The sequence below is a fragment of the Pempheris klunzingeri genome, chromosome 14 (assembly GCF_042242105.1).
Source record: "Pempheris klunzingeri isolate RE-2024b chromosome 14, fPemKlu1.hap1, whole genome shotgun sequence".
Lineage (NCBI taxonomy): Eukaryota > Metazoa > Chordata > Actinopteri > Acropomatiformes > Pempheridae > Pempheris > Pempheris klunzingeri.
The window spans coordinates 18,877,783-19,104,809 of record NC_092025.1 but is presented as its reverse complement, the minus strand read 5'-3'; the positions used below and the strand labels follow the sequence as shown (position 1 = coordinate 19,104,809).

Here is a 227,027-nt window from a genome sequence, read left to right as displayed (position 1 = left end):
ACAGGAGACAATATGGCTGAGGAGATGAAATCAATTTCACATTAAGCTCTAAAATTTGAATTTACAATTAACAATTAATTAATTGATGCTGTCAACAATTCTTCAAAGCACCTCGTGTGTTGTTTTTGGATTAAGTTCCAAACAGCTGCTGGTTCATTTTAGTGTTCTAAAAAGTCACTTGAACATGAAAATGTATTTTTTTTTAAATACCAGCTTAGTGAAGTAGTGGAGTTTAATGGTCAATTGGTGTCACTGTTTGTCCTTTTCCAGTAACGAAAGGTTGTGTTATAGATATTTGAATATTGTTCCTGCTGCCTACCGTAGTGCCACCTGAGGCTTAGATAACTCAAAGTGCAAATGTCTTTAAGTTAGAGTAGTATTTTCACTTCTTTTAACTTTTTCACTTATTTTGAGGACTGCGTCTAAAGGCACATCTTTACATACAGGCCATTGTCCACTTCCTTTTGTATTTGTGACCAAGGGAAATGTGGTTGCTCAGGTGACTTGATGGGTCTGAGGGGGTTGAGGAACGTTGAGCATCTGAACATGGAGCTCCCTGGCCTGAATGAGGGGCTAGGGGGCAGGCCGAGTCGGGGCAGGACAGGGTTTCACCTCCCAGGACAAGTGGAGACTGACTTGGTGTGATGCAGTGGTATGTGAGGAGGCAAGCTGTCTCAGCGAGTTGGACTGTTGTGATAAAGAAAATAATGTTATCTAGGGAAAAGATGATTTTGAGAGCCATTACAATGTCGGAAATATAAATGAAATGTAATCAATAAGTATGAGCACAAGATAGGCCACAAACCATCAAACACAAAGCAGCTGTGCACACAGGTTGATATTCACACACAAGTGATGTTTATATATTAGAATTTAATATATGATCATGAAGTGATTTGCAAAGCACTTTTCCAGGTACGAGAGCAGTTAATAGTTGCTAATAAAGAGACAGAGACGAAAATGAATAAATGACGGTGGTTTTAGTCTCAGTGCTTAAGAGTAGTAATGTAATCAGGACACAAACACTCTGATTACATGTAGGACATATCGGCACACACACACAAACACATACACATATACCTTTTGGACCAATCAAAACACTAATGCTTTCCCTTTATGTGAACCCTCCTTTGACTAAATTGATTTCCTTACTCTTTACACTAACAACTATATCTTTAATCTTTAGCTGTGCCTTGAGCCCAATCCTAATACTATACTCTAAATCTAAAACCACATTGTAATCAAAATCTAATCTCTTGAAAAAGTGGGTTGAGGCGTCACTTTTCCAAAAATGTCACTGTCTCAAGCTTAGAGCTAAAAATTGTCACAGTATAAATCCACATACACACTCACACAGAAGATTTCCTGAAATGTTTACAGTCAGAAATAGCTGAAACCAAAGATGGTGGTGAAAGTTTTACTGTGACCACTGTGACCTAACAACATTTTTGCCAGCTTCCAGTTTATTGGATTCTGTTGCTTGAATTTTGATCCATCTATAAGCAACATGGGGAGCAACAGAGATACTTATTCATATGAGAACAGGCTCTTGGTTTAAAGGTCAGAGAAGATGACTATAACCCTTCATCCTGAAGCAGGTTTTGTCATGGGAACCAAATTTAATAGCAATACTTCCAATAGTTGTGGAGATCTTTTACTCAGATCCACAAATGTGAACTTCTGTGAACCTCTGAAAAGTCAGGGGATCACCAAAGTTAGGAGGAATAATCTCTGCGCACTATAGATATCTGGATCAAATTTCCTGGAAAACCATACAATAGTTATTGAAATAATTCAGTAAAAGCTGAAAGTCAAACTGTTGGTGGCGCTAGCGGACGTCAGGGAATATATTCTTAATCTATGAAGCAGTTGTTCAGTCTGGACCAAAGTGTTGAATGACCAACCGACTGATATTGTTGCTCCTAGAGCCATGCTGTAACCGTGGCTAAAAATCGTTCCTAGACATGTGAGTAAGAGGAAATTCACATCAGTATCTTTATTTATAGTCCTTGAATCCAACATAAAGAATTACCCCCTGGGAGCTGAAGTCCTCACATTCCTGAGGTACTGTTAAATTTATGGATTGAATGTTGCAAGTGCAGCTATATTCAGTTGAGGCCATTGTTATAAATCAGGTGAATGTACGAGTTGAAAAAATTGTCTTGAGATGAGCTACAAAATTCAATGAGAACTCATTTAAACATATGAGGCCCATGGGCCTTCTGCTTGCAGTCATTATGCTCACTTTATCAAGACTCTCGGTGCAGGAGCACTGATTTAAGAGTATCAAAGACGAGCAACTCAACACTCTCACTCTTGCAAGATGGAAGTCTTTACAGATTTTCATTATAAGTTTTACAGACAAATATTTTTCAGCTCATTGATAATATGTGCAAGACAACACGTTTACATCCTGCAGCATACATCAGTGTCCTCCGCTCTAATCAAGGCACTGCAGACGAGCATCACCTGATTTTGAAAGTATAGTGACAATTTTCTTGGTGTCAGAAACAGTCAAGTGACATTTTCTGAAGGATACGTGCTGACATGTTTCACCAATTTGAAGAGGATGAAAGTGGTCATGTCTATTTGCAGTACTTTAAATATCAGTGACTGAATAGCAAAGAACAAGTAGTTGTGGTAATGGAGGCACCAGTAGCAGTAATTGTTCCATCAGTGACAACAGCAGAAGCAGTGGTATAAAGATTGGAGATAGTTCCTGCTGCAAGACTATATAAGCTGGTGCCACCCCCTCTCTCTCCTCTGGTTTCTACCCTGTTTACTTTGCCCTCAGCTCCTTTCTCTTTTACTTATATAAAATGAACTTATTTTTAGTCACAACCCATGTGTAACCTCCCCTCTTTTGTCCAGCCTTGAGTGAGGCTATGAAAGAGAATGAGAGGGATCTCACTGCTTAAGACACAAACAGGAAAGAAAACAAAAGAATCAAGAAAACACACAGAGATTATATGATAACCATGTTTATTGTTTGGGACCGTATGAATATAAAAACTTAGATCAGATAAATTGGGTGAGGCACTGCGTCAGAAACAAAGCATGGAACGTCTCCTCTGAATTTTCCTTCCATGTTATTAAGAGAAGCGTCTGTCTGGCAAGCAAAATGATGGAAACACTACTAAGAATGAGAAAGTGGATTCAAGGGGGGGCACAGGCCATCTGGCTCTCTTAAAATGCAGCTATTTTAAAAACTAACTATCATGGTCACTCTACCAATTACCATTTATAACTGTCTAAGTTGTCCTGCAATGACACGTGCAACAAACTCAACAGGAGGATGAGGGAGATGTCAGTCAAACGCTGTCTGTACACACCCACACGGTCCTGTGAAGAGGCGACACGCAGCATGAGTTAAAACACCTGTGAGGGTAGATTTAGGGGCATAAAACCTGCGGAACAATTAGTAACTGCAGTAATCACATAAATGTAGTTGAGTGAAACGCTGAGTAATTGTCTCTGAACTGTAGTCTGAACTGCACTAAATAAACAATACAGTAACTTCAGTAATACAGAAATCGCAATTCAGTACCTCAGAATATATCTTTTTCACGTTTTACCCATTCAGCAGGAAAAGTACAGGTGGAATGACATTAATCCTTTCCATTTGAGTGTACCTGTAAGGCATACCCATGAGCCAGCATGTACATAAGTCCCTGGAACTATATGCGGTGGAAGTAAATATTCAGACCCTAAACTTAAGTAAAGTAATAATACAACAATGTCAATATACTCTGTTACAAGGAAAAGTCCACACTGAAACATTTACTTCAGAAAAGGAGGTGTAAGGAGGTGAAATTTAGGGTGTATTTCAAAGAAAAAGCAAAGCACGTCTCTCTTTTATTTTGGTTTCTTGATATGTCCTTGGATCCAAAGAGCACCTGTTATTTGATACCCGCATCAGTGAAGTAGCACTCCTCAGCCAACCTTCTTTCTCTCTCTATAAATACAGAAAACCTGTGGATTTTGCCAGAACATTACAATTTTGATATTGCAAATGTTTGCTTTATCTTAAACCATATATATTTATATTATTCATATTCTGTTCTTTTACCTCATTGAGATCTCTGAATTGTAGAGAGACAAAATAGGTTTAATTTATTTTGTATTTCTACTTTTTTTCCAATCTTCTTTTGTTCTGTATTCATACAGAATCTATGTAAAACACCTGATAAAGCCCCAACACGGTACTTTCGGGCCTCCTCTTCCTCAGTGTTCACTGACTTTACTAAAATAAGTGAAACAGCGCCCCCCTAAATTACAACCTGTGGTAACGTCATCCAGTGTGTGTGGTCAGACGTGGTATTGCAGCCTTGTAGTTGTCAGGAGAAACCAGGTGAATTTAACATCCTTTGATTGACACTAAGGTGAGTCAACCTGTCAGGTGGTCACTGTTACGCCACCGTTGAATAAACTATGAATGTTCAAATTATGATGAAAAACAGTTAAACTACGAACGAAATTAAGTGACACAGTTGTTGAACACTTCGCCTCCATGAGGGAAAGGAGAATTACCTTCTTTAACGTCAAATAACGTGAGTAAAACGTCTCTTTTTTCGTTGCTGTTTGCTTCCTTGTTGTTCTGACGGACTAACTGCGCTGTTTGTGTGCACATGCTGTTCTGGAGCTCATGTTTCTTGAATGCAGCCTCCTTTTCCTTGTTGTCAGTGGATATTGAGGTCGTCCTGCGTCCTGTCTGGACACTGTAGATTCATTATTTCAATTTCATTTGGTTACTACAGCGGTCAGGTCATCCAAAAGGCCATATTTATTCATTCTTGTGTTTTTAAGATGCTCTGCAATAACATTAATTAAAACTTACATCTTACTTAGCTGAAAGTACAAGTTAAAGATTTAGGAATCATGCAGGCCTTTATTACTGGACCAATTAGTGATGCATTAATGTGCACATTATTTTCATGGTGCAGCTAGTTGGGGCTAGTTTTACTAACTTCATATACTTCAAAGTAACCTAATTTATGATAATATATCATAATTGATTTATATTTTGTAATCAAGATCTGCAAAGTGACAAGTAACTAAAGCCTTCAGATAAGTGTAGTGGACTAAAATGTGCAATATTTGCCTCCCAAAACAAAGTAAAAGTGCCTAAAAATTGTACAAAAGTGTAGTTGAGTAAAAGTACTTTATTACATTCCACCAGTAAAAACAGTAGACCTTTGTGGACAAATTTCATGTGACAGGCATAAACGTAACAGTGTTTAAGACATTTGTTTGATACATGCATTGATATTTTCAGATGGGAATCTCAACCTGTGGATAAATACTGTAGGACTTTAACTAATAACTACTTTCCTTACTCATCAATCTGCAGATTATTTCTTCGATTACTCCTGTAATTGTTTAGTCTACAAAACATTAGCAATTAGGGGAAAATGCTCATCCTATTAGAGGGTTAGAGAAAAAAAGTGACGTCATTGAATGTCAAAATTACATTAAATGTTCTGTACAACTAAGAGTCCAAAAACTATTCAGTTTAGTATAATGTATGACTAAGAAAAGCAGTTAGTTCTCACATTTGAGAACCTGGAATTATCAAATGTTTGACTTTTTTTGCTTGAAAATCTAAATAGTTGCAAACTAGTTTTCTTTCAGACAGCTAATGGATTTATTGCAGCTGTTGCAGCTCTAATCCGACTGCAACGTTTAAGTGATTTGGTGTCCTTGATGATGTGGTGATATAGTGTTTTTTTAAAGTTATTGTTTTTCTGTGATCAGGTGATTTGCCCATTTATTTTGCGCCCAACCTCTGGGTGCCTCTGTGTTCCCTTGTATTCTTCCTCTCTCTCTTTTGCCTTCCCTTAATCAACAGTCTGGTAAATATCTCTGAAAGGGAGGGTAGCACACACATCGACACACACGAATACACACGCTCTGCAAAAACATTGGAGGCTATTTTTAGTAGCAGGCAGAGGGGAAAGGTACACAGGCCATGGAGATGTGTCCTTCACCACTGCTGTGAACAATGCTGCCTGCCAGACTCATAAACTCTACACACAAACACAGACACGAATGCCCACGCTCAACATGCACATGCAGGGACCTCAACTAGTGTCGTATAATTAAGACCGAATACGAAACAGCACACATGCAGTAAATGTGCACACATAGGCTGTATGTAAAACAGTCCATGAACTGTTTGAGTTCACTGTACAGTTATAATATCAATAAAAGTGGCCAAAATAAGAACTCTTAGTTAAGTAATCTTGATCATAAGCGACACTGGTTGGTAGTTTTGTGTAGCAAACTGGCCAAATGCACACAAAATAGGAGTGAAACTTTATTTTTGGAGGTGCCATACTTCCCTGTTTATCCAGAGGGGAGCACATATTTTTATGTGGATGTGAATTTTTAGGAAGGTTCCTGAAGTACCAGCTTAACTCTTCACTGGAAATGTCCCAGGAAATTATGGGATCTGTAAAAGAAAGCATCACCACAATAGAAATGTCACCATATCATTTTGTGAACTTTGTTTCAGGGTTGACCGTTCTTTCCAGTTAGGACATGAACATTCTTATATGGAGTTACATTTAGAATCCATTGTGTGTATTGTTGAGTTGTTACTTTAATTATTGCAAAAGTCAGTGAGCTGTTAAAGTCTCAATGGTATATTTAGATAAATGGTTTTGCATGCATTGCCTCTGGGAGTTAAAGTGTTTGCTGATGGCTCTGTGGTGAAAGAGCACTTTAAGTACTAAGTCACATCACGTTGTGCCACCAGAGGGCAGTAGAGGTAGGCTGCTGAGGCCACTGTGTCCATCTTTGAAGTCCCAATGAAACTCTTCCTTTTTGATGTGACTGATAAAACACACTTTGGGTGTTTAAAGCACTGATTTCTAAAGTCACAGAAACAATTGATTTACTTCGGTGAGAATATAGTATAATAGCTGTAACTCTGATTGCTCTGTTGTCTCTCTGACTACAGTGATGGCAGTTTCTCTTCTCTGTACTATTTAAATACAAAGTTTGAGACAAATCAGGACCATTGAACTCCTGTAGCACAAACCTAGTTAACAATAATCACTGCTAACTTTTAACCTTAACTTTTTGTCTATATTTTTCCCCTTGTGAAACCAAATTTTCTCTTGAGATTTAGACGCACTGGTCTGATTAATAATTGTGAAGTGAAGTGAAAGTAATTGAGGTCAGTCTGAAACAAAACTCTCCCAAACTTTGCAAATAAAATCTGCAACAAAAATATGATTACGAAACAATATTCAAAATTGAATATGAAACAATTTATGTATGGCAGTTAAGCATAATGTACGTTCCCTTCAGTTAAATTTTAAAAAACGTAATCATGCTATTTTTAAAACTTTGTTTTGATTAAAGTGTTATTACCTGCATTTTAGTAACTGTGGGTGTCAGTGTGTTCATGTCTCAGCCAGACTTTTGGAGTAACAACAGCAGAATGCAGTAACAAAATTTTAACAGGGAAAATGGGACTAGATCAGGAAACGGGGCGGCTTCATACTTCTCAAATATAGGGAATTTTAAATAAACCTGCTTTGAATAAAGGAAATACAGTATTTTGATAATCGATTTAAAGCTGGTGTAGGCAGCTAATTTTTGGTGTCAGTGGGCAAAAAAACCCATAATAACCTCTCAGCATATTGTAATTCAAGGGGTTCAGGAGAAAACTAGACCCCTGCACCTCCTCTTGGCTCTGTTTTCAGGCTTTAGAACATTTAGCCCGTGACGGGGGACTTTGGCGGATCACAGGTCTTCTCAGAGGGAGAGATCCTATTGGCTGTCCTATAAATGCAGATGTGCTTGCACGTCAACCACAGAAAGCCCGTTTCAGAGATGGAGAGAACTTTGTGATGATGCTTCTTCAGCTTCATTTTCCTGTAATATCTAAATATGTTAGAGTGGTTTGTTAGGTTGTGAACATGGATTTACCAAGGAAACAGGTGAAAGCATAGGTGGCTATGTTGATGCTAATCATTTAGCCTTCTGTGAACTGTAGCAAACTTTAGACTGGAAATAAAGATGGATGACACAACGACTCTTAAAAAGTAAAGCCAGAACATGTCAGTCACCCCCCGGTGGCTGGCTGCAGCATAGGTCATAAAGACTGTCCCCATCACGTTTAGCAGATGGGACTTGGACCTCCAGCTCCGATCACTACTGTGCAGACTGTGGCTCCAAATGATGCCATCAGCCAAAGATGTCAGCGGCCATATCTGTGATGTTTTGTGTGTGTGAAGCGCTGCAATATACCCATGTTTGTCTGGTGGGAGGGGCGTAGGACAGAGAGGGGGGAGTGGAGACCTGTATTTTTTCAAATTCGGGTGCTTTTTTTTTTTGCCTTATCCAGATTTCTGCCAAACCCAGCTTTAATTGTTCAGACACTGCAGGAAACCCTTAGTTGAGGTGGTAGACGTGGCGTGTCTCATGTCATAGGCATCAATTTAGTCAGTAGATGAGTTCCTCAACAACAGTTTCACTCATCTTGTGGATGGAAGTGTTTTCATCAATCATTTTGTCTATAAAATGTCAGAAAATAGTGAAAAATACCTAAATAATTTTCCACAGCCCAAGTTGACCTCTTCAGATATCTTGTTTTATCTGCCTAAAAGTTTTTAAAGCCAAAGATGTTCATCATACTTAGCAAAGAAAAGCATCAAATCCTTACATTTGAGAAGCTGGAACCAGCAAATGCTTGGCATTTTTGCTTTACAAGTCTAAAACAATTATTCCATCATTAAAATAGTTGCCTGATTAATTCAGTCAACTCATATTGTCAAATCTCTTATGCTACGATACACTGTCCCTATCAACACTTTAGATTTGTATTTACTTCTTCTGTACACTGCTCTGTGCTCTATGTTGATAGAATGAGGCAACAAAGCCCACAGTGCAGAGATAACATTATCAGTCATCAGTAATCAAATCATATTCAGCTTTGTCTGTGACAACCATGTGGCCTTCAGGCAAGCAGGCTGCCTACATGCATATCAGATTTAGCCATTTTAGTTTGTAACCACCCTGATCTCCTGCCATTAGCTCTGTTGCATTTCAAGGTTGGTGTGTTACACTTTGTGTATTGTTCATGCAACAGAGCCTTGAATAAACTCTGAAACTCAGAAAAATACAACCTCCTGACTAAGGTATGTTATTAAAAGTTATCATAATCAGTTGTAATTGTTTTGGCTGCAAAGGGCTGTGCAGGCAGAGTTTAATTTAAATTCTTTCCTCAATGTTTATGCCTGCAGGGAAACTGCTATTTTATACACATGTGCATCTTAAAAACTAGATGTCCCTTGAATTATTTACCAGAGGGAAACAAACAGTCATCTCTTGGATTGCAAATTAGGTTCAGGTGCATATTCTCCGGTCCCTCTCTTCCTCGAGTGTAAAAAAAAAAAAAGTGAAGGCAGCACTCGATGACTGACTTATTCTTAAAAAGTGATTACTTGTCTGAGAGGCAGGTACATGGTAAGGAAATAACTATTATGGCAAAAGGACCTTAGAGGGCATTTTGAATTGTGGTTATGTTCACAGTGGTAAGGCATTACCTGCTATGTAAAACTGAGTGGCCATAATCACAGCGGAAAATATTCTTCTTAAGGACATGATTGCTTTTTTCGGCAACTGGAAAGCTTTCTTCAGTGTTGGTGTGCAGTGGAGCCCCTGGAGTCCTTATCTGGGCCTAAAGTTTTCTCTTAAATCATCTGCAAATTATTGTTTGGGTATGGCTCTATATACCCCCAAAACAGATAAGTTCTTTTTTATCCACACTGATTTGTTATACACTGTAGAAGGAAACACCTGAACCAACCACAGAATGATGTTTGAGTAAGTGCAGAACATAAAATAATCATTAAATAAAATGACCAAGAGTTAGACAAGGGTAGAAACCGAAGTAGGAGCTGAGTGGCAGAGGTAGCGGCTAATTCGATATGAATCAATGGATCGCATAATAATGAATCAGAAATGGTGGAAGATGAAGGTACATAATGTCACACACTTTTAGACCTGAGAGTCGTCTGGCTCATTCACTGCTGTGTCTTCGCCTGGATCTCCCAGACACATCAGTCTTCTGCACCTTTTTGTATAATTCTTCAGGGATATTGGGGAGCTGGAGCTATCCCAGGATGCATTACATGAAAGGAAAAAAAATGCTTGTCTGCACAGCTAAAACCACATTTATCCCCATGTCTTGTATGTATGTATGTAAACCTTGTTGTAAACAACTTTCCCAACAGTGCATGTGTATCAGTAACTGCTGTGTAATCTCCTCAGAGGATATTGTTTCCTGAAATGGAAGGCATGTCTGTCTGCTGGTGATAATTGGCTGTCAGAGCCACAATTACTTTGAAAAATGTTCTGTTGGATATTTGTTCTTTGGTGAAGCAACTAATTAAGGGAAAAGATACAGTTATAGTCTTTGAAAAGTTAGTAGCGGAGGGCTGGTGTGGACTAATGTATTCAGTAAGTTCACAGAAACACAATTTGTAACCCGTGACTGTATAGTTATTTAATGAGGTGCATGCATGATTCCCTTTCTCCCCTCTGACTTTCTTTTTCTTCTTTACCATCACTTTTTAACAGATGACAGTGTCTCATTGTCATTCCCCTTTTAATATGAACGAGGGCTCCAGTTTTCCAGTCGCATGTAGACGTTTAAGCTGTAAACGTCAGATTTGATCAGACTGAAGTCACAAAATGAGGACTTTTTAGACTTGACTTTGTTTTGACTGCTGTATGACATGAGACTTGCTTGACTACTTGAGATTTGAATGGTTTTGTTATAGAGTTTTTACCTGGAAATGGTCCAGTATACAGTGTCCTGCAGCAGCCGTGAATAGATGGCGAATGGGCTGTGATAGCTGTAATGTAATCCATCTACTAAAAGTGCTTACTTTTGTGACTCAGATTGTTATTTTGATTGTTATTATTTATTTTCAAGTGTCAGCAACTCCTTGGTAAAGTTACTGCTTTTGTCAATGGAGTTTGGCAGCTTTAAACCAAGCAATAACAAAAATCTTATAATTAAACTGTCAAATATGAATATCGGTACAGGACTCATAAATCAGTCTTGGTTAGGCTCTAATTTATAGTTAAGGAACTAAAACTTGACAAAACACTGGTGTTTCCTCTCTCTCCATCTGGTATTATTTTTTTCATAACCCTCCCTCCTTCCCACCTCGCCTCCACCCTGCTTTGACTCTGATAAGTATTTACAAAGGGTCTCATACGGGAAGCGCTTCGTCACTTACTGCAGAGCGTACTGGACCTGGACCAAGAGCAACAAAAACAAACTATCTTTCATGTCCACACGGTCTGGTGTCTTTCTTTCTTCTTTTCAAGCCAAGCCCTCTGCTGACTCCATTGTTTGTTGCTTTAAGAGGAACTAGATGACTTCTAATTCATCAGGAACACACTAAACCCCAGTGGCCTCTTGACATTTGAGCCTGCTGTTGCACTGGATGGTTTCAACACCTTACATGTGAAAATACTGGTCTGGGCTGGATGTGTTAGTGTAGTTGATAAGGATCTCCTGGGAGCAGGGAATGAAAAATAATTCATGTTCTCATGTCAGGACTATGACGATCTGCTGGTGTTTATATGTTGTCACTGTGTGTGTGTTTGTAGGACAGTATATCAGATTGTAGCCGATAGAATTGTTCAAACCCCTCGAACGGAGCCGCCCACCTCCTTCCTCTGTCGGTTGCTGGACGTCCTGAAACTAATGTGGATTTTACGGTTTCACAGTGGTGGATGTCAGCTGCCAACAGTTTATCCTAACAGTTTTCTGCTCTCTATTGATTTTTCAACTATGTGTCAGATTAACTGGCTGCCAGCACAAAAGGCTGTTAAATGGATGCCTTGACATTTTGAATTCTCATCTGTCATTTTTCTTTGCCAGCCACTTGTCATGTCGAGGAGAAAACTACTTTCTGTCTCATTTTGGACTAGGACAAAGCTTATCAGCGTTCCTCATTGAACATGTGTGTTTGCTAGAAAGCTAATGAGCTAGCTGATGACCCACAATACTTTTCATTCCTCAATGACACATGGGAGTACAGTCTGCTGTAAGAATAATATAAATACAGGAGATGAGTTTTACTGAATTTCCGTTTTTGGGGTCAGGGAAGATAAATGATGCACCAGTGAGATCGCACATGATATGACAGATTTCTGGACAATAAAAATCAATCAAAGACCTGCAGTGGGTGAAATATCAGAGAGAATTGGCTTTGCGGGATGTAAATCATTCCTTTAAAATTGAATCCAAGCATCCATCATCTTCAAAGCTTTTTACTGACTCAAATAGTCTTTAGTCATCAGCCTATGATCCTGGTAGATGTCTCTCATGTGTTTCATTGCCATTTCATTTCAGTCAGTCAGTCATGTTTAAGGCTCTTCATCGAGGAGGCAAAGGATCAGTTGACACTGTGAGTACTTTTTCTCAGTTGACCTGGAAGATCTTCAGCCTCTGATTGAGTTACTCTACATATATAGTGCTAATTTTACTGGGATGACTATATACTGTATATATCCATTTATTTATTGAAGCCGATGATTATTTAATGAACTGCCACACAAATTAGGGTCTGAAAAGACATTTGTTTGAAGAGTTTGTACAAATGGCATTGATATTTCTTGCTCATCAGTGCTGCAAACTGTATAGTGGAGTGTTTTCCAAACTGCCATCTCACATTTCTGGCTGCTGTTGATTGATTGTAAGCAGGTCTTAGTGTCTCAGGAGTCCTGGACTACATCTAACTTCTCTCTGACTCTAGTTTAGTGCTAAAATGATTTGCGAATTACCAAACAACCAAAAACTTAAAGGTCTTAAAGTTAGGACTGCCCCTGTATTTTTGTGAATTTCTACTAACTTAGCCAGTTAGAAGCCTTAGGATGTTTTCTGCATATTATATTTCTTGAAAGAAAGTGTCCTGGTATTATAAGATTTAGTTTAAATGGTTTATTTAGTGGAATCATCTTCTTTTTTTTTTTACTTTAATCGGTTAGAAATCTGACCTTCATAACACACAGCACCAATAAAGTGCATACAGGATTTGCATGTTAACAACCCATTTCTTCAACTGTTTTACTACAAAATACCAAAGAAAGAGGCAGAAGGTTTATTGTGAGGCCAGTTTTTGTGGACTTGGAGCTTGATCACTGCTATTTAGGAAACTTCACTTTTAGAAACGCTCATACCAGACACCAGAGAATGTGTAGTATCACAATTAGTGGGGAAGGTGTGATGTTATTTTGTACTGCAGCCTTACCTTAAGATTTAGGCTGAGAGCACAGGTGCATTTTTGCATAAAAATCTTGCCTACTGCAGCTTAAATAACTGCTGCTTGTAAAAACACCAGGCACTGTGGCAGGTGCATGAAAAAGTTTGCCTGAGTCCCACATGGGACGCTCAGCTATGAAACTTAATCCTGATCTTTCCCAAAAACCATGAGAGGATGTGAACCTGGATGGCAGACAGGAAATAAAACCTGGAATGTATACAAGAGAAAACAGTATTCAAAGCTTCTTTTTGAGGTCCCTGATGTTGCGATGGGAATAGTGGGTTAGTAGTATAACTGTACAGCAGTTTGAGCTTGTTACGCCTTCACAATAGGCTGGAAAAATAACATTTAGATTGCAAAACAAAATGATTTTCAAAAGAGCCCCATGGGAAAAGAATGAAAATGAGAGCTTTGTGAGGAAAGCCAGGTGCATGAAATCTCTCCAGGTGTTTTTGCTTTGTGCTGCTAAATTGATTTCCATTATTATGAATATGCCTGTTTGTTTGGCTTGTTTCCAGAGTGTGTTTGTGTGAATCAGATAAATGAGAGAGTTGAGGTCTCTGAATCCATGTTGCAAAGTAGGCAGATGTGGGATAGAAAATAGCAGGAGCATATAGTCAGATTATGATGGAAAAAAGAACAGACACAGTAAATAATGAGACCTAAACCATAAAATGATGAGTACTTAATCAACCCTTATTTCTCACTCTGAGGCCCTAAAATAAAGCCATGTATTTATTGTGCCTTCATAAAGAAGTTAGTCCCTGTCTTCTCCTTCCCATTTTACAGCCTGAATTCAAAACGAATTTAAAATCTCTGTACCTACTTTAAAAAATCATCTTAGAAATGAAACATAAAAATGTGAAGCAGTTTTTGTGCAAGTTTTAGTGATTTTTGCTTTCAGATTAATTTGTGGTCTCAACTTGTGAAACACAAATCCATGCCTTTTAGTTGTTTGTTCACTTTGGATTGCATGAATTTAATATGGTTTTATTTTGATCTTGGACTGAAAAGTGGATATCATTCAGGTTTTGGTTGGCGAACACAATGCGGTGTTATCTTTGAGGTTCCTGAAATGGATCATACAGGATAACAAACTATGTTATTATGATGATCATAAAAACTGCACTGCTCAATGCCTTTTTGAAGCTTCTGTCTGACTGACTGCACCAAGGGCATTTGTTCATGCGTCCATGTTGCCTAGCAGCATTGCCTAACAATGTTGTTCAATGACGTAATCACTTGAACGACAAGCATATCGTGTACTGGAATACCCACATCATAACCACAAGCTTATGAGCTCCATTTGTAGGCAGCAAAACCAATTTGCACATCCAGCAGTAAACATTAGGATTTGGAATTCATTTGGAGTCATGTTTCTTGCAACCCTACAGATGTAAGTCCAGTATTCACTCTCTTTTTAGCTCTCTTTTTGGTCTCAACAAACTCAAAGGGAAATATCTGTTAAATGTTCCATTATGTTCACCAGATAGTTACTGTTTTGTAGCTGTTTGCTGCCAAATCGTTATTGTGTAATCATTTAAACACAGATTCAGCTGCCTGCTACAGCTGGAAACAACACCGAGAGCAGTAAGACTAAATCAAAACGGTTAAGTTGCTTTAATAAAAATGAAGATGCTAAAACACTCCTTAGTGTTTGGTTGGGTGATATTTCTCTGAGTTTGTCACTATGAGAGACCCCTTTCACATCACACACTGCAATTTGAATAAAGCTTTAAAGATCTTCAAGTGCAAGGTGATACTTTGTTACAGCAACTCTTTTTGGAAACATCTGCATCAGCTTGGCACATTTGGATTTTGTCAATATGGCTCCATCTTCAAGTCATTCCACAGATTCTCTCTGGGATTCAAATCTGGGCTTTGAGGCTGCTGAAGGACTTTCACATTCTTGTTGTGAAGCCACTCCAGCATTGATTTGGCAGCATGTTGGAGTCCTGTTGGAGGAGAAATTTGTTGGCCCTGCTCTCAGGCCTTTGGCACTCAGAAACAGGCTCTCCTCAAGATTTGCCTGTGTTTGGATCCTTGTATTGTTCCTCTGGACCTCTGGCAAAGTCTCCCTGTCCTCCCTGGCCAAGTCTGTAGCTGCACTATTGTGCCTCGAGGTATGGATGGTGTTAGAGGGTTGATAAGCTCTGCCCAGTTCCAGCAGACATAACACTTTGCATCAGCTGAAGCGTTTTGAATTTTGTTTCATCAGGCTACAGAATCTTTTGCGTCATGCTCTCAATCTTTCACACGTCTTTTGACAAACTCCAGGCTGCTTCCATGTGGTGTTTTTCAGGAGAGGTTGGCTTCTGAATTTATCTGGAGGCTTCTGCTGACAGTTCCTGTCCTGGCAAGTTAATCTGTTATGATTGAAGAATGAACACTGGAGTTTTGTCAGGGTGGTCTTAAGGTTCTTGGCAGCCTTCCCGATCAAAGTCTTTCTTGGCAGGTTCCTCCGTTTGGTCATAAACAGGTCTAGGAGGAGTCCTGGTAATTCAATTTTTGTTCCTCCATCTATTAATGGTGGGGTCTGCTGGTTACTCTAAAACCTTTTTGTCATAGTTTTATTCTCTTCTCTAGACTCAACTCGGCAATTTCAATGTAGAGGAAGAACATCACTCAATTGACAACCATTTTGATAAGTGCTAAAAACTTTCTGGTTCTGACTCTTAAAATGTGACTATTTACTGGTGCTATTAACAGATTTAAAATACATTAAAGGGTCAGTTCACCCAATTCCAAAACATTTTTTGTCACTTAACCTCTCGTGGTATCTGGCCTGTTTGAGATTTCTGCCTTTGATTGGAACCACTTATCACTGACAAAAAAGTTCCAATACAGCTGACAGTGAGGTCTATGGATTATCCTAAATAACACTGTTTCTAGACAGGGATTTGTTCTGCTTTTCAAATGTAAAGCTAGCTGTGTCACCTGGGGATGGCAGTGTCAGTCAGTGGCCATTACGTACTGCATGGACATTCATAGTCACCAGATGAGTTCTACTGACTTTGGAGATCTCCTGACTTTTCCTCTAGTGCCACCATGAGGTTGGCGTTTTTAGCAAAATGTCTCAACAACTATTGAATAGATTGTCCGGAAATGTAGTACTGATATCCACGGAATACTACTAACTCGTAACTCATTTTAATTCCTGAATAAGTCAGTTAAAAAAAGACCAATGAGCCCCTTTATGTGTTTGATGATGAACAGAAAGGCTGAGAGTTTTGTGTACACAGAAAGCACTGCTTTATTGACTGCACTGGACTGGACTGGACTGGATCGGTCTGGACTGGATCGGGTGGGACTGGGACTCCGTCAGATGAGGGTGGGCGTTGAGGGGGCGGGGTCAGAGATGGGGGAGGGGGGGGGGGGGGCAGACAGGTTGGGGATGGGGTGGGAGAGATCAAAGTGGGATGCAGCCATCATTAAGGCAACACAAACAGCATGCAGATACAGTCACAGGAAACATTGTCGTCATCATCATCATCATCATATTGCTTTTCAAAGTCTCGCTTAAAACATCGAAATTGTACAAAAAGGAAGAAAATAGGTTTTTCGCACTAATGAAAAATACATTTTTTGATTTTTTTTTCCCTCCTACAAAGAAGATTCTAATACAAGAAAATAAATATAGCAAAAAAAGCCAAAAATAATTTAAAATAGCTCTTCTTTTTCATATATGTTCAATAGTTCTCTTTGCTATTAACAAATGGCACAACATTCTTTGAAACAAAGAATACAGAAGGATAAACTCCTGCAACATTCATATTATTGTATTGAAGAACCGATGCAGAGTGGAGGAGAAACTGGACACGACAGCAGATATTTAAACGCCTTCATAAGGACAAATAAGACAGGGAGGAGGAGAAAAGGCCTGTGTCCAGCTCTGCTTTGATTGGACGATGCTGATTGGTATTGAAATAGTACGAAGTACGACCAATATGAGGCAAAACAATCTCATGTTGCAGAATGATAATGTTTAAAATGTCACGAGGGAGCAGAGAGAAGGGAGAGAAACTGTTCAAACAAGAAGCAGCATAATCGGTTAACCTTATGGCAACAAAGGAGGACATATTAAGTGCTTAAAATAATAGATTAACATAAACATTGAATATTCATAAATGCTTATATGAGAAAGTACTGAGGAGACGATTATAACGAATTTTTTCACTGATTTCTTGTATTATCATGTGTTTAAACCTGAGGGAGGAAACCTTGTGATTTGCAGGTCGAATAGGAGAGTGAGATTTTTTTTTTTTGGTTATCGAGAGTCAGAAAATGCCTGTTCTGCACTCAGGAGAGAGTGAATAAAAGTAGAGAGACATGAAGTGGAGCCGAGAGTGAGTCAGGAAATGGTAAAGTAACACAAAGTTAAAGGCAGCAAGTATGAGAAGGAGAGAGTGGCTATTAATAGGGAGGAGAGAAGGAAATACAGCCACCCAAATCTGTTTTGGCTCTTCGTCCACAGTAAGCTAGGGTTTATCTAAATTGAAAACAAAACTATGTGGTTGTAAAGTTATATATATATAATCACTTAATAAATATTTAGGCTGCATTTATGCTGATTTTGTCAGAAGACATCAGGATCATACAATTGCAAAACACGCGACACTGTTCAACTGATATTTATAACCTGGGATCGGTCACTATTTCTGCATTTCTAACATTTCTGCAATAAATCCTACTGTCATGGACGTTATGATGTTCAGGTTTTATCAAAACCTGAAGGCTGTACTTTTGTTGTCCAGTTGAACTGTATTGGGTTTTACTGAGAGGTGTTTCTAATATTTAGTTTACCCTCACTGATATGAATGGAGTACACACTTTACACACTCCAAGTTACCTAAAAGAAATCAGAATATGCAGGACAGACTCAACAGCTGTGGAAACCAACTCTAGACTTTCAGTTTTAATCTGACTTAGGTAGATTCATTTTGAACATGACGATGCAACACTTTGTGTAAAGATCTCTTCTGTCATCTACCTGCTTTGCTGCCACAGCAGTACTTTCACTGACAGAAGTCTTTCTCGTGCACATATTCATGTGTAAAAACACATGTACATGGTCTAGAAATTGCCGTTCTCCAGCAGAAATATAACCACAGTCCTCCAATCCTATAATGTGACTACAGAAAATAGGTTTCTCTATTACATGATGTTGCAAAAATCAGAAAGCCAAATGTAAGACGGTTACTTACATGCATATAAACAAACTGAATGTCATTTAAATTATGCAATATCACTGATCATTGTGACTCATTAGTCACAACTTGGTGACTAAAACGGAGTATTTTTAAAATTTCAAAGAATTAGCAACTGAGTGTATGTTATGAGAACAACTACGCTGAGATATTGGCTGCATTAAAAAACGCACAATAGGTGGTAAAAGAGCTCAGGAGGGGACATACCATGCATTTAACCATCAAAGACTCAGCAGAGTAACCAGACTCTGATACAGTTTCTATTTTGATAACTGAAATAGGACAAAGAAGATATTTGCAATTGCCCTTGTTTTTTTTCCTGTTCCAGCATTTTACTGTGGACGGAGATCTTTAGGAAAATGTCAGTGCAAACTTTCTTAAATGTTATTTTCTAGCCAGCTTAATGTGGACGTAGCCTAATAACAGAGAGAGACTGTTCCATTTCCCTATAGATGTGAAAGAAGAGGAGCAGAAGGAGGTGAGGAGAACAGAGGAGAACAGCTGACCCTCTGGACAGCTTAAAAGGACATTTAACCTCGAGTCTCTTTCTCACTGTGCACACACACAAACCATATTCCTATGCCTTCTGTAACACACACACACACACACACACACACACACACACACACACACAGCCTTTATTATCAGAACAACACATGCACGCAGAGGGACTGCACTTTCACAAATTTATGTGATCAAAACACATTTTCCTTCCCTGCATGTATCAAAGATTGGACAGTGGAGGCAAATAAGTACATACAAGTCCTAAGGGAAGAAGATAAACATTTGTTCTATGTGTTTGTGTGTGCGCACGCGAAAGAGAAAAATTCGTATTCCTCACTGCTTTTGTAATCTGACTAACATAAAACACAAAAATAACCGAAAGCGGGAGAAAGAAACGAAGCAGGGACAGACAGCGGTGAAAATATGAGTAGGAGAAAGAGCAGAGACTGAAATACAGTTCAGACGGCCTCTTTACAAATGGTCTTAACCTGCATCTTAAATTCACATTCTGTCTAGACTTGATTTATCCAGATTACATTTACACCTGGAAGTGTCTTGAAAGTATCTCCAGAGCCTCCTCTGAAATCACTCTTTTTCTTTACATAACAGATTTCCACCAACCTCCTTTTGTTATATTAATACTTTGTTTATGGTTCCCTGCTGAATTTAAAATTTAATGTCGCCAAATGTTGCTTTCACCATCAGAGGGAGACGGTAGCTTCAGCCAAATGGATCCTCAGTGTGTCTAGGTTGGTTTTACCCCTCAATTTGTCTGCAGTGATGTATGTCTGAGCAGAGTCTGAACCTCCCAGGAGCCTAATGCTATATCCAGATGTAATGGGAAGGTGACTAAATTGCTGAGATTGTAAGGGAGGAACCATAAAAGGGACTCTGGCCATGTTTCCATCCACATTTTGAGTTAATTTAAAAATTGATTCAATTTCAAGACTGGATTGAAGGGAGGATTGTTATTGGTCCAAACTGTTTATGGCTTTATGTCTCAATTCAAGCACACATAAGCAGTTGATGATGAACAATCCAATGAAAAGACTAAATCCAACAATGTGTTTTTTAGGACTTATTGTGCCAAATAGTTGAGCAAGAATAATAAAAGTCCTGCACCACTTGCAAAGATGTACTAAATTAACTTTAATAATCAGTTTCAGCACAGGAGCTTTTCAGCTGAAATGTCTTATCACCAACTCATCTGCTCCTGTCGTTTGTGTTTCTTAAAATCAGCTCTGATGTCTGCAGATAGGTGCTAGCTAGTGTTAGCTACCCAGCAGGTAGCGATGATATATCAACAAACAAAAACAGAGCTCATTTCAGTCTGTTCTTCTCGTAGATGTGTCTATTAAATTCATTACAAGTTAGCCAGAACCAGTTAGTCACCTGATGTCAGGTGTGAATATAGCGTAACTGTTCTTGTCATTCAGGACAGTTACTGTAGCCAGCTATCATCTACATTATATTTTGACTGAAAACAAACATTTTGTGAATGTTGTAAAAATTTTTGCACTGTAGACAATTATGCATCATGGAAAAACTATTTGAATAAATCAAATTAATTCGATATACCGTCCAACCGTATCCCCAAGTCCATTTGTTCCTATTTAAAAACAGCTCACAAATATAGTTTTATTTCTTTTAAAAAAAGACTTATTAACTTTTTAAAACTTACCAAACATTACTCAAAAAGGAGTAAATAATGCATTTGGTGGGGACTATTTTCAGTTGCGGATTAATACCCATTATATGCACTAGCATTTACAGCAGCATGGTGGTGCATGTGGGATTAAGTTAAACTACAGTGACTGTTGGTGGTAATGAAGGAACATGTCATGCCAGTACAAGAGTGTTGCTGTTTTTTCAATACTTTTTAGACAATGATAGAGGCCACAGAGGAATAAGATATTAATACAACATGGTTGTATTTACTTGTAGGATCAATTCATTATTGGTTTTGGCCTTTTCGTGGGATTGTTGTCATTAAGAGCAAATCCAGAATATCACCAGTCGTGATCTTTGTAATGTTTACTATCAGTGCTGGGTAATATCGGTCAAATTGATGCTTTTGTCTGAATACAAATAAAAGCATGAATTAACCACATATAACCACAGAGGGCGATTTTATAGAAAAGGTCAAGGTCTGACACAAAACTTGTCATGCCATTTAACGCAAATGTTAACCAGCTTCTGTTCTGCTTTCCTGACTCAATTGTTACAGTTAATAATGGAAATACTTGGATGGAGACCTGGCTGTGTGTGTGTAGAGAGAGAGAGAGAGAGAGAGAGAGAGAGAGCAGAGAATGTACAGGGAGAAAAAGAGAGATAGATGAGGAGGAGAGAGGGGAAGGGCCTGGTGTTGTTTATAGTAGCTGCTTGTTAACTTGACTGTGCGGACAGGCTGCAAACAGAACGCAGGGGAAAGAACAAGTTGTACTCTTTCTCTGTCTGCTTCTCTGGCTCCGGTTCAGTACATGTCTCCCTCCTCTCTCTTTCTTTCTTTCTGTCCAGCTCTCTTCTCTCCTCTTCCCTGGCTCTCTCTCTTTCCAGTCCAGAGCAAAGCAGAGTGTAACGTTTTCCCCTCCTCACACGTACTTCCACAACACGTGCCCGTCATTATTTGTCCTTAAAGCTACAGACATCCATTTTTCTTCTTTTACTTTTTTTTTTTGATCGTCCTATGCTTTTCAAAGCGATTTTGAAAAGAGCCACGTGCCGGCTAAGGAGGCTGATCACCGGAACAAGAGAGAGGAGGAGGAGGAGTTGGGGTCAAAAGGGACACGACAGGAGGGGTCTTTTAAGGGATTCAGGATGGAGGAGAAGAGGGAGCTTTACTGGTGGGAGGAGGAAGATGTTGGATGGCAGAGGCAGAGTAAGGTGCGCAGTTGGTGCAGATGGGAGTTATAGTTTTAAAAACATTTCTTGGAGATGCTCTGGAGGCAGATGTAATCTCACTATTTGTGTTGAACCTTGTTGGGTGGAGCCAAAGAGTGTTTCTGGCTAAGTGATGTTGGACTTAAGTGCACTGAAAAGGCGAAGAATAAAAAACAGGAGAGGGGCGCTATTAGGACGTGTGTTTCTTCAGGTTTTCTTTAACCTTTACATGTTAACACACAAACTGCTCTGCTTGGTGTTTCTCTGTCACAGCAGAGTGCTTTCGAAAGTTGAGAAAGGTCCGACTTACCAATTGATGAGCCGGTTGTTTCACATGACTCATTTCCTACCTGAGAAGTCTCATGTTAGTTGTTTACCAAAGACAAAAAATTCCCTAGTTTAAGTTTCTCAAATGTAAAGATTTGTTGCTTTTCAGTTTTATATGATACTAAAGTTTAATAGCTTTGGGTGTTGGACAGTTAGCTCACTATTTTTAGCCATTTCATAGACCAAAGAATTAACCAAAAATAGATGAATGAATATAATCATAAACAATCACACTCACATGGTGAAATTAGATCTAACATAGGTGTGTAATCTGTAGAGCTGCAAATGATGATTATTTCTTTTGTCATTAAATCAAATTATTTTCTTGATTACTCAATTAATAGTTTGGTCAATAAAATATCAGGGAATAATGCCCATCACAGCTTCCTCCAGCACAAGACGATGGCATTAGATTGATTATTCTGTCCAATCAACCACTCAAAAGCTTAAATATTTTCAGTTTACTATCACATGAGACATAGAAAAGCAGCAAATCCTCAGAATTGAGAAGCTGGATTGGGGGAATGTTTGGCATTTGTGCCTGAATTGATCTTGGGACGCTAATTAACTACTCTGCAACACCATGAATGATCTGATTCAAGTCACTCTGGTTCTTTGACTCCACCAGTTTAGACTTAACTTGACAATTGAGCTTGTTTCTGCCTCCACAGCAGCTCAGTTTGTACGACTAAACCTCCAATCTGTGCAGTGTGTCTGGGTTGTGGATGTTGAGACCTTGAAGCCATAACTTTGCTGTAACAAAGAGGAGAGCAAAGCGCCAGTAAAAACAGAGGAAGCAGATAATGAGTTGGCTTTCTAGTTTCATACGAGCCACGGCGGCCAGCTAAAGCGTTACAAAAGAAAAAAAAAGGCTTTTTCATAACACAGAAAATGAAAATGTCTCTAGAAGTAGTAATTGAACAGTATTATACATTATTGTAGATGTGTATAAACTCCAGTGATACGTAGGTAGGTGGGTGGGTTTGTGTGGCTGGCGTAGACAGTAAAGCAAGGACTTGTTTGACAATGATATTAGAAACAGGAAGCACTAAGCAGTCATTAGGTCACTGTATCTTCATATGATTGAAAGGTGAAAATACCTTGTCTATTTGATCCATGTTATAATCAAACCATCAATAAATTTGACTTTGGTTGAGATTTCAATGTTCACTTTTTAACAATAAAAAATCCAGTGTCCATCATCTGCAACAAGCTGTGTGGTCGGTACTCCCAATCACCTTTGTAGCAGAGATAATGACTACTCTCAGTTTGGCCTCAGACTTGTTCAACTAAATACGTGGCAAAAACTTTTGGTCTGGGAGAGAAGCAGAGGCATCACATGAATTTCATCATCTCTAAAGCATTTGCCAGTCCTGGCTTTACTGACCTGAGGACAGCCTCAAACCACTTTCTTATTGGATGAAGGAGCAACCACAGAGGAAGGGAGACATCCAATAAACAACATCCCAATGCCCCTCTGGTTCCTCAAAACCACCTCAGGGCAACAATCAATTGCTGACTTAAAATTGTGGAAATTAAATGCCTGGATTTTAGGGGAGGGGGGGTTCTGTTCAAATCAAACTTTTTTTTTTTTTTCTGCAATTGGCTTGTACAACAAACTGTACCAGCATCTTGCTGCTGGATGTTCCTAACCTGCCTCCCCGCTAATAAAAAGCTTTAAACATGATCTTTGCTCAGCTGAGGAGGTTCTGAGGAGCCCAGCCCTGCTGGTGCAGTGATGTCTTTCCAACGAGTTTTACAACAGTGTCAGTACAAGACAGCAGCTGTGTGAATTACAGGAGAGGTTCCAATTGCCTGAAGCAATCAGTGTTGGCCTTTAACCAGCTTTTCAGCAGAAATCTAGGTGGGATGCATCACTGTGTGTAGGTGGGTTTCTGACCTGCCATTACGTACATGATGCCCACCAGCATTCATACCATCTCCACACATGCACCGGCTCACCACTTAGAGAACTGTATGGTTGTGTTTTTATTCATTATAACTAATGTCTTATCCATACATACTGAATGGTAAAGTTGCAACATATTCCCCAATATTTCACCAGATCTTCTGCTGAATCTGACACTGATGCCTCACTCTTGATTACACCCAGAGAAGAGAAAGAAAATCTAATCTGGAGCTCTTATCATGTGGATATCCGACCTGACAGGGTTGAAAAATTCAAAGATCATCAGAGCACATTTTGGGCTGTGAGCCAACACCCACACCAGCGTACCACACAGAGGACAGTGATGCTTTGAAGTTGTATTCTAGTGAATATTGATAAAAAGAACCAGCAAAAGACTCCTGTCTACAGTATCTACGAAGAGGAAGGAGAGGGCATTGAAGCCACACTGTAAATATAGAATAACCAGTTTGTGTATGCCAAGGCTGCACAGTACCTAGGAGAAAAAATCTGAACTGCAATTTACCTGACAAGATACTTCTGCTGTTCTTGGGTTAAAATCTGACTTACAAACCGGAGAGAATCTTTAGAAATGGCAATTCACCAAACTACCCGCACAACTTTCTGTTGAAGAAAGTCAGCCAAAAAAAGTGATTTTTCTTTTCCTGGTAGTTCTGTGCAGCCTTAGCATATAATACTACATGTTGAGGCCATAAATGTGAGGCCTTGTCTAAAACCACTGTCTACAAAGTCAGGCTACTCTGAACATTGAATATTGAAACCAAGGTTACATTTTTCTGTCTTAGCAACACATGAATGGTAACAACCACCCGGCGTAGGATTCTGTGGGCCGTAGCGATACTTCACCACATCCTCGCTTCAAAACACAAGCTTTGTTGCAGTTATTGTTGTATGTATTGTTGTGGTCAGTTTACATGGGGTTTGTAACAACGATAGCCAGCGTAGAAGTGCAAATTCTTCCACCTGTCCTGAATCTGTGCTGCTTTACAAAATCAGCAACGGTTTTAGATGATAATTTGCACATTTCCACACGAAACCCTTCCTTTCAAAGAGGGTCTTTCCAGAATTTGTCTCTACATGGTGAAAAAGTGTGGAGGACTAACCATGTGAATCTTCTGCGATGGCTACAGCTGAAGGACAAAGGAGACAGAGATGCTGCACTGTCACCAGTAATAATACTCTACTGCTGTAGGGGGGCGTTTCACTCTGAGTAAGCTCATACTTCCTGATGCAGTCAGGACCATATATACATAAAAAACTAGTCATCTTGTACATTATAACCCTGTTATACCAGCTCTGGCGTGTGTGTGTGTGTGTGTATGCGTGTTTGTGTTTGTGTGGAAGAGAGCTGTATATTGTGTGTTCAGTTCAGCAGCATTTGGCTTTTTCTGAAGGGGGTTAATATGTGTGAGTGTGCATTTAACAGCCATCGCCAACCCACTGCTGTGGCAACAGGCTTTTCCTTTGTGAGTCCTGTGAATGTAAATCTTGGAGAATCCAGGTTGGGTTTATTGGTGATGTATTAGTGGGATTAACAGTGTCCCCTGTACTCAAAGTGGTCACATAACACCACAGCGTTTCTGACTGAACCCTATGGTCGAACCAGGCTGGGAATCTGGAGGAAACTGAGCTGACCTGTGCAGCGCTGGCAGAGTTGTCTGACATCCTTATCTAACATTCCTCATCTCAAAACCAGAGACGGAGCATGTGTATGTGTGTGAGATAAGATGTAAATATGTTGCCTTAATACACAGATCTGTTCTTTGGCGTGGTCACTTCAGAAGACAGGTTAGAAGCTGTCCATGCAGAAAAATAACAGAGGAAGTAGATTGGACTCGCACCTCTATTTAAGCATCTGTTCATCAGGCCTGGGTCAAGCAGCCCTAATTACACCCTAATTTGGAACCAGGTGGGTGGGGTTTAGCTGCAAGAAAGCCGAGAATGCAAAGAAAGTCTTCTCTTGTAGTTAATCACTGAGCCAATATTATCTGACTTGTCCCACTCATCTGGTGACTATCACAATTAGCCTTATTAGTTATTGGCTGAGACTACTGAACCCAGGTGTGATGGTCATGTGGTCACACTGAGAGGAAAAAAAAAACATGCTCAGTAGTAGTTGTGTAGGAGTTCAAACAGTGAAGTTTGCCAAATAAGGAAGTTTCTAGACATACACACATCACTTTATATATATATATATATATATATATACTGTATACGATATAAAATATGTATGTATATATATATATGTATCTATGCCTTACGTTGCTTTTTCGATAAATTTTTTAACCTTTTATTCTTTTTTTAAAGTGTTTTTTAACCCCTGAGAATACCATGGACTGCTTTAAGTACAAAATACAACTCTCTGAGAGAACAACAAAAAGTCTTCTTTAAAAACAAATTTACAAACAACTCAAATCAAGAACTTAAGAGCGCAGGCCTCTGAAGCTGATTATTACATTGTCATCATTCATCTAACAGGAGAACAGGTGCAGCAGAGCCATCAGTTGCAAGAGCTTGTCCATGTCAATGTTAAGTGGCAGCCACGTTGGTGCCATAAACCTGCTCAATGCTTAGCTGATTAAAACGGCGCCGACTATCTTACTACATGCATATCATAACTGTCATAGATACACATGGGTGATATAAAATATGACTCATTTGTCTTGATACCTGTTGCCTGAAACTGCTCTGTAAACCCTGGTGGCCTCATAATAACCAGAAATAACTGACTTTTAGGGGCTTTACTACCTAGAAATCATCCAGTGAAGTAGATTAACTGCCCAGTGGACGCTCATGTTAACCAGCGCAGTGAGTTAGTGGCTTTTATGTGAACAAGACAAGATGGGGATGAAAGGTTTGAAGAACCTTTTCAACTATGTAACTGTAATTTGTAAGTTGTTCAAAACGTTTTTCCTTTCTTAGGTCATGTGATGAAACTTAAGCCAGCTAAGGCCCTGGAAAGCCCCAAAAGCTAGTAAGTGGACTTTTGAGTTGAGATTATTTAGTTCCTTTCTCTATTTTTGTCTCATCAGTTCCCTGAATGCCAAATGAGGACAGTGACACAGAGGCTCTTATTAACTTGAATAATACACAAAATATAAGAATTCTATAATAAAAGTGCTTGTTTTGCCACCAATCTAAAAAACTTGGTTTGAATGGGACCCAGATAGCAATGCTATATTTTCTGTGTTTCTTTTCTCCGTGTGCATCTATCGATGCAGTCAGCTCTGTCTCAGCAGCAGCATGGTGGCCACAGTGTAACGTGGCCAAACTCTGATTATCGATGGCTCTGGACTGCAGTGATCTAGTTAGGGGGGGCACAAAACAGTAGGCAGCTCTTTGCACTGATAGTACGGTTTGGCTCTGCTTTGCTAACTGGTGCAGATGCTTTGTTGATTAATGGCAAACGCTGCATTTACATCCTTGTTTCAGGCACTAGACAATTGTTAAGGTGACAAGGAACCCAATGCTGGCTACGCTCAGTAACCAATCCAACAGGATTGCCTTTTGGTTTTAATTGATTGTTACAAATCCGATTGAGAGACGACTGATTGACCTACTCATTGATTGATTGGTTGAGTGAGAAGGTTGGGAGGGGTCGGGGGGCACAGGGCGGTGGGGACACAGGGCAAGCGACAGAAGGCACAGTTTCTACGATGATTTTTCTCCAAGGATTCAGGCTTAAAAAAAAACATGAACTCAGAATTAGGAAGAATTTGAAAGCAGCTGACTCAAGTCAGATCAAATATTTCAACGGCTGTGATGTGAGCAAAGGGATTTGCTTATAGTAGTATGTATGTCAGTATGTCTGTGTCTGTGTGTTTGTGTCTCTGTGTGACAATCTGAATGAGCTCCAGGGTTGGGGTCATTCTATTTGCTATTCAAAAACTGGAAAAGCTGGAAAAATGATTTTTTTGTCTTTTTTTTTTTTTCTGAAGATAAATTTGAGAATGGCGGCTGGAGTGTACATTTTACAACTGAGTCAGTGTGATGAGAATTGACCCCAACCCTGAAAGAGCATCTATTATACACACGAGTGCTTACATTACAGCTCTTATGACTAGCTAGTTGTGCTTTTCAAGGCTGAATACAAGTTGTACCATGTCACCCTCTGTACATATTCACACCAGCTCTGGTGTGAAATTGTCTTTCCACTAAACGTATTCAAGAAAACAAGGACTCATTGGATGCATCTCAGGCCATAAAGACCAAGAGTGAAGCGGACCCTGAAACCAGCTTGAATAATAATAATAATGCCCCGAAGTGTTTGTTCCCAAGTCTGGCAGATACCACAGACGTGAGGCCAGAAATGGGTACTTCAACGCCCAGAAACAAAAGGAACTGGGAAAACAAAAAAAAAGGCTAAAGGGTAATGTTTGTTTCCTATTTGTTGAATGTATCGCATCTCTTGGTAAGCTAAAGACAAACTACGGTCCGGTGGAGAAGCTTTACTGTACGACAGGCAAACAGCTACATTCAAATTCACCCCAAAAACAAAGCAGGTAAGAGCTGAAGAGATATTCCTAGTAAATGTGACAGGAATTTGGTTGAACAAAGCCATCCAGCCATGTTTTGTAGACTGTATACTGGGCACAGATGGAGAAACAATTAGCCAGCAAGACTGCTTGGATAACTGTGTGTGTGTGTGTGTGTGTGTGTGTGTGTGTGTGTGTGTTAGGTTGAGTCTCAGTTCCTTAGGATGCCAGCACGCTCCTTCTCAGCAGGTCCTCACTCCCAGAATGCAACTGTGGCAAACGGAGCTTGCGTCCTCCAGAACGTGTGTCCGAATCACTCTGCTCGCCATCAGAAAAGTACCCGTCAGTCTCTGCAGCGTCCAACAGGGATGTGTCCTTTCTAGTGAGTGGCAGGCCCACAGACTCCAGACCTGCTATGCCGACATTGCTGCTGAAGCCCCTCCCTCTGGATTTACCCTGGCGGGAAAGACGGAGCCGTGGGGCCCCTCCACGAAGGATCGCCCCTGTGTCGGGCACCATGGCCCCAGGGCTGGAGGCTGGAGGTGGAGATGACCTTGCAGTGAAACCAGATCCAGCACCTGATGCAACTCCATTCCCTCGGTGGATGCTGTCCCACTGGCCGCAGTCCTCCGAGATGTGACAGGAATCCATTTTGGAGATGGGTGGTTGCGGCGGCGGATCCCTGTGCAGGTCAGAGCTCCTTGTCTGGTGGTGATGAAGGTGGTGGTGGTGGTGGTGCAGGACCTTGGAGGAGCTTCTGGACCTGTCCCCTTTCCGGCCCACATGGCTGGGCTTTTCCTCTGCCACACTCGCCCAGAGGCTCTTTGCAGTAGAGGGGCTGCTGGTGGCGGAGGTGGCTGCTGCAGACAGGTGCGGCTGGGGCTGGGTGGGGGTGGTGGATTGTGGGTGTCCACGAGCACGGGGCTTGTTGCTCCCTCGCGGTTTGCGGCCCAGCTGGGGTGTTTTCCAGGTAGACTGCATTGAGTTCTCCATCATTAGGTTCAACAGGCTCTCCTCGCCCTGCAGGAGCTGGATGAGAGGAGGACGACAAGAGAGGAGGCGAGAAAAGGAAAGATGGACATTGGTATTTAAAGAGGATGGGCAATGAGAGGATAATAATTAAGAGGTGAGCAGATGAGAGGAAATTAGACGACAAGAAAAGAGAGCTGAATCAGTTCATGTATCAAGGTTTTACACAAGATGATGATAATTAATTTGCATTTCTGGTTTTGAAAACACATTCTTGCCCGTAATATTTTGGAACAAAGTCTCCCCACCCACCTCCACCTACTCACATTTCCAACAGCTCAACAATGGAGGAGGTGAACAACTGATGTCACAAGACATTTTGTTGTCAAAAAATCGAATGACAAAACTGATTCTACATCATCATGTTTAACAATACTTGCTCTTTTGTATTGTAAATTAGCTTCATGCTGCTGTATTTTCGCAGACATTTCTTCCTGAGAATATAATGTTTCCATATTAACTTCTCATTCTGTTGGATTAAAAATGAATGTTTCTTTTGTTAATATGTTTTTGTTCCTGTAGACATCCTCAATGGAGTTCAATACACAAACAGAGGACATTCCCGAGGGGAACAGCAGGTCAGCCACAGTGCGGCTCTTTCATCGAACTGATCAACCCACAATGAGAAGTGAGCAAAACTCACACACATCAAAATATATAAAAATACTTTGTATTGCATCCTTGTACAGAATGGGCAGAACGAGCTGTTGTAATTCATTATGACAGTTACTTCTCACAAAAATGCGCCGTTACATGTTTGTCTGCTTTTGTGGACATCAATTAAGTCTGGATTTTAGCCGTTTTGCTCCCGAGTCCAGTCCCTCAGAACTTTATGTAACTGTCAATCATGTCTGCAGGCAGGACAGTTCCTTATTCAGTTCAATTGGTTCAGTTCAAGAAGGTGATGGACATCGACGCTGCTGCTGATTTCAGCTGTTTGAATTTTGCCATGTGTGCTGCTGTTTACTGCCAAGACATGGACTGTAGCTCTGTCTAATGTAATCCTCCTCCTCCTTTAACTAGTCTGATCTGTGTGCTGTCTGCATGTACTGGCACTGAAATTATGACCAGCTTGCAGATAATTTTTTATTTGGAAAAGTACTGAACAAGTTAAAATCTACAGTTGAATTCAGCCCACTGCTCATTATCAAAGGCATTGAGCTGCCCCTGAACAAAGATTTTCTCAGTTGGTTAGAGGTCTAGTTGTCACACATTTATGATATTTGACTATATACAAAATCATAATAATGAGCCTTTAAAATATAAATTCTACAAGCGCACACATTTAACGAGCTGTTAATTTATTTCCACACAGTGCAACATGAATTTTCCCTCTCGAAATGATCCCACCCTTTAGATCTACTGCTCACTATATAAACTATCTATAAATAACCATCTAATAACTGTAGGGACCAGCTGTGTCTGTGACTGACTGTAGATTTTGACCTAACTTTGACAAGTCGCAGCCCCCAAATGTTGAGTTTGTTTTTTTTCCTTTCTTTCCCTGCGATCAGCCGACCAATGAAAATTTGGTCTACTATTAAGATGCAGCCCTACAAAGTAACTATTAGTTATCGTAAGATTACAGTCAACTCAGAAATAGCAAGGCATCCCTTTGCAGGCCTCCTACTGCTGAAGCCCTACCTGGTCGGAGAGCAGGCTGCCGCTCTTGTCCCGATGCTGGGCACCCAGAGCCCACTGGCTCAGCATGTCATCAGCGGTGATCTGAACCGACTGGGCGAGCCAACTGTCGAATAAAGAATTGTCCAATGGGAAGGACTTTGACAGACCTGAAGGAAGGGGAAGGGACATAAGGAGGGAGAAAGGACGAGTCAGGGAGCAAGAAATAAATGAGATAAAGGGAGACAGTGAGCAGGGAATAGGGATGAGAAGGGGGGGGGAGAAACACAAGGCAGACTGGTGAGGTGTGCTGCACATTTCCTATAGATAAAAAAATACAGAAAAAGTTGTACTAAAAGCATCAGGGAAGTTAAAGGGAATTGTCTCTCAAATGAAGTTAAGAAGTAAAAGGCATAAACAGAGCAGGAGCACCAAAGCTTTTCAGAGCTGCAATGCAAACTTTTAATCCCACAGGTCTGTTAAATACAGGGTTAGCTTCAGTTCACTTTATTCAGGCTTCAATCAAAATAGACATGATGGGGCTGAGATTTTTTTCCCTTCAAAACCGGTAAAGAAACTCACAAGAACACATTCACAATATTGAATGATAAAGACAAGCCATGGATTTGGATGTTTCCAAAGTTTCATGTGAATCTAAAACAAAACAATGCAAAGTTTATTGGTAGATAAAACCTGCTCCTTGGCAAAGTCTGACTGCACAGCAAATAAGACTACCACTATACACTACAAACCTGTTCCTCAATCTGAGTTGGTGGAAGACAAGTGCAGGCTGTGAAATTCTTGTTTATGTTAATTATACCAACATTTCAAAATAAATAGAAAAATATAATGTAACATCTCCAAATTGAAGTTAATCTGTCATCTTTTTTTTATCTTGGCCTAATCACAAAGACATTGACATCTATCAGAAAAAGGGGATAAAAACAACTGGACAGTGTGTAGAGAGAAGGTCTGAATCCAAACAAGGCGTTTTTGTCTCAATAATTAACATTTCACATTTCCTTCCTCCTTCCCAACACTGTAGAGTGTGTGTGTGTGTGTGTGTGTGTGTCTGTGGGTTTACATATGATTGGGATTGGGATTTTCATGGCTCCTTTTCTATCACTGTTGACTGCAAAAATGCTGCCAAAGCTCTGAAACTCTGACACACACAATGCAGTGTAGACGGTGAGGGTTAAGGAGAATAAGGAGAACAGTGAATGGAGCGTGGGATTCATTAGCTCATGCACCTCTTCTCTCCTGTTCCCACAGAAGAGGGTGCCCATGTTTTGGCTTGCCAGTCTTTCACTTCTCACATCTTTACATCCTCCAGCTCTCAAAAGTAAAAGAGCCGGGATTAGGGGTGGTTTAATAGCATTGAAATCAGAATCATTATTTTCCTGAAACCCAGTCAAATTCAATTTTAAACGACAAAAGTTAAAAGTAACTTAATAATTAAAAACTAAAACTCAAATTTTGCCAGATAGATTACATGTTTGATGTTTAGCTAAATTACTGCCTGAATATTTTGCACATTTCTCAATGCTGATTGAAAAAAAAAAAACAATAGACCACATCTGAAAGAATAAAACATCATAAGCTCTTCAAACATTTTCAAACATTGGAAGGTGGATGCAAAAAATACTCTGAACCCTGATTTGATAAGAATCTGTGCTGGTAGTTTCTTGCAAAGAGGATGTTCACACAAAGAGAGATGATAACAGCAAGGCCTCCACACAGTATCACAATTTTGGACCCAGAACATCTGGCATGTAGACAAAGAGCAATTGTGATTTGTGTTTGTGTTAAAGAAAAACGACCTTTAATAATTTTAGACCAATCAGAAACAGAGCTGTGTGCAAAGGAAAATGTTTTTTCTTGGTGTAACAGCAGGTAAACTTTTATGTGCATGAAAATCAAAATGATCTTAGACTCCAGGGTTTGTATCATCTGCTGAATGGAAAAATAATTAAATTTAGTGTGCTTACTTAGCCAGGAACAACCATTAACCTCTGCACAAGAACACTGGGAATCATATCCACATTATGAAAAATACCGACAGGTTTGTGCAGATTTTTCTGGTCTGAGCTTTCTCTACTCTACTGTCTTTCCAGCCTCCCAGTAAATCTTCAGTGCCTATAATGATCTGCCAAGCAGGACGGCAGGAGGTGCTGTTAGGGTGGCTTTAACACCAGCTATCCTCCACACAAACACGCACACGCACACACCGAGTCGGCCGTTTCCATGACGCAGCATGTCTCTGCAGGAGTTGAGAGAGCTCTGAGGGAGGGAATAGGTGACATAGGTGAAAAAAGAGGTGGTGGAGAAGTGTGAGGAAGACAGGAAGGGATGATAGGAGAGGTTTTATGTTTTATGTTTCCCTCAGAGAGAGGAGGGAAACATAAAACATGTCACTCTGTAGTCTGCAGCTATGTTCAAATTCTATCACACTGTACATTATTTTTACTATACATCTGGAAAAGTATAGAAACAAGGCTAAGGGTCTGCATACACACTAGAAGCTCTGTAGGCTGTACTGAGACACAGCAGTGCTTTGAGTATTTAGGAGCTATCATTACCATGTTCACAATCTTAGTGTATTGTGTTAGCGTGCTAACGTTTGTTTCTTAGCATTGAACACAAACTACAGCTGAGGCCGATGGACATGGAATTGGTTTTGCAGGCATCTGGTCAAGAATCTAAATGTTAGACAAATTAAAAATTTCACCTGATTGTGGCGATTGTTTAAAAGTCACAGGATCACTAAACATGCATGAATATCTGTGGTAAATTTCATGGTAATCCATCCAACATTTGTCTAGACATTTTACTCAAAGACTTCAGATCCACCCTCTGGGCACCAACAATGGCTACAAAATTTCATGCCAATCCAGCTAGTGGGCTACATAACTTGTTTTGCAACATCCCATGGTTTTGTCATATCTTTGTAGGCTTTCTGTGGATTTACTCTGACCAGTAGTTCTAGGAAATACTTGTAAGAGATTTGTAATGCTTTTTTATTCATATGTAGGAAAATAATTTTAAGATCACAAACAGGATCCTACAGGGTGGGTTGGATATGTGTCAGCTATGTTCTGGGAGGAAAAGGGATTACTTCAGAGAAAAAATAAGAGGGGAGGCATTTTAGTCTTTGTGTATTTCCTCTTTGTGTGTCTAACACTGATACAAAATATATAGCAGAGAAAGTATTCTGATGAAGGAGTAGCTTTATTTCTAGCTTAAATATGCTAGAAAACATATTTATTTCCAGAGGAAGCTTACTAATACTGGAGCTGTATCTTTTAAACCAGATGACGACACTTGACTCCTCCTCCTCCTCCTCCTCCTCCTCCTCCTCCTCCTTCAGCTACAGCTAACATGTTGAACTAACGGGATACTGTAGGCTAATGCTAATGTATCAAAAGAACCTGGTGCTGTTAAAACCATCTCTTTCAAGGCTGTGTTTGGTGACAACAACAGTTTGGGGAAAGGCCGTTCTTGCTGCCAGTGCATACTGCTCTCACCACAACAAAAAGCACCAGAATGCCATTACAGAACAGCTGATGTTGCATCGGCGAGCAATGATTCGCTAGCTAGTGCTAATAAGGCAGTGCAGGGTAAGGAATGCACTAGCAGCAGCACAGGGCCAAGACCAGGCCTGTGCATGAGAGAGAGAGTGTGTGTGTGTTGCTGGGTCTAAAGCCCTCACTACAGTCTGATGATTGTTCTCGAGTGCCAACCGTCTGCCTGGAAACTCCACCAGAAAGACAGAGATAGACGCAGAGTAAAGGTGCCGGAGGAGCAACAGACCGATCAAAAGACCTATCAGAGCGATGAAGCAGATAAAAGAAGTGCAGCAGGCAGAAAAGGAGCTAACTAAATACCTGAATAAAGGAGTGAAATCACAGAATAGGACACGGCAATGGCAACTAGAATAAAAAGCTCAGCATGAATCGATGGAAATGAAGCTGTCAGTTACATCAAAAGGGACATTTTACTTGTCTCTTGCCATATGTCAAAATTATATCACACTATTCTAATCTGTAATTTGGGTTCATTATCTATTTGATCGACTCAGTTGATTCAGTTTTTTTCTTTTTAGCTCTATTCCAACTTAATGCTAAGGGCAAAGCCACCCTAATACACCCTAATGAGTAAACTGAACTAGATGTGTCTATTTAAGAATCACTTGAAGTACATTGGGTTGCTGCTGCCCTCAGTATGCTCAGGCTGTAGTGCAGTGCAACACACTTTGGCAGACAACTTGATCAGGTCCCAATATTTCCCCTCTGATCCCAGGACTGAGCTGCTTTGTTGAGTAGGTTACCTCGGAAAGCCCGGGGCTTTGAACTGTTCTGCGTGGACATTCACAGTTATGTTGTGGGTATAAAGTCATGGGATCTGTTTGACAGGACACACAATGGCTGTGCAGCTCACAGCAGTTAACTTATTAAAGAGAAACTAGAGAGTAAAAAGCTGCATTTACTGCCCTCTCTGGTTAGCCTGTTTCATCTCTGAGCTCTGTTGTAATAGTAATGTCACAGTGTCCTGCAGAACACCTGTACAAGTGGCTAGTTTTAAGGTTTGTCTTTATCTGATTGTGTTTTTATGTTGTTCTGGTTTGCCTTTTTGAAAAGTGCTATGTAGATTTATTTGTATTCCTCATAAGTGTGGCAGGTCTTAGATTAAAGGTGTCATCAGTGAACACCAGCTGAATTTACTGTGTAAATGATTTGTTTACTTCTCTTACACACATTATTTCAAACCAGTGTGATTGCTGATGCATAACTTGCTGGAATGTCCTTGAGTTTTGTTTGTCATTTTCAAAATGAAAAACAAAGGCTGAACAGAAAATCAAATTTCTGTTAAATGATCCACTGAAATTGCAGTACTGAAAAAAAAAAAAAGTTTGAGCAGGTATTGGGAAGCAGCACATTAAGATTTGTTACATTTAATTTATACAATGGCTAGTTTAACAAAAGTTTCAGAGACAGAGAGGCGGAAAGTCATCTCATCATATAAAAAAAACAACTAAGTGTCCAACAACACTCAAACATGCAGACTGAATCAAATTATATTGTTTTGACTGAAATTTGCTGTGGATCTCAGTTTTGGGGCTGACACCCCTCAGTGCCAATGAGGGTGACACGGGAAGATTTCAAAACAGTCTTCCTTTTCCAAATCACCACTGGCATATGGGCCCCACTAATAAACAGTGGGGATAGGGGACAGTACATCTGAGAAGGAGTTCTGGTACATATCTGTCTTCTTGATCCCGAAACACTAAGAGGAAGACAAAGCCCTGGGAGTCAGGACCAGACCCGACAGAGAACAGATGGCCTGACACACAAACACACACACTGAGACTGTGAGATATGAACGCATACGGCATGCAAAAACAAACACACAGAGGACACACTGAGACAGGAAAGATATATTTAATATATAACACTAGCAGAGGAAAGCATACATTCACACACACACGCACACCCCCACACACACACAAATGATACGGCTGCACACAACAAGAGCACACCACATAGGCGACACAGACGGGCTTGTTTGTCATGGAAACACAATGTGAGGGATGATTTCACAGCATCTATTCAACATCAAGTTGCAGTCCGTATTCCTCATCAGTCAGATGGAAAGGCCGAGACAGAGAACGAGAGGAGGAGAGACGGAAAGATAAACATTAAGAGGGGGTGTAATAACACAGAGCCAGAGAGAGAGAGAGAGAAAAAAAAAAGAGAGAGAGATGGATTCGCTGTGAAAAACAGAAAGAGATAAATAGAAAAGGAGATGGAGATAATATCAGAACAGGAAGCAAGTGAGGCAGAGCCAACTACTCTCCTGTCCTATGTTATCATCTCTCTGTTTATTGATCAAATTCACTTCAACAGGAAAACAGTGTTGGCTCTGCGGCCCTTAGCTCTGCTTAAATAAGGAAATGAGAGTCTGTCCTGCGTCATCGCTGATAGTTACTACGTGAGGGAGAAAAGCCCAGATTGTATCTTGATTGTCCTGTAAGATACAGATGCGAAGACCTTGATGGGTATTCTTTATAGTTAATGGGGTACTGTATATATGAACTAGAGTTAGACTAAGTCAGATGCTCAATAACTGACACATCTAATAAATCATTTTTAAAAATGCCCCTAAAATGGAGGATTCAGTATTTCTTTGAGAACTTTTCTGTTGAGGTGAAATACCCTTTAAACCTCATTCAGACCATCACAGTGCACAGAACCTCTTCATTACACCCATTATAGTCACATTTTTCAAAATGGGCTTGCCTCTATTCAACAGAAAATTCAAACTTTGGGATTTTTGTAGTTTTCACCATCATTCCCCTTGACAATGTGAACCGTTTACTACTTTACTGAGAACACACTGACCAGAACCAAGAGGGGAAGTAGCATGAGTGATCAGGCAGTTTGTAAGCAATGATTTGGTGATTAGCAAGTCAATTAGATTCAATAGTGGTAGTGAAAGGTTTTTAGATGTGTAGGTTATATACAACCATTGTTTCAACATAATTTCCATGACTAGATTTCAGTATAAAAGTAGGTCCTGACTATATGTTGAAATAATTGGTTTGAACCCAAATACCTAGACATCAATTTACTTTCAAATCACCAAATCACTGCTTACTGGGATGTCTAACTGTACTGTAAGTGAAAAGGAAGGTCAATGCACTGGAAACGTCCTACACTGTAGTAAAAAATGTGTGTGCAAAATCACAGCATGTAGAAGTTGGACCTGCAAACCGCAAATGTAACGGAGAGTTGGTGTGACCCTGAATAGTCGACTACGTGACGATTCGATCTAAGGAGCGTAATTCAACTGTCAATCACAGTTGAATTGTTGCAGTGGCATGAAAATGTGGTTGTGGAACATTTCATCCAGGTTATATGGTGGTGCTGAATGTCTTCAAAATAAGCAAAGAAGTGATCTGTGAAAGCATTTTAACTTGGTGTTTCAGCTCTGTGGTTTTTTTCTGATGTGGAAATAACAGAAGCCAATGTCACAAATGAGAATTTGGATCTTGACAAATCAGATTTGACTCAAGTTTCACATTGCATATCAGCAGATTAAATAACTAACTAATAAATGGAAAAAAATAGAATCAAACTGTGACATTCCCATATTTTCCACTCCTAATGGCAAACAGGAATGATGGTTAAAATAACAAAAATAAATCTTACAGTGCTGAAAAGTGGAATTGCTTTTAGTTTACGTGCCTTTAAATTTTTCTGAAGTTGTTGAATAAAATCTGCCAATATAAAGGTCCGGTACTGTACACAACAGTACTTCAAATCCATGCAGGAGATTCAAAGTGACATGCCTTCCACTTACAAGCCAATTTCTCAAAACTCTGCAGCTGACACACAAAGCCCAAACTCCAAACTCCTACAAGTGGAAACTGAATCTTTCCATATGTGTGGATGGGTTTTATGTCGCAGAAATGTAACAATGGAGCAAGTTAAGCTTAGCTGTGTATAATTCCTACCAAAATGCTATAATCCTACAAAGGCAGAAGCCCATTTCGTTATCAACGGAGCAGCTCTAGGTTTCATCCTTTGATGACAGCATGAAGTCTTTGTTGGGTGGTTTTTCTAGCTTTGAGCAACGTTCTGTCATGTTCGTTTTCTGAGATCACAGAAAGGAACCGAGCACCTCACATTTTACATGTTGTTTAAGTGCTGCTGTCAGTGTGCCAGTATGTCCTGTTTATGCTTTTCACATGCCTTATATGTTGTATGGTGTTGTCTGCTTGGCATCATTTATAGACAATGCTGTATTTTTTCCATTTACACTGGCCCCTCTCTCTAGGGGAGGGGGTGAAGGATCTTTAAAGTAGCAAATTACTATGAATTTTATTCATTGTGCAGATGAACTTCTTTTACTCATGCACATGAAAAGATGGATAAATGATATTAGAGAGCACGGTTAGTCATCAGACCTCATTTTCATGTAGGCTCTCAGATATTAATCATGTACAGTAATTGTGCTTGCAGCCCACAGCTTTTTACACAATGTCACCACAGGAATATTCATAACTTATTAGATCTGGGCACATATAAACAAGGATTATGCAAGGCTAAAATCCACCCACTTAATGTCCTACATATAGAAGCTATTCACAGTGGAGGAGCTTGTTTTTAGAGGAAGCCTGAAGATATGGAGGACTTTGTTTTCTGTTTTATTCGCCCACACAAACATAAGGTACAGTATATAACAAGTGTTTTGTGTTTCTTTCCCATGGAAAACCTTCATTGTTTGCACTTTAAGCCTCCTTAAAGTGTGTGTGTATATATATCTATCTATATATATATATATATATATATATGTGTGTGTGTGTGTGTGTGTATGTGTGTGTGTATATATATACACACACACATATATATACACACATACATATGTATATATATGTATATGTATATGTATATAGTTGCCTGTCTCCATAGAAGTTGCAATTGTTAACATTTAAAAATGTCCTTACAGCTACATATTATATAGCTATGTATTACAACTTGATATGAACATATGAATGCTGAATAGAATAAATAGAAAGTTTAATCAAATGATTATTTTCAATACAGATAGTGTCACTATTTGGACAAAAAGTGCTATTTAATGAGGGAAAACCCCACTGAAGCTCATAATTCAATATTTTAGTGCAAAGGATCCACTTTGAGTCATGCAGTTTCCTATTAGCACTAAAAGCACAACCCTTTTTAATCCTTTCACATGCATGGTCGTTCATTACCTTTTGCGAATGGCTTTGAATGCTTATGTAATCTTGGAGGGAAACATTTCCAAAATAAAAGCCTGAAAGCTATAACCTGAAAGAGTAGAGCGTGTTTGCGTGTTTGATCCTGACAGCGTGCTCTGGTTCTGCCACGACTTCCGGCACCAACTCTCATCAAACTGCCACAGCTCTACTGCCCCATGAAGCAGCTGCTTCTGAAAAAATAAACTGAAGATGCTTTCAGGATTTCAGGAAATATGACTTTACGGGTGCTGCCGACACATCCGAGAGTGCCAACTTTCAAAACAAGCCTGGCTGCCTCCATGAATGCAGATGCAGAGGTAAACAGATGGACATGAACAGAGGGATAGATATTCAATTTTAAATCTAAAACTCCCATGTTTCTGAATAGAGAGGCTTTGGTATCTGCACCCCTGATTTAACACATCAGTCAAAACATTTCTACCCTTGCTAACAGGAACCTGGATATTTCCTGAGAATCTCAAGCTTTCAGCCACAAAAAACAGTCACTTATAGATTTCTCCAGGCCAAACATGCCACTCATGCTCAGTGGAAAATACAAAATAAACCTCCCTCACAGATTATGGACAGTCAAAACTGCTTCAGTGTAGAGTATCTTTTTGACTTTTATGAGAATGTCTGTGCATTGAAATGTTAATTTGCACCCCAGTTGTAAGGCAGGTGGCTTGTTGACAACTTAAAAGCTACAGATTCAGTCACCACAGCCACCAGTGTGTGTCCATCTGCAGTCTATCTTGTCCTCGAGCAAAACATTGAGCCTTTATATCCTCATTCACTTCAAGCTGCTGTGGACACGAATGCCAGCTAAGTGCCTGTAAATTATCGATGTTGCAAACAAATATCTACATACATATAATCTGCATGCTTAATTTCCATTTAGTATCTGTCTTCTGAGCATCATATGTAGCTCTAATGATCGGTAGTAGGGAATGGATCACCTTCTATAGCAGGACAGACAACCATTATCATCCACTCTCATGTCACTATGATGAAGATTGGCAGTGACAGGCCTCTCCCTTATTCTAACGGTGCCTCTCTCTCCCAGTGGCTCATTAATGACAGATTAACGCTGACAGAGCTTCTCACTCTCTTTTCAGGTTCACCAACATTTCCATGCCCTTTTTTTCTAACTCTTATTATTTTCAACTTTCACTCAAACAAAAGTTCAGATCTGTAAAATTCAGTTCCTTCTTTTCCATTTAACGAAACACAGGACAAAACTGATCATGCATTTAGCAACTTTTTTAGGATTAGGCTTTGCTGTCTTCACTCTTAATGTCTCCAAGCAGAACCACTAAAGTACTACAGTACCCATGAGCCTTCTCTGCTGCTGCACCACACTGTTTTCAAAATCAGGGACGCACCAGATGATGCCAATTATTGTTAAGTCGATAAAATGCCAGGATGTCCTTAGAGACCAGGGTGAAATCTTAAAATTCCCAAATAAAACAGAAGAAAACCTGCTCTCTTTATATTGGACAAGTGGGAGCCACCTAACGTTTGGCATTTTTAACTTGATAAATGCCTTGAAACAAAAACAAAAATCAAATAAAAAAACATCTTGTCTGTAATTTGCTGTTAATCATTAATTTGCTCATTCACATGTCTTTGCTCCAGATAAAGTCAGTTTAAGACTATGTAGAGTACCAAGCTTCTACTCTTACTATTGAAGGATGGTGTAGTGGTTAGTGACATCATTTTTCAACCAGTTCTCATACTTCACATTATGATTGTAACTCATGCTGTAACTTTTAGGAGGACGGTCTTCAGTACTACAGCTCTACAGGCTAAAACAAGGAGATTTAGGGTGTGCATGATTTACAGGGATAGCATTAATAATAATAATATCCAGTCTTGCAGCATCTCTCCCTCTCTCTGTCTCTCTCTCCTTATGTTTGGCTCTCTGTCTCTCTCTGTGAGTGACGTTACACTGCCAACAGATTGATGCATCAGATCAGACCTGCTGGGCTGAGCTGCAGTCAACTTCTACTGAAGATTTTACATTACATCTACATTGTGCACACACAAGATGCATGACAGCACTGATGATGGAGGCATGAAGTCTGCAAAAAAGAAAAGGTAATACACCTGCATGGATAGGATGCTAACCACAGCAGAATAAAACAGGTTTTTATTAAAGGTTGCAGTAGTTTTGATGCGCCAATTGTTAAAGTTTCCACATAGAGTGTTCATCAGGTCAGAATAAAACAATATTAATATTATCCTCAGATGTCGTGATTCGTTTTGTTGTAGCTTTTTGCCTTTTTACATATCAAAATGCTGCCTCAAATAATTGGTGCATCAGGGCAACAAACGTGCTGCAACTTTCTGTCAGCAGGATATTTCCCATGGACAAACAAACACGCACATATGTAGCATATGTTCAGCCAATGAGGTGCATTTCATCAGTTTGGAAACGCTGCAAACACTGCAGGGCGTACACCCACCCACGCACACGCACACACACACACACGCACACACACACACACACACACACACACACAATGTACCTAGCTCTTTTAGCAGGGAGCCGTTCTCTGACTTCAATCTCTCCTTTTTCTTCTCAGGACTACTCTTCCTCCTCTCCTTCCCTTTCTCCTTCACTCCATTCTGCTTCCTCTTTTCTCCCTTCTGGCTTTTCTCTGCAGGGAGACACAGAAGGGATTTAGTGGATTTACTCAATTTAAGCTCAATTTAGCTGGAAGGTGTCACAGAGTCTGGGGAACTTCTTCATTACAGGTGCAATTTGAATGAGAAAGCAGCATACAGAAAAACATTGAAGTTGGAGAAACATTGTTCAAAAAGATCAATTGAAAGTTTTCCAGATTATTTGCTGATATTTTAGGAAATAGTTTAAATTGTTACAACTCAGCTGATGGAACCTTTGCGAAATAGTAAAAATGGGTTTGATATTTGGATGTACATGTAGCCAATAAAACAGATAGTTGCTAGAGGGAGAAATAAAGAAGGAAAAATAGGGTGGAGAAAAGTCTCTGATGAACCTGACTGTAAAGCCTAAAGAAGATGATGCTGGAGTGTGTTATAGACCGCCCCAGAACTTACTCTGCATGTTTTGAGACCCAAGTGCACAAAGAGCTTGTGAGTGACAACTTAGAGTATGATTAGGAAATGTTTTTACAGGATATCGTCCTAGGTGAGCACTCAGCTGAAGTAATTCTCAAAGGCTGTAAGCCAATTTGTGGTCGAGAAAAGGGAAGGTGTCATTGGCTAAATGTGACTCATCTCCTAATGAGGTTTGGTGATAGAGCCATGGTTCATCCTCAGTGGCACATTCACACTTCTGCTCTACCCAGATAACACCTCAATGCCCAGGATGCATGTTAATGCTTGTTTCAGTTAGAGGCTGTATTTCTGTTAAAGTTTGAGGGTAAGATTGTCAGATTCCTTAATTAACCTCAGCGTTAAAACATGAAAACAGGGACTAGTTCCCAGTTATCTGAGTGCTGCATGTTCTAGTATGTCTATATATGCTGTACATGTATACACAAACACACCAGTTGTGTGTTAGTCTTTTAGTTTATGAGCATGCTGACACACAAACACTGACTATATTCCATGTGATATGAGCCCCGCAGAGCGCCTTCCTGCTGCGAGCTGTCCTCTCACTCCAGGAGACCTCGCTGTCCCCCTCCAGCTGAGAGTGTGGCAGGTAACATAACAAACACTGATATGTACACATGATCAAAGACGGAGAAAAAAAACACACCTGACAGTATAATACACTCTAATATTCTAGTCCAGCAGTAAATACCAATTTAGCACAAGTTTTAATGTCGATCTATGTTGAAGCTGTGCAAAAGACAAACAGTGCAAAAAAAGGCAATTTGTTAAAAACAAATTGTCAACATTTATTCCATCAGTGGAGCTATTTAATAAGGACTTTGCAGTCTGTAAAGTTTCTTTGTCTCACTGTGTTAACAAAACACTACAAATAGGTACAATGATAAAAAAAATAGCTTATTTACTCTACATTTGTATTTATCTGGGGTTAGAAGGGGGCTAACTTCAGGTAGTTTCCACCTTCTTACCATTCTGCTAAAAGGACAGATGCTTCATTATTTACTAATAATTTGAATTTGGTTACATTACATTAGGAGAGTAAGGATTTTATTGAGTCAGGAATCAGGCGCATGACAAATGGTAAGTAGTTACTTAAAGTCAAAACCACTAACATGAATATAAAATATTAATTTTGATGTCAACATTAACTATCTACCAGCAGGCAAAAAACACTTCCCTTGTTCCCTTGCACTGTAATGTGCAGTCACTCAAGTTTTCAGATAATTCTTCTACAATAATTGGGGCTGTAACTAATAATTATTTTCATTATTTTATATGATTATAAGATTTTTTAAGTCTATAAATGATCAGAGCATTTTTGAAAAATGTTTGTCACAAGCTCCCAAAGCACAAATGGTATATGATATTATTGCTTGTTGTGTCTGACCAACAGTCCTCGTTGGAGATGTTTTTGCTTGGAAAAGACGACCTAAATGATTACTGATTACAAAAATAGTTGCAGATTCATTTTCTGTCAGTTGACCAACTGATTAATTGGTTAACCATTTCAGTCCTACAGTCAGTGCCACTATTATTTAAGACAAGACTCCACTGTAAGAAGAATCATTGATTATAGTTGAGTTCTGCATTTAACTGATTCACACCAACACACGCACACGTCTGCAGACACAAACACACACAGCATGTAAGGAAACGATGCAGACACACTCTGCTGACTCTCACGTATGCAGCACAGTGATGATCCCTCTCCCTTTCTCATTCTGTGACATGGGAAGCCCTTATTGTTGGGATGTCTTGTTGTTACAGGCTCCTGCTGTTTACACAAACACACAGTCCTGACTGCATGGCTCACTAACTCTCCTGCTGCTGCTGTGTATAATGTTTATATACTGTATGTGGCTGCGTGTGTGAGAGCAACAGGGTGTGTGTGTGTGTGTGTGTGTGTGTGTGTACGTGCATTGGTACAGCAAATGACACCTGCAGGTTCAATACAGATATACTGGGGTTTAGAAAGCTGATTTGTGTGTGTATCGCTCAGCAGTCACTGTGGGGTGCACGAGTTGACATGGATGATTTGACACTTACAGCAGGTTTCAGTAAAAAAAAACTGTAAAAACAATACATGTCGAGGTAGTTATTTTCATATTTATTAGAAACATATCTGTAATTAATACAGATATTCAAAATAAGGGGATATTAGATCCATAATGTGAAAATGACATTACAAAACTACTATTTATCGTTTTAAATTATCATGCCGTGCAGTATAATAAGTGTGCTGCCCTCATCATCAGATGACCCCGTTTACAGCAGGAAATGGAACAAGGTGTAGAAACTTTTATTCCCTGTGGTATAAAACCATGAATGTGGCTCTGCGAGGATGCAGAGCAGCAGTGCTTTGAGCTCAATGCAAACACACTTTAGTTTAGCGTGTTAGCATGCTAATATTTGATAATTAGCACTAAACTACAGCTGAGGCTGTTGTTATTAGTCTTACAGGTCATTTTACAGGTCACGAACCAAAGTATTGAACACATTAAAATTTTGACCCGATGATGACATTAGATGAAAAGTCAGACGATATCACAGTTATTACGATTCATCCTGTGAGAGGCTGTTATGTCTGTACCAAATGTCACATGTCAGAAGTGTCAGCCTCATGGGGGTGCATGATGAAAAGTCAGGAGGTCACTGCAGTCAGGATTGAATGCCTGTATAAAACGTCATCTTAATCTATCGAGTAGCTGTGGTGATATTTCAGCCTGGACCAAAGTGGTGGACCAACTGACTGGCGGATGTTGCCATCCATACAGCGGTGCCGCTAGGATGGCATTTAGCTTTAAGTAAAGGTTCGGTATTACATTGTAGCTGTTCTGTAGCAGACAGTATAGATTCTTTTAAAATTGTGTGCGCATTGGTTAGTACAGTACATGACTACACTGTCAGTGTGGCTGTCATAGCCAGCAGTAGGCTGTCCTCATGCTTGCTTTAGCATGGAGGAGCAGGACATGCATGAATGGAGCTGAGAGAGACCAGAGAGAGATTTCACACTGAGACGACCCTGTGTGTGTGTGTGTGTGTGTGTGTGTGTGTGTGTGAGTGTGTGTGTGTGTGTGTGTGTGTGTGAGTGTGTGAGTGTGTGCGTGTGTGAGTGTGCGTGTGTGTGAGTGTGTGTGAGTGAGAGAGAGAGAGAGTTTCAGGAGTGGGAAAGCAAAGGAGAAGACAGTGTGACAGTATAGTTCACTACTAGTATAATACTTACTATTTAGAAAGAAAGAAAAGTGAAAGAAAGAAGAAAAGAGACTTTCAGAAGTGTCTTCTAACAAAACTTGTTAGATGGGAGCTTGACAGTGGTAGCATTTCTGTTATTCAAGATGTTTCTAAAGCTAGATTAGATTAAAAGGACACAAGAATGTTTTCCTATAACACCTGAAGTTTGCAGCTTCTCTTGTGTACAGTAGCTTCTCCATGCATGCTTCCCTACTTGGGGCTGTGCACCAGAAACAATGCTAACATTCTTCCTGTCTGCTGAAAGCCAGAAAAGACGTTTGGAGTCTGCACAATGGTAATTAGGGCTACAGCCACAGTATTGAGGCCTCAACCCAATCGGTATATCTTTGATTTTTTTCTTTACTTTGGCCCATATCCCATCCACGAACATGGAGGGGACAGCTTTGTGACCTATACTGTAGCCACCTGGAGATGATCAAGATGCTTTGGCTTCACTGTCATGCTGTCCATCTTTATGTACTGTCTGTTTGTCTAGTGAGATGGTACTGTTGATAGGGTACATGTATATCAAATCTTTTTAACTATAGCAGTTAAGGTTACAGGGTGCTCATGTGGTTTGCACTTGTGATTGTCAGAACCAAATTAATGGACATAATACAGTATGTAGACTGGATTGCCAGTATAACAACTATAACCCCTTTTTGACAACAGGAACCTTCGAGGAACCCAGAAACCTTTTTAAAAACTGTGTAAACTGGAGGAAACATGGTCTAAATTTAGTTTGTGGGCTGTAGATGTGGCATCTTGAGTCTCCTTTGCTTTGCCAACACTTTTCCTTTTCAAAATTAGTTCCTAATTTTATTTTTTGGGCCCCTTTTGTTCCTGATACTTAGTGGCCAAGAAGAGTCGTTACAGGATAACTCTAAACCCGTCAGAGCTTAAGGTCAGTGATTTGCTAAACATGGTGATGAAACATGCTAAAATCCTGACTTCTCTATTGAACAGTCCATCAGTGTTTCTATTGGCCAAGTGTGCACACTAGTCTACTGGGGCCAGCTGGAGATCGCACCAAAATAGAAAAGGAAGACTAGAATTTGTCGGTTGCGGAAGCATCAATCAAGTGAATATTTGTAGGATGTGAGTGCGATTGTACTGTAAAGCTAAAACTACAATCTGACAGGTAGAATTTGTATGACGGTGGCACGAGGACTGTATGAAACTTTTTTTCATTAAGAGGATCTATGAAAGAGTGCACGTACATCTACCACACATTTCTCCCCCTTTTTCCAATTTATTTTATTGCTGTTGCTGAAATTGCAGAGGCCATTAACGCCAGGGGATCTTTGAGGGAGCTCCCAGAGGGAAAACTACTTCACACAGCTCCTAAATTGTAATTTCTTTCTTTTTTGTTTTGACAGGAGGACCATCTTATCTTCTGATCTCCCAGGGACAAATTTTCAACATTTTCACCATTTTTTTCCCTAATCTGATCTTGTTCTTTTATATGTTTCATTGGAAAACCAGTCTTTGGGTCTTCAAGGACGCCTGCAGGCGCTGCTTGAACGGGTGGAAGCTTTCCCCTGCAGTTTGTAATCTCAGCACAAATCCAACTATCAGCAGTGGAAACCTTTTTAAACACTTTTTTGTCAGATCTGTGCTTTTTTTCTCTCTTTTGTCTTTACATTCTGCGTTTCTCTCCATTCCTGCAATATTATTCTTCCCTCCAAACCTCCTTCCTTCTCTTGTTTAGAAGGTGCAACAGCACCAGGGGATTCGTCTTTTTGAAGTGTGTGATTAATTTCCCCTCTTTCTAGGTGCACTGAACTGCAGCGTGAGTCTTTGTGTGTAGCCACTGTGTCCCATTTCTTACCTGAGCTCATTAGTGCAATGTGAGAAAGTTTTTTTTTTCACTCCCCCACTGTCTTTTCCTCCCTCTCTCTACCCTTTCTTCTGTCCTTTACACTCCGCTCCTTTCTCTCTCATTGCCGCTACTCCTGTTTCTCTCTCTTCTTCCACTCTTTCTTTCATCCTATTACCTCCTTGTCCCTTCCCATCCTTCTCTTCCTCCATCCCTATTTTCTCTGCCTTCCTCACATACACACGCTTACACATACACCCGCTCGCTCTCACACACACACACACACACACATACACACACACGCACGCACACACACACACACGCACGCACAACTCTTGCTGAGAGCAGATCAGAGAGACCAATACTAACCACTGTCAGCTTGTCACAGTTCGGTTTGAGCCAGAATTTAAATGTAGTGCACTTGCTGCATAACAATAATATTGTGTGTGTATGTGTGTGTGTGTGTGTGTGTGTATCCATCTATAGTGCAGACTATAACCAAACCTGTATTTTTTTTTTTATGTGTATCACAATGTTTCCTCTAGAGACAGAAAAAACATTAACTGCAGAATCCTGCCTGTCCACCCTCCATTAAAAACAAACAAAATTGACCAAAAACAAACCAGGTTACATCAATAACGGAATAATATAAATAAAAGGGATATCCAGTGATCTTGCGTTCCTGGGGATAGGGTTTATATTGTATACAGTAATGGGTTCCTGTTGAGTCGAAGTGACTCAGTGTTTCTATCCCTCAATTTTTCATGTGGTGCTAATTTATCCAATACTCTGGTTCGGACCAAACACATGCAAAACTAATCACATCCCTATGAGTCTCTGCTGTACTTTGTGTTTGTGCTAATTAGCAGACATTAGCATGCTAACTGAACTGAAATGGCAAAGAGGTAAACATCGCACATGCTAAACATCAGCATGAATCCTATAATTAAACTAGATGATTAAGATGGTGCTGGTGGTGCTATGCTGTGTCCTTCTGATAGGCTTCCACGAGGCACTAACAGGAGACAAATTATGACATTTAGGTATGAGGAGCTGTTGCATTGTTACCTCTGCTTACGTATTTGGTGGAAAATGACTTTAGATAATTAAATTTGATGTTGAGGTCTTTAATAACCGTGCTGAGTTTTTACCTCTGTTACAGTATATGAAATAGCTGCTACAGAATTATACTACACGCTGTATCACCACTCAGAGTTCCTTGTACTTTCAGCGGCATGTGTCTTTGTCTGCATGTGGGACTACAGGGATACTACCCGGCTGCCACGCTGGTAACATGCTAGCTGCTATTCACAAAGCATGACGAGAGCAGCCCTCAACATGACAGACAGGCCGATAAACATGACAGACAGACAGGTGGACTGGCAGACAGAACGTGAAACATGACAGATTAAGTACTATGAGAGACAGACAGGCGGACAGAGGTTTGTGGTTCTGTTTTGGTTCGGTCTGAGAAGAGATGTGTGTGTTTTCCACATGGAAACAAGCCCAGAGGGAGACCAGGGGAGGAAGGAGAGCGGTGCTGGTGCAGGGTAAGCTCAGGGTATCTGCAAGTTTCTGAAAATCTGAAGATTGTAAAACCTTTCTGTGCTGCTGGATGGCAAACCAATTTCAACAGCCTAAAAAATTAAACACTGGCAAAATAAGCTTTTTAAATCACTCCAGTCAGTGACAGAGAAAGTGAAAAGTGACACACCTGGTGACTATCTAGATCAAATGGGTGAGCTCATGAGTATTAAATGCTTACGAAGTATTTACTATCTTTTGTTTTTCACACCCTGCGTTATAATATATCTGAACACTGTCTGAAAAACCTAACTTTTGGCAGTGTTTTCGGATACACATAGTGTTACAAAATCAGAAAGACAAACTGAGACAACTGATGGACTGACTGAGACTGACTGAGTGTCAGATGAGACAACCAAAATAAGACAGAAGTGGGAGAAAAACGGGGGAAAAAATATACCCCCAGAGGACACCGCAAATGAGAGAAACATAAAGACAGAAACAGATGGAGGAGAAAATAGATTAAAGAAGAGAATGAAGAGAAATGGAGAGTGGAAAATAAGAGACAGCGAAAAGAGGCAGAGAAAAGAGGTGGATACAAGGTGAGGGACACAACAAATCATTATAGCAGACAACCTCATCCTTCTCTCTGTGACACACACACACACACACACACACACACACACACACACAGACACACACACACACACACACACACACTATCCTCTCTAATCTAGAGTGTGAATAGATATGGCTGTTTAGTGCCAGCAGCACAGCTCCCAGTACCTGATGGCAGCAATCTGCTGACTCAGGAGCTCTACACGGCGCTCTGTGTGTGTGTGTGTGTGTGTGTGTGTGTGTGTGTGTGTGTGTGTGTGTGTGTGTGTGTGTGTGCGCCTTTAGTAGTGTGAGTGTGTTAGTGAGAGACACAGACAGAGTTAGAGAGTGAAAGTGTTTGTAAGATTTAGTGGAGTGCATAGATGTGTGTGCAGCCTTCAGCAGGAATGATGAGCACTGCAAATTGAGCACTCTAACCACACACATGCGCACGTATGCACGCGCACGCGCACGCACACACACACACACACACACACACACACACACACACACTTACTCCACAACATAGCCACGGGGGCAGGCTGACAAGAGTTCACTATCATTACCATGCCAGTGAGACGTCACTGGTATTACCATGACAACAAGCTCTCACTGTCATCGCCATAACAGCTGCAGGTCACGACTACTGGAACTAATTCGGATTTTTAATATTATGCAAGACAAACACAGGCCAATATAATTTTTTAACAGCCATACTTAATGATCATCGCCATAACAACAAGAGCCAACGTGAAACTGAAAATCTGGGTGTGTTATTTGATTTGTTTTAATGACCAGAGAGATGTTCATATCACTGCTGCACGACATATCTCCAAGATAAGCTTCTTTCTATCTACTGATGAAGTAAAAGGAATTTAGTTAATGTCTTTTTCATTTTCTAAAGTTCACATCACAATTTCTTTTTATCCACTATTTTCTAATGTGATTATTAGGTTTTCTTCCTTTCATTTTTAGTACTTTGTGTGACTAGGGGCTACATTGTATAATGTGGGTCCAATCTTGTTATTATCTAATGTCCAAAGTTTGTTAAGAATTGGAAGAGCTCAGTATCACATTTGCTTTTATAATCAAGGAGCTCATTGACCTTAATTTATGGACATACCAGGAAATATTGCTGGAGTCTAAATGAATGTTACCCACTGAGGGTCTGAGGACTGAAATGTCATCAATTAAGTGTTTCCAAATGCAGAATTAATTGCTTTCTTCCCCTTCTTCTTCTTCTTCTGCTGCGGTTACAAAATGCAGCTGCTGGGCTGTTAACATGTTTCCAAACTTATGACAATACCACACCAGCTTTTGATACCATTTTACATTTCTTGTTTTAACTATCACTGACTGCCTTCCTGCCTCTGTTAAGTCTCTGTTGTGTATAGTTGTTTCAATTAATCTATGTATCACTGTAAAACTTAGAGAGATACATGTATGACATGTATGGTTATATTCATGGTTGTTATTATTGTAATGACAACAGTTTACTATGACCACAATCAAAACTACATCCTTTATGAGAAGTGTTGTTGTTTCTAGATGAAATTATAAAAAATGCAAACAGTCCAGGGAGGTTTACGAGAAATGTAGCCGGCAATAAAAAAAGTTTTTAAAAGAATAAATGCCAAAAACGTATTACATTTAACCTGGTGGTCCCACTAAAATTATAAATCTCATTTTGAGCAGATATCTATCAAATACAGCAGCATAAGCTCAACCCGCCCGCTTCGTCCTTCCTGTTCTCCACTACAGAGCAGCTGCATGGTCAGTCATCTGTGTAGAGTGGATGGGAAATCGAGCTCAATTTATGTGGATGGTGCGTGTCACAATATCTGGCTGAACTATGATTCCAGTGTTCTTTGCTGTGCAGGTGTAGAGTGCGGCCTGCTGTGCAAAAATGATGACAGGCCATTTCCAAAACTGTCCACCCACTACACTCAGTCAACAAGGGTTTGGATCTAACTGTTATGCACTTGAGCTTTCCAAATTGCACCTTTTTCGGGTGGACAGAGTGTGTGTTGGCGGTCTTGGCTACAGTGCTGGAGTGGGTGAAAGGTAACAGCTTTTTAGATTGGTGTGTTTAGTTGACTGGAATTAGACAAAAATCACCACAGACACACACACTCATGGTTTCTCTTTTTCTTACCTCCAGCAATGTCCTCTTCCAATAGTTGTATCTGCAGGTGGAAGATCTTCTCCTGGAGGTCGCACAGGGTGTGTTTCATTTTCTCCCTCCGTGTCACCATGTAGCACAGGTTACGCACCTGAAACACACGGAATCATTGTTACACATAACAGGACAGAGGTGCGACAGTGAAGGTAAGAAACACAGACACATCATGAACAGCAGACATGCTAATACACCAAGACATACATTTTGTTTAGCTATGTCATAAAACACGACAGCACACAGCTGTTTAGCTAGTTGACAGTTGTATTCAGTACATTCTTTCTTCTTTATATTAAAAAATGTATTATGTGTGAGGGGCTATTTGTATTTGACCACTTTTAGGCTCTTTTAGTTCACCGTTTTGTTTTTATGGTACTTCTACTGGGGTTTTTTTCTGTCCCAGTACGCTCATCAAACACATTTCTTGGCCACCAAATGGCCACAAAACATTAGCAACAACCTAAAGAAGAAAGTTGAACATCTAGCAGCTGAGGAGCAAGATATTTTTTTAAGGAGTTTGTGACCAAACCAAAGCTAAACGGGACTCAGGGTTGTCAGGTGAAATCAATTAATGTTCCTCTGTGTCTACTGGATGTATACATTTACAACGTTATAAAAACATGGTGTGTTTTTCAGCTTGTACTAGAGTTCAGATTCTTTCAAGTAGCTAAAGAAACAACAACATGACTCTGCAAGTCAATGAATCTATATATCACACCAGAAATGACCAAAGCAAGATATGAATTTTGGAAAATCTTGCGGTAAAATAATATATAAGATCATAGATTTATGAGCATCCAGTAATGAGACAATAAGAGGTAAGAATCAAGAGATGACTTCCTGTTTCCTGGCAGTAAATTGGATCCCAGACTCTTCTTCCACTCAGACCCAAACTCCAGCTGAGCCCTCCTGCTCTCCATACTGCCAAATTACTATCATATGGCCCTATAAGCATTATACGAGTGTGTGTGTGAGTGGATGGAGAGGAGAGAGGAGGGAGATGAATGTGTGAGTGTGCATGTTTATGTTAAGCACATATGGGTGTTCGAAGAAAAGCTGTGGCTGTAAATGTGTGCGTGTATGCTTCTATTTTGAATTGGCAACACATAAAAGAAGGAGGCCGGGAGAAGAAAGCGAGTAAAGAGGCTGAGAAGAAGGCTAATAGGAAGGCAGAAATAGATAAATAGAGCAAGACAGGTAAGGAGAGAGACAGACAAGTGCAAAAGGCTGAGTAAACAAGATTTAAAGATATAATATAAATAGAGAGCTGAAGTGTGGTCCCCTGGCAGCTGTAACTGCTAATGCTAACAAAACTGTTTTATCTATAGATAGAACAGCAATTATAGGTGTTAGCTAAGAATATAGAGAGACAATCCCAAGTTTCTAGGGCTTCACTAGCTTTTGTCACTCTGAAGCTGGTACAGAATGGGGAAAAGAGCCTGCAGCAGCTGATACAGGAAGCCGTGACCAGAGAGCAAGAGTGTCCAAGAGCTTTCAGACTAAAGTTCGCTTCCCATTGATTTCAGTGAGGAAATGGGACAGGAGTGACAGGAGTAAGACTGACCTCTCGAATCAGGAAATCACGATTGTTTGTATACTTGTTTAAAGATATGAGGGATGCCCTTCCTCCTATCAGTTTACGCTAGATGCTGGGCTTACTTTGAAAAGAACCAGTTCACGCAGCCACGCTTGAAGGCGAGCTGAAAGGCCGACTCTCCAAGAGAAGAGTTTTAAATACAAGGATACCAGCACACACTTTCAGAAAGTCTCTCCTGGAAAGTATTTATAGTGCTGCAGATGGCTGCACACATAAAAACTGACAGAAAAAGTCAAAACAAGAGCACTTGAGAGAGAAGTTCAAACGCTGGATACTTTCACACCTTCACACATCTGCCCAACCGATCCGTAAAGTGGGTGTGATTAGCGGCTATTATTTTAAAAACTTGTCACTTGTACTCTGCTCATACTAGTTCATTTCCCACCTGCTTTCTGCTCCAGCACTATAGGAGCTCTTGGCCACTTCTGGCCTCATGCTGTCACCAGACAGAGTGACACAGCACAACTGGTAGCTACTGCTTTTATTCATCATATCTATTATTAATCTGAGCTGATATTACTTCAGAGGCACAGGCTAATGTGAGCTGAGAGTGAGAGGAGGACACAGAGACAGACAGTAATTACTGCACTGTACAACTTGTAGCCTCACTGTTCTGTAAATGTTTTTACAACACCATGTGCACCACAGTAAAGCTTTATAGCTGTTTAATGTCCTCACAGGCTGTTGTACGCTGGGTTCAAAGCAAACAACTATGACCTATTACACACGCTGGTGTTTATGTTCAAGACAAATAACTGATCAGTTTTGTATTAATGCACAGAACAAAGTGTTTGGATTTCCAGATTGTTTACTGATGTGCTTGTGATATCCAACACATAGAGATGACAACAAAGTAACTGAAGAGAGTAAGAGGTAGTGAGAGGAGCTAATTGGGTCCAAGCCAGAGGTCTTGAATCCCAAACTAACAAGCCAGAAACTGGATCTCTGCCAACTGGATTTTTCTTAAATCGGTAAATCAGTAATCATGTGTCTCAAACCGCATCTGTGTGTGTGTGGCAGCATTACATGTGTGTGATACTGAAGATCTGGCATGGTGCTAATGGGACAGGACAAACTGTGTGTGTGTGTGTGTGTGTGTGTGTGTGTGTGTGTGTGCAGTGTAGGAGGGCACTGATTAAAGTATTAAAGAGGCAGAAGAAACAAGGGAATACAGACATAAAAACACATTAAAAAAAAAAACTGGTGGGAACACAACAAGTGTGCAACAAAGAGATGGGAGAGAACAAGGGCTGTATGTATGAGTTTCCATTTGTGATTAAGAAAAATAATTAGTTGATTTGTTTACTTAAACAGTGTGTGTGTGTGTGTCTGTGTGTGTGTCTGTGTGTACTGTCAGTACCGTCAGTCCAGCAGGCTGACTATTTATCTGTTGGTCTTGATGGATTCGTCAGCCTGGCCTATCTGACCCATTCCATCCCTGTTAGAGCGGTGCAGATAAAAATAGCTGTTCAACTGGGACACAATGTGCAGTGCCTGGCTTTGATTAGGACACTGTGTGTGTGTGCGTGCATGTGTGTGTGTGTGTGTGTGTATGTGTATGTATACCGTTTTCAAAAACAACTACCTCTGCCTGGGCACATGACAGGGGAGTGGAGAGCAGGATGGGAGGTAAAGGAGAGGAAGAATGGGGAGAGGGGAGTTAAAGTAAGTAAATTAACAACACTGTTGAGTTTATCTGCTTTTGTTTACTTTCTCTTTTATTTTTTTCTTACCCTTCACCCCCACATTTCACCTCTCAGTCCTCCTCCTCCAAACTCTGGATACCAAGACCAACTGTCTTAAGTACTGTGCAGCAATTCAGCTGCTTTCCTTTTCTTCCTTTTCCTTTTCTATTTCAGCTACCAGGAAATGATCCAAACCAATGTAATTAAAAAAAAAATAAAAGGTCTCATTGGAGCATGCAGAAGAAAAATGAATATTTAATGTCATTAAGTGTGTTAGCTGGGAGAAAGCTCCTTTTATGTTCCACCAAATGTATGAGTTAATGAATAAATAAACTACACACCTCTGTCCAATAAGAATGCTGTGCTTGACTTTTTCATGGCTTTCCATCACTTGTGGGTGTTGTATTTTGGCGTTTTAAAATAATCCCAATAGATGTCACCCATTTCCAGGCTTTGCTGTAAATATTGTATGTAAGTGCAATTTTAAGGCAAAAACCTCAAATGAATTTAAGTATACTTGCTTTGCTGCAAAGACATTTTAGCCAAAACACAAGTCTCGAGGCACTGAGATGTCGAAGGCAATGTTCCAGCAAATGTCAAAATATACAGTTGCAGAAAAACTTGACTTTATGAGGGTATTTTCAACATGGACAAAAATGTAGATCTCATTTTTGAGTTGCACTAAGATATGTTGTACATTTCTGACATTAGATGACTATCAGGAAAATATCTTGCAGAAAGTTGTGTGAAAGTAGTGAATAATTTGCATGTTGCGCTGATTGCTTCCATACTAAAGTGGGATCTTGTAAAGTTAACACCTAACTTCAAACAAATCTTTGTTACAGGACAGTAGAGTTTTGAGATGAAGTGGCCTGAAGTGAGTTTCTTGCTCCTTTGGCACAGAGAGCCTCTGACCTTTTCTCACTCTGCCTCCTCCGTCAGAGAATGCTGCCCTTTACCAACTCTCTCCTCTGTCATTCTCTCCCCCACAATTCAATCCTCCACTCTCCTATCTGTACTGAAACATACAGTATTATCCCAACAATTCATCTGCACTTCTGTCAGGCTTTTTATTCCTTTTTCACTCAATCTGTCCCATCTCTGTCTGAGTCTATTCATTCATCCTGAGCAGCTATCCATCTCTGAATCCGCAAACACAGCACTTCTCCATTTTCTCTGTCCCACTTACATATATTAGCCCACAGACACAAATCTGAGGACATGTGCTGGGGTTAATACAAGACTCCACACCCATCTTCACTGGAGAGACACAGGAGAGAGTCGAGTTTGACATTAATATCATAAAAGCCACAGTTACACGCAATCCTCTGACACAGAGAGCCAGTGAAACCTAAACAAAGCAACAGTTTTGCGTCCAAAATGGAAGAACGAATGAGATTTCACTGTTTTCCTTCTGATACAGAGAGACGCTATCATAAAAATAGCAATATTTTTTACAAGTCTGGTAATTAGGAGAGACTATTAGTGTCTGAATATCTTCACCAGCCTGAAGTCTAATAAAAACATGCTCTTTTTAAGAGAGGGTTTCATCTGAAAGCAGACACGGGTTGCGAATATAATGTTTATGCACCAGACATGTCAGGAAATTACCTACGGGCAATTTCCCCAACGATATCTGAAAAATCAACCACGTTAGTGTCAGTGAAGAACGATCACAAGATTGCATCCATTTGAAAAATGTCGCCGTTGGTCCATTTTAATCCATTTTCTCTTGACCAGCCAGGTGAGATGTTTGCTTGTTCATGGCCATTTATTGTACCATCTGGTTAAGACCAAGTCAGTATGACATATTTGTCCAACATTTGACATTGGGCATTCATTAATTCTGCCAGTGTAAATTAAACTTGGCAGGTAATTTGCTTTTTGGCAAAAGGGCCAAAGACTTGGTTTAAAGCACTGGTTGGGACAGAAGTAATAAAATAAGATCTGCGAAATGAATTCATAAATGCAATGATTTAGAATATAATTAAACAATAAATTACTGATAAAAAGGAACCTAATTCGTTTTTTTTGGAAAATGCTTGAAGCCTGGAAACAGCTGAAAGATGCATTCCTCGGTTTCTCCCTCTAACCATCCATCCTCCCTCCGCCCTTAATCCGTCAACGGCCGCACGCACCTCCTCTCTATCTCATCTATCCATGACACAACAGGCTGGAGATGATCGGCATTACATGTGTATTAACTGTGATGAGCAAGGCCAACACACCACATACTATACTGTCCATATCTACCTCTCTCTCTATTTCTGTCAGTGTGTGTTATCACCTCTGTCTGCACTCAGCAAGTCTCCTCTGTCCTGACAATTAATATTATATGCACACATGCTCACTTGCTGGCTGTTTATCTTTCTCTCACACTCTTCTCTCTTACACACCCACACACACACACACACACACACACACACACACAGTCAGCAGAGCACTGGCTGTCATCAGCCACTAATTACATCAACAGGTGTCTGGCAGGAGGGCACCATGCCCTTTGTGTGCCCGTGTGTGTGTGACAGTGCTGGAGAGGGAGAAATTGGATACTTTTCCATCTAAATATTGCATATATTTTCAAGAGGTCAGCAACGAAAAGTCCAAGTGACACTGGATTTTTTTGGAACCCATATAAACAAAAGAATACACAAAAAATGTGACAGTCGTATTTTGATTAAAATGGGGCTAGAGAACAATAAACTTCACAACTAAAAATTACAGTAACAGTAACTGCGACAGTCAATTTTGAATAATAAACTTCACTGTAAATTCGAACAGGTCTTTTTCACAACAATACACACTCTTTAGCTCGTCACAGTAGCGAAAGCACAGGAGTTACTAACAACATTAATGTTGGCTCTTTTTTATTCAAGTGTCCCAGTAAGACAACAGTGTGACAGTGATCCAGCATGCACAATAGCAGGACCCTGCCTTTTTCCTCCTGTGACCTGTCAAAGTGTATTCAGTAAAACTGTAAAATATAAATAAAAAATAAATAAATAGAAAATATCTAACAAAAATGTAAGAAGTCTGTGTGTATGTATGTCTGTCCTTAGATTTTAGATTTTTTTTAACAGCCGTTCATCTGCTTCATTTGGTGTGCGTATTCCTGAGGACCAAAGCAACTGCAGTGCTCAGTTAAAGCTCTTTAGTTCTACACTACATATTTATTAGAAGTGTCTCACTAAAGGCAGAAGCACACGCTGTGCACTGTATTGAGGGGGGACCCTATTAACTGTTACACCGCTGAAAAGCATGCTGGGTACAGCTCTCTCTGCGTCGCTCACTGAAGTACATTAAAGAGCAGATTAAGAAAGAGAGACCAGACAGACTGGAGATGCTACATTGTGGCAAGATTAAACCTTTCATGTAACCTTCAGAATGAACACCTGTTCCCAGAAATAGCCTGGTCCCTAATAGCTAGCTGTTAGCAATGACTAGGTATTTAAGACAGGCTGGGTCTAAAATGTTAAAAAGGGTGAGCGGCTCTTGAGGTAGCTGAAAGAAGAATTTTGGTCCTGCCAATATCTTGGTGGGGTTCTATAAACCTGATTTTTAAAGACATTTTATTGCTGCTCCACACCAACCATCTGTGTTGCTTTTATTAATTTATTTACCGTCCACACATAACAATGGTGTTTTTTTTATTTGCCACATGGCAACAACATGGTACATCATGTGTTTACAACAATGAAAAGTTATTCAAGGCCTTTCTGTCAGCATTGCTTCAACTTTAGGGTTTTTCTTTCTATTTTTGACTTTTCAAAATACGTATAACAACAGGTTGGTGGAAACATACAGCTTTTAATGAGCATCTTTCTGTCTTTTTCCATTCTGAGGCAGCGCATAGGTGAAATTGTGTATGCGTTGCATGTCAGTCATCTGCAGTGTTTGTGTGTGGGTCTGAGAAACCATGTGTGTGTTGCCCCAGGCGGTAAGGCAGGAGCTGCGTCACAACTAATTCCCAAACTGATCTCTGAGATAGAGATAAACCCAGTGGGACCAGAGAGAGAATGTGTGTATGTGTGTGAGTGTGTGTATTTAAGTGACTAAAAATGGATTTCGTGGTATTGACTTAAGTGATATGTGACGCACATGTGGTGAATTGCTGTGAAGACATACTAACAGAGGGAGAGAGTCAGAAAGACAAGACAGTGAGGAAAAAATACTGAATCAAGGATGAAGACACAGTTTGTTTTTTAATTTGCTATCAGCAGCGCAGTGTCCGTTCCAAACTAGGAGAACGGATGGCTCCTGGTGTTGCTGCTTGCAGCGTTGTCAGGGAGCGTGGCCATTCGAAGCGCATGGCTGTCAGAACTCATGCCCATGTGGGGCTGAACGATTCTCAGGATGTACAGATGTGAGGTAGAGAGAAGCCATACTAGAGAGGCCACACACACACACACACACACAGAGGAAGACTCCTCCCTTTATAAGTACATATGTGGCTAGTTATATCACTCAGTCGAGGAAGAACACGGTAGAAATAAGCTACGCAACAAAAGGAGATAACAGTTCTTTTCTTTCTTCACTTCTCAACTAACTTCCAGCTCAGATCTATATTGACCTGACCCTTTCAGCTCGCAGCATATTGACTACAAACCTGTGCTGCTTACTAATGAGCACCATCGACTGTTTGTTGGCCCTGAAATACACAGACACTGCTGTGAGGAAGCAGCAAGCTAAAGATCAGGATTATTGATTTTTAATTGGCCCAATATCACCCCACACCCAATATAGAGAGCCTGGGTTAATTACTAACAAGACAATCCCAACTGGAATAATTAAACTGGAGTGTGCACTTAAATGCAGACAGCTTGTTATAGAAGGAGCTCTGCTGTGATAACAAGTCCAAACAGTTAATCAATTTGTCACACATTGCTCGAGTATGTTTCATCTGTTAGTTGCAATGCCAGGATTACTGGGCTTAGTTACACCAGAGTGTGTTGCTATTATCACCTGCATCAATAATCATAAAGACAACTATAAAAAAAAAACAAACACTGAAAATGCATCTTGTTGTTCTTCACAGTGTAACGATAAAGAAATCACAAAAAACACTTGGGCTGGAAATCGGCACTGGTTTCCCAGGTTGATTCAATTTTGTTTGACCAAGTCCAGGATCAATTGGTTTCTATTGGATTTTTGATGATTCAGCTACAGAGCCAGCTGTAGCATCCTGAGTCACGATAGTCTCATAAACAACATATATAACTATTCACATCATAGTTTACAGGACTATTATATATAATACAATATACCCTGCTATCATCATTGTTTGTTTTTAACCTAAAATAACCTTTTTGTGCATGTTGTAATAACTCAGTTTCAATTTTAAACATCATGGAGTCCTAACTGAACCACTTACAACAACAGGTAATCACTCCTAACACATAACATTTTGGGCATATGTACACTTTTAAAATGCTCAAATGCAATGTTCAATCTCTGGATTTTGAGAGTCGATATTGGATCATTCAGATATATAAATAAATCCAACCCTAATAAACAATGATTCTGTGAATCTTAAGACTGATAGATGAATATAAAATGTTTAAACCTGTCAAAATGTGGCTGAAAGTTTAAAGTTAAAGCATAAAGTTGCCATAATCAATATGCATCTCTTAACAATGTATGATAATGTACTTTAATGCATGATGTGTGTATCTGTCACAAACACACTAGGCAGCTAAAGAACACTGAGAGGAAGCGAACCAGGTTAAATGTTACTGTTGCTCTGTGTTTGCTTGATGTGTAAAGAAGCAACTGTTCACTAAGTTAACAATATCAGTCTAAAAGGTGACAAAATGTCTGTGTTAACACATTATATCCACGGCTCCCACTGACTGAAATAACAGACTTCAACATGAAGTTGGGCCCTGCTTCATTCAGAAGTACAGTAAATCAGACAAAGAAAACAATACAGCGACAAACATCTCAGCATCACTCTCATCAAAACAAGTCTTGGCATTATTGAATTTTGACTGCTGCTTGGCAAAGATTTGTCTCAAGACTTTGCCTCGATGCATCATATGCTGGTAATTAACTGAAGAGATCATTTTTACATAAAAAAAAAAAATATGTACGCTTGCATAGTGCATCTTTTAATCTCCTGTCTTGTAAAAGGTGCCTTTATAGGTTCTCCTACACAGTCCACACTCAAAAACATAACACCCCAGCGACCTGCAAAAGGCCTGTGCAACACTTCATAAATCTTTTTCATGATTGTACAGGGACAGTTAGATAACTCCCACACCCAGCATACTCATCTGTCACATTACAAATGTATGCGTGAAAACAAAAACCTGTGCTGCCCTCTCAGAGCGAGAGAGGAACGTCTAGTTTATGGTTGTCAAACATCTCGACCACGAAGCACGCTCAGGAGCACACTGCACAAATGATGTTTTAATCACGGTGGCCGCACAAACACCACAGACATGTAAAGCTACTGTTCATATATTAATATGACATATGACACAGACTCACTTACTAATCTGTAGAACTGTTGTAACTCTGATGCAAAACGAATGACAATTAGTGATTAAAGACGCCAACAAAGAACTGATTCATTAATGGTGTCAGAGAAAAAAGGTCAAAAGTCAGCCTACACCTGGAGCCTGGAGGAAAAATATAATATAACATTAGACCTAAGATTTAACATCCACAACAAGACCACCTTAAAGAAATAGTTAGACACAGTTAGACAAGAGTTATACCCCTCTTCTAACAATTCAGTAAATGTGAAGCTACAGCCAGCAGCCAGTTAGCTTAGCACAAGGGCTGGAAACACAGCCTGGCTTTATCCTGAGGTAACAAAATCCACCTTTTGGCACCTCTAAAGCTCACTGATCAACACTTCATGTCTTGTTTGCTTAAAAATATCACCTTGCAGATTTATGTGAGGTTAAGTGTCGGACTATTTCTCGGTCGGGAGCAGTGACTTCCTCCGGTCTCCACTGGTTGTCTGTTCAACCACAAATCTCAAGATGTTGACCGACTCCTTTAAAATAAAGTGAGCGCCAAAGGATTTATGTCTAAAAGATCCTGTACATGCTTTTATTTTAGTAGGCTGGATAAAGTGGATGTCAGACAACCTTCGGACAGCTGAAGCTCAGGAGCAGAACACATGACTCCAGTTGTCAAATGTCTGTGTCTCAGAGAATTGATTTTTTAAAATACTATTACTTGTTTATGAAGCACAAAATGTTTTAGGGCCAAAACGCATCTATGACATGATGCTGTGTTACAGATCCTTCAGACCTCTTGGGTCCTCTGGGACTAGATTGGTTACTGTTCTGCGGGTTACATCAAAACATAGTGGAGCAGACTTCAGCTTTGTGTAACACACATCTGGATCAAACTGAAGTGATGTCTCCTCTATCTTGAAACTGTACCTTTTTTTAATAATGTTGAGGTACTTTATCGCTCTAATGCTTTTCATTTTCATTTAATTCATTTTCATTCCTGCTCATACTCTTTTCAGTGTTGTGCTATGCCATATGTAAAGCTGTTTGAGATGTCTTTGTGTTTAAAAAGGTGCTATACAAATAAACTTGCCTTGACTTGCTTTGCCTTGCCAAATTCTCCACAAGTCCCTGCAACATAAACAGACTGTATAAAATACTGTGGGCTGAAATAATAGCTGCCATAAAAGCAGATCTTGGCAGCAGGAACACAAATATCCGCGTTGTGAATTGTAAAGACCTTCAGATAATATCAGCTACCTGGAGGATGAAGAAGCTTGGTGTGAATTTGTTACCTCCCTCTGTAGTGCCCTTCAGAGGACCCTAAAACAGTTGGTGACTCGATCTAACCCACTGAAGCTGTCAGAGCACAGAGCAGTAACACCGATCACAGTGGGAAATGTTGGCTAATGTGCATTATCTTGGTTCTTTAACTACTGGTCACAACAAAAAAATAGATCATAAGCATGTAAGGCGAGTGGGTGGGTGCCCACAAGATAAGAGCAGCAATATGTGGATTCAATAAGCCTGAATGCAAGAGTGATATTAAATTTCTATCCTGGAGATAAAAAGGAGGAATTCCTTTATTTTTCTGCTAAACTTCTGTGGCTTTTGTGTTTTTACTCCTCATTGTCTAGACAGAAATGCAGTTTATTTCAAATCCTACCTCTGCTGCTAGAAACATAAACCACGTTACCTCTTATGTGCTGCTAGCGCTGAACTCGAAAAACACAAAGTATTCGGTTTACTTAATTTAGTTACGATGTATTTGTTTTGAAATGCAGTTTACTATGACACGTTTTTCACAACTTGATAAGAGAATGTGCTACAACATGTCGTGATAAACACAAAAATTGATTGGTAACGGTCAGGAGTATCTTTTGAACTACATTTATATGCAACTGATAACCTGTTTTTCTGTGCCCTGGTTTTCTGATATGATATCTGCAGTGTTTCAGTTTCTGAGGAAAGCTATTCCCACTGCATATCTTGGGTCTTCCAAATTCAGAGAAAAGGAGTGTTTGCAATAGTGTTTTGTTTAGTAGCTGTGAAGAACAGGATTTTGAGAGCCTCATCTAATCCTTTGAATAAACAAAAACATGAAAGTTCAGAAGCAATTTTGAACAAATACGTGCTCTTATAGGCGTCGTGCACCTGTAAAATGTCACTGATTTAATCCACAATAACTTTGTTAGCATAGATACCTTCTTTTTTGATGCTTGAACATCAACTACTAGTAGGAACCCAAAATAGGTTGTGGGTCTGTTACTTAAGATGCTCCTGCAGCATCAGCACCACTTGGATGGGTTTTATTGGACCTGAACCTGAAGAAGAGAATGAATCTAGGGTTGATAAAAGTTTAAAAATGGAAGATGGATACCTCATGAATAGCATATAAGAATGTCTGTACGGGCAAAGACAGACGGGCTGCAAGGCAAGAACAGAGAAAGAGGAGAGAGACACTGTGCATAACTGGACTTATGCTGTAGTCCCACTGTAGATACCTACAGCGTGAGTTTTGATTTATAGTTCATCGTCGGATTTAATCACTCAATCAATGTAATGCAAGTGACAGTAACACAGTAACAGCTTCACTGCATTTTGTTATATGGAGTGATGCTACACACTTATATAAACTAAGATTTGGTCTCGTCTCATTTCTGATCAGGACATATTCTGTGTGATTGCCGTGTTTATGTTCATCGAGATGGTAAATTGTCTGAATATTACTCACCCACTCACACACCAAAGGCAGCAAGCTACCATGCAAAGTGCTGGACTAACCATCACTCACATTTATTGTAGCATCCACCTGGTATGTGCGTAGCTGGCACAGCCCTGCCAAGTAGTGCATTTTTGAGGAGGTGCACATCAGCTGTGTGTAGCCTATAATGTGGATTTGGCGGCTGTGTGTGAGAAGGTGACATGGCTATGCTGTAAACATCTGAGCATACAACTATAAAGGAAGCTTAAGAAGAGCGATAGAGGACACAGGTGGAGAAAATGAATGAAAACAAGAAAAAATTAATGACATGTTTGTTCATTGAGATTGCCAGCTTGTCAAAATTACAAGACATACAGGAATGAGGGAAGAAGGGACAACGGGCTAATGAAATAGATGGAAGGAATCCGGCACAGAAGGATGGATAGAGGAGAGAAGGAGGGACTGAGAAGCAAGAGGAGATGACAGAAGGAGCCAACAAACGAAGGAGAGAAGGAAGGGAAGAGGGGAAAGTGGGTCAGACAGGCAGACAGACAGTGGAGGCTGCTGCAGCTGGATACAGCAGACTGAAGCTTTGTGAAACCCTCCCTGATGTGCAACACACACACACTCACGCACACGCATGCACGCACACACACGCACGCACGCACACACACCGAAGTCTATCACTTCCAAACACTTCCAGACACACAAACTACATGATTTATTAGCTCCTGCTAGTCAGTCACTGACAGTGTAGCCACACCCATCTGGGATCCATGGCAACATCATTCTCCAATCAGAGCGCACATGTTCAGCTTTTGGCTGCATGTGTGTGTGTGTGTCTGTGTGCGTGAATTGTTTTTTACCACATATATCTACATAGAACAGAAAGTGCATTTAATATAACTTTCTTTATCTATGTATTCATTGTTATTGCACTTTTCAGTTTGCTCTTTAACATTACATGTATGAATCCAAGAGTACAGACATACTATACACACACTGACGTGCCTGCTAGAGGAGTATAGGGAGGGAGTCTGGAGTTTTGCCAAAGCAATAAACTCTAAATAAACCGTGTGACACCAACACTCTGCTCCTCTTTCTCCTTTCCCTCCTCTACAATCATGTACTCATCTTTTCTTTTTCCATGTGCACCTCTCTTCTCCTTTTCTGTGTTTCCTCAATCTACATCCATCCTCTCTTTGCTCTCCCGTCTCTTCCTCCTCCCTCCTTCATCCAGCTGCCTAACCCCCTATTTTTCTTCTGTTAGCTCCTCTGTCCTCCTTTTCCCTCCGACAGCTCCTCTACCTTTCTCCTGTCTTTTATCTCCCTCCCTCCTCCCTCTCTTCAGGTTCCTTGTGCACAGTCCATGTGGAGATAAATTAGAAAAGAGGGAAATGGAAGGAGGAAAATAGACATGGCAACAAACAGGCAGACAACACACACACACACACAACACACACACACACACAGTTTAATTAAAATGAGAGGGAAGCGTGTACACACCACACTATGTCTAATAGCAAATATGTAAAGATCAAATCCTGGTTATGAAAACCTTATTACTCCAAAGCCCTCGTCTCCATTGGATTGAGGTTTTATTGGACAAACTGTTTCATGTCAGCAAACAAAACAGGATTTGGGGAGGGATTAAATTGTCTCCAAAATCTCACTTGACAATGTATCCAGACAGCATGGATCGCCTGTCTTGCATGCAGCATGCATAAGCCCTGACAGGATTAAAAAAGAGACTGATCTGAGCTTTTGGAAATTTCTAGTCCTTCTTGCCACAGGAATCCCTAATACTGTACAACATAAATATAGTCTTCTACTGGTGGCCAGCAGCATTTTACTCACAACTACCACATGTAGATAAAAAAAAAAAAGGCCACCATCACTACATTTAGTGTTGGGTGACAACAGGAGCTCATGCTGCACTAGTAGGTGTAACCAAAAGGTCCAACCAGGTCCTCAAATACTATTAGAACTGTTCTCACCGTGTTTGTCTGGATTTTATTAAACCTTAATAAACACTGACCAGTGAATTGTATGTTCATAGTGTTCTCATTTCTTTTGGATATTAATGATCAAAATCAACTTAAGCAGAATTTGTAAACACAGAGAACCTTGAGGATAGTACATCTTGTGTTTACCTTTTTATTTGTGCTATACCAGAGTTGCACAATAAAGCACAAGTTGCAGTCCCACTTGCTTCATAATAAAATAGCCACTACATGTTCAAATAGTAGGAGGACAGATTAAGGACAGACTTCTACAGTGCCTTGCACTGTACAGAAATAAAGTATAGAGGACGGTCAGATTTCAGAAATCAGTAATACTGAATACGACACCTTTGGAGAAGTGTTACACTGTTTGACACATAGGACAGAGGGCTTCCTCTTCATCATCCACCTCTTCTTAGGAGGGGAAATCAGGGAGGAAGTAATTCAGACTCAAATCACACTCAGCAGCGGGAGAAGAGCTTCACACAGCAAGGAGCAAAGCCTAATTGGCCATGTTTTATTGCCCGGCCGGCCAGGGGTAAGTGGAGGTCTGAGGAATGTGTTTGCGTGATGCTACAGAGTGCACAACAGGGAAGCTTTATTCCATGATGGTTTGAGGAGGCTGGCTGGGACGAAATTATAACATATGAGAACGTCTGCAAAATTGTCTTCAGAGCTTTACAGTGAAACTGAGTTGGAGAAAGTGATGGATTTATGGCACTAAGAGGATGGGCACCGTTGACTGTAATATTTGAAACCTCCCAATTAGTTTCAATTTATTGTACTCTGCATTTACAGACTGAGCACAAGCTTCCCTGCTGAAAGAGGACAGGGTGGATACTGTATGCTGGCAGCCTCCTCTGGTCTGACAATAAAACCTAGTTAAGTAGGAGCACATTAAAAAAATTAACCAGTCTGCTCACATTGGTATTGATATTTACTGCCTCTCTGCTCTCCGGAGAGAGGACCAGACTGAATTCTTCTTACAAACGTCATGTTTGGGAATTTATACCTTGTTGTTGTGAAATTCTGTCTGTGATGAAGGTGGTTTGAACATCGAACAGCCAAGGAACAAAAATCTGACAATGGTGAGTGGGTGATGCCTGTTGTTTTACTTGTATCGCTGATAATTGGAAAAAGTTTTGATTTGTATTTAACTAAAAGAAAGTTGTGTTAGGATGTGGTGCTGAAAGTGGAAACACACTTACTGATTTGTAAACAGCTGTTAATACATCTTGTATAACTTGTATAATTCTAACAACCCTAAATATATTAATTACTGAAGTGATTAAATTAAGTGGTACTGAAACATGCCTTCTAACAAGTCTTTTGGTGATGTTTCCAACACTCAAATGTGCCATTTTCTTTTAGCTCCAATGTAACAAAATATTCCCACCTCACAGTTAATGTTCTGAAACAAAACTGTGAACAAATAAGCATGCCACACACTTCTGTTGTCACATTTATGCTATGATTGGTAACATCGTGTCCTTAGGGGTGGCTAGAGAGGGTGAAGGTACAGCAAACAAGTCACAAATTACAAGAACTCCAAGTTTTAGTTGTTATAAGTGTGATGCTCATGAGACAAACACACCAAATGTCAAAAAGAGCTGGTAGTTTGCAACAAGTTTGGTAAGAGCACACCAAGGCAACAACCGTTGTGACCAAAGAGGTGACATTCATGACACACATACTGCACCATGGGGCAGCGTCAACCAGACTTCAGTTTGGCATCAGGATGCTACATGACCGTCTGGAAAGTGGAACCTTGTAGATAACAGAACCTTTCATCTACATTGAAAGAATAAATGAGGACACAATTGCACTGGAGAAAACGCAAACATGCAAAACTAGGCCACTGGAAACCACCCTTGTCTTACTTTAAGATTCTATTCTGATTAAACACAGACAAGTGAAACTAAAAATCTTGGCTGTTGCACACTATATGATTCTAATCTGTCATCCTCGTCTCACAGCAATGATACCCTGAGAAATATGCAATATAAACACCTTATCTGTCTTATAAAGATTTGCTTTTGCAGCATTAAACAACTTCATGTTCCAGCAAATAAACATCTGTCTCCAATAAATACCTGGTCAAGAGAGTGTTTATATTTCAGGTCATAAAACTGTCCATAAAACCACTTAAATGTGCATGAATCCGATATGATAACATCACTAAAGTATGTCACCAATGTAATTTAGATCTTTAAGATTAAAACTGGATGCAGCATGTTTTTAACTATGATGGTAAATAGTAAATTTGTGCCTGTTATTTTTATTGAGGGGTTTGTTTATAGCATCTTGGTTTTAATGTGTAGAAAAACAAATGCTGTTTATGAGATGTATGAGAATGTGGTTATCTGTGGTTGATTCCATGGCAAAATGAAAATGAACTATCAAACTATTATTAGAAGATTTACTTTACATATAAGACTGCTGGTCATTACAAGGTTTTGTGTAGGCAGTGGTTTCTTTGTTTACCATGAAGAAGACAAAAGACACACACAGTAAACACACTCAAGTGTGAAATAGCAGTAAAACCTAGATAAATCAATAAGTCTGGCAGGTATCTTGCTTTATCTGACTGTAAACCAATATAATCTAAACCAAAATTGAATGGCTGCCTGCTGAGTTCTTCACCAAGCGGCAGCACCAAAGCTTCTTCAAAATTTCCTTTTTGTTTCTTTGATATCTGTGTGGCTAACAAAACATTTGGATTTGAGGATGAAAGGTTGTATGGCTAAAAACACTCTCTTGTTGAACTTATGCACTATGAATGGTCTGATAGTTTGAGATGGACTCGGCAGTCAATTAATAGGTATTCATCCTTCCAGTTGTTTCCAGCAAAATATACAAAGAACCACATAAACCCAGGACCAGATGTGTTGTTGTTGTGAGGAACCTGTTGGCTTCTTATGTAGATGTAATGATATATCAAAGTTTGTGATATCATGATAAACAGCGTGAGTTTTACCTGGAAGGCTTTGTAAGTGCACCAGTTGTTCACTATCAGCTGTAGCATGCTAGTTGGCTTGGCCCTGTTATTACAGGAAAATGGAAAATTGTTAGCCTAGTGTCAAACTGTATGCTGACATTGTTCAAGTGAAGTCGTGTAAGTCTGTGGAAGCACTTCAGACATGTAATGTAATGACCACATCACCCAAGTGTGTTGAAAAGTGGAACAAGACAAAAAAAACGAGTTCTTTTCCCGGCAGCAATCAGACAGCCTTTTACTGTAGATTCAGACTGCGCTTAAGTAATGACTACAGCTATCTTAGCTGTATGCAAACATACTCAGTCGTAGAAAATACATTATTTAAGCATGTGGTGAGTTTTGGTTATCAGTAATATTGTACCTTGAGTTTTGGTTTGGTTACCTCCCTGTCTTCTTATGTTATGCTCTTATGTTATCAGGCAAGAAACTGTTCAGGGTTTTTTCCGATCTGCATCTTTTGCTTTGAAGTTGTACTTGAGCCATTGCATATCCTGTTAAAAGAGTCACAGAGGACCCAAGAGCAGTAAAGCACGATCAGCAAGACGGCTTATTATTCTGGTGTTTAGCACATTGCATTTCAATCCAGCAGGTGTTGTTACTGATGTTTAACTCTACCCTTTAGGCCTGCTTCCCTCATTACTACCACTGAGCTGCCCTTGAGCAAAGTGCTCAAACCTGAACTGCCCAAGTGAGGCTGCTTACTGGCTAACAGTGTGGCTGTACTGATAAGCCTTCATGTATGAATCTGTCTTTCTGGGTGAAAAGGAAGATGCTCCCACAAAAAAGCATTTTTCTCTCCGAAAATCTACCTTTTAAGAGTAACCAAACGAAGGGTAACTGTCAGATAATGTACCAGCAGTTTAATATCCAGGTTCTTGATTGTCACCATTACAAGAGGCTAATATCCAAAGAGCAAAATGCTAATACAGTACAAAAAGCATCAATACCACTCATGATTTGTCGCTCAGTTAAATTAGATCCAAAAACAAGTCTTCAAGTCTCCAAAGACTTCATGTTTGGGCCACCACACAAACCTTGTGCAGTAGCTTTTAATCTTACATATGTTGGATTTAAAAGAGTAACTACAAAACCCTGTTTAAGTTGACTGCATTGACAGGCTCTCAGAGGATGTTATTAAATTGGACCTTAGAGGGCGGCGTTTGCCGTTGAGCACTGCGAAGTGAGATTTTACGGTTGAATTGTGGCAGTGTGATGGCTGGTACTGTCTGCAAGACCCCACTGTAAAATATTTAAGGCCCAGGTCAACTGGGGGCCCCTCATATCGCTCTCATTACTTATTGACGCAGCCCTATCTGTGTGAGGCTCAGCTAGTGAGCCTGTAGGAGTGTGTGAGTGTGTTGTGAGAGACAGCGCAGAGATAGTGGAGTCGTCAGTGCACACAAGTACACACACGTACATGGGCTCATACAAACCAGAAATAGACTCAAATGGTAGCCTTAAATGAACACAAGTATGGGTGCAAAGACGAGTACAAAACAGTTCAGCAGTCACATACAGTAGTAATATATTACAGTGTAGATTTAAGTCATTAAGGTGTGTGCAGCAGTGTTGTGTGCAGGCCTGTGAGCACTTGTGATCATAATTGCATTTGCTTGTTAAGGTTGCATGTAAGCTTATCAGCGTGTGCCAATGTGTGCATTCAATTTCATGCATATTCATGTTTGCACAAGTGTGTGTTTTCATGCATGATTACTGCATAACATAATATCTGTGTCAAAGGAATATGCACTTTCATGCATTAATCTCTCATCTGTGAGGGCACATATGCTCAGTGACAGGTGGTGTGTGCGTGTGTGTTAGTGTGTGTGTTTGTGCTGCCACACTGCTCCTATTGTCTTATCAAAGTGATGTGAATTCAAGGTTTAACTTTGTGTGAATTATTTATCCCAGCAGCAGCCTTGGCACCTGCACTGGCCAAGGGTCTGAAAACGTATACCACACACACACCTTACATGTACGTATGCACACACTCACACACACACTGACACGCAGAATTATACAGCCGAAGCACCAATAAATATTTATCCCTCTTCCTCCTCATATTTATTTCATCCAACAGAGCTCATATCAGAGGGGCAGCGGGACGGTGAGGATATCCACTGAGAATGAGGGAGAGAGGAGGAGGTGATAGGGAGAGAAATAGACTCATAGAAATGACGGAGAAAGAAAAAAGAGAGACAAGAGGAGAATGTTCAAATTATTTTACAAATAAAAATAAAGATGCAGGTGAAACGAGAGAGGGTGATAAAATAGGAAAAAATGAGGCAGCAAAAGCAAAAAAAAAAAGAAAAGCATGAAAATAAAAGTTTTGTACAGGTTGATGTATGAAATAAAATAGAGAGGCAGAGAAAAGAGTCAGGACAAAGTTAACAAAAAACAAGTTAAGATAAGACAAAAAGGGGCAGAGTGATGGGAGGTGAAAATATCTCTGAATATCTCTGAATATCTGAAATATCACTGGCTCTAAAAATGAAAGAAAAACAGGAGACGAAGTCAGTCATGTTTATGTTCCATATAAAGCTGACACACACACACACACACACACACACCCTTGAAACAGTGGACCTATGTAGCTGATCAATTGAGGAAGACATTGTATTTGTTATATCATGCAAACACGAACATAAATGTGGTTTACCATGATCTGTATTCAAATATTCAGTTCCTCCAATTGTGATCAAAAACAAAGATCAGGGGAGAAAAGCAGAAAGAGAAAGCCACATATAGGTCAGTTTAGGCACATTAGCAAACCAAACTGTATATTCTGTGTAAAGACCAAAGTGTACAGGAAACCCACTCGCATAAACCGGCCCCTCTAAGTTTTGACTCCAGCAATGTCTCATCGCTGTCATCGGGTGTATTGTGCTCGTAGCGGCTAATGTAGCCTCAAGCCGTTAGTGTCAAGCAAATATGAGCAGGCAACGGAGGTCTGGTAAGCTCACTTCTTTCTTACGCCATGCTTCCAGATTTTTTTCATCTTTAAACTTGTGGTCTTCACATACAACCAACGCTGGCTGAAATGAGGCAATTTATCAGATTTCCTGCAGCTTCCTCTGGAGCCACAAAAGGCTTCATGCAACCGTTTTCATACATGCAGTAGTGCTCCAAGACCTGTCAGCAGAAATTGATGTGCAAGTTCCCCTTTAAGATCTCTGCTGTTACATACTATAGAGAGGACCTCGCCTGAGTGAAAGACAAGACTGGACAATTGAGACTGAATGAACACCTGAAACAGAGAAACTGGTCACAGCATGGACTGGGATGGAGTTAAGTTCATTGACCAGGAGTCACTGGACATCCAGGGAAAAATTAAAGAGGCCATACAACAGCAGAGTTAGTTATCAGGAGGTGATCTTGATCAAATATTAGGAAAATGATTAGGATTATCCTTTTGCCATATCTATACAGCATGTCATGCTCGGTGGAACATTTTCTTTGCTTGTATCTTCATAACATATTTTCTTTGTAGATCTCTGATATTAGCAGAACAAAGCTGGTTGAATCTCAAAATGTTTTCTTAGTGAATCCTCCTTGATTTATAATGTTTCACACCTAAACTTTCAGTATGTCATGTGAATCTTTCAGTCGTATATCTGCTTCTCTACCAGTACAAACAAATACATGTACTTTCATTGAAGTTGGTATAATTTAGTGTTTCTGATCTCTCCTCATGCCCTGGAAGGCAGCTCAGTGACCTTGTGGCATAGCATTATGAAAGGCTAGGGCCAACGGAGCAGCTCTCTGTACGCTTTGAAGCCTTAGGGCTGTGTTACACAGTCAGGCTTAGCATGCAGCATTTTAAACAGCAGTGGATCTCAACAGGCGGTTTCTAGCAGAGTGAATGGAGCTTGAGGCTTCCTGAAGGTGTAAAGCCGATTCTTGCCCTCAGCTCATACAGAATGATGCAGAGCAAACAAGCCAGCAAAGGAGCGTGTTCACATTTAGAGTGGATTTTAGAGTCGATTTGAAGATTTAACTTACCATTTTCAATCTTTTCAAACGCCATAGTTTGACTCCTGCTCATATTTGTAAGCTTTTACATGCATAGCTATCCAATTATATATATATAATTTTGTCCTTTGCCAAACTGAAGCTAAGGGCGAGTTTGTTGTGAGTAGTCTGACCTTGTTGCAGAAAGCGGTCACTACCACCTTTTTTATGACTGCCTCTTCTTCATTAATTTGGTCTTTTTGGCTCAAATAATATAATTCTAATTGTTTAAGTTTGAACCTAATTGCTTTTGTGCTTTACTCGTTCTGGCATGTGTTCATTCTCATGTTCTTTTGCTCCTGAACTACTTTGTAACTAATTGATGTCACAATTACTAAGACTGCCAGTGGCAAAACAATATTTCTTCTAGATTTACTGGAAATCAAGTTGGCTTTTTCATAGTGGCTGCAGTATTCTGACCATATATAACATAAAACATATAATATAAAACATTTTAAAGCTTTTAAAAACAAATATGGCTTTGCAAGGTAGGTGTTCATTTCAAAAAGGTCATGGTTAAAAAATGTGCTGCATTTACTGTATGGCACTGCGAAATAAACAAGGCCGTCCAAAGTTTTTCACTCAAATTTGTATTATCAAAAATGTGAAATCAACCTCACAATATCAAATATATTGATACATTTCCTCAAATGAGAACACTTGGGTCACAGCTGATCTCATGAGAACGAACTCAGGCAGAGCAAGTGACGCGTTATGTTTGATCAGTCCTCAAAAACTATACGTCCAAATCCCATCAATCAAGAGTTTCATGTCTGGAAAGTCTCTCTGGAGAATCCATCAGCGAGCAGTAACACAGGCCAAAATCCTGCAGCAGAAAGCTCATAAACTACAGCAAGAACCAGACTGCTTCCCTCAGGAGTCTCCAGTACTCTACTGGTCACTTTGGGAGAGAGCCAACCATGATTTTTGAGGTCCTTCCTAAATCTACAAATGAGACCTGGTTAGCTGGTAAAACACTTAACGTGGCAGTTGAATGTTGAGATATAACAGTAATTGTCGCTGGTAGACAGAAGAGGCTCTTGTCTTGGATCTCTCTTAGTACCTTGAAGCATCTTGGAAACAGACAGCAGCTTAAGAAGAAGAAAGGATTGTGTGTGTGAGCCAGCATTAGGCTTGGAGAGAGCTGTGTTGGGAAGCCAGTTTGACGTTGATCCAACAGGGTGGGTCTGTCTACTGTATGACTCGGCCCGTCTGGCCCGCAGCTAGAACCCCATACACCCCCACTCCCACCCCACCTCCTCTGCCATACCCCCTACCACCACAGTTATGTGTTAGTAAGTATGGAGGTGTATGTGTGTGTGTGTGTGTGTATATGCAAATGATGCATGCCTCTGTCAGCATACATGTGGGCAATGAATGCTTTTGTGTGTGTGTGTGTGTGAATGACTGTGTGTACATTTAATTGGTAGTGAAGTGTGTAAGTCGACATCACAGTGCGTGTCTGAGTGTGTGTGTGTGTGTGTGAGAGAGACAGAGGCCCAGCACCAGAGTCGGAGTGTCACTCTTTCCATGTCTCTGTCCTCTCCCTGACCCTACCCAAGGTTGCATAAGACCAGAGAGGGTTTCTTGCCAGATGAGTGGCTGGGTGGGTGTACAATACACGGGGTGAGGGCGGGTCCTCGAAGGGTGTCGGGGGGGGTGCCTCAAAAACAATCAGATGAATGTAACAAGAAGAAATGAACTGAAAAAGGAGTCAACTGACAAATCCGTCAACACCAGCATCTCTCTCCCTCATCTGTTTCTCTCTGTGTCATCAATTTCTTCGGCTGAACTGAATCTATGAAAAGAGAAATGACTTCACGGAGAAGCTGCAGGTAGAAAGAAAAGTCATCTACAGTGCATACATACTGTATGTACAAACATGCAAACAATCTCATCTCAGATGCACAACTGCATTTTACAATAGCTCAGACGCTTCCACAATTGACTTCCAATCAGGTTAACACTGTTATGTTTCAGGTCTTTGCTGCAATTCTCCTTCATGTCAAAGTCATTCCATGTGACACATCATATTCAGTTTACAAGTCAGACGGCGAAAATACTTCCATAATGACTTCTGTGGCTCTGGAGGAATTTTGTGAAGTCAGACGAAATTTACAACAGAAAGCCTGCAAAAAAAAAAAAAAACTGGGCTCAAGAGTTAGAAGGGCCTGGACATTTACCAGGCAGGAGCAGTCTAACAAAAAGATGTTATCAATTTGCATATGAGAAGCAGAGGATCCAGTGTTTTAGGAGCTTCAACCATATTAGGCTTTAAATCGGGATACCTCTGTCTATACTGCTACTATTTCTTTTGGTCTTTTTCTTGTGTCTTTATGAATGTGAAATTTTAAAACACTTGAGTTCACTTTTTAGGACTAAGGTGGAGTCTACATGGAATAAGTGAGTTTAAACTAAGTAACTGACTTTCGACTAAAACAACTGTGATGTTTAAAAGACCACAAACATATTCTAAATACTGCTCATAAACTATATAAAAAATATATATATCAAAAATATTTGAAGTATTTTTTTCTTTAAATTCTAATATTTTACATAGAAAGATGTAATGTTTGTGTGAAACAGACATACAGGTTAAGTGCAAGAAGCACTTCATGAAAAAGTAAGGTGAAAGGGGTCAGAGGCATAAAAAACTGAAAGGGGCTTGATGAATTAAATGTTCCTTGGATGATTGTGAAGAGAAAAGAGATGAGTTAAGTAAAGGAATAAAAATCTGGACAAGAGTCCAAGGATTTTTTGTGGTTCCTTCCGTTTGAAAAAATAATAAAATAGCAGAGGTTGGGAGATTTCTCTGGTGGGTTATGTGGATCTTGGCAATTATGAATTGTGGATGTGAGTCAACACAGGCCGCAAAAAATTGTAGGACATCCATAGATGTTGGCAGTCAGAGATAATCAAGATACAAGTGAGCCTCATCTGCCAAGTAACTTGTTTTTTGACTTCTTCAGATGCAGAGAGTTTCTCTCTTTAACCTTTCCCTGACTACATTTTCACTGAACTGTGAACGCAAACCTGCAAACTTCTTGTCACAAACTTGTGTATACATATATTTTCCCCTCATTCATTATTTTGCTTCCAAACTTCCTCCCAGCTCTTTTCAAGCAGAATGGAGCACTGAGGGGGGTTTGTGGAAAGAAAACAAACTGTGAAACTGTAACCTGTAGCCAAGGAAAACTAGCTGAAGGGCTTTCCACTCTCTCGCCTCGGCACAGAGTGTACAGACAGAGGTTACCTGACAGATATCAGTCCTCAAACACCCTGCTGCTTCCAAACCTGCAGCTAAAGTCTCGAGGTGCTGCCACTTGCTGCCCTTTGTCTGGCTTTGGCTCTCAACAGCGTGACTGCCCAAAGAACTTCCATCCCATCCCTACTTTCCCCATCCTGGGTCTCTTTTCATTTCCTCAGTGTTCCCTTTCCCATAAATAACCCTCCCTTCTCATCACATACCATTTCTCCTCTCTTATCCTCCTTCTACACTCTGTGCTTGACAGTATTTAGAGTTGAAGGATATATAAACATATGTTAGTTACTCATAATCTTTCCCTTGCTCTCCCTTTTCTTAAGTGGACTGTTTCATAAGTGTACTGTTCTATTCTGCTCTGAGGGCCTCCTGGGTGTGGGACTGCTGACCTGCTGGGCTGAGTGTGCAGCCAAGTCTTTACCGTGAGAGAGTGAAAGAGAGCAGAGGGCAGGGCACAGAACGGCACTGTGCCATTGGACACTTTGCCAGCCTTGGCTGGAGTACCGTTGTCCTGACTGGAGGGAAAAGACTAACTGCAATTGTTCGACTGATGTAGTTATAGATGTAAAAACATACTAGAGGAAATGAGCAAGGAAAAGGGGCTCTTTCACACCTGCTTTCCCTCCATCAGTTCCAGCTCTCCCCTGTCTGAGCCCTGGCATTTTCCCCCGATTTATCCACCTCTTCACCGGGCTGCAGAGCCTCTCCTACAGTCTTTAACCCTTTCCTTAAACTGTCATGTTCAGTCCTGCTCCCTTCCCTCTGTGCGTCCAGAGCCTGAGCCTCCACCTTGCACTCCTCCTCCTCTCTGGCAGCAGTTTGTTTTCACCCGGCTCAAACTCTCTCCCTGCTCGCCTCAACTTCTGCAGACTTCTCCGGCTAAAACTCCGGCCCATTACTTCAGGGCTTAACCTCATCTCAACCAGCTAGTGAGTGTAAACACAGCCATTTGAGTCCTCTGCAGAGGATCCAGTGAGAAGTGAATGTCTATGAGTGAGCCTGATGACCCTCCAATCCAGAGTTAATCATTTTTCACTTCCAGTATCTTTGTAAGTCAGTTTTAGTGCACTGCAAAGTTTCATTTTTAAAGTTTAAATCTGAGAATTTGATGCCTGCCTTTAGTATCTGACAGTTTTTGATAATCAGCGCTACATATATTCTGTGTAATACTTCTGATATACAGAACTGCCAATGTTAAGTTAAATAAATAGTTTGACATTTGGTGAAATATGTTATTTACTTTCTTGTTGAGAGTGAGATGAGAAGACTGATAAATCTTTCATGTCTGTGAAGTATGAAGCTGGAGCCAGGAGGCGATTGGTTTAGCTTGGCATAAAGACAGGCCACAGGGGGAAACAGCTAGCTGCCTCTACCCAAAGTTAGAAAAAATACATGTACCACCACCTCTACAGCACATTAATTATTAAAATTTTTGTATTTTGTTTTGTGGTTTTATGGGGAAAAGAAAATCAACCCAAAGCCTGTAGCTACTTAGTTTTTTGGGTATTTAAACAAATGTTATTGCTATGGTGCCTATTTTCAATTTGAACAATATATTTTCCACCTCACATCTTCAGTTTTCAGGTCTACATAGTACTTATTTGAATGGCTGAAAGTATTTGGTAGGAATACTTGGTAATATATATTAGTAGGTCTGAAGTCTGCCCTTGTAGCAGCAATTACATGCACAATATTTTTTCAGTCTCATTGAAATAATTCTGATTAGAGGTTCCAGCTGTCTATAAAGACACCAAACAAAGTGATATCATGAGAAGTGCGTTTACATGGCCCAAAACATTTAATCCGAATATAACTTTTGACATTCGAAGTGGTTCCACCCACAGAAATATAACAAAAGAAGAAGACTTCACTATTACCGCCACGTGGGGCAAACATGACCTGAAAGAATAAATTTATTCCAACCAGAGAGAAATGATTGAGTGACTACATGGCAATCAAGAGCTAATATTTTTCTATTGAACAGATTATCAAAGGTTTAACCAACCGCTCTCAACCTGATTGAAAATGACTTCTGATCGGGTGCGGTAGACCCTTTCCAGCTGGTGCAGGTATTACAACCCTCCATCCCTGTAATCTTGTTGTAACCAAACACACACACACCTCAACTGCATGCTTAGCCTGAAAAAAGAAAAACAGAAGAACTAACATTTAGCAGCTACCTTACACTACACCCAATCACTGTGCCACACATTGCTTCAACATGTTGTACGCTGATTGGATGAGTGATGTGGGTGAAAGGGGAGGGGGGGTAAAGGGTTCGGGGCGGCACTCAGGAGAGGAGCACAGAAATGGAGAAAGCTCACCAGTGCATTAGGGACAGCACGGTGCAATTCGTTCCATTGGCAGCACTTCAAAGAGGAAGAGGAGGGGGATAATCCACCCCAACATTAGCCCCCGGATTCTTCAACCACCACCACCAACATGCACACACACACGTACACACATTTATTCACAAAAGCAGCAGGCTGGAGGGTTTGGTCGTCGGGTATGATTGGGTTGGGGTCTAGGGATGACGGGATGGAAGGATGGAGGGCATTTTTCAATTTGCCAGCAAATCAGAGATGATTGGAATACTCTCTCTCGCACAGATTCACACACTCGCCTTGACACACACACAAACACAATGCCGTACACACTATGCACATCCATCTCCACGGAAAAAAACCTCATGCTTGAAACCAGAGAGGAAAAACAAAACAAAACAAAAACAGGCATTCTGCAGAACATTTGTTCACAACACTCAATTGAGCCAAAATATAATCATATAATACTGTGAGTTAAAAAAATATGGGACAGCAATAAACGATACGGCCCTCTTTTTCTTACAGGTGGCAAATGTGTAATGTGTGTGAGAAACAGATGCAGATATCAGAAGAAAAAAGAAAGGATGAAGTGCAGAGAGAAGGTAAGTGAATGAGACAGAAGAAGAGAAAGAGAGCTTGTATATCGACAGCCACCAGCACCAGTAGCATTGTCAACACTCGATCGGCCAATACTTGACCAACTGATGATCAATCCTCCTCAGGGGAGACCTGCCAGCAGCAAACACAATCAATCCTCCTTTCTCTGTCAGACCTTCGAGCGATGTTAAAGACAAATGGTGCTCGATACCAAACAGACAAGATTCAACAACTTGTTGTCATTTCCTCAGTTCAAACCACCTCCGAACATGGTAAGCATGCCGTCGCCCATTGATGACACAGTCTCCCTGTGGAACCATCGGTAACAAATGTCACCGTGAACTGCAGAGTCAGAGAATACGTGCAAATAGACAAAACAAGTGACCATCTTCATCACTTTGCACTTAGAAAACAGCCATAAATGACAAGCACATTTAGAAAGATGTAATTAATTTGACCGCACGTGTGTGTCATACAAAAACACAAGTACAGAAACGCTGAAAGTTCAATAAAACAAACGTTTCCAGAAGAATCATCATTATTTGAGGCATCGGCTTCCCACACTTGAGGTATTTACCAGTAGTCAAGTGGCCTCTTGTGCGATGTATTTCTGTTAACTGCCAACTGTGCTCAAGTGTGGAAGTTTATCAGAGCTCACAGGGATAAACTTGATTAATGAGATTATAATATTACTCATGCTTGAGCTCAGATGCTTTGTTGGTTTTACTTAATTTGTGCATAATAAACAAATAAGTGGCTTCAGCAATACAACTGTTGGGTGAAGTAATGCACTTGATAAGATAATTATAGTGGGTTCTCTGTAAGCATTTAGGGCATATTGTATAATGAGACATAGTATTACATTATACTACACTGGTTTCTGTCTGATATAAACTTTACGGGAGGAACATAGAGCATATCTCAAAACCATTTGGAAAAATCATCTGATGTTAACATTTACATGGACATCATCGGGTATGATGATGATGGCTTTTATTATTAGATGGTTAGATGGTACTAGCGTTATTAAGATGGAGCTCTTAGATGATACACGTCTCTGTGGAGACTCAGCCATAATGTCGGTGATATTCAGGCTGAATCCATCATGTCATAAACATTAACTTCATCTGTTATCGTCAGTCCTAAAACAAGCTCATACATTGGCCACATACTGCCAAAAACTGGACTGTTCTGAAAAAAGATACTGCTCAGAAGCAGTATTAGGATGGATGAACATCATCAGTGTGGGTTTGGTATACTGTGTGTGTGCATTTTTCAGAGGTGGGACACGCATACCCAGAGGTGCGTGATGGTGGACTGAAATGCTTAAGACGGTAAATGTGGCATTGGGACAGATTTCATCTTTATTGCTAACCTTTTACTAATTACTAATTGTTTTCTCAGTGTCCCCTGGAAACTTCTGTTTAAGTTTTGTCACTTACTCCTGTTGTGTTCTGTGAACATGTGACTACCAACTTAACTACACATGTAGAATTCGTAGAGGTTTTGTCAAAATACGAAAAGACTGACAGATGGACAAACAAGTAAATGAACAATCAGTTATTTTTTGATACTTAGATGATTGTCAAGCTTATATTTTCTACTGACTGTCTTCAGTTGTTTTGCCTTTTATTGATGGGATGTACAGAGTTAACCTTAGACGGGGGAGGTGGTGTGGTCCACTTTGACAGCACTCACATCAATAATGGGTGGCCTGGAGGGAGAGGAGTTATGGAGTCCACACATACACTCAGTGGTCAGGAGGTTTGCGAGGCCTGCAACAATCAATAAACCCTGACCACTGGAGACCACTGTAGTATGGCTACAGTTACACAAGTCTACAGGAAACACACACCTCTGTGGAGTAACTGAAAATCCACCGGGCACGTCTGCATCGTGTTCCAGTTTTATTCCATCCTCCGTGCGGCTTCATATCCCACGGGAATGTTTCAGAGGCATTTCAGAGCCAAAGCGTTTTGCCTGGCTGAATAGTTGACTTGCTCAAATGTAGCTGATTTGGTTAGTTTTCCTTGTTTGTTGTGCTATTAACAATGAGCAGGCTGGCTATGTTTCTTACTTGCAAGTGTTTCTCCACTGCTAAAATTAACCTCTCCTCATCCATGGCGTTAAAAAACACCATAAAAACAAAGTAGTGATAGGTTATATGATCGAATGCCTGTATGGGGTGTTTTATTTTGAAAATTAAATGTATTCCCTTTGCCATTTCTTTGTCTGACTTCCTTTCCGACTCATCTGCGTGTGGCAGGCCGCAGCTTCTGTCAAAAATAGACCTGCCGCACATTTCGAGCAGAGTGCTGAGCTGAGCCACTTCTGAAAGGAGCCGCAGTGCTCTTGGTGGAATTTGAACTATTAACTAGAGTGGCCGTGATCAGCTGTGGCGGTGGGATTTGGCCTTTAATTTTTCCAACAAAGAAAATACTAAATATTGACAGTAATCTGCATAGCTGCAAACTCACAACCTAATACACCTACAGTACAGGTTTGGGTCTTTCAATTAGTGTTCAATTAGTGTTGACTTTTCACTCCATTATATCAAGTAAACAGGAGAGAAATTGTCATCTAAACACCAAATTAACCTTTTGAGATCTGCTGGTCAACTGGTATTTCCAGCTGAGGCTAAATGGGAAAACCAATGAGCAATTAAAATATGTCCTTCAATTATTTCTTGTGTTTGTTTCTTATAGTTTGGTACAGAATAGTGGGTAACTTGGTTGATATGCAGCCACATAACTGCCAAAAGGTTGTCCTACTGTGAGCCAAATTAAATCAACCAAGCTGAACCAAACCAAGGAAAGCCAACTGCACTATATTAAATCACATGCCAAAGAAATGAAGGAAAAAAGTATCTAGGACACCAGATTATTTGGTTCATCTTACAGTCTGCTGAAAGAAAATACATTTAAACTGGTTGTTAAAAGAGTTTGTGGGGGAAACTTTTTCAACACGGATTCTTTTTGGTAGATTTAGTATCAGAAAGAAAGCAAATACCATGGTATGTTTTTTTAGATTGCGGTAATGATATAAAACATTTTCCCCAACATAAGAGGCAGCATAGCAGTCAGCCGCCTGTCCTTGGCAAACCAGAGTTAACTGAATCCCCCTAAACTCGGGTTACAGTAGATGTTTGGTTGTGGCCTGCCCGCTTTCATCCAGATTGTGTCGTGTAGATTGCAGGGTCAGAAAGAGGTTTTCAGAGCACCTCTGCAGTGAATGCCAATCAACTATCAGAGCACTACGAACATGAGCCTTGAGTGAGGTTATAAGCATGCATGCAACCAATCCCAGAAACCGGGCAAGGAAATTTACATAGTGGTTAGCATTCAGCTGCCAACTGTGAGCTACTGTATGACACTGAAGGCAGTGGGGGAATCATTCTGTTTGATTGTAGAACTGTGCGACTACAGTTTGGATTTAGACTGAGGTCCTGGGTGAGCAGCAAGCATTGATTAAATACCTGATACTGGCAATTATGATGATAATAGATGCTGCTGAACACAGCTCCAGAAGACACACTGCTAGTTGCATAAAAGCTCATCTTTCAACACATCCAAGTGGGTTATGTTCAAACCCTCCCACAGATCCAGGAAAAAACTCTGAGGTCAGAAGTCGTCATCTCACTCTCATTCGGTTCTACAAGGTCTGTCTGGCAGCAGCCCCCCACCATTTGATCCACTTCAACTCACCAACAGGTGGTGACCACTTGACAGCTCTGACGCTCTTTCCATTCAAGTGTCTGAGAGGTACATCCAAAGATCTGAGGATACAATTTCGATCATTGCTCCGGTGCTCTGGTAAGTTGCTCACACAAACAAAATAACAGAGCCTAAGGGGACTCAGTGAGAGGCCGCCCCTTCATATGACCTCCACTAGATTGTACCGAGAATACACCATGCTTGAACATGGTGGCCATTATGGACAGCCCATGCCTGGCACAGACGCTCCGTGCTAAAGCACCACTTGGGTTTAGACCAGTCAGGTTGTTGCTTCCAACAACCAAGTCCCTCAACAGAGCTATGGAGTCCCTTGGCAGCATCCTGTCTCGGACCCTCCAACAGACATCAAATCAAAGTCTTCCTCTCCATGACATGTAGCTGACAAACACTACCATATTTTTCCCTGTGGAACTCCAACAAAGTGGTGCTGAGCAAGGGTCTTATGACTATTCCCAAACATAACCTCTGTCTTTAAGGAAAAAAGAGAGAATTCAGTGCCGTCGATCTAGCTGATACCGGTCCACCTCCCACACTATTCTACTAAAGAGAACATTTTCCACATCCCAGGAGGCATAGATGTGCTATTTCTGTGCTCTGGGTCACCTGAGATTATATTTAAAGTCTCTCCATCCCAAAGTCAAAAGCACACAAACTAAAACTCTCTTGACGACTTCATAAAGAAAACATGGCCTGAGAAAATTCCTGGAGGTCTGCTGTGTGCTCTGTGCTGACTGCTTTTTAGATATAATGGATATACTGTCATCTTGGGAAAAACCAACTGAATTCTGTGTGGTGGGTGGATTTTAAACACTGGACTATCATTCAATCACTCATTAGATCATTCAGCCGTTTCATTATGCCTTCATCCTTCAGGCTATTCATTCATTCAGCATTAATATTAATGAAAGCCAAAGTCAACTTTAAATGATACTGTCAATGCTCTTTTTAATTAAAATTCAGAAAAATGTAAATTGCACCTTAAATATTAAGAACACTAGCTGGTTCATGCAGTGAGCAATGTATATACCCATGTGTGTAATGACACACACACACAATATGAAAAATGACCTCCAGTCTGAACAATGCATCACAGAAAGCATCAAGTTTCACTCACTGTCTTTAAGCCAAACACACAACACATGCAGATCTACTCACCCTCTCCAGGTCTTGTCGTAGGTGTGTGAAGAGTTTCAGACGTCTGTAGAGGACGTCCTGCTCCTGTTGGGCCAGGTTGTCCACCTCGTCCCTCTTTAAGGTCACCAGAGGTCGATTAAAGTTGCCCTTCCTCTTCAACTTCCAGAACTGATATAAAAAGTCCACCTAGAAGAAGAAACAACAAAAATATGTTCTCATTAAAGTCAGAGGATTGAGACATCAATTGCCTCAAGTGAAACAGTAAAGAAAAATAATTTAATAACAACAAAGGATAATGGGTGGGTGCATCCTCATTATATCATTACTTTGATGAAATCAAAGAACCCACTGAGCACACGTTATGTATTTATAAGATCTATATTTTTTCTTTTTTTATTCTACCAAACTATTCCCCAGTGGCATCATAAAGCAGAGTTCTTCTGCATTTATGCCGCACGTCTGGTCTCATCACATTCCAAACGTGCTCGTCAAGGATGGAATTTTTTCCATATGAATATGGCTAAAATTATACTCAAAATTATTTAGTTCAACTTTGAAATCATTATCATTTACATCAATAACTCACCTATCTTTTTGGAACAACATAGATCAATTATAATTTAATACTTTAAATTGCAGAAAGAACACAAAATGTATTTAAAAAAATGCTTTGATTGCATAATTGTTATTACTATCTCAGTAACAATTATACACCTAAAGTGTGCTACACTCCATTATAGTAAAAAAAGCCTTAGACTGCAGCCACAACCATGTTTGGAAAGCAGACCAGTTAATCACAGTGCGTTCTAAACAAATGACTGTGATTTATCAGACAGTTTACCTGTGAATAGGCAGCACTTTATTTAATGCACTAGAGCCGGCACTCTAAATGCAACTCATCAATACCACGTCTGATTAAACTGAATTAACTGTGGAAGACAAACTCTTCATCTTGACTAACTGTGTACTTCAAATACTAGGCACCGGTCATTATAATGTTGTGCAGGCTAATGGAGACCAAATGAACCTTAACAGGTTTTTATTTCTATCCATTTATAATGTACTATTTACATATTTTATAGCATTTGAAGCAAACATGGACAAAAAGTTTGTTGATTCATCAGACCAGGCAACGCTCCTCTCTGTCCAGTGGTGCCAATCACAAGAAGCTTCAGCCTTTCATCTACTTCACAGTTCAATGAACTATTTGTCCTGAGATGCCCTGATCTACGTCAGTGTCACAGTACTTGCATATTTGATGCCTGTTAGCATGAACAAGTGATGCTATTCTGACTGGTCTCATAAACAAGCTGTTTTCACACTGTGTGTCGACCCTGTCTGCGGGTTTAATACTCATGCTTTATTTACTGTCACTGTCTGGAGAAGTAATTTCTCTTTATACACGGAGGTGTATCTATTACAGTGAATGTGTGTTATTATGTCTTACTATTTCATATGACAAATCACAATGTTTCAGTTCCATAACATACCTGGGAGATGGGCAGTGCCAGGTTTTCAGCCACCTCCTCGGGGTCCACCAGTCGGTAAAACTCATCCTCCAGCTCCTGGAGTTTTTGTTTCCTCTGGCTCACCTTCTCTCTCTCCAGCTGGTCCCGTTCAGCTCGCTCTGATGCCGACACTGAAACCGGGTACAATACAGACCTCTGCTCTGGCTCACTGCTGCTGTTTGGCTGGTGCTGCTCAGAATTGACACCGGTGGTGGCCCACTCAGGTCTGGCTGCACCATGTGAGCCGTTGGTGGTGACAGCGGCGGTGTGGTTGCCGTTGCTCACACTGGTCAAACTGGAGGTGTTGTTGGTGGACGTACTGCTGGCGGTGCAGCTGTGCTCTAGGCAGAAGGATTTAAAGCGCACCTCGTCGTTCTCTGCCAGGATGGTCCTCATCTCCAGGCCGTGGTCAAAGGCGCATGTCACATGGAAGGCCACGATACAGGAGGGCATGGAGCACTGGGAAGGGAGGACAGAGAGGAAAAATGAGCAGGGACAGAATAAGAGCAGAAAAAAAAAGGAAAGGGATGGTGGTGGAGGAGAAGGAAGTACAGGCATGAAGGGAACCAAGAGATGTAATACAGGAAATAAGGGTGTAGAGACAAAAAAAAAATAGAACATTGGACGGTGAAACAGTAAAACAGGAAATCCTGTTTGAGTGTGAATTCCTGTTCTCAGGTTCATTAAAAAGAGAGCAGCTTGAACTGCTCGGTACAAAACAAACTGTTATTATCTTGGAGTGACTTAACTCCTCTCTGTAAAACACAAATGCATGTAAGCACACACACACACACACACATTTTTTGTCTTCAATTTCTCAGACACTTTAAGTGCAATTTTCAGTCCATTTCTTGTGTTATCAAGGTTCCAATCCAAGTGCAGCAAAGCAGAAGGACAAGCCAAGTCACAACAAACACAGCTCCACCATTTCTGCTGACATTTCTGTAACTTGGGATGTGTGTGTGTGTGTGTGTGTATGTGTGTTTCTTAGTACTATCCATTACAGGTCATACTAAGAGGCGGCCTCCCACTGTGTCCCTACAGGCATGGTGTGATTTTGTGTCTGTGAGCCCTTGTGGCCATGTGTTTTTGTCACAGTGCACATTTCTAAATGTGTGTGTGCAGGTCAGTGCTTCTCACAGGAGTTCAGGATTCAGCAGAATGGTGAATCTCTTCACTGTGTTGTTTATGAGTGTGGTGACAAAAACCTGACTGATCCTTCTGGCTCACAGTGTGCGAAAAAAAACTTCAGTCTAATATTTTCACAAACAACCTTTCCTGTCTCCCTCTCCATTTCTCCCTCCTCTTGCTCAACAGCTTTCAGCTGCTTCAAAAGTTTCATTTTCAAACCAAAATACATAGCAGCTCATACCTTACTATTACAAATAATGCTCAGGAGAGGCCAAGCTAACCTGAAATTTGATCTTACAGATGAAAATAATGAAAGAGGACAGTTAAGCTTAACCAGAATTTATACTTCTGGTCCTTTATCCTTCTGTTATCTCGCTATAAAAATTATTCCTCAGAAGCATTTCCTAAAATGGTTTATATAATGTGGTAAAGACAGCGGAACAAAAATGATACAATGTAAAAGTCTATCATATTCTATTTTTCCACACTTTTAAGCCTTCAGGAGAACATGAAATCTGTTTGAGGCCACCTCTGAGAGGTCTGTCTATATTCCTTTTTTATTTGGTAGGGAACTGCAATAAAGTGCAGAGCAAACAATCTTCTCTGTCTCTCTTGCTTCCTTTTTTGACTCGGTATCGAGTCTTATTTGTTTGTTGGTAAGATAAAAAGAGACACATCATGATTGAACCGCAACTTACATACTTTCCGAACATGCATAAGAAACCATGTGAAACCACAAAAAGAGAGAAGGGGAAGACCCCGTCTACTTTATCATCCAATGTGGGTGCTGAAGTACCAAAACAAGAAATGGCAAAAACAAGACATGTCACAACACTGGAACTTATTATTCATTTATCTAGTTATTTATTTATTTTAGTTTTATAATTTGGCTGACCTGAACCTTTAAAGACACAGTGAAGTGAGAAATCCATTGAACTAGTGTTAATTGTTCATTTATCCCTTGCAACGAGCTAAAGATGTATAAAAAAAATTAAATATCTTTATAAATAAAATCCAGCTCTTCTCACTTCCTGTAAATGTTAAAAATATTCTTGATGACTCATCTTACATTTGGGGGCTGTTACATGAATTTATCCGATCAAATGTGGTTTGGGGGGGGCTCGCTATCCCCACCCATCATAATGTTAAAATACATTTTGAGGTGAAAAGCTGTCCTCTAAATCAGTCAGTGATGGAGGAACAGAAGGCGTGATCTACTAATCACATATCCGGCCTGTGAGAGACACCACTGTAAGTACGGAAAAGTTACACTCAAAGGTCGGTGGGGAAGTCGGTATTTTATTACCGACTTCCCCAAATGTCAGAGTGAGCCCGCTGCAGCTGCTATCACTTATTTGGAGTCGAAAGGCAAAAGGTTGAACATAGCGTGGAGCCCGCTAGACGTGTTGTTTTGTATGGGCCGAGTCATCGCGAAAAAATACTCATCTGGCCTTTTCGACTGCACCTGCTCTGTTCTGGGGAGGGAATCATTAATAATGTTTTTATCACTGCCCACACTGACTCTGAGCACTTCTAGGTGTTAGTGGATAACAGCATGTTTGTTTGACTGTGCAGTCATCTTCAACCCTTTGCATGAGGTCTCCATACTTTGCCCAGTGAGAGATATCTGGGCCCACGTTGATCAAACTGTTAAAAGTGGATGCAGGAAAAGTTCTTCCTCTGGTGGAACTCGTCTACCAACAGGACACTTTCATCACTGCTCCCTGATCCATATTCTCATTTGAGTCTTTGAGTCTTGAGTCCTTCCATTTTTATCCCCACAAAAGTGCTGAACTACAAAATTAAAATCCTTCCACAAATTGCTTGTTTGACTATTTTGGATGACAGAATCATGTGTAGGTGCGACGCCGTCCATAGGAGTGAAACAGAGTGGAGATCTCCAGACAGGGAGAAGGAACATGTCACTTACGGCCCTTGTCAACCAATGCATTTTTTCTAAATGCCAGGCGCTCTTCTGAAAATGCACAGCTCACAGCACTTGAGAGCGCTTTGGAGGTGCAAGATTTATCCAACTGAAACGCTCTGGTTGCTACGATACGGGAAATAAAAACATGTAAGTAAAAATGTCGGCAAAAGGCTTAGTACAGGCTCTGCATATGTCCGCAGACGTCGTTTGATACATACGTGGATATTCAGAACCAGAAATATTAACTTTTCAAGCTATTTCATGTAAGATGAGACATTCAGCACCCCTTTATAAACCAAATGAAATGATCCTTTGTTTCATAACCACATTTTCACGCCACTGCCATTTGAGCGTGAGACTGGCAGCTGAATCAGGCTCCTCACAATAGTAGCGGTTAACCGTATTTTATTTATAGATGTGTTAACATGCTATTTGCTCGAAGAATATTTCAAACACTTTGCTGTAAGTTAGTCGCTTGATAAACGTCTCTTATTTTTCCACACTAAACAAAGAACTTTTTACTCCTAGGTTGGCGTTTCAGAGCATTCATAAGAGTAATTTTTGAAGACAGGTCCTGGCATGTTTCTGTCTGTCTCCTGTTGGCTAAACATTCATATTGTTTATTTCTATTAGCTTTCCAAACCACCCACACTGCTAACTTCTACTATTTAGTTAATTATTTTATCATCACTATTTTTATCATCTTTGAGCATCTAGTATGTTCAGCACATAAGTGCCTGAATTTGTCTCAAAACAAACAAAACACCTAAGACCGTTACTTCCCACACGCATCTGTTCAGCAATTCTAGTTAATTAAAAGGTGGCCAGTGGACATGGGCTTATGAAGAGCAATTTCAAGGAATGCCTAATTGTTCCAAATATCCTGTTTGGCAAATCCTGATGGAATCAAGTGCAGCTACAGTATACCAGTGCCAATCTCCATCACTGAAGTGTTGATTCTTGGATGGAGAGAAAGGCTCACACCTGAGGAATATTAATGACTTGTATTGCTATTCTTTTTACAAAACCTTTGATTTTCCTAAAATCCACAAACATTCAAGGACGTTCGTGCCCAGTTGCAAACTAGGCCTTCATGGACAATCTCTTTTTCATTTGAAGACCCCCCCCCACTCACTCAGACATTGATTTGTTTGAGTTTTGGCCTTTCATGTGGCGTATTACATGATATGAGCAACAATTCTATCAGCAAACCTAAATAATTAACTAAATTGTTTCCCGTCTTTATGGTTGTTAAAATCATCTTATTCCACTCTGTATGACCGCAACACATATGAACTGTCATCTTGTTGCAATTTCTCACTGAAGCTATGTCATGTTTAAACCTAAGAGCCATTGATATTCAGGCTGCACCATTCTATCAAATGGAAATGTTAGATGGCATGTGTTTCATTTTATACACATTTTGTCTGTTATGGTAGTTTTGGAAACTTTTGGATTTCCACTAGTCTTCAAAGTAAAGTTCTTCGTGTCTGGACAATGCTTGGCAGCATAACATGAGTTAGTGGCCTAATAACCAACTGGGAGGCCACTCCTTGTTAAGAAGTTGAGTCATTTATTTTCCAACTCATTTTGCTGACCTGTTATAGCTACAGTATTGTTTGGTACGTATTCACCTGCTGTGCCTATAGCAGAGCTGTGGGTATTAAAATCTAAAGGGCTGCCATGTTCCTCTGAAATCTGTCAAGAAGACAAACTAACCATGAACCAAAGTACTTTTTTAATTAGCTGAGTGTGTCACCTAATTAGTTCAGACTCTCTATGAGCTTTAACAAATGCAGTGCAGGCTTGACTGGTTGACCTTTCCAGTACATCTTCCTTTAATAGAGCACTAATTAAGAGTCTCATTACACTTGGAGAACTTGCCAATTAATACAGCAAGTTGTTAAATACAAATATGTAGGCCTGAACACCCTGAGACACCCGGTTGTCATTATATGAGGAATTGTCAGCACATGAAAAGATAGACGGCAAAGTATTATTAGACGAACGAAAGCTTGTTATCACCGAATTACCAAAAGATGAAATGACCAAAGACTTGAAGGATCTTTGAGCAAAATGGTCCAAAGATATCATACTATAAAAAGTGGGCTACAGTAGAAGAGAAGAACTCTGATCTGGTCTGAGCTATATAAACTAGTACATTAAAAACACTGATACTGATGCACAAGAGTGACAAAGATAATGCACCTTATATTTGATCTACAATGATTGAACTGGTTGAGATTTGATCAAAAATCTCCAAACATAGTGTGGCCCAAAACTTTTAGAGGCCTAAATGACAGCCCCCATGCTTTTTTCAAGTATGAAAAACAAGCCTGAAATTCAAAACTGACAATTATATATTTATTCTCTCTCAGATTCTCCTGTACCTAAACTCTTCAGGACAACCTAAACCTAAATCATGCTCATGGTGCCGTGTAGCGCTGCATCTCTACCCTCTGTGTGAGATGGTAGATGATCACCAAGTGTGTTTGTACAGCTATTTACCTCCAATAAAGGAAACACGAGAGATATTCCCTCCTTGCAAGTGATTCTGGCTCACAGACTCTCTGTTAATCTAAAACATCAAACTGTGACAGCAAGCATCCTCATCGCTGCACAAACAAACATCTGGAAACATTTATATGCACACATGTTCATACTATATACATTCAGCACACATGCACCATACGTACACACATGATGAAGCGTAGGGCTTTAGGATTCCAGTTCACCTTGAAGGCAATTTTAACGCTCAATAGTCCGCAGGCTAATAGCTGTAAAGTGGGTTAGTGTTAGTGTCAGCGGGGGTTTTGTTTGTGTACTCAGCAGCATGTTAAAGAGGTGCTGGGTTCAAACAGATCCGCCCATGCACAGCGGGAGGCTAAGAACTACGATGATCTGTGTTGTTGAGTCATTTTGTGTGTGTGTGTGTGTGTGTGTGTGTGTGTGTGTGTGTGCTGAGTTTAAACTTAAAAACAATTCTGCAAGAACTTTGCTGTGCTTATTTTGTATATAGTTACACTATTTTGTGTGGGTGTGCCTGAAAGGCATTCCAAAAATCTTCACATTTAACATCACACACACACTTTCCCTAGTTTTTCTTTAAGCTTGTTTTCATCCCAGTGCCACCCCCAGATGATGTACAGTATGCATGCAGATGACATGAGGACTGGAATAGTAAGAGGATGAAGAAGAACAAAAAATGAAATGAACAGTGCATATGTCAGGCTTTTGATAGTGGATAGCAGCAGTCAAAGCCAAATAGAGCTTTAAATATGACAACGGCATGCTCAAATAGCTTAATTGAAATTTTCCATGAATCCTAAAAATCAGAGTACAGAAACAAATAATGTGATTATTATACTCCTTTTTTCACAGAAGAAAACTGGGACAATATTAAGATTTGGATTATTCTTTTCAGACGGTTAGCGATAATCCAACGAGCACAAGCAGGAATCTTAAACTCAGGTCGTAACCTAATTTATGGATATTATCTAAGTGGAAGTTAAGAGGGAGCAACTGCTGTTAATAAAGTATTTAGGTAAGGTTTTCGTGTTTTAAGAAAGAAAATAAACATAAGGCCTTGGAGGTGCAGTGACGGCTCATCTGACGTACCTGTATGCAGGTCCCTGTGTGTTCTCGACACAGGCTGCAGGACAGAGCCCAGCGGCTGGCGGGGATGTGGGACACCTTGGTAATGGGCTCCATCTTCTCTGGACAGCCTATACTCACCTACGGGAGACACATAACAGTTAGAAATACATACATCTGATACAAAGCTCTGTGTGGAGATTTATTGTATTTTAGGATCTGAATCCACCTAAAGAGAGTCTTTTTTTATTTGCAGAATATAGTTAATTTATTCTGTTGCCTGATTTGAATCGTAATAGCACAAGCCGCAGTTTCATCTTAATATCTTTTAGTGCTGAAATATTTGTTGTTTTACTGATTTGAGTTCATTGATAGAAAAAGTATTAACAAAACCCCTGATGATTCATTGAAAATCATTTGACACATTTATTCAGCAAATGTCAAACACATTCTGGTTTCCAGCTTCTCTACTGTGAGGATTTGCTGCTTTTCTTGGATTTGTATCAAAATTGATATAAATGTAAACTGAACATCTTCATCAATGTCAAAACAAGAAACTTGAAGATGTCTTCTGGGGCTCAGAGAAACCTGTGATGGGCATTTTCATACCATCTTTATCTTCATGTCATCTTTTTATTTAAATCTCTGGTTTCAAATCCGGTCTTCATTTGATAAAATGATAAAAAATGTCAAACCTTGCACCGAATGTTAATAACCACCAGTTACTGTAGCTGGAATGATCATTTCTTAAGTGTTTTCCAATTTCTCAGATTTGAAGGTCTGTCCCTGGACCCGGAGCAGGGACACCTGTACTCATTGGAAAAAACATTACTGTAAAGCCCAATGTGACTCACACTCTGCAAGTGGTCTATTCAGAAAGGCTTTGGCCCCAAAACTTGCTCCACCAAATACAACCAAAAAGTCATTGACCTGTGCCAACAAACCATGCAGAATAGAGTGGAGAGCACTCATGCCAAAGTGTCCTTTCTTCCTTCCTTCCTCCACTGCCCATTTCTATGCAAAAACCATTCCACCTCTTTCATATTAACTCATTCTCATATTTGTGGCATTATATTTGCCTGATTTCCGCAGGTCATGCCCCTCCCCCTCTTCATCTACTTATCCCTCAATCTGATTTTCTTCCTCTCATCTGCTTATCACAGAACAAGCCTCCGGCCTCTGCCCTTTTTTTTTCCTTCTTTATATTGATGTCTTTTATACAGCACACTCAATCGGAGTCAGGGTCAATTTTCACCCCGTTGAGGATGTGATTCGGACAATGATGCCACAGCTGTCACCGTCACTGTTCACTTCTTTTATACAGCTGATGTTCAAACCAATCAATGTCAGAAGGATTTCCTGCTTTTGAATGCTGTAGTTAATTGATTGTTTTCAACCATGATGCCTTCATATGCTGCACATACTGTATGCAGATGCGCACACACATACACACACACACACACACAGACACACACACACAGTCAAAGAGGCTGCTTTATACTACATAGTTCTTCCACCTTCTCCTCTTCAGTTGGATTGCACTAAAAAGTCAGGATTTTAGGTTTCTATGTATATATATGTGTGTGTATGTATGTGTGTGTGTGTGTGTGTGTGTGTATGAGCACATGCAGGCCTTTAACTATATCCATTCCCCATTGAGCACATTGGAGCCCCGATTACTTCACATTTCAGCCGGTAACTGACAAAAATGGACAAAATTTGAATCTACTTCAGTGGAAATGGGTAGGAACACAGTGTTAAATGAAAGGAGAGAGGGGCTCTGCGTCTTTGAGAGTGTGTGAGTGGTGAAAAGCCATTTAAAGAAGACCTCTCTCTAGGGGATGATGGCACAGGGCAGAAGGCAGCTACACATACAGCACTGCAGGGGAGCTGTGTCGTTTGAAGGCTGGGTGGTGTGTTCACGCACACACAAACACACACTCGCACAAACAAACACAGACACATACACCAAACATGCATCCGACTGAGCACCTTCTATGAATCACACTCTTACGCAGAGAGTCTCGTCTCTGGAAATTTCCACTATTATCATATTCAGTAGAAATCTACTAGCCAGTGTTGTGTTTGTGTGTGTTTATTTGTGTAGACGTCTGCTATTAACAACTCTTTAGCTCATGCAAGCACACACAACTGAGTCTTTGCAAGGACACGCACACAAACACACAAACGCACATACAGCACAGACATGCAAATTATCTTTTTTTCCTCCCTCCACGGTAGGAGGAGAAAACAAAAGCGAACGGAGCAACGAAAACAATTAGCCCAATCAAGGGTGACAGAAGGCAATTAGAAGTAAAAGGTTTGAGCTGCCAAAAGCTTCTCTATTACTGAGAAATCTGCTGGTGGAGTGTGTTGTTGAATAGGCTGAAGACACATGACTGACTGTCTTAACAGTTTAAAGGTGTGTGCAAGGCGTGAAGCAACATCCGTCACTGAAGGAGCGGCTGCTTTATGGCCATTTCAAGCTTTCACATGTGAGACGCTTCCTAAAGGTATCATCAAGACACATCATGTCGAAATACGCGGCTGCTTGGCTACACACTTGACAAACATGGTTCCCGTGAATAATTTCATCTGCAGACTGCTGAGAATGAGGTCTTGACTGAAGAAGCTATATGAATATATCTTCAGCAATTAACATAAACACCAGGTGGGAAAAAACAGACAGGTGCAAGTGTTTCTCAAAGTCTGGGCAACATTTCTCATAAACCATGTTCCTGATTTTTTTCCAAGTACCCTCACATGCCATATGTACACTGAAAGAGTTATGTTTCATTGTAATCACTCCTTGTCTCCATACTGACTGTTAAGCAATAACTAAGCAAGAATGCATTCAAAACTCCACCCGAAGCCGATATGAGGCTTTAGAGATATTGTTCAGATATTGCATAGCAATTGTTCCCTAAAGACACCTAAAAAAAACATCTCATGAATCCATAACATGCAAGAAGCACAGCACAATTCATTTTCACTTATGTGTACATGCATACAAAATGTTTTATCGACATTCATTGTGGTCCGTCCTTAATGGGAGACATTATTATTCTCTCGTTAGCTTCATAAAGTTTTAAGAAAACAGTTAGTAGGCGTGCTTTTGAGAAACATGAATTGAAGCATGGATCTGTCAATGCAAAAAAATGGAAAATAGATGGATACAGTGTCATTTTGGTGTGAGGATGAGAAAAGCTGTGACGCTTAGTCAAAATAAACATTGAGTGCATCTTCATCAAAGCATGTCAAACACCATAAAGTCATAGTGGTTTTCTTCTCCCTTTTTCCATGGTGTAGGCACCTCATGCAAGGGCACACTTGTTTTTTTACAGTAGTGCACTAAACGCTCTTTGCATCTTCATATTTATGTGGTTGCTGACTCCACTGAGCTAATGTAGCATAGATACCTTTCTATACTACTTCTGACAACTAGTGGTGTCCATTCAAAACGTGGCAATACACCTGCCATGACATACAGTACTGTGCAAAAGCTGTAAAAATAAGCTGTAAAATAAGAATGCTTTCAAAAATGCAAAATCTAATTGTATAATTTTATCGATAGGACAGACTAGCAGACAGACACAGACTGCTTCCGTACAGCTGCATGTGCCCCCACTCACTCTTTAGAGCCTCTTTGCACCAATATTCAACACACACAGGTAAGAGATGAGAGAGGTATACCAGTAACTCACAGTGGCATAAAGTGCAGCCATAAAACGTCTGGATTCCTGAGTGTGGTGTGTAACTGGGCTTATAAACACCCAGGTGCAACCACAGCTAAATGATGGCACTTTAAGCCACTTATGTGCCTATAGGCCTATCTTTGATTGGAAGAATAAGTCTGACACAAGTGATAGGAAATGTAGAAGGCAACTAACCTTAAGCACAAGAACAAACTGAGGTTGCTGAATCATATCATAACAGCAAAATTAGAAACTGTAACGGTTATCTACATCTCACTGTATTTGGATCTTTAGGCCATTTCCACCCCGGTGTCTCTCCTTGGGACTCACCTCAGGGATCCATAAGGCACAGCTGACGTGGACCCACTTGGTTCCACTGCGGGTGGGCTTGAGGGCCCCCCCTCTCTTGGGGCAGAGCAGACATTTGGGCTGGACACCCAGAGCACAGGTCCGACACAGCCAGTTCCCCTGGGGCACCTTCAGGATGCCATAACACGCCTGCGACAGGGAAAAAGAGAAGGAAAAATACGGAGATGTGATGATGATGATTAACAAACGATACATAATGGGTTAAAGGTGCTAGTAGGAAGATTTTGCTGCTTTCAGGTTTGAACAGAGTCAGGCTACGTGTTTCACCCTGCTAAGCTAACTGGCTGCTAGCAGTAACTTAATATCTAGCAGACAGATACATAATTGAACTAACTTGCCATGCATTCACAAGCTATGCCATCAGGAACCTTAACCCAAGGGACACACAGGGAATACACACGGGCACTGCAGGACAAAGTGAATTGTTTGGCTAGAATTGCAGCTGTAATCTTAAAAAAATTACAATTATAAACCTACATGCATTTTAAATTACATGGCAATGCCATTTATTTAAATATATTCATTTTTTAGATTTGTTTCACATTTCATCATTCGTGATTTACAACAGGCTGCATCTGAACCAGACTAGATTTTAACCAGCTACACCACAAGGCCACCCCATCGTCTTGTTTTGATGAATCCCAACACTTCATTTTTGGAAACGGCATACTTTTAGTGGTTGCCGCCTCTAAACCAAAAACTTCAAAAGCAATTACTGTTTGCTGTCTATTTCTTGTGTCTGCCCTTTTGCCTCATTTTACAGCTGTTTAGAAGTTATACTCACTGCTGCTGCAATAACACACACACACACAAAACAATTAAACAGTTCCTCTGCATATTAAACTTACTTACTTTCTTACTTTCAACTGGAAATAAACCAAACATTTTGAAAATGCCACTTTGTGTTGTTGTAAAACCAAAGCAGGTTATGGTTTCACCAGTGCTCCACCTATTACCCCTTCCGCCAACACACTGGAGTTCCCCAAAGGTCATGCCAAAATAATAACATGCTGACTTATACTGGAAACAAAAAAAAAAATCTTGTCAGATACTAATTGTCTCACTGTATGAAGTGAGTTCTTCTTAATCCCTCTTTCTCCTCCATCATTATATCTTTAACATCAGAGCTATCAAATTTAATTTGTAACAAGTCAGCTCTGGTGCCTCCCCAAACATCATTTTTGAAATCACTGCTGTAACAGTCAACCCAGGCGTCAGTATCATCACCATCACTCACCCTATTCTACAGAAGGAAGAACCCATTTCATGTTAAATGGCTGAGAAGCTCAAATACATGTTAAGTTTTAAGAGGAACAAATTATGTAAAAGTAGGGAAAAAGAAAAGGCAACTGATGAGGAGGAAACAAAAGGAGACACCAAAGACTGTGTCTTCATTAAGAGGAATTAAAGCACTTTATTTGATGATTTATTGATCAAACCAAACACCTCAGTAAGCAGGGCCTGTTTCTTGACATGATGACAGTCAGGGAGGCAACAGCCGGTGTTGAATTTGTTCACTCTGTAAAAGCTATAATATTACTTAACACTCCCTGGAAGTAGTCATTTCCATCACTGCTTGTTACAGTTTGTTTATATGACACTTTGGCAGTTACTAGTTCTACCAGCCAAAAACTGAGAAAACACTGTAAGCACCCTGTGGAGTGGTGCTATAGGACAGAGCTTTGATGAACTGGTCCCAAAATTGTATCTTGTGTACATCTACAGGTATTTTACCTGTGTGTGCACAGTCTGAATAATAACAACAGGAGCCAAAGTTTGCTGATGTTCTAGTTCTAGTCATCTTTTTGCTTAATAAAGTCAGTAATTTGTGGAGTTATACAACATACATGAGATGATTGTGGCCAGAATGATCCCGTTTTCCCTCTTTTTCTAAATGATTCTACTTCTATACAGAGAGCAGGGTTTCTTTCCACACTGTGAGTCAAACTGTAGGTGACAGACCAACATGATCTGCACTTGCAGCTGTAACTATTTCCATCCAGTGTAATAACAGCAGGTAAGCAGAGGCAGTCTGATGACACTGAAGGTGTGTTAGTGCCGACGGGGCCAACAGGACAATTAACACTGTGTCAGCGTGTAACAAACACAGCAGAGGTTGTCGCAGGCCCCATTTGTGAAATTGCTACTGTTCTTGTATTTTCATGCACTTCATAAATGAAGTCAGGAACTCTGCGGAAAACAGCAAAAAGCATGCCCTAACACACACATGCTTGAACAGAGATAAGTCACTGAATTTCTTGATTTCTGACCTGATGAACGCAGACGTTGCACTTGTCACAGAAGACCATCTCGTTGCCGTCCTCTCCCTCTGGCGAGCGGCAGACGTCACACACCACATCCTCGTCGTACTCGATGCCCAGGCCTTCCTCCGTCTCAATGGCCTGCCGCATCTTCTCCTCACACACACTCTCCAGCTCTACCAGAACACACTCCATCGTCAGCTCGTCCAGTTCTGGTAATGCTGGTGGCGAGAAGACAGAAAAGAAAAATTGATTCTTAATTTTATTTATCCTCTAAAACTCAAATATAGGAATGAAACCAACCAACCAACTCTGGTAAGGCAGGAGAGACTGCAATGAAGGAGGGGTGATTACAGGAGTGTATTTTTGCTGGTGTGATGCACAAGAGAGGAGCCTCTTAATGCAGATCTTCTACAAATTCAAAAAACTGAAAGTGTTAAAAGCAGAAATTGAAAAGCTGTGTGAGGGATGAATATTTCAGAATATACTGAGCCTGTACAGAGAATTAAACCTAACGGCATAAAACCAGCACTGGTTTTTGTTATCAGCATGGATAAAAGAAATAGGAAGCTGCTTATAGGAAATTCAAAATGACTAAGCCAATATCGAATTCCAGTTATTTTTGGACAAAACACTGTATCGCGCTTTAACTGGAAATGCACACAGCTTTTCTTTACATGTACACTTCACACGGGTCACTTTGTTTTCTTTGGGCCGACCCAGGAGAAAATGTGCTGAAAATTACCTGCAGGATGTGGGAGTTACAGTTGACTCTTTCCTAACCAGAGAAAAGCAAAGAAATGCTGCATGTGCTCTGCCACAAGCCCATTTACTATCAAAGCCAAAGACAATGAAATGTGCCAGTGAGCCCTTCGTGTTGACAGCTCAGTCCACCATGCCAGTATGTGCCGGTATTAGCATTAGCGCTCCTGCCTCATTTGCATCTCAAAGTAATGCCTTGCTCTAAGGCTGGTTAATAGTTGATGAAAATGGATTTAACAGGCAAATGCAAGCTTTCTTCCTCATAAAAAATAAAGTATTTGAGGTACCAGAAAAGCAAACAGTCTGGTTTCCAGGATGGTGGCAAACAGCTGTGGCATACCATTATCTCATTATATGCAACAAGATTACAATGATTACAGAAAATGGGTAACAGTAAGGCATAACATCTAGTGTTTTCATCTCGTGTTTCTCAAATAAAGATGGTTATTCGGATAAGTGTTCAAAAACAGAAAAAGCATTTCAGATTATGTGGCTTGCAGACTGTAATATGCCACAAATCCCTAATACTGGCTGTAAATGATGACCATGCCGACACAAATTAAATCACAATCTGCAGAGTCAAGTAAATCATTTCGCTCTGCTGCAATCTCTGGATTTTGGATTTAAAGTAATAGAAAACATTAACAGTAAGAAGATCATTTTTGCATTCAGTATGTACATTGTTCTGTCACATTGCCTCTCATTGCTTTGTCGCTCCAAGCAGCACTAAAGAAACTTCTGCTGTCCTGACTTCTATAGTTCAGGATTATTTATTGATTTATTTGAAGGATTCGGCACTCAGTTGGGAGCTTTTTTAAGTGGAGCTGAGCATTCAGTGTCTCTTTCTATTATTTATGTCACTCAACCCATTCCCATCCAAAAATAAGAAATAAATAAAAAAAACAACTTTATTTACCGATTCTTGAGCATCTTTTTGCCAACAGACTTAATGTGCAACCCGAGCTGCAGAAAAGTACAGCTTTACTAACACAAATCCAAACATAACATTGTTATACTTCTGCATTACTTTGGAAAAGCAACATCAACTTTGATATGAAAATCAACACCTGCTGCTGATGTCATGGAGAAAGAGCTGAACAGAACAAACTGTGTGATTGTAGCTGTGGATTTAGAAGCTGCTTTAGAGGCAGCACAGAAAAGGAAAGCAGAGTTAGATATTAACCTGCTGTGACATTTACATCATGAACTGAACAGAAACACGCAGGAGGAAGGAAAGCAGCACCAACGATCACACATATCTGAATGTGTGTGCATGTGTCTGCACAGTGCACAGTCAGTGGATTTGCTTCATTCTTATCTTCAATGTGTGTTTCCGTGTTTGCACGAGTGACAGCTGTGGGCACATGCAGATGCGCATTTATCACTGTGTGTGTGTGCTCATGACTGCACTTATCTGCCTGAAACCAACACGGCATCCAACATGGTGCACACACACAGAGACACGTACAAAAGACAGACACATACATATTATCCTGCTTTTATTCTTCACATTGTCCGGTCATTCTATGCTTTCATGTACTTTTATAATTTCATTTAATTTATTTTATTTAATTGACTGTATTATAATGCTGTGGAGCCTGATCTATAACACCAAGTGTTTTCTCTCTTACTACTTACAGACTTTAGGTTTACCAGTGTTTTGTGCTGCTATAATGGCCTAGATTCCTCTTCGCTGAGTAATTCGAAAAACTAATTAACCCCATCTCTAAACCCGACTGTAAAGGTGTTTAAATAACCAAAATTAAAGAATGCCCAGTATCATCACTCTGCCTCCAAATGCACAATCTGCACACACACACTCTTATGTATGTGTACAGTAAGAAGAGGACTGAGAGAGAAAATGCTGAATCATGAGTCCAGAGCTGTAACCCCCCCCCCCTGCAGAACCAGCCATCCATCTGTTTGGTCTAGCATTGAAAGCTATGAGCAACAATCTGCCTCTGCTCCTGGATGAGCCAGTAGCATGAGTGTGTGTGTGTGTGTGTGTGTGTGTGTGTGTGTGTGTGTGTGTGTTTGTGTAGGTGGTTGTGTGGCTGTGTGTTTGATTTAAAGGAGAATATGTCCCTGAAATAGGGCCTGAAACCCCAGCGGGGATTTATAAACACAATTACTACGCTTTATCTGAAAGGGGACGATCAGATATCGAATAAAATGGTTGAGATGGGAGAGATGCTCGGGGTCAGCAGTTGTCACCATGGCAAAATGGAGGATGTAGCAAAGCAGAGGAGAGAGAAAAGTGAAAGAAAACTGTAGAGGAAGGAACAGATAAGACAGAGAAAGCAGGTAATGATAAAGTAGGAGAGGAGGGAATAACGAGACTGTGGAAAAAGGACAGATAGAAAAGAGGATGAGCTGTACAGGTTCTGCACAGTGGATTATCCGCAGGTTTTAGAGACCAAACTGTAAGACCTCTCAGACATTTTAAAATGCGACTTCAGGGTATATTTCACATTTCAGCTACGAAAGTCCTTGAAGGAACATATCAAATAATGGTTCTGTGACTTTGAAAGGGGAAAAACAGACGTGAAAGTAAAAGAAAATTGTCCTAACTTTCTGTGAAATAATACGCGGTCCCATTAAACTGAAAACCACCCTTTGCTGGTCTGGTTTCTCTAGGAAGCTTAATTAACTGACTGGGTTAGTAAATGAGGACAGCTTATATAACTTAAATTGATTTTTCAGTCCTAAAAAGAATACAAACTACTGTATGTCTTCGAGTAAATCTCATGCAGCATGCCCGTACCAAGATCTAATAATGCTGGTGAATGGCTGTCTGACCTTAAATGATGAAGAGGCATGTGGGAAACGTCTTTGAGGGGGCGTGCTGCCCACTCTCCTGGATTTATGAATGTTGTATCAAAAACTGTATTGTTTAGGAGCTGATATTGAAGTAAAAGTATGTAGAAATGAAAATGTTTGAATGATACACTGCCATACTTAACAGTCACAACTAAATCATCCAAACCAAACTAAACAAACTATACAAAAACAAGTGGTCATTTAGCTTAATAGTGATAAATGTTTAATGCCATTTATCAGGGGAAAATGCAAACATTTCTGATTCCAGCTCCTAAAATGTGAGGATTTGCTATTTTTCTCATGTTCATGTTTTATATGAATTGTAAATAAAATCTGTTGAAAAGGGAAACAATCTAATTTAAAGCAGAACCATGGAGATTGTGAGAGGCATTTTTCACACATTTTCACACATTTTAAAGACAAAAACTAATGGATTTAGTTGCATCCCTATCCAGAAATATGAACTGAATATGCACAATACAATGTACTTTGCATATTAAGTCCAAAACAATAATTCATGACACATTTAGGTAAATTACGTCACAGAAAGCAACATGCAAGAGGAGGAGACCAAAAAACAGGCGGTTGTGATCAACTGCAGACATTATCTCAGGTTTCATTGTGGCCCTACATTTACACAGGTTTAGTGATGAGTACTTGCCTGTTCAATATCAAAATGTTTTCAGTCTACTATTTATCAAAATTAGGCAGCCAGTCAATTTGCACTCACCCATCTGTCTGAACTCGTGGTTGACCAACTCCAGCCAGGCGACGTCCAGGTCATCCAGGTCATAGCAGCTGTAGCGCTGGCTGGGAGGAGGCTGGGTGCTGCTCTCTGTCTCCTGCCTGTTGTCAGACAGACTACCTGTTGACTCCGGCAGCAACCTGGAACAGGATACATGCAGAGACTTTAAAATGTGGTCTGGAACCACAACAACAAAACTTGTTTTCACACCTTAAAATACTTGCAATAAGCCACAGCTTGTCTTACAAAATGACTGACAACAGACAGTCAATAACACTAATTATTGAATTTATTAATGGGTAATTTATTAAGCAACATGATATAACACAGCCTACAGGTTGCTGGCACCTGTAGGCTGTGGTTGCTTATCAGCACACCATTAACATTTGTCCCAGTTGTTGCTTAATGCCACATTTACAGATGCATCAAACACAAAAGTAAAGACAGAGGCTTTTCACAGGTTTATATTAGCTGTACTAGCAGTTTTATTTTGGTTTTCTGTCCTTAAAGGGATACTAAATAAACACTGGGAAGGATTTTTTTCTGTCCAATGCATGGACATGCATTGCTTGAAACTTTATTTATAAAGGGAAGATTGACTAAACACCCTGGTATTTATAATGTATAGCGCCAAGTCAAAGTACATCCATTTAAAGTGCTTTTTTTCGCCACTGACAGTCTTAGATTATTATTACAGAAGGGATCCCTAAAATAGAAATAGTAAGATCCATATAGCTCTGTTCAAAGTCACCACACTCCATTGACAAAAACTGTCATTTTTCACAGTAGTTGCTGGTCTACCACTCTCTCAATCAGTGGTGTTTTAAAGGCTTAGTTTAGATCCAACACAATAGCTATGTAACACACAATAGCACAAAAAAAATAGCCAATCAAGGCAGCGGTAGATGAGCTCTCATGTTCCGCGTGGAAAAATTGTTATTTTTGTTAATGTAGTCAAGCTGCTTTGAATAGCTATAGCTTTGAACAGTTGTACAACGGCTGTTTCTAATTAAACAAAAAGGATCTTACAGGTCTATCTGGTGAATCTACTGGATCAGTTCCAAAAGTTTTTGCACCTTCTAGTCATTCTGAACCAAAAACATGAAAAAATTGGGGCCCAGGTTTCATAACACCAGAGTTATCAAATTAGTTAGCAAATTAGGAGCATTTGTCATCTTTAAAAGAGGTCGGAAAAACAGCACTTGGTGTGAAAGCACATAATAAATAAATATGGTCAAATTATTGAATGTTTCCGAGGGAAGTGTCTGGAAGATTGTGACAACATAAACCAATCAGGAAAGCTGCATCAACAGAGAGGAAGTCTGATGGCGAAACTAACCAACAAGGATGTGATTGACATACGATATGTTTTAAACAATACAGAGGGTGGAGAGATACAGATTTCATACAGTAACAGTGCACATGATACAGGTCTACTGAATGCAGATTCAATGAACGTTGACCCCTTTAACAGGAGCTCACTGTCACATGTTAAACTCTGGTCGTCACACAGAATTACAAAATATTATGAAAACGTGTCCCCCAAAACTGCTTCCACAACTGTGTAGTCATTTTTTAATTCTGTTACAATCATGCTCTGCGATAAACATGAAAATCCTACAGCCCTTCATGTCTGGGAGTCTCGCTTGCAGACAGGTCCTGACCTCATGGTCAAGAAAGACTGAGTAAGAGTTTGAAGGATGTGGAACACTGACAAATCAAGTGGTTGTAGGCAGCAGTGACAGTAAGCTCCTCCAGGCAGTGTCTGGTCCCTGGAGCCTCAGGCTAGAATGTCTTTCTGTCAACAACAGCAGGAAATGGGGTCAGGAACTCTGCTCGACCCACTGGGAACTAATAAAGACTCATACATGCTCATACACACACATACACACACACACACACACATACGCGTGCATACAACATCTGGATACTCCAACAGCCAATAGATTTAAAAATGCAGTATGGCACAAAATAAGGCATATAAACACTAAACACACAAATGCTATCAGGGAGGGAGACACCACATTCTAGTAATCAGAGAAAAACCAACACACTGTACAGATCACACACACTGGCATACCTTTTCTCCAAAATAGCTCTGTGTTTTGCATAGTAACCCACACACCCCTATGATTCACACACTCGTCTGGTGAAGTCGTGACCTTTGTGTGAAAGGGTGAAGCGCTTCAGCGATCACAACAACAAAACAAAACAACCTTTAGCTCACTGTTTAGCTCCCATCTTCAACGCCTCATTATCGCACTGCTCAGTTATTATCATCATCCTCCGTCAATGTCGTCGTCCTCGCATCTAACAGCAATGTGATCATCATCATCCTCATCATTATCGTCCCCATTATCATCACCACCTCTGCCATCATCATCACAACAGCTGCCACAATCTAATAAAACAAATCATCACAGTCACTGCTACCCTCTCTTTTTATCTAACTCCTCATTCCTCACATCCTTTTATCCTTCCTCATTCTCTCCTCGTCCTACCTTCTCCTTACTGTTTCACTTTTGTCATTTTCCCCTCTCGTTATCCCATCATTTCTACTTCATTTCTAGTCTCTTCCCGTCTCCAATTCCTTCTACTTTCTAATTCTACTTTCTTTCATGCATATCTCTGTGGACAAGCAAACATTGCCCTGCATAAGTGCCCACACACACTGTGGTTTTCCTTTTTTTTGTGTAAGTACAGATGTCCCATCTGTGCTGGGATCCTTGCACGTCCAGATCAATCGTTGTGACCATCCCAGACATACGTGCATCAGTGATGAGCAGCATTCTCACTGCTGATACGTCATCCTTTAATCTAATAAACAAGACAGATCTGAACCACCAGTGCAGGATCAATGGAGGCAAATGTGTAATCTTAGATAAATCCAGAATTGTACTATCTTTCTGTGAGGACAAAACGGCAGAAAATTGAACCCTGTTTTGGCCTGGTATCAGGCTGATATCTGATCTGTACAAACAGGCCTGGCCAGTCACCTGGCGGGGGAGAAAGGGGAGAAAGGAGAGAAAAGAGTGAGACAAAGACACACAAAAGACACACACACATTCACAAGGAGAGGGGAGAATAGGTTTCACTACTCAAAACACTGGGCTGGTTGTTTCCGTTATGTAACGTTAAAAGCAACTTCAGTGTCCCATTACATTGGTGGGTGGTGTTATTGCATATATACTTTGTATATTCCTACATAGCAAAAGGATAAGGCTGGTGTTATTCTATACATTTTTGCTATTGTCAACAAATTCCATGGGAAGATGAAAACTCCCTCATCTTTAAATAATAAACAACTGGCACTGTAGTTTTTAGGAAATCTTACTCCAGAGTAAACAGTGCACTTGTTGGGGGCAAAACCTGGAGGTTAATACATGTTTGCTGCTCTAATACCTGAAACCACAGCAGAAAAAAATTAAATAAACTACAGCAGCTGCGTTCTTGGTGATGAAGGAACATATCATCCAGTGATGATTTTTTGATACAACTGAGTTCTATGGCAAAGAGGAATATACTATATAATGCTTTGGATACACACAATGTTAATATGATCAGATCAATTGCTGGTTTTGGTCTTTGGTAAGTAATGTAATATACGGAGATGTTATCAGCAGAGTGCTGTTGGAGTTCTTAGCTTGTTTTATTATTATAATGGCTTTTATTCCATTTTGTTTTATGAATCTATTGGCATTTGTTTGGCTTCTAGCTGTTACTGCCACTGTTGATTATTCTTTAGAAAATGGGGACATTAGAAAAAAAGAAGCAAAACGCAGGAAAGAAAATGAGGACAAAAACAGGATCACGAAAAGAGGACGGGATGATACCTGCACTTGTAAATTTGGAGCAAAAATGAAAGTTGATGCCATTTCTGAAGTATTCCAGCTAATACTTATGTCAATCTGTGAACCTAGACCCTATCAGTCCTACTAATATCAGTTCAAAAGAGATGGAACAACCCCTCAGAAAGTTTTAAAAGCCTGTCTGTCAAATGTCTTGGTATCATTTCTCTGTCACTTGTCTGGTGGCATTTAAGGTGAGCTGGTTTGGATGTCAGGGGTACAGGAGAGGAAACATGAAGTGAGACGTGAAAGGAAAGCATCGACTCATAACAATGTCAAGTCATCCCATCTAACAGGATGTGAGTCAAAGGGGGTCAGAGTACAATGTGTTCTTCCACTGGTCAGTATCATGTATCAGACACACACACACAGTCACACACACATACACACACAGTTCTTACATAATGTAGGTAAACAAAACCATGTGCAAAAGGTCTCCCATTTGTTCAGGCTTTATAATAGCAAGAAAGGCAGAGATAAAGTGCAGAGTCATCTGTCAATACTGAAGACAATCAGAGCTCTCTGTGAAACTCTAAGTAGATCTTACTTTCAGATTGTATTTTATGGGGTTAGGATCCAACAGTCAATGTGTATGAGATAAAGAGCTTTAAAAGTATGAACTCAGTTAAGATGTTATTGATTTAGATTAGTGTGCTCATCTTTTACAGATAAATCTGTGCAGTTACAATGTGTGTTGACATAAAACATCATGTTGAAGCTGTTTTTTGGTTTTGCTCGATTTATCTAATACATATTTAAGAAATATAATGTTCCATCATGATATAAGTAATAATCAAAAATGGGTAAAGACTTAGTACAGTAGAAGGTACACCAAAGCTGATTAAATCTTGTTACGTCAAATGATTTCTGGGTATTTCTAAATTTTGAGTAAACATAATTCAGCTTATACAGCGTTTTTATCAATAAGCTGATCATTATCAAAAAAAGTTTCTTTCCCTTTTTAAACCCATTACCAATAATAATAACAACAACAACAACAACAATAATAATAATAATAATAATAATAATAATATCTTCTAAATCAGTTTCTGTTTATATTTGAGAAGTCCTAATGAGGAGAGCATCACAGAGGGAATATTTAGATGTTCTCTCTTTGGAATCATAACAATACAACTGCTGAGTTTGCTTTGATCTTAATGGTGCGTCCCATGAAATATTTATTAGGAGGAACTATAATGTTACACCATGGGGCTCTGATTCTTAAAACAATGAAAACCAAAGCCCCCCCTCTCATCCCTCTTCCAGCTCCGAGGCCCTGAGGAAAAGTGTCTTTGGTTTACTACACGGGATGCGCCTCTGGGGAGCAGAGGAGTGGGAGCACATCTTATGGAGTAACACTGCTGAATAGGATGTTATATGAGCATGGGCAGAGAGGACAGGTGATTTATATGTTTGTGAGTGTGCGAAAGAGCAGAAAGAGCTGACAGAGAGAGACCTGGGTCAAACAGCTGATGCAAATAATTCCTCTGAATCTGTTTCAGTGGAATACACCAGGCTAGACCTCATCCCACTCCCCCAAGCTAAAACCCGGGCAGGTCACGAACATTATCTCAAAAGTGAAAATGATGTATCAAGATACTGAATCCCAACTTGCTCCTGAAGCATAGCTTCCGTGTGTGAATGTGTGTGAAAGAATAGTCTCCTACAACTTGGATTCCTCCTGTTTGATAATGTGTGAATGGGTGAATGAGGATGTGATGTAAAAGGCTTTGAGTCGTCTAAATGACTAGAAAGGTGTTATACAAATACAGACCATTCACCATACACAAGCAATATATCATTCTGTATCCCACAAACACAGAAGTGCAGAAAGTCTACACACTTGATCATGGCACTGCCACAAATTAAAGGCCAATGACAACATGGCAACATGTTGATTTAACTTAAGCTTTGCGGCTTGTTTTAAAAAAGGTTAATAAATAAAAAGAAAGAGAAAGAGAGAGAAAAAGGACAAGAAAATGCTAACCTAGCTTTCCTCGCTCCCATATGTTTCTGACCACTGTGAAAATCTCACTTTTCCTCCTTTTCATAAAACATCAATAATAATCTCCTCTCAAGGAGGGATGAAGTGGATGGTGTTTACATAAGACATTTCCAGTGTGAGCAGAGCGACAGCGGCTGAGCTCAGCTCTCGGTCTGACTCTCTGCCCACACAGGACACGTCTAGTTTAAACAGACACCAACTACTGACAGATCACTCATGAAGAGCAGGAAGTTCTAAACGAGGCTGGAAATGTATATGAGGCTAAACGGAAAAAAGGGGAGGGAGAGGGGCATGGAAGAGAGAAAGTAAGACGCACAGAAAGAAAGACAGACAAATGAGCTGGGAAAGAAGTTGGGGATTAAAGGAGAGGGAAGAAAAGAGAAAAAAAACTGTAGGATGGAAGAAATTAAGGAATGATCTAAAGAAAGAAAGGAAAAGACATCATGGAGGAAGAAAATTAATTAATGTGGTATGATAGAATATCCTTAAAACGTTTCACATCTGTCATTATCCTCCGCCTCAATGTGACTGTTTAACCTTCAACTGTAATTTCATAGCGAGAGAAGCAGCAGCACAATCATGGCTGAAACACTGGAGTGGAGATGAACAACCTAATCAGTTACAATCAAATGCAACTGTAAATGTGATGTGAGGAAAAACAAAAAAACAAACTCACTGCTACACTGCAGGTCAGACACAAGGCTGAAGATCACCAATGCTGTACTCAACAGAGCCAAAGTCAAGTTGAAGCTAAGTTTTAATCAACCAGCTGGATTTGGTAACGGAAGAGGGGACCACAATGAGAAAGAAGGAATGATACGGTGATACAAGTCGATAAACGCCGGCCGGAGCAAAGAGTTCAGGAGGAATGGTGAAAATTTTTAAAAGTTTGGAAAGGAGAAGAAAAAAAGTTGGATCACAGTTGTAATAGGAGGTAATGAGATGAAATGGAAAAAGCACAAGGAAGAAGAGAGATACGGTAAGATGCTCTTCTCCAGTTTGTGATTTTAATTCCAAAAGTAGGTGTGAAATTCAGTTCATTTTAAGCAAAGACCAACACGCTCCTCTCTTAGTTTTAATTTCCCCAACGCAGTATAATATCTCTTTAAACATGTTACTGTAAGTGAAAATAAAAGCTGCTAACAAAGCTGCAGTGCACATAATGGGCACAGTGACAGCACTGCAGACAGCAGACGTGTCTGCACCACCACAGAAGAAGTTTCTTTTACTGTGTAAAGTCTGAAGTTGGTGTGCTTCAAAAAACTTGACGATAAGGGTGTTACTCTGAATACAAGATTAAACCACTTGTTCAGACGTACCATTCTTGTCAGATGCAAACAATCACTTCCCTGTGTGTACACACTGTGTGTGTATGTGTGTGTGTGTGTTTGAAATAATCTCTCATTCTTGAAATACCTCACTGTCACAGTACGGCTGAGAAAACCGGCTATTCCCTTTTCTTCGCTGTAATCCCTCTCTTTCTTCTCCTAGTTTTCACACCAGACTCAGTGTCTGTGTGTGTGTGTCTGTGTGTGTGATTCGTGCCAACAGCCCTTTATCCTTGGGCGACCCGTACAAACCCCCTACTCTAAAACACAGTCCAATATCAGCATGCAGACTGGAGCGGGATAATCTGGCATGCATCCAACAGGGCACAGGGTTACCCACCCCAGGGTTCAGGGGCAACTCTGTGTGGTGCTGAAGGGTGTGTGTGTGTGTGTGTCTGCAAAAATAGGGTTAAGCACTGACAAAACTGCATACTTTCCTGCCCGCCTTTTCATCTTCACATTCCACTACACAAGATAAAAAAACAATCTTTATGACTGCCTTTATATGCACAGACCTACTAACAGCCTTCATATAGATATCTGCCTCCTGACATATGTGTTGTGGCAGAATCAGACTGAATGCATTAAACCTATATTTCTTTATAACTTTGTGGCCACTAAGGGCCTGTAAACACATACTGACATAATATCACCTAATAAGTTGATATGGCGAACTAGCTTGCAGACACATCCTGGCCACCTTTCTTTTTAGCTCCGTTTTTGTTCTCCACCAACTCCTGAGAAAAATATCTAGCTTGTTAGCTTCTAAATTGTCCACTTTGTCTACTTGCCTGGACCAAAACAGTAAAGTTACAACTGGAAAAACAAAACAAAAACCTTATGAAGTTCAATAGCTAGCTCGAGTAGTCATGTAATGCATTGCTTTTTAAAGAATATTGACTATAGAAGCCTTAAATCTGACAGCAAAGGATAGATATTTAGGTTGATCGTCGTCAAATATTACTCCCCTCGACAGACAAGCAGCCTGAGCGAATATGGAAATTATCTCAAAACAGGACGTGAAATTGGCTATAACAGACTTTCGGGGGAAAAAAACAACAACGTTTTTGCCTAACCTCCACAGTTTGGATGTGAACCTGGAAATCCTATTAATTCTTGTATCGTAATCAGATGAAACACATAATTTAATATTAAATAATAAAGACATGAAATGCCACTGCAGTAATGGGTGGCCAGTTTACTTTGGCTTTCAAACCAGAATCAATTCAACACTGACACATACAAATCCGAACACACACAGATGGCTTAGAGGGGACTGACTGAACCAGACAGATGTTAATAAATTATTGATATGTGTACACACAAATGTACACTTTCCTGGGATTCTTACAATGCTGCTTTGGAGAAGTGAGTCATCTTCATATCATATTTATATTAAATAAAAAAACATGAACAACACACCTACAGCAATCCTTTTGAAATAAATGATGTCAGTACATCTGAGACACACACAGAAATTGTTGCATGGTGCAGAGATCCTTGGGAGCAGTGAGTCACCTTCATGTCATATTCATGTCAATGAAATCAGTCATTGCCCAAAACACACAAACATCATTTGCACAGTGACCTTTTAGAGATGACTCACCTGTGTTGCTTTTATAACAATCAGCTAGAGTACACACACACACACACACACACGTACATCATGTAAAGCAGTTTTCAGTTCTCCAAAATAATCACCCTTTTCTTAAGAGTGTCACTATCTCACTCCATAGATCTTAAATCGGTGTAAAACCTTTTCCTCCTCTAACTTCACAGACGCTCGATGAAACTGCAAAATCAGATCAGATGATCACATTAGATGAAACATTATTTACCTTGTGGGGAAAAGAAATCCTACCAACAAGTACTATCGCTGTAGAAGACAGAATAAGTGGTAAATATTAATATCAGAAATACATTAGATATACTGGAACCAACTTTTCTGGCAGCAAGAAGTTTGCTTGGGAGATTAAAAGAGGAGAAAAACAGAATATTGAGTATGAGGAACTATTACAACTTTTTTCAACAGAAGTACCAAGGAGAGGATGTTAGAGAGCTGCCCACACTGTTTGACTGACAGTTGATCTCTGGGAGGTGCAGTGTAGAAACACCATGGTAATGAGCGCTGAGCACTAAAGATGGAGATAACATTTTTAAAAATGAGAATTCAGAGAATTTCCATTTTAAGTAGGAGCTCATGAATGAAAAATGTGGCTTCATTATGGTCTCCCTCGCTTTCTGCCTTTCCCTCACTTTTCACGTCAGTGCCACTCACTCTAGCCCTTTCCACCTCCTACTCATGTTTTTGTACATACTTTAAAATATCTGTCCATCACGACCAGAAATATCTTACCTACCACCACTGCCAAGTCTATATGTGTGAGAACTGCACAATTGATTTGAAAAATATAGTACAAAAAGAGTCTTAAAATCAATCGACCCTATCCTACATGATCTAGTAAACATTGCCAAGTGCATTTTTTGTTTGTATATTTCAGCCTTTGAATGAAAGCATTGAATACCCATTGCAAGGAACAACTTCTTCAGGACTATTGATTTGAAAACTCTACTTATATCTATATATACAGATAGTCTCCTAAACTCCTAAAACACAGCAGGAAACTAAAATAGAGATCTAAAATAAAACTATGCCATATTCTTCAAAAGTTAGATGGAGGTTTAGCCAATTATAGGTTACAAGCAAAGTCATAAAATAATACAAAACATAAGGGGTTTTTGTGTAAAGATTAAAAAGTTTCTGTTACAAGTTATAGATAACAAGTTTATTACAGGTTTAGGGGCATAACATAAGTCAAAAAAGAATTATGTAGAGAAGATTTGCAGCTATCTAATCAGAATTTGTCTTTGTGAGGCCATAAAGTTGACCTTTTAAGTCAAAGTTTATGGGAATTAATGTCTCATCCCCTGACCTCATGGGGTTAAGGGGATTCTTTTTCATGGATTCTTTGTACACAGGAAGCCAGTGTCACTGTGTGTTTTACAGTGAGCTGCCATTTTGTTCTGTGGTTCAGATGCTAGTACAGTCTGCCCGTTGTCATGGATATGACTCAGACTTATTAACACCACTACTCTAAAGCACCGCAGGCAACTACACGCACGCACACACACACACACACACACACACACAAAGCTGCTACATTCACACATAGATACTGCCAAGTGCACAAGCAGATACTGAAAGGCGTGCACACACACACACATCAAAACTTAGGTTCTCAACAGTGTAAACACACACAAACTTACACATGACCAGACACACTCCTAAATAGACACAAACACACAAGAGTACACACACACACACACACACACACACACACACACACGCGCCCTGTTTGCCTTCCCTCTCCAAACTCCCACAGTTCCTCCACAAACAGAAACACCAAAACTAACCCTCCCACCCCACCCCCAGCTCCTTTCTTTCAGTCCTGTCCTCAGAAATGTGAAATGTTAAACAAAAGAGACACGGCTCGTAATAACAAGAGGAAAATAAATGTAGGGGGCAATGGAAAAAGAGAGATGGAGAGAGAGAGAGAGAGAGAGAGAGAGAGAGAGAGAGATGGGGTAGTGTGTTTGTGCCTGGAGCAGGGTTTGGGCAAACGAGGCAGGGGAATGTTTTCATTCATATTTTCCACCCAGTTAGCTGGGAGCCAGAAAGGCACAGGAGTGAGAGACAGAGGCAGTGAGAGGGGCAAGAGAGTGAGAAAAAGAGGATAAAAAGTGGAAGTGAGAGCAGACAAGATATCAAAATGTTGTGTGGCGCACTTGAACTTCAGCTCTCTTGCTGTGTTTCTCTCTACTTTGACTTCTTTACACTCATCACCCATCACAACTACCTGCACTTGTCCTCAGGGCTTAAGTGGTAGTTGAATAAATGTTGGCAACCTGTAGCTCCAACCTGGAAATGAGATGAGCAGAATAAGATAGTTCATTAAAAATGTATGAATCTGACGCACTCGAATAACGGGCGTAGATTACTTCTGCACACCTTATTTTCAAGAGCTATTTGTACCAAATACTGGAAATGCAGATTCCAAACTATTAGGTTGATGAGCTTAAAATGTTGATATCAGATGCGTAAAACTTAAACTGGAGACGTTTCCTTCTCAACAACCTTTGGTTTTTTTTTTTTTTTACAGACACCAGCTTGCAAAGTGCATATTAACTAAACATGACTCAAGTTGTATTTTGTTAAGTGACTCATGTAAGTACACTTTTTTTTTTATCTACAGCAGATTTAATCCACAGCCAGTGATGTTCATCATTTTATTTGCTAAAAATAAAAGTCAACGCTAGCTAAAAATAAGAAGTCTGCTACATGGTTGTTAAGTACAGCATGTTGTTCTTTGGTAATAAAAGAGAAAGGAAAATGTTACAAATGTTAGCCTCAGACAAGAGCAAATCCATGTTAGCAGATTTTTAATAAAAAGAGTCTGCAGCTAACAAGGCTTACACACACCCTGTTTGGCGTTTCTCACCAAAACGCTTTGTGCTTAATCCTTGGGTGTTATCCTTGCATTTGCATACGTTTGCAGGGCCAACATTTGCGGAGCCCTGCAGTACATTATTTACATCAGTGCTTGTGTGCTGGCAGCCTCTATCACCACCACTAACTGTTGAACAACACAACAGCTGAAACGACTGGCTGGCCTGTGCACCCTGTCACACCAGTGCACATGCAGCTGCACACGTGAACATCCTTACGTGTGTGTGTGTGTGAGATACCAATAAAATAGTGACCTACTCTTAAAATCTTTGCTCCATAGCTCCTCAGGGTACAGATAGTCCAAACACAGCCATTTCTACAGCCACCGTAGTGAGTGATCTGGCTGTTTAAAGGAACGAAAATAATCTTTGCATTTTTTTGAGCACTCTGTGCAGGGAAATCTAAATTCAAATCTCCGGGAAAAAGAAAGAGTAACTTTCTCAGCTTGCTCACTGGCAGAATAATGCAACTGCCAAGTGCTTGGTTACTGCACAAGCTGTTCAAGAGAAATTAGATTATCACTTTATACCTTTTTTGGAACCAGAGCCCTTTCACTTCAGTAGTTTAAAAGAAAGCAGTGAGAGATAGAAATGAATTAGGACACTTGCTGTGCATGGTCGCTATATGAATATCAATTGACTTCCCACTGCTGGGGGGGGGGGGGTCTAAAAATGCAAGAACTGTAATGATGGGGTGGAATGCCCCTTTACGAGGGTTGCAAACACTTCTATAAAAATCAGGAACACATTACTTCACTTTAATGTCACTATGTACAAATGTACTGAGAGCCCACGTTAATGCGCCCATCATACTGAAAAAATAATATCAAAGGATTGACACTGTTTGATTAAGTTTAAGGCCCATTTTTTAATAGTTTACCACAGCTTTTAAATAAAAAGGTGAATGCCATCCTGTCCCCTTTAGCCCACAGACAGTTTGCTGTCAGAATGAAACTAACGAGCTTCCTCGTGTGGGCTGGACTACGATCACCCCCCTTTTTACATTCAATAAACAAGTATTTAATACCTTCCCAAACAAAATTTAAGACTATCTAATACATTTTATGGACTTTCATAAGTAAATGTGAAGACATTTTAAGACTTTTAAAGGACCGACTGCCACCCTGGTATATGTTGGGGTTCCATGATGTGAACCCATTTCGGGATCCAACAGCTTAACAAGCTTTCCACAGGCATCCTGTCCTCGAGGCAGGAGAGGAATGTCACCCAACTGAGTCACAATGTTCCCTATGTTCCTTTTAGGAGGAAACACTAATACCTCTTTATATAAATGATTACACAACGCTCAGCCAGTTCACAAGCAGGGGTAGTGTGTGTGTGTGTGTGTGTGTGTGTGTGTGTGTGTGTGCGCGCGCGCTAGGGAGTGGGTGTAGCTGGCTGAAACACACACAGACAGACAAACACACACACACACACACATTCATTCACACAGAAAAACACATGAAAAGGCAGAAAAACAAACACAGACAACCACGGACAAAAACACAGACAGATACGGAAACACACAGAATACAGACACAAGTCAACACAAACTGACTGAAGCAGTGTGCGCGCACACACACACACACACACACACACACACTGAATGGGACAGACACACTGATGGGAGACGCCTTCATTGTGCAGCTCTGTCAACAGAAACTCCTCCCTCATTCAGCTCTCTGCTATGCAGACACAACGGCTCATTTAAAACCCTACAAAAAAAAAAAATGTACTGTTCATTTTAATATTGTTAGGGTTGTGGGTTTCTATCTGTCCAACTGGAGTGTGTCAGCTAGACTTATACACAATATATGCTTGGCTTATACACAAAAAAGGGAACTGGCACCAGTAAGAAGATGATCTATGATCCAGTCAAATAAAGTTCAGTGAATGCATCCAGTCTGAGGGCTTATAAAACACCAAAACATTTCATAGGTTTCACTTTAATCTCCATCTTGATTGTGAGGTTAACATTAGAAATATACTATTAACATTACAAAGGAATCTAGCAGGATTGTGTGCCTGCATGTGTTTGATCAGCAAACACAGTACGTTGATGAGTGCCATCATATTGTGTTGTGGCACAAGCTGAACCAGGTTTAACTTTTTACTGGATGCTCTGCATGGTTCTTTATGCATTGTTGCGTTATCTATCAAGGGGAAGAAACAATCTTTTAGTGCTCTCAAATGATCGGTTTACCTCTTCAGCCATAATTATGCAAACAGCTGAATCTTCCGGTTGTCCCAAATTCTACTTGAGATGGTAAATTTTTGACGATTACCTGGTTTTTATTGACTAACTGTGTTTGTGATTATATCTAAAAGACACTAAATAAGTTATATTCTTTAATCCTCAAAAGTTTTTTAACCAAAAGCAGGTTTTCCAAAGCAGAGGTGGTCTTACGCTCAAAGTCATTTTATATTTGATTTCGAAATAGAAATGTGGCTTTATGGGGTCTTCTGTCATTCCCCACAGCAGAAACTACAGGTCTGTTACATATTAATAGACATTTTACAGCGGGACACTGCATTTTGAAAAACCACATGTTTGGCTGTCACATGCTTTCTGAGGCTGCGTTAAAGCCCAAAAGATCAATGCGAGGATGATGAAAACAAGAAGACTGCTGTGCCACAGTTTGACAGCTTTAGCTGCCCTTTGGTTCATTCTGAGATTACGGCCGGGATTTTAAAATGTGACTCCTCATTCAGATCCAATAAAACGCTACAGAAAAATATACTGCGGAGCAAATAAAAGGTCTTGTGGAAAAACATGTTGACGGGCTTTCAGTTTGATAGCACTGTTCTGTGTGTGTGTGTTTATTATCGCAGCATTTATGAATACGATATGGTGTCTGTGCTTATGCAAGTTTCTCTGAAGGAGAAATGCATCTGCAGTGTGGATCTTTGCGTATAGGGGTGTGTGTTTGTTAAAGTAGGCTTTATTTTGTTTTTGAGGGCATGGGCCCTCATTACATGCATGAGGCAAATCGCAAATTGTGCAACCCCGTGTGTGTATGTGTGTGCATGTGGTTTGCTTCTGTGCTTTTGTAAGATAGATCAGAGTAAGCGTGTGGGAGTTGTTTTAAAAAGCTCCCTTGAAAGATAAGAGACCAGAGAGAAAGGGAAAGGAGATAGGGGCGACAGAGCAACCGAGAGAGAAGAGAAAGGAATGTAAAAGGCTGTGAGATGAGGTAGAGATGAAAAACGCAAAAGAATGACAGTGAAAGAAAAGAAAAAAGAGAGGTCACAGAGAAAGAATTTCAACCCCCACATGACATCCTGTTTTGAATGATGTCATGAAAGTTACAATCTTCACTTGCTTTGTGTGTCTGTAAAATGCTTTTCACCTGCTGCACGATAAGGATGAGTCACTTTTTTACAGGAACAAATACAATCTACTATAGTGTGTACTTGCCACATGTGTGTATACAGTACACATACACACAAAGCCCTACCAACACTGACTTAATAGCAAGGATTACAGTTCTATATGAGGATTCAATACACACACACACACACACACACCTCTTTGCTTTCAAATCCGTCAGTTACACACTGTCACTCAAGTGTTGAGGTTCGATAGCATTTTATCGAATCTGAATCAAGCACTGAATCCATGCATAGAATTTGAATCTTTTCAAATATAGTTCAGCTTTCAACATTTTCAAATATTTTAAATTAAACAGCCAAAGACTGACCTAAGATCTGTAAACTTTTGTTAACTGAATAGCCAGAAATACTACAGATTTGTTAACCTGTGTCTACAAGCTGAAAGTGAGACAAAGAGAAAAAATATATATATATATATATGTTGATGCTGAATTTGAAAATATGAATTTGACACTGAAGTAACAGGTTTAGTCGTTTAAGTTGGTAAACTTAAAATATTGACAAAATATCGGGAAACTCCAAATGTAGAAACTGACACGATAACAGCATAAGGTAGAGTGTTACACCACCAGACACAGTCCACTTGTGATAGTAAAGTGTTCTTACAGAGTGGTACTTCCCCTCTAATAAATGATCTTCGGCCAAGTGCAGACAGTCATCTTATAAAGAGCACATTAACCAGACACCAAACCAAAAGTTTCATTTTTAGCCTTTTGGTACGTTACAAAGGACATTAACATTAATTAGCCACAGCTGATATAATCTGCTGCCGGCTGCGTTTCTCATTATCATTTAACTTGCGAAAGCGACGGTCAGGGCTGGCTACAAATGAGAAGCCTGAAGCATCCTGGTGGATTAGATACATGCCATGTGGTCCCAATGTCCCTGGTTTAAGACCAGAGCCCCTGTTGAATGTTGTTTCCCGCTTTCTTTCCATGTTTTCTAGCAAATAAAAGGAAAAATTAAAAATAAATAAAATAAGATCAGAAGTGTATTCAATAGAATATTCAATAAGAAATTCATTAGCCTTGGAGTTTAGCTAATCTCACCATTTTAGCAACCTGGATCCAAATCAAAAGCAAAAGCAGCTATCAGAGCTCAATCCTATTATGTGAGGTTGTAGGCTGTCTATGGTCACAATCCTCCATTTGCACTATTTTCATTTGCATGTTTTTATTTTCTACTGCAGGCTGCTATCTGCTCCAGCAATGACCTGATTTCCCCACAGGGATGATTTAATCAGACTTAATCTAATCATATCTAATCTAATCTAGTCTGTGATTTATAATACCACTATCTACTATTTCAGAAGAACAGCAAGAAGATTCTCCTAACTCCCCCTTTCTCCCTGTCAAAGCCCAATGTGCTGCCATGAATACAGACAAGCGGATAAGAAAAACAACAACAAAAAAAAAGAAAAGAGTATAAATACAGAATGAAGAACCGTCTCTCCCCTGGCGCCTTAAACTCCACCACACACACACACACATAAAGACACACGGAGCAGCGAGAGAAAATGATGGGAGCAGACAGTCAAGTGTTTTCAGTTCTGTGAAACATATACAGGTCATGAATATTAACACAAACCAGTTGGTGGCTGAGGGAGAGAGACAGAAAGAGCTGGAGAGAGAGAAATGTGGTTTTGCTGTCATGTTGTCAAGCACGAAGCAAGACTGTGTGTGTGTGTGTGTGTGTGTGTGTGAGTGCATGTGTGTGTGTGTGTGCATGAGACAGAGACAGAGAGAGATAGTTACTGGAAAAGAGCATACAACCAATTAGCTGCACTAAACTGTCCTGAGCTGGTTCACTGTCAACACTCTTAACAAGTGGAAGAAAAAAATAAAAACACTGATGAGGGAGAGACAGAGACAGAGCGAGTCATGAGCTCTGCATTTTAACACACGCCCACAGTGCTAATCAGCAGACGAATAACCTCTAGGTTTGACTTTCCACAGTACTCACACACACACACAAACTGAGGAGTGTGCACGTTAGAGTAAGCAAGGCTAAACCAACACACACACACACACACACACACACACAAGGTGAGAAAAGTGAGAAGGTATGGAGCAAAGAATGAAAGAAAGGCAGAGGGGAGAAAGTTGGGGAGAGAAAGAGAGGGAGGAGGTCAGAGGAAAGGAGCAGAGTAGAAAAAGAGGGGGAAGTGCTACCAGGAGATGTTTTGTCTGTTACAAGTTAACATCATGGAATAAAAGTCTGTTTACACTATGTGGACAAACTATCTCATTCAGTATTCGTATTCATATACTTTTGTGTACCTTTAATCTGTGGCTCTCTCTCATTATAACTGGACTGGCCTGGGGAAAGCCTTGAACTCATCCTCAAAGAAAACCTGTGGGATGAATGGAAATGCCGACTGTGAGCCAGGCATCGTAGTCATCATCAGTGAGAAACCTCAATGATGCTCATGTGGTTGAAGGTTTGCATTCAAAGTCACACGGAGAGCCTTCAGACTGTGGAGACTGTTACAGCAGCACATTCATTCCTCTGATTTAGGAGTTAAATGTTCAACTATTGCATACAGATGTAATGTCTGAGTACCCACATGCTTTTAGCTTGTTCAAACGTTGATCTCTCTCTCTCTCTCTCTCTCTCTCTGACTTGCAAAAGTGTGTTGCCCTTTTGTCACTCGCATGAAACTAATGATGACAATTTTCTTTCAAAAAACACAGCTTGACAAAGAAAAGAGTGCGAAAGGAGGCGGAATTAAACAGGCACTTGGTCCTTGTTTTGTTGTCAGTACATACAAACTCTCAGGCAAAGTTGTGGTGACATACAGTCACTGCTGAAATGTCAATGGCCCGAGTGACCCACTTGGCAGTACCAAGCACGTTTGACACAGACAGGTATCGCTCAAGACGTGGATGTAGCGCTCCAAAACAGCGTGGCACCAACACACTGCAGGATCGAGACAACGTCATGCCAAATTTAGATTCTGACACCCTGACTTGAGCCCATCTTGAACCTGACCTTAACCAGTCCTGTCTGTTTGCAGATGCTAACTAAACAAGATCCAAAGAGTCGGTGAAAGCAGATGGGGTGAGAAATAAGGACGCTGCAAGAAAGATGGAGATAGTGTGAAATTAAAAGAGAGAGAGAGAGGCATGATTCAAACAGACAGAAGGTGAGTGCACTTACTCCAACCTCTCTCCATGTATGCTCTTCTGCGTCTCCCCGACACAATTGTTAATAGGCCAACTTTCTGCCTCTGCTCCTCCAGAAGCCTGATACTGAGAGCTGCTTCACTGCAGAGCCTCCAGCTACCCTGCCAGCAATTTGTCTTTTTGCCAACGCAAGGATTTCTTTCCCCCACTTTTTTTTTTTTCTTTTGCTAAATCAACATTTCTCAAGCAAATATGGCACAAACCTGCAATCTGCTGTATTCAAGGTGTTAAGTGTAGCATTTTTTACATCAGTAAATTATTCACATAATCCATTTAGGAGATTTGTCTAATTACCTTAAACAAACAAGGCTCTTGCCAAAATGTATGGAGGCCTCTACTGACCCTTACATTGTGCGCCACTGAAGAAAATCAGGAACAGGAAATTATTCTCTTTTTTGCATGGATGCAGGTGCTCGAATGTGAGGATCGCAATGTGTTGAATTAGATATGTTACCAGGTAATTAGTTACAGTTAGTCACAGTCACATTGTTGATGCAATGAATAAGCCTGAATCCCAGCCTTTGACTCACCACCCACATTTCAGGCTTGTGCAGCGATTTATATTAGTCTGATTTTGTGCCTATTGACAGCTGTTTGTGTTGGTGGCAGAAATGGTCCTCCAATCAGACCTTAGTGTGCAGGAAGAATATCAGACTAGGCTTTCATTATTGTAACATTAAGTAATGTCTCTAATGTTCAGCAAGTAAATGGGGATGGACAAAACATTACAATTACCTTTCAATATAACGTCGTCCAAAAGTTATAATAGATTTATGGCTTCAACTTTTTAATTTTAGATTAATCTGCCATTTACTGTTTTGATTAATTGATTATTCGTTTCATCTATAAAGCGTCTGTGTCAGTTCTCCAGAGCTCCAAATGTCTTGTTTTGTTCCATCAACAGTCCAAAACCCAAAGATATTCAATTTACAATGTTATTAAACAGAAAAGCAGAAACTCCTCACCTTTAAGGAGGTGAATTTTGTCAATTCTGTTAATTAATTTTCTGTTGATGGGCAAATCAATTAATTAGTAAATCTTCAAATTTATTTATTTCAAATTTATCATACTGCTATGCTGTTATATTTTCTTTAACAATATGTCACAAAATAAATCTGGTAAAAAAAAAAAAAACAACTTTGTGGCTTTTCTTAGTTCTTTAATTTAATGTCTTTTATTTAAATGTCAGTTCCTCATTAACCTTCTTCCCGTGTTAATTACAAAAGAGACCACAGTAGAGTCGCAGCCAGATGTGTGAAAAGCTGACTGGTACCTCATCTCTGTCTATGCAGCTGGCAGTGCACACACACACACACACACACGCGCACACACACACACCTGGCCTGCGGTTTGAGGATAAGGGGGGAGTTGATGAAACTCGCACTAAAAAGTGGGCTGTGAATGGCTGAAGTCTGGAGGTTGGCTGGAGGAAACACTAAAGCAGAATCCACTTAAAGAAAGAGTGGAACGTTTCGCCAATCTCATCATGATACTTTCCATCATAAAATAAAAATTTGTGACTGGAAGGAGGAAATTCAGTGTAATTCCACAATAATCTGAGGCTGTCGTGGAGTTTACACATCAATGCAACCAAAGCTATTATTGATATATTGATCCTGGTTCCCTATGATCCAGGAAGAATCACCAAAACTGTGAAATATGACTGGGTTTCCTCTCTGAGGCTGGCACAGAGCCAGCTCTTTGGTGGCATGAAGGTTAAACTCTCCTGTAATAATTCCTTAGCGGTGTTTGTTGCCTCATGTGTCAGAAAAAGAAATCTTGCTAATGATTATATTATACTTTCCTGTAACAGTATGACTGAAGACAAAAACAAAAGTTGTGAACAGAATCAAATTCAATTTGGCAAATTTTAGACATGTGGAATTTAGCTTGTGATTCTCTCACACATGAACGACTGTTACCAGCTGGAAGCAGACAGGAACGGCAGGACGACATCACAATCTGCAGAAACACTTTATAAGCAGGCTTTGAAAACACTGGATAAAAAGCTGAATGCACCACCATCATTGTATTTTTACTAAATAGGATTCCTTAAACTGGGAAAACATTATCAAATGTGCAGATATTTTATTTGTATATACAATTTTTCATGGTCTGCAATTATTTTCACAATAGGGATGCTGATTACAGTCACTAACTGACAAGACTAACATGTAGTTTGAAATGGACGAATTTCTGTGACCCATTAAAAAATGACCACTAAAACAAAGGGTTTGTTTATCATTAAAAGAAAGGGTTTATTTCTACATTTGCTCCTTACCCACGATCGTACTGGGGCTTCTGTTTTTCTCTTCTAGCTGACTATTTAACCTCATTACTGCCATACACACTAAACCTCCAGTACTGGGTTTAATATACTGGCTCTTCCCTAAAAGTAACAATAAGTAACTATGTTTTAATTTGAGGCTCACTTCGTGTCTTTAACCGTTGCTTTTATAATGCATGAAGAATGTATCGTCAGTCCATTTAGTATATCTTTAATAGGATTAAAGGCAGCTACTGTCAATTGAGTGGTATTAGCCAAAACGTATGTTCCCTCTAAACTGGTGCTTTTAATGACAGCTAATGAGCAGTTTTACTTCTTGTTATTAATAAGTGTTAGGAGGTGTACAAAATACTTCTCTCTGCTCAACCCGCAGTTTGTGAAGACTATGCTACAGCTCAAAGGAAAGTAATTTCTAATATACCGCTTTGCGGAACAGTCCAATAATTGGCTTGGATTCAGAGGAAAAACTCAGTGCTCCCAAGAGGAAAAAAAAAAGCATCAACCCGACCAGACTGAAAAAGATGAGCAACGATCTGTTAATAATCTGTAGGGGCTTTGATTCTTTTGATGCCATCAACTGTTGTGATTCTTCTCCTGTGATGCTTCAAATTTCAAGGAAGCTGATCCAAATCTGAACCACAGGGGGCTACAGCTCAACGCGGTAGCTCACCGGCTTTTTAGTAGTATGAATATTAACACATCACTCATTATTTTTTGTGTCTTTTTACAGACCCAGGGGAGCCCAGGGTGTTTACATTCCAAGTTTTAAATGGGAATGATATCAGTTGTTGTGGTGTGTTTGTTATTGTCTGTCTTCCTTTTCTTCCTGTGACTGTGAAACTAATTTCCTCTGGAGGGACAGAAAAGATGACCTTGGTTGTTTTTCTGAATTTGATCGAAGTTGTCATGGGAAAACTTTCATTTTAGTTATGTTCTATCTAGGCACTAAACCCAGCCCTGTGTCAACTTTATTACCAGAGACACTGTGGGAAACCCCTGTGGGCTCTGAAAGTGAGACAAGGGGGTGGAATGACAGGTTGAAGGAATGAGACCTTGGGCATGCACACACACACACACACACACACACACACACACAACACACACACGTACACATCATGAGCGAGGGGCTACCCCAGCTCTGTGTCCATACATCTCTCTCACACACATACACACACCCACATACACACACCCTCTTCCTGCATTCCTCTCCTGTCTGACACACTTCCAGTAAGCCCACCAGCACTTCAAAAACAGCCCACCACCACCACCAGCCCTCCAGACGACAGTGCCTGATGAAAACATGCACAGCCGCGTCGCACACAGACACAAACACCACCTTCTTATTTAAAACTATGAGAAAAGCAGGCCACAGGTGCAGACAAATCCTTGGCTGAGTTTGGTGTTTCTGAACCTCATCAACCATTTTGGCATCAGCCAGAGTTTACAGCCTAAAAATCAAGTTTTCTAGTAAAAGTTGTGCAAGCTGAATTTGCTGCAGCCTCCTTCCTACTCTATAATGTCAGACATTTTATCACCTCCAGTCAAATTTATGCCATGAGTGTTAAAAGTGAAAAAAACAAATTATTCAGTGATTATTCCTTAACTAGTAAACAACAATACCAGATGCAGACAAGATGAATAAGATGCCACTTCAGTAAATTAAAGATTTTCTTATTGCCATGGAAAACACATCCACTCTGTGTGTGTTTGGTTGATGTTGGGACTTTAAAAATCCTCCTCGCCTGCTGTGTGGCCGTTTTGATGAGCTTTGTTTCAATTTCTTCTTTGCGTTAGGGCACGCCGTTTCCAGTCTACTCCTCAGAGGTACATTCCCACTTGTTTTAATTCTGTGCCTGAAAGCTTCAATTAAACCCACATACACGAGGAAAAAAAAGAGGATAGGCAACACAAGGGAGAGGAGGGGAGAGACAAATGAGGATACTACTGTTATTTGATAAAGCCGCGGCAAAGCATGGCAATGGCACTGTTGTGTGTCCATCTCTCTCTTTCCCTCACTTTGTCATTCCCAGCAGATTTACAGTTTTTGTACCGCTCCACTCAACCGCCTCATCTACCTGTTTGTTTACTTATTCCCTCAGTTCCTCACCCATCACCATCCCTTCTCCTAGCATTGTCTCTATCCCTCACTCTCTGGATAATTCACACATTGTCACTCTGCCTCTATCCCTGCATTTCGTCTCTTCTTCCGCCCCGTTCGTCCCCTGGCAACTCTGACTCTCCCTAAATCTCTCCATTACTTCCTCTTTGTCTCCTTCATATTTGTTTATCCCTATTGCAGTGAAAGGAGGGCGAGGCAGCAAGGGGTTATTCAGGAGGTCATGTTTAACACTGGCTTCTGTTAGACAAGTTAGTCATTTCATATCGATGCATGGTTTCAGGGTTTTTCCCTGCTTAAGAAAAAGTATGTGTGGGAACTGCTGTCATGGGAGACAGATGATTATGTCAATTTATGCATTAGTGAAACCATTTGAACATTTGTATGCAAGTCTGGCAAAAGTAAATCAAGAACTTTAAGCAACTTTTAATGCAGATTGACCAAGTCCATGAAAATTTCAAAATAAACACTGTTAAAAAAGATGATACTATAACCTGGCTCCCAACTCCCTCCCAATAACACTACACTGTTAGCATCTCTACTATATACTGAACTTCACCAACAAAATTGCCCGCAAACCATCAGAGGATCAGTCCGCTTTCAATCGAATTACGCACTCATTATGAAGCAGTTTAATCTGTCAATCAAACGCTAAATACTGGTCACAAATGTTTTTTAGGAACTTTCAAGGTCTTTCATTTAGACTGTTGTATATCAACATTGTTTTCCCTCCAACTCCCCAAAACTAGCTATATTTGCATTGAACTTTCGAGATATAGTTGCAGTCACACATGTTCCTTTTTAGCTTAACAGGAGTGAGGAGTCTTTTTTTTCTAAAACCAAAATTCCAAACACATATGCTGCATACAGATTCTTCTGCTCAAAAGTTCTTGTACTGGCGCCTGCTGCTGCTGCTCCTCTTCTTGCTGTCTAATCAAAAAAAAAAAAGCTGCTTATTATGTAATAGACGTTTGTCTTCCACTTTGGGGCTGAAGGAGAACCACCTGCAGGAAGAACCTGGCTGCATTTGAATGATATTTTACCAGAAAAAACAAATCTGACAAACCTTCCTTTATAATGTTTGTCCACTGTCAACATTAAAATCAGATAGCTGTTTGTCTGAGAGATTTCACAGTTCACTTTCTCTCCTGTAGACTTTGACATTTAGATAAATGGCAAGGAAGTCATATTTTCAGATGCTCTTTTGTCTCACTGTTCAAAATAGAGGAAGAAAATGTCCTGTGTGTCCATCAGTCTCGAGCTATCTACCTTTTTTCTATGTATCCATCCATCTTAATCCAGGGAGGGAATTTTATGTGACACCTGGACTTCAGGGCTGCGCTGAGAGACAATGCAACACTAAACAGTGTTTACTCTGCTGGAGGCGGTTGAGTTTAAGTGGCCAGCAAGGGTGCACCAACCTCCCTTATGTGACCATTAAAGTCAAAGGCCTCACCCTGGCAACCAGGTTGAGGGTGCTGGTAAAAGGACGGAGACGAGGAGGTGGAGTTAAAGGCAGGCACTTATTTGAAAAACTGGTACTTGCAACAAGGAGGCACATGCAAGAAAACCTCTATCAACCCTGCTGAGGTGTCTTTGAACAAGGTAGTGAAACCTAGAGAGGGAAACGGAAGATCACCTACAAGGGAAAGTGTCAGTTGCAGGTTGACGTATTAAATGTTAGTCAAAATGAGTATGCACACACACACTAGGGATCAGTAGAGGAGAGAAGGGGAACTCCACTATCATCTACTGTATCTCACGGTCTCTCAGTCTTTGTTTCACACTCACACACACACACACCACTCAAGTGAGGCTGACAGATGGTATATTGGTGAAAGGCGGACGCCGTGGTCCAGATGTTGCTGAACCCACAGTGCAGAAGGCAAAGGACTTTGATCTGCCATACCACAGAGGAACTACTGTGGGAGAGGAAAAAACACGGACTGGTCCTTTAAAGGAAGGAGGGAAAGAAAGAGTGAAGTGGAATGAGTAGTTGTGTGTTTGTGTGTCTAAATAAGAGAGAGAGAGTTAGTGTAGTGGAGCGAGAGAGGAGGTGGATGATATTCCCATGTGAGATGTATCAGAGTTTACAAGAAAATACCAGAGGGATAACTCACATGTATCTCACACACACACACACACACACACACACACACAGGTACATAAACTGTGCACCCATGAATGCAGGCATCTACACAGGCACAGTCCAGACTCCCACACATGGCCCTTGGGTTTATTCACATGACATATGACATCCGTGTGGGGAACAACAAAGACTCAGGCATACACACAAAATCAACCCACACTCGGCCCGGGGGTTGCCTGCAGTAAACACCAACAGCCACACACGCCGCACATGCTGGGTTGTGAACTGGGGAATTGCTTTAATACATACAGACACACATACAAAACTGTTTCTCTCCCAATGTAATTTAAGAAAAGCTGCATTTATTTATCAGCTCAGACCAGTTCTCCTCCTCTTGTTTTTTCCTCCAAGTATCAACTTCTTACTACATTCAAGCATCCAAATTATTATTATTTTTTGTCATTTAATAGCGGTACCCTGGTTAAATAAATCGAAAACTGCCAATTGAATTTCTGGGTGAGGAATGTGGAGTAGGCACATGCCCAACACATTTAGGTTTTCTCAGGCTGCTTTGCCAACTCCAACACACACAGCCCAGCAGGTTAGAAACTATTGTTCGGAGGTGAAATGTTTAAATTTTCCAGGTTCCATTCCCCAGGCTGAAGCCGGTCTTTGCCCACAAGCCTTTAGAGTTGAATGGGTTTAGCTGGAGTCTGACTCACCCGCTGGAACCAGAAAACCGGCTCTGTTCTGGCCAGCACTCAGTCACTGTGGTCAGAGAATCAGCTGGGCAGGCAACCAGTCATTCAGTCAGCCTGCCTGTCCTGACTTCTCTGTCATTACGGTGAGGTCGGCCAGTAAGGCAGCAAGCTGGTCGGCCAGTCAATACAGTCAGATGGCTGGCCTAAAGTCAAAGATGGACCAGTCATTCTGAAATTTGGTTGGGGAATGGCCATTAGTGCAAGAAGGAAGATCACCCACACTGCCAGATTTCAGTCTCTGCAATCAGCCAGTAAACAAGGCAAACAAGGCAGCTTCTCTTTTATGTGATTAATAAAGCTCCCAATGACCCAGCCACATACTGTGGTGAAGAGAGGGTAGAGAATTTTCTTCTTATTTTCATTTAACCACCCATTGACCTTTTACTCCTCCATTCAGTCAGTCAAGGAAATGGCTGTTCTGCCAGGCAGTCGACAAGCAAGCCACCCAGGCAGCGGTCACTGTGGTCCATGAGCCAGTCAGGCAGTGGGCCTGAAATGTGGTAAGTGACAGCCCCTCTGACACAGTCAAGTGGTGAAGAGGCAGACTACACAATTATCTTACCTCCATACAGTTTTTCATTTAGTCAAGAAAAATGTCAATCAGCCAGAAAAACAACCAGCAAGCCAAATGCTAAGCAGTTCAATCAATGGGGTAGACAAAGAGATAGTAAATCAGTCAGCCATTCATCCAGTCGGTCAATAAACCTGTCAGCCAGCAACCTGGTCAGTCACTCTGCCAGTGAATGACTCCATCAACCAGGCATGGTTTAGTCAGAAGAGTTGTCTCCATTGACTGTGGTGAAAGATGTACCCAGTGACTCTGTGAACTCATCCTGAAATGAGAATGTATTATTATGTTGCTTTATTTGCCATTACGGTTCCCATCCAGCCTCAGCGGGAAGTTTATTAAGCCCCTTCCCTCAGTAAAGAGATCAAAAGCTCTTTCTCACTGGAACATGTTATTAGTTTTGTCATGTGTGGACCAACCAGATACAGGCGCAAGGGCCCAATTTGGCTCCTTAGCCCATACTTACAGAAATACAGTTCTCATATTCACCCGTCCATGCAGCCAAAAGCAACCAAATCAGCTTGTGGTCACAAATACACCCGCTGACCCTTCATAGCTATCTGGTGATGAGTTAATGTGGTTAGATTTGGCTTTTGTTGTAGCCCTGACTGTCCATCAATAGGTCAGTAAGTCATCCATCAAAGTGAATGCTCTTGTTAGTAAGCCATCGGTTCCTCTCTGGCTGCCATTCACATCATCAAGGAATCCAGTTTGTACTTATGAAGTCATCAATCCAGTAAGCACCCCATCATTCAGCCAACAGCTCAGTGTCTCATACTTAGAGAATGACACTTTTGCATTAGATGGTCTTCTGGCCTCACTAAGTGTGTGCTGCACAGTTATGCTGCGAGGTAAAGACACTTGGCCTGTGAGGTGTTTTATCTATGCAATTATAAAACTGTAAAAACAGTACTGGACTACAAATTCAGTGATACTGAATACAAAACAGATCCCATATATATAAGAGTTAAAAGTAAAAAAGTACTGTAAAAATGTGTTAAATAACAAAAGAATAGGCTCACTGCCAAATTAGTACACTGTGCTTCATGTAGTAAGGAAAAAGCTAACTGAAAGATGGAAGAAAGGAACACAGTAATTAATCCTGTAAACATACACACAAAGACCATGAGAGTAAATAGTGAAATGCACAAAAGTTATTCCATCACTAATTAAGCAGTTACTTAGATGTTGCATCAGCATGGTTAGCAGTAAGCTCACCACAGAAAAATAAAATCTACTAAATCACAAAACAGATTTTAAAAAAAAAGGAAAAAAAAAAAAAAAGGAATAACCACAGTAAATTCTCCAACAAGACATTTGGCTAGTAGATAAAATATGCCTCCATATTTGGCTGGATACAGATCTGACAAAATAGTACCACCAGCAGTGGTTGCCACTGAAATCTCAAATTACTGCTCTAAATGGACTACATCATTGAGTGTTACATAAAGACAGTGAATGGGCTCAACCAGGAAGCTTGAAACACAGCTTACACTACACTACATACAGTAAAAGGTGCTCAAGCTAAGTAAAGACTATTAAAGAGAATCAGTATCCCAAAAATATACCAATAGTGCTGCCAAAAGGTTTTAGATTCCACCTTCAGGAAACCACAAACTTCAATGAAGCATGACGAGATGGAGGCCTGGAGAAAATCAGCCAGAGTGGTTAAAAAAAAATTCTAATTCAACCAATAACTTACTAGAATTAAAGAGAATGATGAAATGGAGGTCTGGTTTTTAGGTACAAACTAAACAAACCTGTTTATTGTTGGTCCATTCATGCATTTTAGAAATCTGTGAAATAATAAAGTGCACTTGATAAACAGCAGTGGGACAAATAGGACCTATGTTTAACTCTTTCAGAGTAAGCAAGTTATGGCTGCGGTAGGAAGTATGGTTCCTTGAGGCAGACAGTCATTAAATCATTAAAGCGTATACATTAATTCAAAGTCTTCCACTCATCAAACCATCTGTCCTATCACATATCCATCCAGTGTGCATGTAATCCATGAGGCAGCAAATGCCACACACAACACATGGTACATGTCTGCGTAGACCAGCCTGCTAGTCCTTCATTCAGCCTTCTTACATCCAGATATTTATCAAGAGCCGCAATACAACAGACTATCAGCAAACATCAGTAGTGTGTGGAAACCATTAGTCCATGTGCACCCACTGACCCTGTGCATGATGAGGCTGATGATGCTGCTCTTAGTCATCTTATTATCTGATGTAGGGCTGTTTTGGAAAGAGTGGAGGATATCTCGGGGGAATTTCCAGATGTTGTTGTGGACGTACTGACACATACAAATAGATACAAATAGATGAAATGTGTGTACATACAACACTCATAAAAGTGAACATTAACACACACGGTGACTTACTAATGCACTGGTGGACAAAGCTGCAGCTGGGCCTGGCAGTTAAAATCCCTGAGGGGCTTTTCAGTCATCTAACCACCACTCTCTCCCTCCTTCCCTTGCTGTTTTCACTTTGTCTGTGCTTGCATAAGCTATTTTTCTTCAGATACATTGAGAAGGTCACAATTTTTCATTTATTTACTACGACGTATACACAGGAAAAGTTACAACATTTGAACATTTCTCCAAGGAAGAAAAGGCACATTTTTTCCGATGGCTGATTAAGAAGGATTATACCTGTATGTCTTAAAAGTTCTTTCACACACAGATTGTATTAGACAGTAACTCTGTGCTGTTTCTGTTCCACTACAGTCTAATTGTGGTGTAAAGCAGACTTTTTTGAACTGAAAACATTTAAAAATCAATGTGGACATTTTTAAGTTTCTGAGTGTTCTGATTTAGTCATGAAAAGTCCCTGAAAGTCCTCTCCAAACAGATAATAAAAATAAGATGTGATTTTATTCTTACCATTCCTCACTAAGACCACACCAACACACTAATGAGCTAACTCCTGGCTTGCTGTGTCCCATGATTTCAGTGAAAAGTGTTAACAACTCCAAACAACTATTTTACATAAACAGGCAAACAAAAATTCTATTAAACTTACAATTTGACAAGAGCCTTGGTGGAGAAAAAAACCCAGCGATAGCTGAAGATGTCAAGATATACTTTCTACTCTTTAAATATAGCCGAAGCTTTGCAATACATGACACTTAGCCTGTCCTCCATCTTCACTATCCAGCTATTTGTCCTTCTCTCCATTTCTCTATCAATCTTACTGCTGTCAGGCACTCTTCAATCCATTATCTGTGCTTGTGTGTGTGTGTGTGTGTGTGTGTGTGAGAGTGTAACGTATGTGCGTGTGACAGGCAGTTATTATTAGCCGATTAGCCTTCTGACCCACTGCTACACTGTCTGACTTATCCAGAGAAAAGGTGTGTGTGTATATTATGTGTGCTCAAGCAGAAACTACCTGTTTAATGAATAACAACCCATGATTTTACATAGTGTATAATGTTTCATAGGAATGCATCTATTCAAATTATGTTGGCTGGCACTTCCTCTCTGTACCAGCACCTGAATGCAAAGCTTGACATATGCGCCTCCCTTCTCTAAAGCCCCATTCCAACTCAATCAGTTTCACTGGGGAGGGTCCAGGTCAATTATAATTTTTATTCAGTCTGAACCTGCCAAGTCTACAGCTCCAGAAAGAACAAAAAAACCTTGACAAATTACTGAATGTTTTTCAGCAGTACTCAGTTTGAACTGACATCTTTGTAATGTTATAATGTGTTCAGTATTTGGCAGCTGTCAAATTGTCATAACACATGCGGGCTAATAGTCGAAATTGACTTTGGATCAGGTCCGCTCCTGTCTTCCAGTTGTGTTTGATGGAGTGGCCATATTTTCTATGCATGTCACGGTTTTTCCCTGGATTTTTTTGAGACAACTCTGGCAAAGGCTGAAGAACGTGTACGTCATCAACAGCCTATGAAGTTTGTACACGCACCTGTAGAGTGCCATGTGATTAACTGATATAAATCACTCCTTGCTGGGCAAAAGTGTCCATGAGGATTTCATGCATGATGGAAAAAGCTGAAAACAGGTTGTGAAAAAAAAGGATCAACAAAAAATAAAACTCAGTTGCAGACTAACTATTTCTTTATTTAAAAAAATCCTTTTTTTATATTAATTGTAATAGATAATAGATACATTTTCTTCTTAAATTAAGTTATTTTCAAATGTTAACATTATTCTATATTGATATCAGTCATGTTCTGCTTACTTACAGTACTTGTGCCAAAAGCTAACACTCGACAGAAAGCTATCAAAACTATCAACAGCTTAAGTTATGTGTCGACTGCTTATGAGAGAATAGAACCAGACCAATCAAAACTTGTCTGCCTGATCGTAAGCAGCAACTTCATAGAAACGGATATTGTTTCTCACACAAAAAAAGCCTTATCCAACAATATCTACATCCTCTCAGTGTTTACACCTTCCATCCTCTCTGAGCAAGGGTAAAAGCTTGGTGAGCAATGGTTGTATATAGCATCCATGCCTGCCTGATCAAAGCTTTGCATATGATTACAGCTGCAGAAAACCTCACCGACAGATAATCCACCACCTGATGCTACCTCAACTGCTTTATTACATGCTTTACGTCTCATGAGTACTGTGAATTCTTGAAGCCTGTAAACCAATTAATCAATACTTTTAAATATTAGGCTGCAAGTATGTAAAACATTTGTCTGCCAAGTATCACTTCTTTTTTTAACTGCACATTCAATCTTTGTGTCCAGCAGTGCGTAAACCAGTCTCTTCATGTGACGCTCCTCATGGCCGCAGCACTACACGCCATTCAGAAAGCCAGCGTGTTCAGCCAAACCACAAACAGCGGGTTCACAGTGAACGTAGGGCCACTAGTCCAGCGGGGAAAAAATGAAGCAATAAATAAAATAACCGCTATCTCATTTCTTTCATTTTGTGAAAAAGCACAGATCTTCTCATGTGTATGTGTAATTATTTCCCTCTCCGGCTCGGCGTTGTCACTGGGGACCGAGTCTGTCGAGTCGCTGCCAAAGCCCCATTCACTGTCTGCACATAGCCAGTGTTACGCAATGGCTAATTACTTCCACTCGGCCCCGACATAACCACGGAGAGGGAGAGAGACAGAGAAAGACAGAGAAGGGCAAAAGAGGGGGAAATGAGTGGTAAAATAAAATAGAAAGAGAGGAGGAGAGACGGGGACAAGTTGGGGGGGGGGGATAATTAAGGAGATGAAGGGCAGAGGGTGGAGAAACAGATAGAGAAATAGGAGAGGACAAAGTGACAGAAGAGGAATAGGAGGAGGAGAATGAAGGAGGGAGAAGAGAGGATAGAGAGTAAAGAAAGGGAGTGGAGAAAGACAGGGAGACCGAGAGGAAAAGAGATTACTCTTCATCTTCCTCCTCTCCCTGCGTCGCTCCTGCAGTGTTTTGGTAAAGACAGGCACAAAAAAAAAAAAAAAAAACTACATCAAATCATAATGACCTCTTCACCATTGAGCACAAGAGTTTTACCAAGAACCATGCAACAGCAGCCAAATATGGTCCAAAGAGAGAGAGACGAATGATGTCAAAGCCAGACAGAGCCCGCAGCCCTTTTCCTCTCCAACAATTTTTGGAGATGATGTCATTATTCATAGAAAAAAAAAAAAAATAGAAGAAGAAAAATGTGTCTGCGCCTCCGGCTCAACTAGAGCAAAAGTAAGAGGCGAAGGTGGGAGCAGAAGGAGGGAAGCTAGAAAAAGGGAACGATGTAGAGATGAGACATATAAAAAAAGAAACAGGAGAGTTGGTTCTGGACAGAAATATCTCAAAGAAAAGGAAAGACATGACATACACAGAGAGAGTGAGGGGGCAGGAGAGGGAAACTACCTCAATTCACATTTTTACTCCTCAACTTAATTAATTTTTTGAGTTTACACAAACTTACAATCTTTTTGTTGTGAGAATTTGAGGATTGTTTAGTGGGCTTTAGAGGTGCTGGCATGCAGATTTTGCCATTTCCTCCTGATACCAGTCTGTGCTAAGCTAAGCTAACTGGCTGTTGGACGAAGCCTTATATGAACAGATGTGTGGAATCAATCACCTTCATTTTCTAAAAAGTATAACGTGATGAAATGGAGTATTGCTGCACATCATATTAAGTTGAGAGAGAAAAATCCATGTGTATGAATCCATGCACATGTGACTACACCTCAATTAGTAACTGTGATTTTAGGCAGCAAGACCCCCTGAACATGATCAGCAACAGAATCTCTTTGCACTGATGAGAGCCGCTGCTTTTCTTTGGAGAAAGAGAGTCCAACCTTGAAGCAGTGCTGCCATGGGCACTGTGCACCACTGTGATTTTATACCACAACACTCCATTGAAAGCCTTTCCCCAATAGCCTGTATCAGAGATTCTCCTTTTGCTTTCCCTCAGTCCTTCCAAGGTTCAGTTGCTTCCCTGAACTATAGCACCTTAAACTCAGAGACCGACCAATATACCCGTTTACCACAGATGCATCAGTTCTTATAAAAGCAAAAGTTTCGTGACATTTTTTTAAGTTTTCTACGCTGATTAATGCTTAATGTACAAACTGAATCAAAACAGCTTTAATATGTATTCTCTTTCGTTATTAGGCTCATTCCTTGCTTATCTGCAGTTTTTTACCAAATACTGAAAAGGCATCACGTCCCGTGTGGGAATAAGGTTTCCTACCACTAATTCTGCCCGACCACAGGGCTCGTACGGGTAAAGACAAGGAAGTCTCAATCACTGCTGGTGATTTCAGCCCAAACATATCGAGGGACAGAGTGAAGAGAGGAAAAAGAGAGCGGGAGAAATGGAGTGGCTTCAGGATGACAGGCGCCAGAAAAAAAGATGAACAAACCTCTGTCAGAGACTCTGACACACACTATCAGCTCAGTTACACTTAGACTCACCCCTCTTCTCGTCTATCTCCCCATCTATTCATCATCACTCCATTTCAGCATCACTGTACATCACTTCATCATTCTATCACACATCAGATAATATACCAGCCCCCATTCATCCAGCTATCTTTATCCATCTTTGCCATTGCTCTCTCTCTCCCAACCCGCTCATCTATCTCTTTGCCCTCAGGCTCTCTTCAATCTGTTAGCTCCATATGTGTGTGTGTCAACTGAGATATTAACCTATTAGACAATGTAAACAGTAAGCGCGACACATTTATCCTCTCAAATCTTAGGATCATAAAGATGATACAGATTTTTTTTTAAGGATTCTCATCTCTTTTATTTATTACCTCTGTCTTCTTCCCACATTAAGACTCTAAGGAATTCATTCATTCTTTCGTCTTTGTTGAACAGCAAATGATGCAGTTTGTCATTTTATGTTTTTCCAGTATGGAAACTCGATTTCTCTTCTCGAGTAAAGCTGCTAACGTGAGCTGTTTCACTTGCTAGTCAAAGATTCTTTTCAGGTCCTCCAATTTCCTCATAAGGTATGCCATTTCATTTGGAAACACTAGATTTGATTTACGTTTTGTTTTTGTTCGTTTTATTTGAAGTGTGTATTTTATGTTATTGGATCTGACTGGCCTCTCTTTTCTTTTGCAGCTGCCAACTGTCCAGCAAAACTGTTGTCAGTTTCAACGATACAGTCTCCAACTCCAACTCAGCAATCTTATTTACTTATTTATTGACAGAATAAACATTTTAATGGACTTTTAACGTTTCACTTTTCTCCTCTAGCTCCATAATTGATTGATTATGTCCCATAACATGAAACAGTGAACCAAGGCGTTAAACTCCATTTAAAAGTAGACACACAAACCCTGACTCAGAAAAAAAATAAGTGGAAAACATTTCCCATGGTGCTAAATGAACCATGATCAGCAGCTCTTCAGCTGTTTCATATGCAACAAAATTCCAACTTTGCAAGAAAATCTTGGCTGAAGAAGGTTTTACTTTTTGTTCACTTCTTGAAGCAAATGAGAAAAAATGTTCATGGATACAGAACATTTGACTGAATCTGATATGAATGAATAATATGTCTGTCTACCATAAAGAATGCATGCTTTAGTGTGTGTGTGTGTGGCCTCCCAGTATGACTTGTCTGTCTAACAGGCATTACCAGGCAGTCTGAGCATTTTCATTAGTTCCTAGAATGCCAAACAAACCACATGGGTATGTGAAGCAGCTGCAGTAGTACTGAAGAGCCACAACAACCTACTGGGGCAAGAGAGAGAGGGAGAGAGAGAGCAAGCCCCGACTAATCTACAGTAAGAGAGTGAATATAAGTGGGTCGAAGTGCACGCCTGCACACATCTGCCTACCAGCTTGCTGCTGCTAGGTGTGTGTGTGTGTGTGTGTGTGTGTGTACGTTTCATTGCCTGCACGTGCATCCAAACCTGCTTCCTACTGTGTTTGTGTACAAATGAATTAGAGAGTAAAAAGCTGATGGTCTCACTTAGTGTCCTTGTAGATTTCTGCATAAAAGTGTGTGTGTGTGTGTGTGTGTGTGTGTGAGCGTAATGTATTCCATCCTGGACACAAAATGTTCATGAGTGTATTACAGCTGTGTAACCAAACAAAAAAAACAAAGTTGTGTTGGATAATGTCTCCACACATTTTGTCACATCTTAAAAAATTACTACAAAGTAAATTCAATTTTCAAGGTTGTATCAGCGTTCTACCAGAGACTCAAATGTTTTCACTATTCACTGACAATTTGGCAATTTGCCAAATTGACTGTTAGTCATTGCAAACAAAAGTTCAAAACCCTTCCAAGATCTTTGTGACCGTGGAACTCTGCCAGTGTGGTTAGCCGGCCAAAATGTCTGTGTGCTGCAGCACACTGCTTCCAGAGTTTGAACTGGAAGTGAATCACCATCACCATCAATACCTAACAATACTTCATGAGTTGTTCTCATTAATTTACAAACCCTTGTATGAGTTGACTGCTCTGTCTGTGTGCGTGTGTGTGTTTTGTGTGGTAAGCGTTTGGTCCTACCTGACCACAGGTTCTGGTATGGCCTCCAGACTGGCAGGGACCTGGACTCCCTTCTCCCACTCTTGTCTCCATGGGTCTGAGAGCACGTAGAAGTCATCTGGGCCGAGCTGGGCCGAGTCCGGCAGCTTCATGGCTGTGATGAAGTCGGTGCGAAATACCTGCAAAGAGAGCAAGGCGAGAAGAAAGACAAGTTGGGTTTTGTGTACAACAGTGAAGAGATACGTTTCTACTCGTTTTGAGGTGTTCACGGGAAAAATTCTGTGACTGAGCGTCTTCAAGAGGAGGAATTGAGGGAGGGAGGGAGGACCTGAGATTGGGAGGCAGGGAAAGGAGGAATCCAGAGTAGGACTTGCACGATTCTAGTCAAAATGAAAATACACAATTTCCTTCCCTGAAAAGAAAAATTGTTATTGCAATCCATGCTGTACTTCATGTGAGCAGGACAAAACATATCAACAATAACTACTGGTAAAGGACTCAGCTTTTCATTTAGATAAACAGCTCATGTATAACTGCATGAAATGCTAAATTTAGATAAATACAAGTTTATATTTTGTCTTTAGAACACTTTTGAAAAATGGTTTCCTTTGTGTGTATAAAAAAAAAAAACCCATGAAGACAATAACTAACGTACAGATCACCTGTAGCCCAAAACAGAGCGGTCCTGTCCAATAATTATGGCAGAGAGGTTTCGCAATGTTTGATCCATTGTTATGAAATTCCTGTGAGATCCATAAAGAACCTCAACGTCTGTGGATAGTTTAACCACATCATAAATTTACCGTGGCCTCACAATGATGCATTTTTTGCATTTCTGCCTCAACTGCTGCTCCACACTAAACCTTAGTTTAACATTAGCGAGCAGATGAGGAACATGAAGGACAGATGCGGGAAGGCGTCGAGTAGCATTTGTCGAGCAAAGCATTCGTCACTCATTTTGCAGTGTTGACTAGATCCATATCTTTGGCTCACTTAGGTAATGAGTTATTACCTTTATATATAAATGCTGTCCTGGTCAGGGTATGGGGATTTTCTGTTGCAGTTTTTCTTTGTGTAAATACTACTGTTACAAGTAAGGTGGGTGCTTTTGACTGTTATCAATATCTCTCAATCTGGTTCCACATTCACACAATCCTTTGTTTTTCGTCACCATTGCTGGGTTTTTGGCAGATTGTGAGACAGCATAGAGGCCGGAATCAAACGGTAAATGGGCTGCCTTTGAATAGTATCTTACTAGGGGTTTTTGACCACTCAAAGCCCCTTTAACTCCTTCAGATTCACCTATTCACACACCATTCATATATCAATCTACCATTAGGAGGAAAGTAATCATTCACACACACTCACATATCGAAGTGCAGCAATTTGGGAGCAATTTGAGGTTCAGTGTCTTGCACAAGGACACTTCGACTTATGGACTGGACAAGCGAGGGATGGAACCACCGAGTTTCTGACAGGTGGAGCTGCTATACCACAGCTGCCAGGGACAATAGGGACAATATGCAGAGACTATTATTTCATATTCTGTTTCTTCAAAAAACTGTCTGTCTTGCTGACGGCACACCTTTATTATTACTAGGACATTAGTGTTTGTTACATCTGTTCCTCTCGTCTTGCATGCAGCGACTGAGATGTGAAAAAAAGATGCAAGAGAGCGGAATGAGAAGACATTTAAGTCAAATGAGGATCACCTACTGGTAGAGGAAGTAGAGGGTTTAGAGGGAAGTGGAAGGAGGAAGCCACAGAAACCACTGACCAAATATTACCTTAGAGACCTTAACAGGTTAATGCCAACTATCATGTGTATGTAGGAAGATTTTATGAAAACAAAACAAGGCGTGCTTGTGTGTTTGAAGACCTGAGGGACTGGGTGGATTCAAGCAGACACAATCATTCTCACACACATCTCCACAGATACACACACACACACACACACACTCAGTCTCTCTCTCTGCTATAACAGGGACCTGAAGCAATGATATAATCAGTCATATAGTCAAGGACATCAGCCAGGAACACACACACATAAACACACAGTCACACAGAAAACAAGCCCCCGTCCACACACACACACACCCACACACACACACGGTAGTGTAAAATCAACTGTATGACTTAACTCTACATTTCATCATTACTTTCTAAGCCTCTTTATCCCTACTTTATTAGCTCCTCTCCTCCACCCTACTCCCTCGCTCCCCTTCCATCTCTCCATCTTCCCTCCCTCCATCCCTCCTCAGTCTATCACAATGTGGATTTTTTTACCCTTTTTATTCTGAGAGTAGGAAAAGTGTCAAAAGTAAACTTGTGCAAAGAAAAGCCTACACACGCCATTCATACAGGTGGAAACTAATCGGACAGGAGGAAACTTAATTCACACAAATTCTGACACCAAGCAATTTGGGGTTCAGTGTCTTGCTCAAGGACACTTCGATTCTGGCTAGAGAAGGTGGGAATCAAACCGCCAGTCTTCTGATTGGCGGACGACCCCAACAATCAGAAGATCGAAAAACAACAACATTGCTACTCGACAATATAGTGAAAGAGACTGAATCACAGAGAGATATAAGAAGAGGGTGTTAACAGCGATGAAGCAGCAAGAGTAGCAGTAATGTGCTGTTTGTTTGCCTTCAGCTGATCGAAAAAGGAAAAAAAAAAAAGGCACTGTTCTATATAATGCATTTATACATACAGTATATACAGTATACATTCTGTATATACTAATACAATTAACACATATCAGTCTTAATGTTGTGTAAATGTTCCTTTTACCGTGCAGTCCAAATATTTGGACTTATTATACTCTGGTCCTTTAGTAACATTATTCTCCAAACATTTCATGCCAATAAAGCCCTTTGGATTGAACTGAATTGAATTTAACTAAGCGAAGAGAGAGAAGGGAGGGCCAGTTCAGGAAAGAGGAGAGAGAGAGAGAGAGAGAGAGAGAGAAGGCAAATCACCAAGTATGAGAGGAACGAGAAAGGGAGTGAGAGGAGAGAAAGACAGAAAAGGCACAGATATTAATTTAGGTGGAAAGAGAGATGAAAGACAAGGACAGATGAGGATGAGACTGCTGTTTGTGTATACGTGTGTGTGTGTGTGTGTGTGTGTGTGTCACATAGCAGAATATGAAAAGGCCATATGTAAAAAGCAGCATCCTTGCTTCTGCTGCTTGGTTGCCTCTGCTGTCTGCCAGCCAGCACAAATAAATAATGCAATGGAGCAAGGGGCCTTGTGTGTGTGTGTGTGTGTGTGTGTGTGTGTGTGTGTGTGTGTGTGTACACAACTGTGTGTCCATTTAACTGTGTGTTCTTATCTATATATGTAAAACCTGGTGTGCCATATGTATGTTCATGTATGTGTGTGTATGTATGTGAACATGTTCCTAAGCAAATTTGTGCATTTGCTTAGCGTGTGTGTCTTTTTTGATTCTGTTTGTCTCTTCCTCCCCTTTCACCTACATTCTTTTTGCTTTTTCTTCGTGCTGTTCATTACTGGGGAGAAGAGCATAAGAAAGGGAAAAGAGGAGAGGAAATGAAGAAAAGAAAGAGGAGAGAATATGGAGGGAAGAGGAGAGGTGAGGAGAAGGAGGAAGGAAAAGGGGGAAGGGAAAAATGGAGAGGAAAGGGAGAGACGGGGGAAAGGGGAGGAAAATTATGAAAAAGAGTAGAGGGGAATAGCAAGAAGGAAAGAGAGGAAAGCAAAAGGGGGCAGAGGAGAGGAAAAGGCATGAGAAAGGTGGAAAAACAAAAGAGGAGAGAGGAGAGGAAGGTAGGGAAAATGAGGAGAGAAGGAAAGAAGAAACGAGTGACAGAAAAGAAGAGAAACAGGAGAGAAGACAAAAAAGGAGGAGAGGAAGGAAAAAGGATGGAATGAAGTAAAAAGGTAAGAAAAGGGAGGATGGGAGAGGAACAGGGGAAGAAAAAAAATGTGACATGTGAGGCAGAGGGAGAAAGAAAAGAGATTAAAGGAGAGAAGAGTTAAGGAGAGGAAAGAAGGGGAGAGGAAGTGAAAAGGAAGGAAAAGGGATGAGGAGAGAGAAAAAAGGAGGAGAGGAAAGAACAGGGTAGGAAGAAGGAAAAAATGAGGAAAAGTAGAACAGAACGAGAGAGCTAAGGAGACATAAAAAAGGAGTAGATAAGATTAGAGGAGTGAAAAGGTGAGGATAGAGGAGGGAAAGGAGAAAAGGAGACAAGAGGATCTCAGTATATCAGTTTTATTACTGTGTGTTTGTACAGGAATGACTGCGGCTAATTAATGTCTAGGAAACACTATTACAAGCTCCTGCAGTTTTATGTTCTGCCTTGTTTCCCTCTCTCTCTCTCTCTCTCCAGCTCTCCATCCTGCTCTTCCTCTCATCCACTGCCCGCCCTCTTCGTCTCTTTACTGTTTTTGGGACAGACAGTTGGGAGTCACCCAGCTTCGGTGATGGATGACGGGCAGACAGATGGAAAAGGAGCACTAAAAAAAGATGAGACGGCCAGGTAGACAGGTGGAAAGTGAGACAGGTAGAGGGAGGACCGGCAGTCACTGTTTCCAAACTGTCAAGCAAATTTTTACGCAGAATATAAAATGCAAATGAGGTGCATTTCCCTCTGCTTTCAGAGTCAAAATACACATCAGGCAGAAAAATGCAAAAACAGAGTCCTTCAAGAGCTTATTAGGTTTGAGTAACTTGTTTATCTTCTACAGAGTCAGTTAGTGTCAGTCATATTTCATGCTTAGACAAAAACAAAGAAATGCATCTGGCTGTATTATAATGGAGCAACCAATGAAGAGTTATGACAGTACTAATGTCATTTCTGGCTGGTTTTGGTGGACAGAGACTGTTGTGCAATGAGCCTGGAGCAGCCATGGAAACTCCATCACTTAAAAACTGCATTTCTTTTTCCATTCATCGCATGATTTATTTGTCGCTGGGAAGATTTTCCACATTGATTAACTTTAATAACTTTGTTCTGAGGACATGTGATTAAATTTTGCCATTTCCACTCGGCTTTCCAAATTTGATAAATCATAATTTGCAAATGAAAATGGTGAGTTGCCTCCAACAGAAGAGGGAATGATACCGTAAATTTCCATTAGATAGACTGAAAATCCCCTTTAGCATGCAATTAATTCATATGTCATCAGCATCCTCCACTGTATTCGGCTGCTTGCCATTTCAGTGCATTGCTCAGGTTGTTTACATATTTCCTTTTATTTTTCTGCTGCAACAAGGTTAAAACACCTAATTATTTGCTAAAATGTCGTATAGTGAAATCAGCTGAAAGGCAATAGCTTAATTTACTCTTTCTACAATTATCTACACACCAGACACATCATCCACATCTGCTTCTCTCTTCGCTGCAGCTTCTGTAGGTCTCCACAGTTGGGTTATTCTATCCTAAAACTCAAATGATATCTTTCTCTCCAAGCCATGATTCAGCAACAATCACATTATTCTTTTTTTTAGGTTAGTTTTGATTGGGTAGGCTAGGCACATGTTTTGCCCACAGCCGCTGCCGGCCTTGCCCTTGAGGCAACATGTTATCATCACTTATATACCTGCATGGCTTGTTTCAGCAGTCTTTTTCTGTTTGTTTCAGCTGTGAAAAAACATTTAGGTGCTGCATCCTTGTACTGCTACTGGTGGGGAAACTCTGCTGTTTATTCTGTTGGCTAAAACAGTGGTGACATTATTATCTAAACAAGCAGACATGTAAACACAATGGGCAGTGATTGAGGTCAGAGTTACCCAGGTCATCATCAGGTATCATATGATAAGTCGATAAAGTAATTATTGTAACTGAGAGCCCTTGCAGCCTCAAATGTGACAGGAGTCATGCTGCAAATGTTGCACTTGTTTGCATTTTTACAGCTGAAGTTAGATTTTTTTTGTTCCACCATGAGTTTGGTTTGCATCACAAGCTGTTCAGTCATGCAGTGCAGAGTGATCAATGACCTCTCACTAAAACTGAATAGATGAGATTCAGCTGCTCAGATAAGGCTCCACTGAAACTCAACATCACTGTGACAGCAGGAAAATGAACACACACACACACACACACACACACACACAGAAACTGTAGCATACACAGAGAGCAGAACATGTTCAAACAAACACAACTAGTCTTTTTCACAGTCTGACACAGAGACAGAGCTTTACACACACACAAATATGCACATGCATGCACGCACACACACACACCTAAACACACACACTTTCCTGTGGCCAGTCAGTGAGTCAGTAGGTCAGTGTGCTAGTTCAGTTATGGCCTGTATACATGCAGAGCTCTCATTAAGTCCAATCTAGATCTGGACTGATGACATGACAAGAGGCTGCGGTGTGTGTGTGTGTGTGTGTCACATTCAAATGCAGGGGCATGCATGGGAAACTACTAAGAATTCCTGTTGGAGAACTGCTCATGGATCAGTAATTTCATCACTGTTAGAACCCCTCCTACCAACAAGCCTGGCACTACCACCAGTACTATAACCTCTACTCTACTACTTTCATTACTAACACCACTACAACATGTTTGATATCAATTATGTTAATATCAGTTAATCATTAATATTTTTGTGGGCATCAAAACACAGAAATACAAAAAGAAGAATAATGAGCTTTTAAAATATAAATGTTACAAGCTCACATATGAAGCAAGCGTCTGTTAACAACAGTAGCAAAAGAGGTCATGATGACCAACTGCGTAAATGCTAATGACTGACTGACTGACTCTCCACTTCCTGTGTCCATCCTTTCAAATTAAATGGCCTCTAGCTTTTGTTACGTGGTCCAAACATAGGTGTTCACCTAATTTTGACAAGGCAGTGCTCCCATATTGAGTTTGAGTGGTTTTTCCTCGCCGTCACCCACCAACCAATGAAAACCTCTCATTGACTATTACATGGCAGCCCTAACTACAGCTACAGCATTACTATAAGAAGTTTAAATAAAGACACTTCAAAGAGGACATTGGGCAACTACTAAAATTCCTAATACTGTGGCTTTTATAACCATTATGATCATAACAGATATCTGTTACAATCATTTGATATGAAAAACACAATTACTCAGATTCCAAATATGACCATGACCTCTCTCATTTAAAGAGTTTGGTCTAGACCTGCTCTTTAGGCAAAGCGTCTTCAAATAACGCTGTTATGAATTGGTGCTATATAAATAAAGATTGATTGATTGATGATCAAATACTCCTCCTACTAAGACTGCAGCTGCACCCAGTAGTACTGAAGTTATTACTGCTGCTAAACTAGTACAAAGTATTTGTGCTCCCACTACTGTTATTCAGTTATTTATTTTATTTACTGTGTCATGCACATACAAGTACCCAGCTCTCATGGGGAAAAAACATTATAACTTCTTACATATAACATTACAATGCAAAAAAAACTGTCTTCTGTCGTAAACTGTATAAATAAAGTCTGACACAACAAGAAATCCTGCTGCAACTACCGATAACGATAACAACTTACACAGCACTTTTCCAATCAAAGTTGCAAAGTGCTTTGCTGTTAGATAACATCGTAAATAAGAAGAGTTGAACATCATGTCCCCTTTCTCGCCACTGTGGCTCATTCAATTTCTACCACTTTTCCTTATACTAGTAAAGGTACTTTCTCCACCACTTATAGTATCATATACAAAAACTAATGGTATACTTTTGCTTCTACCACCACTACTTATCCTGCCACAAGCACTAATACTATGCCGGCAAAAGTACCACTACTTACTGTATCAGCTGCAGCTGCTGTAGCTACTCACATGTCTGCGACCTCCACTACTACCACTAGTAGAAATTATTATCATTTTCATAGATCATTAGTAAGCCACAAAGAAAAGATAAACTGCCAATATGTAGAGATAGAAAACACAAACTCTGGAAAAACTGGACGGGGTTTTCGAACATTGACTCTTCCAGGAACAGTCCTCACCTTAAGCTCTGCCAGCTCTGAATCAGCTTGTTTGTATGCTGGATGAGGCAGTTTGCCTGTCTGTCTTATTTTTGGGACTCTCCATCTGCGGAGCGGTGATAGATTAGCACTGTCTGCTTCCCCCTGAGCTGAACAGAATGGCAACCATAGAGGCTGACTGTTGAAAGCTGACATTTCAAACCAGGAAACACACATTCACTCACTCACTCAAACAGACAGAGACACACACAGACGTGTTCATGATGACAGCACAACAGAAACACACTCAACATAGATATAGAGCACTGACACAACAAAAACACACCCAAACAGGGGTAGAGAAACACAAACACACACACAGATGGTTACATGGTCACACATAAAAACACACTAACAAATGCAGAGACACACACGCAGCACATGCATACACAGTGCACACACTCACACAGGTGCTCAGCCTCAATGTACTGATCGTTCAATGAAGTGGTGCCATTTGTCAAGTTCCTGACCAAAAATAACTTTGTGAATGTTCAATATTTTCTTTCCTTTTGAAATGTGTCAGACTTTTTGATCACCACAGGCATTGGTCCTGATTTATTGTAACATTCATGATTACTGATTTCTGATGAATGTTTTGAAATTATAAATCAGTTGATCCCAAAGTGCCTTAAATATGGCCCAATTGTCCTGAAAAAATATTTAGTCTGTAAGCTTTAATCACATTTAATCAAGTTTTTTAAACATATCAAAACGGGAAAAATCGTTCATGTTGCAAATCCTGTTAAATATAAAGTCAATGACATTCCAGCATGTAAGAGTTATAGCGCCCGTCAGAGCAGTGATGGAAAGGTTTGTCTCTCACACACACAGGGTCCTAAAATTACCATCAGTTATATAAGATATATATACAAGAAAGCATATAGAAAATATAGTAGTAGTAGTAGTGATAGGAGAAGTCCAAAAATGCAAAGATTGAGAATTAATACAAAACTTGGCCGATGAAAAAGAAAGCAGACTGATGCCTCTTGCTACTAATGAACAAGCTTTGTGAGTCATGTCCATAATCTGGCCGATGTGTTGCAGTCGGCTCCCGGCAACAGACGGCCTGGGAGCCGTGATGTTGCTGGTGGATTTACGGAGTGGAGGATAAAGTTGTTGGAGAGTAAAACACAAACTATGGACTTTTTCACTTGTTGTCAAGGGTTAGCAAGCTAGGCTATCACAGAGTGCGTCTGTTTCTCTCCATGCAAAACAGTGACGTACATCCCTTTGTGACCAGAGGAGGCTGAGCAGCTATCGGCCACTATTGTAGCAAAATGTCTATTGTAGCAAATGTCCACTGATAAAACATTCAATCGGAGCTAATTATTTGCCAAAAGTGATTAATTAGTTGACCTCTAGTCTGAGCTGATAAAAGGATCAGAAATCGGACACAGCAGACTTTAATGCATGTTCTCATCTGTGCGTGTTTTTTGTCCTTGAGAACCTAAGCATGTGTTGGTTTTGTACATCGAATACATTCAATCAAATACAGAGCTTTTGGTTGCTTATGGTTAAATATCTATCTGCAAACCTGCAGAGCAGATAGATGGCAAGGTGTGACGGAAAAAACACAATGGAGGGGTGCCATAGTTTCATTAAGTTTAGAAACAGCTGCTGCCAATGACCGGTATAAGATAAAGAACTTGGAAATATTAAAATCTAAGACTTGTTCATCTAAAGGACAACTGTACTGCCTGAACTGTAAAGGACGACATATAACCTCTGGTATTGCAAAATTCTAGTGAACAAAGTTAATAATACTCAGTTCTCACTGTGTATAGTGAGTCAGACCTCATACCTGAGCCTCCAACAGGCTCAAGTAAAACTTAAATGACTAAAAAGAACAGTAAAAGGGCACACATCTAGGTGAGGAGAAACTCCAGGGTAAATAGGCATCAAACTGAGAAAGGGGATGAAAGCAATCATGAGGAAGCATAATTTAGCAAAAGAGGAGAGTAAGAAAAAGAAGGACTAGAGAAGCAAAGAAAGGAAGAAAATAAGGAAAATAGACTAAAATGTTTCTCAGCTGGGCATCATGGCTACCTGGCTCTCCACTGTGCGTCATGGCGGATGTCGACTCACTCACAGAGAGAGAGAAAGAGAGAGAGAGAGAGAGAGCGCTAATTTTAGCAGCCACATCACAGCACAGGGACGGGCTGTGATGATTGGCTGCTTAGAAGGTCCACAGGATTCGGGAGGAAGTGTGTGTGTGTGTGTGTGTGTGCTGAGTGGGTGATTAAGAGTGAGAAAAATACATGAAAAGGGGTTCATGATAGAGTGACAGAATGAAAGAGAGGAGAAGAGAGCTTGTGTGTGTGTGTGTGTGTGTGTGTGTGTGTTAGTGTGCATTCATACAGTGACTCAGTGATTTCAGGATGTACAAACACATACAGACGCTCTCTAACAGGCACTAAGACAGGAATCTGGTACCCTGATACCAACAGAGTGTAATAAATTGAACCAATTACACTCTTCATCCAATACTAATATTAAATGCACTTGTAGCCCGTCTGGTGCGACACATCATCTTGCTACAAAATCTGCATTGTATTTTTGGAGTTGAAGGGAACGTGCACCTCTGCTCTCCTGTAAAATGATGAATAAACTAGCCGTTAAATGACACTGGTATTCTACATGCACTCCTCTACTCAGCAATTACCTTGTTCCATTACATTTAACAATACACAGTTCTCAACGAATGCATTAAATGAGGCTCTTAACAGTTCAATTAGAATTCAATATTAACTGATCTAACAGCAGTATGTTTCAAAAATAACATTTCTTTCCATCTGCCTGAACATTTTCCTATTTTATAATGAATATTATATCCCACCAATGAACATAAAACAAACACATAGCAATGCTCTATGTTAATAAAATACTAAGAACAAAAACTGAGCTGGTTTTGAGGTTAAAGTAAAAGTAGGCAAGGACTGTGAGCCACAGGAGGAAACACCTGCACACTACAATAAGACTCAAGGTCAGTAAACCAGTTTGGTACAATACAGCACTGCATTTGACAAAAAGGGTTTTCCAAAACAGGTCTGCAAAAAATGCAACAAGACTTGATCCGTGATCCAAACACAGTCAGATTTACAAATGTAGTTTCTACCAAATCTTAACTGGAAGGCTTCCCACCAACTGAGGAGGTGTAATAACATCACCAAAAGAGTCTAAGGTGACATTAAGGAAGTGAAATTAGTATAAAGGCTCTTCAGAAGGCACATAGAGATAAATATATGTACAGAAAAACAAGGACAAAACAAAAAGGGGGATTTCTGGGAAAGTACATTATTCTATTACAGCACATCTGTCACACACTCGCACACTTCTGATCTCCTCACTGAGCTTTACCATCTTCTTCCTGTTTGTTTTCTACTGCAGCAGCACCGCTTTCCCATGTTTTTCTTTATCAGAGGGCCACAGGCCTCTGAAAAGTGGCCACCTCTCTCTTGTTTATTTCTCCTCTCACCGAGCTGGACAAGGAGGAGGAGAGGGAGAGGACAGCATGGTGCAAGTAAAGGCAAAGATATATACTGAACAGGCAGACAGGATGAAATGGGATAAAAACACAAGGAGAAGAGAAAACATTTGGCTCATCTGACGCCTCTCCAAATATGCCAATGGAGAGAAGACAGAGGATGAGAAAGAGAGGGAGGAAAAGGACAGTAGCAGAATGAACAAGGGAAAGTAGAAAAAGAAACAAAAGTGCAAACTCCAACTGGCTAGCATCTTTTCCTGGTCTTCTTCCAGGAGATGCCTTTTATTCTGGATTTTAAGTTTCTCCCCATTTTTTCCCCTCTTCTTTACTGTCTGGAAAACGAAATTGGATTCTGAGCAGTGGATGGTCTGAGAAAAAAAAAAACAATGAAGACAGCAAGAGAAGAAAGGTGCCTGTAGAGTACGATGGGCTATCTAGAAGATATGCACTAAGAAACTGTCCCGTATCGGCCAAGAAACTGCCTGGGAACATAATCAAGACCGGATTAGCACAGAACACAGGTGTTCAAACAGTAAATATCCAAGACATGTTTCCTAACATGCTAATCTCTTTACTGATACACTGCAGTAGCGGTTCATTCAAAACATCTACATTTGCTGTTCAAAACACTTGCTGGAGTCGCTTTTCCAGAACACAAAAGGTTTTGCATTTCTGGCAGAAGCAAACAGCGTTTGTTTTAAATAAAATGATAAACAATACAGTCCTTAAAAAGTTTTGGACTGTTGGTTGAAGAAAGTTTTCATAGAACAATGTCTTAAAAGGTAAGTACACAATACACACAAAAAACATTTTTAATACCAACCTTCTGATCACTTGGAGGCTAAAATAGAGATTATACATATAAGATATCGACAATATCACTTATTAGCAGCACATTAGCAGAACAGCCTTTCATGACACAATTGGTCATATTTGTGGAAACGCACCTGTGATTTTTACGGCTGAGCCCTGAGGTTCAACGCATTTTTTTTTCTATTTTTCACCATCTATATAGTGGAACACAGATCAGATGGCAGCTTGTTCTTTGTCTGAGCGCTGCAGAATAGGCACCATGCGGGGCAGGAGAGCACAGGCGCCTGCGACACCCTGCCTCAGCTCAGGACAGATGAGAGGGAAAGAGGCGTAAAATCAACAGTGAAGGGAGTCACCGTTATTATGCAGAAACATTATATCTCGCTAAACTGAATCATTCGCATCAACAGCCTTTACCGACTTGACACTTTTCAAATAACACATAAAGGATTTGATAGGAATGTAAAAAGGATTTCCTCTCGCTCTTTCTATAGTTCCCTCTCCCGTCTTAGATCTGAAATGTCACATCCGCAGCTATTAGCCAAACTTCGTACTGCAGAGCTCTGAAAAGGCACTCAGCCTACAATTTATGCCCCTCATTAGCGTGAGACGAGACAGTGAACAAGTCCTTTTGAGATTTCTCTGAATGCCGGCTCCTCATCACAAGCCCCTGGCCTGAATGATGCGTGGAGCGACGGCGCTCCCCTCCACGCCAAGGGCAGGCTGATTGCCAAGGCTTCACTCAAAGGTCATGCAATTAAGCTTTGTTCCTGCTTCAATAAGGATTTGACTGACTGACTGTGCTACTCCGTTGGAACAGATGTGATTTTTGGCCTCTAGCGTGCTAAAACTCTGCCCCCTGTTCATGTTCACAACCATGTATTCAAAGAAATTAGTGTGAGACAGAAGAATCCCTAAGAAAAAGGCTGAAATTAACATCCATGCAGCTGGCCCACACATTTAAATGTAAATATCAATATTCAGGACTGCAGTAGGTTAGAGGTTAAATAAGATGGATTCTGAGCCAGAGGCCTCCTGGATCAGAGTCTGGTCAGGGATAAGCTCTTCTCTCTCAGTGTCCTTGGGCAAGGCATTTAACCTCCAAACTGCTTCACAGAAGCTACCAAATGGCCATATGTCAAAGAGGGTAAATGTGCTGGGTAGCTGGCACGTGCCAAATCATGTAACAGTGTGACTGCTGAGAAAAACCGACAGAGAGCGCATAATTTCATCAATTATAAGGAGTTATGACGGGGATAACAGAAAGAAAACACACACAATCTAATTCAATCTAAAAATTCAAGCCTTTCACACAACTGGCTGAAACAAGGCATGTTGTCCCCAAACTGCTCAAGTGGATCTGCTAGGTAGGCTGTGCTTGTACTCTGCAGCTCCCAGGTGTGAATGTGTGTAAAATCGTGAATATGAAGCAAGACGTTTCGGAGAGAGGAACAGAGAGAGAGAGAGAGAGAGAGAGTAAAAACGCTCAGAAAACATTCCCTCAATAAATAAAGGTTAAAAAAAACTGGGTCACTGACAAGAAAGAGTGAAGGAGACTTAAGAGGCAGGAGCAATAAGCCAATTTCCCCCCACAGAGTCCGATGCAAATATCATTCTTCGTATGGCAGGCTTAGGCAGACGATCTGGTAAAATGGCAAGCAAAGGCTGGGGGGAGATGTGACCTAGTTTTAGAGATGCGTGGCTGAAAAAAAACAACCAAAACAACTACATGATTAATGCTGCTTTGCATGTCTGCGTCTACTGAAACTTGAGTCGGTTGTCTCCCTTATTAGCAGCAGAATTTACTAATGTAACGAAGTTGATTAAATGGAAGCCAACACGTAGCTGCCTGCTCTGGAGTTCAAGCAGGTTTACCTGAAGCACAGCTTTCAGAGACAAACACCAAGGACAGTCCTGAGAAAGAGGATCAAAAATATAAATACCATTTGACAGATCTGTAACTTGTTTTGCCCAACAGTGTCAGATGGGTGGTATCACAGAACAATATTTTGTCCATTTTTATACATACTTTTTCTGTGACTTTCCTGAATTGCTCTGATGTGCTAAACTCCACCCATCTGGTGCTGTGTTCAGGCAAAAATAAATGCCAAGACTTGTGAATAGGAGTTGGTCTGCAGAGTCTTATAATAATACACTTCTTCTCAGCTGGCCTCATATTAACGCCCACTCTAACTCTAAGAGGTTCGGAGTCATTTTAAGTAACAACCACTCATCAAAAGATCTTCAAAAAAAAACTTAGAGGAAAAAAATCCACTGGCAGATATATTTTCAGTAATATATCATCAATCTATGATGTTCAGTGTGTTCCAGGAGTTATTTCATTTTCAGCTGCGGCGCTTCACTTCGGTACTTTTGTCCCTCAAATTGCCTCATCTGCTTCTGCTAAAGTGAGTGATTCAGTACAATCACAAGAATGGCTTTTCATAACACCCAAAAATTGCACATGAACATTTTGTATTCAATATATAAGAGCTTTTCTTCTAGTTGAGAAAAGTGAGAGACACAACATGTCTTGAGGACGGATTGCACGCTGGTCTATCGATGTTTTTCTCAGTTTCATTGTTGAATGTCAGGGAAGCATGAGGGGAGTAGAAAGAAGCCTTCACTCTTTGATTCTGAGGGACTGACATCAAATCCTGACAGTTTGATATTCAGATTGCTGAATTTTTTTACAGTTAGTTAGCTTGGGAGTAAAAAGAATGGCAACAAATGAGCAAACTCAGTTCAGGTTTTGAAGAGAAAAACTTTGCATCATTTTGCATGGTGGAGTGTCAGCTAGAAAGCAAATTCTACCCCAGTAGATATTTCAGTCTTAATGTCTAAGTATTGCCAATTCATTGCATGCAGTGACACTTTTATTTTTTTACCTCTCTGTAATATTATGTTTGGATAACGATGGTCTTAGTCACTAGCCACATAGACATAACAGTAAGACAGATCATTGAACAGAGTTGCAGTTTTTTACTGAAGTCATAATTAAATAAGTGCCTTTTACCAGCGAGTTCTTAGGCAAGAGGACAGAAGCATTCAGTAAGTTGCTCTATGCATGTGGTACATCAATAATGTAAACAAGAGCAGAAAAGAGCCTGTCAAGTACTACTGTGGGTGCCGTGCAATCTTTGTGGTAGCTCAAACACAATAACAGTTACCTCTATTAAAACTAATTACATCCAAAAAACAGTGTACACTTTTAGGAAAATGATGAGTTTCGTAATGTTTCAATACTTTTCACTCCACCACTTTCCTTCAGACTCTGATGATGGTGGTGTGTGTGTGTGTGTGTGTTCGTGCAGGACAGAAGAGATAATGCAGACTGTGCTCCCAAAGCCTGATTTACACAAATCTCTTACAAGAAACAGAGACACCTCAGCATCAATTAAGCAGAATGTGCCAACGTCAGGGAAGCGATAATGATGATACACAAACACTTTGAACAGCATGGATAATGAAGCCGACACAGGTAAGACTTCAGCGCAGGCGCTTTCAAATGCAGCACAGCAAAGCAGTGCAGAAATATAGACAAAGAAAACTGTTTTTTGGATTTTCGCAACTTTATCTGATGGTCATATGTCCATATGATACTCTGTCTCACATTTGCATGTCTTTATTTATTCATATATGTTGTACTTGTCTGTCATCTTCACCTCTCTCTCTGTAGATTTCACCGCCCCGCCACAGCCAAGTACAGTAGGCAGCCCTCTGATGTGCTGCCATGAACCCATCACACATGACTGGAAATGGAAATATGGGCAACTTTACCCATGAAGGATGAAAACACAGAGACACACACAGGCACTGGTGATGGTCAAGAGGAAACAAACTGACACAAGAAGACGACAAACGATACATGCAAAAACAAAAAAAAAGCTCTTTGGGTGAACAAACACTTGCCCCAACCAGACAAAATACACACCATCTGATTAATGTTTTCCCAAGACGTTCTCAAGCCATCACTGTTGGTTATGTGTCAACCACAAACATTAGTGCTCAGGGATGGAGGCACAAAAAGTGAAAAACTTTTGCCACCTCCAGCGTAGCTCTCCTCAACAGTTAATAAACACAGAACAACTTTCATCAGGTCTCTTAGTTCAATACTGTGCAATTAAAACTATACAAACTATGTCTTAAGTGCTTAGTGCCAAAGAACAAACAGCTAAAATATCTCTCTCAGTCCTTTCTGAAGACTTTACAACTAACTTCACCTTTTACAACCAGGGGGAAGGATAAATGATGAGGCAGATTGTTTTGATTAAAATAGCTCTGTTAGGTTGAATCACACGAGTTTACTGCTCGCTAAAAGTCAAGTGAACACTATGACAGCAGCTTAAATTAAAATACTCTGACACCAGTTCTTAAAAATTATGGTAAAATCAATCGGCGCAGAGCACTGTCTCATAAACTCTGGTATTTGCCATCCATTTATCATTTCTTCCACCTATAATCTATTTTCATTTAGTCATCATCCATTCCTCCATCAATGCACTTTTCCGTCCTTCACCCATTTATTTATCAGTCCACTCGTCACTCCAACGTCCCCATTTCTTTAAGTCCCCCATCCATTCATTCACCTCTCTACTTCATCTTCACATTCATCACACACTCCGATCATTTCTATCGGACTCAGTCAGCTTAAGCCAGCTATGCTTTTCCTCATACACTGTTGCCCATAAAGTTGGAATAAAATGTTTTTTACCTCTTCTCATGAAATGATTGTGACAATGTGATTTATTCTTGATAAATAAATAAAGTGTATATCGTCTCAACTCTATTGATCAAACTCTGTATTCAGGCTTTAACAAAATTGGGGGTATTGAACAATTATTCCAACTTTATGGGCAACAGTGTACATACTTCCTAATCGTTATTTTCTTCGTCCTCGAAGCAGTCAGTGTCAGCAACATTTAAGATTTTTCTTAGACTTTAGCACATGGTAGGTCAGCAATACTGAAACTTAAATACAAAGGGTAGATGCTGTGTGTGTGTGTGTGTGTGTGTGTGTGTGTGTGTGAACCCACATATGTTTTGCACTCATCTCCTGGCTGGTATGTGTCGACATGCAAAGCTCTCCACCATCTATCCATGCTGCTCAACCAGTCACTGGACTTGGCAAATGGAGTGTGTGTGTGTGTGTGTGTGTGTGTGTGTGTGTGAGAAAGAGAGACAGAAATGTAACATCAACGCTGTGCTTTCCTGTAGCTGCATCTGGTTGCCATGGAGTTTCACAGCTGTTTCTACCAGCCCCTAATGAGCCACAGCAGCTGCTAACGTGCTACAATACACACACACACACACACACACACACACGTGTATACATACACATGCTTGTAAGGTTGTTGGCGTGTGACATCCTATGACATCTCCATAACTCTAAGCGTAACATACGAGTTGTTTGTTTAAAGACTGTTGGAAATAGTTCAGAGCTCATCAATAACCAGAGGAGAACTTTCATTGTCCCAACTCTATAGCAGTAAGGAAGAAAGTGATGAGGGGTTATTTGGGTGCTGTGTTGACTTTCATCACTGAATCCTGGGATTTCAAACTCTCCTCTGAGACTTTTCCATGGCTTACTTTCTGAAAAACCTACTGCAGTTTCTACAGATTACTAATAGTACTGCTGAATACTTACAATTACTGATATCCACTTGCAATTTTCCATTGTCAAACCTATTCACAGCGATTTTCATCTGTTGTGGTCTTGTCAAATTGGTTAGCATTTTCTTCTTCATTATCTTTTCACCACACAATACTCTACAATTTCTACTTTTAGTAGGAAAAACAGCAAATGGGTACAGAGAAAGGTAGGCAAGGTATGTGCGACTATTTTTATAGAATTTTGTTATTGAATATGCAAACATTTAACACTATCATACCCTGCTTTTCAAACTGACAGTTTCACAAATCATTTAGCAGAACACATCAAACATGGTTCTTGTTAACATCTTAAACCAAAGATATATTAACCTGTGGTTTACCACAAAAACAAAAGTCACACAATGTTGGTGAGACAGCAGCTACCAGCATGCACACTTCACTTGCACCTTCACAGTCAAACTGTCATGGCCTCCACCTCCAGCTCAAGTTAGCTGGCAGCTCTCTCTTCCCCCTCCTTCTCCCTCCTTTCCCTTTCCCTCCTGTGGGTGTGATTGTGGTGTGTGTGTGTGTGTGTGTGAGTTGTTGCAGGTGCAGCACTGGATGATTACCTGAGCAAGCTCACCTGTGGTGGGGAGTGATCAACCAATCTGCACTTCTCTCCTGCTCCATATAAACCCAGCACAGACCACTATACGATGCTGGACCATAGAATACCTCCAGTTAGTACAGGCTTAGAAACAAGATAAACTGAGTGTGGCTAGGTAGACTAACAATTGTTTCTCTGCCTAGTCCATGACCATCCCGGTCATCCCTAGACCTACTAAATGCCTATCTTGCCAAATAAGATCATCTCTGTCTGCGTCTAGTTCTAGTGTTGTATTTTGCCTGTTCCTGTATTTGTTTGTGTGCAGTTTCTCCCCCCCGCCTATAGTCGGCGCTCTAGAGCAACGAGCCTGAGTAAACTACTGTTAGAAGCATGGGAAAATGGAAACTGTGTAAACTTGTATTCTGAATTCAGTTTGGAAATAAATAGTTTATATTTCACATGCTGCGTGTTTGTCGTCTGGCCTGAGCCTCTGTCCCGCCCCGTGACACACAAATATAAACACACACATGTAAAGATGACAATCTACAGAAAGAGTTTCACACCTGCTGTGCCATTATCTTCTTCAACCCCTGTCAATACCACTTCCTTCCTCCCATGGTGCAGAGGGAGTGTATTGCTCTCCTGATATCACTTCTTGTTCTTCAATTATGTAAATACTTTTCACTTAAAGTAGTTTTAAGTCAGCCTGGATACTACCTTACAGTAATTTCAGCAAACGCACAGTATTATGGGGTCACAGAGAGGGACCTTTATATCAAAGGTTCAGACAAAGGTCTTACTTAACACATTTCTGCTCCGCTTGCCAGTTGTGAAACAAGTTCTTGAACATACTCACAAACTGTTGGACTAATTGCAAGACAGCATTTTGCTAAATTGCCAAGCTGTAAATTGTGAAGTGAATATGATAAAAAAAACTTTAAAAAAAACACAACAAATTGTGCTGAGCTTGTGAAATATAATAATATCCACCCATTGTCTATAGCGCTTATCCGTCAGGGTTGCGGGGGAGCTGGAGCCAATCCCAGCTGACTTTGGGCGGGAGGCAGGGTTCACCCTGGACTGGTCAATATAATATTAATAATATAATATTTTTAGCATCGAGTATAACTTCATAAATCACAGACATGAACTGGACTCTCTTAGAATATAAACCTGTTTTAAAAGGTTAAAAAAGGAATGTTTTGTAACACCTTAAAAATCATTTGGTTCAGCCATGCCCCAATTTGCATCATCTTCGCTCTAGGGTTGGGTTGATGGACAATGTCATCATCCATCGTGGCCGGCTGACACTCTTTGGCCACTGAGCCCTCTGCCATTACAATAATCACGGCGGACATCGTCACATGCCAATTAGGGACATTGCCCAACCCTAATTTGCTCATTAATATTTGATCTAAAGCTCATCAAATATACTTTTGATCAGATTTGGAGACCTACCATTACGTGTGGTTGTGCACACAAAAGTGCATTTCCCACATGCACATCAAAGGCTCCAATCTGTCCAACAACAGGTGATGCCCATTAAAAATGCTGTGCAATTTACAGAAAACCAAATAAACATCAAAGAAAAAAGAGCAATGACAACGAGCCAGATACTATTAATGCTGTTATTATCTCTATTCATTTTCTGTGGTGTGTAAAAGAAGAAGCAGAAACATTTCAGAACACATCATAATCACACAACACTTGCTATAAATACTGCATCTCCATATAGACCACCTGATAACTGGGACTTTCAACATCATAAACAACTAATTACGAGACAGAAAAAGGGCTCAAATGAAACAAGGAATTTGAATACAGACATTGCCCTGTCCAAGGCAGTGGTACAAAATTTCAGTACAATAAGACTGACGAAGCCCCCAGAGTGCAAGGTTTGTGTGTGTGTGTGTGTGTGTGTATTCATGTTTCATTCTCAATATGGTGTGTAAAGCAACCTCTAGCAAATGGATGAGTGTGTGTCCTCTGCCCATGTTGCAGTGTTTTGACAAGTGTCACACCATCCCCTGAGGGGAGAGCACGGGGGGGTTTTCTGAAGAAGGGAGCTTTGCTTTTGTCAGACAAGATGAGGCCAAGAGCTTCTTAAGAAAGAGTCACTCACTCTGAAAGGTGACTCCTTACCACCGCAGCAATATTACATTACAGTGCATTTTTAAAAAGGTTGGTTTTCTTTATGTGTACTGCGTGCAGTCATGCACAAACACGCACTTTGTTTTTTGCCTCAGTCTTTCTTGTGTTCAAACGCTGCGCCTAACCATTAACCACGAGACCAAATATGTGCTGTCAGTGTGTGTTCTGTATGTCATAATGACTTCCTGTTTGTCTACAAAGTTTTCAAAATCCTCAATCTCTGGCCCCATCTAAGTTGAAATAAAAACAGTTATAAAAAAAAAAAACGGAAGCATTTGACTGTGTCCTCCTTCCACCAAGTTAAGCTCTTTAAACCACTTCTAAGAAAAGTCAAAGTTGGAGTGAAAGACTCGCAAAGGCGCAAATAGAGACGGCTCATTTTTAGAAAAGGGCTACATTGTCATTACAAGTCCACAGTGTTTACCATTCGCCACACCTTCCCTAACCAAGGGTGAGTTTCATTCCATAAACGTGACCACATTTTCAGCCACTGTTCAGTTTTCTTCCCAGGAGGGATGCACTGATGAGGAATTTCATAACCTAAAAATATCATCCTGTTTTGGCCTTGCTTTGACTTTTCGATGACGATTTTAAAACACACTTTGTTTTAGTGATGTCCGATGATCTCATTTATCAGAAACTCCACAAACACAGTCAATACACTCCATATTAGCCCGATTTATCTACTGCTTAGATGCAAAGAAAGCCTCCTCATCCTTTTGATTAGTCAGGTCAAAAAGGAAAACAGTCTAAAAAGCTAAGACTACCCACTCTTCTCTCCCACTCCACTCCAATCTCAGTTGCTGTGGTTAGCCTTTTCCAGAGTGTCTGTTTTCCGTTTGTGTCATGGCTGCAGCCCATTGTCTTTAAAGTCAAAAAAGAGCTGGCAGGTTGGACAAACCAAAATAGTGACAGTGTTGAAGTGGTTAGATGCAGATACTTGGCAGGTGAGCAAAGAAAGCGACAGCCCTCTCTGTAGAGCAGAAGAATGGACAACTCCATAACCAGAGAAAATGAGGAACATGACCTCAAATGTCTGCTCCAACTTAAGTATTATTAGTAAAACGGTCACGGCCTTTGACTTGTAAAACATACAACATACAGCCTGAGGACACCAACAGAAATTGGTTTAAGTGCTGACATGCATGGTTTTGAAGAATTTGGCTCTTATAATGCAGCCGAAGGAGGATTTTTTTGTAATAATATTATAAACTCAAAAGAAGAATTGTCCTTTAGAAATATGAGCTGTCATCCAATTAATGTACCTATGGATTGAGAGCACTAACTACACATGTAGTCAAAGAGCTTCTTGGCTCAGCTGACCAAAGGTCATACAAGGTGTCACCCGCCACGTCTAAAGAAAAACAGTGTTTATAACTGTTCCGGATGGCCACACTTGAAGGCTGTCATAGCGTCTTCCTGCCTTAATCCTGCTGCCTCTACGACTTCTTTCCAAGGATTCTCTGTCTTTTGCATGTTTATGTAGTCTTGATGTAATAAATCGTAAGAGTATGTGCAGTTTTGGACAGTCTGTCCTCAAAGCTCTTTGTTTGAAGCATACCTGCATACTATGAGATAAATAAACTGCTGTACCAATGCTCCAGTCAATTAGTGTACAAGACAGCTAATGAATTTATGGGTGGGTGGATGGGTTTCCTGAATTATTCAGTAGGTTCACCTACATGGCATGGCATACAGTGGATGAACTCTCTCGCTTTGGATTATGAAAACAAAACAAACGGAGCTCCAACAATGACTAAACAAAGTTGACAAATTTAAAGAAATTGCACAATGAGTTGTACTTTTATATAAACAATAATTTCATCACATCACAATCTCGTATACAGCCGTGTGGCTGAATTTCTCTGTGTATGTCAGCTTAAATAACAAAACCCTACAAGCCGTAACCTCAAGTTCAAATTTGCCATCGTTCATCCATAAACAAATGTACAGTTGAACAAAATGTCGTGTCTTTCTGGGGCTGAGGGGCAAAAATAGCGCAACATGGGCAACGCATCGATACAGACAAAAGGAAAAAAAACAATTAAGCAACCCCCCCCCCCCCCCCCCCAAGATGTGCAAGTAGCTCAAAACTATGAAGTGAGAGTAGTATTATCTGTCAACATCTCCCCCATGGCACCAAGACAAATGTCAGAACACTTTTCATAATAAACAAGTTAAGCTTTTCTGACATCAGTTCGGATGCACTTGCAACATTCTTGATTTCAAAACTTTGCACTGAAGCTTTGTCAGATGTCACAGCCACCCCATTTCTTTGATCAACCTTTCCTGTCACTCACTGCTAACAAAAAGCAGAAAAATGACTGCAAAACATCTTCTTTATGAAAGAGCAGTGTGCCCCAGAGTGAGGCAAGGAAGCAGCGTTATGAAAGGGAGTGTGGCCCCTGGCTCTTCAGCTGAGGCCCGGGTCAGAGCAGAGAGCTACAGTAGTAATTACTGAGAGACTGATTGCTGACAGGACCTTCCAACAGTCTGTGGTTAACTGGATGGAGCTGAGGGGGAGGAAGCTTCAAATGCACGGGCATGACAGATGCTCTGCTGATGACTTGTACTCGGGGTGGTTCAGGGGCATGCATGCCATTTTGCTCTATTCATTCCCCTTTCAAAAGTTACCAAAAAGAAATATTTGTGCTCTTACACTTTAGAAGTTTTGTGCTCTTGCACTTAAGACGTCATTTCAGCGAAAGGATGGGGAGAAATCAAAGCAGAGGTGAGAGCAAATTACCCTCTGAAATAGTATTAATTCGTTTTGTAAGAGATTTTTCTTTTAAGTGCTTCATTTAACATCTTCACAATTTCAGAAGTACCATTGGAGGCTGTCACCTCCTCTCCTTTATTCAAAAAAAAATTCACCCAGCTAATTCTTAAGAGAAGATGTAATTTGTTACAAATGGTAGATAGTTATTTTTGGAGTGAAACTATTCAAAAGGCAAGAGTCGAGTTCTCCTTAAACAGATTTGAACCCACTCCGCTGACAGTGGGAGGAATGTGTGATTGTGGCAGGCAAAACTTTGCCACAACTGGTACACTGCACCATTTTCCAGCTGGTTTATGCCAGTTTCTTCCTCAGGGTGGTCATTTGAGAGCCCTTAGGATTGTTCATCATGACCATATGGATGCTCCAACCTGGTATTTTAGCCAACCAATCTGTGCCATCCATGCGCCTGGTTGATTTAGCTGTGGTGACAGAGATGGCTGTATTTACATTGGAGAGAAATGTTTGTCCCAGTTAAGAGCTGATATATAGTTGTCGTGGCTGGATCAGCACTGGCTTCAACAACCTTAAATCTTGGTAGGACACTGGTGTAAGGCATGGTACTGATGCCACAAATAGTCTCTAATCATCTAACTTGCGTTTTGAGCAACTTAATTTTGTCTCTTATAATAGTGAATGCTTTGACAGGAGAATGATGTTGTTGATGATCTTGTTTTTGCATATGTCATGATGTGCAGGGTTTTGTAGTCTGTTACAGATCTGCAGTATTACAGCAATCATCTCTGGCAAAAGAAACAACCCAATAGCAACTTTACCATCTGAGCTTGTCCAGAAACCATACACAGCCTTGCCTTTTGGTAGCTAATCTGGTTTAGTTTAGCCACTGGATCATAAAAGCTGCAGATCATGCCAGTGCCCAGCAACCACGCAAAATGTTGGAATTTGACCATTTACGACAATTCAGCAAAGCCACAACAAATAACAGGCAGCAGTGAAATGGAGCAAAACTGTGAGCTTGTAATGGCCAAACAGAGACTGTGTTTCGTTAAACACAATTTTGTGTACTGTATGCCTGACTGGCTAAACCAAAACTGCCACACTAACTTACCTCCGATGGTTTCTTGTGCTGATGGCGGACCCATGTGCTGCTGGTGCCCGTATTCTTGGATGACCTGGACCACGATGTCACCTGACCTGCAGCAATAAAAAACAGACACTGGTGACTAACAAATATCTTTTTCACTAGATGCTCAATAAGTGTTCTTTTGAGGACCAGGAGAAAGTCCATGAACTTTTTTCTGTTAGACTAATTGGCCTTTTCTGACCTTCCTTTCTCAAGCTCATGGAGCACTTGTAAGACAAAGTGTCTCAAATCTTCACCCACATGGAGCATCAAACATCTGATAAACTTAATCTGTGTTTTATTTGTCAAGAATGTGCATTCATGAGTGTGAAAGTTGATTTAAAATGGGGAAAATGAAGAACAGGTCTCTGGCTGTAGATCAGACTTCATGTACACAGCGTGTGTTCAAATTCACTCAAAAAAAAACAAACTTTATTGTCCCATTGGAGAAATTTGTTTGCAGAAAAGGTTTACAACACAAATACAATAAAAGCAATGTAACATCAGCCATTATGAACCAGCAGGGAATCAGTTACTTGCTTGAGAACAAAAAAGCTGCTCATCAAGGTAGAAAAGTTTTTAAATGAGCATGTGATGGAGTTCAAGGCCTTTGTAATTTTCACTGATGGAGGCAATTCAATCACTGCAGAGAAGAACGCAGCCAAAGAAAAGCCTTCCTGGTGACTTTTCAAACGCCTGTGGCTGTGCTACCATTCTGAGTCAGGCCTTTAATTGAAGGAGACTGATGATGATCTATTAAGAGGTTTAATAAGTAATGACAGTATAAATAGCATCTTGTTAAGCAGTTAGTCCACTGTGGTCCTTTACAACCTCATTAATACACAACTTAATGGCAATTAACCTGACACTGGAGCCAATATCCCACCCACCGCTTCAATCAGCAGCCCTGTGTGTGTTTTTCTGCGTGCCCATGAATGTGAACAGAGGAGTGTAAATGCAATTTCATTTATGCTGTTTTTCAACATTTTTGAAATCACAAAACTACTGAAACAGACGTAGCCTAAAGCTAATTTTCATCTGTGCAGTGTGGAGAAGCCTGTCATTAAAAAATTGCATCACATTGGCAATTAAATTACATCATAACATCATAATGGAAAATACAAACTTGCCAATACTGTGTCATATAGCACATTGAGACCGTGACTGCATGCGTGTGTGCTGCCTCCCACTCAACATATTTCCCTTCCCACCACAGCAGTACTGCCACCATGCTAATTTTACTTGTGACGTCTGAACAACCAACAGCGCAAAGGGCAGAACTGCTGTCAGGCTTCTCTTCAAAATTACTGGAGAGGGAGGGAGCCCCACACACACACACACACACACACACACAAAATACATGAACATATACTGTATACAGAGCTGCTAACACGTCCATGTGTTTGCCACATATGCATACTGACTCACATACACACTTTTCCCCACAATTACACACACTTTGCTTGCATTGAGACAATACAGTATATTCCAATGTCTCGGAGTTGCACAGTGTTATATTCTCACTATACGCATAGACGTGCATAGACACACAAATACATTCAATGCCACAGCACGATAGGAAATATGGTGTGAATTGACAGCCATTCAAATTAATCCTCCACTCAGCTGTTCTGAGTGGTGGTGTCAAAATGTACCACCTAACAGACTATGGTGGGACACTGTGTGTGTGTGTGTGTGTGTGTGTGTGCGCAAGAGAGACAAAGTGTGAGAGAGACATAGAAAGAGAGAGAGGGAGACAGAGAGAGAAAGGAGGAAGAGAAACCCTATTTTTATCCTTCAAAAGTAAATTGGGGCTTTTAAATTTAACTTGTAAATTTATACAACACTCAGAACATCATTATAGCTTTAAACAACTATTTGCTATGTAAAGATACAGTGCAGTAATGGCAACCTGAGCAGAGTATGAAGTCTCACTGTGTGTCTCACTCCCTCGGTGTGTTCTGTAATTTGAGCTCCTCTGTCCTTTGTTTTGGTCTTTGGGACGGCCACACATGCATGTTGGTGCACGTTAGTCTGCGAGTCGTTCAGTGAGCCCGGGCATAAAAACTAGTCAGCGCTGCTGCCCAAGTAACTGAGCTAACACTGAAGCACACAAGCTAAGAGAGGTTGTCAGTCAGCCGTTGTGTACAGGATGACTGAGAACAAACAAGGGACCCGGCTGCAGAGCTGCTGTGGTGGCAGCGGGGAAAGGTGAAGGCACACATTTGTTTTGGTCTGAGATGTGAAGATGTTGTATAGAGAACCTCTATACTTTCTATGCTTTAGTATGAATGTATGTGTATTTAGATTTTTTCAAAACATCTCAGTCCCTCCAAAATCTCCCACAAGTGATCAGGTGTGTTAAAACTATCACCAAAACACCAGAGTGTGTATTTCTGACAGGGTGCACTCGAGCTGTTCCGCAGGCTTCAGGCGGAACAACACCTTTACTACACGTCGTTTTTTCTTTTCATTTGTCGTGGATTCATAGACACAACTGTGGGCTGAGTGTAGGAGTGCTGTGTGTGTGGTGAATGTGGTGTACACATATTCAGAGGGACTGTGTGTTAATCTGCTGGACATTTTTGAGCACACACATAAATGTGCACTCCACTTGAGTGTGTGTGTGTGTGTGTGTGTGTGTGCCTGTGTGTGTGTCTGTCAGGTTACATCCACACTCCCCACATGAGGCAGCTGCACCACTCCATCACTGTGGCCAGATAACCAAACGGGCTGCAGCGCAGTTGGAGGTTACCATCATGGCTGTGTGTTAATTAAAAGCCCCGCTTGGTGCACGGCAGCCAAAATTATCATGGGCATCCTTCAATTAGAAACCTGATAACCTCCAGTCAACAGATGAAGCTGGAGCCCACGCTGCACTGGCCAGAGGAAGCTAACGGCTAACAGCTAATTATAAAGCAAACAGCATGGCCTTGAGCACTGGCCTCGAGCATTGGCCTCAGCTACGTCTGAAAAACAGCCTGTTAAACGTGCTGTAAAATACTTTATACATGCAAACCTGTGACCACATAACAGTTAAACCTGAACCAGGTCAAGAGCCGCAAGAGACAACCACCGGTGTCCCCAAGGCAGTACAACTGTTAGAATCACTACATTACCCACAATTCATCTCCTCGGGTCTAAATTTTAAATTAGCTGGAAAGTTTTATTTTTAATAAAAGAGTTAGGACATTTCTTATCATAACAGTTTACCACCTTGTTCTGAGAATTTCTTGTTAACCTCAAAAAAACTTTTAGGGGTTTTTTTTGTATTTGGTTTTTTTTTTTCCGTTCCTGGACTGTTTGTGACAAATGAAAGCACCTTTTAAAAAAATATTCTTTCCTCTGTTAGTGAAAAACAATCCATTTTTCTATTGAATTTTCTATTCAAGGAAATTTGATTTTGCATTGATTCCAGAGAAATAGAAACATTTTAAAACATTAAAATGTTTTATTCATACATACAGTACAATGTATGAATAGAAGAACGATAACTGAAAACTTTTTATAATGTTTCATTTTAGGCATCTAGGTGAGGAGCTTCAGGAGTAACTTTTAAAGAGCAAGCAGCAGTCATATGATTGGATAAACAAAAAAAAAATCTAGTTTGTTAGATAGTTGTTGAAGAAAGATTAAGCCAATTTGCTTTGGTTTGTTATGTTACAAAGGATAATTCTCTGTTGATTAAACTATTAAATCCTCGCAGAGTTTTTTGGGAGACACAAAACCAGATGTGAGATGCAGTCTTGTATTCAACAGTTTGTTTTGTAGTTCACTGATGTATTTCATTTTCTGCCTACAGTGTCAGTGGAATGACCAAACAAATACATTTGCTTGTCACTGCAAAATGCACGCCGCCAACATGCCGAGAATTAGTTATGTCGAGCTGCCAAAAGCAAAGAAGGATGACATTTGAAATAAAAACAAAATTTCTAGCTGTCTTCAGTGACTAAGTCCTCCTAGTTTGTAGCCAGTTATCTGCTGTGAGAGCCAAGCGTGCTCGTGCAGCATTGTACTGCTGTCTCAAGGCCGCTGTTTATTATCAAATGATATTCCAGCACAAGCTGCAAGTGCCGGTAATGTGTTAGACTGGCCAGATGTTCCCACTATCATGCGGTGCATCTCTTCAAGGCTGGCTGTTTGACTAACAGACTGTATATAAAGACGCTGCTCCTGAGACACACACACAGGGGGACTTTGTATACAACTGGCAGTTTGAGTCCATTATGATGCATGTGCTTAATGTTACTTCAAAACTACATAAGGCCACATTTAATAAGAAAATAGCACGACACAATCTGTGTGTATTAAGTGCCTGATTTACTAAGGCAGCACGTCATTATGCAGTCAGCTCCTGGACTGAAGTGAAAGTAAGATCAGCTAGACGCAGAGCAGGAGGATTTGTCTGAGATGACCGAGCTCAGAAAATAATAGTGTGATCTTCCAAAAGATTTATATGGTCAGAGCGCAGCTCCACCTAAGTAAAACTATCACTCGTGAAATGATAATACATATAACATTTCTATGATGATATGATACAAATGAATGATTAGATGCGATAAGCAACCAGTTAGAGAAAACAGCAGTGAACCAGCCACTATGGATGGCAGACACTGCTAATCAAGTTCAAATAGCTTAAAGTTTAATGGACATAAACCACAATTTCATGACTGTTTGTTTGATGCTACAATTAATCTACTATCATGCTCATTGATGATTGCTGCTATATTTTCTACTTTTTATGAAGCACTCTACTTGTAAGCCTCTATCTTTAATAGTTTATTGTTTTTTACTTCTTTTTTTAATCTTTTTTGGAGGCAAAGCATTTTCAAAATCTCTTAACAGTCGCCCTCATAATCCCTTATACTTAGTGGCTGCTTGGGATAACTATTCATATTGTGGCTGTGCTTAAAAAGGGGAAGTCTTAATGAGCACAGGAGGGACGACAGCGAGACAGAAATAAAGTGTATATGGAGAGTGAATGCAAGAAATACCCCGTGGGAGCTGACTAAAATCAGACAGCTCACCGTTCAACAGCAGCACAGGAACTCCCTTTTCTGACACTCTCAGCTTTCTTACTCTCTCTCTCTCTCTCTCTCTCACACACACACACACACACACACACACACACGCACAGCCTCCTCCTTCCCGGAATTTCTCTCTCCAACTTACTGTCGGTGGTGTCGGAGTCGTTGCTGCTTGTGGAGTATTTTCTCCTCTTCTTTTCGCTCTCCATCTGTCAGGAGGGAGGGAGGGAGGGAGGGGGGCCAGAGAGAGAGAGAAAGAGGGAGAGAGAGAGAGAGAAAAATGACGAGTGAGAAGATGTTCACCATGAAAACACAAGTGTTAATGAAATAATGCGCTGATGGCACCAATCTGTCAGAGCCCCCAGCAGGCAGCCCGCCAGAATAAACTGACTTGATCACCGTTACACATTAGCGCTTTGGACTAGCTGGGAACTTCACAATGATACAGTTGTTCCGTTTCTTCACATACAGTGGTAGTCCTTGTACATGTCGGCTGTGAATACATCCTACATTAGTGCCGTATTCACTGGGAGCCATTGTACAAGTCGTCCTTTATGCATCTGATTTAATACGGTACCGTCTTCAACAGAGAAGGAGCGACACTTGGCAAAACTGAATATGAACTTCTCTCAGCCGACTAAAACTGCAACATCTTTTAAGATTTAAGCAGTAAAGAGCTTTTTCCTGTATCTTGGTGATAAAAGGACATACAAAACCAACCTCTATGATGAGAACATTTCTATTTAACAATGTCGCTTTGTTCATTTGTCATCATATCTTTCTGTTTCTGAATAAATATGTGAAAACTATAGAAACACGGCTTATGCTGCAATCTAGTTTGATCCATAAAGAATCACTTTTACTGGAAGCTATGTGCCAAGTGACCCGACATGTAAACTTTCCTGCTTTTGTAACCTTCGATTTCAAAGTTTATTCAAGTCGTTTTCAAAGGAAATTAAACATCATTAGAATTAGACATTACTGAATATTTTCAAGTCTTAAATGCATTAAATCCTTCAGCTTAAAAAAGTGTCCTTTGGAGTCCCTGACCACCAATAACACTACAGAGCAATACTTTTACAAGGGGGTCCCCACTTTACTTGTACACCAAGACACACAATACACAAAAGCCCAACAATGGATACACAGAATGCATTTTTGTGAGTGACACTTTCTCTATAAGAAAACCCAAACATGTACCATTAAGTGAAAATATGGAAATCAACACACTCAATTGACAAATTGCTGTAAATGTAACCCAACATTACACAATATTTCAGTCACAAAGCACCTACTGAATGGATTCTCTCATCTGCAATGAATGAGCCTCCATCAGGGAGCAGCATATTTAACACAACAGGTGCGGCCACGGCATCGGAAAGATAAGACACGTGGTGTCAAGAAGTGGTGTCGATGGGGGAAAAAAAAAAAAATCACTATTTCCACTGAATTGACATGTCATATGATTACCTTTTTAAAAAAAAGACTATGTGCAATTACACGTTTAAATGAACAAGTGTTGAGAAAATGCAATTTCACGTCAACTGACAGGTAACAAAGGTAAAAATCACTTTAATTAATGTACTGACACTTGATCTCGCTATGAAGTTCACATCAGAGCTGGAGAGGAAGAGGAGAGGGCACGGATGCTGATAGACACCTACTGTATGTAACAGATAGACACTCAATTTTGTGCTCAGAGGGAGAGACAGAGAAGGAGAAAGAGATGGTTTGACTAGATGAATAACAAAGATGTAACAGGCAAAGAGCTCTCCAAGAAAGAGTCAGAGAGACAAAGGGGGAACATCAGAGGAAGAGGACAGCGTGCGTCAGAGAGAAAAAGGTCAGAAATAAATCAAACAAAATCTGCCAGTAAAAAGCTTTTAAAGATGCATAACATCTGACTATCCAGCCCAAATGTGGAAAAAGGTGCTTTTAAAACATTTATTTATCCAGCAAAAGCTGAAATAACACTAACAATTGTAACATTATAAGCACATTTTTAGACTAAGACAGACCAGACGAAGAGATGCAGTCACATAGGGAGGGCACAAATAATGGCACTAATATTATTATTGTTATTATGAGTATTGTCATATTACTGAATGGTTTGATGGTTGTGAAAATAAATGAACAACCTGGAGGAGATTTTTGGAGGAAATGCGTTCCTCCCTCCCCACTGAAGCTGAAGCACTGAAGCTGTTCTGGCTCGTAATGCATCAACACCTTATCAAAACATTTCATGTTCACTTGTCCTTTAATTTGTCACCTATCTCACTTTGCTGTCATCGTGTATTAATGTGTGAATGTGAGTAAAGTCCCGGTGTGCAACTAAAGAAGATCCACAAGAACATGAAGCGAACACACAGCAGAAGCATTTAAAATATCTAATGGTCACCTAGTTCATTATTATCATTATATTGTGATTCAAGATTAAAAACATCTTAGGTGTTATAAACTCAGGGGTTTATTATATTAATGATGAGACGTGATCCATGATGAGGAAGTGAAAAGGAAAAATACACATCAAGGAGGCAGAGAAACAGATTTTATTCTTTTATTTCTTGCCATGGTCTCTTAAGGGTCAAAGGAAGAAAATGTACAGAGTGCTGTTAAGAGGCAAAAAGGAGGGCATGTGTCAAGACAGTCTGAAAGAGAGAGAAATGAAGCAAAAGAGAGCGGCAGATAGAGTCAAGAAGTCAAAAGGAGGTTTTAGTGTACTGCTAGACTGAGGCAGGAAAGCCAAAGGAGGAGGAGGTGGGTTACAACCTTCAGTGTGAAAAGGAGATTTATGTGGCCGTAAAACTGGGCTATTCCCTCTTATATGGGGCTCTTCCTGTACCCCAGCCTCCCCGCCTGCCCTGCACACACTTAACTACTCTGACATTTATGCTGACAGAAAAACACAGCGCTTCTTCGCTGCCTGTGACTATTTCCATTCCCAAGTCCAGCCATCATCTCCTTTTCCTCCCCCTTCCCAACTTCCCTGTCTTACAATAACAGGGACGCAGGCAGTCTGCACAGTAAGGTTAAGCACATTATTGACTTCCACAGCTCTCTCTCGTTTCTCACTCGATCTTTCCACCTCTACCCATCTGTCTAGCTCTGCCTCGTCTTCCTGCCTTTGAGGAGAGTGGTTAAGTACATCATTGACTTCCTCCAGCTACGTCTGTCTGACTTCAAGTCTGCACGCTTGGATCCATCTCAGGGTTTCCCCCTCGCCTATTAAACTCTCAGGCGACCCACTTAAACCACACTCAGGGTACTAAAGTTGGGGTTTTTTTGGGGTTTTTTTTTTTTTTTTTTTTTAAAGCAGCTCAGTCATTTTTTTTCCTGACCACCCAAAGAAAACTGTGAGCACTAAGAAAAAAATGTGACTGAATAGTTTTGAGGATCTATTTGTTAAACTAGCCTTGTAAATGAGTAACATTAGAAGTTGGTTGAAGCATTTACAACAGCAGGGGATTCTGTGCCGGAAATAGAATGGGCTTAACCAAATACTTGAGAACTTTTAGCCAACTGGTGGGCTGAATGAGTATATAAAAAAAGGTCAATTTTGGCCAGAAATATTTACCCATGTGTCTCCCGTGTATTTGGTAGCTGTACCTGTGGCTACAGCTGTGGGGGATTGTTTTTAATGATTAGTTTAACTGAGCAGGGCTCCATCCATCAACATGATGGCTCTGATTTGCTGCATTAGATATAAGAAACTCCCACACCAGTTTAAATGGATAGCTCAGGTTTATGAAAAGCATTTATCATGAGCTGGGAGGCACTTTAATGCTTCCAAAATGCTATAAAAACAAATGTTTTAGTTTGTGGGACATGTACAGATCTGCTAGCAATTTAGCTACGCTAGTCCCACTGCAGCTCCAGGGGTAAAACTTGCCTCTGTTCCCCTCTTACCCATCAACACAGCGAGGGTTCAATTCCCAGCAGCAGCTTGGCTAAGAAGTTTCATCAAATACATCTGACGGAGCTTGAGGGTGGGAAACCTGTGCAGTCGCTGCAGAGGCGCTGGTTGGTTGGGTGGTTGGTTGTGTGAAGGAAGTGGAATCTGAAAAAGAGCCGCATGAACTTCACACCACTGCTCTATCCTGGTGGAGCTGCTTGTTGGCAGGTGAAGAGGCGGCTGGTGACTACATGCATATGGGGGGGGAAAACACACATCTGTCGACACTATGGATGTATGAACTGCATAGTGAATTCCAAGAAAGCGGCAAGTCATTCCAAGTAAAGCTGCACACTTAACACCTATGCAGGTTTATTTCTGTGCATGCAGCCCGCAGCATGTGCACATTAGCTACTCTGGCTAATAACATACACTGTGATGATCTCACACTCAGCAGCCAGACAAACAGTCAGAGTTAGCAGTGACAAAGCGAAGGTGAAGTGAAGGTGTGACAAGAAAGCTTTTACAGGTGCTGAATCAAAAAAACAATCTGGAGGCAGGAGTCAAAATGGACTAGATGAACGCACATTATACTGCGGACTCTAAGGTTGGCAGATCTGGAAATCAAATACTAATATCTGTTGCTTTAAACATCTCACTAATTTGCATTTTGAGTGTCTTTTTCACCATTTAGTCAAAGTAATTACCTTAAGTGCATCATTCACCTATTTCCTCTGCATTCAGCACGGCCTCACGTTATTTGCTTCCACTTGAAAACAGCACAATCTTTTTTTTTTTTTTAAATGCATTGCTGAAGACAATTTTTGCAAATGTCACAACAGGCTTTGCATTCAACAGATGGTTGACACTTCAGTTTGGAATAAAAAAAAAAAATGTATAGTCAGTCAACCAGGGGGAAAGCTTTCACACTGAGATATCAGCAAACTTGTGGCTGGGTGCAGACATTTGGTTTTCATTTGGTTTGCTGACAATGCTAACCAGCCGTTGCTTGACAAAGTGTAAAAGTCCAAAAACTTAATCCCTGTTGTGTGAAGAAAGCCAGATTCTCCTTATAATTTTGTTGTTTAAATGTTTTTTTCTTTTGTGGCAGCAGTTTGATTTTGGTTCCACATCTGTCGCTGCTTTGGTTCCACTTTCACTGTTTTAGTTTTTTCGGGTGTGGATGTTATGATGAAAGCGTTACTTCCAAGCAGTAGCTTAATGGTATCTGCGCTCAGTGGAGACAATGGGACTGCCTTTTTTCTGACTGCACTGACCAAAGTGGGAAACCACCACCAGCCATTCTGATGAATTTTGGCTGAAAGTTGTTTGGTCTACCGGCCACTTTTACAACACAACAACACAATGACACAGTATCCTATTTTACTGTGTAATTGTGAAATGATTACCAGGAATGGTGTCACAATTTACTGGCTGGTGGATAAAAAAAAAACCCTTTGATTCATGCTGAGTAATTGACTTACGTAGCATATCTATTTTAGACATTTACTTACTCCTGGTATCTTTAGAGACCAGATAAGGGGTTCTGTGTCTCTCTCACATGTAGCTGTCATGGGGGCTGAACCTGTGATTGTAAGCTGACAGGACAGTCTCTTTAACCTCTTGTTCTGGTGGCAGCCCAGCATTTCAAATTGCGTATGTAAGGGGGGAACCGCTGACCCGTTAAAGTAAAAGAGCTGACAGTAATTGGAAATGTCACTGTATCTCCTTAAAATCCCCCTCCCTTCATTTTGGAGCAGGATCACCTCAGGCAGCTCAGCAACTGGCAAGAAAAGTCTCTAAGTCCATTTTCTCCATCTCTCCATCACTCTGTCTCACTTATCCCTCCTCTCCACCTGTTATCCTTCTTTTCCCCTCCACTCTACCTCTCATCTTTGGTTTCCATGTCTACTGTATGTCTCTCTCCTTCTCCCTCTCTCTCTCATGTAGTACAGACAACCCCGTCTCAATCAGCCAAGTGAACCAGAGCCCAGACCTTAGATTGAGATATTTCTTGTTCTCTGGAGAGATGGAGAGAGGAGAAAGTGAGACGGAGAAGACTCACAACTGTACAACTTCATCTCAATCAGTCCAGTGAACCAGACTCCAGGTCTGCACTGGGTTACTTCCCGAACGCCGAAGAGAAAGAAAAGACGAGAGAGACATGCAGAGAGAAACAGGGGGAGAGTCTGTGACAGTCTGCCGTCTTGCCAAACAGCTATAACAGATGGTACAGGAACTGCACGCTTTCATCTCTATAGCCAGAAAACAAATGCTTTGAGTCACATTTTTTAAATAATTGTATCAATTTTTTTTTTTATTTGACTTGACTTTGATTTTGCTGCTTACTGAGCCAGTCTGCTTTAAACTAATTCATTAACTCTTTTATTTGCTGTTCAAAACGCTCACTGTCAGGCAGGTATTTCCTGAAAAAAAAAAAAAAAATCCTCTTTAGTGCAAAGGAAGTGATGTCTTTTACATTCCCAGCAACTTGCTTAATTCAAAAAGATGCATCCTGGGCCTGAAAGAACCAATGGCGCAATGGCACCGTTTTCAAAAACACATGACCGACATGCACCGTGATTCACTGAAACACTAGTGGGGAAGTAGAAATTTGGGATGTCCTCTTAGCCCGCCGTAGCCTCTTACCGGTACTCGAAAAAAGTGTCAGCAAAAGATATTTATGAGGCTGCAAAAAGAAAGAGGGGCTTTCATTGGAAGCAGTGATAGAGCTGGCTGGAAAACAGCAACTGTGGTATGTTTTGTACTGTTTGGCAGTGATTCACTGCAAAGGCAGATCGAGGGATCTGTGTATATGTACAAGTACTCCACACTCTCTGGTTTTACACAAGATATAAAGAATCCTACATCCAATATGTGGCTAATTTCATATTTTGCATACATGTGTAATATATCAACATTATATATCAATACTTGAAAGAAAACAACAAAATGTAAAGGGAACTTCACTGTTCTACATATGAAGTGTAATAAATTATCAAAATTATGGAAAGAGGCATTTTCATTCTTTGGCTGCCAGGCCTGTGAAAATATACAAGGGGCCAGTAAAACTCTGATCTACTGGCCAAGTGGGCCAGTGGGGGAAAAACGTTACATCGAACGCTGCGTAGGAGGAACGATATAACAGCTTGAACAGTTTTCAATTGCAGCACTGTGTTCAAATACAGTAGATATTTTTAGAGAAGAAATTATAGTAGAAGTTACAAGATATTACTATCATGTATCACATATTATTGTCACGTTCAACAGGAGGTCCTACATAACAGGAGGTTGTCTCTCCTCCTACATGGCCACCTGTGACCATTAGTATCAGCTTTAAAAAAGTCTGTGTAGTGGAACAGCAGACATGATATGCTAGAACTGTGAGTACTGTGCCACACCTTATAAAAACTGGTGATAAAACACTAACGCATTACTTCAGCTCATTCAAATCTCACAGTATGAACACACTTGTTCTCTCAGCCTTTATTCAACTATACAATAAAAACAACCCAGTTAAGAGTAGACGACATTTTATTGTATCAAATAGTTATGTTTTCTACATGTTGTAGGCTAAGCCTTTAGTTTGGCACACTAGGGTGTGTGCTGGAGGAGAGTGGAGGGTCAGCACCAACGTCACGACAGCAGGGCGGGTCTGACTTAGTTATAAAAGTTAGTCATGCAACAAACGTAGGAGGCCAGAATGGTAGAGATGTGGAATTGTGCCTGAACTATTTGATTTGTCGTTTGCAGCTGACCCTGAACTGCCTACATCAAGAGAGGAGCAGGCTGGCCAAAGGCAGGAGAGGTCTACCAGCCCGATTACTGTAATGTGGATGACACAGAGCGCAGCGCGGCATCAACGGGTGAGTCAAACTTCTTCTCCCCGGCCAAGGACCCACGCAGGGCCAGGCTCTCAGGTTGTGGGCATGTTAAATAGAAAGTAGACCACATTTCTAAAATTTCCTGTATGTAGCTTATGTAATCTTTGTATGGGATGATATTTTATGTATCTGAGGCTTCTACAGTGTTCTGCTGTGTTGCATCATTATTCTGCATTACACTGACAAACGCCCTAGGTGGTGTTATGACAGTATACTGTACTGCGTAATAATTCACTGCTGATGTGTTATTGAATCATATGGAGTAGTTCCATCATTTTATTATAATGTACTTAAGGGTTTAAGACATTATAACAATCACACTGTTTTAAAGTATTGCTGTATTACAGTGCAACATTGTTCATACACACATTATACCATCTTATTACACCATAGTGTTTTTTTTGCACTATGATCCCATACTGTATCACACTGCACTGTCTAAACCTGCACTCTGTCAGAACTGAAGCACGACAATAGCTGGAGGCAACTAGCTGTCAGAGTCAATGAAACCATGTTGTATGAGGGAGAGAACACTATCAAACAGAGAGAAATACAACCATATTGTGAAATAATGTGTTTTTTGTGTGGTTGGTTCTGTTTCTGACAAATAAAAAATGGGTCTCGTGGCTAAATAAATAAAGAATAAATGAAGTTTGGGAAGCAGCAGTGAGATGGAAGGAGGAATCAGAGATTGAGAGATCAATATGGGAGTGAGAAGAAAGAGACCGTACGTCAAAGGAAAAAAAGTGTGATATCCCAAAAGATGGAGGAGGACAGGAAGATGAGTTAGACTGGAAAAAAAATCCAGACAGTGAGACTATATAATGCCAAGAAAGACAAACAAGTCAGAGGAAAGACAGCAGGAACCACACAGAGTTACAGAGGCAGACAGATCTCTTCTCCACACAAACAAAATTATATTTCGACACGCAAATGATCAGCATATATAAATAACCATGGATGAGAAAACAAGCCAACATAACCATAACATACTAAAACCATGAACCACCTCAAACTTTAAGCTCCCTACATCCTGCTGTAATCACCAAGCTCTGTTAAACAGAACTATCTGTGCTAATGAACTCATTCATTTAAATAATATGTTAATGGTGTGGATATGACCTCTGTGTCATATTCTCTGTTTAAAGCAACGAGAGGAAACAGTTTCAACAAAATCAGTTTTTCCCCTAATGGGGAAACATGCAAATCAAGTATAAAGTTTGTAGGGCTGCCCGAGACCAAAGATTATCAGAGTTGACTAGTAGTCATTAATTCGAGGATTATGTCAACTTGTCATTGCAGGATTATGATATTAATTCAATTATTTAAATATATGTGTTTTAAGGGAGTGTTGAGTTCGAGGGCTTCATGAGGAATGTTATAAATAACTCTTAACACTGTGCTCCATTACAGAGAAATAAAAAAACTGAATATTGAGACTTAATTATAAATGTTACAAGCACCTGCACAAAATCTGTATTGACACTGTATCGGCAAAAGCAGTAATGCTTCTGAACGTGTCGGATAAACCAGCAAGCAGACTGTGTTTATTTCAAGACATTCTAACATGGCTTTACTCTCTGTGCCACACTTTGGATTTCCTGCCCGACATCTAAACTATCTATAAATAACTATCTAATAACTGCAGGGACCAGCTGTGTAAGTTACTGTCTGTCCATGACAGAGAAAATGGTGACTCTCAGTCCGCCGTTTGAAACTAATCGCACTCTAGTGTTTCGTACACGATCTAGCCACATGACAAGGCGCCGCTCCTGAATGAGTTTTTTTTCCCCGATGCGACAAACTGACCAACCAAAACGGTCTCCACTGAGACTCCTGCCACTGACTAACATTTGGTCGACTATTAGGGGGCATCCTTAATAGTTTGTCTAATGTCATGAGTGGTATTGTGCTGAAGGATGTGTAAACGCACAGTCAGCCAGACACCACCACAGGGACACACTGTCCCGCACAACATGATCGTGGTGGCAGCAAATATACAAGCACGCACACACACACACACACACACTGTAACAGTTGGCATGCTATCCACTGCCCTGTGGCCAAACTATGTTACATTAAAGAGCTATGTGACTGGGTTGTGGCCTCCTTTTCATGCATAGCTCACATCAGCCAGGGGGCAATGAATGCCAGCCAGACAATGCACAGTGTACACACACCCACACAAACACACACACAATCTCACATGTACAAACAAAACAGAGGAAATGGCCAGCAGCATGGGTAATTACTGAGCCAGCAGGATTTGGTGTGATTGATCCAAACAGTATTCATCACAAGGACTCTACTCTTCTCAGTGTCCACAGATCAGTGTGGTCTCAAGTGGAGTCCATTGGTCTAATGAGGTTAAACCCGGGTGGAGCTCTGCTGTCACAAAACTATATGTACCAACAATGAAAAAATAATAAGGTTAAATTGTTCCATCCTAGAATGAGAGAAATGTCAGTCAAGTAAAGTCTATACACACCCACAAAGTCCTGAGAATGTGCACAACCAGAGAACATCAGTGTGTTAAAATGCTTTTAATCATTTGGAAAACTTCTTATAATTTTGATTATTAACAGTGTCAATCAGGCCAGTGATTAACCTGATCATCAGGCTGATATACCATTTCATTTGACTTTTTTCAGGAATGTAACGATGCAGCCAGGTACCTGATGTATAAATGAATAACTAAATAAGTGTGACATCCCATTTCTCAATCCCCCCTGCAAAGTTCGGTTTGGTCAAATGTGTCTCCAGTTAGAGGAAAAAGCCATCAGTGAGCACAATGCCAGACCAATCTGAATCACTACACAACTTGGAGATGTGGGATCAGACGGCTGGAACTGAGCATAGCACAAACCAGCTCCAGCAACCACATTTTGAACCACAGTAGCCGTCCATGTATATCACCATCATTATGTCAATAATAGAAATTAGTCAAAGCCGTCCAAAATATCTGAAATAACAGATACTTCATCGATCAATGCCTTTGCATAAGATCGCAGCACATTTTACTTAACGTGCCATAACTGACGAAAAGTTTTTTAAAAATCAAAGCATAAAACAAATATCTAGAACCTAAAATGTAATCATGACTACACTGGTTTCAATGCCTTTAGACAGTCAGCTCCTGCTCTAATCTGAATGCAATCAGCCGGTGTAAACCACATTTTCTGTGCATAGTTTAGTGTCAGCCCAAAACATTTACAATAAGACAAACAGTGAGAAGGTTGACTAATGCATGCTGGGAAAGCCAAGTCGCCTAGGGAGCTAATTAATTGGCTGACTATGACACTGCCGAGAGCACTATGTCTGACTGAGCGTTTAAAGGGAGCTGCTCTCTGAAATGTGCAACAGATCAGGCCTGAGAGAACAGCCGAATCTGGACACCAAACTGCAGGTGGGAAAGAAAATTATGTGTCAGCTACTCTCCCAGTTCACGGGCTCTGTATTAAAGCACGGTAAGCTTTAACATGGAAACACAGTTAGGATGTTGGAGGAGAAAGTCGGGTGAGAGCGAGCGATCGTGTATACTTGATACATGAATGTTTCAGGGTGTGCTCACACTCCCAGCATGTTTATAGCAGCTTATTCGCACTCTGGAGCATTTCTTCCTTTTAGTTTTGCTCATTTGGGCAGGTGAGAACAATGCCAGTCAAGCACAGAGGGAACCTTAAAAAAAAATCTCCTTCAGTAATCCAAGTCAACTGTGATGTGATTAAATGGTAAATAACATAATCCAGCCCTCTGATAAAACCTCTAATCTTACTGGATGGCAGATCAAATTCCATTAAATTGGACAAGCTAAATAAAATGGTTCACTTCACTAGAGTTTATGAGCCTTGATTTGCTCGTTAACTAGCCACTGAGAATCTTAATAAACCAAAAATGCAACAGTAAACAGACCCCTAATTTTGGCTTCTGAATTTCTAGGCAGCACGGTGGTTAGCACTGTTGTCTCAAAACACAAAAGGCCGGGTTTTAGTACCCTGATCCTCCTGAGTGCAGTTCTATCTGTAAACCACTGCAAGTCAGATGGACTGAGGTCTCTAAAATGACGACTTGACTGTTGCTTCAAACACTTAAAAACTAAGACGGTGTGGTCATGGAGAAATTTCAGAGCCTGGAAACTGTTAGTCATACAACATTTCTAAGTAAATTTGATTTCTGAAGCATGTCATAGCTGACAAAGCTGATGCTGAGAGACCACGTGTATGCATTCAGGAGGGCATCGTGATGAACATTTCACAGAATACAGCAGAGTAGAGTAGGAACAGGTTTGTCACTTCAGATTTATTAGTGCAGCCACTGAGGCTTCATCAGTGTCATCATCAAGCGAGCAGATGTCATTGCAGATGAAACTGGGAAATCAAGTGTCGTGAAAAAATTTAAAAAAAAAGAAGCCGTGGTTGGTTTTAGACCATCTTGAAAGCAGCATATGATCCACCTAAGGCAAGAATAAATGTAGTGAGAAGTATTGTACTTCAGTCAGATCATGCCTGTCAGTCAAACTGTGGGACTGGGACATCTTTTTATGTCTTTAGTTCTCTGTTAAGACAGAGCTTGCCACTAAACCTCTGACAGATATCTAATGTGTATAGCAGCTAAAGCTGCAACAACCAAGGATTTACATTGTTGATAAGCGTCCTGGTTATCTTTCAGATTAATTAATCAACAAATGTAAAAACTGTACAAAACATAAAAGACATTCCATCTACAGTAGAAGTCAATATAACAGAAAAAAGAAGAAAGTGCCCTCATTATAGAAACTGGAACCAGCGAATGTTTGGTGGTTTTGATTTCTAAATTACTTCATCTATTATCAAACTTGTCAGCAATTAATTCCCTGTTGATGGAATAATGGTTTTTGCACTAAACTGGCAGTAAATTCAGCCATGACTGTTGTATCGATCAGTGCTCGAGCGTAGTGAAAGAGACATGTTTGTACAAACATGTCAAAGATTATTCAGTCCGGCCTATTTTGAATAGACATTTTTGTCTGTCTGTCCGTCTTCTAGCTACCAAATCCGTCTGACTGGCTGCATCCCATTTGTCATTCTGTCCATCCTTCTGTCTGCATGTAAGCTTGCCATCTGTCTTTCTGTCTGTCTGACTGCTTGACTCTTTGCCTTTCTGCCCATCCACCCATTTGCTTGCCATCTGTTTGTCTGTCTGCAAGTATGTCACCCCTCTGCTTGGCTGTCTGTCTCTCTCTCCCCGTCTGTCTGTCTGTCTGTCTGTCCTCTCCCTCAGTCAGCAATCTAGGTGACAGTGCAATTACTTCAGCAGAAACAGTGTTGTGGTTCAGTGTCTTTTTTCAGCACTTTGCAGCACTTAAGGTCAGCACACTACAACAGCTACCATGATGGTGATCTATTATTAAGAGACTGTGGCTGCAGAGGCCCAGCGGCCAACATACACACACACACACACACAGTACTCTCTCGAGATGAATAGGCAGTCTGGCTGCCAGGACGTTACGTGACTGCTGAAACATCTGGACACACACACACACACACAGATAGAGATGAAGATACACATTTGTTTTGTATGTATAAAGCACAAGAAGCATTTAAAAAGGATACCAATAGTGTAAATGGTGAAGATGCTCTGTAGACAGAATGCATGCCTGCATACACACAAGCAAACTAAAATGACACAAGCATCATCAACAACAATCTGTGAAAGTGAAGCTGTTTGCAAATTAGCACACACACACACACACACACACACACACACACACAACTGGCCGGTGCTCAGCGCTCCTTGAGGAGCCAGAGGTCAGTCAGTTTGATAAAGAATCCTTGCATATAAATTGCTTCATAACAAGCCATCTCTCTGAGGCAGTGCTGCATCTACATGTGTGTGTGTGTGTGTGTGTGTGTTTGTGCATCCAGGGAGGAGATTTGCACATCAGTGCATTTATTATGTGTGTTTGTGTGCCTGTGTGTGTGTGTGTCTCTGTCTTTGTCTATGATCCTGATGTTTGTGTGTGTGTGTGTGTGTGTTGATTGAGCAGAGTAAGACCTGCCTGCCTAGGGAACAAAAGGCCTAAAAAAAACATCTAAAAAGCCTTTGGCAGAAACCACACCAGAGAAATGCAGAGCTGCTTTCCCTTCACTACTTTCTTCTCTTCTTTCTTTTCCTGTTTCCCGTCTTGTTTTCTTCCCATCATTCACTTTTCCACCTGCGACCTCACACTGCCTCCCTTATCATCTCTTTCTATGACCATATCATAAAGATCCTCCATCCTCCAGTCATCTGTCCATCATTGTTTCTCCACCTCTTCCCCAATCACCCTTTGACTCACCCTCTCTCTCTCACCTGCCCTCCCCCTTCCTTCCTCTCGTCCACACTGTTTCTTCTCATCTCACTGACACTGAATATTTCCTTTTCTTCATGGGGAAAAAAGATGACAGGCAAGATAAGATGGTATGGACAGGAGTGTGTGTATATATGTGTGTGTTGAGCACCACTTGCCTGTGCAGTGCTAATACTGTGTACAAGCAAGACAGCAACAGCTAGAGGGCATGCAGGGAAGACACAGACAGACACACACACACACACACTTACAGTCACATATCCCAGTCTATTTTCACTCTCTTTCCTTCAGTCTCCTCCCCACGCACACACACACACACACACAAATCTCCCACACACACACGCAGAGCTATTTTTGGACAGAGCCACTAGAGAGAAGGTAGGCAAAAGAGAGAGGTTCACACCAGCGAGTTTGACAGGTAGAGAGAGAGAGAGAGAGCACCAAAGAAAAAAAGATTTATAAAGTGGGGTTGAGAGACCAGGGAGAGAAAAGACAGAGGAAGAAAGAGAACAGAGAGAGAGAGTGAGTGAGAAACAAAAAAAGATAGATGAGAGAGAGAAAGAGGGAGAGAGAGAGAGAAACAGAGATGGGGAAATAGGGCAACTATTATGAATGAGCTGAAAGAATCAAAATGTCAGGGTGTGTATGTGTTCGCGTCGTGGAATTTGTGTGTGCAAACGTGTGATGTTGGGTAACCAGAAATTACCTCAACATCAAACACGTGTGCACACACATACAAACAAAGGCATGCACACACACACACACACACACACACACAGAGGCAGGCAAGAGGCATTTGACACACATCACACACATCAAACATCCTCATCAGGGCCATGCTAACAGGTGTGCAAGAAAACCAAGACTGCAACCCATACTCACACAGAGCCAAACATGAAAGCTAGAAACACACACACACACACACACACACACACTTCTCTTGCTCTATATTTGAAATTCATCCTACAACATCCTGTCATTTCATGAGGAAGACTATTTTTTTGGTGTGTTTAGATGAAGCACCGTTGTTTGGGGACAGGTTTTGTATGCTGTTCTCTTATTTAGACATGTCACTTAGACATTTTGCCAAGACGGTTTCCCATCAGCGACTTATCTGACAGTAAAATGCTAATAATCTGGGCAAACATGGTGAATCAGAGGCATCTTTGTACAGCAAGAGATAACTGGAATCCTGCTGCATGCCAAGTTGACAACAGGAGAGGTGTATTTTTACATCAGTTCAGTTCTAGTGCGGCATTAAGTCATCGGTATGTTAATATGATTTGGAAATTGACTAATTTAGTCGATCGATAGTAAATAAATAGCGAATCTATTTCTTTTGTCTTATATGAGGCAAAACTAACAAACATTTGCAGGTTCCTGCTTCTCCATTTCCTCCGTTTAGCAGCTCTACAGACAACAATTTCAGTCTGTTGGTCCACCACATTGGTACCAATTGAAGTGTTTCAATTATTATTGGACAGGCTGTCTTGACTTTTAGTAGAGACATTCATGGTTCCCAGAGGATGAAGCCTACTGGACTTGGTGAGAATCTCACTTTACCTGTAGCGCCAACAGCAGGTTGGCTTTTTGGGTTTCAGTGAAATATCTGTAGGATGGATTTTCATGAAACTTGGTACACACATAATCACTTTCATGATCCCCTGACTTTTCATCGAGAATCATCATCAGGTCAAAATGTTACTTTATTTTGCATTTGACCAAATAAGTGCAAAATTAATAATACTGTACTTTGAGTTTGTTAATTTGCAAACATTAGCATGCAAACATTTCTTAACTTTTTTGTTACATCTCCCTTTAGAGAAAGAATAATTTTATGTCCTCCGCCTCAACAAAATGGAAACATTTCACCTTTCTGATGTGCAAATTAAAAAAGCAACTTTGATTTCAACTTTGTCAAACTGCTTTTTGTGACATTTGTCACTAGATTGCTGTAGTTTTTTAAAAATAATGAAAAAAGAAATAAATTGTAGTACAAAGATAACAATGTTCAATCTGTGCAAAAAGCAAATGTTTGGGGATAAAGATGAGCATGTCACTTTGTGAGAGCTCAAGTCGTGTTGCTACATAAGTGGTTGCACATCTTTTCAAAACAGGGTTGCAGAACTCAAGTGGCTTATTGACATGACTGGGGAGTACTGCTTATGAGCGTCTTCTTAAATTGTTGGCTCTCATACCGTCACCCAGAGTTTTCAGGAATAAAATACACGCTTGTCTCTCCTCATCTCCCACCACTTTCACTGTGAACCCAACAGTAAGATGGCTTGGCCATATTTTCTTGACTTGGTTTTGGGTCAGCTGAGCTGAGCTTGTTTTCCTTTTCATCCTTGTCAAATATCTGTCCATTCTGTACACATACAGTCTCTAACATGAAAGCACGATTTGGTTACGTTTCCACCATGAAAAAGATTCCCCCTTTGTCATGCCTCCCCCTGGGGGCACAGAGGCATGGGGGGTGTAAGAACAGCCTCACAGAGCCACAGGCAGGTTGTAGACCATTGCAGGTCGTCTACACAGGAGGCATTTCAGTCATCTATGGAACAGGTACACTTCTATATTTATCACCATAGGCAGCGTGACCTGAACGCTTCCTATATAGACACTGACAGAGGACTGATGCTTCTACTCTCCTGCTAATGTAGACACTGTTGGACTGTTGAATGAATAAATAATGAATAAATAGCAAAAGTAATCGTTAGTTACAGCCCTAAAATGTGTCAAACTTCACGCTACTAGAGTGAGAGAATTACACTTTGGTTTCAGAATATGTGAGAAACAAGAATTCAATATCTTGAAAGAAAGCAGAATAAAGTCCATCACTGCTGGACGCTTGATTGAATACATTTCTTAACATGCGCTGCTGAGCACCGGAACCCACTGCCACAGTGAGAGCTGTGGAAAATCAGAAGTAATAAAATAAACCTGAAGTGCATCGAGAAAAACCACAGCATACAGCTGTGCTTAACTTCTCAGCAAGCAGCTTTAATGTTGTGCTGACAACCTCACTCAAGAACACACACAAACACACACACCAACATCTCCTGACTGACTGGAAGGCTCAGAGCCACTTAAGAGCAGTCATGAGTCACTCTGTGATGCTGATATCACCATCACCATTCCCATCAGCGCTCTCCCCTGTGGTCCCCCCCGCTGAAAACTCCGTGGGGAAGCGGTGGATGGAAGAGAGCTCTCTCCCTATGTCAAATACAGAAGATGTTGTCTTCGTAAAGTGAATTAGTTTTCTGGTATTGCTCTCTGGGGAGCAAAGCTGCCCTAAATGACGTGTAAAATAACACAGAAACAAAGAACAAATGTTCTCTGCTAGCTCTAGCGTGGTTTAAATGAGGGACTCTAAAAATGCTAAGAACGTAACTTTGTCCTTAGGGGAAAATGAGAGGCATTAGAGATTTCCAAATAAAACATCTTGTACATTTCAGTGTTTTCCCCACCAGGTACTTTATTTAGGCAAGAGGTTTTTAGATGTAAACAAACTACTAGTAACTTTGGATTTTACTTTTTTTGTTTTAAGCCTCCACTGGCGTGACAGACAGGACAATCAATCTCCCCCAAGCTGTTTCAGGGTATTTTCAGCTCATTCAAATAGGTATTTTCGTGGCATTTATATTGACATTTAATTCAGGAAGCCTACAGTACCACCTTTGTTCGGGCACTTAAATCTTTCAATCAAAAATAAGCAAATGAGGCCAGTGTTCTCTTGGTGTTGCAACACCAGCTGAGTATCTGGCTTTTACGTCACATAAAAAAAAAAAAAAATCCCGTATTTACATGTGATTAACTTCTGCATACTGTGTAGGTTAGATTAACTGTCTTTAATTAACTTTGCCTTCAATTCTTGATGGTAAAGGCTCAGAAAACTTACAGCATTGGTCACTTTTATGCTACGAATGATGAATCTACATGTAAATGCACCCAACCAGAATATAATAACACTAAACACCATAATCAGAACTTGATGGTTGTTGCAGAGTTGTTTTCTGAAATTGCCAGGCAGAAAATCTGGCCGGTGCCACTCACACAATATTGATAAATCAAGTTATCTGCTTGTTTTGAGGTAAGGATGCTTTTGAAAGCTTGATAGTTGCTTGTAATCATAAATATATAGTACAGAGAAACATGTAAAATTGTACATTTAGGTTTTTAAATGGTTTTAAGTGCTTTTTACCACCTGGGATTGCAGGTATAAATACCAACCTATTGAGTCACAGCTAAGTGGAAATGCATAAAAGCAAAGGATCAGTAAATGGATTTCCATCAGTATCTAACCACAATGCAGAACATTAAAATGTCCCTATTCTTGAGCCCAAAAGCTGTCTGGATGCATCAACACGTCAAAGTTTGCAGAGTTGCAAAGTAAAAAGGGTTCGAACGTCACTTGCCTAATGCCTTTGAGGAAAGACTGTCCACAAATGTTAAACTTTAACCCATGATTATTGCATTTGGCCCCCTCCATGGCCAGCCTTCAAGTGTAGCTGTTAAGAAGTATAAACGCTTTTGCCTTCAGACGTGGTCACATGACATGGACATGTAAACAAGTAGGTTTTATGCATTAAGTGGCTTCCGTGTGATATACACAAGGAAGAAACATAATAGGACATTTGTGAGTGGCTCTCAGTATTTTGAGTACTTTTGAGTGCTGTGCATAAAGAATGAGGATTGTGTCCTTTAGGGAGTTTGCGTCAGTGCAACAGCGTCAGCAACTTCAGAATAAAAAATAAGTATGGGACAAAGTAGGGAGGGACGAGAGAAGGAGTGAAGGGAGTGAAGGGATGTCAGGAGGGAAATGAAGGGAATTAAGGAACAAACTCTGTGTCCTATGTCATGCTCACACATATTGGCACACAATATGGACACACACATATGCACACCAACCAGAGAGGCGTCAGGCCAAACAAACGAGCCACAGAAATCAAATAGATTTCCTTCATCACCTTGCTGGCTCCAGCCACCAGAACATTAACACAATATTTATTGATGCTGCCACTGCTCCTGCTGCTGCCGCTGCATCATGGGAGCAGGAATGAGAGAGCAGAAAACAGAGGAGAGAGAGGGAGAGAAGAAATGAATAAGAAGAAAAAAACAGGGAAGAGGCTGAGGTCCAAATAATTTTCTAACTAAGCCTCCCGCTCCGTCTCCTGAAATCTGCTGACAAACAATGAAGGAGGTGAGTCGGAGCCAGCGAGGCTGGGGTTCTGCCAAAAAGCCGGGAGGATGGAGAGCAAAAAGGGGAGGACAGGTGGGAAGAGGGAGGGAGAAGGGGAGAGGGAAAGAAACACGGAGAGAAATGGAGGATTGATCCATCGCTCCCGTCTCTACTGCCATCAGGAGTTCATTAGCTCCTGGAAGGGAGTGAAGGAGGGATGAAAAGGACAGAGAAATGGAGGATGAGCACACTGTCCTTCACTCCCAGCGACCCCGGTGACCACCTCCCTGTTTATCTACCTGCACCTCCCTTCCTCCCTCCCTCCCTCCCTCCATTCGTCTTTCATCCTGCATTCTCTACATCTCCGACTCTCCTCTACCTTCTGTCCCTGCTGACTTTCCCGTCTCTGGTCTTCTCATTTGTTCCCTTTCTCCTCCTCCTCCCTCTGACCCTCTCCTCAGCTCGCCACCCCCCACATCCTCACCATCTTTCATCCTCTTTTCTTTCCTTTCACACTTCCCCTTGTGTGTAATATCCTTTACTTAATATCCCTCTGCAAACTTTCTCTTTATGAGCTCAAAACTCGGCTGAACAGTCATTTTTGGTACCAGAAAAGTAAAAATATGCAGCTTCATTCCCTCTTAACCACAGCTCTCCTGCCTTTTTTATTCATTTTGATATACTTGATTTTAAAATTTACATTAAGCGCAATTGAAATTTTCAAGGATGGCGCAGTGATTCAGAGGCTTATTTCCATCTTGGATCACCGGGTGTTCAAACAGCAAAGGAAGGTCTGACATACTGTTTATGTCTGTTGTTTATTCGCCCTCTCTCCCCACAAACATACGCACAGAAATTCTTCCCATCAGGAGCTCAGGCAGCATCTGTCAGCCTGTCCATCACTGTGCTTAAAGCCCTCAGACTTTTTATTTTTTCCCTAAAGAAGAGTAGGAGGCAGCTGGCAGACGGAGAGAAAGGATAGTCCAACATTAAGGGTTATGACAGGAGAAAGTAGCTACTGAGAGATAACACATTTTAATAAATGTTTTCTCACAGGCTGATGTCTTAGTTACTTTAAGACGCTCAATTAAAATACCAGTGGCAGTTTTGACTTCAGGCTATCACCATGGGCATTAACTACACAATGTAACATGACTTGCCATACCTACAAACATCCATCCATCCTTCATCTGTACCGCTTATCCTTAGCTGGTCGCGGAGGTCTGTAGCCAGTCCCACCTGACACTGGGCACCGGACTGGTCGTCAGTCAATGATAGGGCCGACAAATAAAGACAGACAACCATTCGTGCTCACATTCACACCAATTAACCTAATGCATGTCTTTGGGCTGCCGCAGGAAGCCGGAGCACCCAGACAGAAACCACAAGGCACAAGGAGAACATGCAAACTCTGCACAGAAAAGCCCCAGTTGGCCAGCAAGTTCAAACCCACAGCCTTCGTAACCTATAAGATCTCTTAGCTGTCATGATAGTTGTCGTTTTTCATTTCATCCAGTTAACTTAGTTTGGAAGCCAGGATTACACAAAACTAACTTAAGCAGTGTCCCACTGCTTAAGAAGGTGCAACAAAGCAAACAGGAAAGTCACGGACATGTCAATCAAGCACAGCCTGTAAAAAGTAATATGGTCCCTGAAGGGGACCTAACCAGTTACATTCAGTGAAAACACCTGTGTGGGTGGCTTTAAAAATGTGGGACGGCAAAGACAGATTTTCAACATCGACGGTCCCACTGTGGAAGCTAGTTATTTCTTTAGCAATAAAACTTAACATACAGTGATATACTTCAAGTAAAGATAATCTTAGGCTGCAACTATTCACTTTTTCCATATTAGATTAATCGGTTGATTTTTTTAAATTAACCACTCAGTCCATGAATCTGAAAATGTATCAACATCACCAACCCCAATTTCCCCGAACCTAAGCAGCATCTGTAAATTGCTTGTTTTGTATTCCAAAATCTAAATATATTCAACTTATGATATAATAAAACAGAGAGAAAGAAACAATTCTCCATCGGGTGAAGCTGCAACCAGAAAATGTTTAGCATTTGTGCTTAATGTACAACTTATGAATTATAAACAAGTATAATATGAAATGCGTGGGCTGCGGTTAATGTCTCATTAACTGATGAAAACACAAGCAATAACTATAAAGCAAAAGAGACATAAGCTTAGTGCTATGTGCTTTAATGAAATCCCTGTCAGCTTTGTGGTAACAACATAGACTTCACAGTGAACTATGACCCAAAAAAATGGATCATTAATTTTATCTGAAAAACCATCTGCTGCACCCAAACGTTCACAGCTCTAATTCAGCGAGGGACCGGTTTTGCAGGACGCAGACTTACGAAGCACATTCCAGTTCCTCCTGCAGAAATCCTTCTGTGATAAATGTGTAGTATTTCCTTCCCCACCACTGATGTATGCAGGTGTGCAAACTTTGCAAGTATCCTTTCTTAACAAGGCTGAGTCACAGTGGCACAGGAAAAAAAAAAAAGTAACAATACAAACACGCCCTCTCCCCTTGATGTCTGACGTCACCTCCTGCCCGCTGAACAGCAGGTTAGCACGCGCACACACACACACACACACACACATTGAAGAACCCACTAATGAGGTTCCAGGCCACAGCAGGGTCATCTACTGAGCACAAACAGTGACAAAACACACGGGCTAATGCATACAAACATGTCTGCAGCGTTTAATCCACCACATGGTAGAAAAACTTGTGAGACGTCAAAACCTGAACATTAGGAAACCAGAACGATCCCACGACAAAATATTAAAAAGAGCATTAAGAAGTGACAACAAGCAGTTCAGAGCTTAACGGCCAGTGTTTGACTTGCTAAACTGATTTAGGAAACAAAAACTCAGCTATGTTTCCTTAACACACATGAAAGTGTAATAAAAGCAATTCAAAGTCTCATTTTATATAAGAATTTGTTTTATTACAGTTCAAGTTAGTGTAATGTCCTTTAATCACGTCTAAGAGAACAATTTTCATATATAAAGTACTGGATCAGAAATTTAGATTCATCAATATCCAATAGCGGGTTATTTTAAACTCACAAAATCACAGCACGTGGAACTACACACCAACGAGAACACACATGCACAAATCCTCCTCAGCTAGTCATAATACCCTTGTGGCCAACATGCTGGTTAGTTAGTTAGTAAGCAGAGCAGAGCGCAGTAGAGAGCTGGTGACATGACAGCTAGCCAACCCGCCTGCAGGCAGCTACACACACATGCACACGCACACACACACACACAAATCCTTCAGCTCAGTTTGTCTCCATCCTTCTTATCCGACCCGTATTTCTGAATCATACACACACACACACACACACACACACACACGTGCCCTGTAGCCCTCTTTAGCAATGTGTGTAAAAACATGTATGTGCATGTGGGTATGTGTGTGTTAGGGGGATTGAGGGTACAGTTTATGTGACGTCAGCGGTCCATTCATGAACAACACCCCTCCTCCTCTTCACTACGTAGCTGCTAATGCGATACAACGCACCACGTGGGGGTCCTTACCCCCTTTCCCAGCCAATCGGAGCTCAGCGCTTAACGCAGCAGACACAAATACACACTCACACACGCTACACTACACTGCCGCCCATACACACGTGTGTGCATGTACACATGTGAGGCTTAAATGGTCTGCGTGATCGAGTTTCACATGACATACTGTACAGGGAGAGTTGATACATATGGTCTGGGTCTCGCTCTCACACACTCACACACACACACACACACACACACACTTCTCCTGGCTGTGCTCCCAAGTCTGATGATGAGAAAAGTCAAAGTAAAATCTTGATTGAGAGATGATGAGGAGATGATGAGGGGAAAGATGGAGGGATGGATAATAGGTTGGGGATTAACGGAGCAGTGGATGGACAGAACAGAAGAAAGGAAAGGTTAAAAAGAAGAGCGATGGGTGAGATGAAGGGATGGATGAGGAAGGAGGGACTGGAACATGGATGATTGGCTGGAGGGCTGTCGTCACAAAAACGGATGCAAAATAAAAACAGCTCTCATCCCTGCTCACTTGCCTTGTAAACAACCACTGTCTCTAGGCGAGAGAGGCAAGCCTCGAGGGAGGGGAGGGAGGGAAGGGAGGAGAGGGAGGAGAGGGAGGAGAGCGAGAGAACAAGCTAGCACTGCATCAGGAGAGATGTGAACGACAGAGAGGGGGATAGAGGGATAGAGAGAGAGTTGTTATGCCCCCACACACCATGACTCATCTCCAGCAGGAGGGGGGTGTGTGTGTGTGTGTGTGTGTGTGTGTGTGTGTGTGTGTGTGTGTGTGTACGTGTGAGTGTGCGTGCGCGTGTATGTGTGTGTGCAAGAGTTTGTTGAGAGTTTGAAGAGCATGGTACACACATCTGTACTTGAATATGTGTTTAAAGTGAGCGAGAGGCACAGGGAATTGTTGGTGCTCACAAGTCAAGCTTGTGTGTGTTAATGATGGTGTGTGTGTGTGTGTGTGTGTGTGTGAGAAGAGAGGGTAGGGGGCTGCTGTCACAACTGGGAACATTTAACAAGTCCCCAGACAATCCCAGCTTAATTGATTCAAGGCTAGAGCCAGTTCAGCTTCACATGTGCCATCAAATTTATTTATTTATTTATTTATTCCTTTTTTTTTTTTTTTTTAGAAAACTGGATAAATTGCTCCATCCGTTAGTGATCAGCACTAATGGGCAGGCATAATACTCTTTAGAGGTTCTCCAGGCAATTATGAAGAGTAGGTGGCCACAGCACACCACTGAAGATCACACCAGAGGCAAATGCCCCACTTACACCCCATTAATCCTGCTCACATCTGACTCCCAGCATCAGCATCTGCACCCACATGTCGAGTCCTTGCATTGTTTTTGTTTTTTTTCCAGGTGAGGATACAACAGCCACACTCATCCAACCCAGGGACACAGATAGAGCTCTGACTTTGGAGGTGGTAAACAACAGCCACTCCCCCCCCCACCCCTCTTCTGAAGCCAGCTAGATCTGCACAGCAGAAAGCAGCAGGAGGAGGAGGAGGAGGAGGAGGAGGAGAGGGTGAGGGAGGCAGAGAGGAGTTGCTCTAATTCCTTGATGTGTGTATGTGTGTGGTTGCGTGCTCAGCCTTCCTAAAACCTGTGCTGCTCCCTCTGGTTTCCTTTCCCCCTTTTTACTACAGGGGGAAAAAAAAGAGCCTGCACATCCTCCAGGGACTGTGAACGTTTGGTGCTACCATCCTGCACCCATCCTGCTCTCCACACATCCTGATCATCACACAACTTCATCCCATATCCCACCCCCCACTATGTCCACATATATTTATACATGTGTGTGTGTGTGTGTGTGTGTGTGTTCCTGCCGCTTTTACATTCGCCTGCAAGTTACAACTCACATTCCTCGCCACACTGCTGCAAATGACCCTATTTGTTGCAATTCCGCGCAAAAATAACCACACTTGGACTCTCTCCAACAACCCGCTCGCACACTTGATTCCCACCGGGGCGCGTTCACGTTGCGTTTGCAGCACAACATGGCCAAGTTTGCCCGGCTCATTTCAGCTCGCTGCGTGCACGGGCTCCGGCTTAAAACGGGCCATTTGCCTCTTGGTTAAGACGCATAGCCCAATCTTTGACCCACATGCACCGCGCAGGCCAACAACACAGTGAGCGCCCCTGCCGCTGACTGTGACTGACAAGCCCGCTGCAAAAGTGCGTACAGAGCTGCTGCCCTGCTGCTAGCCTAGCACTGATATAGCACTTGCAGCAGCAGCAGCAGCAGCAAAGTGGACTTCAGAGGTCCTGCAACACTCCCACTTTTAGGTTTGATCATTTATCCGTACATTAGTGGGGTTTTCTTACCTTGATCGCAGTCAGCTTCGGGTGCAGAGACGTCCTCACTCCTGGACGGCGGGCGATTCCCAGAGATTAGGAGATCATTGGGAGCCAGGCACATGTAGTTTTTTTTTTTTTTTTTTTACAGTGGAGGGTTTAGCGCTGGTTCAGTTTGCCCACTCGGTGCCCCTGGCAGGCTGCTAGCAGTGCTGCTAAACAGACCCGACTCTGGATCCACGTTGGGTGACAGGACTGTCCCTTCCCCTCCCTTCCCTTCCCCTCGCGGTGCGTGTTGACAGCGCGTCAGCCCTGCAAAGACCGGCCGCCGAGTCCAAATCCGAAATAAAATCCCAAAGTGGCAGTCAGACGGAGTTGCAGCCTTTATAAGTCAACAACAACAACAAACACAGTGGTGCCGCCGCTGGTCCTGCTGCTGCTCACGGTGTGCCAGGCTGCGAGGTGCGCACAACACAGCGCTCACAGGAAAGCATGTCGCATTTTGCAAAAGCAGCCCAAACGTGGTGTCAAAATCCGACTGTGTTTTCCTCTCCTGTGCCAGCGGTACGGGAGGAGGGGACGGAGAAGCGAGGGAGAAGGAGGGTGGAGGGGGAAAAAAAAAAAAAGAGAGAGAGAAAAAGGATGCTTTATTTCCAAACGATGAGTCAGAAAAGATTGCGAGCCAGTTTCGCAACGTCCCTCCTTCAAAAATAAAACATTCAGCTCTCCTCGTCTTCACTTGCAGCCGTGCCTCGCTCCCACTCCTCTGCCCGGTGGACGTGCACGCCGCTCTGCACAAATGCACAGGCGGGTCTTGTCTTGCAACCTCTCCCCCCACCCCCCAGGAGAGAAAGAGACAACACAGGGGAAAAATCAGCTCTTATCATCAGCTTGAAAACTCTTTTGGCGCCATATTTATGGCGTACTTTCAATTCAGTGTTACCGCAAGCTGCACTTCCTACTCTGAGAAATGCTAGATTACTGCGCCTCGGAGAGGAGAGGATGGGGATTGAACCGTCACCTGCCAATTCTCTGCCAGTGTGATACAGGATTACTTTGTGGCAGAAAGTGTTGAAATGGGACATCAAAAGCTGTATCCGGTGTCTGATCTCCAGCCAGTGATTAACACATGGCAATCAGCGCTCTATTTTCAGAAATAGATTTATTTATTGGTGCAATTTAAAGCATTCAAAGAGGTTTTAAACTTTAATGAAGATTTTCTTTTTAGCTCCTAAGGATTAAATTCAATGGCACAAAAAGTGAAAATACATTTGAGAAATATAAAGTGCTTCATGTCACCTTAGAATCACTCAAAATAATGGCTTTAAACAGATGAACAACTTGAGCTATCCAGTGTTTCCTCTGACTGACGTGTGACTGGAAGAATTATGTTAAAATTCAAACTCACCCACAGCTTTCCAGCAGCTTACTTGTTCAGCTTCAGTCTCATCCATTTTTAAAGGCAATGCATAATTCTCACCATCACCAATAGCAGCTGTCAAAATGATGGACACTGGAGTTTCAGTTCAAAGTCAGGGCCTGTAGTCGCACTTTACTGTAAGTGATAATATCTCCCTACCAGTGATTGATTTGCTCACAGTGATCCAAAGGGAACTGTTGGCAAGTAAATTACCTTCCTTCACATTTTCTCTAAAATCTATATTTAAAGGGGAGGAGGGTGTTTGATCAATGTGTAATCTACTACCGTCCACTCTCCCTAAATCACTGTCCTCTGCCTGTTATCAACCATGACTACATTTTCCTGTATTTTCTGTCAGCACGTGCAGCTTTTAACCCAGCATCTCTGCCGTGACCGACAGCATCATCTCAGCTGTGGTAATCCACCCTCGCTTTTTGGTTTCTAAAATGTCTGGTCAAAACACATAGATGCAGAGCCAGGAGGCATGCTGAAATTAAGGACGTTCGGGTGAACAAATGGGACGATTCTGCTTGTATCAAACACACGGGCCTGCAAGCGCATGTGCACGCACCAAAAAAAAAAAATACCACTCACGCACAGGCAAGGACGTCAGGTGCACAAATGCTCATATCAGCTGTATCAGGTGTCAGTCAGAAAGTGGAGAGAGGGGAGGAGAGGGATGGAGGGGGAGAGAGGAGGAGAGGGTGTGATGCTGTTTTGCACAAAGTGAAATGAGGCGGTGAAGGACACAGAGGAGGGATTTCTCTGGCACACATTCAAATGCAACAGCAGCAACAGCAGTTTGTCCTCCCCTCCTTCTCCCTCCACATAACGCAGGTAGGTGGTGTCCCCCGAGGAAACAGCCCGTGACCCTCTCCATGGTCGTTTTTAATGTGAGCTAATGCAATTTCCTCTGTCTGATGAGATGCACACGTTGTTTATTTAGGGAGCAGATCCACCCAGATGTGGATCGAATAGTAGCTGTGGTTTGTTTATTGTGCTGGAGGCACCAAATGGGTGGGGTTTACTGATGAGTGGTTATAGGTACTACATGTCCCACATCCTTAAATAATCAATCACAACAATTTTGAAACAGTATTAACTAATATCTCGACTGCCACTGGCCTATACAGAAAAATCGACTGTGTTCATAAGACAACACCGTCACAAGCTGTCGCCTCAGAAGTGATCACATTCGTCCATTTGACAACCATCTAAGAGGGAGTTTCTAGAAGGAAGGAAGTCAGATTCATTGCAAGGTTACTGTACCAGAATATATTGCACTGCACAGAGATTTTCATTTATTTGTGCGTACAAAGTGTGGACCTCATTCAGCGATGATCTTAGCCAAACCTATTTTATAAAACAGGAATCATCTTACTTAGCTATTCCACACAAGCTAAATTAAATTAAAAAAACAAATGTCATTCAAGTACCAAAAGTATCCAATAATGTGTGTGGTTCCCCCGTGAGTGTTTCTGCAGGCGGCCCAGCCTCCCTCGGCCCATTTGTGTTGCACTTTCTCACTAAGGTTGCCTTCATTGAGGAGTAGCCATTTATTTTGTATCAGTTCCTGGGGGACAGAGGTTGTATCTATAGAAGTCAAACAGGACACACAGTATCGTCTAAAAAACATAATGCCATATGTGTGCGCTGTTTGCAGTTAGTTATAATATTTAACCTGACCTTGCATCGCTTAAGTGTGTCACCTATGAAGTTATTGAACCGTGGTGGGAGGAATATTTAGATCTTTGTTTAAATGTTACATAAATAAAAGCAGCAATACCACACTGAAAATCTGAAAAGTAGCCAGTGACTATGGCTGTCACATAAATGGAGTGAGATTAAAAAGCACATTAGTTGGAGAAAACATAAATAGTCAAGTAAAGTACCACAAAACTGTACTTAAATACAATAGTTACAGTGGGCTAAGTTATTTACCTTTTACAAATTAATGCTAGATTACTACAATCTTTTAGCGACCATTATTGAGTTAGCATTGGCTAACAGTCCCTCTACGTATTTAGTCATGAAGGCCGAAGCTGCTGACGTTTTAGCTGGCAATGTTTTACAATGTACCATGAAAATATAGATGGATGCTAAATGATAATTAGCGTAGCTCACCGTTATAGTTGTGTGCAGGAAGATGGAGTGTCACCATTAAAGGCCTGATTTACAACCTCTGTCCTCAAAACAAGGTAACTTTTCTCAAGCTCAGGTGTTTCTAATAACAGTAACGATGCCTCTGTTCCGGTCTAAGTGTCGCAGTGTGGCAGCAGAGGAAAGTGAAGAAGGGGTTTGTGATGGACCCATCGACATTTGGCACCATGTAGTAATCTTCCCTTTCATTTCAAATAATCACGACACAATTTTTGGTTTAAGAACGTTTATTTTTCCTTTGATTTACATTATGATATAGTTTTCCAATTTGAGCGTACACATTTTGGTTAACACTTAGTTAACATAAGTTTATCAAGCTGGTTTTGAGTTACCTTCTCTTTGGTTCTCCACATGCTGCTGAGTTCCTGGCAAAAGGGGGAAGTGGAGTTTAAGGCACCTTTTCATGCTGGAACACAGGAAGTGGAAGGTCTCAACTCCCAGTGCTGGACAGGGGTGCTCAGAGTTGCAGTAGTTTCCAGAAAGTAGCATGTTGTATTGTATTATGTAGTATGGATGTTTATTTGGGTTTTGGATAGTTTAGTATATATTGGTATTATTTGTGTTATATCTTTAAATGGCAGTTGGGTTTATTTTGGGGTGTTTTAATCGTAAGGAGTTCGAACCCCCCCCCCTCGTTTGTCTGTAGGCTAGCCTATGTGTATATATACCCCTTTCTTTGTGTCATTCATGAGGTCATGGTGGTTCAGTTTAGATTTCTGTTGCAATATGGGTTTGTTGACCTCAGTTTATTTAAAGGGCCCATAGTTAGACTTTCTGTTGATACTTTTCCATGCTTATGTATTTTAATTGTTTGCAACCTTGGTTTTCCTATTTGATTGTTTAATTTGGCTAAATAAAGCCTTAATGTCTGAAAATTGTACTCTCGTGTCCCTGCTCTTACTGCTTGGTCCCTAACAGGGTTTTTGAGGAACTTTCCATTTCTGCTATTTATTTTTACTTACTTTATTTATACCTTCACTTAACATTTCAGAAGCAAATACTCCACATGTATTTGATACCTACAGTTAGTTACTTTTCACAATAAGAGTTTACTTCAAAAGTAGGTGTTGCAGGATATAAAGTACACTACACTCTACACTGTAGTATTACTACTTTTACTTAAAAAAAATATCTGAATACCTCTTCTGCCATTGTGTCTTCCACAATACCAGAACCGTAAACTGTTTATTTTTAATACTGTAACCAATAAACAACAAAAAGTTGTTCTGTTTATGGATGACAGCTACTTTGGTGAGCTGTGGTACATTATTTGTAGCATGTCATGTACTGTAGAAAAACTGAAAATACCATGACAGTAACATGACTTTTCAAAGCGTGTCTGCATTGTTTATTTGATTTACAGACAGTGGCAGTAGAAGAGCTGTGTCAAAATGCACAAAGAGGACAGATGTAACATTTGTGATTCCATTGTATTTAATTCTCTTCGCCATCTTGATACTTTGGAGTTGGTTTGAAGTAATCCAGTCATTAGTTTCAAAGGTTTATTTTTTTCTTCTTCTTTTTTTCTCTTTCTAACTTTGCTCCTCACAGGACATAAAATCTTATAACTTATTGGTAATATCAATTATAACCTCTCTCCCACTAACACTAACAGCAACAACACACACAAATACACACACACACAGAGCCAGCATTACGCTATTTTTCCATGACATAGGTTGCATTTGATTCTCATAACCACACATTCCAGGAAATAAGATCAATATGTGAACACAGAGATGACAGTATTCATGTAGAGGCAGCTGTGTGGTGGTGTTACAGAGGAGTGGGGGCACTAAACTGACTGAGGAGGTACAGTGCACGCTCTGTATCGTGGCCCCAATATCCATGCCAACTCCAATTAGGCCAATAGACGGGTATATATCCTAATTTTTTAAACAATGGGTCAGGATTCAGGACCTGAAATAGCTGGCAGGCCCTGCTGCTCCAGCATCCCTACATGTCAAGAGCACTAGTTTTAATTAGTCTGGGTCCCAGGGTGACAGACTACATTTATCACTTGGGTCCCAAGCCTAAAGTTTTCAAGCACCCCTCCTCTACGGGAGGCTAAAGTCAATGCAATGTCAAGTGGAGCCTAATTCTGATAGTCCCGCTCCAAACTACAGTGCATTTTCCAACAAGTTTTGCAGATGCTCTTCCCACTTCGGTGATAAATGAAATCAGCCTTTTAATCATGTATCTCAGTCTATTTATTAGTCTAAGTATTTGTTATTTGGTTATACTCAGTCCTTAAGTGGCTAATGAGGTAGCTTTACCTCCTGCATGCTAATGCTCACAGCTGAAATCGCTTTGGGGTGTGATCATAATTTAACATAGTATTTACATAAATGGTATTGATCTGGGAAGTAAAGCTGTGCCTCTGCAGCCAAAGGTTTGTATTCCCTGCTTAGCAATTTTACAATCATTAGCACTCCCAAACTATTGAAAATGGTTTAGACTTCTTGTGTGAAATGAAGCTGAACAGACCTGAAAGTTTATTTTATGACCATGATTCAACAAGAAGCCTCTAGAGACTGAGATTCTGCACAGATTAACACAGGAGCAGGATACAGACGAGGAGCAAGAGTGTGGAAAAAGAAAAACAGAAGAGAAAAACACATAAAAGTCATGTGCACATAACAAACACAGATCTATTAGATGTTAGACTATTAGATTAGATTATCTTGCACATATGGTTCTCTCATGAGAGTAATTTTAATTTTTACGGATAAACTTAAACGAAGCAGCTTGTTTCTAAACGAGGACAATATTTGTACTCATCTGCTCTCAGTGTGGGTGTAAACAGGAAGTAACATAAACAGGAAGAAGGCAGAGTACAGGACAGAAAGTATGATGTAATGCATTTTAGTTGTCGCTTTTAATTTTTAATTTGTTGTTGCACTAATACCATTTCAATATGTACTCCAGTTAGACCAGCTGTCTTTGAAGGTGCATTTTTATTTTTTTTTTTACTTTTGAGAGAAGCTGCTGCTGGACATCTGGGCCAAGTCCTCCAAATGAGACAATAAAACACGTTGTTTGTACCCACACTCCAGAACGACATATGTAACAGTTTTCTGCCTTTCAAAACAGTTGCAAATTGTAAAGTGCTTCCTGATGAGCTATCACGGTGGTTTGACTTGATTTATGTTCCTTATGTTTCATTTAGCAAACCAAAATGTAAAGAAAACTTTAAAAGAAATAAGGAGACAGAACAAAATTTTAACCAAGTGTTTAAACAAACCAATACATGTGTGAATTTGAATTTTATTCATTTATTATTCAATGGCAAGATGGGCAACCATATTTATTACTTTCAAGAAGAATTTACTGTCCAATGCTGTACTACAAGATTGTGGCAGTACTATGCTGCACTGTGCGCCCAGACCCTGAAAGAAAAACAATGAGAAAAGCCAGCAGGATGATCCACCAGTCAGCTACAGCAGTACACAAAGTCGAGATTTGGGAAGTGTGTGTGTCTTCCTCCTTTTCTGCCTCCTGCAGTTAAAAACCCCTCTCTGAGCACAATGGGCTCACAAAGACATTCAGCCAATAGACTGTCTCAGTCTTTGCTTGGGACTAAGAGAAATGACACAAAGAATTACAAGAAAACTGAACTCCCCCTGTGTTAAAGCATGGAACTTAATGAAACTACAATTGCCTCCTCATAGTCACCTGTTCACCAGTCAGCTTTTGATGGAGTTCATTGAAAGTTGACTCTACACTCAGTGATTTAAACCCTGCAATTTACACACCTCATCATCTCCTACACCCCTGAACAGGTTTGCAGTGATCTATATCACCCGTCTTTCATGCCTTTCCCACTCTCCTCGCAGTAACCTTGATATCCACAGGCACTTTTCACAGTGGGTTAATCCTTTCTCGTTGGTACTCCCCCAGGACTCGGGCTGAAAGGGCAACCTGTTGTCTGTGTGTTTCCCAATTATAGTTTTCTCCTGAGTAAGCATACATTAGGTGACTCATCAGGAACGGCTGTCTGCCAGAGCTGGCTGGAACGCAGTGTATTATTTCAGCATCAGTGTGTATTTCAGGCTGAGTGAGAGGGGGAGAGCGAGGCCATAAACTTAATGGGTTAGTTCACTCAATAAAGCGGCGACTTGTATGACTTGGAAGCTGCCCAATACATAACATACTCAGGAGTGCCACCGGTGGTTTTTCTGGGGCGATTCTGAGAGGAGGTGAAAGTGCGTTAGTATGTGTGTTTTCATGTCTTTCTGACTCACAGGAAAAGAAAACAGAGAAGAAACGTAGGAGGAGAGAACATTTTAGCGGTCACAGTTCTCACAAAAACTGGATTAGAGCCGGCATTCAGTGCTAAGATTAGGGGTTACAAGTGAAGAAGCTGATGTATGTGTCCATTTGCATGTGTTTATTTGTAGAAGAAATATTGTACCAGTGCACAGAGGTTGTGTGTGTGCACGTGCAGTGTGCAGAAAGAAGATTTAGACGGCGTCAGGTTGCTGCTTTAACTGGGCTTCTTCATGTCTCTCCTCTCTGTGGTGTGTTGATTCAGAGCATCAGGAGAGTGCAGCTTGTTGGAAAGAAGTTTTTTTAACCACTTACAGTAAACTGACACTGCTTGGAAATAGATATACAATGTTTGAGGCTCAATGGAAAACAGGATGACGCTAAAACCTGTGTGAGATGTTTAGAAGGCAGCGAGAGACCGCGTTCAAAACTCACAGGATATTTCAACTTTAGTTACCTTTGAAATAAAGCCAAGAGAAACACTCACGGTTACAGTCTGAGCGATTCATTATGAAGTGACTTCTGTCAGATAGGAATAGATTTTCCTCTTTTTTGAATTGAAATGTTGTTAATCTAAACTAAAACGATAAAGTAACTTTTAAAGGTGAGTTAAAGTTGATGCTTTGGTGCTTAAATCTAAAATTAAAACCATAAATGCACAAAACGTAAATCCTGGCCAGCTGCTTGATGTTTTGGCCTCCAGTTTAGTTAAGTAAAGGTTAACTAATCTTGACATTTGTTTGAATCGTTGTGCGTTTTACCTTCGCACAGGAACTCAAATTCAAACCTGCAGCTGCTTCACATGAGCGTCCTTACGTGTGGAGAACGAGCGCGGTATATTTCTGAGGGCGAGACATTCCTTTAATCAGTGTTCTCAGACTTCACTGAGCCAGGTTGCACATTAAAGAAACTCCTGTCTGGATCTGCACAGACGTTATTTCACTGCTTCATGTCTGACTGCTGTTCCAACCTGCTTGGGTTAGCCTTTGGCTGAGTCCCCACTGCTCCCTCACAGCTGCTGTGAAACTGATTTCAGGTCTTTCATAGGAGAGTTTATAAAAAGATTCACTGTTTGTCAGACTTCGTTTTCTTCTTTAAACCAGCTCGGTTAAAATAATCTGTTTTGTATGCAGGGGGTGCTGTGTGTAGGGTCACCAGGTGTCACAGCATCTTTATCCCTTGTCCTGCATCCCACATATCACAATGATGTCCCATATTTTAAGTGGCTCTGCTTTTCAAACCACTGCAGGACAGATGCTTTTGTGAAGTCTAGTGTTTAGCGGTGCTGCGCTCCTGACGCCTTCAGTGCCCTTCCACCGTCAACAGGAAAGCCAGTGCAAGATGAAGGCGATAATCACAGCTTCTCGTGCTGTTTTCTCACCGTCAGGCTCCACAGTCTGAGCAAAAGAATCGCTATAATCTAAAACCTGACCTGTCTACTGTGAAGCGCTTTTTTAATATGATGCATATTGGAATTTATTTGATGATCATTGTCATTAATCATCATTATTGTATCTTAAATAAAAGTTATTTACTGCACAAAAGATACACATCAAAACATTTTTGGATTACTCCTTAACACTGGTCCCATAGTGTCCCACACTGATGTACTCTTTGTCCCACATTTGGTTTGTTGGGATCTGGTCACCCTCAGTCTGTCATACTGTCTTAATGATTACAATGAAAACCAAATCTACCATTTTCCCTTTAATGGACATCTTTTCAATCAGCTTCTCTTTGCGGTCATTCTATTTTTCATTCTGCCAGTTTATTATATAAATAAGAATTTGATTGACCTTATTTAATTAATTATTATTTTCCCTGAAGAATCTTAAGCTAAATCTTAATGGCACTTGGCGTAACTGTTTTTGTTAATACTCTCTCAGTTGGAAGGGAAGTGGAGTCAGTTTGAGTTCAAGTACAAGCCTTTTCTTGTGGTCTTCCTCTTCCTGTTACAATGACAGTGCAAAGAAAATCATTTACAGTTAAATCAGTTTTTGCTGAAACCAAACCAGGGACAGAGCAGTGAGCTGATGTGTCTGTCCGTCTGACTTCATGTTGGCTTTCCCTCCTCTGGAATCCCTCTGCATATCAATGAATTCATGTCAAAACAAGCCCCAAATCCCCCGTGCTGCTGTGATGTGTGTGTGTGAATGAGAGGGGGAGGGAGAAGAGAGTCAGGCAGGCGTTTGTGCACATATCTGTGTGGAGAGAACTAAGGGAGACTGTGTATGTGTGTGTTTGTTCATATCTGTGAGCTTGAATGACTGTCCATAAGCCTCTTTACACAAACTGGAGGTTAAAAGTCCAGTGTTCCTCTCTGATCATATTCCTGGCAGGCTGGTTATGTGCAGAGAGAGAGAGAGGGAGAGAGAGAGAGATGTCGCTCAAGTGAGAGGAAGGAAGAAAAATGAAAATGTGTGTGTGTGTGTGTGTGTGTGTCACAGACTGTGTGAATTTTATATCTTCTGGCAAAGCAAGAAACACATAAAGCTGGATGGGGAAACAGGAGCCTGACAAAGCTGCGTTAGCCCACCTGCAGTACAGTGAGGGGCAAATGCTTCAATTAGAACAGACAACAACTTCCAAATAAGCCTTTTTCATAGTAAACTTTTGCACACATCACAGTAGGAAAAGCACAAAGTAATTAATAACATTAATGATGGCTGTAATCGATTTAGGTGAGCCAGTTCAGATGTCTGGGTGTTGTCCTTAAATGGAGCAAAGCCTTCATTATAATTATTGACTCCACCTGTGCATTTCCTGCTATAATCAGTCAAAATATCTGCGTGTGATGTCGATGTGAAGATGTGCACTCACACCATTATTTTGGGCATCATACAAAAATAACATCTTATTCTTTATTTTGAATCTAAATTACATTTATGGCATCAAACTTGGCTAATTTTCAACAATAGTCCCTTATAGATGGAGGTCACCAGTATATAACCTATCAAACCTGATGAAACACGTGAACTATTTGTAGTAGTGTTTGCAGATTTGGTTATAAAAACAAACTAGTTTAAAAAAATGTCTGTCTGTCTGTCTGTCTGTCTGTATGTATGTAGTCCCAAAAAAACTGCCTGCTTAATGAGGACATACCAAATTTCATTCATATGATAAATGATATAAAAACTAAGATTAAAAACAATTTTCCATGAGACCAGGCTCATTACCAACCACAGATACAACAGAAATATTAATAAAAAGTTGATATATCCCCATATAATGAAAATACTAGACATATTTTGTTCTTGTTGTGTGTAAATGGCACAAAAACCCAAAGCTTTAATTTAAATGCAACCACAGGAGGAAGCAGAGGGGATGTCAGGTCAGCTGCAGCGCTCGGCTCCACCGCAGCGTGGCGCTGTTTGCAAAACTGAAAAACAACTTCCGCTCCTCAGACCGGAAGCTGCCTTCGTTGACTCGCTCAGAGAAGAGGAAGATGTCTGCCATGGACGTGGAGGATTTCATTCAACAAAACAGAGCTGTGGCCGAGCAGGTGGAGGCGTATCGGGGCTACTGGGAGAGTGAAAAACACTGGGAGGCCAGGAGGGAGTTCATCCTGCGGAACTTCAGCGACTTCGAGCGGCAGCAGCTGGACCACCTGCTGTCCCTGTCCATGGTCTGGGCCAACAACGTCTTCCTCGGCTGTCGGTACAGAAACATCACCGTCCTCACTAACTTTGTGGTGTTGTTTTTTCCTGAGCTGAAGGAAACAAAGCCGCTCCTCAGTCGTAGGAAACTTTAAAAAAGTATATTTTAGTTTAAAAAGTACTCCATGCCTCAGTCCAGGATGTTTAACTTCTGCTGCACTAAAGTTAACCTTCACACATGTTCACCAAACTCGGTTTCTCCTCACTTGTGGCGCCTTTTCTCTTCTACCCAGTCAACATATAGTTTAATATAACTTCAGTTGAGTCACACATCTCACCTTTTGTGTGGTTTGTCCAGGAAAGTTTTCAGGTGCAGAATCTTCTTCGTCTCATTATGAGCTCATCATCGGCTCACTGCTGCCCCCTGTGTCCATAAAACCACCAACAGATGGGATTATTTCTTTAAATGAAACAGCTCATGAGCCAATAATTTAAAATTAAGGTGATCTATAAACGTGTGCGTAACTGTACGGCTTCCTTGTACATACAATTTCCTTTTTATTTCTTTAGTGCTACTTTTTTTTTTTTCTTTCTCTTTTCTATTCTAGAGCTGCCAAATTACCCTGTTTTGGTTAATCAGTGTGAGTAAGTCTTAAAAACAAAAATCACAATTCTCCAGCATGTTGAATGTGAATATTTTCCAACTTTTCACTCCTCCGTTACCGTAAACTTGAATATCTTTGGGTTGTGGGCAAAACGACACATTTTAGGAAGTCACCTTTGGCTTTTCTTGACCAAACAATGGATCAATTAATTGAGAAAACAATGAAAATAAATGTAAATATAATCATTACAATAACAATCATTGTTGGGTTGAGGAGTTTGAAAAGTCCAATAATGATACATCAGCTGATTGCCACTGTTTCTTATTCGCACAACAAAAATAAACATGATCAGAAACAGTTCCTAGAATTTGTATTTTTAAGGAATTTTGACCAAGATAAAGTGGAACATGTAACAAGAGAAAATTAAACCTGAGAAATGCCCTTCACAATTTAAACATCAGGGTGATTTTGTCCTACCAACAGTCAAAATTACCCAAATTTGAAATGTATTAGGCTTTCATGTAAGACAAAGGAGATTAGCAGATTTTTATAACGGAGAAGCTGGAAATGGGGAACATGTAGCTTTTTTTAAAAACTTGAAATATGAGGACTAGTTCAAAAGACAGTCAGTTAATCAGCTAATCATTTTCGGTTCTATAATAAGTTATTGATTGCTAAAATTATAATCCGTCAATCTATCAGCCACAGAAACCTGTGTGGACCACAGATGAATTAAGGATGCTGGGTGGGTCTTTAGACTGACAGGGTGTTTCTGGTGATTAATGGCAGGTACAACGCGGCGCTCCTGGAGAGAGTGAAGGAAATGGCTGAAGGCATCGTGGTGGTGGATGCACCGGTCTTCAAGACAAGAGATGAGATTATGAAGAAACAACAGGTACATTTGCACACACACACACACACACACAGGTATATATTGACTGAGAAAATCCTTCATGTGTTCCTCTCTCCTCAATCACAGGGTCGATGACGAGCTCAGACGGATCAAGACTGAAGACTGACAGGACCCAGCTGTTATGTACATTTACAGGATGTACTTGTGAACACATTTCACGCGATCCCACACTGCTCCGCTGTTAATTATGGAAGTGATGTGTGTGAAACAACAATCATTTTTTATCAGAAGCAGAAAGACTGTTACTCAGGTAACAGTCTAGGTGTGTGGAGACAGCAAAGATGTTTTTGTCAGTATTGGACTTTTTTTACACCATTGTTTTACTTTGGTTTTTAAACTGTACTCGTTTTTATCATGTTTTTTATAAATTCTGATGAAAAATGACTCCAGATCTTGTATTTTGACGTCCCTGCCTGAACTACAACATCATCTTTTCTTTTTCTTTCTTTTCCTTCATACTGATTTACTGTGACTTTCTGTGAGTTAACAAACAATTTGGAGCACAATTCTTCTCTTGGGACAAACTGGAATATTGAAGAGGTAAAACTGAATGAAGCTGAATGAATCTCACCTCAAAGCTCACAGTTCACGCTGTCTGGTGAACGGTCTTGACAAAAGTGGAACACGGCAACATACCAGCACATTCGTTATCTCAGTTAAAAGCTGTTTTTTGCATTTTAGTTAATACTTAATCTTGAAATTGGATGAATTCACCAGCAGGCCAAGTAAAGAATTCTATCTACAGAAATAAAATAGTTTTTCCTTTCTGGTTTTTGACGGTTGTATTGATTTTCATGGGGGTGGACTGTGCTGTTACAACCAGTAATATGATTAATAAACCCCCCATAGAGGGGGAAAATAGATTAAAGGTTGGATTTAGCAACATCTCATGGAGGTCTGAGAAATCGTTGGTAAGCATCTAGAGTGGTAACCTCTAGTGACTCAACCTCATGGCTTCACCCACCTTAGCAGATACTGAATGTTACGGCATAAAGAGGGACGTTATGGGAAAACTTCATTGATGGGAGAACAAATAAAGCTCTTAAACACAGCAAGGACAAACCAAGAGCAAAAAAAAGCCATCTCAAAGTCTGAAAAATGTGTTTTATTATGTTTATACAGCATATTGTTATAAGTATACATTTTTTGTTTAATTCACAACATTTTATAACATATCCCTTCTGCTTTTTAGGTGAAAGAAGTCACTAGCCACAATATGACCTTTACTGTCTCAGAAAAGAGGAACTGTTTGGTGATGACTGTCTTACATGGATTATTTAGCTGGAGTTGGGCGAGGTTAAGTTGTAAATTTATACTCAAGTGGTCTTTTAATTGGGTATCACATACAAATAAAACAGGAGACAAACGCAGGCATGAAAACAACTTGAGCCTTTGGGGAAACAGTTGATGTCACACTGTTGAAACAGGGTTCAGACTGCATGCGAGTCTGGTCTTCCCTGCAGCAGTTTGCTCCGTCAATCCTCTTAACTGCTCTCATTTAGAGCAAAAAAACAAAAAAAAAAACGACCTGGGCAGCACTGCTTTCATCCTCCGCTCATTTGTTAATTTACATGTCAGCTTTGTCATTTTAAGAGAAGCATCAAAAGCCCCGACACTTCATTCCTGCTCACACACACGTCACAGGCAACAAAGCATTCGAAAGTGATTTACTTTCTGTGGCGGGTGAAATTAGAAAACCATGTGGGCGCGAGCCTAAGATGAGCTGTCAGGAGACGGAGCTGAGAACAGTTCAACTCTGATTTTTAGATGCAGTTCTGCATTTATCTTCTATTTTCTGAATTCAACTCTGAACTGTGACAACTAGCAGAGATCTAGAATAGAAAATGAGCAGAATAGAGTGAGATGAATATGATGCAGACGTACATCATGTTCTTTACCAACTTCATGCCGATTCTAGATGTCTGTAACATGAACTTGAAATGAAAATGATATAGCACCACCATTCAAGAAATTCTTTACTGTTGAATTCCTGAGCTCAGGCGCTCCTGTTTTTACGTACATTATGATCATCTTTAACAGAATGGCGCTAAAACAAAAAGGTTACAGTGAGAGGAAATTAAATGTAAACGATTTATATGGATATGGTGTTTCCTTGATTCAGCCGGGATTCCCACATCCATTTCAACTAGGCCTCTTCTTCTACAGTCCAACTGCACCCTGTCCCATTCTGGTGTTAATGTCTACTCTCTCACACTTCTTCTCTAACATCATCTTCTACCTTGGAGCAGAATTGATTAAAATAAAAGCTCAGAGCTGCCCAGCCACAGAGTCATGATTCATCCGTGCAAGGGAGACTTGGCGCTGTTGCATGCTGTGACGTCTGTGGGCCCAAACCTACAGTGTCTCTTAAAATAACAGATATGCTCGGAACAGATCGGGGATTGTTCTTTATCAGCCGAATCTGCGGCTGACTTGAGGGAGAGCGACGATGCCGGCTCTGAAAGGATTTGGTATTCTGGGTTGTTATTCTTCCATGACTTTCAAAATGACGCTGATTTGATCATCAACCTGTTTTGACCAAACAGCCAAGTTGTGTGCACACCAGCAGACATTACAAAAACCAAAAAAAAGAGGAAAAGAAAAAAAAAAAAAAAAAAAACCAAAGAAAAAATAAATCTGTAAAACTCAAAGACTAACAGCATCAATCCCACCAAGCAACAAAGATATATTACAAATTCTGTTAGCAATAACTTATTTCACATCATGCAATAAAAAAAGTAAAAGGACAAGAAACACAAATATAAGATTGATTTCCCCTCCGTCATTTTCCTCACATGTATTGGCAAGCAAGTTAATGTCCATTCTGGTTTGGTTGTTCCTGGATATATTTTTTTTTTGATTCTTCCTTTTTTCAGGGTGGCACTTGAGTTCTTCTGATATAGTTGCTGTGTTTTTTTTTTTTTCTCTTGATGAGGTAAAAATGAAAGACTGAAGTTGTGGGATGATGAAGAGAGGGTGATGGAGAGGAAGGAGTAGAGAGCGAGAGAAAGCTCACACGTCCACCCAGCTCTGCTCCACGATGGCCGTCACCCTCTTCTCGTACTCCCTCTTGTTTTCCTGATAGAGCTGTGCGGCCTGGCTGTTGGCCGGGCTGTTAGGGTTTGGCTCGTCCAGCAACGACTGCGGAAAAGGGAGAAAAGCGATGAAGAAATCCACGTCCTCCATCTTACCAGCATTAAATATCCAGGACAGATTCTCTGAATGAGGTGGAGTATTGAGAAATAAACCTGTACGAAATCCAAAGTATACAGAGAGATTTACGTCTCGTTTTGAAAAATGACACAAAAGAGAATAATAAACTCGTAAGTTAACATCGAAATAAATAAGTTCTAGTCCCTGAAGTGCAGTAAAAATGATCCCATCTGAAATTTACACATCCAGATGCTGAATTCGTATCCAACTACTTCAATAAGTCAAATCACAGTTTATACTACAAATCAGAAGTGTGGGACCCAATACAAGTCTCACAGGAGCAGGCAGTCAAAAGACCAAATGCAGGATTTTTCTGGAATAAAAATTGTTGAAATACGTTCCTCTATGTGCGAGTAACTGATCCGTCATGTGATGCTTATTCAGAATAAACACTATATGAACAGATTGGAGATTAAGTCCTATTGCCATAGATATGTATACAAAAAGGTACGGAGACTCATAATGACCAAACAAGACAATCATTTGGCCAAATGAGCTACAAAAATCAAATCAAAGTGTTGAGTGAGGGCCCATGTGAACACGGTCAAACCAACCAACCTGGATGGAGGTGAGTATGGATGACACATCGTATGTGGGGCTCCAGCGGTTCTGAAGGATGTCTAAACATATACTGCCATCTGCGTAAACTGGAAAACAGAGAGACAACGCATTCAAGCTTCAGATCTAAAGACATCGACATCACTATCCAGCCCATACAGTCGTAGCAGCATACTCCAAATGATGCACCAATTTGCTGCGGTCTCATATTGCAGTCGACTGCGACACTGTGGAAGAAACACTGCCAAGTCCTAGTAAATAAAAGGAGCTTATGATCTGGAGGAATCAGCAAATACAACACACAAAAACAAATAAAACATGCAGTCCAAAGAACTTGTATAAAATCAAAACTGCAATTGGAACCAAATGGAAAACCCTCTGGTTAGCTGTGCAGACACAGATACAAAAAAAAAAGTGAAGTGAAGTTTTATTGCCAGCCTGATTTAACCTACTGAATTCACTTCACTTATGGCCTGGGGAAGGAGATGAATTGGAGGAAACCGCTTGAATGAGGAGGAAAAGGGAACTTGGGGCCATTAGATAATGGAGGCACAAACTGGGCAACATCCAAAGTCCAAACGGTTTCTACTACATACACCAATAAAAATAAACTGTAGACGTTAAGAATCAAATCAGGGTTCAAATACATGGTTTGAATCTGTCAGTATATGTGTGTGTGTGTTAGGGCAGCCGCACTGCTTACCATTTGGGTGAAACATTCTGGAGACAAACCGAACTGTGGGAGGCTTGTTTGGGTACTCCTCTGAAAACTCTATCAGAAGCTTAAACGTTCCTGCAAGGAGGCAGAGGGAGAGAGAGTGTGTGTGTGAGGGGCACACACAGGTAATTTTGTGAGGAGAATACAGATGTGAAGGATTGAGGAGGAAGAGGAGGAGTGGGGGGGGGGGGGGGGGGGGGGGGGGGGGTCACAGAAAGCGAGAGAAACAATTATGTTACTAAAAATACAGCCGGCTGGACTAGAAAGAGAAGCTAATCCTTCACTGAGGCAGAGATGTCGACTCTGCAGGCTAAAGGCTGAAAAAAAGAGGGAGATGACTAACAAGAGAAAACAATAAACTCCGAGTCAGCACTTCTCTTACCTGACCTAAGTCATAATTACAAGCAAAAAAAAAGTGTGTGTATGAGGGGAAAAAAGTGTGTATATGTGCATAAATGAGAGCGCGTCTCTTGTACTGCAGGTACTATACAGCAGAACTGCAAGTTTAGCTAAATATCCCCAAAAATAAAGAAATGTGTCTTTACCCCTCTCAAACACAAATATTGTGGAGTCTGTTGTGTCCTCGGACAGTTAAACACACAGTTGGACACGTTTCGTTGTCTTAGCTCATCCAAATGTCACTGAGATAAACCAATGATTGTGAGGTTAAAGAACAGATCTGCAGCTTTAATTGGAGATTGTTGAAGTCCAGAGTAGGAACTGTAGATCACAATGTAATCATGTTATCGGTCTGCAAATTTCTGTTGCCCAATATAGTAAATCGGAGCATGCTGCAAGTAAAGACCATACAAAAAGACAACATTGAAGGTTCACTGCTTTATACCATTTTTAAACACACATTATTCTGATTGTTTCATGTGAGAAAAGGAGAAAAATAAAAAAGCAAATATCCATATTCAGTTGTGACTATGGACCCAGTCCTATATTACTGTCTCTCTGCATTGGACAAAACCTATGGGGCTCTAATTCCTACATTATTTGACCTATATACACCTAAAAAAAAAACCTAAAGGCAGCTTTAAAACTGAAATACAGCTCTTGAAAATGCATCACTGTTGTATTATGATTGAATGTTATTGAACAGGTTTGTGTGTTGAGCCATAATCAAAGAAAATGTCAGTCCACACAAAACCCTCCCAACTATTTAAAATATTTCTAGGCCTTAAATTTAATTCATTTTAAACCCTTTTCAGACTTTCCATCCCGGATATCCTGTTTTTAATCCTTTCATCTCTATAATACTTTTTGTGGAAGCATCTTTTTACGTGTGGGAGCGTTTTTTTGAGAGTGTGATTGCTTGGTTGTGCGCCCCACCAACGCTCTCTGACTTTGTCCTGCTTTAACAGCTCACTGAGCAGAAGGCTGTAATAGATGGACTGAATAATGCAATTCTACGATAATAAACGGTGCAGGAGAAAGTTCGACCCAAATCCAGAGCTTGGAAAAATGTTCGCCCCCTGAGCCTGCACTTTATGGACAAGATAAATCAAAATGGAGAACTTACCATCTTCAAACGGTGTTCCCACAGGCCTGCAGAGGACACAGAGAGAGAGAAATTAAATTATTTCCGAATTCCTAACATCCCCACTGCAACCAATAAAGCCTCGGCTCGGAGAAAACACATCCATTACCATCTATCCTTCAAGGACTTGCTCTGCACAGACACCAGAGCCTTTATTTACTCTGCTCGGCTGTGTCGTGGGCCCAATTAAAACAGCTGCCTACATGTTAACAGTCCTGGCAGCTTCCCCTTTGACTTTGAATTGGGTGAGGAACTATTAGCAAGTCTATTTCTATTTTTAAACTCAACTGTGTTGTTGCTGCACCTTGTTGCCTCTTGTTGAGTTTTCAGTGCTTTCTGGTATTACTGACAATTTGCTTGGTTTCTTGATCTTTTTTTAATCTTTTTTTGCTTTGACTTTTGAATGTCATACTACTAGTATGCTTTAAAAAAAAAAAAGAATGTATGTAAAAGTACAAAGAATGGAAAGAAAAAGAAAAAAGGTGCAGAACCTCGTCTGTACTAAGTATATGCAGTAAGGTGTGTGTGGATATTTGTTCCTTTAAAGTGCATTTAAAATTGCATACCATGAACAAAAATTTTAAAAAAATAAAAATCACATAACACGCTCTCGGTTTGGACTCTTCACCAATACTTCTTTCCTTTCTTCCTCGACCCATCAACTCAAACCCAAGCAGTGTCTCAGCCCGTTCCCCCATCAGACGCCCTCTGAGTCTCTACATGCTGGTTTTCCAGACTGTTCAGTGCCACAATCAGGGCTGCAATCAGAAGTATTTAAATATTGCCAAAGGGGTGGGTGGGTCGGGGGAATCTGTGCATCACAATCACAGTGGCACAGTACAGATAGCAGGGCGGTGTTGGATTTAGAGCATGACTCACCCAAAAATAACAGCGTTCCAAAGCATGATGTTGTTCTCTGATGGTGCTCCGCTCACGCCGGTGGGAGGATCTTCTTGAAGTCTGTGTAAGATGGAGAGAAAGAGGCGGAAGGACAAAAAAAGACAGTGTAAAAGACATAGCAAGAGGAAGACAGAGGGACAGACAGCAAGAGACAGATAAAGACATGGATAGAAAGAAAGGCGGCAGGAAGAAAAGGAGACAAGGAAAATGAGAGATGTGAGCAAAAAGAAGAAAACATTGATATAGGAACAGAAAAGGTGAAAGACAGTGGGGATGGGAAAAAAACAGAAGGAGAAAGACGCAGGAGGGGGAGAAACAAGAATGGGAGAGAGCGTGGGGATTTTAATTAACACCTTGACTGCAGGATAATTATCAGTCAAAACACGAACTGCTGTATCAACATGACTTCAGCAGACAGCCGGGCCCGCAGGATCAACTGCACACTGGCCATCCTGCTGTCACACGTCAGTAACATAAGCTATACCATTAACACTCATCTGAGACACTACTGTGCCAAGGCTGTGACCCGAGGGAGCGGCAAAGATCTGGTAGTGCTACGCTCTTTAACCACCCAGCTGACCTTCACCTGAAATGACTTCTGACCAATGCTGTCATGCTCGGGCTATCTGGATAAACCACAGTCACATATACAGACCCTGAAAGAAAGGAAAAGGCACCCAGCCGTTTTTCTATCACTGCAAGCTTGTTTTGTTATGCTCCATTGCTCCATCTATATGACACACTGATGACCGAGCTGAAGCCCAGTTCATGAAAGCTCTGGACACCCGCAGTCTGTTCTTCTCCCAGGAAAAACAATCTGGTGCAGAGGAGGTGACGCGTTTTAACAATTGCAGCAGCAGCAGCAGCAGCAGCAGCAACAACACTGGTGTGTTAGGAACAGGTAGAAGAAGTTAGCAGGAGCAGTAATGGACAGAAAGGAATGCCACTGAAAAGACATTCAAACAGGAAATCCAAAAGAAATACTGATGAAAGCAGAGAATTAGTCAATGACTGAGTTAATACTAAGGTGAGGATTTGATGCTTAATAGTACAACTGCAGGTAAAGATTATTCATCTGCAAATTAATCAGTTAATCATTTAGTCTAAATAAATGAAATAGTGACAAATGTCCACGCTTGTGGTGAAGTCTTCGTGTTACTTGTTTAGTCCAACTGACCCTCTAAAATCAGAGACAATTTACAGGCCAAGCGCTTAACCAGATTACCCAAAATAATGATGCTAATAATACTAATAAATTATCATTAATGAAAACAATCATTAGCTCAAGCTCCACAAATAACACTGCCCAGAGCTGTTTGACGGACATGTGATCTCTGTGAAGTGTGGTGCACAAACACTACAGCAACAACTGCCTAGCAACAAAGACGTCAACAATTCAAAACACACAGATGTCGCAGGTCAACATTACAAACCAAGTTTCCCCAACGTCAGCCTCTGGTTTGTTAAACTATTGATCAGTGCAGACTATAAAGCAGGTCTCCGGTGGACTGGGCTCACATAACAAATAAAGGCAGCGTGTTGAAATGAGCCGCACTCCTCAGAATTGACTACAATTTACTCTGTCGGGTCTCTTGCTGAAAATTGTGGTACGCCATCGTGTCACATTAAAAAGGTCTTGCTTCAGACGACCATTGCATGTGGGACAAATCTGGAATCACCACAGACGACTTCGACCAACAATCCCACACATTGTACAAATAGAATAAAACAGAAAATACTTTATTGTCTACCTGTTGCTCGCAAAAGGAAGAAATCTGTCTTTGGCTTGCTTGTGAATTTGGTATATCAAAAACACATCATATGACGTCCAGGTGGGAAACATTCAAACACATTTACATAAAAATGCAGTAGAAACTACATTAAAAATACTTGATAGTGAGGATTTAAATAAAGTATGGCGTGCTGTGTGCTGAGGTAGCAGGCTGGCTTCAAACAGTGGCTTTATTCTTACTGAATAAGATATTTAATTGCAACAGGGACAGATGGTTTTCTATAGGTGTTTTTCTTTGCACAGGGGACTGAGGGCTGTAGCTGAAAGTGGTGGTTTAGGGGATCGCTCCGGTTATCAAATTTTGCAACTTAGGCGTTGGACTGTTTTGTCATGGCGATAAGACAGTTGGGTCTGTTTATGGCGTGTAATTGTACAGCCCAGTTTAACTGCTTTGGGAAGCTTTGTCTAAAAGCTGGTTTAATAAGAGCTTACACTATAAAACAAGGTAGGCTGGCTTGTGTGTCTGTATGTGAGTGTAGATCCATGCCCAAGTCCCTAGCGGCAGACAGACCCACTGCAATTAACCTCATTTACAACAATCTGCCTGAGCTCCCCGCCGCTGGAATGACGCTCCACTCAACTTCCTTCTAGACTGTATGTTACTTGAAAAAACTGAGGATTACTGGCCAGTGTGCAGATTCTGGGAAGTAGTGGTTAGTCTTGAGCCAACAGTGTGTATATATATGTTTTATTTTCTCAGTCTGTGAGGGGATAATGTTGGTTATGAGGACTGTATGATGGTTAGTTTTGTTAAAAAGCTGAAACAACTATTTGGTTATTCAATTATTCAAGCTGCACAAAATTAATCAGCGTGTATTTTGACATTCAAGTCTCATCAAAAACAATCCTTATCGGCTTCTATAGTGTAAAGATTTGCAGTTTCTCCCTGTTTTATATCTTTAAACTGAAACAAGTGACGAAACAATGATTGATTCATTGAAAATCAAGAAGATATTAGCAGATTAATCGATAATGAAGATACTTGCTAGTTGCAGCCCTAGTATAATTTCTGTTATCAATAACATACCCAAGACAGTGCAGTCAAAGAAACCCTCCATACTATGGAGTCAATGCAGTGACTGACAAACATGTACAACTTCTTTGGACTAAGGTCTGCTAGAAATACTGTTGTTTAGTGAGACAGCAAACCCAACACAAACACTCAGGGCCAATAAGACTTGAACTGAGCTAATAGCTTTAAAAAAAATGTTGCTCTAGTTTCTCATTATCAACCAAAACCAGACCATCGTACAAACTACTGTCAGATATGAGAAAGCTGAGTTGTCACTAAAATACTCTGAGGAGCGACAGAAACTGAAAGCATCGAAGTGTGAGGTGACAGTTGTTGATATCACAATGCCAATCACTTCTATAAAAAACATTTGGGGAACAAATGAAAGTGATTTTGCGATTTACAGAATATAATGTGAAGAAATGCAGCTGTTTTTTTGAACTGTTCATTCAACAGTAGGAAAAAAAAAAGCTTATTATAGCCGCACTTCAACAGCGGAACGTCATTTCACATCCAAGCTACTGAGCCAAAAAACGCCACAGTAAAATGTTGCCGATCAAACAATTACATAGCTCAGTTTCAAGACACATATTGAGTAAATAGTTTGACTTACAGATCAAACAAGGGAGGTTAGGCAATATCACGCAAGGCTGAGTTCAATCAGCCAGCATTAGCGTGGACACACAGGCTGATCCAGGAATGTGCCATTGTGCTTTACTTGCCTCAGTGTTACAGTTTACCACCTGGGGACGGGCACGGCAGAGTAGAGTTACGGTGACACCTTATCCGTCCTGCATCAACGGCTGTTCTTAGTTGAATAGCTTAGGATCTTTTTTCCACTGACAGGTGTGTGTGTGTGTGTGTGTGTGTGAGAATGACACACAAGCAGGCTCACCTACTGTAGGATGGCCATATGGAGACAGACAACAGATTGGGGATAGCAGGTATAACAAGCAGCCCTTTGCCAGCTGTGATTCTCCCAGGACACCACACTTATTCCCTCTTGTCCTCACAGCATGAGTTTGAGCATGTAACCATTAATAGGAGAAGGACCCTGGGATTGTAGGGAGGCACATGTCTAGTCATCCTGAGCATTGAGATGGAGCACCCCCTGATCTTTCACAAACGGAGTTGAGCAACACCTGTGAGCCACGTTGCTGCTGGGGAGGGGGTGGGGGTGAAACCATGATGTTGGCCGGCTGAGTGATCTCAACTATCTTTTAGCAGCAGAATTTAAACCCTCAGCTTGCAGACTGCGGAGAGTAATTAAGATAAATCCGGTCGCATTTACCTCTTAATCAGGGCCAGTCAGGGCAAGACAAAGGGTCTGCTGAGCTACCTTTTGTCCTGCAGGTAAATGTAACCTGAGCGAGCCGAACAGCCCAAACAAACAAACTAGCTTGGAGAAAATGTAGACTAACGTTAACGTTATTCCCTGGATAGAAAACACTGCATAAAACCTAAGAGCCTTACTCAGATATGGCCAGATAATACTGAAACAATGCAACCCTTCCTTTGTCATTCCTATCGATGCCATGCGCAGAGATAAACAACGTAAACTAACGAGTTTATTCACAGTCTAGCTTTATAAACAGTATTATTTGCACCAGCGGCTAACGCTAAGCTAAGCTAGCAGCCGACAGCTTCATCGGCTAACGCTGCTAGCTACACACACACACACACACACACACACAAACAGAGGGGATGACTGCCGAAACGTTGCGGTACCTTTTAAAATCTCTCATAAGCCGTCTCCTCGCCGGGGTCGACATTATTCAAAATGTAATTTTAAAAAAAACTAAACCAAGACCTTAAACCGAATACTGCCCAAAAACCAAGTCCGGTGTTTCTTCCGCTTGTAGCTCTTTTCTTCTTCTCCCAAAACAACTGGCTAGCTAGCTAGCTATCGGCGGTGACGTCGGTCGCTTACAGTGCTGGCCCTCAGAGGTACAGCCCCTTTTATGTCAGAAACCATGTCGATGTGAACATCATCATCAGCACAGCGCCTCCCCAACCGAAACCCAGCCACATCTCTGCTGCTAGAAGACACATGTAAGTTTGCTTCACCCCTGGCAAAATGTGAAAAAAGTGCTAGATATTCACGTGCTGCAAGCAAAAGTAACCAGCTGTCTGTCACCACCCCACAGAGGTATTCAAAACATGTTCAGAACTTCAGCAGTGGAGAAATGTTGTTTATAATGGTAGTAGTATGTGTGAGAGACTTTTTTTTAAACCCTGAACAGATATTATGCAGCATAATAAACATAAAGACACAATATTACTACTGTCCTATAGGAATTAAAATTATGTCTGTGGCACTTTTCTTATTATACTCATGCAGCTAGTATTGCTGTAATGTCCCTGCATACTATTAATCTCTACAGTACAGTGTGTCTCTGATATGAATGTTTCATGGTACATTTTTGCATCTCCAACAGTTCACGGACAGATTTTGAGACCCTGTCCTCTGCTGTTGGTAGAAAACCAGCCTGAACCTTTCCAAAAGCTTTCTGCCACAGCAGCTGCACACATTGTAGGACACCAAACCAAATATTATAGGAGACCATCACAGGAAATGCTTTTTTTTTTTTTTAGAGAGCAGAGCTATTCTGCTTTCAAACCTGCGTAAACATAACATAAAGAAAAAATTACAAGATCAAATCAGACAGAATATCTCTATTTTATCTTTTTCAAAGATAAATGATAACAGTAATTTAAAACTCAGCTATCTATCTATCTATCTATCTATCTATCTATCTATCTATCTATCTATCTATCTATCTATCTATCTATCTAGGCATTGCACACATTGAGTCAACTTTGTCTGTTGTCATGGTAACAGCACAGATCATTTTCCGACTTTAAGAATTCACGCGGTGTTGGGAGGCCAGTGTGAGCCTCAGTGCAAATCAATCAAGATTAAAACACATTGCACAACTCTCCTCCGGTGCCTCATGCTTTATTTACTTTGCCAAACGTTTGCTGCTATCTCGCCTCTGTCAGAGTGCCCTTAGATGTGCAACGTGTTTAATTTTAATGGACCAACAGTATCATTCATGTCATCCGTCGTAGTGAGTCTAAAGAAAGTCTGCTAAAGGTGATGTGACCTGTCATCCACCTAATACAGTCACCCCACCATGACTTCTGAATGGATGACAATAAAAATGAACGTGCAGCAGTCTAATAATCTACTAAGCAATAAGTGGCTTACCTTAAATCTACATAATCCATCTGTTGCGAATGCACTCCGCCTGCATGGTCCTGTCTGCAAAGTGATTAACATCAAGTCAGCGAAAATATGGACTGACTTTTAAATCAAGTACTGTGAGTTCTCTCGTTGAAGTTATGCTGCAACCTTCGCAAAATGTGATTAGTGAAATATTAAAACAAGAACATATTATTGAAGAAATAAAAATTAGAGGTAAGATAACAAAAATGGTCTCAAAAATGTTCCACAGTTTTGGAAATGACAAATTACTTTTCTTCCTCTCCCAGCTTTCCATTGCAGCTGTCGTACAGGGAGAGGCGCTCCATGGAAAGGTCAGGGGTGAAACTGAAACGCACCAGCATACAGTGTGGCTCGAAGATGGGTTGCCTTTTCAGGAGGGAGCGCAACTTTTACTTTCTTTCTCAGGTGAAGGTGCTTTCACTCACTACACCACATACATAGAACCTGCAGCAAAATGCAATTAGCTCTCAGGAGGTTTATAAAAGGCATTGTGGGAAATGTAGGGACTCATTAAGTGAAGATGACGTAAAAGGGGATGTTTGTGGGGAAGTGAAATGCCAAAAAATGGCATTAAAACTGATTGTTGGAATGCATCAAACATCATCGATTAATGATGTACAGTTTTGTGTTTATGAAAATGTGCATTTACTGCAAACTTGTTCGTTTCTTCTTACAATCTAAACACAGAAAAAAAACGTAGGAGAGCCATGGGAAAGCTTTGCAGAGAATGTCAATGACATGACATTTCTCTTCTGAATTCGGTATCAGCAGTTCTGTCATTAGAGCAGAATAGAAATCACACGTGACACTACTCCAAATATAAAAGACAAAACTCTCCTCAAGGTGTCAGAGTCAGATGTTTTTGTGCCCTCCTCTGTGATCACAGGCCTTTGTGTGTGTGTGTGTTTGTACAGCAGTGGTCCATGAAAATTAGGAATAACACGAGATAACATTAACCATCCTTGCTTTCACGCTCACAGAGCTCGCTATGATTAGAACAATACTGCAAACACAACAGGCCCCCGTGTAAACACAACACTCTGTTAGTGAGATTACACCCGCAGTCATGTAGAAACGAAGAAAAATATTTGTCTGCCCATTCTGTTTTTGTGCATGTTTTAATTGCTCAGGGGTGTTTTTGGTGTATCTGAATTATTAGTTTTTCTTGTCTTTTCTGTTTCCCTCTACCAGCCGAATCTCTTCCTCTAATTATTTTCATGTTTCATCTTTGTCATCTCCCTTTCTATTTTTTTCAATTTAATTTTACCCTTAACAACTCTTGTCATCTCTTGTTCTTTTATTTGATGCCTGAGCAATTTCAGGGACATGCCCGATGGTTAAATTCACCATCATGAATCCGTAATAACATGGTGACTACTCGAATTTTAGTGGCATTGATAAAGGTGAGTCAGGATATGTATCCAGATTACAGATTATGCAAATGTATGTAGTTACGTGTGTTTTGGAGCTGAAATAGTCGATGAATCGTCAGACAAAATAATCAGCAACTTTTTTGATAGTGGATCAATCATTTTTTAGCGTATTTCTGCTCAAACTCACAAATCACAATGTGCCTCAGGGAGCTTTTTAGTCATTTTAGTCATTTTTCAAGCAAAAATGCCAAACATTTACCAATCCTAGATTCTCTATTGTGAGAATTTAATGTTTTTTTGCCTTTTGTGATAACAAACTCCATAACATGTTCAGGCCTTAAGCCATAGAAGTATGTTGTTATAAATGCATTATTATGTATGAGAGTATTATGAATCCCTGAAAAACCATTATTCAACATCCTAACATAAAGACACAATATTGCTGCATCCCCATAGGGATTTTGAGTATGTCCACTTTTCTTTTAATCTCATCCAGCTAGTATTGCTGTAATGTCCCTGCATACTATTAATCTCTACAGTACAGTGTGTCTCTGATATGAATGTTTCATGGTACATTTTTGCATCTCCAGCAGTTCATGGACAGATTTTAAGACCCTGTCCTCTGCTGTTGGTAGAAAACCAGCCTCAACCTTTCCAAAAGCTTTCTGCCACAGCAGCTGCACACATCGTAGGACACCAAACCAAATATTATAGGAGACCATCACAGGAAGATCATTTTTTTAACAGCGGAGCTATTCTGCTTTCAAACCTATGTAAAGATAACATAAAGAAAATATTACAAAAAAAATAAATCCGATGAGACAGAATATCTCTAGAAATTTGTTAATTACAGTAATTTAAAACTCACCATATCACCATTATTTATTATTTCTATACGGTCCCCAATACTCAATATTGAGTTTATAAGGACCTTATAATCACCCTATTTTTCATCTCTGATGTTACACCAGCCTATGATAGTCTTTGAAGGTGTTATTAGTTGCAACACCAATATATTTTGTCATAATTCTGGCATTTCCACTATGCCTACAGCATAAAGTCACTTTATAAAATGATGTAAACAGCTTGATTACAGTGTTTAATGAATCATTTGCTGTAATCACATGATAGTTTTCATATTAAGTATATAAGTACATTAGACCATTGATTCTTCTTCTTTCGCTTTCCTTCTTCCTAGACTTTTTAATGGCAGAAGTTGTTGCAGAAACTGACCAAGACAGGGATCACATAACACAGCTCAATACCGTGACTCACATATTGAGTTAGTTAGAGCACTAGTCCCACTGCAGGGCTTCAGTGAAATCCCACTCAAAGCTCCAGCAAATATAACTGTCTGTTTAATCTAGCTTAATCATCCTCTTGACCATTTCCCTGAGGGAGTCCAGACTGCAGCTATCAATAGACCCGGATCTCTGTTAGCATTTCACTATTGTGGGAGAATGTAGGTCACACATAGACAAAGGGGCCTGGCCTCAGCATTAGTCTTTTCTGGCTCCCCCAAGAGCCAGGAATGAAAAGCATGTTTTTATTATAAAAAAACACATCATCATCATGTGTTGCTCTCCAGGCTGTTGGGGGAGGAAACAAGTATTTTTATGGGGTTTCATCACCAGTAGAAAACTTGGTTTTATCAGTTTGGTAACAATGAAACAGTGTTCATTCAAAATCTGACAAAATTTAATGGATCAGGTTTATGTTTGAGTTCCTTTTTTTAAGTTAGAGCTTTGTAATTCTCTGTTTGGATCCTTTATGGAGAAAAATGTCTGTCTGCCTGCCTGCCTGCCTGCCAGAGGCTGGACAAAGGCCTGGATCCAACCAAAATAGGCAGGAAAAGAGTATCAATGCTGAGCTCAGGTGCTTTTAATAGAAAGAGCAGCAAAATGTTGCATTGCTGTAAGATACTGAGGGAGACTGTGGTTATGATTTTCCTCTTCACTCTGTTAACCAGATTTTTCATTTTGTGCATTAGTGTATGTGTATACACTAAGAATTAAGCAACACATTGTGGTTTATTGTATGTACTGTACGTTTGTTTCTGTGCTTTGAAGTGCCTGCTTTGTATGAGTGCAATGAGGGAGTTTCATTATGACATCCCTGCAAATGAATTTCACTATTTCTATCAGAATTCACAAAGGATGTTGGTTGAACTGTATTGTGTCATGGTGAATGTTTCCCTCCCTTTCTCTCCCTCATGTTTTGAGGACTCATTGGTCTTACTGTAATGATGCATTAGTCTCCACAGAAACCTACTGGCGGCGGCTGGAAGACTCCAGTCTGAGTGTTGGGGCGGGGCCGTGATGGAGCCATCAACGTGTACCACTGCCATCAGTGCTAATGAGGAGCGTGGCTTTAAGATGGTACAAGCTAATTGTCTCATTAGAGCTGCAATGTCTGGTTACATCTGCATGGGCGATGGTGGTAATTCAATTACACCGCTGACTGGGTGAGTGTTTGGGCAGTCGGTCAAGCCTGCAGTCCACTGCGGTCAAATCTTAGGATCTGTGAAGGGCGATGGGGTTTTAGTGGCAGCTATGAAGTTAAAATTGATTAAAATTACACCTTAATTGGATCTGGACAAAATTAAACAGGACCTTCTCATGAGATGGTGTGAGAGTGAATATGTTCCCAACAGAGAGGTGACTTTTGCTGCATGATGTGCAGTTTTATCAGGTGCTTTATAATCAACTGTCTCCTTAATTTCTGGTTTATGCAGTGAACATGCTAGCAGTGTGGCTCTATGGATGGCAGTGCCTGCAGTGATCTCAGTTGCTAGTCTTTCTTCAATACAGCAAGATCAATCTGCGGTAGCTCATGCTGGCCAAAATGTCAAACCCAATGCTTCTTTAGACAGCAATCCACAAACAAATGGGTTGTCACGTCTCCTCCTTTATACAGTCTATGGTACAAACACTCATGTCCCCCTTAGGATGAACTGTAACAACTGATACCTTAATTTTTTCCATCATTGGGTATTTGGACATTCCCATCAGCCTCAGCTGTACTTTGTGTCTAGTAATTATCAAATGCTGCCATGTCATTAACTACTCTGACGAACATGTGAAACATTATATCTGATAAATATCAGCATGCTAATATTGTCATTATGAGCATGTTAGCATGCTGATGTATGCATTTTCCTCCAACCAGCACCACAGCTTGTAGCTACCAGGATGTAGCTCATCTCTCTGTAATTTAGGACAGGATGTCTTAATTTCACTGTTCCAGCATAAAACATTGTGTCTCATGGAGGACCACAGGCAGAGATAAGAGAGAATATGGACTCATAGCCATCAAAGAAACCACATACAAAATGAAGTAAGCTTCTCATACTCTCTAAAATTAGGGGACGAGGAACTTTGAAGAGGCCAAATGCAAATCTTCCACCGTTGATTACCATGAGTTGCAATTAATTATTCATTGCTGATGCAACAACAGGGCTTTTGAAGCAATAAATTTATACAGTATGTATCAGTGAAGCATGAAAAACAATGGAGTTGTACTCAACCCTGGGTGGCGACAGAGTATCAGAAGAAGAGAATCATTTTAAATGTTAATACACACGCAAACACATAGTTTATTGTTCTGTGTCTTTGTACCAGACCCCAAATACAAACTGTCACCTTCTGTCAATCTTCTTTTTTTAAAAATCGAGTCTCACTCAAGAATTTGGGCTCTCCACTTTCAAACAAAGCTTGCATTATCGTCTTCATCATGAAAAGGGAGAGCGCTTGTTTGTCTGATTCACCACAAAGTTATGTGGTGGTTTCGTTTTTTTCTAAAAGCAGCACAGATCATTCTGGAGAAAGAAGGGGTAGAGGAAGGGTGGCGCTGGAATCAATGAACAGAGAGAGGAAGGACAGGACACGACATAATAAGACAGAATTTAAAATTTTGCACCATAATAATGCTGAGAGCACCTTGCTTGCAAAACTGAAAATATTTATTACAGCTTCTGATATGCTGAAATCACCAAATGCACACAGGGCAAAAGACAAAAATGGCTGGAATGTGCCAACAGGAACAGAATGAGCTCAGGCGGAAGTGATTCAAAAGCTTATTTAATATGAGAAAGAGCACTCAGCTCATGAGACCTGTCTTTTTTTTTTCATCAGTACTGAATTTGCACTTTCAGAGCTGTAACTCTGTGGTCACGCGCTTGGATCCCACTAATTTATCCCCAAAAAGCCATTTCCTGAGCATGAAAGTTCATTCTAGACCTTGGGGGAAATGGACAAAATAATTCTAAGGTAAGATCTACTTACTGGTCTTTTCTGGAGTTTTCAACAGCATCTCATGCTCCTCGTCTTGTTTTTGATACAGAGAGTGAAATCTTGCCCCCATATAATGCAACCACCTTTCATCACTTCACTGAAGATCTTAACTAAGGTTACATGAGCGAACTCCATTCGCTGATGAAGACCTTTAAAATGTTGAAAGATGCAGAAAAAAGCTGGTAAGTGGACCTTGAGTTAAGATAATTTTGTCAAACTAGCAAGTCTCTGACTGAAATGTTTATGGACACAGTAAAATTTGTACTCTGTAATGTATGTGTGATATATAGAAGCAGAACTTATGGTGCAAAGTGCAATATTTTGGTCAAATCATACTCAATTAAAGCACTAGTTCACGAAAAACAAGCTCTTTTATTAGTGTTTGTGTGGCTAACAATATTCAAACTCCATGTTTTTTTGAAAAACCCTACAATGGAGTAAAGCTGCAAATACATTGGCAAACAAAAGTGATCTTTCCTCTAAGGCATTGTGCTCTTGTTTTCCTAAGTTTGTCCTGAGGGTGACTGAGGATGAGCAGCCTGGCCTTCTTCTTTGTCGACACCAGATGGAGCTCAAGATATCAGATGGAAACAGTAACCTGCTGTTGTCATGGTTTCAGGTATCCTGGAGACACAGAACTGGATGCTAATTGGTGGAAAGAGAAAGAGAGCGAGATAGAGGTTGTTGCTCCCTCTCTTTCTTTTTTTGTTTTATATCTGTATCACTATATTTAGTCTGACATGCAAAAAAATCAATTACTCCAAGAGACAAATCAGATGGGGGAGATGGAGCACACAATCTTTATAACAGTGAAACTAAATAGAAAGACAATAAGATTCTCAAGTGCAATAGGCACCCTATGATGTAGTATGTTGTATACATTTAGGTGCAATGCTGCTAAATGTATTTAACTCTTTCTCTGTGTTGATTCTGTTTTTCACATGACAACAAAAAGTGATCACAAGTGTCAACTTGTCTTATTTACCGTGAATTTATACATTCATATTCAAAATCTACTACTTTCATTGTATGTATCTAAACCTAAACTGTCGGCTTCCTGTCTGTATCTGTGTGTATGTATCTGTCTCTGTCTTCCTCTCCGTATTTGGAGTTTATCAAGGTTATGTAGAGGGTAATCATCACATGACTTCACAATGCGCCACTGATGTAATGTTATGTGTCTGATAAGCTATTGTTATACAACCAATTGTTGATTTTCTTTGGTGGGGATGCTGTCCCACCCCTTGCAGGGTTTTGCCTGGCTCTGCTCTCCTCGTCACAAACAGTATCATCGCCCAACTATCCAGAGCAACCCATTTATCATGATCTTTTCCTCTGTCACATCACAGACAAACACATATCTGATGGTGCTGTTTACAAGAGGGTTCAGCCATTTTATCCTGATAGCTTGGCATCAACATCAAACATGGCTGCATCTGCTCGCCTGGAATTAAAAGGGCATTTAGCCAAACCTCCTTGGCACGCACGGAGAATTTAAATTTAGATGTTGAACAGCATCAGGTAGCTGAGTAGCGGGCGCAGCAACAAAGACTAGGGCCCGCTGATAAATTGCTGCCATTTGATTGGTGGTGATAAAAGAATTATATATCCTGGTGTACCCTTAATGGCACACTGGAGCTCACAGTGGCTCCATCCTGTCATAGCGCAGCTGAGAGTTATGTTACTTTGGATTAAGCTCCTGTATTGTGTTGCCTGACTTTGTCTCCTGCCTCTTTATGATGATGATAGTCAACATGTCATCACCCCCATATCTAGAAACAAACCTTTGGGACACTCCATCATCACTGGAGACATGCATGAGGATGGGTAGAGCTAAATGATGAAAGCTAACCGACTGTTAGAAACACCTGTTCATAGTTACAGATGGCATTTTATTGTGTAGTGTGTATCAGTAAACAAAGGATAGCACATGCATAGAGCTGCAAGGGG

General features: G+C 40.6%; 3 protein-coding genes across 3 annotated transcripts; 1 reads left to right on the top strand and 2 right to left on the bottom strand.

Annotated features, from left to right (window-relative positions):
• Nucleotides 1-27,764: 27,764 nt before the first annotated feature.
• On the bottom strand, nt 27,765-193,609 carry jade2 (jade family PHD finger 2). The gene is made up of 14 exons (XM_070843094.1): nt 193,515-193,609; nt 168,486-168,549; nt 163,299-163,384; nt 138,854-139,011; nt 103,806-103,960; nt 99,503-99,714; nt 97,194-97,361; nt 93,193-93,309; nt 86,499-86,975; nt 85,030-85,194; nt 52,469-52,586; nt 42,572-42,703; nt 31,289-31,434; nt 27,765-29,644 (listed from the first exon to the last, which is right to left on the bottom strand). Exons 2-14 carry the CDS (start codon nt 168,547-168,549, stop codon nt 28,835-28,837), a joined length of 2,808 nt encoding a protein of 935 aa, XP_070699195.1. The 5' UTR covers nt 193,515-193,609; the 3' UTR covers nt 27,765-28,834.
• Nucleotides 193,610-204,761: 11,152 nt separating this feature from the next.
• cdkn2aipnl (CDKN2A interacting protein N-terminal like) lies at nt 204,762-206,831 on the top strand. The gene is made up of 3 exons (XM_070843847.1): nt 204,762-204,990; nt 206,324-206,429; nt 206,514-206,831. The coding sequence occupies exons 1-3, from the start codon at nt 204,779-204,781 to the stop codon at nt 206,520-206,522; spliced, it is 327 nt and encodes a 108-aa protein (XP_070699948.1). The 5' UTR covers nt 204,762-204,778; the 3' UTR covers nt 206,523-206,831.
• A 700-nt stretch (nt 206,832-207,531) lies between these two features.
• Nucleotides 207,532-218,095, bottom strand: ube2b (ubiquitin-conjugating enzyme E2B (RAD6 homolog)). Its single transcript, XM_070843920.1, has 6 exons — nt 217,912-218,095; nt 213,359-213,439; nt 212,462-212,487; nt 210,922-211,011; nt 210,219-210,307; nt 207,532-209,588 (listed from the first exon to the last, which is right to left on the bottom strand). The coding sequence occupies exons 1-6, from the start codon at nt 217,953-217,955 to the stop codon at nt 209,460-209,462; spliced, it is 459 nt and encodes a 152-aa protein (XP_070700021.1). The 5' UTR covers nt 217,956-218,095; the 3' UTR covers nt 207,532-209,459.
• Between the last annotated feature and the right edge of the window lie 8,932 nt (nt 218,096-227,027).

Excerpts from the sequence above, each read along its gene's own strand:
- cdkn2aipnl (XM_070843847.1), top strand. The coding sequence starts at position 204,779 with ATGTCTGCCATGGACGTGGAGGATTTCATTCAACAAAACAGAGCTGTG. Across the intron at positions 204,991-206,323 it reads AACGTCTTCCTCGGCTGTCG|GTACAACGCGGCGCTCCTGG; the intron begins GTACAGAAACAT and ends GATTAATGGCAG.
- jade2 (XM_070843094.1), bottom strand. The coding sequence starts at position 168,549 with ATGGAGAGCGAAAAGAAGAGGAGAAAATACTCCACAAGCAGCAACGAC. Across the intron at positions 99,715-103,805 it reads CCACGAGTTCAGACAGATGG|CATTACCAGAACTGGACGAG; the intron begins GTGAGTGCAAAT and ends TCTCGCCACCAG. Across the intron at positions 52,587-85,029 it reads TACGACAAGACCTGGAGAGG|GTGCGTAACCTGTGCTACAT; the intron begins GTGAGTAGATCT and ends CGTGTGTTTCAG.
- ube2b (XM_070843920.1), bottom strand. The coding sequence starts at position 217,955 with ATGTCGACCCCGGCGAGGAGACGGCTTATGAGAGATTTTAAAAG. Across the intron at positions 213,440-217,911 it reads CTTATGAGAGATTTTAAAAG|ACTTCAAGAAGATCCTCCCA; the intron begins GTACCGCAACGT and ends CATCTTACACAG. Across the intron at positions 210,308-210,921 it reads CAGAATGTTTCACCCAAATG|TTTACGCAGATGGCAGTATA; the intron begins GTAAGCAGTGCG and ends TCTGTTTTCCAG.